Here is a 243793-nt window from a genome sequence, read left to right as displayed (position 1 = left end):
ACATCCGGTAGGGTTTGTGTAGAAGGGTGCTAACATCTTGCATTGAACATAAGTCATCCATTGACCTTCCACATAAACACCATCTCAAAGGCCTCTTTGCTCGCACAAAATTTCTTGTGCATGTAAACCATCTACCAAGCAAAATGCGTAGTCCTGGCAAGCAATGTGGCATGCGCCTAAATACAATAATATAAGTGTTTGGCTTCTTGTGCTTAAGTAAAATATTTTAATAAACTTGTCCCTTTACTTTGCAAAGCCGTAAAAAGCAGCATGTTTAGATTCCGGTGGACCCCCAATGTAGTTCTCTTTTTGTCTTTGTTTTCAAGTGTGAGGTGGGTTGTTTTGGGCCGTACAAGTGGTAAAAGATTGAACAGAACTCATAGAGGTCATAGTATGAGCTGTTCGGCCCACCAGTGGAGGTCCGGAGACTGGTGAGCCATAACTGGTGGGGCTTGACGTAGCTTCTTCAGTCTGCTGTAGCAACCTCACTCTTTCCATCTCTATATGGGAGAGCGGAGTTCCCGGAGAACACATAGTGTTAGAAGGGATATAACAGCAGTCTCTCACAGGATGGAAAGATTCTGACTCTGCAGGCCTCGGACATGAGTCTGGAGAGACCCTTGTGAAATGCATTTGATTATAAGGAACATCTGACGATAATGGTGCATGTCCCATCGTCCTGGACATTGGTGATTCTTGTACAAGATGCAAGGGGTGTGGTATTGGGTAACTGGACCTAGGTTGCTGCTCATTACAACCTAGGTGGTTTGCCGAAGGGGTTGAGACCACTTGGACTGTGTACGGACAGGCCAAAGGTGGATTGTACTGTTGAGCAGCCAAGAGAGCTTGCAAGAGGCGCATCATATGTTGTAACTCCTTGCTGAGCTGGGAGACTTCCTGGTTGAGACTGTTAATCTGCAATAGAGAAAAGCAGTTTATATCTTTCTGCATTCTATTCAAAAGTGTTCCAAATCAATGGGTCACATAGAGAACTCATACATTTAAAGTGTTTTCTTCTCAATAGGGCTCTGGCACAGAACTTGCCTAGGCTTAAAGGAGAAGTCCGGCGAAAATTTTTATTTATGTATTGTATTACCCCCCCAAATTACCAATATACACTTATTACAGGAAATGCACATAAATTGCTCTTTTCCCTGCACTTACTACTGCATCAAGGCTTAACTTCCTGGATACCATGGTGATGTCACTTCCTGGATAACATGGTGATGTCACTTCCTGGATAACATGGTAATGTCAGTTCCTGGATAACATGGTGATGTCACTTCCTGGATAACATGGTGATGTCACGACCCGACTCCCAGAGCTGTGCGGGCTATGGCTGCTGGAGAAGATGATGGCAGGGGGATGCTCATCCCTCCAGTGCTCTGTGTCCCTATGTGTCCCCCTGCCATCATCCTCTCTAGCAGCCACAGCCCGCACAGCTCTGGGAGTCGGGTCGTGACATCACCATGTTATCCAGGAAGTGACATCACCATGTTATCCAGGAAGTGAAGCCTTGATGCAGTAGTAAGTGCAGGGGAAAAAAGCACTTTATGTGCATTTCCCGTAATAAGTGTATATTGGTGATTTGTATAACTTTTGGGGGGCAATACAACACTTTAATAAAAAATTTTGCCGGACTTCTCCTTTAAGATGTTTCTATAGCAACCAAACTACCATCAGCAGAAGATTAAAAGCCCACATGGTAACAGGTAAAATTTAAAGGGAACCTGTCAGTACTATTATGCTGCCTAAACTTAAGTCATAGGGATGGTCCTCCGAAACTTCTCGCATTTCTCCCTGTTTGGGTATAGAAAAAGATTTGTCAGTTGAGGCCAGTAAGATACCGGGGACCACTCTGATGACTTGTGGTTGAAAATGATAACTGGTTTCCTTAAAGGAGAAGTTTGAGGTCTGCCTTTTTTTTTCAAAAGAGCTGAAGAGGAGGTGGCTGAACATAACAAAATGCACCTACTTCCCCAGCTCCCGAGCTGGGACCCAGTTGAAGTGTCAGGCCAGCTTAGCCAGTCAGCAGCTGAGATGGGACCCCGCTATGGCCGCTTACTGGCTCAGGGGGCCTCGCACGTCATGACCCACATCCCGGTCAGACAAGGAAGCGTCCAGGGGACTGGGAACTGGAGCGGAGGACAGCGGACCCCAACGCTGGAGTTATGTTCAGCCACCTCTTCCCTGGCTCTTTTGAAAAAAAAAAGGACAACCCAGACTTCTCCTTTAAACCTAGCCATGGCAGAGTGACAGGGAAACCATGACCCACACAAATCCCAAGAACGAGCCCACCGCAGTCCCACCCCTTCATTATGTTGGAATACGGATCATTGTTTATCATGCTAGCCAGACCACTAGTATGACTTGAGTTTATTGTGTCTTCTATTAAGGCTAATAAAAATTAATATTAGATTAGTAGTTGTTAATTAAAGGGGATCTGTGGTCTCTCCTTACCTGTCTGTTTTAGTAAACACTTGTGTTCCCTATAAAATAACAATTCTGGATCATCTTCTCTTATACCTCTGTGATATGCTGTTCTTCTATTATTCCCTCTAAAAATAATTGACTAAATAGTTAACTGGGTGTTACCAGCTGTGGGTGTGTCCCTGCACTGTCTAGCACTATCCAATCAAAGCTGACAGTGCTAGACTGTGTAGGGACACGCCCCCCCAACTTGTGACACCCAATTGTCTATTTAGTCACACATTTCTAGTAAGGATAACAGGAACGGCACATCACAGAGCTATAAGAGAAGATGATCCAGAATTATTTCATGGGGAATACAAGGCTGTACTAAAAGAGACACGTCAATAGAGGCCACAGGTCCCCTTTAATCAATGACTTTGGCTTTCTTACCTCTTGATTTAATCTGCATATATTCTGCTTAATTTCTTCTGCTTCGGCAGCTAAGATTGGGTTAACTAAGCTTATTCCTGAGACAGAGGGACAAGAGAAGATAAGTGACATTCATAAGGCAGCTTACCAATTGTAGGCACAAAATTACAGGAATGTATATTTGAGGATTATCTAAATCTAACCCTATATACCATATTACATATATGACTGCATTTATACCACTACTAAAAAAAAAAAAACATACAGTCCATGCCTTGATGCATCATGTTTTGGTGGCAGGAGGGAGACCTACACTAATACTAAGCAGGTGATTCAATGTTATGGCTGATCGGCGTAGACCAAGCAGTGGTTGTGAATACAGATGAGGCAGCATTTGTGGATATTCATGCAGTGGCGGCATTTCCTTTTAGTAGACTGTCACTCGTAGAATACAAGAACATCCATTTCCTTTAATTAGCCGAGACATGGGGGGATTCCTAATGGTCTCTGCTCGCAATGATCATAGATAAATGTGAGAGGCGGGAGAGATGGAAGGACATTATTAACACGCACCATTGACTCACAGAGAATATGAGAGCGAGCAGGAAAAGGTTAGAACTTACAAATGATAGGAAAACTCTTTCCTCTGCTTTATACATTCAGTTTTTTTATTGTATTATTAATACTATTGCTAGGAAATTAAAGGGTTTGATTCAATAAGAAAATTTGTTTCCACGTTCTTGTTTCCAATTTTAAGGGATTTGTCAGGCCCAGGCGATCTGTACATTACTGCAGAGGGATTACAGCTGGGCTTTTCTGAAGATTTATCACCTATACACCAGATAAGTGATAAGTGTATGATCAATGGGCAGCCCAAAGATGGGACCACCCCCCATCATCAGAATGGGGATAGCAAGCCTTCGACTCATTCTCAATGCATAATCGCAGCGAGGGCGAGTGTGACAGTGAAGCTGTGCTCCTGTATTCAGGTGGGAGTGGAGCAGCAGAGCACAGGTAGGACCACCACACCCATCTTAATGATTGGAAGTGGGCCCAGCAAAGATCCTTTCAAACTGAGCCACAGTAACCCACACCACCACTACACAGTAGATGGCATAGGCGTAACTACCACCATGGCAAAAATAGCCACTGCTACAGGGCCAACAGCAATACACTGGGCCCCCTGAGTCGTCATCATTTGCAGCTGCAAATGTCCCTTTAACAGCAAGTGCTACTGTCAAGCACTTGCAGTTAAAAGTTAAAGGTTATAACTACTCTCGAAGGGTTTGTGGTCAGTTGGGGGGAAGGAATCAGAAGTTTGCTATAGGGCCTAGTTATACCCCTGATACACGGCGCAGGGCATCTGCCACGTTACGCTGTGTATCAGTTCCAATTCAGCAGCTTCTCTGAATCAGTTTTCTCCTCTGCAGGCTCCTTCTCCAGTTTTCAGCTGTCCCTAATGTTAGCGGGTGGAACCTAGTCTCTACGATGTCTCCTATACACTGCACATACAAGAGAGGTGATATTCCTCCTCCATATGGATATACTTCACCCTAAAAAGCAGCAGCCTGGAGGATATTATAGAGTAGTCCTGCACTCTAGGCTCTAGGGTAGCTCATTATATGTCTCTGTCCAGCCACTGCCCTACTTCTCCCTCTTCACCCCCTTACCATTAACGTGAATAGGTAGCATGAAAGCCTAATTGAGCTGCTAGTCTCGAGATGAATGATGAATGATGAACTTAGAAGAGGGAGCAAGAAAGGTTCATCACCGTCTAGTTTATTAGCGCTGACTCCTCCAAGGTAAAAACTACACTAAGACACTACACTGGTTTTCAAATCAGTTCTCCAACTGGTGACTGATTTATATGAACGCTCCACCTCTTGTGCCTATGTGAACATACCCTTAGGCTGGGTTCACACTATGATTTTTTCATCCGTTTTTTTTTTTTTATAAACTGATGCATTTGTGTGCATCCGTTTTTCCATTGACTTCCATAAAAAAAAAACGGATCAGTTTTTTTAACGTACACAAAAACTTAGCTGACCCTACTTTTGTTTCAGTTAAAAAAAAAAAAAAACGGAACCGTTTTGATCTGTTTTTTTTTTTTTTTTGTTACAATGGAAGTCAATGGAAAAACGGATCAAAACGAATGCACACAAAAAAATGGATTGCAAAAACGTAGTGTGAACCCAGCCTTATTCATTATACAGCGGCACACAGTTGTGTCTAGCCTATGTAGTTTGGTTCTTTTTCTGGTATGGTGGTCTTCCTGGTATGTAATAGCTATGTGCACTGAGCCAAGCAGATGTTTCCACTTGCTGCTCTGCCTCCACTCTCACAAAATTGCTGTCTCACAGACACGCTGAGTAATAGACACTGCAGCTGCATCTCCCTCCTCCTTTCTGTCTTCTATTCACTGTTTCACACTAGACCGATCATTTGGAGGCTGAGATAATTTAGCGACATTTACAGAAGACTACAGGAAGGTAAGGAAATTGCAGTCTGTTGAAATGTGGGGAGGGCACCACTGCCCCCCATTTGGGTGCCGGGGCATGCTGGGAATTATAGTCTCAAAATAGCTGGAGAGGCACTTGTTGCTAATAAAAGCTGTAGCCAGTCACAACATAAAGGGTCTTGAAATTAGTTTGTGTCTCTTGAAGGAAATTGTTGGAGGAAAAGTTTCAATGGGGGAGATTTATCAAACATGGTGTAAAGTGAAACTGGATCAGGTGGAATCTGATTGGTTGCTAGGGGCAACTGAGCCAGTTTCACTTTACACCATGTTTGATAAATCTCGCCCAATGTGCATATTTATGGGGTGGGGTGGCCTTCTATTAAAGGCTGATGACCTGGAAAACTGCTTGAGTAGAAATAACATGAGACTTACAGGGATTCTGGAGAAGGCAGAGGGCATGAATACTACAGAATTCTTTGAGAACTGGATGGCAGAAGAGTTTAGGAAAGATAACCTCTCGCCAGCCGGCCTCCAGTGCTTCAGCCCGGGCTGGTGCTCGGCAATAGACCAGCGCTGTGCGCGGGAAACGGGCCGTGGTTCAAAGAAATGACCGCAGCACTGGCTTTCCTGTGCTGGTGCCATTCTGTTCAAACTTTAAAGAGGACCTGTCACCTGGGATGACGGCGCCAAGAACGCCCGACCCCCCAGTGGAGCCCCGGATACTTACCCTTTCCTGGAATACCCGCTCCTGGAACTGGTCCCGGGAGGGAGATATCGCCGCACGAAGGTGAGCGCTGTATGGTAATTACCTGAGATGAGTCTGATGCTCATAGAGAATGACTGGAGCAGTCATTCTCTATGGGCATTGGACTTATACCTGCTGAGCGCACACGCGGCTTCCGACAGCGATGTCTCCGTCCCGGGATCGGGTCTAGGAGCGGGACTTGCAGGAAAGGGTAAGTATCCGGGGCTCGGGGGGCTCAGCACCGTCATCTCAGGTGACAGATTCCCTTTAAGTGAATGTTCTGCTTTAGTACTGTTCTGGCTCTTAAAGGGCTACACCGTTTGCACAACTTAAAGTGACTGTACCACCAGGCCCAGGCTGAAGCACTGGAGGCGGGCCGACCCACCCTTAGGAAGAAACTCCAGCCCCTCCATGACGAGACTCCATTAGAATCAATGGAACCCTATCATAGAGGGACTAGGGTTTCCTCTCACTAAGGGTGGGTCGGCCCGCCTCCAGTGCTTCAGCCTGGGCCTGGTGGTACAGTCACTTTGAGGCTATGTTCACACTACGTAAATCTACGGCCGTAGTTCTCGCCGCAGAACTACAGCCGTAGATTTGCGGGGTGGAACATAGCATTGTTTGCTATGGGATCCCGGCCGGAGCATACACACATCGTATACGCTCCAGCCGGTTCCCATGCGGCGCTGCAAACAACTGACAGGTCCATTATTTGCGGACGGAATTCAATGAATTCCGTCCGCAGAAGGACCTGGCAGTTCACACAGTGAAGCAAGTGGCTCCGGCCGCTTGCTTCACTGTGGGCTATGGGAAGCTCTGATGCGGACGCGTGCTGATGCGCCTGCATCAGAGCTCCACGGAGGAAAGATCATCCGGCCGTGATGATGTGGGCTGAGACCGGCCATTCCGTGACCCTGCCGGAGTCACAGAACGGCCGGTCTCATCCGTAGTGTGAACATAGCCTAAAAGGGAAACTCCAGCTAAATTTTAATTTTTTTTCAAATCAACTGGCCTCAGAAAGTTATAAAGATTTGTAATTTACTTCTATTTAAAAATCTTTAAAAGTCGTCCAGTACTTACCCGCTGCTGTATGTCCTGCAGGAAGTGCTCCGGCCACACGCTCCATTGTAAGCAGCGGGGAATTCTCATTTGGGCACGCACGGATGCGCCTGCATCAGAATTCAGGGGTGGCAGTACTGGCTGGAATGATCTTCCCAGACACCGACCGTTCCGTGACCCGACTGGGTCACGGAACGGACGGTGTCTTATAAAATGTGAATATAGCCTCAGACTGGAAAGAATGCACCACTTTCTGCAGAGCATAAAGCAGCTGATAAGTACTGAAAGACTTGAGGATTTTAAATAGAAGTACTTTACAAACCTGTGTACGTTTCTAAAAGCGGTAAAAATTGAAATAAAAAAAACAACAAAAAAACTTTAAGAAATACGTAAAATAGCCTCATAACAACAAAATCTGGAACCAGCACCAGACTAATACATTCCCATCTTGTAAAGATTAATAGATCTCATCTCAATATTACTTACATATATATTTTATAACTGAACTAGTGGTACAAATAACCCTGGAGCTATTATAAGCTTTATGACTTTGACATTACAGCACTGTGGAACATAGGCGCCCATCACAGCACGCGTCTGAGTAAAGCAATACGTGTCACGGCTAAGCCTTGACAGTCAATGAAGATTGCTATGAATATTAATAAGTATGCCAGCATAATAGAGGAATCCTGACTTCAGGGTCCTAGGATGACAAATGAAGCATCTGTGTTTGCTCTAATCTCACATGGATGGGCAAGTAAGGACATACATTCAAATGGGAGCTAGAGCAGCATGCAGACTAGACAGATAGATGGTTATTCTACTAAATATATATAATCTGTATACCCCACCAATGAATTACTTCTTTACCTGCAACTGGAGACTGTCTGATAGGAGATCTCGACCTGGAGTTGTCCATGTTGAATTGAAAAGTCTGGTTCTCCGAAACATCTCCACTGTCCTCAATCCCATCTACCACTCTAAAAAGAACGTAATAGTGTGATAAAAGCAGCGTCAGGCTCTTTAAAAGGCAATCACTAATTTCAAGCTCACCATGTAAAATCAGAACCCCAACCAAACCACAGAAAGAATGGGTGCAACAACCACTTCATGGTTTATCCGAGTCCAGTGGCACATCCATACATGCCACCGCGCTTGGTTCTGCAGTTAAAGGAGTTGTCCAGCACTACAAAAACATGGCCACTTTCTTTCACAGACAGCCCCACTCTTGTCTCCAGCTTGGGCGGGGTTTTGCTGCTCAGTTCCATTGAAGTGAATGGAGCTTAATTGCAAACCGCACCTGAACTGGAGACAAGAGTCGTGTTATCTCTGAAAGAAAGTGGCCGTGTTTTTGTAGCACTGGATAACCCCTTTAAGCTGCGTTCACGTAAAATGGGCCAGGCTACAGGACCAGGCACTACTTCAGGTATGGAGACATCACAGTATCTGGATGACATTATAGGCCCTATTACACTAAACGATTATCGGCCTTACTTGGCCAATTACCAACCGTTCAGGACAATAATCATTTAGCGTAATAGCGCATGTTAAAAGGCCACGATCAGCCGTAATGCAAGCAGCAACAGTCTGCTGCAGCAAAGGGTTGCCCAAACAATCTAAGGATCATTCAGGTGGCCCCTCCTGCTGCTTCCTACTCGCTGTCTGTGCGTGTAATAGAGGGCTGTGTAATACAGCTTTAGGCTATGTTCACACTACGTATGAGTTCGGCCATAGTGCGGACCGCGAATATAAGGACGTAGTTTTGAGGTTGATGCGTTTGCTTGAAAGTATACGATATACGGCCGCACAATGCACACTACGTATGAGCTTACGGCCGGATCGTATACGGCGCCGTGAAAAATTAACAAGATCATTGTTTGCGGACGGAAATGTTCCAGCTCACGGCCGTGGATTTCCATGCGCTCCCGTACAGAGTACTTATTTCAGCCAAATTGAACTTGATTTTTAGATCCAAAAGGTTCTGTGAGTTTTATTGGGCTGGGCGAAGATTTCCAAGTAAATGACCTGTTTTAGATTGCTTCGAAACAAGATAGGGAAGCATAACTGTACTACGGGCGTATGTTCGCGGTCCGCCCGCATGTTCGCAATCCGGACTCATACGTAGTGTGAACATAGCCTTAAAGTGACTCTGTACCCACAATCTGTCCCCCCCAAACCACTTGTACCTTCGGATAGCTGCTTTTAATCGAAGATCTGTCTTTCGGTCAGTTCGCCAGGTGATGCAGTTATTGTCCTAAAAAAATACTTTTAAACTTAAAGCCCTGTGCCAAACGGGAGTATCTGTGCCCTAACTTTGCACAACCTCTCTGTCCCTCCTCCCCACCCTCTCCACCCTCTGCCTCCTATTCCTCACCTGTGGCAGCCAGGCACAAGGGCTGTATCATTAAGGACCTTTGCAATGTTCAGCATGGAGAAAATGTTTCAGTGGAATTCCTAATGCTTAAGAGGGTGGGGAGGAGAGACGGAGGGGTGGTGCAAAGTTAGGGCACAGATACTCCTGTTTGGCACGGGCTTCAAGTTTAAAAGTATTTTTTTAGGACAATAACTGCATCACCTGCCGAATGGACCCCAGGACAGATCTTGGATTAAAAGCAGCTACCCGGAGGTACAAGTGGTTTGGGGGGGGGGGGGGGGGGGGGGCAGATTGTGGGTACAGAGTCGCTTTAAGAGGCTGTGATGCATTGTTCTTTCTCATGATAGGCAGTGGATCCAGGGCTCAGGTCTCCACTGATCACACATTGAAGGCCTATCCTTAGGGTTGGCCATCAATGCACGAGTGGTGGGGAACCTTGGTACCACTACCCATCAGTGGAATGAAGAGGCTCAACTACCAGGTACAGCCTTATGTATTCTTGCACTGCTTTGTCTGGATGAACATTAAAGGGACTGTGGCACTTTTGGCGGTCCCAAAAGTTCATCCCCCTCCACCTCCACATTATTGGTGTAGAAAGCTTAAAGAGGAACTCTAGCCAAAATGAAAAATCTGCTGCAGGCAGGGAGGTGCGGGAACACTGACCACCGTTGGGCACCATTTTCTTCTGGGTTCTGGTGTCATTACCTGATGGGAAAGGCCCGATCAGCCAGTCAGTGACTTCAGCGGTGTCCTGTCCCAGTCACTGGCTGGCTGAGTGGGCATTACTGAACAGTGGCAGTAAGCCTGTGAGACAGCGCTGCAAGGGGCACAGGACGGGTAAGTACAGATTCTTTATTATGTTCCTACACCACCTTGCATGCAGTGGATTTTTCATTTTGGACGGACTTTTCCTTTAAAGTGTCACTGTCGTTTTTTTTGCAGAAATCAATAGTCCAGGCAATTAAAAAAAAAACTTTGTAATTGGGTTTATTAGGCAAATATGCCATTATCTGCATTCAGAAAGAATTTCCCCAGGTCCCCCCCTTCCTATTTTTAATAGGAATATTAAAAAAATTTCTACCATTTAGCTGACACTAAAAATGATAGTATAAGGATAGTAAGGTTCCATCAGCTAGACTGTCTGCTCTCTCAATGTTAGTGATAGCAATGACGGAAAGGAGGTTAAAGACCAACTCAATTAGACAGAGGAAGATAAGGACTCAGGCTGAAGAGATGAAGGAAAGCAGATACATGGAAGTCTGCAGGCGAGAATCATATTGGCTGTGTACAAGTATTGAGAGAGAAAATACAGTAAGCTGCAGAAGCTGTAGATAAAAAAATAAGCTAAATTGATAAAAGTATAAAAGTATAAAAGTAGTGGTGGGACCCCACATTGTATATCTATTATATGTTTTTAAGGGTTGTTTTTAAAAAATATGTCTAGGATAATAAAATAAAGTATATTAAACTGGAAAAAAAAATTGATAAAAGTTTTTTTCCATGATAATAGGTACAAAGTCAAAAACTTTTTTCAAAGGTGTTCATAGCCTTGTTAATGATAAAAAGGTACGCCTGAGAAAAAAATCATCATCCGTGAGAAAGTTATATAGATTTGTAATTTACTTCTCCTTTTTCTTTTTTTTTTTTTTTTTATCCAGTATTTATCAGCTGCTGTATGTCCTACAGGAAGTGGTGTATTCTTTGTAATCTAACACAGTTCTCTCTGTTGCCACCTCTGTCCTTGTCAGAAACTGCCCAGAGCAATAGCAAATCCCTATAGAAAACTTCTGTTCTGGACAGTTCCTGACACGGAAGCAGAGAGCACTGTGTCAGACTAGAAAGAATACACCACTTCCTGCAGGACAAACAGCAGCTGATATGTACTGGACGACTTTTTTAAGATTTTTAAATAGAATGTATAACTTTCTGAGACCAGTTGATTTGACCAAAAAAAAGAAAAAAGAATTTAGCTGGAGTTCCCCTTTTATGGAAAAGAATACACCACTTCCTGCAGGACATACAGCAGCTAAAAAGTACTGGAAGACTGGAGATTTTCAAATACAAGTAATGTACAGATTTGTATAACTTTCTGACACTGGTTGATTTGAAAAAGAGAACATTTCTCCGGAGGACCCCTTTAATACTTACATACAAAAAAAAATAATATTGAAAAAGTACCCTAGGTAGACAACAAGGCATGGAAGCACAAAAAATCAGTTCTCAGCAGTTATCAGTTCTCATTTTGCAAATCCATAAAATTACCTTAGTTCTGATAATAAATTTTAAAGAATAGGAAGACATGAACCAATGGATGCACAGGACTCACCGAGGGCTGAGATCCGGAGGACCATATGTGTTGAGGGATGGAATAAGAAGCTTGGCTGGCTTCTTGGAGCCAACATTCTCTGTCTCAGGCACTTTCTCTGCTTTGCGACACTGAGGTGAAGGACTTTGTCCCCGACCGTTCCGTGCTGGAGACCGACAGTTACGACGGAAGGCATGAAATTGCCTCAGCTCATCCCCAAGGAGACTACTGAGAGAACCGCGGCGCACAGGGCTGTTAAGGTTTGGAAGCATAAGCTTCCTGCGGGTCATAGTGGCAGGAGAATGGCGGAAAAAATCATCTTCATCATTGTCTTCGAGGATTGAGGCTAACTTTTTATCAGATGTACCAGATTCCGGACGAGGCTGAAAGATTAATTAAAATAACATTTGTAATGATCTGCATTATAAAATTCATAAGACATTAGGTCAGTATTCAGACCAGAGCTGCATTCACAATCCTCCACTTTGCTGACAAATCCTCCTCTATCTAACAGCTAAGATCCTAAAATGCGTTGTGTTCTCAGAGCTGTAGTTTTTTCAGCACCAACCTAGAGGGCATTCACATGTTCCGTAATTACAGTCCCAGCACAGACGATGTCATATGAACCAGAATTCGGAACTCCCGGCATCATCATTCATTAGGACTAGAGATGAGCAAACATACCGATGTTCGGTTTCGCATTCTGAACATGAACATAAAAAAATGATTGTGATCGGTTTGTGTTCACTGTACAGTAGAACTGTTGGGTTCTTACGATTTTTTCACAGAGGACACCTGGTCACTACAGGGTTAAAAAATGAATCCTTAGGCCATGTTCACATGGCATAAGACACCGGCCGTTCCGTGACCCAGCCGGGTCACAAAATGTCCGGTGTCAGAGAAGATCATCCCGGCCGAAACTGCAGTACTGGCTGTATGATCTTTATTTCTGATGAATTGGGATGCGGGTGAAACCGTGTGCGCCCGCATCCCAATTCCCTGCTGCACACAATGTAGCATGTGCCAGAGCCGCACGTTCCATTGCGTGCACTGACAGGTTCTCTGCGGCCCCTATTCAATGAATAGCGGCCGCAGAAAACTGACTTTGCAGCGCCGCAAGCAATCCCAGCCGGAGTGTATACTATGTGGCATCAACGGCCGTGATTAATACTTTACTTACGCGTTGTGAACAAGGCCTTTTAGTGCTAAAATGCTGGATTCTGTCACCCTCCCTACACTGACAATTTCACAACGTTCTAAGCCCTACATGGTCAGCTCTCCCTCCCTACACTGACAATTTCACAACGTTCTAAGCCCTACTTGGTCAGCTCTCCCTCCCTACACTAACTACCACTGTGAATATTGCTGCCTAACTAAATTCAGCTGCTGTCCCTGCTCGTGTCACTCTCCCTACTAAACGGCAGAAGAATCAGGAAAGACTGAGAAAATTTGCCTCAGCGTCACATTTTTATAGCATGTACGTTACGTAACGTATGTAATGACGCTCATCGTACAGCCAATCACAGTAATGCCAGTAGTGAACATTACCTGATGTGCTCTTTCTTCCCCACACAGTCATTGGCTCTTTTTAAATTGGTTGGAGGAAACTTAGACAGTTGCGTAAATCGCGAGATAAACTTTCGAATGTTCAAATATGTTTGAAAAGGATCATTATAACCATTCCGATTAACGAACAAATTGTTTGTGATCGGCGAACACAAACAAATAGCGTCATGTTCGTACAAACATTTACAAACATGTTCGCTCATCACTAATTATGATGCTGGGAGCTGTTTAAATGTAAACCTTACCGTACTGACACACTGTGTCAGTACAGTAGTGTGAAGATGTAAAACAGTTTCAGAGCTTCCGACATCCTAATGAATCATGATGCCGGGAGCTCCGAATTCCGTTGCATAGAACATCATCTGTATTTACAGACCATGGTTAAAGGGGTTATCCAGTGCTACAAAAACATGACCACTTTTTCCTCCTCTCTTGTCTCCAGATTGGGTGGGGTTTCAAACTCAGTTCCAATGAAGTAAATGGAGCTTAATTGCAAACCGCACCTGAACTGGAGACAAGAGAGAGGGAAAAGTCGCCATGTTTTTGTAGCGCTGGATAACCCCTTTAAGCTCCAACTGATCCCAATCAGCTTGTTATTCCCCTACCCTGTGGGTTGGTGATAGAGCTGAAATGATAGCTAAGCAGAAACTAGCAGCTACCCTTCCTGGCATCAACTATATATTTATGTATACACTACACTCAACACCCTGCTGCAGCAGCTGGGATCAGAGATAGCTAAGATCCTTGCCATTAAACCACTTAGAAGGCACAGAATAGGAAAAAAATGACTTCACAACACATTGAAATACATGAGGACATGAGGATTATAAAAGTCATCTAGAACTAGAACTACAGCTCGCCACACAAAAAAATAGCCCTACATAGAAACATCAATGTAAAAAAAAAAAACATTATGGGTATCAGAATATGGCGACAGAAAGCAAGTGTTTTTTCAAATTTTCATTTTGTAAAAGCAGAAACAAATTCATCTCTCTACTGTCCCTCAAAATTAAACTAAAGAGGTTGTCCGGGGGGTGGTCACAAAAACTCTTAAGGCTGTATTAGACGATCCAATGCAGGCAGTAAGTGAGCGCCAATCTGCTAGAAGGGAGCTCGCTTACACAGCCTGTTATATGGTGCAATAATTGTACAGACACAGATGCATGGACATCGTTGGCAATGTCCATGCTCCACCCCCACCCTTTGCATGCCTTAGGGTACTATTACACGGAACGATTCAGCCGATTATCGCTCCATGTAATAAATACAACGATCAGCCGTTGACAACGATCATCTGCTGATCGTTGATATAGGTTTGGACCTATTTTCGTCGGGCGCCGACCACGCACCGCTACGTGTAATAGTGGTGCGCGGCCGGCGACCGACGATATACATTACCTATCCACGTTCCAGGGCTGCTGCTGCGGTCTTCTTCTCCACGGGTCCCGCGCGCTCTAGCCACAGAGTGGCCTGTCAGCTGACAGGCCGCCCGGCCAATCACAGGCCGCGGCGGTCCCGGCCTGTGATTGGCTGAGCAGCCTGTCAGCTGACAGGCCACTTTGAAGTTAGAGCGTGCGGGACCCGTGGAGAAGAAGACCGCAGCAGCAGCCCTGGAACGTGGATAGGTAACGTATGTAGTTTAAACAAGGGCTGCAAGGACATTGGTAACGATGTCCCTGCAGCCCTTGTTTAACGATTATCGGGCCGTGTAATAGGTGCAGTAACAGAACGACGATCTAGCAGATCGCTGCTCGTTTACAGGTATTATCGGGCCACCATCGGCCCGTGTAATACCACCCTTAGGGTCCGTTCACACACAAAACAGGTAGGAATTCGGAGTGGAACCCACGCCCTCAGACTCCACTCGGAATCCCACCTGCTATCTGCCTCACGCACCTCCATGTCAACTCTTTGAGGTAGAGAGGCAAGGAGAGGGGAGGCGCGCTAGGCATCCCCTTGAAACAGATAGCAGGCAGGATTCCGACCAGAGCCCACAGGTGGGGGTTCCGCTTGGAATTTCCGCCTGTTTTCCGTAGAGTGAATGGGCCCTTAGAAGGTTGTTGAGAGGGTGGATGTGGAGTGTCAGACAGCACAACAAATAAGACTTTTTCTGCTCCCTGGACAAACTCTTTGGAAAGTGAGTATAAAAAGAGTATATAAAGATCAGTAAACAATGTATGTCTAGATGTGCCTATGCATTACCTGTGATAGCCTTGGGGATCGGGAGAACCTGTAGCATCCCTAGAATTAAACAGGGTGACTAGTGAATAATAGATAACATATATAATATGAAGAATCAAACAAAAATTAATTCCACTTTTCCACTTCCTACAGCAAAGTTGGCTATAAATGGTTGATTTGCCAATAAAAGTAGTGATGCTTTATATGTTGTCTAAATAGAGCATAAAACTCATTTGATGATATCGGATTTTGATATGTTTCTTACATCTGTCTCACTGCCTTCACGTAGGTTAAATGTCAGGTCATGGTGGATGTCTGCCATGAATTTGCTAGAATACTCCGGGTACAGTTCCAACACCTCCAGCAATCCTCGAAGGCTGAGATATTGCAGGTCACAGTAGGTCAGGGCTTTCACATCCGCATTGGTTTTGATCACCTGCTCCTTGTTGGAGATGTCGGCACCAATTAAATCTCCTTTTCCTAAGATATAAATAGAAAATCCACATTAAACGATTCTAGGATAGGACCATGTGTCAAATGTATTAAAGGGGTTATCCAGGGCTACAAAAACATGGCCACTTTTGCCCCACTCTTGTCTCCAGTTCAGATGTGGTTTGCAATTAAAGGGGTTATCCAGTGCTACAAAAACATGGCCACTTTTCCCCCTACTGTTGTCTCCAGTTCAGGTGTGGTTTGCAATTAAGCTCCATTTACTTCAATGGAACTGAGTTTCAAAACCCCACCCAAACTGGAGACAACAGTAGGGGGAAAGTGGCCATGTTTTTGTAGCGCTGGATAACCCCTTTAAGCTCCATTTACCTCAATGGAACTGAGTTTCAAACCCCAACCAATCTGGAGACGAGAGAGGGGGAAAAGTGGCCATGTTTTTGTAGCGCTGGATAACCCCTTTAAATTTTTTTGAACATGTGCAAAAAATTCACAAAATATATAGTTTACAGATTTCGCTATTCCACATGTAAATTGACCCAGAGCATGGATTCATTTGTAGTGTCAGATCTTCTGCGTACCTAGTATATAGTCCCTGCAAGTTATGTCCCATACCTGAAAAAATATACTCCGGCAGGCTTTGTAGAAAATTGTGTAAAATAAGGGATACCTAGATTATTTGAAGGGAAAGTCTCAAAGATCTCAAAGGGATCCTCTGGTGACCTCTGCAGAAGTGGTAGAAGTAGTACTCACCCAGAATAGCCAGCACCATATTGTCCTTCAAGACTTCAAGGGATCCTGAACATACAAAATAATTGGCTTGCAGAGCATCTCCTTGTCGTAGAAGGTACTCCCCGGGGGCACAGAAGGAAGTCTTGATGTGCAGGGATAGGGCACGCAGGCAACCTCGGCTGGCAGGCTCGAAAACTGGTAACTGCAAGATGTCCTTATTGAGGTGCATCGCTATATCAGCACGTAACTCGTCTGGAAAATCTTTTAGCAGCTGGAAGAAATAAAGGACATCAGATGCTAGAGACATAAAAACAAAGAGGACTGCTCTCTCAGTGTATGGCTCACAGTGGAGGCCGCCTTTACAAGAGAATATATAAGTGCAATGGACTCTAAACGACCAAGGTGGCTTATGAGACGTGATCTTGATAGCTGGAGGAAACCACTCTTAGGCTATGTTCACACTGCGTATGATTCCGGCCGTAGTGCGAACCGCGAATATACGCACGTAGTTTTGAGGTTGATGCGTTCGCTTGAAAGTATACGATATACGCCCGCACAATGCACATTACTTATGAGCTTACGGCCGGATCGTATACGGCGCCTTGAAAAATGAACAAGACCATTGTTTGAGGACGGAAATGTTGAAACTCACGGCCGTGGATTTCCATGCGGTCCCGTACAAAGTACTTATTTCAGCCACATTGAATTTGATTTTTCGATCCAAAAGGTTCTGTGTGGTTTACGGGGCTGGGCGAAGATTTCCAAGTAAATGACCTGCCTCAGATCGCTTCGAAACAAGCTAGGGAAGCATAACTGTACTACGGGCGTATGTACGCGGTGCGTACGCATCTGGCCGCATGTCGATTTTTCCCACGCCCGTAGTTTCAGCCGCACATGTACGGCGGCGTGCGAAATGCGGCCGGAATCATACGCAGTGTGAACATAGCCTTAAAGGGAAAGAGTCATCACCTTCAATTTATTAAAGTGGTCTTCTACCTACCCTATCGGACATGATTGATTTTGCTCTAGACTAGTAGGGCAGGGGGAAATCACAGTGACCTCCCCAATGATCGTGGTTCAGGCAGTATGAAAGTAATAACAGGTTCCTTGATCACAAGCCTTTATAGTGGTTTTTGATCACATTTTAGGAAGACCACAGTCCCTTGCAATAAATAGTCATTGTGTATAGCAAATTTGTCAGTTTGGTGGAATCAAACAATTTGAAGTTTCCTACCTCGTTGGCAAAGTAATTTGAAGTTGCCTACCTCGTTGGCATCAATGCCATTGTTGACAGACCAGGTTGTCTGAAAGTACTCCAACATACGTTGTTTGAGCTGCTGGGGTAAGCGGTGAACACGGATAAAATCCTTGAGGTCCTTCATACGTGTATGGTATAAGGAGCGTCGAGAATACATACGCTGGATAATGGCTGTCACGTTGCCAAAAACCACGGCATGCATCAGAGCTGCAAAGAAGAAGAGGTCATCAGTGGTGACTACAGTAATGTCCTCCCTGATTTCTATGGGGAGCACCGTGAATAACCCCCTACAAACTCATGAACCTGTTCTTCACTTGATTCGAAGCTTTTGTTGTCCATGCTCTTGGTGCTGGACGCAAAATTTGGAAACATGAAGCTATACTTTATTGTTTTCACTAATTTGCACCTATACTCACCTCCTATCAACATAGTGCAGATGGAGAAGATCTTCTCGGCATCGGTATTAGCGCAAACATTGCCAAAGCCCACACTGGTTAAGCTGCTGAGCGTAAAGTAGAGGGATGCTATGTAAGCACTACGAATAGAGGGTCCTCCAATGGAATTATTTATGTAGGGCACTTCTAGTCTCTTGCCCAATTCATGGAGCCATCCTGCATGACAAAAACATCTACTTTATGTACTTTCATGCACAATGTAGTAACATAGTTAATAAAGTTGAAAAAAGAAAACCTACAGAAACCCTACTTTGTTGATCCAGAGGAAGGCAGACAACCTGATGAGGCAGATGCCAATTGCCCCATCAGAGAAAAAAAAAATTCTTCCTGACTTCAAGGGCTATCAATTAGAATAAATCCCTGGATCAATGTCCTATCACATGTAATCTACATGTCTACATATCAAGAAAAGCATCCAGGCCTCCCTTAAACTTCTTTAATGGATCAGCCATGACAAAAAAAAGTATATGTAGTATATAAAACTATATGTAGTATATGAAACTAACTTGAAATCTAACATCTAATCTAAATCTAATAAAACTGAAGATGACAACATATCAATACATAATCGGAAAATAGGTTTACTACAAACAACTATTTTACAATTTTTTTTAATGGAAATTGAACAATATTTTTCTAGTAGACATGAACGAATCTCAAACACGGTCGGGTCCATCTGAACATGATTACTGAAGAAACTGGATGCAACCCTAAGGCTTTCTATATAACAGTGGTACAACCATAGGCCTTAGGCTGTATCTATGTTTTCCAGGAGTCCTTAGGCCTGCATCCAACTTCTTCAGCCACCGGTAATCAAATGCCACACGCTTGGGGTTGGACAGACCCGAGTGTGCTCGAAATCCTCTCATCTCCAGTATCTATTACTTGTAGCAGGTCTTCTTACCAATGTCCCAGGTAACAGGGTCATTGCTCTCCATTTCTTTTCGTCCGATCACATACCAAACACAGGCCATCCAATGAGCCAGGAGGGCAAACATGGACATAAGAAGGGTTAGCACCATTGCACTGTACTGAGAATATCGATCCAGCTTCTGCAGCAACCTCAGGAGCCTCAGCAGCCGAACGGTCTTCAGTAGATGGACCAGGGACGTCTTCCATTTTTGTGAAAGAGGAGAAAGCTGTCAGACACAGGACTATCAATATCTCGGCTTGCCATGTCTCTTTTCATCTATTCATATATCAATATAACAGCTCTTTACAACATAGCTACATCCAAAATATCATTTATGACCTGAGGAGGCTGACGGTAAATGCATTGTACAATAAGGTGACATTTGCTTCTTACCACTGTGACATTGAATGCATAGAGAAGATCAAAGGGCAAAGCAGCAATGAGGTCCACAAAGAACCATGTGGCGAGGTAGTGGATACATATTGAGCGGGGTTCATACACCACTTGTCCGGAATGACTGACGTACGTTGTCCGGAAATTTAAAATGATATCTGTAAGAGGATTCAACAAGAAAAGTCCTGACCAAATGCTTTTCTTGATGGTCAATATCGTGCAAAGAACAAAATTATATATTTGACACTAGAGATAAGCGAACCGAATCTTACAAACCGAGATTTGTTCTGAACTTTGCAAAAAATTGCCAAACAAAACTTTTTGCAAAGTTCGGAACAAGTTCATAAAGATGGTAGCCACACAATAAAATACACATGAATTTTTTTTTTAAAAAAAGGGGGTATGCTAACCTCTCTGTGCTCCCCCGGTGTCCTCCTACAGGTCTTCGATGTCTCTAGCCCGCTCAGCCAATAACTGACTGAGACGAGACAGCGCTGTGGTCAGTGATTGGCTGAGCGGGCTGTCATTTTCATCTTGGCGAGACCGGAGAAGAAGAACACTGGGGGAGCGTGGACAAGTGAATAAAGAGGATCATACTTGCAATTGTTTAGCTTTTAGTACGGTATTTTTAGTTTTTACCAATTTGGAGCTAGTTTAAAAAAAAAACAAAAAACTTTTGAAATGTCATAGAAACGATTATTCTAGGAAACCCCCACTGATCAAAGCTTTTGACATGTCTCCATGACATGTAACATGTGGGGGTTGGGTAAGTTGACAATAGTTTTTTAACAATATTCTATCTTTCTCATAGTTTTTTCCCTGTTTCTCCGATATGATACCTTTGGGGCAAAGATGTAGTCAGGGGAAAGGTTGGTAACAGGATGGGCCCAACAAGCCACTCTACCTTGAACAGAGTATTTAGATACAGATTGAAAGCAGCATCTTAATAATTGCCCAAGATGAAAGAAAGTCTAGCTACGACCCTGCAGGGGTCTGAATGAACTTAAAGGAGAACTCTGTGTAAGAAAGATTAAACCCTGTTTAATTCCCACCCATAATCTGAGCTTGTCTGTAATACTGTAGGTTTCTATTACATGAATTAGTTTTTTTGTCTTCAGCACATTCTCACTCCCTGAAGCTGCTGCAAGTTCTCACTTCCTGGTCCACTATGTCCCCATTCCTCTGTCTCCCCCCTCCCTCATGAGACAGAGATCACACAACCTCTGTCTCTTCTGTTGCCAGGCAAGCTTTAACACCTCATCTATAACCCCGCCCACCACTGACATTAAACATTTATCACCTGGTGAAGGGCTGGAAAAAACAGCCTCTCCTGAGTAGTATAGGGGAAAGGATACACTGTTGTTTCATCTTTCTTTTTCTATCCAATCTATGCAGATAAATGAATAGCTAGCTAGCTAGATACTGTGCCAGGTGGCATGATGGAATACAAGGATTTTGTAAAAATTTTAATCTGGGGCTAGGAGCAGCATAGACAAGTGGGAGAGGTGTCAAACAATCTGTGGGGGATTGGTGAGTGCACTTATTTCCTTTCTGTGCATTTTATTTTTCTATGGGATCGCTGGAGTTCCCCTTTAAGGTCTCTATAAACTTTAGTCAAAGGTCAACCAAACCCACTGACTTCGATGGAACTTGTCAATTGTCTAAAATATATAGGGGCCTCCAGACTTCCCCAGGGGAGAGGAGAATTAGTCATGCTGGATTTCAAATGCCTGACCTTTATTCTATTAGAGAAAAGCCACTGCCAGAGCTGACTGCATTAAAAACACATGCTGAATATTCATGTGTATAGTGAAATTGGGAAAGACAGTCGGTCTTCGGCAGTCAGTCGAACAGACATTTGGCCCACAGCTAGTGAAGGTGTATAGCGGTGTTTCTCAATTCCAGTCCTCAGGCCTCACCAACAGGTTATGTTTTAATGATTTCCTTAGTATTTCACAGGTGATATAATTATACTCAGTGCATCAGGTGTTATCACAAGTGTTCTTTGTATGGGATATCCTCAAACACGACCTATTGGTGAGGCCTGAGGACTGGCATTGAGAAGCACCTTAAGGCTGCATCCAACTTCTTTAGCCACCGGTAATCAAATGCTGTACACTCGGTTTGGATTAACCCGAGCATCCTCAAGGTTCCCTCATCTCTCCTTTACTCCCCTGTCCTCATTTATAAGACATGAATTATATTTCCTGCTGAGCCAAGTGTGCATGTGTATGAGGAAAGGATGGGGGGGGGGGGGGGTCAGGAGAAATAGCTGACAGCCAAACAAGCGTGTTTGACCAGCCGGAGTTCTCCTCAACATGTCCTTATAATTGGAATGAAGTTCCTGTTAATTAACTTGTGTCTGCGATTAGTTGGATGATTAAATTTGTCTCCACATCCTTCCTAATCTGAGGGATTCAGCACTGCACTTAATGATGAGAGAGCCCGTCCTTCACCATGTATTGTTAGTTAGCGGGAGTACAAAACTACAGGGACCCTCTGTGCCCATGGCTAAAAAAATTAAGGACGTACAGAAGAGCTTGTTCTAGCAGTCCCATTACTCTATGGTAGACACTAATGGATTAGCGTAGAAACGTGTAGTGTTTCAAACGCCAAATGCAGTCCAAATGGGTAATATGCACCGACACTAGCATCAGGGCAACACGATAGTAGCATCTAGTTAGTTAGTTGCCCCATGGCCATTTTCTAGAGTTTTCAGGTTTTCTGGGCAGATAGCGCTGTACATTGTGCAGACAATACAATACAATACAAGACTATACAATATAACAGAAGAAAAGTGTATGTCATATAACACTAGGCACACCTTTTGAGATAAAGGAAAATCAAAATTCTTTATTGAGTAATTACAAAAGACAAAAACAAGCCCTAGGCAAGTTTAAAAACACTTAAAAACAGTACAACAAGGAGGGACTCAGACAATAAAAGAGTCCCTGCAGCCAACACCCAGCCGAAAAGTACAGAGCCAAGGTAAACTCCATATGGAAATCACAGTACAAGACCCAAAAATAAGTCGTATAATATAAGGCATACCCTGTAGAAAAGCAATAGTGTATGGCTCCACATAAAAAAACGTTACGTTTTGGACCCGGACTTTGTCAGTGGTGGAGTCTAGTGCCATATGGCTTGTTTATATACAGTATACAACATAATGACTCTCAGGAATCGAGCTGGGAGAAATGCCGACGGCGTCCTTCACAACAGGCAGGACCGGTTGCTAGGGGCGCGCCGACGGCATCCCTAGCAGCCGCCCTGCACTTCCAGGTCTTGGGCTGCGCTCAAAGATGTCACCAAGCTTCTGCTTGTGAGCGGGACTGGTTGCTGGGGACCCGCCGATCGCGTCCCCGGCAACCAGCCTGCTATGTTTACCTTTTCTTTTGTTGTAGCTGCGGCCGGGGCTTCACCACCCCCGGTCAATCGGCATCAGGTGTACCCTTGATGGTGACTGACAGCTGACCTAGCCAGTTAGCTGTCAGCACCTAGGTTCCTGTTCACTATAAATCCCAGCCCTGGTCTTATCCCATTGCCTGCGATAGTGCCTTGTGCCTTGACCTAGCGTTCTCCTGACTGTTTGTTATTGTGACTTTGACCTTTGGATTTCGTACCCTGACTTTGCTTCCTGGATTCTGATTTTGTACCTTCGCTGCCCATGTGTTGCTGACCTCGTACTCTGACCATTCTCTATTGTGTTTTTTTGTCCTGTCTTGTTTTGTGTTGCACTTATTTCAGTGTAAGGATTGTCAACCAGTTGTCCGCAGTAAGCTTTAGTACTGTTTGTGGCAAGTAGGTAGGGCCAGCTGGGGCGGGTGCCAGTCTAGGGCTGCACTCATCTGTTGTCTTCCCAGTTCCCTACCTGACAATGACATACCAATCACATGTTTCAAAAATAGTAATAATACCTGAAAGGAGGGGAGGGATCCGTGTCTGTCACGAACAACCAAAGTCAAGATGGCACTCATGGCGTATTGAGTAATGCAGTGCGCATGTGCCTACAGCAGATGTAATAATTACAAATATGCGTGAGCGTACGCTAGATACCAAAGTCACCTGCGGCTTTCATCTAGTCCTAATGTGCATGAGTCAAGGGATACGGTAAGTAATGAATAAAGATGTCGACCACGTCCCCAACAGTAAAGGCCCTATTCCACGGGTCGTTTAGAGGAGCAATATCGTTCGTATTCGGCTGATATCGGCTGCTACGAACGATATTCGTCCCGTGGAATAGAGTGCAACGATCAGCCGACATCGTTCAAGTCGGCTGATCGTTGCAGTCGCTTGTTTTTCAACATGTAGAAAAACAAGCGACTGATATAGCAGCGATCTGCTGCCGTCGCTCCGTTGAATAGGAGCATCGGCAGCAGGCGCTGCTATATCCTAAGGGCTGCCCGGACGATCAGCGATCCCCCGGGCAGCCCCCCCAGCAGCTCCCCGCCGCCCCTCCCGCACTCACCCGCTCGCTGACGCCGCGTTGAATAGCGGCGGCAGCGAGCGGGGAACGAGGAGCAAACGAGCGCTAATAGCGCTCGTTTGCTCCTTCAAACGACTCGTGGAATAGGGGCATAACAATGCACATGCGTATGAATGATAACCTACAGATATAGTACATATGTGCATAAAGACCAGGTAGTAGATCTGGAACTAACATCATAGTTCCACATATCGATAAACCTATACCAAATGCCAATGATGCCAACGGCGTTCATCTAATCCCAGTGCGCCTACGTAAAGAAATACGGTCAGCCACAGACAAAGATGGCGACCGCCACAGTGCGCATGCGTGTGTCCCAAGTCCCAAAGGTATAGATCATCAATGCATAATGACCAAACAGTATATTAATGAGGCGAACCATTCACAAAAAATTAAAAATAAATGTAAAATAAATAAATTGAGAAATAAATAACACCTAATTATTAATAAACAATTCATATAGAGACGGGACTGCAAAGACCCCACATGGGAGGATAGCACCCGCGGCGTGTTAGATTTAAACCATACACAGGCGCCAAGAGAAAACATAGTAACCCTATGCGTCCATAGGTGTGTGTTGTATACAAATACTACCCATGGTATGTGCCACACTCGGCTGGCCATATTCCACATGGTGATATCTTGTCTTGATTTTTTGCACTAGCCACTTTATTGTCTTTAGATTATAGTCTTTGTTTGTGCTGTGATCATCTTTCTTCACTCCTTTTTTTTATATGGAGCCATACACTATTGCTTTTCTACAGGGTATGCCTTATATTATACAACTTATTTTTGGGTCTTGTACTGTGATTTCCATATGGAGTTTACCTTGGCTCTGTACTTTTAGGCTGGGTCTTGGCTGTAGGGACTCTTTTATTGTCCCTCCTTGTTGTATTGTTTTTAAGTGTTTTTAAATTTGGCTAGGGCTTGTTTTTGTCTTTTGTAATTACTCAATAAAAAATTTAGATTTTCCTCTATCTCAAAAAGATATATATTTTATAGTTATATTGTATAGTTTTGGTATGTCATACTATGAGCATCTATTCATTGGCTGTGCAGTCCTGTTTTTTTTTTGTGTTGTTGTGTACATTGTGCAGTGGTCATGTTGGGTCACTGCAGCTCAGCGACCATTGAAATGAATGAGAGCTGAACTGCAGTAACCCACAATGGCCACTACAGAATGTATGGCGCTGTCTGCTGTGTTTGACTGTACATGACATCCCCACAGCCCTGGCGAACAGTTGATTGACAGGGGTGTCAGCACATCACTGATCTGATATCGTTGCAATATCCTGATAGTCATCAATAAATTTAGCCTGGAAAATCCCTTTAAATTTTATAATACATATTTTGAAACAATTCATTATCACTCCCTACCTGACCTTTTATATAAGGCTATTTATACTTCATACACCGATATATTTAACCTCTACACAGGTATACCAGCAGGACGTCTGTGTGGTGCCATACGCTTACCTAAAATAAATAACATTTCCACAGCAATGTCACTGACAATTGTGCTCCGGGCTGCAGAAACACTGTCATCGTGGCCCGTGAAGCAGACGTTGTAAGGGACGGTGACAGCCACATAAAAGGTGGCTAAGAGGATAAGCCAGTCCCACAGGGCTTTGAAGATGCTGTAATGAAGAAGGATGAAGCGCGGCTTCTGGACAGATGCTACTTTGTATTCGGGGAGGGAAGGCTTGTTATCTAAGAGGTTCTGGGAAGAGAAGAAAGAGAGAGTGATTGAATAAATGCTTTGTAGTTAAAATTCAGGTTACGGCGGCGGTAAGGTCATTGTGTGCGCACCGAAATGGAATTGTTTTCGGTTCATTATAAAATCAGTCAATCAACAGGATTATACATGGAAAGAGTAGTAGTAGTAGTAGATACATTTACAGACGGGATGACCTGAGACCTAGAAGCTGTGGTGGAATTCATTTCCTAATATCTCATAGGGTTAAAGAGGTTTTCCAGGATATAACAATAGACAGGGGTTCCCCCGCTGATCAGCTGTTTGGCGCCTGCATTATGGTGAGAACAGAGCGGGAAATGGTGGACTGTAAAGTAGTGGCAACAGGGAACAACATCTATTGAAGTGAATGGGAGCTGAAGCTGCAGCACTCCGGCGCAACATTTAAACAGGGCAGGCCCGGACTGACCTGGTGGGCCACCCGGATTGTCAGTGGTGGGCCACCTGTGAAGGCTAAGTGAACAGTGCAGCAGCAGGCGGTGCTGTTGCTTCTTCCGCTGCATAATGTAAATGTGCAGCAGGAGAAGTGACAGCTCCACCTGCCACTGTGCTGTTTACTTAGCTATCGCAGAGGGTCGGCAGATCTGTTCTGGCCCTTTTACCTGGGATTGTCCCTGATAAACACTCAAAGTTAAACGATACGGCGCCCTGGTTGCCAGAGAGAGCAGCCATTGGTTCCCTACTCTGCCAGTCACTCTTGTGGCCGGAGGTAGCATTATACCGATCCCTCCTTCAGCCCCGTGGCACAGAAAGACATGCTCACTGAACAGGGAGAGGAAGAGGATACGGTGGACAGTGTACCTGGAAGCCAGGTGAGTATGTGTGTTTGTTTTTTGTGCTGTACAAAGTAGATGCTGCTGCCTACTGGGGTGGGGGAGGCTACAAGGGGAAGATCACTTATAGGGGGATGTCTATATGACAGTGTTATTCTACAGAGTGTATTGCCTACTTGGGGGTGGGATTACCTACAGGACCTGCAGAGGGTTGTTTACTAGGGTTTGGTATTGCCTACAGAGGGATTGCCTAAAGAGAAGGGGAGAATTCCTTTGGGGGGGGGTGCATTGCCTTCAGGGAATTGCCTATGGGGGGGGCTTGGAAGCACAGAGGGGATCCAACCACTATTTGGCAGCAAAGAAGGACCTAACTACTATTTGGGGGCAGAGAACAGAGAGGCCTAACTACTATGTGGGGACACAGAGGAACCCATCTACTTTATTTCGGGATAAGTGCTGAGTGGTGTGACCTAAAAAAATCACTGCAGATCACATTGGGCTGCCATTTTTCTTTTATTTATATATATTATATATAATATTGATATTTTTTGTGGGTTTGAGGGGTGCTTGATGTGCCAGGGCTGCTTTTTAGTTCCAGTCCGGCCCTAATACAGGGAACAAAGACAATTGTAGTGGGGCTTATCGGTACAATGCCGATCAACCATTGTTATCCTATTCTGTGGATATTCATTGTTATATCCTGGAGAACACTTTTAAGAATGACATTCAGTTTACAAGCAAACCTTTCCTACCACTTTCCACAGTGGTCACAGAAGGGACTTTGAGAAGGAGGAGACAATGTAATGAGGCCATCTCCCACTCTCGATGAATTGGCTGCAAAGCAATGGGGATGGCTGATGGGAAACATTAACAGTGATATAGTATCAGAGCGTCGCTACTCTCCATGGAACCAAACTGGCTCATAGGAGGAACCATCTGAATCCCAGAGCCATAATACAGCACCTATAGTGTTCTAGCCTTAGGGCCCTTTTACACAGAAAGATTATCTGACAGATTATCTGCCAAAGATTTGAAGCCAAAGCCAGGACTGGAATTGAAAAGAGGAGAAATCTCAGGCTTTCATGTATGACCTGATCTCTCTTTATAGTCTGTTCCTGGTTTTGGCTTCAAATCTTTGGCAGATAATCTGTCAGATAATCTTTCTGTGTAAAAGGGCCCTTAGGGCCCAATTACACGGGACGACTATCGTGCGAAAAATCGTTATATTGTTCAAATTTAAACAATAATCGTTCTGTGTAATTGCAGGCAATGGTCAAAAAATCGTTCGTATGTCGTTAATCGTTGATTTAGATCTGAACCTAAAATTATCGTTACTCGTTCGCTAATCGTTCGCTGTAATTCCACCTTCATTCGCTCAAGTTCCGCATTTGTTCACTAATCGTTCAGTGTAATTGCACATTGTTCATTGTTTTGCTGGGATCTGATGAAATAAACGATCATGGTAACAATCGTAATAACGTTCGTAACTAAGACTATCGTTCTGTATAATATGGTGAACGATTTCAGGTTAACGATAAACAATCTTGTTTGCGATCGTTTATCGTTAGTCGTTAATTGTTAAAAATCGCTCTTTGTAATAGGACCCTTAGGGTCTTATTCTATGGAGCGATAATCGGCAGAATTGGCCCGATTTGGAATAGAGACAACGATCAGCAGATGATTGTGTCACTGGCTGATCGTTTATTTAGGTTTAAACCTAAAATCAGTGGGCACCCACCGCGCATCGCTGCGTGGAATAGCGATGCGCTATGCGCTTTACCTAAACATGTTGCAGGTCTTCTCCTGCGCTCCTTCTTCTTCCCGGTCCCGCGCGCAGCAGCAGCTTCGGTGCTGCCTGTCTTAGCTGACAGACCGCTCAGCCAATTACTGTCCAGGACCGACACGGCCAGTGATTGGCTGAGCGGTCTGTCAGCTCAGACAGGCCGCACCGAAGCTGCTGCTGCACGCGGGACTGGGAGGAAGAAGGAGCGCAGGAGAAGACCTGCAATATGCTTGGGTAAAGAATGCTGTTTAAACAAGGGTTGCAAGGACATCGGTAATGATCTCCCTGCAGCCCTCGCTAAACGATTATCGGGTCGTGGAATAGGCCCAGTAAACGAGCGCCGATCTAGCAGATCAGCGCTCGTTTACATTATTGATCGGGCCCCCATCGGCCCGTGGAATAGGACCCTGCCTCTCATACAGTAGCAGGTTGTATTGAACACTATTATGGAGACATTTTCTACTAAAATCATTGCTCCTAAAGAAGAATATGTTCTTAATATGGTGTCATACAGGAGCACCATATGGCGGCACACAGCTGATGAAGCTCCATATGTCTTTCTGCATTCTCTGTACATACAATTTTGCCTTGGGCATAATGCCTAAAGGCTCCCATACACATTAGACTTTCTTGCCGATCAGTATGAAGGCCTCTCAACACATCTCGAGATCTCTCTCGAGAGAGAGAAATGTGTATGTATATATCAGGTATGTTATCTGTGGTTTTACATAGCACTGCGCATGAAGCCTCGGGATTAGCTTTGCTCACAATGCATGATAAAGCACAAAAAGGATAAGTAATAAATTCACCTCTGCTACATCTGTATACCTATTACTTTAGTAGAATACCCAGCAGGACAGGCGGTCAAAGAAATTCCGGATCCATCTAGCTCACAATAGAAGCAGATTATCGGATAATTGGCGTGCTTCTCTGAGCGTGATGTTGAGTGTCTCGATGTCGCATTGTACTGATGTAGGTCACAGTGTCACCGACTATCTCCATTCTATAGCTTACACTTCGCCATCTTGCCGTCACAATGTCAGCACAGCCTGATCTGAATTCTAGCGACCAATGAAATTGCGCGGTTGATCCTGCCCATTGAGTAACAAAATCCCGCTTATCTCTTACACTTTCTGTCCTAATCTGATTAGGCCCCTTTTGACTTTTCAGGTTTTTTTTTTTTTCCAGATATATCGTGTTACAAAAGCTCCAAATGTTTTTCCGCTGTATCGTCCAGAGCAGCTTTATCAAAGCAGACTGGTGGGACCAGATTAGAGAACAGAGGTTAACGGAGAGACTGATAGGATCTGCCGAAGGTTATTTAGCCAAGCAACATCTGTTAGCTAAAAAATTCTATACGTTTGTCTGGCACAGTGTGCCGGCTTTACTGCTTGACTGTAGATGCCATTCATGGGGCATCCCAGGATTAACAAGAGTATTCAGATGTATTGACAGTAAGAATGCAAATTGTTAGAGCAAAATGTGTGTGATTTTACATAAAAAGGAAACTCTGGCAAAATTCTGTAGGTTTATGCTGTCCTATCTCAGGGTAGTATAAGTTTAGGCTGTCCTATCTTGGGTAGTATAAGCTAGTGACAGAGAAGCTGAACAGAATGATGTATCACTTACATTGTTCTGTGCAGCTGATCCAGAGATATCCTCCTGAATAACATGGACAATAAGTAGTCCTCTCCATTATGTGCATGAGCCCAGTAGTCCTGGATATTCATGAGAAGCAGAAAACTCCGCCCACCAGCTGCTGATTGGCAGTTATCTATCCATGCTGTGTATAGACAGTCATCTGTCAATCAGCAGCTGGAGGGCGTGGGGAGGGATGTGGCAAGAATCCTATTCTCCTGCATATTAGGAGAACGGCTGAACAAAAAGATGTAAGTAATACACCGATCTGTTCAGCTTTTCTGTCGCTGTTTATGGTGCCCTTATTTAAGGCAGCATAAACCTAGTGAAAGATTGCCCTTAAATTGAATCTGAAATGTGCTTTGACGCAATTTCGAGCGGATTCCGCATCAAAATGCGCACAGAATCTGCTCGAAATTCCACCCATAAAAAATGAGAAATCTTGGCTCCCATTGTTTTCTATTGTATTTCCACGCATTAATGTACACACAGTGGAAATTTCCATCTGGATTCCGCGCAGAATCCACTTTCCACCCGATGACTGGACGGGCTCATTATTTTGGCAGATTCCGCTAGAGGAATCCTATAGAAGTCAATGAGGCTTAAATTCTGCTTAAAATTCATTGCACTCTGCTCCTACTCTACCAGAGCAGAAAAGGAGAGGAATTTCAAACAGAGATCTTTCCTCTTCAATTCCTCGTGGAATCAGCGAGAATTGCTCTGTGTGCACATACCCTTACACTGCTACAGCCCAGGCTGTAGATATTTATAGGTATTGCCACGCAGAAATCTATTTATCTTTAAAGGGACACTCCGGAGAATAAAAATAGTTTTAAAATCAACTGGTCAGAAAGTTAAACAGATTTGTAAATTCTATTAAAAAATCTCCAGTACTTCTCAGTTGCTGGATGTCCTGCAGGAAGTGGTGTTTTCTTTTCAGTCTGACACGGTGCTCTCTGCTGCCACCTCTGTCCATGTCAGGAACTGTCCAGAGCAGTAGCAAATCCCCAAAGAAAACCGCTCCTGCTCTGGACAGTTCCTGTCATGGACAGAGGTGGCAGCAGAGAGCACTGTACTGTTTGCTTGATATAAATATATATGAGCTCTGTACTTACATTGTTTAGTTTTATGTCACTTTTGTTTCGTCCAGAGACTTGACCAGTTAGGTGGCAAAGCATTGTCCGGCTCTGCCTTCTCGCTGAGCTGAAATGTGAAGCACCAGGACGGCGGTTCTTTTGTTTGTCTATTGAAAAGCCATATAACTTGATTTAGTACATACAAGAAAGGCAGTAGGTAGAGATAAGCGCATTTGCTTACCGGTGGCTGAAGAAGTGGAATTCAGCTCTATGGCTATTGGGAAAATATGGATACAGTCATAGGCCATAGGTTGTATCCATGTTTTCCAGGACTCCCAAGGGCTGCATCCAACTTCTTCATCCACCGGTAATCATATGCTGCATTGCATCTTTAAGTTGCGCTCATCTCTAGAAGTAAGTCTGCTACCCCCAACCCCTAGCTTTAGTAATTCTACTCACCATCCTTTTTTTCATGTGGAGCTCTCATTCTTTGTTCCGTGACATCCTTAAATGAAAAAAGAAATAGGACCACCTCGCCTTTTTCATTTTTGATGGGCACAATGTCCAAAAAGCACCAGAAGAGATCTCCTGTAGTTTTCAAAAATATAAAGTTTAACTCTGGGACACGTAAAAAGGAACAAGGTGGCACATTAAAACAAAGTGGAGAGATTATGAACTGACCGTCCTTTTTGTAGAAGCACACCTCAGCCTGGTACTCCTGCTTCTCATCCAGTGCACGTTCAATACCCTGAAGGACAGTCTCACTAGTCTCCACTCCATAAAGGAAACGGCAACTACAGTTCTTTTGCATGACCTCTGTGCGGCCAAACCCGGTGAGATCACAGAAGCCATCGGAGCAGTAGACAATAGGGAAACCATGTTGGACTTGAGCGTTGGCCAGTAGAAAATTGCTGTCTGTAGAAGAAAGCAAAAGGAGGGAATTAACTTCTGAAGAATATCTTCCCACTTATGAAGAATGTTGGAAGCAAGAAAACCAAACACACGACAAGACAATAGATGATCTGGCCGTAGCTGAAACACTAACTACTTGGCCCAATAGAAGAACTGTAAATCTGGAGCCATCAGGATTCGCCAGAGACTGACATAACCATGCAGGAATCTTAGTTTTCTTTGTAGAAGTATAGAAGGCAGGCATGACGGCCATTTTGCGCGCATGCGTGCTTCATCAGATGATGAAGCGTGCATGCACGCGAAATGGCCTTCATGTCTGTGTTGTATATGTGAAGTGGTTTGGCATCTGCTTAACAGTGACATGTTAATTAAAGAAGTATTGCAAGAACTTGCCCTCAGCTCTTACTGAACTTGTATGCACAATATGCTTATTTGTGAGGTTCACCCCTGTTGCAATTATTTGCAGTCCAAAGTGTGTCCAAGGCCCATTAGCACACAATAACACAATCCATAAGAGTAGTGACGGTGATCTTCTAAGACTTTGTGGCTTTCACCTTGAATATGTTAAAGTACTGGATAACTTTTTTCTATTCAGCCTGGGAAACCTGATACACCACTGTCATTCTGATCCTACGGATTTGTGAATATCCGTTTTCCAATGTCTATCTTCTCCAGGCAGCGAGATTTAAATGTCGATCGTTCGTTGGTAATGCTTATTCCCAAGTTGGACCCCATTGCTGTTTTTGCTGAGTTGTGTCTTATGCCTTTGCTAGGATATGTTCAATGTTGAAAACAAGTCTAGGGAAGGATTAATCTAGGTAGACTTCCATAGTTAGTATGATGAATGCAAATGGCAAGTTAGTATTGAGCTATGTTGACACAATGTTTGTGTTACGGCTGTCTTTTTGGGTGGCCATCTTTTGACGCAAAAATGACGTCCATCCAAAAAGGCAGCCACAAAATGACATTGTGTGAACATAACCTTAGGGGCTGATGGGGGCCCGACAAATACTATAAACGAACACGGATCTGGTAAATCGGCGCAGGTTTACTGGGCCTAATACACTGCCTGATAATCACTTTGCAAGGGCTGCACGAACATCGTTACCCTTGCCTAAACAGTAGACATTACCTATCCACACTCCAGGGCTCCTGCTGTGGTTTGCTTCTTCTTGAGTCCCGCGCTGCAGCTTCAGAGCGGCCTGTCTGACCTGACAGGCCACTCAGTCAATCACTGGCAGGGACCACCGCAATCAGTGATTGGCTGAGCGGCCTGTGAGCTAAGACAGGCCGATTTGAAGCTGCAGTGCGCAGGACCTGGGGAGAAGCAAACCCCAGGAGGAGCCTTGGAGCGTGGATAGGTAATGTCTACTGTTTGCAGAATCGTCAGCCAGCGGCCGAGCAACGCTATTACAGTCGGCGGCCAATGATTTTAGGTTTGGGCCTAAAGCAACAATCAGACTATGATTGTTTCATCGTTTTCATTGTCTCTATTACTGATTATCGATCTGTGTTATAGGACCCTTATTCTAAGACTAAATACTAGCAGAAGAGAAGAGGTTCAGCACAGAAACAACTTTATAAAATGTAAGTTTATATTGGAACACTCCATAGAATGGAAAGAGTCCAACGCGTTTCAGAGCACTTAATGGTAGAATAAGGCTAATTACTAGTATATAAAAATAGTAAAACATATGACCACTACAACAGTCCAAGTAAGGGTTAAAATCTATGGTGATTGATGGTAGCTCTGGAGATCTGAAGAGGTTAAATTAGCCTGTGGTTCATCCAACGCCTATCGCCACATTTCTAAAAATGCATCAAATAGCATCGCTGTAAACATGTTGTTATGGTAACTTTAATCATGAAAGCTTGTGAGGTTAAGAGGGGATGCGGCTGAATCAGAAAACTTCTTCTCTTAATTTATACAAGTAGATGGCACAGCGTGGGTAGTGTCAGCCTCCCATGCACACCTGACAAATTCCAGCATGGAACAAGGGTAAGCTATTATTTGGGCCAATGCAGAACATACAGGGTTAATGTCCTCCTTTATATCTCCTGAAATCTTCTAGTTTATATGTAAACTGCAGTAGCAGAAGACAGTGGCATAAGGGGGGCGTTTATATCACGTTTTCTGTTGCACATACGAGTACCTTCAATGCAGTATTCTGACCCATGCTGTGGCATACTCAAAACTGTGCATTGAGTTTAGACTGAACTTAGGAACTAGTAGACTACATTTGGTCCATTACAGCCCCATAGACCAGATTTTTCATGGAATTCATTTGAAGGGAATCTGTGTGCTGTAGCTGGCAGTCCGCTAGCAAGCATGGTACCTTGTGGTAATTTGTCCGTTCTGTGGATTATACACAATCTTGGGTCTCCTACTGTAAGGAAGAGTCAATGAGGAGTTGTGGCTCAGCGTTTGTGCCTCACTCTGGCACCCCTCATTACTGCTCGCTCGTGCTGTCAGCCAGTGTTTCTTAAGTGTTTATTCCAGACAGAGGACTGGTCTGCATTAAGATTTAGATCAATCTCTAAGCCTAAGAGAGAGAGAGAGTGTATATATATATATATATATTATATAATATTTCATTTTCATCAGGGAAATTGAACACAGGAAAAAAACTGTTGTTGGGCTCTTGACAAGTGATTTACCCCTAGACCCCAGCTCCTACACAGCCCGCTGGAAGATTCCACTTTATCTGAATGCAGATCAGTCCTCTGGAGGCAGACATTGGCTTACAGTGTAAGTGAGCAGGAGGCTGGGCAGCTTTCATTCATGAAGAAGAGGGAGGAGGAAGCAGTGGTGAGGTGTGCCAGAGTTTAGCACATACACTGAGCCACAACTCCTCTTGGACTCTTCATTACAGTGGTTGATGTGAGATTGCACATAATCCACTGCATGGAAAAATGACCAAAAGGTGTATCCAAACAAAGATTACCCCGGCACTACTGATGTTAATGTGTACATTGACGTGCTCTGCTACTAGTTCACCCTTCGGACTACGTGGTGCTCAATCATCCATGCCAGTCCATTCCATCAATATACAAATCTTCCAACAGATAGATGAAGGATGAGGCACTTACCAATCCGTAAATACTTCGGATAACAGGTGAAAACAGGTGATTCGGACACAGTCAGATAAGTGAACGGACGACAGCCTGTTTTGCATGATGACGTTCACGCTTCCACTCGGAAGCTTGAACGTCATCGCACGAGACAGACTGACGCGCATTCACTTATCTCGCTGCGTCCGAATCACCGGTTATATCATGAAGTGAAATAAAATTACACAGTATTTACGGATTGGTACCAAAAGGCACCATTCTCACTAGGGGACTGCCAGCTACAGCACACATGTCCGCACCTTGGATAAGCCCCGGGAGCTGACAGATTCCCTTTAATTGAATTTGTTTCTAAGGCTTCACAATAGATTGCTCTGTATTACTCATCTTTTATAGTCCGCTATTGTGAAATATTGAACGAGCTGCTAGCCGTTAGTTGGTGTTCCATTGACATTACCACTAAATGATGGTCATTCCCTTGTAGCCTTTTGCCATAGTCAATTGTGTCCCCTTACTATATCTGTCATGTAGCCCTTGCCTAATGGTGTAACCTTAAAGGGAATCTGTCACTACAGTATTGCTGATTAAACCAACCACAAGGCGCTGTAGAGCAGGGATGGGAAACCTTCAGCCCTCCAGCTGTTGCAAAACTACAACTCCCATTAAGCTTGTACATCCAAAGCTAAAGCTTTGGCTGTCCAGGCACAGTGGGAAATGTAGCTTTCCAACAGCTGGAGGGCAAAGGTTCCCCCTTTCAGCTAGTCCACACCGTTCTGAACTTGCCCCTGGTTAAATTGTCCATTTTATTATGAGGAAGAAAAAGCTGATATAAATGAGATCATGCTACGCTCCTCAGGAAAAGTCATGAAATTATGAAAATACAGGATCGATAGACATGGTAATGATATGTAAATGAGGAAAAATGGAAAAAAATATGCAAAACATTTCAATAAATTTAGTACCAAGCATGAGCGCCAAGCATAGGAATACGAACACTTGCACACTTTGGCACACTATCGATTAGGTCTGAGAAATATTCTGCCACGCTGAATGGACGCAAACCATCAAGATCTGCCGCTAGCGTGTAATTGCCAACCAGTAGTGCCCAGATGTACTTGATGGAAGTCTTGAGAAAACGTAGGATATTATTGCATGTTTAGACCACACTGGCTGCTTACTTGGCCTGGCGTTGACCAAGGTGGAATGAAGACTGGAGGGGTCTGGCTATTGTACTTTATACCACCGCACACCAAAATACAGGGCAAGGAGTAAAAACCGTATTACATGGCACAATAGTAAGAGGGAAGTGAGTACCGACCTGTCAGCTCAGTGCTCGCTTTCTCCTCCTTCCTGCAATCGCTGCCTGTGCTATTACCCGGAGAGACGGAGAATGGGGAACAGCGGGAGGGGCTATCTGAATGATCCACAAAATGATTATTATTGGCCTGAACAATCGGTAATTGGCCAAGTAAGGCTGATAATCGTTTCATTTAATAGGGATTTAAGACACGTGTGACATTCCCTCTTGAAGGCCTCTTCCCTGTGTTGCCCACATGGTCTCCAGGCGAATCTCTGGGACCAGTCATTGCATCCAAGACAAAAGGCGTACTCATCAATGAAGATAGACCTCCATTTCAGCCTCCACTGCCGTATTGCTTTACACAATGAAAACTTCTGCGATCAGTGATCTAAGTATCTGGATGTCTGGGATGTAGCCCAGTGTCGTTCAGGTGCCTTCTGATGGTTTAACCTCCTAACATAGTCCAGCGCTCAACAATGTTTGGAAGCCCCATAGAGAATGAATGGATTGGAGGTCGTCTGATCAGACCAGGCTCTATTGAACTCTATTTAGTGATCGCTGGGGGGTTCCCCCACCAATCAGCTGTTTTTCCCCTATTATGTGGATAGCAGCTAATCTTGGTATAACCCCATTAACCAACTCCAGTACCCTAATTTGTTAGAAATTTTTATTGAGAACGCCAGTTAAACCTTCTACACTTTTTATTTGGTGTGAACCTACCTGGCCATTCAGTACATATATATTACTCATAGCGTTGTCATAAAATTGAAAAGTACAGACTGTAACATAGTCTCCAAGGAAAAAAGTATTCACATTCATTGACTCCTTGAAGTCAATTGTGGTCTTTGTATTAAGGGGTGAAACTTTAAGAAAGGGTAATCGTAAGTGAATCATTCTCAGAAGGGTTACTGTAGAGCTATAGACAGGACTTACAAGTGTTACAGTATTTCCTCACTATATGCTTTACTATCTTAGCTTTCAGTCCAACTAATAACCCCCACGGGGCCACTGCTCAAACAACAGGAGGACAAGTGCTAGGCCAACGAAAAGGAACGGCTCAGCAAAAATCAATGGTCTGTAAGATGGCAAACACTGCCGCTAATAACTGAGTCTTATAATGAACAGTCAGTCTAGAAGACAAGTTTTAGCTTATATAGTATTCTATATAATACTTTTACAGTATAGAAGTGATCCTTCTGCTCAATTTGTCAGTATCTAGGGACACATATCATAATGTCAGTGCCCCCATACTCATAAAGGGCCTTCACACGGGCCGATATGGGGCTGTGCAAGGACGCAATTCAGCACCACGCCCTTAGAAGGTATGATTAATCGTACGGCCTGGCTGCACGAACAATCACTGTATCGTTCATATGGCCATTTGCTACATTTACACAGAGAGATATGCTTCCGCTATGGATAGATTTTACCGCCTGTACAAACTATACGAATATCCCGTAAGCGGACGTTTTCCCGCTCCTCGACTCATCATTGATATTTCTACACAGGCCAATTATCGTCCAAAGGAGCATTTCTAGCAATGTTCCTTGACGATAATCAGCCTGTGTAAAAGAGCCTTTAATGTATGTTCACTGGAGTTCGACTTCTAGAACCACCACCGATCTTGTGAATATGGGTCCTAAGTCTACCGAGCAGTGGTCATTTGTGCACACTACTGCTCCATTTATTGTGTACAGGACCGATAGGGATCGTTGAGTGGTATACTAGGCAATCTCTGTATCTTTGACAGTCCCATAGACAATAATGATTAAATCAAGAGCATCGTGAACATCTTGATAATTCTAACAGACTTCCTGCTTTTAAAGTGTTGTCTGTGGAGTCATTCCTATGTTTTACAATTTTGCTTCTCAACAAGACAACCACTCTTCATATGCCATATTAGAATAAATGGTCATAGATATCTTATAATAAGAACCCCCTCTACTAGACCATATTAGGGAACTACCGATAAAGATTGGTTTCTACTCTGGTGGCTTTTACTTGTCAGCCATGTTTTACATAACCAATCATTCGATGAGCCATGCTTGGCCATGTTCTAAGTGACCAGTGCCATGTAATGTGTTTAGGCGTACAGTTGGGCCAAGTGTCTTTTGGCCGTGCCAGCTGTTTGCTGGAGATTTCCAGTGTTGGGCCCGAAGGTGATTAATAATTGCTGGGCCTTAGTTTATTACAGTCCGTAAGTCAAGGTGAGAAAACCCTATGGGAGGGCCAAACAAAGAAGTTGGGCAAATTGACCTATTGTTAGCGTCGGATATGGCAAAAGGCAGTCTGACAAGACACGGACTATGAGCCCTAAGCTGACCCCGACCACTGTCCCTCCCTACTTGCCCCAAGACAGTCCTAGGCGACTGTGGAAAACCACGGTTACAGTCCCTATACTCAATAGGGTGAAACACAGAACAGCGACAGACAAGCAAACACAATAAATCCAAGGTCAACAATCCAGGTCGGTAACAGCGGGCAGCAAAAGTACAAAATCAGCAGACAAGTCGGGAAAACGAGATCAGGCTAAAAGTCAGGGCAGGTGGCAGACTGGATAGTTAGGGAACAGACAAAGGTCAGAGAAACACACAGCAGATATCAGAGTGAGTACGCTTAGCCTAGATTGCTCTAATAGCCAGCGACTAGCTGCTGGCCATGCTGACTACTTATGAGGACCAGGAGCCCAGTCCAGATCCCCAGTGGACCGGCACTCAGATCCACAAAGACCCTGACTGGTAAAGAGGTTCTTGCATTACAGAATTTTTTTTCCGTAAATTTTTCTAATGCTTCCACTTACACACGTGATTGGCAGACTCTTTGGAGATGTCTCAGTGTTGCCTCTTCAATAAATCCCTTTCATCTAGAAGCAGTGTGACAAGTCTTTCTGATGAACTGTAAGGTTATATTTAATACTGAACGATGAGAGCTAAATTGCTGTAAGAAGCAGGATGAGAGCATATGGCGTGCCGGGAGGTGATACCCTGCTGGTGCCCAGATACACCATGAAGCAGCCCACCGCCAGATGTACTGTAGTGTGTTCAGGAATCCCACTAAATCATTCCCTTGTCTATCATGCCCATAGCAAAGGCTGAATTATGTCACTTGCAATAAATGGTAGAATTAATGATATTCTACTTATCTGTTCATCCGGAACTTAAAGCGTGAACCACACACCAGTATATAAGCGGGAACCCATGCGTCTGATTGGTTTACATTTCTTTGTGTTATGGCCCATAGCCGTTTTTAATTTGTGGGGTTGGTATATATGTATATTTTATAATATTGTTCCAAATGCACCAGATTTATCACTGTCTGTTTGATCAATCTGGCCCATCTTTAGCCTGTCTATTCTAAAGTCCTATTACTTGGGCTGTTGACTGGTCAAATAGACCAAACTGATTGCTCTATTGCAACATGCTTAAAAATGATCAGCCATCAGTCACACATCTCCCTGTGTAAGGGTGGGTTCAGACTATGGAATCCACGCAGAGAAGTTCAGGAGGATTCCATCGTTTGTAGCCCCTCACGGCCGCGCACGTCTCCGCCCATGCCATAGACACCATTCTATGGCTGGGCGGATTCCGCATTCTGCTGACGTGACGTTTCCATTCTTTCGGTGGAATGCGGAATCGGCCTGGCCATAGAATGGTGTCTATGGCACAGGCGGATATGTGCGCCGCGAATGGGTATGAGCAAAGGAATGCGCCGCAACTTATCCGTAGTGTGAACCTACCCTTATAGGGAATGCCCGACCTATGGGTGATTAAAGAAACCTAGTGATCGCTAGATCACTGATCACACAGTTACCGAGCCTTGTAATGGGCTCAGTAAATTAACACAGATCTGTGTGATCGGCACTCATTTATTAAAGAAGAATCGATCCTGCTCTTTTGTTTCCACAAGGATGGGTAACAATTAAATAAACTGTTCATACCTCTCCATGCTCCCGGTCTCCTCCTGCTTTCTGCTCTCCCCCTGTAGCCAGTGATTGGCTGAGCGGCCTGTCAGCTCAGAAGATGCAGCACGCAGTGCCGGGAGGAGAGCAGAGGGCAGGAGAAGACCAGAAGTGTGGAGAGGGAATGTATGAACAGTTTAGGGCCAGGGCTGCACGGACATCGTTAACGATGTCTGTGCAGTCCTTGCTAAACGATAATCGAGCTGTGCAATAGGCTCAATAAATGAGCGTCGCTCATGGGCCCTAAGGAAGAAGATTGTTATCGGACCTTCACCCACAGAGCCGTTTCTGTCCTTTATTAGTATGCTAATTAGGCGGTTTTGTTGCGCTGGGGGTGGGATTACAGCCCTTGGTCCCCTTGGCACTGACGATGAAGGTAAGAAAAGTACTTTCTTCCTCAGTGGTCATGGCACTATGGGAATATTCTTCTAACCTGCTGTTAGTTTCCATGTAAATGCCCTATTACACAGGCTGATATTTATGAGCAAGCAAGTGCCGACCTGCTAGATAAGCGCTCGCTTGCTCTTCGTTCCCCGCTTGCTGTCTGTGCTATTACACATACTGACAGCGAGGAGGGGGGAGCCACAGGGAGCTGCGGGAGGGGCTGCCCGGATGATCTTTAGATCGTTCGGGTGGCCCATAGGAGAGAGCAGCGGTCGTTATCGTTTTTTTCAACATGTTGAAATAGAAGGATCAGCTGACATCGTGCATATTGGCTAATCGCTGCCTTTCAGCACTAACTACTACACCAAGCCATTATTGGCTAACGGATGGTAATCGGCCAAATACGGCCAATAATCGCTTGGTGTAATAGGTGTAATTGGTGTAAAAGTGGCTGGGGCCATATAAGCTTACATCTTACATTAGTGGACTCACGTTAAGCCAAAATTGTGTTGCTTTTTATAGTGGGACAAAAAATGCTGCATGCAGTATTAGGATCCAGTAAAATATCAGACGTCAGTGGGAAACCCGATGGATCCCAATAATGTCGATGCTGTCTGCCAGCCCCTGATCTCTGTTTTCCAGTTCGGAATAGAATCTGCTATGGAGTCTCTGAAGCAGATGTAAACTCAGCCTTACGACAGTGTCCACCATGCTACACTTGCATTATGCTATTATTGCTTGATATACAGTTTGGAACTACTCTTTACAATTATAAAATGAAATTACTCAGTTAACCCATAGTATATTTACTCTTTTGTACATATCTCTAATGCTGGGAGAAGAAATTAGATTGATGACCGTGGATCCATCCTTAGGAGACAATGCTAGAATTTCACTTACCGTATAATACACTACTATCGTGGCTCAGAGTGCTGTTTTCTCTTGAGGACCTCTGATGTTCTCTACCTCAATTGGAAAACTTAATAGCTTGTCTGCCTTTAGCTACAACTAGTGAGATCAATAAAAGCCGCCTACAGAGCCTCCTGTTGATCACAATAGCAGATGAACAAGGGCAAGTTATTGTAAGGGCATTAAAAGAATGGAGCGTCAAGGCCTCTTATGACCAATGACCTGTGGGTGGTTGTATAGGATTTTTTTTTTTCTTTTTACATTTGTTTATATATTTTTTTAGTTTTCTGTTGCTCTTCCTTGTTATGGGAAGAATTAAGTAGCACAGGGCCCAATCGCTATAGGCCAGGGGTGTCAATCTCAAATATACAATGGGCAAAAATGAAAAAAATTGGACAAAGTCATGGGCCAACCATGACTGCGTGCATTCAGTGTTCCCAACACTGCCAGAGCGGCATGCGGCGTTCCTTGCACTGTCAAAGTGGTGTGCATCTCCCGATGCTCTGTAATATGATAGATTATATCATAGATTGCTATGACATAACAAGTATAGGATAATATGGTACATGGGCAAGTATAGGATAGCAAAGTTTTGGAAAAGGAAGCCTCCATGTCACTGCTGCACATACCGCCAATGACACGTACCGCCATCCTAAGGGGATAGCTGGGCCACGGCCTAGTATGCTGGCTTGTCTATGGCAAGAAGCATCCAGCATCATGGGTGGTACCTACGTCAGTGACGTGGACGCCAGTGGCGAATTAACTGTACCATGGGCCCAGGGCTATCCAGAGAACTTGCCTCCACATGCCATATCTATAGTTCACCCTAGGCACCGCACTTTCCCACAAATTCTTACTATAGTGCCCCTTCAATGTTAATTCCCACAGTAGTGCCCCACAAACAGTTAATTCCCCCAATAGTGCCCCCACACACAGTTCATTCCCCCAACAGTGCCCCCACACACAGTTACTTCCCCCAACAGTGCCCCCACACACAGTTACTTCCCCCAACAGTGCCCCCACACAGTTACTTCCCCCAACAGTGCCCCCACACAGTTACTTCCCCCAACAGTGCCCCAACACACAGTTACTTCCCCCAACAGTGCCCCAACACACAGTTACTTCCCCCAATAGTGCCCCCACACACAGTTCATTCCCCTTATAGTGCCCCCACACACAGTTCATTGCCCTTATAGTGCCCCCACACACAGTTCATTCCCCCAATAGTGCCCCCCACAGTTCATTCCCCCAATAGTGCCCCCACATACAGTTCATTCCCCTTATAGTGCCCCCACACAGTTCATTCCCCTTATAGTGCCCCCACACACAGTTTATTCCCCTTATAGTGCCCCCACACACAGTTCATTCCCCTTATAGTACCCCCACACACAGTTCATTCCCCTTATAGTGCCCCCACACACAGTTCATTCCCCTTATAGTGCCCCCACACACAGTTCATTCCCCTTATAGTACCCCTACACAGTTCATTCCCCTTATAGTACCCCCACACACAGTTCATTCCCCTTATAGTGCCCCCCACACAGTTCATTCCCCTTATAGTACCCCTACACAGTTCATTCCCCTTATAGTACCCCCACACACAGTTCATTCCCCTTATAGTGCCCCCACACACAGTTCATTCCCCTTATAGTGCCCCCACACACAGTTATTTCCCCTTATAGTACCCCTACACAGTTCATTCCCCTTTTAGTACCCCCACACACAGTTCATTCCCCTTATAGTACCCCCACACACAGTTCATTCCCCTTATAGTGCCCCAACACAGAGTTCATTCCCCTTATAGTGCCCCCACTAACAGTTCATTCCCCTGTTGTTCTATTGAAATCAATAGAACTCAATGAATTCAGAAACCTACGGCCATTGTTTTCAATGACCACTAGGGCTGTAGTTTCCCAAATTCATTACACTGCGTGAACATAGCCTAAATGTGTTGTGAACACATTGTCTGTACTAGTACCGTATGGCCATGATGCCCTCGCTGGAGGCTATATAGAGTTGACAGCCATTTTTTAGCTATATAGTATAATAGATCACATTGATCCTGACGCATGTTTTAGATAAAATTGATAATATATAGGAAAACCAATAAAACATAACACATGCCATCACGGCCAAGGGTAGAGTAATACCCTTGTACCATACCCATACGTCCCCTCCTACTCTGCACAACTATTGACTTCTTATCTAATGTACTTGCCCTGGATGTTTTGAGCCATCCATACAATTAAACAAAATGTCGCTTGGTCAATGCTAATGCGCAGAGGTCACTGAATTATAACACATCACGGACAGAGAAATATGCGGAAAGCCAGCTGAGCATTTTGTATGGAGCATAGAGGTTAAAGGCTCTTAGAATAAGATGGCTACAGCCACTCGGTTAATGCACAAACAAGCAAAAAGCTGTTCGATAAAAGCTCAGCGGGTTCATTTAGGCGCACGGCACATCCTCGCCAAACACACACTCCAAATTAATCAAGAGCAAATATATGAAGGGTGATTCAATTAACTATCAAGTGTCAGGGAGAGCAATTACCGCCGCCTGCCTGCGTCTTATCGGGACCGTCCTCCGGGGAAATTTCACGCATTACAGGTAAAAGGGTTGCAACAAATGAGAAAAGGACTTAGAAGAGAATAGATCTAAATGAGAGCATGTACACTTCACAAACTGCAGTCTGAATTACGTGTTCGTAGCTTCTCATGTTACATGGGACTTCTGGTTATCGGGTTCTTATTAAGTCATATCACAACTGCAAGACCGGGTCTGATGACCTGTCAGTTTAGGTCAGGCTGGGACATGCGGCTGTAATACGGATGCACAAGTGCGTCCATGTTAGGGTTAGCTGCAGGGGCGTAGCTAGAACTTATGGGGCCCCATAGCAAGAAACTGTACGGGGCCCCATGAATCCTGTATGACCCCATACCCACATGACCAGGTGCAGTACCGCAGCGCTCCGATCCTGCCAGATCCCTAGCACACGACTGACATCACTGGTGTGCCAGGAAGCTGGAAGAACGTAACGCAGAGGGACTGCGTAGGGTCATATGAGTATGGGGGGGTCCTCTTGTGGCTTGAGGTGCAATGCTGCCTCCAGCCAGAAGCCATACTGGCAGGACAGTATGCCCGGCCTGTGGGTGCTCTGAGCCGTTGCTACCATGGAGGTAGACCATGTCTCAATGGAGGGGCTTGCCGCATGGGCCCTATAGCAGTTGCATGTTCTGCCTCCATGGTAGTTACACCACTGGTTGGCTGTAATAAAACCGAAAAACCCAGATCCTCTGCAGTACTAAGAAAGTTACCTTTGGTATGTTTTTTTATAACATTTTTCTTCCTTTCATTTTGATGTAATAGAGAAAACAAATCCCTAATCAGGCCACTTTCTCATGCAGAGTTTTGATGCAGTTTTTGAAGCCAAAAATAGGAGTGGATGTGCACGTGAGAGAGCGCCCTCATTAAGACGCAGAACATCACCCTGTTTTCTCACCTCACTGGTCTTTAATCAAAGCAATGAAAAACATCACCATGCCCCTCCTCCAAATACACATCAGTGACACAAGCTGAACAGGTGAATCAACATCTTATTAACCCCTTAAAGATAGAGCTTCCCATAGTGGCGGCCTAGATGCAGTTAAAGGAGAAGTCTGGGCAAAGCTATCTTTTTAACCAGGAAACGTCCAGAGACCAGCGTGGCGGTACGCGGCCACCAGCGCTGGGAGGTAAGAGCACGTTATTTATTTTATCCTCCCCAGCACTTTTATCCTTCCCCTCCCCAGTTAAAAAAAGTTGCTTTGCCTGAACTTCTCCTTTAAAGGCTATGCAAATATGGTCTATTGATTGATAATGCCTGAACAATTTTGTATAATGTTTACCTGTATAATTATGTGGCCTTTAACCCCTCTGTCTTATTGGGTGTATATTTTAAATTCACTTAAAGGGAACCTGTCACCAAGACAATGCTATCTAATCTATCACCATTATAGAGCTATAACTTTGTTGGAAAAGATTCCGTATAACTAGTAACAAGTAAGGAGTCCAGTGGGCGGTGTCACTCAATGGACTGGACTCTTTAGCATGGAAACATCAGAGATTTCAAACTATAAATTACAAGTTATACTGAATCTTTTCCCATAAATACATATATCAATCTGCTCAGCTCCTGTTCTATAACATGATGCTGATAGCTTATATAGCATTTTTATGGTGACAGGTTTTCTTTAAGGCCACTGAGTGCTAAAGCATACAAAGCAGGCAAAGAAGTTGAGCTCACTCACTCACTCACCAAGCAAATGACAATTGCTTTGAGCAGCTGACAACCATGGTGTAGAAGCCATCATGGGGTCCCATGTACTTGCATGACCAGGCCTCACGAACGATCCCTGTATCATTTGTGTGGATTTTTAAATATATTGCTATCAGCTGCACGCCCCCTGTTATGTTCAGCTGACAATGGTAAGTTTTACCTTCCCCAAAAAAGCGTATGTTTTCCTGCTCCACAGCTGATCACTGCCACTTTTACATATGCCGATTATTGTTCAAAGGAGCATCCTTTGCCAGTAACTGGCCCCTGTAAAAGGGCCTTTTGTTAGCCACCTAAATGCAGCTGTCGATTAAAACTAAGTGTGTGTGTGCCACAATAGGAGTTCTTAAATAGCCAGGCTGCAATAGAACATGAGCAGTTTGAAAGTTCACTGCAATGTGTATGTATTGCAGTGTACTGTACAAGCGATCAAGGGGCCTCAAAGTGTAATTACAAAAACAACAACAATTTTTTTTTTTTAATTAAAACATATTGAAAATTCAAATTTTCCCTCATTTCTAAGTTAGGGTATGTTCATATTTTGTTTTCAGACCTACACGTCGGGAATCAGTGAAAAAAGGATGCTTACGTGCAGCCTGGCAAGCGGCCAACGGCCACATGACGGCCACATTGATTTGAATGAGCAGGACGGAGTCATTTTGTGACCATGTTCTGCTCATTTGCCGGACGTATACTGCTTTTGTGCAGGACTCAAAAGCATGGAAGAACACAAGAACAAGAATACACAGTCAGAGGTTAGCTGGGTCAAAGATCAGAAACATGAGAAAATATTACTTTACCTAAAAAGTAGTAGATGTGGTAGGTAAATCTGCAATAACTGAATGTAAACCTGCCTGGGATAAACATATATCTATCCTCAGATAATAAGAGGATGTTTTCTATGTTTCAAGACAACCCTAAGGACAGAGCCTATTATTTGGTTTTCTTCTTTCCTACAGTCCAAGATCCCGCGATGCATATGTATTTTTTTCAATATTTTTACATAATAAATATATTTTTTTTTTATTGGGGGAAGAAGATATTTTTACATTTTTTCATATACTGCATTTTTCATATACTGCAATACTTCTGGCAAATACCTCTGGCACACTGCAATACTTATAGCAGATACCTCTGGCACACTGCAATACTCCTTGCAGATACCTCTGGCACACTGCAATACTTATAGCAGATACCTCTGGCACACTGCAATACTTATAGCAGATACCTCTGGCACACTGCAATACTTATAGCAGATACCTCTGGCACACTGCAATACTTATAGCAGATACCTCTGGCACACTGCAATACTTATAGCAGATACCTCTGGCACACTGCAATACTTCTGGCAAATGCCTCTGGTACACTGAAATACTTTTGACAGATACCTCTGGCACACTGCAATACTTATACACATACCTATGGAACACTGCAATACTCCTGGCAGATACCTTTGGCACACTGCAATACTCCTGGCAGATACCTTTGGCACACTGCAATACTCCTGGCAGATGCCTCTGGCACACTGCAATAAGAGATTGAGACATGGAGTATCCATACACAATAAGACTCCTTACCCATACTTATGATCCATCTTGGTGATAAGACTTCATCAGGGCCGTTGTTTTCATAGTCATAGCTAATTACTATTTTTATATGCAATTTCAGCCTCTTCATACCGTCACACAATCGAACCTCTCCTCCATGCTGATGTCTTTTTTACCAGGTCGCTCATTACGCATACATGTAAAATACACACAGATTGCATATTGTGCTATCAAATAATGGTGATAATTATGCACACACACAGCGTGACATGTGAAATCTGTTACACAACAAGTGCGCTTTGTGGTATGAATGGTGCTTTACATAAGGCTATTTGTTGGGCCGGCACTGGAATGTACAGAATTTTCCCCTGACAATGGCTTGTAATAAATTTCTGATGCACAGACATACAGATATCCATGATGTCGTGACTGACTACAGTGTGAATAGTAATACGCTGCTATTGAAATAAAAACAGAGCATGTGTATTCATTGCCTTAAAGGGAACCTATTAGTAAGAATTTGCACCAGCGCAATCCATAATGGGTTATAAGATAAGACTTCTTACCATGTCTGGGGGATAATCGCACCTAATGAGAAGTAATTGACAGACTGAAAAATCTCCCTCGGAAGTGTTGTTATACTTGGGCATGGGCAATGTTTGTCTCCATTACCTTATTCTTCAACAGCGACTGCAGCCAAACTGAAAGAGAGCACTCTGGGCATGGATTTGATATCAGTGATGTTGGACCATGCCTGTGCTGTGTCCTGAAAGGTTTCCATGCAGGAAAAATAGGCCCGGAAGTTATAGGACACGTCCTCTAATTGTCCGGAATTCCAGAATGGATGCCCCATAGAACCCTATACGGACATCCGCATTTCAGGGAAGCTCCGAAAACTATCCAGAATTCCGGATGAGCTGCTTGGCACCCGGGCTCCAAATCAGGAGCACATACAGTTGTGGCGCTGTGTTTGACAGGGCTGGAGCCAATCACTCTTCTGGCCAGAGCCAGAAGACAGAGGGAGAAGGAGAGCAGAAGACAGAGGGAGAAGGAGAGCAGAAGACAAAGGGAGGAGAGCAGAAGACAGAGGGAGAAGGAGAAGGAGAGCAGAAGAGAAAGGGAGAAGGAGAGCAGAAGACAGAGGGAGAAGGAGAGCAGAAGACAAAGGGAGAAGGAGAGCAGAAGACAGAGGGAGAAGGAGAGCAGAAGACAGAGGGAGAAGGAGAGCAGAAGACAAAGGGAGAAGGAGAGCAGAAGACAGAGGGAGAAGGAGAGCAGAAGACAAAGGGAGAAGGAGAGCAGAAGACAGAGGGAGAAGGAGAGCAGAAGACAGAGGGAGAAGGAGAGCAGAAAACAAAGGGAGAAGGAGAGCAGAAGACAAAGGGAGAAGGAGAGCAGAAGACAGAGGGAGAAGGAGAGCAGAAGACAAAGGGAGAAGGGGAGCAGAAGACAGAGGGAGAAGGAGAGCAGAAGACGGAGAAGGAGAAAGAGAGCAGAAGACAGAGGGAGAAGGAGAAGGAGAGCAGAAGACAGACGGAGAAGGAGAGCAGAAGACAGAGGGAGAAGGAGAGCAGAAGACAGAGGTAGGAGGAGAGCAGAAGACAGAGGGAGAAGGAGAGCAGAAGACAGAGGGAGAAGGAGAGCAGAAGACAGAGGGAGGAGGAGAGCAGAAGACAGAGGGAGAAGGAGAGCAGAAGACAGAGGGAGGAGGAGAGCAGAAGACAGAGGGAGAAGGAGAAGGAGAGCAGAAGACAGAGGGAGGAGGAGAGCAGAAGACAGAGGAAGGAGGAGAGCAGAAGACAGAGGGAGGAGGAGAGCAGAAGACAGAGGGAGGAGGAGAGCAGAAGACAGAGGGAGAAGAAGAGCAGAAGACAGAGGAAGGAGGCGAGCAGAAGACAGAGGGAGGAGAGCAGAAGACATAGGGAGGAGGAGAGCAGAAGACAGAGGGAGGAGGAGAGCAGAACATGGAGAAGGAGAGCAGAAGAGAGAGGGAGAAGGAGAGCAGAAGACAGAGGGAGAAGGAGGGCAGAAGAATGAAGGGGAAGGAGAGCAGAAGACAGAAAGAGAGCAGAAGACAGAGGGAGAAGGAGAGCAGAAGACAGAGGGAGAAGGAGAGCCGAAGACATAGGGAGAAGGAGAGCAGAAGACAGAGGGAGGAGGAGAGCAGAAGACAGAGGGAGGAGGAGAGCAGAAGACAGAAGGAGAGCAGAAGACAGAAGGAGAGCAGAAGACAGAGGGAGGAGAGCCAAAGACAGAGGGAGAAGGAGAGCAGAAGACAGAGGGAGGAGGAGAGCAGAAGACAGAAGGAGAGCAGAAGACCGAGGGAGGAGAACCGAAGACAGAGGGAGAAGGAGAGCAGAAGACAGAGGGAGAAGGAGAGCAGAAGACAGAGGGAGGAGGGAAGCAGAAGACAGAGAGAGGAGGAGAGCAGAAGACAGAGGGAGGAGAGCAGAAGACAGAGGGAGGAGGAGAGCAGATGACACAGGGAGAAGGAGAGAAGAAGACAAAGGGAAAAGGAGAGCAGAAGACAGAGGGAGGAGGAGAGCAGAAGACAGAGGGAGCAGGAGAGCAGAAGACAGCGGAAGGAGGAGAGCAGAAGACAGCGGAAGGAGGAGAGCAATGTTGCACCTCTGTTCTTATGGTCAGGAAATATTAACAGTTGAAGCCTCCTGAGAGGCTGACAGATCAGGGCTTCCTGATCTGGTTAACAGGGTGAAGAGCCATTGGCTCCCTGCCCTGCCAACCACTCTTGTGGCAGAGACAGCTTTCAAAAGTTTGCTATGGGGCCCAGCCATTTCTAGTTATGCCCCAGGATCAGGTAATACAGCAGATTGAGTCTACATTATAGAACAGTGAAATATTAAAGGATACTTTGCACCTGATTTGACTTTTATAAAATTCAAGGTTAAATGTGCTTATAGAAGAGATGACATCATGTTAGGTTTCTAAGAATGATTTTCATGAAGAAAGATTTCCACCAAATAAGGAATTATAGGTAATCAGTAATGGTATTTTACGTCATTCATCCACCTACACAGTAGATAACAGATGATTCATCACTATTGCTCATATATTTCCAACCAGAACCAGTATCACAGCCTTGATCATTCTAGAATTAGAAGACAATTATATTATATAAAACACAGCCAACTAAAGTTAAATACATTTACTATAATGGAAGGCAAACACTTGCTTCCCCCTCGTTCATCCAGATCGTCCAGGCTGTCCATCGAAGTCAGTGGCAGCCTGCTATCGCTGCTCCTATTGCGCAGGGTGATGCGCTGCAGACCGTTGCTCCCATGATCGGGCCGTTTCAACATGATAAAAGACCACGATCACGATCGCACAGCTTAGCTGATTGTGGTCTTTTACCACATCCTATTACACCAAGTGATTATCGTCTGAATTGGCCAAGTACGGCCGATAATCGTTTGGTGTAATAGGGCCTTAAAGGTGCCCATACATCCTATACTTTTGTCGGCCATATCAGCCGCTTGTGGAGGGTTCGGCCATAAGTATAAGGTGTATGGGGCTCTCACGAGACCCAGAGCTCTCTCACTGTGGCTTAACCCTTTCCTCCCCATAGAAAACACAGGATCGCTCGACCGCGGCAAACAATGGAGGCAGAATGAGAGAGAGACATCAGTTATTGACCTTAATACATAATACAGCAGGAGTCTATGGAGCCATAATGTACCTCTATATGTCTCCAATTTTATATTTTAAAGAGACATTGTCACCTATACACATTACTTGCAATATGGCATCAGAGCTGCACTGAAGAGCACTTTACCACTCCAGGAGAATCTTTTCACTGTGCCATTCCTGTTATATTCCTACTAGATATTTATGAATAAATCGACATCTGGGCATGGCCAGCTCAGGGGGTGTGTCTGACATAGTCCAATCTGGGTAGGAAAAATCAAGTTCAAACATACCCATTTAAAAAGCTTACACCTAGTTGTCAATTTTTTTTTATAGATTTCCTAGAGGAATAAGAGAAAAAATACACAAAGCAGAATCCCAAGAACACATGTTCTAGTATTTACTAAAGCAGACATGTCTGGAAAGCTGACAGCTCATCATGACTGTCATGGGATTTTCGATGCATCAGCAATAATTAATCTACCGATGCCAGTACTGTACCCAGTGCATTGTGGGAAATATGCCAGGGTGAGAATGGTAATGATGCTAAATACAGACATTAGTTATCCCAGAATATCCCCAAAGGTTTCAGCTCATCATGAGCCATCTTTATTAAATTTACACTTAGAATATAGCTTAGCAACCGGAACTTGAAATAATTCTCCTGGGCCGAGAGAGAATTGAAATCGGCTCAAGTCTATTTTTGAATTTTTTTATTCCGTTTGATATATGTTACAACTTTATGACTTTAGGCTTTTGTTCAGCAGCGTTTACATCATGCCACACAATGACTTGTGACACTCAGTCATATTACTCTTCTGCAAAACCTGGTACAAAATTATTATGGGCAAAATAAATTATTTGAGCTTTATCGAGACTTGAAATTTCTCTTCTTGCCCTTTAAGTGGCCTATGTGATTCCTAACATATTTGTTAATCACTTCATTAACTAGAAATGACTGTACTGTATAAATCATAAGTCATGTGTCATGGCATAGCAGAGTGGATTGTGTGCTGTGTTGTGATTGGCCAGACAAGGGAGAGGAAGTCCCTGTATGAGTACTACTGGCAAACCCAGCTCTAATCCTGCTCCCTTTAATGTAAAGATTTATAAATAGTTATGCACCACGGAGGGACTCTCAACAGCAGTGACAATACTAAAACCACCTGAAGTGTTATTACAACAAAACCAAGCAGGTTTTTAAACTTTTTTGAAATTACAAGTGTGGTGTCCCACCACAGGTGTTTTTAGTCTGGCAACTGACTCTAAAGTGAAGTGGTGATGAGGTTGTATATGAGTTTCGCCACCAGATGTCACTGTGTATAACTTTATGTATTGTACAGCTGTAGTCGCTAATAGGTTACTGTTCTGTTATCTAATTCTGTGAACCAATGGGAGATACTCTTTCTCTTTTACCTATCCCTATCTTCATTCTTCTGCACATTCTCTTCTCCACCACTCACAGGGATTCTTACACACCCTGTAGGAAGTAGTCACTTGGGGAGAGGAAGTGTAGTGTCACTTAGTCAGTTTCACTCTGATTCTCTGAGGAGTAGGACACACACAGACCAGGCAACCCTCCTGTACTTAGCCAGGGCCTGGCTCTGCCAGGTTCTCTGTCCGTGACAGACCAGCTGTTTTAGTGGACAGACACACATGTATGGAGAACACAGAAACTTTCTTTCAACAAGCTATACCTACAGAGACTATGCCGTGCTAAGCACCTAAAAGAGGACAAGTCAGAGATCACCCCAGCCCATGCCGAGAACCTTTCTTAACAGAGCAGGGCAGTATCCTAGAATGAGGAACTGACCCAGATAGAGCAAAGCAACAGTATAAAGGTCTACATACATCTCGCAGCGCAGGTGACACCGGATAAATTCGCACATGTAGCTACTCTCAGGTAACCAAGACTGGGGCTTGTGTCACCCTCATAGGATGGGTAACCCGATACTGCAGGGCAGGAGGTGGTTCTAGCAACAGTAAGGTCGACACACGGGCTCAAGTATCTTCTTCTCAAGTATTCTTCTTCAAGTATTACTTCTCTCAGGTTCCGGCAGAGTACATTACTACACTGGGTTGGGGCTCTCCCGACGAACTCCTCTACCCTCCTGACAAACTCCTCTTGACTTTTCTAAGCTCCTCTACTCTTCTCAACACTCAACTGAACCAGCACTACTACTCTACTTCAGCACTTAAGCATCTCCCAGCACAGATTTGGACTCGGGTCTGTATCACAGAATTCACCTAGTGAAGAGTTACTCTGTATTGCAAGAGACTTTCAGTAAAAATACTTTATTTATTCTACTGGGATTCAGTGATCATTACACACACCGGTTACACCATCTTTGGGTCATTTTCCCCTTTCTGTGGTTGGCAATAGTCCGGGTGGTTCAACTTATCACTCTGGACCACCATTATCAGAGCCCAAGGGACCCATCACAAACCGGCAGGTTACCGACCATTGAGGATCTGTATAGCCAGCCATTAAGCAAAGCAGGTATACCACCACACCTGTGTGCTGAATTAGTACTGGCATCACGACAGTACCATCACTGACTGAGCTTTACGCCAAACACCAGCATAACATAATCCTGGCGGTTGGGCACACAAAGCAGACCACCACACAAGTACCAATACTCCTATACAAATATGTATATATATATATATATATATATATATATATATATATATATATATATACTGTATGTGCTTTCAGTTTCCAGACTATACAAACAGTGCATACATACCAACAGCTTTTGTGTGATCCGGCATCCGACTCTCCTGTCTTGCTCTCCAGCCACTGCTGTGTCCTCAGGCAACCCCCCAACTGTTTCCCTTCACTATTGGTCGGTACGGCGGACAGCGATAAGTTTCAAAACCCACTCAAAAGATGTATCAGCCCACTCCTCAGTAGGCTTGATCGAACATCGGGAAAAGCTAGGTTCGATCAAACTCGAACCTAGCCGGACCTTCTGCATTTAATTGCTGATGTCTTGACGGTCCGTGCGGAAGCAGGAGACATCCAGGGACCGCCTGGAATTCCGTCATTCAGCCAAGGTAATAGGCTGAATCTCGGAATTCCAGGCGGTCCCCAGGATGTCTCCGCCTTCTGCACGGACCATGCAGACATCAGCAATTAAATACGGAAGGTCCGGCTAGGTTCGAGTTCGATCGTACCTAGCTTTTCCTGATGTTCGATGAAGCCTATTCCTCAGCTGATCACTGTCACCTTTACACAGGCCAATTATCGGCCAAAGGAGCATTTCTAGCAACACTTTTGGCCGATAATCGACCCCTGTGAAAGACCCTTTAATGCAACTGCGGATCCATATTGCAATTGGAATTGGGTTACCATTGTTTTATACTGAAGTGTATGACAAGGCAAAAATTTACAAGCAAATATCCCATAACCCGCCTGAGCCTGGCATGGAAAAGATCATGGAAAAGATCTCCATGTAGTCAAGATCTCCATGTAGCCCTGATTTCTATGATGTAACCATATAAAAAAATGCCCAACCTGATTGTGCCCAACTCAATATGTATCCGCTCTTGTATATTGCAGGGGTTTCATATCCAATTTATCTTTGGAACAACAACTGCAAGATAGCGTGTGGTTAATAGAGAGCGGGTGACCGCGGAGAGAAGAATTGGAGGAGGCATCCGCAGCTCATTGAGAATATCTAGGGCAGGTGCACAAGCAGAAAAATGATGAGTCAGCTGAAGTGCTAAGGTGTTGAGGGAAATAGTGATTTATAGGATGCTGCAGCAGAAGAAGCCACATGATCTGCCGTTCCAGGATGGGGGCTCGGGGGGATTATCTTGTAAAAGCCATTTCATTTCTGCAAGAGGACTTTAGTTTCAGTGAAAATGGGTTATATCACCAGTGTTATGGGACCACTGCGGCTAGAAATATCAATTTAGATTTTAATTTTCTCACTTGCAGCATGGTATTTTCTGTGCCGACTACTCGGCTGTTACAGAATTGCATGCTATTAACCTTTAGCACACCATCAATACTTTAAAGTCATTTAAATTTATATTATTTGCTATATACCTAAGTGTAAGTGTAAGGGCCCACGCACACATCTGTAATACAGCACACAGAGACTACCATTGGCCCATACTGTGCCTCTATACGACAGCAGTTCTGTGCAAGGGTTCATATGGGGTCTATACAAATAACAATGTTATGTGTTCCAAATCAGGCCTTATTATTGAGGTTTTCTTCCCTAGAACTATTGCTTATTTGGATGAATACAGTGCGTCATGGAGGCAAAATACAATGGCATGTAGAGTGTTCTATGTACTATGTACAGGGGACGTACAGGGATAGGAACTTCTGCCCATCATTTATTAGAGTAGACAGTGTGGACCTACATACAGTACTATATGTTTCCCCCAGGCCCAAGGATAACACAACCCCTTTTGTCTACAGGAGACTGAAAAAACATACTGGACTCATCACCAGGAGTGTAGATTTTAAGAATTAAATAATGTCCCTATTGTGCCCTCCATATAGTAATAATGTCCCTATTGTGCCCTCCATATAGTAATGCCCCTATTCAGGGGCGTAGCTAGTATTCATGGGGCCCCATAGCAAAAAACTGTACGGGGCCCCCTGAATCCTGTACGTTCCCACCCCCTATAGATAGGCAACTCTCAAACACACACAATGACGCACACATATACACACACAGAGGCACTATTTACATATATACAAATACACCACTGACATGTGATTACACTAGTGATAACATATACACCATGAATAGACCATATACAGGGAAATCATCCCCCAAGTGTAATAAGAACCAGAAATAATATCTGCAGCATTTTCTTTTAGTGGTGGGTTCTTTTATTAGAGCCCAGCATTAATAGAAACTGCTGCAGAACATCTTTGGGAGCAAACCTGTCAATCACTTCAGACACTGCTGACACACACACACACACACACACACACACACACACATATACACCAGTGTTACAGACACTACAGTATATACATATATAGCCACAGATACATGCACACACTGACATATACCCCAGATACATAAAATCACTGACTTATACATATATACACAGATACATATGTACACACACTGACATATACATATACCTACAGATACAAACATACATACACTCACTGACATATACATATATATACAGATACATATGTACACACTGACATATACATATACCTACAGATACATACATACACTCACTGACATATACATATATACACAGATACATATGTACACACACTGACATATACATATACCTACAGATACAAACATACATACACTCACTGACATATACATATATATACAGATACATATGTACACACTGACATATACATATACCTACAGATACATACATACACTCACTGACATATACATATATACACAGATACATATGTACACACACTGACACACATACACAGCACTTACAGCTCCCAGGCTTCCCCCTCCTCCTCCTGTAGTCTGGGCTGATCCTTTCTTACATAGAGGTATTGAGGACCTTTGGGTCATGTGATAAGGTCCTTCATCCCTCTCCTTCTGTGTGTACAGGACCTGGCAGGTCCTGCTCCTCTGTCCCTCTCCTGCTGATGGGCAGCCCGCTCACCCTGCGCTACAGTGAGCCGGCTGAAGAGTACAGTGGCAGATCCCTCTTCCTGTGCGGAAGGGGGCATGTGGTGGTCGGCTGTCAGTGGCATACCTAACATGAAAGCAGAGCCGGGCTTTCTGGGGCCCCCTCCCTACAAGGGCCCCATAGCAGTCGCCTTCCCTGCCTTCATGGTAGCTACGCCACTGCCCCTATTATGCCCTCCATATAGTAATGCCCTTATTGTGCCCTCCTTATAGTAATAATGTCCCTATTGTGCCCAACATATACTAATAATGTTCCTATTGTGCCCTCCATTCAGTAATAATGCCCCTATTGTGCCCTCCATATAGTAATAATGTCCCTATTGTGCCCTCCATATAGTAATGCCCCTATTGTGCCCTTTATATAGTAATGCCTCTATTGTGCCCTCCATATAGTAATGCCCCTATTGTGCCCTCCATACAGTAATAATGTCCCTATTGTGCCCTCCATATAGTAATGCCTCTATTGTGCCTTTCATATAGTAATGCCCCTATTGTGCCCTCCATATAGTAATGCCCCTATTGTGCCCTCCATACAGTAATAATGTCCCTATTGTGCCCTCCATATAGTAATGCCCCTATTGTTCCCTCCATATAGTAATAGTGTCCCCCTGCATTGCCCCAACACACACACACACACAAAAAGTATACTCACCTAATCCTGCAGGCAGGGAGCTGGTTTTCCTCTCTTCTGACATCTCTCCTCTCCAGCCTGTCAGCCACCAGAAGGATCCCCCAGCTGGATGTCCCCTTATCCATCCATGGCTCCCCATGCAGGGTCCCCCCGTCTGCTGTTACGCTCGGCACAGTAACTATGAGCACACAGCAGGGGTCTATATACTACTGGGGAGCACACAGCGGGGGTCTATATAAGCGGGGGGGGGGGGTCACACAGCGGTGGTCTATATACTACTGGGGGAGCACACAGCTGGGGTCTATATAAGTGGGGGGAGCACACAGCGGGGGTCTATATAACTGGGCACACAGGTGGCTGTATATAAATGGGGGATCACACGGGGGGCTTTATATAACTGGGGGGGCACACAAGGGGCCTATATACTACTGGGGGCAGCACAATGGGGTCTATATACTACTGGGGGCAGCACAATGGGGTCTATATACTAGTGGGGCAGCACAATAGAGGTCTGTATACTACTGGGGGCAGCATAATGGCATAATAGCATAATATACTACTGGGAGCAGCACACAAAGGGTATATACTACTGGGGGCAGCACACAGTAGTCTTTACTACTGGGGGAAGCACACAGCGGTCTATACTACATTGGGGCTGCACACAGGGGCCTGATACTATGTGGGGACTGCACAGAGGTGCCTATATTATATAGGGACCTTACTACTATACTGGGGCACAGAGCATACCTAATTATTAAGTGGGGGCACAGGGACACCTTAAAACTATGAAATCACAGAGAGGTGTAACTACTTTATAGGGGTACAGGGGACCTAACTACTGTATGTGTTAGAGCCTAATATGTTTCTCTGACAGATTCGAGAGAGAGGATTCACAGGCAGGGAAGACAAAGTGGCCCAGGCTGGATGGAGAGAAAAAAAAAAAGTGACTCTGATCAGAGAAGACGCCACCTGTGAATGACTGGATGTAACTGCACTCTGTTATAGGGTTGTAGTGATAGTGGTCATGGTGTGGCAGTATTATATAATGGTATCATTGGTGATATATTTCTGTTTTGTTCAGAGCAGTTTTGAGGCAATATGCAATCACTATATGGTGGTAAGAGTGTTATTAGATAACTACCATATGTATTGGGGCTCTTAATACAGTGTGGGCACCAAAAAGGGAAGGGGGGCCTACTCTTGAGGGCTTTGCACTGGGCCCACCAGTGTATTAAAACGGCCCTGCACATAGGGTGGCATTATTAATGTGTTTGGCAAGTAGAGTGGGATATAACTACTGCATAGGGGCGCAAAGAAGGCCCAGTTACTGCATGGGTGCACAAATATAGGCCTAACCACTATGTGGTGGCAAAATGGGGGACCTAACTACAGTGTGGGGAAAAAAATCAAGGACTTAATACTGTGTTGAGGCACAAAAGAAAGCTTATGTACAGTGTGGTGGAACAAATAGGTGGCCTAAATACTGTGTGTGGGCACAATGGGGGGGGCATTATTAATGTGTGGAGGCACAAAGGAGGGGAAAAGTTATGCACTAACGGGAACACTTACTGTGTGCATTCTATAGATGGAAGTTTTACTGTTTGGGGGCACTGCAACCTTGAGGTGCAAAATAGGGTAAATGCTATTACTATTGGACACCAATGAAGGCATAATTACCATTTGGGGCTCTAAGCGTGTAGAAAAAATGGGGAGGGTGTTAAAGGTTGAGCCGCCTAAGATGTACAGTATGTCTGACAAATTGCAAAGCGTCGTGACTGAAAAAAATCATCATAGTAGTCTGAGACAGATGGAGAAGGAAATGGAAAATAAATGGTTCCAAGAAGACATCACTTTTGAGTCACTGGATGTATCTGTACTGTAATACTACAGAGCCGTGTAGAGGTGGAATATGGTCCCTGTATGGGACTATGGCAGTTTCAGCAGAGTGACTTTTATTCAGTGATAATATGGTGGTATTATTCAGACAGTTCATGGCTGCCAGCTAAGCTGCCACAAAACGACCAGGAAGGGTGCGGGAAGGACACAAACAGTGAGCCCCGCACTTGCCCAACCCAGCTATCCCTACCTACTTGCCTCTAGGCAGTCCTAAGTGGCTGTTGGCAACTTGGGAACATTTTCTTACCTCTGCTTAAGGTGTAAAAGTAGAGACGGAGACAAGACAGACAAAACACCAAGGGATAGCTGTACAGGCCGGGGTCAAACCTAACGGACAATTTGGTACAGAATCCAAAGTGGTACAGAGTTAGAATCCAAAGAGTAGTCAGAAATACAAAAAATCAGATAAACCAGGTATAGAAATACAGAGGAATAAAAAGACAGGGTACACTTAGCACGCCCAAAGAGACTAATAGCTAGCAAAGGGAATAGGACATACAAACACTTTATAGGAAGCCAGAGGTCCGGTCCAAAACATAATTGGGCTGGACCCCTGACCTTTAGCAAAAACACCTGTGGTCAGACAACACTGACTGGCAGTCAAAACACTATTTAGAGCAGCACAGCTGCAACCCAGGCTGAACCCCCTTGCTGGTGATGTGTGCCCGCAACGTCCCAGGTAACAGGGATGCTGTCAGGTATCCGTGAGGTCTCCTGCAGTGTGCCCACTATGCAGCTGCCAGGTGCCCACAAAAATAATGAGGCTCTTGGTTACTATTTGCAAACAGTGTAAACCACCTTACCACGATAAGGTGACCTCATGCTCAGGGCAGACCTTACCCCAGCCAGATCACAGAACAGCCGGTGTTATACTAAATGTAAACATGGCCTAAAGGGGATATTGGAATATTATAATGTAAATTTACGGAACGTTTAGTTCTGTAACAGAATAGGGATAATGTTTGCACTTTGTTTAGTGGTATTATTTGGTAACTTATTTTGTAAAGTTCGAGGCGCTGGGCCTATAACACAGCATGTTTCACATGGGAAAAAAAACGTCACTTTTACAGAAATTTTCTGGTAGCAATTTCCCATTTTTCAACCTGTACGGAGCGCATCCTATCCCTCCTGCATTCATCAATAAAATCCCAGCTCTGAACATCAGCTATAAATCATGGCAGCTGCCAACAAGGACTAGACCCCCCCATCCTCTATTCCTCCCAAACGATCCATTAATAAATTATAAGGCCCATCCATTCAAACGTCATGTGCAGGAACAGCCATGAAGAACCGCACTCATGTTCTAGTGAATGGCACGCTCAGTTATCCATTCCCGTTACTGTAGAAGAAACTGAAGCTTTGCCTGCCCGTCCAGATCACTGTGTTACTTGTTTTATCTGCAATGTTCAGGGGGGTTGGGGGGGTTTGAATCCACCGGTACCAACACTCCCCCCCCCCCCCCCTTCTCCTGATGCTGTGAATGAGCTAAAAAAAAAAAAAAAAAAAAGGTCCACCAAAGAAGGTGGCAGGTGCCAGAAAGAGAAACCCCTCAGGATTCATCAGCTGAGGATTTCCTGAGAACAAAATCCAGGTAGTGACCTACATAATGTGTCGGGGGAAGGAGGGAGCTCATTAGAGGAGGATGGGAGAGTCACGGAAGGAACCTGCGAAAGCCATTGGTCTACTTAAAGGGGAATTCCAGGTAGAGGTGAAAAAAAAGAGAAACTTCTGCAGAAGCATATGCATTACTTACCTATCTATCCCAGTTTTGAAACTACCAAAAATCCATTTGTTTATGGTTTTTTTGTTGTCTATTGTGTGGCTGTACTTCCTGGTTGAGCAGTTGTGCACAGTACTACAGGTTCCAGAATGTAATGCTTTCCCTCAGTGGATCAGCACAGTCCCCCACCCTTCCCATTCCCCGTCCAGATCTGTTACAGAACATCTAGGCTGTGTTAACACTTTACAGTTTCATTGTGTTAATGAATTATTTGCAGTACTTTATCATTTCATTGTAGTCCCACCCACACAGCACACTGTATTCTCTACCTGTAACACCACACAGCACACTGTATTCTCTACCTGTAACACCACACAGCACTGTATTCTCTACCTGTAACACCACACAGCATGCTGTATTCTCTACCTGTAACACCACACAGCATGCTGTATTCTCTACCTGTAACACCACACAGCACTCTTTATTCTCTACCTGTAACACCACACAGCACGCTGTATTCTCTACCTGTAACACCACACAGCACGCTGTATTCTCTACCTGTAACACCACACAGCACACTGTATTCTCTACCTGTAACACCACACAGCACACTGTATTCTCTACCTGTAACACCACACAGCACGCTGTATTCTCTACCTGTAGCACCACACAGCACCCTGTATTCTCTACCTGTAACACCACACAGCACACTGTATTCTCTACCTGTAACACCACACAGCACACTGTATTCTCTACCTGTAACACCACACAGCACACTGTATTCTCTACCTGTAACACCACACAGCACGCTGTATTCTCTACCTGTAGCACCACACAGCATGCTGTATTCTCTACCTGTAACACCACACAGCATGCTGTATTCCCTATCTGTAACACCACACAGCACACTGTATTCTCTACCTGTAACACCACACAGCACACTGTATTCTCTACCTGTAACACCACACAGCACGCTGTATTCTTTACCTGTAACACCACACAGCACGCTGTATTCTCTACCTGTAACACCACACAGCAATCTGTATTCTCTACCTGCAACACCACACAGCACGCTGTATTTTCTACCTGTAACACCACACAGCACACTATAATCTCTACCTGTAACAGCACGCTGTATTCTCTACCTGTAACACCACACAGCACACTGTATTCTCTACCTGTAACACCACACAGCACACTGTATTCTCTACCTGTAAAACCACACAGCACGCTGTATTCTCTACCTGTAACACCACACAGCACGCTGTATTCTCTACCTGTAACACCACACAGCACGCTGTATTCTCTACCTGTAACACCACACAGCACGCTGTATTCTCTACCTGTAACACCACACAGCACGCTGTATTCTCTACCTGTAACACCACACAGCACGCTGTATTCTCTACCTGTAACACCACACAGCACGCTGTATTCTCTACCTGTAACACCACACAGCACACTGTATTCTCTACCTCTAACACCACACAGCAATCTGTATTCTCTACCTGTAACACCACACAGCACGCTGTATTTTCTACCTGTAACACCACACAGCACACTATAATCTCTACCTGTAACAGCACGCTGTATTCTCTACCTGTAACACCACACAGCACGCTGTATTCTCTACCTGTAACACCACACAGCACTGTATTCTCTACCTGCAACACCACACAGCGCTGTATTCTCTACCTGTAACACCACACAGCACACTGTATTTTCTGCCTGTAACACCACACAGCACGCTGTATTCTCTACCTGTAACACCACACAGCACACTGTATTCTCTACCTCTAACACCACACAGCACACTGTATTCTCTACCTGTAATACCACACAGCACACTGTATGCTCTACCTGTAACACCACACAGCACACTGTATTCTCTACCTCTAACACCACACAGCAATCTGTATTCTCTACCTGTAACACCACACAGCACACTGTATTCTCTACCTGTAACACCACACAGCACACTATAATCTCTACCTGTAACACCACACAGCAATCTGTATTCTCTACCTGTAACACCGCACAGCACGCTGTATTTTCTACCTGTAACGCCACACAGCACGCTGTATTCTCTACCTGTAACACCACACAGCACGCTGTATTCTCTACCTGTGACACCACACAGCACGCTGTATTCTCTACCTGTAACACCACACAGCACACCGTATGCTCTACCTGTAACACCACACAGCACGCTGTATTCTCTACCTGTAACACCACACAGCACGCTGTATTCTCTACCTGTAACACCACACAGCACACTATAATCTCTACCTGTAACACCACACAGCACACTATAATCTCTACCTGTAACACCACACAGCACGCTGTATTCTTTACCTGTAACACCACACAGCACGCTGTATTCTCTACCTGTAACACCACACAGCACGCTGTATTCTCTACCTGTAACACCATACAGCAAGCTGTATTCTCTACTACCTCTAACGCTGATATTGGAATAAAGTAGAACTTTTTTCATTTATTTATTTTTTCATTTTCATGCACATATTATGATCAAGCATCTTTTATCTTTGAAGTTGAGCCCCACAATATGGACTTTATCCCATATTATCCATATGATCCTCTCTGCCATTTAGCATCATTTACTTGTGTTACTGCACCATTTTTGTGAATACGCTGCAGTACTGCAATGAAACTCCTACATGTGTGAACACAGCCCTAATTTCACTGCAGACTTTTGCACAATCAGTGAAATCAGTGCCGCAGCTACTTCTGGCCGGTCAGAGACGGTGAATCACTCAGGGGATTGTGGGATCTAGCCAAACCTCCTGTGACATCACGCCCTGCCCCCTGTCTGCATCCTCAGCCTGTGCTCAGCAAACACACACAATGTGAGACAGAGGCATGAAATATTTGTTTCCTAAGATGGGAGAGCAGTGGGAGCAGGAGACAATGTGAATTGGCACAGAGGCCATTATTCTTCATTTCCTGGATTTCTATCAGCTACCAGTGTGGCAGATCCGCACAGATATAGTAATACATCATATAGACACATCTATATAACTTTTAATGTACTTTTAATAGAAAACAAGTTTTCCTTATGTGGTTTCCCTTTAATGCCCAGCCATGTTGTTAAGACCTGTGGGACAGCACATATACTACAATTCTGCATCTAGGAAAATGCTGATGCCAGTGATAAGAATAGGGTCAACACAACTTTTACATTTCCAAGTTGCCACATGGCCGTCCAATCACTAGCGAGTTTCTGCTGTGGTGCTTCTGTCCCTAGATGAACTTCTACAAGTTTTTACAAGTAGAGACATGATGTAAGATGAGTACCTGCATGTGAGAGAGCAGGTACATAAAATGAGAGATTGATCTAAAGCCGGCTGGTTTCATTCCCTATTTCCGAAACATAAATCTCAGTAAATCCTGTAAAGCATACTTGGGAGTTCTTCGGCAAATGAAGATTCATTCCAAGTGCTGTATTTAAAAGCATCCTGCGTGACCTTTCATTTTTTCAGCACCCCCTGCTGAATCATTGTCTGCACATAGACTTTTGCAGTGGCATATGTCATAGGATATACAGGACCTCATTTACTAAGATTTATTAAGGTGTCTGATTGCCCTTGGTGTTTTTTCTTTTACATGAAATAACTAAAACTTGACTTTACCACCACACAAGTTGTGGCTTTTTAGAATGCATAACCCATCATAATAAATATGTCAGTTATAACGTTTTTCAAAGGGGCACGACTACTATTTATTTTAAAGGGGTACTCCAGTGGGGGGGCACTTTTTTTGCTGGGGAGGAGGTGGCCGAGGGAAAAGACGTCCACTCACCTCCCAGGTTCCAGTGGCGGCTCCCGCATCGCTGTGCTCCGGTGCCCGGTTCCCATCCGCTTCCGGGTGTCTGACACGGGCCCGAGACGTGACGTCTCAGGTCCGCTCAGCCATTCAGTGAAGGAGACGGGATCTCAGCGGACTTGAAACGGATCCCGCCTCCTTCACTGAGTGGCTGAGAGGACCTGAGACGTCACGTCTCGGGCCCGCGTCAGACACCCGGAAGCGGCCGGGAACCAGGCACCAGAGCGCCACAATGTGGGAACCGCCGCTGGAACCAGGGAGGTGAGTGGACGTCTTTTCCCTCGGCCACCTCCTCCCTGGTCCCAGCAAAATAGTGCCCCCCTGCTGGAGTACCCCTTTAAAGCACAAAGTGACAGATAGGTCAGCTTTCAGAGATGTTATGGCACACAACTGTCATGGATGTGGCTGCAACCTGCGCCTAGGGCCACAACACCTCCTGTGTCTTCCGCTGCAACCCCGAACTTGAAGCAAGTACCCCCCTCATTGGAGCCTCTGCATGCTAACCCCTTTAGTGTTGCAGTCCTGCCTGTGATACCTGCCCGTGCTTCCTACTGATGGTTCCTGCACCATGTCTGCTGCTTGTGGTTTCAGCCCTGCTTTAAGCCAAGAGTTTTGCTATGGTCCAGCCTGCCGCCTACGTGTCTCCAGCTGCACATTGCCTGCCTCCGTTAATAAGACAAGTGTGGTGTCCCACCACGGGTGTTGCTATTGGCTACACCCTTCGTAAAAGCCTCTATTGTTAAGAGTAGGTTGTAATGTAGTAGTATCAGAGTTTTGCCACAAGATGTCACTATTGCAAGTATGTATGCTCAGTTATTGCACAGCTGTAGTACTCAAAGGGTTATTGTTTGTTTGTGTACCACATGGGTCTGTACACCAATGAGAGTTCTTTCTTCTCGCCTATCTGTCAGGACTGTATCTTTGTGGAGCGTCATGCGTCCCTCTGCTCATGCTGTGCGGCCGAGAAGGTGCTGATTTTCTTGCATTCTGTTTCTGTGTTTTGTTTTGTAGTGTGTGAACACTGGTTATTTGCTCACCTTGAGAGACACACCCGACTTTACCTGCTGAGTTCTGTCTGGCCATGTCAGGGTTAATCTGTGTTTTGGTTCTGCTGTGACTGACAGGTCTTCCTGCCAGTGGATCTGTTTTGTTCTCAGGTGTCTGTGCTTGGAGATCAGGGGGATGGTCCAATTATGTTCTGGATCAGAACCCTGGCCTCCTATATAACTACCTCAGGCTGGGATATCTTTGCCGGATATTGAGCTTGTCTCTGCCTGGTTCTGTGTTTCTATTCTTGCTCTGTTGATTCTGACCCTGCTTTGCCTTTCTGACCTTTCCTGCTTGCTGCCTGCCCCTGACCATACTGCCTGTATATTGACTTTGCCTTCGGATTGTGATTTTGTACTTTTGCTGCCCGTTTGTTGTGACCCGGACTGTTGACCATTCGTTATTGTGTTTTGTCTGTCTGTCTTGTCCTTGTGTCCCACCTAGCCAGCGCAGGGACTGCCGCCCAGTTGCTCGCCGCCATTTTAGGGCGGATTGTGGCAAATAGGTAGAGGACAGTGGGCGGGGCTGAGCTTAGGGCTCACTGTGTTGTGTTGTCTTGCTGTCCGGTTCCTGACACTATCATCTCTTTCTTTACTTTCACATACGCACTATTCACCCACTCACAGCACACCTTATATGTGCTGTAGAAAGGAAGTCACATGGCTAGAGGAAATGTAGGGTCTTTGGTCTTTAGACTCTGTAGAAGTAGGACGCTCCCTACAGTTTCTTTGCCAGCAACCTATGCAGTGTTAAGCTTCCACTAGAGAGTACAAGTCAGGGATCATCCTAATAAAGGCCGTGGACCAGAGGAACACAGTGCAGGACAGTATCCATAAGGAAGTAAGGAACTGATCCGGATAGAGCAAAGTTGCTAGAATTCTAAGAACTCGCGGGTGCAGCGCGGGTGTAAGCAGGAAACCCTCAGCATACCACTCATCCCAGGTAACAAGGTCTGGGGCTGTACTTTACAATGTAAGCACAGGCTAAGTTGTGCTTCCGCTGAATAGCCGTACAAAATAGACCTGTCAATTATTTTGTGCGGCCGCAGAGAATCACAGCTGTAGTGTATGCTAATCTGCAACAATGGCCATTGTTTAATTGAAAAATACACTGCGTGAACGAAGTCTAAAGCATATCTGCCATCATAGCACCTCCCCTCCAGTTTATACAGTTTTCTTACAAACAAACTGCAGACTCTACCTGCCTGCATAGTTATAGGGGTAGGCCACTTTATAGTAAAAACAGGTCAGTGTACAGTATTAGTAACTGTACTCACTGTATATACTGACAGCAGCTCCCTGTGTACCTCATAGAGCTAAAATCAGACTCCCCTCCTCCAGGCTGTGCTGCCCTGCTCTGTTTTGTTTCTGTCCATAAGATGGCTGACATGGAGGACCATGTGACCATGCCCCGCCCCCTGTGTCCTCCATAGACATATAAAGGCTCAGTGGTGGACACTCAGGGGCAGGGCACGGTCACATGCTCCTCCACGTCGGCCATTTTATGGACAGAATCACCACAGAGCAGGGCAGCACAGCCTGGAGGAGGGGAGTCTGATTTTAGCTCTGTGACGTACACAGGGAGCTGCTATCAGTATATACAGTGAGTACAACTACTAATACTGTACACTGAGCAATTTTACTATAAAGTGGTCAACCCCTTTAAAGGGATTACTCCAGTATTAGAAAAATATGGTAACTATCTTCCAGAAACAGCACAACTCTTGTCTCCAGTTTGGGAGGGGTTTTGCAATTAAGATTATTGACCTCGATGGAACCCGATTTGTTCCCGATAATTAGCCCGTGTAAAAGGGTCAGCGATCAGCAAAAATGGCTGGCTAATTGCATCTATTGTGCTGGTCATAAAATCCTTATTGGCCACATATTGCCCTGTGTAAATAGGGGATGTGTTGCTGATAATGATGAGTTAAAAGGCCTATATACGCAGGCTGATTGGCTCCCGATACCGATCATCCCCACTGATCCCTAATTTTCAAAGTGGGTATTAGCATCCAGAAGGCGGTATAAGGTGTAATAAGAAGCATTTATTCCGTCATGGCAACAGAACAAGCAAGCTTTCTATAATATGTGCAACAGAAAAAAATCTCAGCACTCACCGCATACTGCAACGTGGTTTATTTATTGGTTAAATAAACCACATTGCAGTGGTCGGTGAGTGCCGGGATTTTTTTCTGTTGTACCGTGCCTTGGCCCAGGCACCACCATGTGTCAGAATGCCGACCACTACCCTGTATACATGTTCTATAATATATGAACACAGCTTTTAGCTGGTTGGAGAGTAGAGATGATCGAACAGTGTAAAATCTTAGGTTCTATCAGTCTATCACGGACTGCTATAGAATATATCTGAAGGAGGAAGCAAACTCTTCTGATACAAGAAAATCCGCATCCAGGAGTTATGTGCTTTGTATCAATGCTCCAGGGAGTCTTATTCATTGTGGAGAATGAGGCATCTCCAGCATCTGAGAGCAGGATAATGTTTTATACACTCTAACAACTTCACACACTGGAAGGATGGATGACATTCATTAGTTTAACATATTAAGCACACAGGTCTATTATTAGACGTTGCTATTTTTCTCTAAGCACATAACACAGGAAGCAACACGCAGTTTATTCTAGAGCCTCCTCACTTCTCCTCACCTCCCTATGGCGAGCTGTGCAAGATCTGAGGGTGTTAAAAACAAGTTATATTGCGGAACTGTACAATAAGGGACGTAAGAATATCTCTACACTTATCATTTATAGGAAAAAGAATATGGCCAGGGTCACACTCCGCAGTTTTTTTCTTCTATGATTCTTATTCTTTCAGCCCATATATTGACTATACTCAATACATTGTAAATTTACATATTCTGCAAAATACAGAAAAATAATTAGCATAAATCTATGTGCTTTATATTGTCAGACTAAGGCTATGGTCACACAAAGATTTTCAACGGACGTTATTTGATACTCAAAATAACGTTTGTTATTTTGATGACCAAATAACGGCTGTTGTTTAACATACCTTGACGTTTGTCATAGTTGGCGTTTAGTTTGAATGATGACCGCGTTTTGGGTGTGGCTATTTTTTAAAGGTCCATTGAATTTTATTGATTAAACGGCGGCCAAATAATTATTGTTCGGCAAAAAAAATTAATAATTTGCATAATAAAAACCTGATTTAATGTGTCCCTGTGAATGTGTTGAAAAATGATTATAGTTCAGCACAGTACACAATAATCATTTCTCAAAATACTTTCATTTTCAAATCAGCAATGAAATACCTTTGCGTGACGGCCATTGTCTATGTTACCGGTAGCTCTTAACTATGAGAGGTGGAACCACCTGCTCCATCTCTACAGCACCAGTAGCCAGCGCTACTCAGTCTCACTAAGCATAACTCGTATGTCAATCTGCCGTTCCAACGCTGAGATATACGCTTTAGAGGTTTTATGCAAATTAGGAGATGAAGCCCACAGGGTGTTCCCCTGGGTTGCAAAATCTGAATATTACTGGGCTTTTGCAGCCCGTGGGAATACCCCATGAGCTTTATCTCCTAGTTTCCATAAAAAAAATTTCAAAAGCTTATATCTCATAACTGGAGCCACGGATTGAAATAAGAGTTATATCTCCTGATTCAAAGTAAGAAGCCCTTTTATACACTGTCTTCACATTATTATAAAAAAATAACTGCTGACAGGTCCGATTTAAAGGAATATTCGCAAGAAGATAACTTATCACCTATCCACAGGATCGGCGAGAGTCTCACCACTGGTACTGCCACGATCATGAGAATGTAGTTCCTGAATCATTGGGGTGACAGTAGAGTATTGGTGCTGCTACTGCTTCTTTTAAAGGGGTTATCCAGTGCTACAAAAACATGGCCACTTTCTTTCAGAGACAACACGACTCTTGTCTCCAGTTCAGGTGCGGTTTGCAATTAAGCTCCATTCACTTCAATGGAACTGAGCAGCAAAACCCCGTCCAAGCTGGAGACAAGAGTGGGGGAAAAGGGGCCATGTTTTTGTAGCGCTGGATAACCCCTTTAAGCTCTATGGGATTGCTGAAGAGATCACTGTACTCAGCTATAGAGTCTGAATGAATTTGCAGAAGCTCTGCTCCCAGCAGTTGGACCCCCACTGATCAGATAGCTATCTTCTGAATAGGCAACAATATGTTTTGGGAAATTCCCCATTAGGGTTATTGCTTAGCTCGATTAGTAAATAGAATCGTTCAGACGCAGTCATAGACAGTAGGGGTCCAAGTGCAAGATTATTGTTCTACGGCTACTAATCTTAGGACCCCCCCCAGTGGCGTAGCTACCTTGGAGGAAGACCACGCAGCTGCTATGAAGCCCAGGCAGCAGCATGGCCTGTCTCCATAGTGCTACAACACTGCCCCCCCAAACACATTGTCCAAGAGCTGCCTGGAGCAACATGCACTAATGCCCCCACCCCCAACCATCCTCACTCCCCTCACCCCGGACACACTGGCTGACGCAGGGCAGCCCACACCCCTTCCCCCAGCATCCCCCAAGTGTCTCAGAGCCGCCCCCCACCAGTTGGGACTCCAAGCGGCCTGCTGCCCCTCACCCCCCCATCCCACTGCACAGCGTTTCAGAGCCACCCTTATCCGAAGGGGGACAGCACCAACGCATCGGGCCAGGTGAGTACGTTGAGGAGTTGGGGGGCCCCATACAGTTTTTCGCTATGCGGCCCCATAAATCCTAGTTTTGCTCTCTGCTCCCCCCCCCTTTATCTCTAACTAGTAATCCACTAGTAATTGTGAGCAATAAAATTTATTAGTTCAGTCCTTTACATGCAATCTAATAGAAAGTCGAAAGCTTACTATAAGGTAGCAGCGAGCCCCCTTCTTTACCAGACCTCCAATATAGCCCTACAGCAAGGTGAGCCGGAATATTGTATTCAAATCTCTGCAGTGGTGCAGCCACCCCAATCAAAGTTTAATAAAATAGTCTGCTGCCCTTTATAGCCCTGACTGTAATAACCTATCCTGAGGCTACGACTTCGCAGATGGATGTGGTCTCAGAGGGCTTCGTAAATAGCACACATAAAAGAAAGTATCATCTATCGTCCATTGGTGCGCTTCCTCCTCAAACTGGTCACATCAATATATCGTCCCCCTGTGAGTCCGCAGATATGAAGCAGGTTATTCTCATAAGAGAAAGGTTTCCTCACTGCCGGTGTAATATTGATTCGGGTCGAATGTATAAACGTGTAAATTAGACCGACGCTTGAAATATATATTACATGTATTGCACCACCGCAAGCAGCGAGAAATTAGAAAGAGATATCATCCCGCTGCGGGCGTAATACAGAGATGTATGGATACAGTCCAGTTTTTAAATAGATTCACACATCACAGTCATGTTTTTTTACCATGTTTTTTCCATTTTTTTTTCTTTGCTGTGATTTATGAAAATGTGAATGTACCAAAAGGAAAAGGAAATCAATTGCCAGTGATTTATAACAGATTTCAGCCACCAACCTCAGTATAATAGGATCATGAAGATTACTATAGAGACCATTGATTGGCTGCAGGGTGGTGGTCAGGAGGGTGGTAAACAAAAGTGGTGTGGAAGAGCGGAGTGGTGGTGTTGTATTCAGCAACTATAAAACAAGTGTATATACCACATTTTGCTATGTTATCACTAGAGATGAGCGAACCAGGTTCAGGTTCGAGTCGATCCGAACCCGAACGTTTGGTATTTGATTAGCTGGGGCTGCTGAACTTGGATAAAGCTCTAAGGTTGTCTGGAAAACGTGGATACAGCCAATGACTATATCCATGATTTCCACATAGCCTTAGGGCTTTATCCAACTTCAGCAGCCACCGCTAATCAAATGCCGAAAGTTCGGGTTCGGATCGACTCGAGCATGCTCCAGGTTCGCTCATCTCTAATTATCACCTTAGCAGGCTATATGTATTTTATTAAATAACTCAGACATGCCATTTAAAGGATTTTTCTGCTAATAATCATATATCCTAAGGGATCCAAATGCAGGGGCCTCACCTATACCCTTATAGGAATATGAGGTCATGAAAAAGAAGCGGCGCAGGATTATGTGTACTACCACTCCCTGCAATCTGTATAGCACTGCTAATAATAGCGGAGTAAGGCACTCTTGGGTGGTCTTAAGACGTCTACATGGCATGGCAATGTGCATACCCCACTTAAAGGGTACCTATAATTTAAACAAACTTCTGACATGTCTAAGGTACATTTGTCATTGCCCCAACTAGCCAGAATCCTGCTCCACACTGACGAGGGGCGAATACCCCGAAACGGCTGTCTGTGGATGGAAGCCTGCCTTGGCAAGCCCTTGTCATGATCGCAATACTCGCACCTTGAGTTAGACATTGACAAAAAGGGGCCACCCTGTTGTTTCCCTATTTATGTTCCAATACTCGCAACCGAGTGGGACTTAAGGGGCTACGTTTTAGGGTGGTGTGGTGCTCTCCCCATCATGGAGGCACCCCGTGGCAACAGGCTAGAGATATCTGGCTATCCCGTGTTTTCAGACTCGCAACCGAGGCTCCACGGACTCCTGTTTTGCATATTTAAATTTTGGGGGCATCAGTGGAGACTGATTGAGTACTTCATTGAAATTTTTTCGCTGATCTCCTTGAGTTCAATGATAACTGTGTTTTGTTGATGTCTAAGGGACATGTCAGAGATTTGTATCAATTAGGGTCCAGGTGCTGGGACCTCTGCTGAGAGTTAGAATGAAGGAGCAGACACGCGCAGTTGTGCAAGCGCACTCCTCTTCATCTCCGTCTCACTGATAAAGTAGTCATAGACGGAATTATAATGGAGCCTATGGACTTTCCGGAACAGGAATTACTGGAAGTTTCATAGGGTTCCATCATAATTTTGTTGACTGCTACTTTATCAATGAGATGGAGATGAAGAGGCAGAGCATGCGCTGCTGCACCTTTGTTCTAACGATTGGCGGGGGTCTCAGCACCCGGAGCCTGACCAATACAAACCTCTGACATGTCGCTATAACATGTTAGAAGTTTGTTTAAACCCTTTAATGTCCCCATACACCTTAGAATTATGTTGTGTCGTTGTGTCGGGCAGTCCATAGTAGCTAGCAGCGGTCTGCTGCCGCCGCTCCTATTCCGCAGAGCGATGGCAGCATATCGCTGCTATGCTGTCCGTTTGTCTTTTAACATTTTGAAAGACAAATGACTGCAACGATCAGCCGACATTGTTCATGTAGGCTGATTGTTGCCTTGTATTACGCAAGACGATTATTGTCCATAACGGCCGATAATTGTTTCATGTAATAGGGCCCTTAGTCTATAGAGCCCATCTAATTTAGTGAGTTGGTGAGAGAGGTGCACTACGGCACATATCTCCCAGCCATATATCTAGAGATTAGTGGGGGGCTCTGCACTGACTGAGACCCTGAGTGATAAAACTCAAGACATAGCCTCCAGGGTTCATTGATGTTTGACATATATATTTCCCTTGTCCATTGGAAATTACAGGTTGTCAATCTCAATGACAAAAGGTATAAGGCTCAGAATTACTGTATTATGTAAGTCGACAATGAGACCTGTGATTTTTTTCAATTTTCTTTATGAAGACGTGTAGAGTTCTGTAGCCATGGCTACTGGTGTTTATTTCTGGTGGATGCTTACTTTACAAAATGAGTAAAAACACATATATATATATATATATATATATATATATATATATACACACACACACACACACACACACACACACACACACACACACACACACACACACACAGTGGTACCTCGGTTCTGGAACTTAATTGGTTCCGGAAGGCAGTTTGAAAACCGAGCAGTGTCTTCTTATAGGAAATAATGTAAATGTGTTTAATTGGTTCCAGCAGCCACCAATAATTACCTACAATAGTCATTTATTACACTGATAAGTGCTCAGTATAATCACTACAGTACAGTACAGAACAGCACTATACTGTACAGGACATTATACACAAGAATCATTCAACAAAACCAGCAATTATATTACAGTAGCCACCAACTCCTTACTCATCCTTTACTGTATAGAGTCCCCCCCATCCCAGCACATCCCAGCATGGGAGATGGTGGTGCACTGACTGTACTACTACTGTACTGTATATGCACTCCAGCAGTCTTATATAGTACTGTACAGCAGGGCCGCCATCAGGAATTTCGGGGCCCCATACAACCAAAGTGTCTGGGCCCCCCACATTAATAAAAAAAAAAAAAAATTGTGTGTTCGACCCACGCCTTGCTGGGAGGTATAATTTGGTTCAGATCAATTCTAGAGAACTGGCTCATATACCCCATTTTCCCCAGTGGCTTAAAATGTAACCTCTGTTATACAGTTATAAAATTATAGAAATTAAATGTGAACAAGGTGCAATTCAAATAGACACTTACTTGTATAGCTGTCTCTTGTGCTCTGTATGCAGTGCATTATACTCACCCTTGCAACGTACAATTTATAGCGTGTCTACAAGCCCAGCGGGGCTCATTATGATGGAGACTAAAACTTATACAAGAGTGGGGTAGGGGTTCCCCTGTATTCAGAATGCTGTTGAGTACTAGGCAATGCCCCGTTTGGGGTTATTGAATTTCGAGAGTCTGGGGAGGCTGTTTGATTTGTATATGTTCACCAATATCCCCCCCCCCCCCCCCCCCCCCGGTATGCTCACTAACATAGAATATGTTGATAAGGCTAATATAATGAGGCTGTTCCATGTTAGTGAGCATATACAAATCCCACCCACCCCCAGGCAGACTAGTTTAGCTCACCCAAGCCAGTGATAGCGAATACATGGCGGTGAGAACGCTTTCTAGGAGATCCTGTTTGTGCAGCAGAGGTGTCTTTATCCTGCTCTGCATAGACCCTCGAAATTCAATAATCCCAGACGGGGCATTGCCGAGCACTCAACAGCATTCTGAATACAGGGGAACCCCTACCCCACTCTTGTATAAGTTTTAGTCTCCATCATAATGAGCCCCGCTGGGCTTGTAGACACGCTATAAATTGTACGTTGCAAGGGTGAGTATAATGCACTGCATACAGAGCACAAGAGACAGCTATACAAGTAAGTGTCTATTTGAATTGCACCTTGTTCACATTTAGGTTCTACAATTCTATAACTGTATAACAGAGGTTACATTTTAAGCCACTGGGGAAAATGGGATATATGAGCCAGTTCTCTAGAATTGATCTCACACACAGACACCAGCACACATGTATACAGACACCAGCACACATGTATACACACATACAGACACCAGCACACCAGGGCATGATGAAGTTTGAACTTCTGCAACCTGGAGAAATCACCTGATATCACCTGCAGTCCTATGTAACACCACATAACACAGTGGTATCTCTGAGTACAGATAATGTAGTAGATTTCACCTCCAGTCCTATGTAACGGCACAGATAACACAGTGATATCTCTGAGTATAGATCATGTAGTAGATGTCACCTGCAGTCCTATGTAACAGCACAGATAACACAGTGATATCTCTGAGTATAGATCATGTAGTAGATGTCACCTGCAGTCCTATGTAACAGCACAGATAACACAGTGATATCCCTCTGAGTACAGATAATGTAGATGTCACCTGCAGTCCTATGTAACACCACAGATAACACAGTGATATCTCTGAGTACAGATAATGTAGTAGTCACCTGCAGTCCTATGTAACACCACAGATAACACAGTGATATCTCTGAGTACAGATAATGTAGTAGCTGTCCCCTGCAGTCCTATGTAACACCACAGATAACACAGTGATATCTCTGAGTACAGATAATGTAGTAGTCACCTGCAGTCCTATGTAACACAACAGATAACACAGTGATATCTCTGAGTACAGATAATGTAGTAGCTGTCACCTCGGGGCGCCCCTACTAAATGATGTTCTACAAAATAAGAAAAGTGTCATACAGGGACTCACAGGTGTTGTCTTCTTTGATCTGAGGCGTTACTTTCCCTTTTCCTCTCCATCCGGCCCAGACCTCCATGATGATTCCTTCCAGATATGTTTCATCCCCTTAGAACCTGCGAGACAAACAATTTAGGCTCCGCACATTTCTAGCAACTTCCTTTCCTTTCTCCCCCCTGTAGGCTCCCAAAGTAACTGCGCTGTGTGGGATGCCCCCTGTATGTAGGATTCCCAGCTGTGCCCCCATGAGCTAATAATGCCCCTAGAGGTGGCCCCCATGAACTAATAATGCCCCCAGAGGTACCCCCATGCACTAATAATGCCCCCAGAGATGCCCCCATGAGTTAATAATGCCCCCAGAGGTGCCCCCATGAACTAATAATGCCCCCAGAGGTGCCCCCATATACTAATAATGCCCCCAGAGGTGCCCCCATATACTAATAATGCCCCCAGAGGTGCCCCCATATACTAATAATGCCCCCAGAGGTGCCCCCATGAGCTAATAATGCCCCCAGAGGTGCCCCCATATACTAATAATGCCCCCAGAGGTGCCCCCATACACTAATAATGCCCCCAGAGGTGCCCCCATGAACTAATAATGCCCCCAGAGGTGCCCCCATATACTAATAATGCCCCCAGAGGTGCCTCATACACTAATAATGCCCCCAGAGGTGCCCCCATGAACTAATAATGCCCCCAGAGGTGCCCCCATACACTAATAATGCCCCCAGAGGTGCCCCCATACACTAATTATGTCCCCAGAGGTGGCCCCATACACTAATAATGCCCCCAGAGGTGCCCCCATACCCTAATAATGCCCCCAGAGGTGCCCCCATACGCTAATAATGCCCCCAGAGGTGCCCCCATACACTAATAATGCCCCCAGAGGTGCCCCCATACACTAATAATGCCCCCAGAGGTGCCCCCATACACTAATAATGCCCCCAGAGGTGCCCCCATACACTAATAATGCCCCCAGAGGGGCCCCCATACACTAATTATGCCCCCAGAGGTGCCCCCATACACTAATAATGCCCCCAGAGGTGCCCCCATATACTAATAATGCCCCCAGAGGTGCCCCCATACACTAATAATGCCCCCAGAGGTGCCCCCATACACTAATAATGCCCCCAGAGGTGCCCCCATACACTAATTATGTCCCCAGAGGTGGCCCCATACACTAATAATGCCCCCAGAGGTGCCCCCATACGCTAATAATGCCCCCAGAGGTGCCCCCATATGCTAATAATGCCCCCAGAGGTGCCCCCATACACTAATAATGCCCCCAGAGGTGCCCCCATACACTAATAATGCCCCCAGAGGTGCCCCCATACACTAATAATGCCCCCAGAGGTGCCCCCATACACTAATAATGCCCCCAGAGGTGCCCCCATGAGCTAATAATGCCCCCAGAGGTGCCCCCATATACTAATAATGCCCCCAGAGGTGCCCCCATACGCTAATAATGCCCCCAGAGATGCCCCCATGAGTTAATAATGCCCCCAGAGGTGCCCCCATGAACTAATAATGCCCCCAGAGGTGCCCCCATATACTAATAATGCCCCCAGAGGTGCCCCCATATACTAATAATGCCCCCAGAGGTGCCCCCATATACTAATAATGCCCCCAGAGGTGCCCCCATGAGCTAATAATGCCCCCAGAGGTGCCCCCATATACTAATAATGCCCCCAGAGGTGCCCCCATACACTAATAATGCCCCCAGAGGTGCCCCCATGAACTAATAATGCCCCCAGAGGTGCCCCCATATACTAATAATGCCCCCAGAGGTGCCTCATACACTAATAATGCCCCCAGAGGTGCCCCCATGAACTAATAATGCCCCCAGAGGTGCCCCCATACACTAATAATGCCCCCAGAGGTGCCCCCATACACTAATTATGTCCCCAGAGGTGGCCCCATACACTAATAATGCCCCCAGAGGTGCCCCCATACCCTAATAATGCCCCCAGAGGTGCCCCCATACGCTAATAATGCCCCCAGAGGTGCCCCCATACACTAATAATGCCCCCAGAGGTGCCCCCATACACTAATAATGCCCCCAGAGGTGCCCCCATACACTAATAATGCCCCCAGAGGTGCCCCCATACACTAATAATGCCCCCAGAGGTGCCCCCATACACTAATAATGCCCCCAGAGGTGCCCCCATACACTAATAATGCCCCCAGAGGTGCCCCCATATACTAATAATGCCCCCAGAGGTGCCCCCATACACTAATAATGCCCCCAGAGGTGCCCCCATACACTAATAATGCCCCCAGAGGTGCCCCCATACACTAATTATGTCCCCAGAGGTGGCCCCATACACTAATAATGCCCCCAGAGGTGCCCCCATACGCTAATAATGCCCCCAGAGGTGCCCCCATATGCTAATAATGCCCCCAGAGGTGCCCCCATACACTAATAATGCCCCCAGAGGTGCCCCCATACACTAATAATGCCCCCAGAGGTGCCCCCATACACTAATAATGCCCCAGAGGTGCCCCCATACACTAATAATGCCCCCAGAGGTGCCCCCATACACTAATAATGCCCCCAGAGGTGCCCCCATATACTAATAATGCCCCCAGAGGTGGCCCCATACACTAATAATGCCCCCAGAGGTGCCCCCATATACTAATAATGCCCCCAGAGGTGCCCCCATATACTAATAATGCCCCCAGAGGTGCCCCTAAAAAAAACAAACATCCTACTCACCTAATCCGCGCTGTGCAGGCAGCAGCTCTTCCTCCTCCTCTTCGGGCTCCATCTTGCGAGCCGCAGGGACGGGACTTCCGGCAGACGTGATGACGTCACATCACCACGCCTGCCGGAGGGGCACATGATCACGGCCCGGCCTCCCATAGGCTGCTGGTATGAAGTGCCGGCAGCCTATGGGAGGGAATACAGGAGGAGGACGCTGACAGGTCCTTCTCCTGTATTCTGATCGCTTTAATGTTCCGCCCGCTCACTGTGCTCACTGTGCGGGCGGAACATTAAAGCGATCAGTGCATCCCGAGAAGCTGCGTGTCCGCAGCTTTTCGGGATGCTCAAAAACAGGTGACAAGGGGGGCCGTGCGGACCCCCCTAGCGTAGCGGTCGGGGGGCGGCGGCCGGCGGGCCCGCCGGGCCCCCCCCCCCGTGTCTCTTAGGGTCCGGGCCCCATACGGCAGTACCACTTGTACTGCCCTATCGGCGGCCCTGCTGTACAGGATGGGAGATGGTGGTGCACTGACTGTACTACTACTGTAGTGTATATGCACTCCAGCAGTCTTATATAGTACTGTACTGTATGTGAAGCATCACCAGTGCTAAACTCACCAGGTACAAACCCACCATCCACTCACGGAAAAACGTTTAGATAACGAGTACTTCAAGACTGGCTGCCCGAAAGCAAAGTTTTCTTGAAAATGCAGTTTGAGTTCCAAGCAGTTTGAGAACCGAGGTATCACTGTATATATATCCTGCAGGTATATTTGCTGTAATAACGTTGCTTCATCCGAAGCTGCAATAAATCTTCTTCCTTATCTTGCCGTATACTAAAGTTTGCTTTTATTCTGTGCACTGTGCTGGAAACCATCAGCAAGCTGACTGACTGACTCTAAAATTATACTTTGCATATTTAAAAAATCGAAGCTGCTCTTGTCACTAAAGGGGTTGTCCAGGACTACAAAAACATGGCCACTTTCTTCCGGAGACAGCACCACTCTTGTCTCCAGCTTGGGCGGAGTTTTGCTGCTCAGTTCCATTGAAGTGAATGGAGGTGAACTGAACTGGAGACGAGTCGTGCTGTTTCTGAAAGAAAGTGGCCATGTTTTTGTAGCACTGGATAACCTCTTTAATATATTTGCATCCAAGCAGCCTGATTTACATATAGATAGAATATTGTAATATCACTGTACTAAAACTTCATGATCATACAGTCACATATAGGGATCCGGAGCCTGGCCGAGGAGCACGGCCTCTTCTTGCACCCCATACACAATGGTTTATACCTGCAAACAGGTGGTAATCTAAGCCAGTTGAAAGTTGGAATAGATGATATAATACTAAAAATGAACAAAACATAAGAAATCATCAAACCATTGAAGGTTTTAGAACACAGCCCATAGACTGCAGTGGTGTCTATTTAATTTAGGGCATATAAATAAAAAAAAACACAACCCATTTTTTTTTCTTTCAAATCAATTGGTGCCAGAAAGTGCCAGAGATTTGTAATTTATTTCTATAAAAAAATCTGAGATCTTCCAGTACTTATCAGCTGCTGTATGTCATGCATGAATCTGTGTATTCTTTCCAGTCTAGAGTAGAGATGATTGAACAGGGCCGAAGTTCAGGTTCGTATGAACCTGAACCATCGGCATTTGACTCCCGCTGCCTTCCCGTTCCGTGGGAAAGGTGGAGACAGCCCGAGTACCACCTGGAAAACAGGTATACAGCCTAGGCAGCAGAGGCACAGTGTAGGCAGTAGAGAGCACTTTGTCAGATTGGAGAGAATAAACCACTTCCTGCAGGACAAACAGCAGCTAATAAGTACTGGAAGACTCAAGATTCTCTAATAGAATAGAAATTTTTTTGGGTGAACAACCCCTTTAATTTAGGAGCACTAGAAGTTACTTTAGGTTACTGCGGTGACCTACAACCCCCAGTGTACCATAACAGCAGGGCATGCTGGAAATTGTAGTTTCCCAGTAGCTAAAGATACACAAATTGGAAAAAAACCCATTGATTTACAATAAGAATTATTTAGAGATACACATCGCCAAAAAATGAGAGATGGATCAGCCCGCCTGTAAAATGGCATGGATGATGAGTCAGGATGTTATCCTCTCCTTCTCTTCTCACTCCGGTAGCTCTGACAGCTCTTTTTCCTAAATAAGTAGTTAGTGGTGACAGAATAGACGCCACAGCGGATATTTCTCATCGGCTCCCATGAGCGCACATCCAAGTCTGGGATCATCACTAAAATCTAGCTCTACTGTGAATCCCGACAACATAATCATTCTCTAGAACAACATTGTGGCCCGAAATCCAATAATATCTGCAGGTTTGGTCCAAAAATATATTAATAACAAAAATTCTTTATGCTGACCCATTACCCGGGCCACACAGAACTGGGAATGATCTGCCGACTTGTTGTAAAGGTAGCCAGACACCATAATAGTGATTCCTCCCATTCTCCCCATACATATGCATGACTGTACATATGTTCCCTACAGGAGGAGTAGGATAAGACTTTGGTGGCAGCTTATTTTCTGTGAGAACAAAAGGATTGTAAATTCAGCTATGTGATCCTTCTTTCCCCAGACATTAGATGTAAGGAGAGAATGACGTACACTTTCATATACATAAGATAGTGGCTGACGTGCTCTTATGTGTATGTGCAGTGTCCCAGAACCCTGGCGTCCACTGCTGCTGTATATACGTATGTAGGATGGCACTACTATTATCTTTATTACATGGTGTAATCTGTAGATGAAGGATGTTATCCTGCATCTGTAGATGTCACTATATGTTCTTCTTTTCTAGCAAGAAAATGTTAAAGGAGAAGTCTGTCTAAAATTTTTATTAAAGTATTGTATTGCCCCCTAAAAGGTATACAAATCCCCAATATACACTTATTACGGTAAATGTACATAAGGTACTTTTTTCCCTGCACTTACTACTGCATCAAGGCTTCACTTCCTGGATAACATGGTGATGTCACTACCTGGATAACATGGTGATGTCACTTCCTGGATAACATGGTGATGTCACTTCCTGGATGATGCTCAGATTAGTCTAGAGTTCACTGGGGATGCTGATTCCTGATCTAAAACACCTGGCTAAAACACTTGGGTGCGACTACCTTTAATGAGCAACTAAGGCCTGTCCATGCTGAGGGGGTTATCTAAGCTTTCCAAGCCCTGCATTCTGCAGTGAGCTTCTTGAGAACTTGCTATGGCTGGCTAAAACACCTGGGTGCGACTAACTTTGATGAAGGACCAAGACCTATCCACGCTGAGGGTTATCCAAGTTTTCTGAGCCTTGAAATCCACAGTGAGCTTCTTGACAACTTACCCCACTTCCAACTCACCAGAAACTATTACACAAAGGGCTGGCCTCTCCTGGGGCCTGTGCTACTGGACGTGCCCGCCCAGCATTGATGGATTTTTACATACCGTGAGTGCAGATTATTGTCAAGTCAGCAACCAACTCCAAAGTTGCTAGAGCTCACTGCAGCAGGGTGCCACGATAATTGGACAGGTCTCCTCTAAATAGCCTGTTTGGCCACTATCACTAAAACCTACTAAAGTCGCCCTCTAAAGAGATTTTGCAAGTCTGAGTCCTCCCAGGGAGAGCTAACTACCACTTACCCATGGCAAGTGCCTTAGCGGTACCACAACATCCTAGTTTCTGCTTGTAACATCTGCCCACATATGGGTAGTTAATAGGGGCACCTGCCCCTTTCATTTTGAAAGCAGAGGGAGGAAAACCCCTTTAAAGGGAAATTGTTAGCTCTATATCATCCTTGAAACTGCAGATATGGGCAAACAGCTGACAGTGAGATAAAACAAATGATACCAGTCTCTTAGCTGATAGCTGTTTTCAAATATATGAAATCATGTTTTCCTTCCAAGCTCAAGAGTCATACAGGCGGCTCTAAACTGCAGCATGTCTTCTTCCTTCCCCCACCCCCTTCCTGCCCTGCATGATTGATATAGAAGGGCAGGACAGGGAGGGTGGAGGAAGTGATCATGCTGCAGCTCAGCAAGCCCTCCACAGAACTTAAGCTTAGGAGGAAAACCTGATTTTATAACTTTACAGCCAGCAATCAGCTTGAAGCTTGACATGTATCATTAATTTTATCGCCCTATTAGCTCTGTGTATGATATAGAGCCGACAGATACCCTTTAAAGTTGTGGAGCATTTATTTGTTTGCCTAAAAAAAAATAATATAGTAATAGATGTTGCGGAAGTAAGATAACAGGAGGGCGCATCCTACACTCAGCTGTCTGCCGAACCGTGCAGGCTGTATAAGGTATATAAAGGCTGCATAAATCTAGGTAAAAGAAATCAATTGATATGTATGGAGTTTACACCTAGTGCATAGCTGCTGTTTTTCCCACTGCATTATTTTGCGGCCTTTAGATATCACATAGAGGTGAATACGAAATAGAAATCTCATTCACCTTTTAAGTGTTTCTGAACAGGTTATTTTAGGACCCCGGGGATCAGTTATGATCTGCATATAAACAGAGAATTGTCCTACAGCGCCACCACAGGAGAAATGAAGTATTACACAGAGGCCACGGAAATCAATGAACAGTATGTATAAAGCACAGACATGTGAATTACATGCAAGTTACTCCTCATTCTGGCTGATAGCTGAGGGTCCTAAGGGGGCTGAGATGATCTCCAAGGACATGTCATCCAGGCATGTACACCATGTAATTTATTATTCACTTAGTCAAATTGAATGGGCAGCACAGAGTCATATTGCATTTACAACTATATATATGTATATATATATATATATATATATATATATATAACAATAAAAAGAATTTGATTCTTTTTATAACCCTCAATTGTGATTGCAATATGACTCAGTGCTCCCCATTCAATTTGATTGAAAATTGAATGACAAATGACCTGACATACATACATGAATGATGTTGAACTATTTAAAGGGGTATTCCTATCTCAGAATGTTATCTTCTATCTACATGCTGATTGGTGGAGGTTTTACCGCTGGGACCGTGTCTTCAGGAATGAATGGAGCACACGGCATATGCACAACCAGCACTCCATTTATTGTCTTCTGAACATTGCCAAGCTCATCAAAGTTTGGAAACTCCATAGAGAAAGAATAGAGCACAGGCATGGTCCACATAATTCATTTCTAGGGAAATTTCACCTTTGTTCTTGGCATTGGTGGGGGTCATCATGTTATCCCCTATCCTGTGAAGAGGGGGATAATATGCTGAAATAAGAATAGCCCTCGAAATAGGGCAGAGCCAATTATCCAGATTGTATGTGTGTGAGTACATACATATATAGTACTTTGGTTTAAGAGTAACTTGGTTTAAGAGCTCACAGTTTTTCAAAATTGTTACCTGGTTTAACAGCATTGCTTTGGTTTAAGAGCTCCCTGTACTGGGTGGGAGGGGGAGTGGGGGAGGGGCATGGTCTGCATAGCGGGGTCTACAGCCCTGTACTCTGCCCCAGGAAGTCTCCCTCACCTTCCAAATCATAGCAGATCCCCTTCAGGCTGGGGCTTACATCAGGGGACAGGACTGTGGAGGTAATCTCTCCATAGCTGTAACCCCTCTCTCCCCGGACAGAGAGTGCTGCATGTATGTGCCCACATCTGTCCTGCTCATTCCTTCATGCTCCCTGCAGTCTCTGTCAGTCCTTGTGTTTCCCATCCTCTCCATGACTGTACAGTAACGTATAATATCACATATTCTGCTGTTTCTAGATGTTTGTTTCATTTGTTTTACATGTTATTCAGAGTAATAAATCATTATTTTTGTGGTGTGGAACCAATTGTCCGCATTTCTATGATTTCTTATGGGAAAATTTGCTTTGGTTTATGAGTGGATTTGGATTACAAGCGCGGTCCTGGAACGAATTATGCTCTTAATCCAAGGCACCAGTGTATATATATATATATATATATATATATATATATATATATATATACACACACAGATACATATATAGATATAGATTACAGAAGGACAACATGCAAACTAGCCTGTTAGCCTCAGTTCCCAAGTGCACATCTCTACATGCCAGCCAATCTATGTGGAAATAACTTTTCAGATCAAATCAATAATTGATGGGGGTGTGACAGCTGGGACCCAAGGTAAAACTTATGGTGCGTTTACACAGACAGATTCATCTGACAGATTTTGGAAGCCAAAGCCAGGAATAGATTTAAAAAGAGGAGAAATCTCAGTCTTTCCTTTATGACCTGATCTCTGTTTATAGTCTGTTTTGGGCTTTGGCCTCAAAAATCTGTCAGATAAATCTGTCTGTGTAAACGCACCATTAGAATAGAGCTGAAACTCATGGCCAGCATTTCATTCATTCTCTATAGCGCTACCAAACATTGCCAAGTTCATCACATTTGGACCATTAAAAGGGTTATCCAGGGTTAGAGAAACCTGGAAACTTTCTTCCAGAGATGACACCACTCTTGTCTCCAGTTCAGATGTGGCTTGTAATCAACCCCTTAAAGGGGTTGTCGAGCGAAAAACCTATTGTTTCAAATCAACTGATATCAAAAAGTTATGTAGATTTGTAATTAACTTCTATTTAAAAAAATCTCAAGTCTTCCCATACTTATGATCTGCTGTATGTGCTGCAGGAAATGTTGTTTTATTTTAAAGGACAACTCCGGCGGGACCCCCCCCCCCCCAAAAAAAAAACACAGACACACACAGACACCATACTCACCATCCCTCCGGTGACGATCGCCACTCCATTCGCCCGCCGTCCGCCTCACCGTCACCTGCGTCCGCCGTCCAGCGATGTCTCTTGCTTCCGGGTCCATGAGAGAGAAAAGGCTGCCAGTGCTGCCAGTGCGCCAGCAGCCTTTTCTCTCCCATTCACTCTCAATGAAGACGCCGAAGAGGAAGAAGACCCGGACCGCCCCCCCAGCTCTGACGTCACCCGTCACCAGATGCCGCCCGGGAGAAGAGGACCGTGATGACCGTAATAGGTAATGTATACATGCTTTAACTTCCGGGGTGGGGGGTCGGAAAGTGGGGGAAGGGGGCCAGGCCGGGTATTTAACCACATTACAAAGTTATATAACTTTGTAATGTGTGTTAAATAAGCCAAAAAAAAAATTCGCCGGAGTTGTCCTTTAAGCCTGACTTAGTGCTCTCTGCTGACATCTCTGGCCGAGACAGGAATTCTGTCTTGGTTTTCTATGAATCCCCATAGAAATCCTCTCTTACTCTGGACAGTTCCTGTCTCGGCCAGAGATGCCAGCAGAGAGCACTGTGTCAGACTGAAAATAAAACATTTCCTGCAGGACATACAGCAGCTGATAAGTATTGGAAGACTTGAGATTTTTTAATAGAAGTTAATTACAAACATATATAACTTTCTGACACGAGTTGATTTGAAAGAAAAAGATTTTTGCTGAACAACCCCTTTAAGGACCATTGATGTACCAAAACGTCATGAGAGACAGTGACTTAAGGACACATAACCTACCAGTATGCCACAGCTGAGCTCGCATTCTAGAGGGTGGAAACCTCACCGTTAATGATGAGCCACTACAATTGCGCTACCTCTCGTCATTAACCCCTTCAGTGCAAAGATTTCTGCGTCTCTATTTTTCTTGACTCACAAGCAAGTGCTTTCCCTTACTTACCTCCTTGTCTTCTGATCTTCAGTCTACAGGCAGGCTCTATGTGAAGATCACAGATAACAATGATCAATGTTATGCAATGGCATAACATAGAACAGTGTTAACAATGTAATGAATAAATGTAATAGTCCCTTAGAGGCTATGTTCACACAACGTTTTTTCAGCTCCATTTAAAATGACGTCCGTCATTTTGAGTCTAAAATAACGGACGTCATTTAGCTGTCTGGCCTCCCCTTAGTGCAATGACGGCTGCTGGTACATTATTCTAGTTCGGGTTACTAATTGCCCTTTGGATGTGGCCTAATTGAAAAGTCCATTGAATTTAATAAAAAAAACTGAGAAAGGACGGTGATAAAAGAAAAACTAATAAAAAAAGTCCGCTGTTTGCAAAAGACGTCCAAAAATAATGATCATGTTCATTATTTTGATGTCCGCTGTAAAAACGTCCATTATTCAATACATAGTGAGCATTGGAAGTCCCTCTTTCCATTGACTTCAGTCAGTTAAATCGCTGTAAAAACGGACGTTATTTTACACCCCTCACCCCACCCTATAGCTGCTGATTGACAGTTGCTGACTATACACAGCATGGATAGATAACTGCCAATAAGCAGTTGGTGGGCGGAGCTTTCTGCTTCTCATGAATATCCAGGACTACTGGGCTCATGCACATAATGGAGAAGGCTACTTATTGTCCATGTTATTCAGTCGGATATCTCCGGATCCGCTGCACAGAACAATGTAAGGGATACATCATTCTGTTCAGCTTCTCTGTCACTACCCTTCTATAGGAGAGCATTAACCTACTGACAGAGTCTCTTTAAAGTGAATGGGCAGAGTTTCAGTAAGGAATTATGCCGTTCGTACATATAAGATTACTGCAATAGGAATTACAGGCCAGATTAGTTTCTTAGTTTATGCTTTTATGGGTTGCTGATAGGATTTTTAGGCATCTTCACTTCAATACACACTATATTGCAGTATACTGAGCAGCACTAGTCCTTGGTATCGCTGCCTGCTCATTTGGAAGCTTTACAGGGATCAATTTAACAGTTTCCTACCGGAGTAGTGATGTGAGTGTGATTGTTCTTCCGTGGTGCCCATACAAGTCCTAGATTACACATTATCCAGTCTCTGTATATCTAATATATAGCGGCCGTTGCTTTCAAGCTGGTATGTAATTATCTATCCTGCAAATAGGATTTCTTCTCACTTGGCCTCACAGACTCTCTCTAGGAGTCCTCGCCCTAAATTTCCCCCCCCCCCCCCCCCCTTTCAGTTCTGAAGACCAAAGAGGCAGGGAACACGGAATAAAAATAAATCTGGCGTTCAGAAGTGGCTCTTCAATGGTGCCTTTGCCAATGGCTATCCAGCTGTGTTCAGCTGTAAATTCAAAGTCCCCAAGGGCGAGGATGAATTGTCACACCAATACTTATCACATACAATGTAAACAATCTAAAAATAATGCGCAGCACAATTACAATGACTGGAACTGACACAATGAGTTGACTTCAGGATGGTCAAATAGTAGAGAGGAGCGCAACGTGAACACGATCGAGTCTGATCGTTCAAGGTTTGAAGAGGTTGGATGCAGCCCTAGGGATTCCTGGAAAACATGGATACACTCTTTGGCCTATGGCTCTATCCATGATTTCTAGGACTCCCTAGGGCTGCATCTAACTTCTTCAGCCACTGGTTTTCAAATGCCAAAGAGCATGCTTGTGTTGCGCTCATCTCTATCAAATAGTCTTATTGTCAGGAATGTGCAGTAGCCTGGTGTGAACTGGTCCTGGTGTTTGGTTTTGTGTGCCACACCAGATTTCTTCCCAGCTTCCAGCAATGCAAGAGTTCTGCTGAGTTCTGCTGGACTTGATTATGCAGCTGAGTAGTCTGTGTGATTGACTGGTTTCTCTGCCTGTCTGCAACCTGGAAGATCAGAGCACCGGTCCAATGGGGATACGGACCGGGCTCTTGGTCAGCATAAAAGAAAGTTAAGGCAGTCTCTCAGCCCTGGCTATTAGGATTCATACCCTGGTCCCAGCTCCCCCTGTCTATTCTGACCATCCCTGTCCTAACTCCCTTTGTTTGCTCGACTATGTTACCTGACCTCTGGCTTGACTTTTGACTATCCAATTGTTACTTGATTCTGTACTACACTGCCTGTTTGGTTCTTTCTGACCTTGTCTGTTTGACTATCCCATACTGTGTTTGTTTGTCTGTCTTGTTCTGTGTGCACATATCTAGCACAGGGAACGTCATCGTGGTTGTCCACAGCTGCCTAGGGCCAGTTGAGGCAAGTAGGTAGGGACAGTTGGTGGGTTCAGCATTAGGGCTCATTGTTGTGTCTGGTCCCTGCCTCCCCGTTCCTGACACTTATGACATTAAAGGGGTTGTCATACTTTTAAGCTAGTATAACATGCTATCACGTGACCATTCACCTTATGTGTTTACCTCCTGCTTGTGTGACCTCTCATGCATTGAGCATCTGGTTGTCCCTCTTCCTGCTGTACAGAATGTCCCAAATCACATGCTTCTTTTCTCCGGTGCTCTCTGGCCTTTCTGCCCTTGGAGGGATCATGTTTCACATGCTGGGCAGCAGCTCTAGTGTACTAGCACTGCTTTGTTCTGTTTGACAGGGAGTGATTACAGCACTACCTTAAACCTTGTAATAAAGGAGCATGCAGGCAGGCAGAAGGGGTCTTCTATTGGGTGGTCTTCCCAAAGGAAATGGACACCATGCATAAATTCTTTTCTGGTAGTCTCAAAGAAATGGTCTTTTGGGGAGGTTTCATCGTAAAGTTCTAAATCAATATTCTTCTCTTAAGCTACGTTCACATGTGTCCACAAATCCGCTGCGATACTCTGTGCTGTCCTGTCCTATGGTTCTGCATGGCTCTGAGAATGTAGCCCCTGTCCATATAATGTACTCCCAAACAGTAGAAAGACTAGTGATGAGCGAATACTGCTCGATCGAATAGATATTCGATCGAATAGTAAGGTGTTCGATCTATCGAATATTATCGAATAGTTCGGCAAATATTCGATAAATATTCGATAAGCGTTCAAATCCCCCAGCTTCTGGTTTTTACCTCCAAGTGGTCAAATAGATGTTTTTTCAATAATCGAATACTTGTTCCCATTGAATTTAATAGGATCGAATATTCGATCGCATATTCGAATATTTGTCCGAATATCGAATAGTCGAATATTTCGCTATTCGCTCATCACTAATTAAGACTAATTAATACAAAAAACTGACTGTACAATGATGTGTTAACCCAGCTGCTGTTCTTTTTATGAAAAAGTAAGAGCCCCCATGGCTCTAACACTTGCAATTGGCTGTATTTTGCCACCTTGGAGTAGTTACTTTAGATATACAGCCCAAACAGTCTTTGTTCATTTCTCCAATGATTTCTTTTACCATCAGGCACATGGCCGAACTCCAGAGCTAAAGGATCAAGCAGACTGGACAGATTGGGACGCTAAGCACCAAACTATGAGCAGATGGATAACACTGGAGCTGTTTATATACACACAGGCTGAAAGCAATTGTCTGCCAAGCATTGTGTTGGTCATAAAACTTGGTGAGTGAAGTATATTGTAATGACACATTATAACCCACTTCTACTACACAAAGGATAATGCTAATAAGGTCTATATTATGTATTGGTTTTTGTGTGTTCCCCTAGTGCTTGTGCAGGTTTCATCCAGTTCCTATAGTACTGGTACTTGTGTGTGTAATGTGCTATTCACATTAGAATTAGTGCCCATTAGAGATGAGGGCAACTCGAGAAAACATGGATACAGCCATAAACGCATAGATGATTGTCAGCAGAAAAAGCCCTTCTCTTCTGAAGTCTTTCCTAACACAGAACTGCCCATACGATACTTGGATAGAGAATTCCTCTTCCCCAAGTGACTTCTGTCTGATCCTACCAATCTGCCTTGCCCCAAGTCCCGGTGGTATCTGAGTCTGAGTACTGGGATCTTAGCCCTTAATTGTTCTAAAACTATTAAACCATATCTTCAGCTTGGGCACTGATCCTCCTGATTCAACCCTTCCCTAACTCACTAAAAATAATTTACAATGGCCTGAACAGCTCATTTATTATCTAAAGATTATTTTTCATACTTGTGGATGAATTATTATTATTATTATTTTTTTTTTTTTACAAACTGTGATACTTGATCTACTAGTTGACACTGCAGTTACCCCCTATTTGTTATGTGCTTGTTATAGAATACCCAATACTTGTCTATACGCCCCTTGTATACTATTCTACCTTTCATCAGGCGCTCACAGTCATCCATTGCCCCCTCCTATGTCACACATGGCTCTCCCTCTATCTCTCTCTGCAGAATCCAGCACACATCCAATTGAGATTAAAAGCTACATAAAATTATGAAAGCTTCTTTAACCCCTCGGAGGTTCTACTATGATTTCAAAGATGCTTTAATTTTTTTTTTCTTTTAATCTCTGTCTCTTTCTAGAGAACCAAGTATTTATATACCAGTACACAGACATCGAGTTTTTCACAGAAAGCGTGAACCGTATTTTTTCTGTTTCCTTCTTGTGCCAACTCTCATATCCCTTCATGTCTTCCCATTAGGGAACATATCACTGCGAGGTCTCCTTCTTACCCTTTGGCGCTCTGTTCATCTGTTCCTCCCCATGTATTAGCTGTAATACCTCATTAAATGGCGCCATTTACCCCGTGTACTGTACATATCTGCTTCTCCTCACCTCTCACCTACACTGCCCTTCCTGTCTTTACAAACCTTTTCTCGTCGGCGCTCATTACCAATACCTTGGAAACCAACAAGTCTGTGATTTAGTTTTTATATAGCGAGCCCTACTTCTAATTATATCGGCGGCGGCCGAGACCATTGTTTGAATTAACACAACCTCAGCAGGGCACGCCGTGTATCCGTGAAACTCCTTCACTCGCTTCATAAGATCATTTACATTGTCTTGTTAAATTGGACAGGCATGCTGATGTGTGGGCAGCCGCCGATTGGAGGGAAATAAGGGCATTTGATTGTATTAATGTAGCATGTATGGTCTGCGAGATGCACACAATAAATTGTAAACTTTCCGGAATTTGGAGAGATGAAAGTGATATAAGTTTTATATGGAACCTTTAGCAACTCTATATACATGTGAAAGATATTGATCCATTAGGCCGGGTTCATGCTACGTATAACACTGACCCGGCCTGGTCACAGAACGACTGGTGTTACTGAAGATTATCCTGGCTGGATCTTCATTTCTAGTGGGTGCGCCCGCATCCCAATTCACCACTGCACACAATGGAGCGTGCGGCCGGAAGTTTGGCTTTGGCTGTCCATAGCTTTGGCTGTCCAGACATGATTGGAATTGTAGTTTTGCCACAGCTGGAGGGCTGAAGGTTCCCCATCCCTAGGACATGGAAAGTTTTGAGTTACTTTAACAATGATGTATTTGATGCATCCATTAGGATGCAATGAATTCTGCGTTCCCTATTCTTTCCATCAGCCATCTTTATGGACCTGCAACAATTCCAACATTGCCATAACAACATTTTTTCTTATGTTAATTCCAAGGTTATTCTTTATGTTCTTGACAGTAAAGGTCAGAGGTCATGTTATAACATTATAATCCGAAGTGCTCTTAGATTACAAAGGATATGGTAACTGGATTCCCAGTACCCCCTCCAATGGCACTTCTCCCATATTCACCTTATTGTTCTCATCTCTATAGGCTCTGCACTATCCTCCTCCTGTTTCTTTCTAGAATGTTATATTAATGAAGATGACACGAGTCTCTAACTTTCCAGCACAGACCATTTCCCGATCACTTAGTCCTTTGCCGTCCTTAGAAACCCTCTCAATAGTTGCCTAGATACCTTCAGGCTATATATTGAATAAGCCCTACTTAGATCAGCGCGCAGGAGTCTTCTATAGATGGGGAACTGGACTGTATATTCTCTGTGTCATCTCTCTATTGCAATTCTTCTATCAATTATAGCCCAGAGAAGCCAAACTTCATATGTCTAATAGTTGTTGGTGTCTATATATATAGTAATTTTTTTATCTGTATGTTCCAGTTTCCTCTTCAGAGATTTTTTGGGACTATTATTAACCCAATTGAAGAAAACCACATCCTTAACCCTCTAGACCAGGGTAGGGAACCATGGCTCTCCAGCTGTTGCAAAACTACAGCTCTTTAGCTGTCCAGGCATAATGGGAGTTGTAGTTTTGCAACAGCTGGAGAGCCAAGGTTCCCTACCCCTGGGCCAGACTAACAAAAAGGCCAATAACAGAGGGGAAAAATTGTTTCCGCAACATAACAAAGACCCGCATTAAGGGAGGGGGGGGGGGTTGTTATCAAGTCTGGCATACTCAAACGCCAAGTTTTACCCCATTCTCCCCACATGCCTCTTAGAAAATCCAACGGGACCTGCAAAATCTGCACCTGCTCCAATTAAGTGTGAAATACTAAATAAGACCCTAAAAAAGAGAGAAGACAAAGTCCTATGAACTAGAGAGCTGTGTGTTAAAGCAGGTGAGCTGTCCGTGGTGCTGAAAACATTGACCAGGGGTAGGAAACCTTGGCTCTCCAGCTGTTGCAAAACTACAACTCCCATCATGCCTAGACAGCCAAAGCCAAAGATTTGGCTGTCCAGGCATAATGGGAGTTGTAGTTTTGCAACAGCTGGAGAGCCAAGGTTCCCTAGCCCTGGCACAGAAGGTAATCCGGTGTCCTCCAACCTGAGGCCCTCCAGCTGCTGCAAAACTACAATTCTCAGCATGCCCTCACAGCTTTGGTGTACCACATTTAACCCAGTCCTCCCCCTCTTCCTCTCTGCCAGTCTGGTCTTTACACTGTATAATTAGGTTGAAGACCTTCCAATCATGTGATCAGGTCCTTTATCCCTCTCTCTGCAGGACGCTGGCAGGTCCTGCTCTTTCTCCTGTGTCTTCTGATATTCAACGCTCACCCTGCACTACAGTGAGTGAGCTGAACATCAGAACATGGGGCCCCTCTACCTCTCTGGGCCCTGGCACTTGCCCAAGTAAGCCCTGTGCTGACACCGGCCCTGCTGTTCAAACTTTGGGAAGGTTTGACCATATGTTTTACTTGACTTGATAGACTTTTTTTGTTTTATTGCAAAGATATATTGTTTTTAGTCGTGTTTTATCTTTTGACTCAAATGGGTATTCTAGCCGCTAAAGGCTTGTAGCCTATCCGTAGGAGCGGGTCCGACCTCAGGCACTCTCCAGAATAGGGGCCCGTCTCTCCCTGATCTCCCTCAATGAACCACTGGAGATAGTGGATTACAGTGCTCAGCTACAGTATATCCAGAGGCTTCATAGAGAATACATGTTGCATGTGCGGACCCTTTGCTTCATCAGCCTGGAAAGTAGGATAGCTCATTAGGGTCCATTTACACAGAAAGATTATCTGCCAAAGATTTGAAGCCAAAGCCAGGAATGGACTATAAACAGAAATCTGTTCATAAAGGAAAGCCTGAGATTTCTCCTCTTTTCAAATCCATTCCTGGCTTTGGCTTCAAATCTTTGGCAGATAATCTGTCAGATAATCTTTCTGTGTAAATGGACCCTTATGCTACGTTTACACGGATCGATTATCGGGCGAATTTTCGCGATAACGATCGAATTCGAACGATAATCGTGCGTGTAAATGCGGCGAACGATCGATAAATCGTTCATTTTGATCTTTTAACATGTTCTTAAATCGTCGTTCATCGTTCGCAAAAAAATCGCCGATCGTTCCGTGTAAACAGTCGTCGCGCGATAGTCCGGACGCCCGCAGCCCGGCCCACCTCCCAGCCCCCCGTTCGCAGCCTGGTCCCCCGCTCATCTGCAGCCCGATAATCTGCAGCGCTGCCGCTGCTCTGATCGCCACCCCTGCCGCCGGGAATTTCAAACGGCTCCTCTTCAGCCAATCAGTGCAGCCGTGCATTGATTGGCTGAAGAGGAGAGACGGGAATTTCAATCAGCCGGCTTATCTCTTCAGCCAATCAATGTGCTGAAGAGGGGAGCCGGGGATTTCGAAGACCTGCTACGCGGAGCAGGTAACGTATGCTCGTGGCCGGGGCGGCGGGGGTGGCTATTGGAGCGGTGGGGGTGGCTATTGGAGCGGCGGGGGTGGCAATCGGGGCGGCGCAGGGGGCTGCGGTTGAGCGGGGGGCCGGGCTGCAAGCGGGGGGCCGGGCTGTGGGCGGCCCGGGCTGCGGGCGCACAATCGCAAAACGATTTTTCCGAACGATATATGGTACCATCTAAACGCTGATCGTTATGAAAAGAAATTGGTACTTCGACATCATGACTGGGCAGTGACAGTCGCTCAGCCATTCACTGGCAGCAGTGCTGTCCCATATCAGTCAGTGATTGGCTGAGCAAGCTGGTGGCGGCTGCTTGGGACTGGAGAAGGAGGACAATGGGGGAGAGCGTACAGGTAAGTATCGATAAGCAAACTTGGTGAACCGCACAAAAACAGCTAAACGTCTGCTATCGTTTGGTTGTTTTAGTGCAGTTCGTTCAAGGTTTGGTTCTGAAATTTGCTTCAAACATTGCTGAACTTTTGAAAAGTTTGCTCATCTCTAGTGTTGGGACTTCACCGATCAGTATGTTTCGTCCGAAAAATCCCTGTAAAGAAAACTTTCTAGACTGCATTATAAGTCGATGTGAACCGTAAGAAAATGGATCTGTTATAACAGTGATGGGAAACCTTCGGCCCTCCAGCTGTTGCAAAACTACAATTCCCATCATGCCTAGGCAGCCGAAGCTTTAGCTTTGGCTGTCCAGGTATAAGGAGAATTGTAGTTTTGCAACAGCTGGAGGGCCGAAGGTTCCCCATCCCTGTGTTATAACTACAAAGGATCCTCTGTAGAGGACATGTGACCTCTTTAATAAAAAAAAAAAAAGTGCACCATTATCATCTATGACTATGTGAAACCCCTTTCCCCAGGAACCTTCTTTTTCTACCCCCCCCCCCCCCCCCCCCCCCCATTCATTATCTGTGCCATTAGTTTTGGTGCCCAATACACTAATAGAGGCCTAGATTTAACAGTCTATGGGGGAGATTTATCAAACTTGCTGTAAAGTGAAACTGTCTCTGTTGCCCCTAGCAACCAATCAGATTCCACCTTTCATTTTCCAAAGAGTCTGTGAGGAGTGAAAGGTGGAATCTGATTGGTTGCTAGGGGCAACTGAGACAGTTTCACTTTACACCATGGTTGATAAATCTCCCCCTATGAGTACTTGTGCTTTGGGTTTACCAAACTTATTTCAAAACCAGAAAATAGAAGAGCACCCTAGGAATAAGCTATCCTATACCCAACCGGGGGCGTTCCTCATGTCTATAGGAACGGTCATCAGCGTGCAATTTCGTGCACATCTTGCTCTTTTAGAGTTTAGTTTGCACCTCCTGCCCTTCACTGCACACTCAAAAAGTGAGGCCAATCATAGCACATCAAACAGTTAATTTTGCTGTGATAATTATGCACTTACTCATAGTTCCAAATGTCATAGTAACTAAATGGCACTTTGCAAAGAATAATAGAAAAATGGAAATTAACTGAGCAGATCATTATTGTCATCTACAGCCAAGAAGCATTAAAGGGGAAATCCAGTGTTTTTTTTTTTTTCTTTCAAACCACCTGGTGTCAGAAAGTTATATAGATTTGTAATTTACTTCTATTAAAAAATCTTAAGTCTTCCCATACTTATCAGCTGCTATATGTCCTGCTGGAAGTGGTGTATTCTTTTCAGTCTTACAGGGCTCTCTGCTGCCACCTCTGTCCATGTCAGGAACTGTCCAGAGCAGGAGAGGTTGTCTATGGGGATTTGCTACTGATCTGGACAGGTCCTGACAAGGACAGAGGTGGCAGCAGAGAGCGCTCTGTCAGACTGGAAAGAATACACCACTTCCTACAGGACATAAAGTAGCTGATAAGTACTGGAAGACTGGAGAATTTTTTTTGCTGGAGTACCCCTTTAACTTCTAGTTAGAAGAGTCATCTGATGACAAGATCTGTTGGAAAAATCCTCAATGACCACCTGTAGTTTGGGTGGGAATCTGGCAAAGAGTATTCAATATCCCTGTAGGGCCAGTGCCAGGTAAATAATAGATTACATACTGTACAGTTCCCATCTAAAACAGTGGGCTCCACATGTAACGCATAGATGTTGCGGGTATTCTTTGTAGCTGCATTCAGGGGATCCGCCTTTAAAACTTAATCTCAAACTATCTCAGAATGCTCAGTTTTGTTAAGTCAGGAGTAGTTTGGTTACCTTATCTATTATAGCACACTAGTAGTATTAATCCAAGCAAAGGTTGGATGGGCTTAAAGGGGAAGAACATGATGCACCCAGTCACAGACCTGAAAATTTTAATTTGAAAAAGCTGCCAAGCGGGACTAATAAGGAAATGTGTACTCACCTGCCCCATTCCACCCTTGCCCTGTCCCACAGCTCAGCACTACCTGGTCCTGATCTCAATACAAGGAAGTTCCCAGTTGTCCAATCACTAGCTGAGGCAGGACATCACTGCAGACAGCAATTGGCTGAACAGGCACATACTTATATTAAAACTGGACCAGAAAATGCTGAATGGGCACTGGAGGATTAGGGCAGGTGAGTATTATTAATATTTCTAATGGGAATAAAAAAAGAACAATTCCGCAATTTCTTTTCACATATTGTGTTTCCAATCTGATATAAGCCCCATCTTCACGTAATCCCGTGGGTATTGTCAATAAAGATGATTGTTTTTCTATTTCTTCCCAATAAGGAAAAAAATGTCCTTTTTTTCACCTTTTTTTTTTGTTTTTACCATTGACAGGCTTATATCGTGTACATAGGATTTATTAAAAAACTTATATTTCTTTCTTCCAAGGTAGTGCTAAACAAATAAGCGTTATTCTGCCATTGCTTTTTCCAGTGTTCACCATGCAGGATAAACAATGTGATCATTTTATACTGTGAATAGTTATGATTGCGTCAATGCCAATTATATACACATGTGATTATACAGTATAAACATTTTATTACCAAGGTGAGCAGATGTGCACCGCTTATGAAACAGGGCACAGCTGAGTTCAATCCAAGACTTTTCTTCCTTACAGCTCCTTATATCCATTATCTGTAATCTTATTCAGGGTTCCAGAAGAAGGTACGGTAGGTAGTTGGTGCTATTAGTTAACCCTTAGGGTGCATTCACCCCTACAGGATCCACAGTAGATCTGCAGCAAATCCGCAGCAGATTTGATGGTGCAGATTTGATGCTGTGTTCAGTTATTTAAATGAAATCTGCTGCGGATCTGCTACGGATCCGCTGCGGATCCGCAGCAGAAAATACGTTGCGGATCCGGTAAGTGTGAACGTACCCTGAATCTATATCCTCTCTACCACTCTCTTTCATTACTGACATAATTACACAAATGGAAAGGTCACTGCTTCCCACAAGATCAGAACACTCATCCACTCTCACAGTGACCATCACAGCCATCTCCATGGCTACAAATTCTTCCACAGTATTTCCATTCACTTCAATTATTATACACTTATAAAACCAGGTAGTAGATAGGAAGTTGATTTGATGATGAGTCCACACTCTTTTCTGATTCATTTGTGCGATTTAAAGGAGTTTTCTGTGGATTACATTTTTTACCTATGGCTGGGGGCACTATAAAAAAAAAAGTGGTACTCACCTACCCTGATCCCTGCTATTTGGACGACTCCAATTAGCTGCTTGTCACCACTCCTTCCTTGTTCCTGTGGGAGCTGCCAATCACTGACTGCTGCGATGTCTTGTCTTAATTAGTTCTGGTGGGGGTGACGTGTTACATGAGCAAGGAAGAAGCAGTGACCATCTAATCAACACCTATGGAGGAGGTGAGTATCATTTTTATAGCCCTCAACCCATATTTAAAAAATTTTTTCCTTGTACAACCCCTTTAAAAACATTTCTTGCTAAATTAAACTCCTAATCATTTTATCTATGCTTTTCTAAGTGTCTATTTTCTCTAAGCTTTTTTTTTTTTTTTTTAATTGTTGTTATTACTATTATTTTATTTTTGCCTCTTATCGTCACATGCCAGAAATTACTCTGAAAATGAACACTGGCTGCTATCGTCAGTACAGCTCTTTCCCTGGCACACTAAGTATGCCCTAGCATCATCTTCAGACACATCTCATTAATCCCCAGATGATCTTTCAACATGATGTCTTAACAATTCCTCGAAAGCTCCTTCTTTCCGTCTGAGATTAACTTCAGAATGGACATTTAGGGCGGTACGTATCATTTGTTTTGTGCCATTATTTTGGCGTAGAAGGTGTTTTTGTGCATGGCGTATATACTTTTTCACTGCATTTATCAAGACAGCGCAATTATTCAGCAGTTTAAGCCAGCTGCAGCATTTTTTATTATTTTTTTTTTGTTTTATTGTTTTATGTTAGCTACTTTTTAAGCCAGATTTATGACATGTAATTTTTTTGTTTTGCACAGGAATAATTACACAGCAGTATGTTTTGAGACTCGCAACCGAGGCTCCACGGACTCTTGTTTTGCATATTTACATTTTTGGGGGCATCAGTGGAGACTCTTGAGTACTTCATTGGAGTTTTTTCGCTGATCTCCTTGAGTTCAGTGATTGCTGTATTTTGTTGGTTGATTTCTCATTGCCCCAACTGGATAGAATCCTGCTCCACACTGACGAGGGGCAAATACCCCGAAACAGCTGTCTGTGGATGGATACCTGCCTTGGCAAGACCTTGTCATGTCGCACCTTGAGTTACACTTTGACAAAAAAGGGCCACCCTGTTGTTTCCCTATTTATGTTCCAATACTCGCAACTGAGTGGGACTTAAGGGGCTACCTGTCAGGGTGGTGTGGTGCTTTCCCCATCTGGAGGCACCCTGTGGCAACAGGCTAGGGATATCTGGCTATTCCCGTGTTTTGAGACTCGCAACCGAGGCTCCACGGACTCTTGTCTTGCGCAGCAGTACTCTAGTCAGAATCTGGCGCAGTTTTTTTAGTCTTTTTGGATAATTGGATCAGAGATTTTTGCACAAAACAGAAAACTAAATTATCGTGAAAATGATACATAACCGCCCTTATTTCTTACCAAATATTTGGTGAAGGGAATTTTCTGGGGAATTTATTCTGGGGAACATTGGGAATTTCATTGAACACCGGCTTAGAACTGCAGGGCAGGAATAACCCTATTGCCATTGATTTGATTTTCATAGAATAAAGACTGAAAAACCACTGTGATTTTTCAGAACTGTGGGATGAATAAACAAAGCACTCACCTGCAGCTGGGGCCATTGTGATATATTATATATTAGCTTAGGGTTACAGGGCAAGTTTGTATACATATGACTTATAGAAGCTGAAATCACACTATAGCATTAGAATATACGCTCTGATAAAAACCAATACAAACCTCATACAAAATGGTGCAAAACATTGTGCACAGGGTCAGACTCTTCCACCAGAGTATCCGTTGGTGGTTCTGGTTCTGGCTCTGACACATTAAATAGGTTGTTCACCCCCCAATCAACTGATGCTAGAAAGTGCCAGAGATTTGTAATTTAGCTCTATTAAAAAATCTCCAGTCTTCCAGTGCTTATCAGCTGCTGTATGTCCTGCAGGAAGTGGTGTATTCTCTCCAGTCTGACACAGTGCTCTCTGCTTCCACCTCTGTCCTTGTCAGGAACTGTCCAGAACAGTAGTACAGTAAATACCCATAGAAAACCTCTCCTGCTCTCCAGACTGGAAAGAATACACCACTTCCTGTAGGACATTCAGCAGCTGATAGGTACTGGAAGATTTGAGATTTTTTTTAATACAAGTAAATTACAAATCTCTTGCACTTTTTGGTACCAGCTGATATAGAAGAAAAAATAAATAGGTCTTTTAATAGGTCTCTAAGGTCAAGAAGCTAAAATGTAACCCTTATAATGTATGTTCTATGTGTGCAATGACAACACATGTTTATCATCAGTTTAGAAAACTTTTTGTAGTCGTGAAAAAAGTTGTGATTCCAATTGTGTTTTGTTTTTGTTTTGGGGGGTTACAATTTTGTTGACTATCTGTGCTATTCGTTTTCTGGTGCCATCTTTCAGAGAGATTGTCCCTACAAGTCAGTGATAGAAATCTTTATGTTGAGATACTATCAATCATGTTTTCTGCTATCTTCAGTAGATGGAACCATAGAGCAAGTTCTTTCCTTTGTGGTAGAGACCTACTTTTCATTTCTTAAGGTACCAAATACAAGGCCTGTTAGGGCTGTGTCGGCGTCCTGTGATCCGGGCCAAACCTGAGGATACTAGTTGAAAGTATTGTATGTGATAACTAGAAATGATGTGTATTCTCTCACCTATGCCTATTATTGATCATAGGCCCATTGGGGGAGATTTATCAAACTGGTGTAAAGTGAAACTGGCTCAGTTGCCCCTAGCAACCGATAAGATTCCACCTTTAATTTTTCAAAGACTCTGTGAGAAAAAAAAAGTGGAATCTGATTGGTTGCTAGGGGCAACTAAGACAATTCTACTTTACACTAGTTTGATAAATCTCCCCCATTGTCACTATATACAGTTTCTATGAGCTAAACCCATTCTCATCCATAAACTCAAGTGCCGCTAAGAAGAGGCTGAATATCCCTTTGCAGGTGTGAAATGTAGTTAGAGATCATGTGATTTATCCAGAGATTCCACCCCGCTAGGGCACCCAAGTGGCATTAAATCAACTAAATACCATGAAGGCTTTCTAAAATGAAGTGCTTATCTGTACAGCTGGAAGCCTGTTTACATTGTAAGGTCCTGGAAAGCCGTATGATCCACACCGAGGCACGTGCTGTCTTTTAAAGGGAAATCAGGATATGTGTTTCGATAGTAAACCATATGTAAGTCATCCATCTCTGTGTTGCTAAGGTACTACATAATATTTTCATGTAAAAGAATCAGTTCCCCTGCAAAACCAACGAAAAAAGAGATGTTTTGACCAGTTTAGAAATTGCTGTTGTATACCACGGACATCACTTGTCAAAAGTTTTGATCGGTCAGGGATTTCTCCACTTTCAATCCTCTCCATCCTGGCAACCCCATAGACTTGTAGTTGAACTGGAAAGCAAAGTTCATTCACCTGATCGGTGGGGGGTCTCAGTAGTGGGACCCCAACCAATCAAAACTTTTGACATGTCAAAAAGTTTTTACAGTGGTACTATCAAATAAAGTAATTTTTGGCATGTCATCAAGCATGACAAGAGTTATAGACTGCACTGGGTCTTGCCCTTGAGATCAGGAGATATAATTGTGCGCTTCACTCCCCAGCCGACAATCAACGTCACCTAGCGATGTCCCCACTGCAGTCTGGTAATATGTCAGAAATTACTTTATTTGACAGTATTGCCTTAAAGGGGTTATCCAGCGCTGCGAAAACATGGCCACTTTTCCCCCTCTCTTGTCTCCAGATTGGGTGGGGTTTCAAACTCAGTTCCATTGAAGTAAACGGAGCTTAATTGCAAACCACACCTGAACTGGAGACAAGAGAGGGGGAAAAGTGGCCAAGTTTTTGTAGCGCTGGATAACCCCTTTAAGGTGGTTATACATTTTCAACAATTTTTTTTACTACTTATTATAAATTGTATTTTGGAGACAGACCAAACCTGGGCACTGCATTGGAAAAATGTGATAGGAGCTATAGGGTGATTGATGATATGTCCATGCAAGAGTGTATAATGCAGTTAATAGCGGACATATTGGGGGACATTTGTCAAAATGCGCCCCTGGCGTTGACCATGGAAGGGACGCAAATCTGCTTAATCAGATTGGACAGGGATGGGATGGCACGGCAATGCAGGGAGGATTAACAATACCATAGGCCCCAGGCTGTTCACCAAGCACCCCCACCCCACTCTAGCTATGGCAGCTCTAGCGTGGTGCTCATAGTACAGGATAGATAATGTCATGATGCCCTAAATTGTGCAAAATTGTGGTAAAAAAGCAGCAATTTTTTGCAAATCATAGCAGAAGTGTAGCCAGGAGACAGAACACAACTGAAAGTATAAGTCTTTATAGGTGGCCATGGCCCCCCAGGAGCTTAGGGCCCCGGTCTACCGCCCAAAAAGCATCTATTATAATCCGCTACTGCTCCCGCACCTCATTTTTCAAGGATTAAGCACGAAAACGAGCGTAAACCAGACAAAAATTTACACCTGCTCTGGAGCAGGTGTAAATCTTGTGCCTGATTCCAGCACCGGGCACAGGTCCTGCCAGATTCGCTAAGAGCCGTGCACATCTTAGTAAATTTAGCAGGGTCTATGGGGGGTGGGCCTAATTTAATAACGACATACGAGTACGTCAGTCTTAATAAATGTCCCCCATTCTGTATCAATATTCCTTATCATATCAATGTAATCTGGTGGGCTCCTAGAACACATCTGAAAAATGTAAATTCTGTCCTGAATGGAGAAAAGAAGCTTGTAACGTTTTACTTTATGTAATGGAGCGCCAAACTAAATATTGGCCCTCGGTGAGGGAATGTCTATAGCTTCTGTCTGGAGCCTATATATATATATATATATATATATATATATATATATATATATATGGTCAGAATGACGACCATTTGACTATTCCCATAAGGCAGCTGTGATAGAAGCTGTTTTCACTTGTTACAGTTCATCTATATATAATTCTCGGTCTAATCTTTGAGCGGAGACCCTTTCCAGCCGCTTTAGAGCCTGTTGGTAATAACATTTCCATTTTCATAGAGCATTGTGGAGCAGGCCCAGCACCCTAATTTACCAATCTGCACTGCAGCCTTCAGAATAATCCTCTTAAACGAAATCCTTGGAGCCTCAATATGGCACTTTATCACACAGGCTGGCAGTTTCAGCTCGCGGGAATGCTATTTTTGAAATGAATGATTAAAGAGATTCGAGACGCCAAGGACACATAAACTATAAAATAAGGCGCTTGTGCTCTGAAAGATAGTACAATACCTGGTAAAAATTATGGAATCGCCACACACTAAGGGGATGGTCACCCTGACGGTTTACTTTATTGCGAATACACAGATTGATATGACGCAAAACAATGTTTAATACAATAGTCACGCATTTTGGGTTCGTGAAACGTCCGTCAAACAAAACTATACTTACCTGTCCTCTTGCACTGTAGCACCAATCCCGGGTCCAGATGACAGGGGGCTGGCCACCTGCAGCTCTTTCAGCTGTAAAATCACATACCCAGGTTATGATTGCCTGCTCAGCCAATCAGTGACGGGGGCAGGACTAGCTGAGCAAGCAATCGCTCAGCCAGGCTACCAGTTGGCAACCTTCAATGGCATCTGGGAGTGGTGCTACAGAGACACAGGGATGGGTAAGTATACTTTTTTAAAATTATTTTTTAGAAAAGTATTGATCAGTCAGGGTTTGGGAATTCAGACCCAATTTGATCCTTAAATTAGGGAGAAGCACTTGGCTCCACGACTCCCCATCTTGTTGCAGGAGATAGGCTACATGATAAGTCTATGGAGCCTCTTTCCTGCAACAAGACAGGAGCAGTGAACCACAGAGTCAGGCCCTCAGCTGGGCATTTCTCCCTGTTCTTTCAATCGGTGGGGGTCTGACCACCCAGATCTTGACCGACAAAAGCTTTTGACACATCAACAGTTTTTTTAAATAATAGTAAGTTCCTCACTTAATTTCTCTTCGACACTTTTCCAATGCATCCCCGGTACTTTGAAATATACTGTAAGGTCGGCACTCGCTTGCTCTGAAATATTGGACCGTCGGTGCTATTACATGCACTAATATTAAGCAGGAAGAAGCGAGAGGACGCAGGGATCTGCAGGAGGGGCTTCCCGGATGATCTTAAGATCGTCCGGGAGGCCCATAGGAGATAACGACCGTTGCTATCGTTATCAGGATTTTAGGTCATGCTTTAAATCAACGACAATGTCGGCTGATCGTTGATTTAAAACGTGAACTATTAGACAAAAAGATTATCGACTGGTCATCGGCCAAGTATGGTCGATTATCGCTTTGTGTAATAGTACATATGACTTCAAATAATACTAATCATAATAACATATAACATTCTACATCAAGTTGGTTTCAACTTTCTGGAAGATCAGTGACAGATCAGTTTTGCAGGATGGAGTCTCGTCATGGAGCAATTTCTATTTAATTTCGACCATAAACTTTCAGTCGCATTGAGCGCCTGACTGTGTGCCGACCATGTCATTGAGTTGATTTGCCTTTTCCGAAGAAAAGCTATAATACTCTTTCCTCTGTGGCAAGATGCATTATCATACTAAAAAAAGATGTTGTCATCACCAAACCTATTTTCTATGGATTGAATCAGAAAATATCCCCCACCTTCTGTGTCCGCCCGAGCACTGACTGTTAAAGGGGTATTGTCATCTCAACTAAAATAGCTGTACTTGTAGGACTCACCAAGTTAAATAATGTACATACATTCATTTAGAAAACTTGTCTCCTTTTCCTGAAATGCTGCTCTTTCCCTCCCATTGTTGACAGCTCAATGTCTACATTACCGTCACCCGCTCTGCTCTAAAAGCAGTGATCTTGACTATTTCTCGCCTTCTCCCTGGTGTATGCCACAGGCGCAACGATAATAGATCTCCAAAGTTCATCTCCTAATGCATTTTGGTGCTTTATCACTGAATATCACTTTCATCCAAATCTCCACACCCCATGATTCTCCTTTTTAGCCCCCGATTTCTTATGATTAGGTCGGTGTTGGCTTTCCTTCAGCTTTTTTATATGTAATTTCAATTTAAGTCATCCATTCTTTTACAGTTGTGTCAGAACAAATCCAATCTTTTTCCATTCTTTTACTGTATTTTCCATTTGTTTTCGTTGTACCTTTTCTTTTCCAAGTCAAATTGCTGTGAGATTTCTATCTTGATGCTTTGACATCTACCTGTATGTTTTCCTACACAACTTTTCCATTTTGTTTATACCTGCATCAGATCTTACACACAACTGACTGGGAACAACCAACATCTTAAATAAGTTGGATGATCTTTTTAATGATTCAATTGACAGCACAATATTTCCTTTCATGTGTTTGAGGAATGATTCATAAAGCCAAAATGACTAGGTGATGTAGGTGATTATGCTCTAAGTGCACCGATCCGGAGAACGGGCAGGAAGCAGCTAACTCATCTTCGTCGAGGCAGACCCATAGACTTATAATGGAGCTGCCTAGATTGGGAGTGCTACCATTGAGGTCTAGAAGCTTGGCTGCTTAGTGGTAGTGATGATTGAACAACGTTTTTCCGAACCTGAACACTCGGCATTTGACTACCGGCATCTGAAGAAGTTGGATGCTCCTCTATGGAGTCCTAAAAAAACATGGATACAGCCATAGGCTTATGGCTTTATCCATGTTTTCCTGGAAGCTCTAGGGCAGCATCTAACTTTTTCAGACGCCGGTAGTCAAATGCCAAGTGTTCGGGTTCGGAAAAACGTTGCAGAGCCCGAACTTCCGAACTGTTCAATGATCACTACCGCTAAGGAGCCAAGCTTCTAGACCTTAATGGTAGCACTCCCAATCTAGGCAGCTCCATTATAAGTCTATGGGACTGCCTTGATGAAGATGAGTTAGCTGCTTCTGCCCATTCTACGGTTCAGGTTCGGAAAAACACTGTAGAACCCGAACTTCCAAACCGCCGGTAGTCAAATGCAGTGCGTTTGGGTTTGGTAAAACGCTGCTGAACTCGAAGTTCCGAATTGTTCACTCATTGGAACGCAAACCCTTTGGCACTGACTGGTAGGTTTCCATAGCTCATATTTATTTTAATGGGTTGTCCTATCCTAATAGTATTTGGAGGGCGGCTTAGGTTTATATATACAATCCAGAGTAGATAGAAATTAAACTGTAATAAACCCCCCCCCTTTTTTTGATACTCAAAAGTAATCTTGGGATTCATGCCAAAAATCTGGCACAATAATAAACGTATATACTAATCTTATATAGACTACAAAGCCACCTAGTCATGTCCCCAGTGAAGCACTGACCCGCATCATTTGCCTTTAGGTATTTTCACTTAAAATGTCCCAATCAATTTAAGCAAAATGCTGCAAACCTTTTACCGGTTTACAAAGCCCTATACAAACGGCTGCAGTCATGTGATGCTGCGGACATGTCGTGGACCTGATCCTTTCTGACGTCTTATCTTGCCTATACAGATCCTACAAACTCTGTCTACATAGAATAGAATGGACATCTGTCTGGTCTCTATATTCCCTTGGCAGATCTAATGATGGCCTCACAAAAACAGCTTTCTCCCTACGTGTTTTTGGATCGTCCCCGATCATATAATCAGCAATATGATAATCATGTGACCTAAATCCATCTCTAAAAATAAGACATGAGGATTTTCCTGTCTCTTTAGATCACACTTACCCAGACATTAAGAGCAGATAATTGGGGTAAAGACATTGAGACGCTGCCTCGTGGGAATACCTAATGATTCACATGTCAGCCATGTTAAGCAGAAGCTGTTGCATATAATTGTACAGTTAATGTTGAGCTGATGTCTTCATGTGTATTGTGACATTTACTGAGCACCATGAGGTAGGCGCTATCTGTCTTTTACTGGGGTCCATGATGCTGGAACATGCTTAGCTAAGAGGGCCTGTCCTTTTTCTATATGCTTCTCCCCCTCTACATCAATGGGCATCAGGGAAGCAGTTGTCGGAATTAGACAACCCTAAAGGCCCTATTACATGGAATGATTATTGGACGTATTCGGCCCATAATAGTCTTGTGTAATGGTAACTGGTATCTGCTATGGGCTGCCCGGATGATCTAGCAATCACCCGTGCAGCCCCCCCCGGTGTGGCCCCTCATATATTCACAGCGCTCATTTAGTCTTCCCCCCCACCCACCCACCCCCCTTGGGGGCTTAAGGGTGAAGCTCTAACTCTATATAAGTGCTAAATATTTGGAAAAAAAACGAAATACTCAAACAATTTTCTAACAATATTTGATTGATATTTCTTGTTATGTCATTGTGCTACCCAAATAACAAGCCGTCAATGGCTTCTTTGGAATTTAAAGGGAACCAGTAAGCTGAAAAACAATAGTTGACCTGAGGATTTAAATCAACTGGTGCCAAGAATTTATACAGACATTACATCAGGGGATTACATCTGTTTTAAAACTGAAGCCTTCTTGTACTTATCACCTGCTGTATGCCCTGTAGTAGTTGTGTGGTCTTTTCCAGTCTGACACAGTGCTCTCTGCTGCCACCTCTGTTTGTGTCAGGAACTGCACAGAGCAGCAGAGATTGGCTCTGAAGGTGAAATACAAAAACTGCTGGAAAGTACTGGAAGGTTCAACAGTTAGTTTGAAAATAGAGATTTTTGCAGTCCATTTAGTCAGCCATTTTTTGCAAAAAAAAAAAAATTACAAATTAAAAAGCTGATGTAATTGTGTGCATCCATTTTGATCCATTTTTCCATTGACTTCCATTATTTAAAAAAACGGATCAAAATGCATCCACTTTTTTTAGCATCCACAAAAACAAGGTGGACCACATTTTTGTGGACATTAAAGTGACTCTGTACCCACAATCCGCCCCGCCCCCCAAATACATGTTTTAATCCAAGATCTATCCTGGGGTCTATTTGGCAGGTGATGCAGTTATTGTCCTAAAAAACTACTTTTAAATTTGCAGCCCCGTGCCCAACGGGAGTATCTGTGCCCTAACTTTGCACCACCCCTCCGTTCCTCCTCTCCACCCTCTTCATCATTAGGAATGCCTTTGGAACATTTACTTCTGTCTGAACATTGCACAGGTGCTTAACAATCCAGCCCATGTTCCCCAGGTGGGGAATAGGAGGCAATCTGCCTGGAGCATTCCTAATGATGAGGAGGGCCGGGATGGTGGTGCAAAGTTAGGGCTCAGATACTCCCTTTGGGCACAGGGCTGCAAGTTTAAAAGTTGTTTTTTATGACAATAACTGCATCACCTGCCGAACAGACCCCAGGACAGATCGTGGATTAAAAGCAGCTATCTGACGGTACAAGTGGTTTGTGGGTACAGAGTCGCTTAAAAAAAACTAATGTTTGCTAGCACAAAGTCCAGCATCAGACTGCAGATCAATCAAACACCATTCTTAACCAGGAAAACCTAAAAACATTAAAGGGGTTATCCAGCAAAAATCTTTTTTCTTTCAAATCAACTTATTTAAAAATGTCAAGTCTTCCAGTACTTATAAGCTGCTGTTTGTCATGCAGGAAGTGGTGTATTCTTTCCAGTCTGACACAGTGTTCTCTGCTGCCACCTCTGTCCATGTCAGGAACTGTCCAGAGCAGGAGAGGTTTTCTATGGGGATTTGCTACTCCTCTGCACAGTTCCTGTCTCGGACAGAGGTGGCAGCAGAGAGCACTGTGTCAGACTGAAAAGAAAACAGGTGCCACTTGTAATCCAACAAACGAGTCCAGCCTCCAGCGGAGTGGTTGCAAGTGGATTTATTGAAGACCTCCGTCCCTGTACACACATTGCAGCATGCCCCCAAAAAGAAGCCCCCAATAAGCTGGCTCCTTTCTTTTTTACTATGAAAAGAAAACACCATTTCCTGCAGAACATACAGCAGCTGATAAGTACTGGAAGGCTTGAGAATTTTAAATAGAAGTAAATCACAAATCTATATAATAACACCAGTCGATTTGAAAGAAAAAGATTTTCACTGGAGTACCCCTTTAAACGGTACCATCCCAACACTCAGCAAGTCTAGACCAGACAGTGTCCCCAGATCAGGCACCATTTTTCTGGTCTATTAAAGTCTATGATCATATACATTAGCATGGAAAGCAGCACACTCTTCAAATTCAATTGAAGACAGACCATACAGTAATTACATTTCTATGGAGTTCAATTGATCGCAGGCCGTTCGGGCAGCATTCATGACTTCAGTTATTGTGTCGGATTTTTTCGCTTATCCCGCATGTTTGCCCGGGACAATCAATGATGTTAACAACCCGAGCGGAATCAAACAATCAGTTTGGGGATGCCAAAATACAATCTTGTCCTCGGTGTGCCTCCTTATAGATGACAGCCAGAGGGATAATGTAACAAGACACTGATTATTCAGCTAGGAAAGAGCAACCCTCATAAGTGCTCAGTCATTTCATTAGTGCTGCGAAGGGGGAACGCTCCATGAGATTAGGTGAAATAAAGCGTTCCATGCATTGCTCTCACATGTAATCCCTCCGGAGTGTAGGAAGGGAGGATGGAGAAGAGGTTATAATATTATTTACATAATATAATTCACTATGGATGGAGGACTCTCATGTTTTTAGTATATTCCCTAGTACATCTTCAGCACTCCGAAAGAGCTGTCATCTAAATGAGGAATAACACTACTGTAGCCACTCTGTTATATTGACTGTCAACAGAACCTTAAAGGACAACTCCAGCAAAAAAATATTTATATATATATATATATATATATATATATATTTTTTTTTTTTTTCCCCAAAACAACTGACCAGAAATTTATATAGATTTGTAAATTACAACTATTTAAAAATCTCAAGTCTTCCAGTACTTATCAGCTGCTGTATGTCCTGCAGGAAGTGGTGAATTCTTTCCAGTCTGATACAGTGCTCTCTGCTGCCACCTCTGTCCATGTCAGGAACTGTCCAGAGCAGCAGCAAATCCCCATAGAAAACCTCTCCTGCTCAGGACAGTTCCTGACATGAACAGAGGTGGCAGCAGAGAGATCCATATTAGACTGGAAAGAATACACCACTTCCTGCAGGGCATACAGCAGCTGATAAGTACCAGAAGACTTGAGACTTAAAAATAGAAGTAATTTACAAATCTGTCTAACTTTCTGGTACTAGTTGTTAAAAAAAAAAAAATTCCACCGGAGTACCCCCTTTATGGTCTTGTCTACTAGTGGTAGAGCAGCAAGTGACCAGGCCCCTTAAGCTGGGGGAGGGACAAGGAAGAGAAAACATTTTTGTGTCTCTGGATGTAACAGTTATCATTAAAGGAGAAGTCCGGCAAAAAATTTTATTATAGTATTATATTGCCCCCCAAAGTTATGCAAATCCCCTTATTATGGGAAATGCTTATAAAGTGCTCTGTACACTGCACTTACTACTGCATCAAGGCTTCACTTCCTGGATAACATGGTGATGTCACTTCCTGGATAACATGGTGATGTCACTTCCTGGATAACATGGTGATGTCACTTCCTGGATAACATGGTGATGTCACTTCCTGGATAACATGGTGATGTCACGACCCGACTCCTAGAGCTGTGCAGGCTGTGGCTGCTGGAGAGGATGATGGCAGAGGGATACTCAGTGTCCCTCCAGTGCCCTGTGTCCCTCAGTGTCCCCCTGCCATCATCCTCTCCAGCAGCCACAGCCCGCACAGCTCTGGGAGTCGCGTCATGACATCACCATTTAATCCAGAAAGTGACATCACCATTGTATCCAGAAAGTGACATCACCATGTTATCCAGGAGTGACATCACCATTTTATCCGGGAAGTGACATCACCATGTTATGCAGGAAGTGACATCACCATGTTATCTAGGAAGTGAAATAACCATGTTATCCATGAAGTGGCATCACCATGTTATCCAGGAAGTGACATCACCATGTTATCCAGGAAGTGACATCACCATGCTATCCAGGAAGTGACATCACCATGTTATCCAGGAAGTGACATCACCATGTTATTCCGGGAAGTGACATCACCATGTTATTCCGGGAAGTGACATCACCATGTTATCCAGGAAGGGACATCACCATGTTATGCAGGAAGTGACATCACCATGTTATCCAGGAAGTGACATCACCATGTTATCTAGGAAGTGAAATAACCATGTTATCCAGGAAGTGACATCACCATGTTATCCAGGAAGTGACATCACCATGTTATCCAGGAAGTGACATCACCAAGTTATCCAGGAAGTGAAGCCCTGATGCAGTAGTAAGTGCAGGGAAAAAAGCACCTTATGTACATTTACCGTAATAAGTTTATATTGGGGATTTGTATAACTTTTGGGGTGGCAATACAATATTTTAATAATAATTTTTGCCGGACTTCTTCTTTAACATAGACTGCAGAACCTGTATATAGTTCTTATCTACCACTATATGTCACTGTATGGGGGTATTTGGGGGTATATGGGGGTATTTTTGGTCTATGTACAGTGTGTACTTTTTTGTAAGAATATGGTAGCATTATTTAGTCGTTGTGTGCTGATGGTGGTAATAGTAGTAGTGGTCACGGTGTGGCAGTATTATTTACCCTTGGTATATTGTTAGTATTGGTAATATTGGTCTTGGGATGCTAGATTGGTAATATGTAAGGTGGAAATATTTGTCCCTCGTATACTGGTATTATTTAGTAGCTCTAGGACTATGACTTAGAGGCATACGAGACATATATAAAAAAGAAAGAAAAAGATATATATAGAGGGTTACTATTTTTAATATCTGCCTAGGGCATTAAGATACCTTGTACTTGCTCTGGGAAAAAAATATACAGGGCACACGCGCTGCTGAATGGTGCTGCCTATCGCTCTATACAGAGGAAAGCATTATAAAAGGAGGATAGGAAATGCAGGGGGCACAGGAGGGCACTATTACACTGTGGTGGGGGGAATTCTGAGGGGGCACTATTGTCTTGTAGGGGACAATATTTATGGAGGCAGTTTTGTTACCTACATAGGATACAGAGGGGGCACTATTATACAGATGGGTGTAACTACCTACTGCCTTTCCCTGAAAATAAGATAGTGTCTTATATTATTTTTTTTTTGCTCTCAAAGATGCACTAGGTCTTATTTTCAGGGGATGTCTTATTTTTCCATGAAGAAGAATTCACGTCACAGGACAGCAGGGACAGCATACAGTATGGTGACAGGTAACGGGATAACAACAGACTGTGTGCAGCTCTACATCTGGCGGTAGGGGACAATGGGGAAGGCTGCAGCTGCAGGCAACTGGCCTCTTGATGCCTTGACTGCACATTTACAAGTGATGGCGGTGGAACGGAACATCAAGGTTAGCGGCAGGTGATGGTCCTGCATGCAGCTGCTCAGCAACAGATGGTGAAGGTTATGGACAACGGCAGTGGGCTATGAAGATTGACAGCTGCATGCCCTGGGATTCTGTTTGGCAGACATGCTTCGAAACAAAAGCTTTCGGGGGAGGCCTTATATTTAGCAATTCAGCAAAACCTCTACTTGGTCTTATTTTCAGGGAAACAAGGTATTAGGTGCACAGCAGGGGGCACTATTACCTCCCAGGAGCCCTATTACCTACTGGAGACACAAACAGGTATTGTTACCTACCTACTGGGGGCACAGAAGAGCACCACTACCTATTGTGGATAAAGAGGGGACAGTTTTACCAACTGAGGCCACAGACAGAAGACTGTTACCTACTGAAGACCTAGGGGGGAGTGGTATTACCTACTAGGGGCACAGAACACTAATACATTTAAGGGCAAACAGAGGGGGCATTATTACCTACTTGGAGCACTGTTACCTTGTAGGAGTCAGAGATAGGACATTATTACCTTCTAGAAACATAGACAGGATACAGTTACCTGGTAAGAGGCACTATTAACTTCTGACAGGCACAGAGGAGGGCACTATTTCATTCTGGGGTGTACAGAGGAGGCATAGTGGGTCCTGCTGCTTTCTGAGGACACAGAGGGGCAGTACTATCTACTGGGGGTACAATAGAGCAGTACTACCTACTGAGGGCACAGAAGGGCAGTACTACCTACTGGGGGCACAGAAGGGCAGTACTACCTACTGAGGGCACAGAAGGGCAGTACTATCTACTGGGGGTACAATAGGGCAGTACTACCTACTGAGGGCACAGTAGGGCAGTACTACCTACTGAAGGTACAGAAGGGCAGTACTACCTACTGAGGGTACAGAAGGGCAGTACTACCTACTGGGGGCACAGAAGGGCAGTACGACCTACTGGGGGCACAGAAGGGCAGTACTACCTACTGGAGGCACAGAGGGGCAGTACTATCTCCTGGGGGTACAGAGGGGACACTATTATCTTGTGGGGAACACAAAGAGAGGAATTATTACATTCACCTATGGGGTGACTTGGGGGGGGGAGCATTCTTAACATGCGGGGACATAGAGGGGCACTATTACCCTCTGGGAGGCATGATTACCTAGCAAGTTAACTAAAATTTACAGACAAGCTGGCAGCGAGGGGCAAGCTGAATGTTTGCACCAGGATCCATGAGCCTTTTGCTACGTCCTTGCTAAAGAGGATAGTGGCTACAGCCAGTCAGTCTGGAGGACGCTGCCTATCTGTAAAGGCCACTAATTCCAGTGAATTCTAATGCTGCAAGAAAATCGAACATTTTCTGCCAGGTTGATTGAGAGATTACAGCTGATTATAGTGACCAGTTTATCATTGTCCAGCAGACAACAGATCCATCAAATCTAAATATTATCATGGGTAGCACGTGAAAATATTTCACAACGTACCTTAGTTTATCTAAGAGTGAAGATTAGCGCTGTATTCCCTGCATGTTTACAATGTGAGCCACTTTATTAACTTTAATTAGAAGCTGGTACTATCAGCCCCCCTAGAGGACACCCAGAAGTTAATAAACTCGCTCACTGTGTAAATGTGCACTGATTACATTGCTAATTTTTAATATTACATCAACAATATAGAGTACAAAATCACACTTGCGGTACTCAGTTCCAAGGTGACAGCTTCACTTTAATATACAATTACATGCAGTACACAAGGGTCAGCCTTGCCAGTCCAGTGGCCAGTCTGGTGACCACAGGCAGCTTCTTCCTCCAGATTAGAGAAGCTGTCACCTGGTAGAGAAGAGTCACTGAATGTACCTGCACTGTAATCGCTTATGTGGCCTGTACGGTATGTAGGTGTAATGATGGGGGTATAGGGTGTTTTGTTCAGTAGCAATACAGGGATGATCAAATTTTGAGCATGCTCAGGTTCGCACAAACCCAAATGCTCTGCAGTCCTAGGGAGTCCTGGAAAACATGGATACATCTAATGGTCTATGGCTGTATCCATGTTTTCCAGGCAGCCTTAAGGCTGCATCCAACCTCTTCAGCCACCGGTAATCAAATGCTTGAGGTTCGTTCGCTCATCTCTGGTGGTAATATTTGCCCCTGGCATATTGATGATAATGATATATGATGACTATATATGTATATAATTTGTTTTGTGGCAGAGGACAATGTTCTCTAGGGTCTTTTCCCCTCAATCTGCAGACACCAGCTGGTATCAATAGGGAGATAAACAGTATTTGATATAATGTCTGTTTGACCAATGGTGCTTTAGCCTACTTGTACGTTTCCTTTTTGTCTATGTTTCTTTGTACATGATATCCTTGTTTTATGTTTTTTGTATGGAATTGTGTTATTAAAAATAAATAAAAAGATTTGAAAAAGATGGACGTTATTTTCCCATTGTGGAAACATAGCCTCAATCTGGCCGTGTGCAGATCCCGCAGCAGTATAAGCTTTTAAAATAGGCAGGGGATAGGGAAACATGTAGCATGCCACTAGATATTAGGTTTTCTATTTCCATAATGTCCCTTCAAAAAAGTTGTCAAGTATGTGCTTGGCCTGATATATTACATGGTAGTTTAATGTGAAAATAAAATCTATCCCAGTAATGTGAGGATTAAATTGCTTTCAATGCATTTACTTGTACCTATAACCAGCCTGATAGATTACATAGGATACGCATCGCTTATCACAATCTTTGTAAATTCCAGATTCCCCCAGGTAAGATGGGTGCGCCACTGGTCACAGGAGCCTCCATTAAATGGATGCAAGTGACGGAAGTTGTACTTTGGTATCCATCACCCAAAGGCTATCTCGGTATAAATGTAACTGATATGTTTTTTCAATAGTAACCTGAGGTATGGAATGGTGTAGTCTACTATTCCATACCACAATGCATGCTTGCAGTATACTAACACACATACTAACCCTGCACACATCAGGAAAATCTATCCGGATTTCCTTGTAAGAGTTCCTGACCCATAGGGCTCTACTGTGTATGGACAACCTTCAGGATTTTTCCTGAAGGGTGTCCATGCCGGAAAATAGGCGCAGAAATTATCCAGACAGCTCCGGATGCACTCCTAATCAGTACCCGGGCATGTCCTAGCTAGCTCTTTAACTGCAATTACTCCTAATTAGTAGCACATACAGTTAAATGTGGTGCTATGTTTGACCGGGAGCCATTGGCTCACAGCCATGTCAATCACATTTCTAGCCAGAGGCAGCTTTATGCCTCCAACCACCAGAGGACGCTCTTTAACAATGCCCCACTCCAGCACTGTTTTGAATGAATGACACTCGTTCACTCAAAAAGCCGGAGGGGAGCACCGCTGCAGCTGTTCAGCAGGTGAGTATGGCTTATTTTTCCTGTTAGGTTTTTATGGTCACAAAATACTGATGGTTTCCTGAAGCCTCCAGTATTTCCAGCCAAGACGGGTGCAGGAAGCCTTATACCGACCAAAGAAGTTTATTTGACCTCTGCCTAATAATAAAACAGAAGATGGTAACATAAGTAAATCCCATTGAGCTGTTTAAATAGCAATTTAAAGGAGAAATCCAGTGATAGTTATCCGTTCATTAATTGTAGGTCGATAGAAGAAGATCACATCAGGGAAGAGTATGATCCCAGGTCACTCTCCAAGGACAATAGACATCTCAGACATGACCGTCCTCTCTGTAATGTATGAAGTCATTAGACTGACATCCATATCATGCCATGAAAATAAGATATATGGTTAGAAGTGGAAAATTCCCCAGGTCCCTCTTTACTAGGTGTGTCACTGTCCCCTAAGGACATTGACTGAACACAAAAACAAGGCATAGCCGGCAGCTGGCTCCACGGACACCGATAAACAAAGGTAATGTCTGGAGGGAGAAGCCTGCCGTAGTCCCAGCCTGATCCTTAGTCTAATATCCTCATCTCTCTCACTACAACATTTATAAGATGTTAAGTGATGGACATATTATTAGTATTATTGAACTGAACAGCCATCACCTTATGAATTCATCTCATACATTATGAATGATTCTACCGCCCGTCAGAGGCCCAGATCGCCTATGTATTCGGCAAACGGCAAGCATTTTCCTTAAATGACCTCAGCGAAGGAGACTCAATCATCGCCATAAAACTGTGTAAGGAATAACATCATTTTCCAGATTAAGATTTTATACGTAACTCAATACTAAAAGACAGATACGTGGTCGTGTCAGGAGAAAAAGGATTACACTGACTCTCATCATTTAAAAAATTCTAAAAAAATTCTAAAAAAAAAAGGTACTTAAATGAATGGACACGACACGGAATTTATTGTGGAGAGCCGACCACCATCTCTATTCTATGGAATATTATGGGATGTTGTATTCCAGCAAGGGTTGCACCCAAGCTGAATTTTTACAACAGGGCCCATGAGTCTTTATTACACACCTGTATAAAAGGGGTTGTCTTACAGAGACCACCTTGCCTTAAATGTTAACTATGATGGGGGAAGCCTATGGCTATAAATAATACACTATATGAACTGCTGCATGGACGTGCCAGGTTTGCCAGAGCCGCATCCTGTTCTGACTCATAGACCAGGGTCCCCGACTCTCCGTATACATTTTGCAAAAATATCCTTTGTGTAGATGATCTCATTATTTCCTTAGACACCAAGCAAACAATTGACTGCAAAAAGATGCCGAAACATAGTGTGGCCTTAAAGGGGTACTCTGGTAAAAAATTATTCTTTTCAAATCAACTGGTGCCAGACTGTTACTCAGATTTGTAAATTACTTCTCTTTGAAAATCTGCAGTCTTCCAGTACTTATCAGCTGCTATATGTCCTGCAGGAAGTGGTGTATTCTTTCTAGTCTGACACGGTGCTCTCTGCTGCCACCTCTGTCCATGTCAGGAACTGTCCATAGCAGTAGCAAATTCCTATAGGAAACCTCCCCTGCTCTGGACAGTTCCTGACATGGACAGAGGTGGCAGCAGAGAGCACTGTGTCAGACTGGAAAGAATACACCACTTCCTGCAGGACACACAGAAGCTGATAAGTACTGGAAGGCTTTACGATTTTTAAACAGAAGTAATTTACATATCTATATAACTTTCTGTTTGATTTTAAAATAGTAATTTTTCGCCTTTAATCAGCCTTATACCACATTTCTCAGTGGAAATGAGCGACTCTTACAGATTCCTCTGATTTTTGGGGGTTTACGGGAACACCTTTGCCAACGTGCCATGCTCACAGACATTGGGCAGCATACAGTATTGTTGTGCTTCCTGCAGTCCTGCCCACATATTAAAAACCATGTAAGTAGCTGACATCAGCATTTGTAATTCACTCTCAAAGACTTTAACACTGAGCGGGATAAAAATCTGTATCCTTACATAAGCAACCCCATCCGTGTCCTATCGACCATAATGTATAATGTATAATGAGCCATTTGTAATTCTGTCGTTCTGTTATAGGACAAATCACCCTTTGAGCCCAGTCCGACACCAGGGCCCATTTATAATTCCATCCTGAGCACCCTCTATAGCCATGCTGCCTCTGTTGTCCAGTAACTTTAAACGATTTCCTATATAGCACCGTGCAATCCTACATAGCATAGGATTGGTCATGATCCTAATATGTGATTATGCTTCTGGAAGAACAAGGCACTTTAGGAAATTAACTACATCTCCTGATATGAATCGATGGAGGAAGGTGGGTCATAGAAGTGGCAGCAGAAACAGCATGGAAACACGTGCCTTCCCCCCACTAGTCTCTGTACCAGTTACAGACACCATGGGGGAGATTTATCAAACATGGCGTAAAGTGAAACTGGCTCAGTTGCCCCTAGCAACCAATCAGATTCCACCTTCCATTTTCCAAAGAGTCTGTGAGGAATGAAAGGTGGAATCTGATTGGTTGCTAGGGGCAACTGAGCCAGTTTCACTTTACACCATGTTTGATAAAAAAACAAATATTATGGGATTCCCTACAATTCAAAGGCTTAAAAGTGGGATATTTCAACGCATTTTTGCACTAATATTACTGTGAATCCCTTCTTAATGGCTTGAACTAATATAACAGGAGTGTATAACGCTGTTAGTTCAGGTAATGGCCCTTATTAGGTTTGGAAATTTGTAGGTTTAATACAGGCACAAAAATGCAGGTGTAATATAGTGCGGCTTGGGCCATGTAATATGGCTTTACGCCAAAGACAAAATTGGATCCAAGAAGAAATAAATGTAGAAAAACCTCTCTCTTGCACTTGCACCATGTTTGGACAGTTGTGATGCAGCCCGCTTACAGTGTCTGTATTGTGGCTGAAGTAACTGGACCCTTCATCAGTGAATCGTGAGCTCAGATCACCACAAAACCCTATGGAGATCAAAGTTCTGTCTAGTAGAATAATGGAAGGTCTGGGTATTTCAGCCATAATACAGATGCCAAAATGCTTCCTGAGTCTTCTGAAACTGATCAAAAAAGGGGATTAATTTATCATTTAATATTGTGGAGATTTAATTGCTTACAAAACAATACAAACATGGTGTGTGAGCCTGTTAATAGAGGGATCTATAAAAAAGACCATGCTGGATACTAGAGACAAACGAACCTCAAGCACGCTCATGTTCACCGCTTGTTGCCGGCGCTATTACATGTGGCGGCAGTGAGCGGGTAACTGTAAGGGAGGCCGTGGGGAGCTGCGGGGGGGGCTGCCCGGTTGATCACTAGATTGTCCGGGCAGCCCATAGGGGATAGCAGTGGTCTGCTGCTGCCGCTCCTAATCCACGGTGCGGCAGCAGCAGATCGCTGCTATCACAGTCCTTTGTCTTTCAACATGTTAAAAGACAAATGACAGCAACAATCATCCGACATCGTTCATGTCGGCTGAAAGTTGCCTTCTATTACACATATTTGGCCGATAATCGTTCCGTGTAATAGGGCCTTTAGGGCTGTATTAGATGGTCAGACATTTCCTAGTAAGCGAGCACCAATCTGCTAGATCGCCACCTGCTTACCAAGCCCACAGACAGCTCGATAATTGTGAAGCAAGGGCTCTATATATATTATTAGCGATGTCCGTGCAGCCCTTGCTTTTTACATAAAAAATAATAAAGTCCATACTTACCTATTCTTCCCAGTGTGCTGCAGCCTTCTGCCTGTGTTACCCGCTCACTGCTGATACTTCTGGCCCCCTCTCTTCAGTGACAGGCAAATCACTAGCCAAGATGGGACAGGCCCCGGACAGTTATTAAAGGGGTACTCCGGCGGGGGGGGGCATTTTTTTCCTGACACCGGGGAGGAGGTGGCTGAGGGAAACGACGTCCACGCACCTCCCAGATTCCAGCGGCGGGTCCCGCATTGCGGCGTTCCGGTCCCACGGTTCCCGGCCGCTTCCTGGTGTCTGACACGAGCCTGAGACGATACGTCTCAGGTCCGCTCAGCCAGTCAGTGACAGAGGTGGGATCTGAGCGGACTTGAAATGCATCCCGCCTCCGTCACTGACTGGCTGAGCGGACCTGAGACGTCACGTCTCGTCTCGGGCCCGCGTCAGACACCAGGAAGCGGCCGGGGACCGGGGCTCCGCGATGCGGGACCCGCCGCTGGAACCGGGGAGGTGAGTGGACGTCGTGTCCCTCAGCCACCTACTCCCCGGTGTCAGGAAAAAAATCCCCCCCCCCCGACGGACTACCCCTTTAAAGAGATGGACCAGGCGTGCCAGGGTGAGCAGGAAACACCGGCATAAGTCTGCAGGACACCAAGGAAGAATAGGTAAGTATAAACTTTATTATTTTTACAGTGTCATCAGACGCGCACCACTACACGTAGTGATATTTGGCTGGCAACCGATGATTTTTAAGCAAGTTTAAACGACAATGATCAACCAATTGTTTCTTCGGCTGATCGTTGTCTTCATTACATGGAGCAATAATCTGCGGAACGGAACTGGCCTGATTTGGCAGATTATCGCTATGTGTAATAGGGTTTATAGTCTGTATCCATGTTTTCCAGGACTCCCTAGGGCTGCATCTAACTTCTTAAGCCAACAAAAACGAATTGCAAAGTGTTCAGGTTCTGAAGAACACCAATGTGCTTGAGGTTTACTCATCTCTACTGAGTACCAAAATGAATGTAGATGGTTTTGTTTGTTTGTTGAGTATCAAAGCTTTTAGGATCACAAAGTGCTATCTAATTCAGGAACCTGGCACCAGGGATGGCTCTTACTAGATGTACACACCTGTTCCATGTTATAAGAGTTAAACCTAAATGTCTCGTCCTCCTCACTCAGGAATGGGGAACCTTCGGCCCTCCAGCTGTTGCAAAACTAAAATTCCCACCATGGCTTTGGCTGTCAAGGCATGATGGAAATTGTAGTTTTGCAACAGCTGGAGGGTCGAAGGTTCCCAATCCCTGTCCTAACCTGTCAAGCTAGTCATGGGCCTAAATACGTGTGCTTTGGCCCAAATCGACTTCTATCTGTTACCTAGAAGTGAATATTATGTCATACATCCGTTGGTGACTTGTTGGGAAGGCTCACTTTATGGCAGACACACTGTATGTGGCAGGGAAATCCCTGTTTATCCTTTTGGGAAAACTATGGGAAAGAGCTATTTCTGAGACCAAAGCAAATAGAAGTAGGAGGGTTCTGACAAGTATCTCAACCATGCCTACTGTCCTCATACCTGTCCTATGGCGCTAAAGGAGCCAACAATCAAATTCTTGTTCTCTAAAGTCCACCAACTCCATAGACTACTTAGAAGAATATAATCGTGAAGAAAAATATCTCAAATATGCTACCCCCAAGGGTTGTCCCAGCTTTTCCGGGCTAGATCACAAATCTTCCTATGCATGCATAGCATAGCATGCCCTTGTATCTATAGAGCCATAATGAAGTGGCTTATTGGCACCCTTCTGGCACAGAGCACTGACACTGACAGTTTCCTTTATAACTAGGGTTATATGTCAATCAGGAGTTTAGGAAAGCTGGGTGACAAGCCTAGTGGGATTAGTAATGGCAGCCATCTCTTAGCTTTCTAGGAATCATATATTGCTGAGTGCATGAACTTGACAGAAGACGGCATCACGGAGACTTGTATTTCCTACTAAAGGAAATACAAAATCATAGGCAGGACCTATATAGTATACAGCCTCAGATGGGTTTTATATTGCCGTCCTTGTTGTATCAGAATTTCCCCAGTGACTGATTCCTCGCTATGAGACATCGATTGATTCAAACATACTACCCTAGCACCGGGACCCCACTCTAATAGAAATAGATTTAGCCTGTGGACTTTCTCGGGATCCCATCAATTAGAAACAATTAGTCCCTGTGGATTTTCCTCTACTACTCCGTCACTGGGTATTCAATGCAGTGTTGCAGATCTGTAGATTGCAAGCGTGTCTTATAAACATACACTATGCCATCTGCTTCACAGCATGCTCTGGCATTCCCATCCCACAGAACAAAAGACCCATCTTCTTTGCTCACACCTAACCATCCCTAACATTAACCCTCACACCCCTGCTATGGCAGAAGCAGCGTTCTCTTGTCATCTTAATATATGCATTGGCCATTTTGATTGCTGACAAGTCCATAATAGAATAATGAATGGATAAGCCGGTGTGTTACTACTTCAGACATTCCGGTAGATGATCTTTAGGGGCGTCATAGGTTTTGTTCAGCTAGATGGGCAATGCCAGTACTGACTGACCTTGGGCATCTGACCTTATTTGCTTTTACACCTAGCTAATATAATTGCAAAGGACATACCGCACACTGTTCAACTTTATCTCCAGGCACACCGTGCAACCTGGGCTTACCAGCGGTCCAACTGGTTCAAGGCGTATACAATAGTATATAGATGACCCTCTACTGTTTATAAGCCTTGTGGCTATATTCAACCGTGGAGCCATTCACTGATCCTCCACATGGTCCTGCACCAGTGTGTGTGTTACATATGCCTATCAAATCATGGAGGACCATTGCATGCAAACAAGATCCGCATTGTGACATAATACATAGCCCATAGCTATAAAACTTCTATAAAACACTCGTATTTCTGGAAGTTCCTCCAATACCCATCTACTCTATCAACGGTCAAAACGACGGGGTAACAATTCACCAAGTTAGGTTCATCCACATTGGCCGCTAAGAATCATTATTTTAACGCAAACACTTAAAAAAATTCAAACTTTTTGATCATCATAAAAAAAATAGATCTACGAGGAAATGTGAAATCAAAGCGGATTATGTTAGCAACACAGCTGCTGGATACTCCTATAGTATTGTACGGCAATACCTGGTGGATCCAGAATAAATGGTCTGCATACATGAGAATAATACGGAATTTTAAAGCCTTAGACATGTATATTGTTCTATAAATCAATGGAATAAAAAGGGTCATGTACGTACGAGTCCCGTCAAATCTTGTAGCGATGGTGTCCAAGAAAGTATTCTGCGGAGCAAGCAAACCTTTCATCACAGGCATGTTTCCACCACCTTGATGCTCTCTCCTTGTCAATAATCCTTCGGAGACGCCGCATCAGCATTGAGAAGATGCTACAAAGTAGTCAAGGCACCCTTGTCCTCCACTCTCTAGTAGCCCACCGCTTCTAAGACATCTTGTCCTAATTCCACTGGCAGGCAGTCTCGAATGAATTACGGGAAGAGTCACACATTGATATGCATTGTTTTCTTTTATTGTGTCCGCTGCATCTCTCTCACCCTCTCCTCCCTTGTGTGAGTCTCTCTCTTTCTATCCCTCTCTCCTCCCATCTGTGTGTTCTCTCTTCCCCCTCCCGTATAGAGCTGTCCCCTTCACGTACCTGCCTTCCAACTCACATGGTCCCCTGACTCTCTCCGTTTTCTTTTCTCTTACTCCCTCCTCCTATTTACCAACACACCTCAGCCTGTAAAGCTCCTTCTCAATCTCCTTCTCAATCTCTATTCAGCTTTTTCTCGTATTGTGCTCTTTACGGACAGAAATGAGGAATTGCATGAGACTGCTGATAATTTCTCATCTCCCATGGAGGCTGAGATCACCAATCCTGCGCGAGACTAGACCTGTATGGGGATATTCTAGTGGTGACACCTTGTATTTAGCCATGGAAGGAGCTTCATGGGTAGGAAGACTAGCGTATATATATACACGTATATCGTCCATCTTTAGGCTATGTTCAGACCTTGCATGAGACCGGCTGTTCCATGACCCGGCTGGGTCACGGAACGGTCTGTCTCTGCAGTACCGACTGGAGGATCTTTGCAGCCGCAGAGTTCTGATGCGGGCACATCCATGCGCCCCCACATCAGAAATCTTCACTGCACACTATGGAGTGTGCGGCCGGAGCCGCTAGCTCCACAGTGCGCACTGACAGGGTCTTCAATGACTAGCAGCCGCAGAAAACTGACATGTCAGTTTCTCACGGCGCCGCATGGGCTCCCGGCCGGAGTGCATACACAAAGGCGGCAATATTACATATATTTTCGTAATAACCACGGCCATTGTTGCACATATATAAAATATACGTAGTGTGAACATAGCCTTAAAGTGGTTATTTGGAAAGCAAAGGTCCTACCTGTTCTGCTCCCTAGCGTTCCACTTCTTCCCTCTGGCCACCTCATGAGTATATCTAGAGGGAGCCAGTACAAACCTAATGCATAGCCCATAGATATAACTACGCATTTCTGGAAGTTTACAAATACCCATCTTTTCTATGTTGTGAGCATTGCATGTGCATGCGACGTCCAACAGCTGCCCGATGTTGTGGTACCATCAGTAATATCGGGCAGCTAATGAACATGATCACAACATGGTTATACAGATTTGTAAATTGCTTCTATTTAAAATTCTTAAGTCTTCCAGTACTTATCAGCTGCTGTATGTCCTGCATGAAGTGGTTTGTTCTTTCCAGTCTGACCCAGTGCTCTCAGTCTATGTCAAGAACTGTCCAGAGCAGCAGCAAATCCTGATAGAAAACCTCTACTGCTCTGAACAGTTCCTGACATGGACAGAGGTGGCAGCAGAGAGCAAAAGAATACATCACTTCCTGCAGGGCATACTGCAGCTGATAAGTACCGGAAGACTGGAGATTTTTAAATAGTGGCAATTTACAAATCTATATAACTTTCTGACACTAGTTCATTTAATAGAAAACAATTCTCAGGAGTACCCCTTTAAGTCTTATAGCATTTTAGTGGTCCTCTGGTTTTCACTATAGAATAGATTTCCCGAAGTTCGGGTTCATTTGAACCTGAATCAGATGCCGATAGTTCAGGTTCATACGAACCCGAACTTCGGGAAATCTGCTCATATCTAGTTTTCACCCTTTCTGGGGGTGGATTTGGACTTTTCTGCAGGGGACTTCCAGGCTTCTACTCCTGAGAGTGGTCTCGGCAGACCAAGAGTCATCAGTCTAAAGCATGGCTGGGCTAAAGTCAGGTAAACATGCCCACCATGATATGTGATATGCTGATGGGCAGAGCCTAAAAATATACTATTAACTGTAGTGACTTGTGATCGCATATAGTCAAGAAGAGAATTTGCTTGGTAATTTTTGTTATTCTATGAACCTCTATGTGGTCAAGATGCAGTCAACTACTCTTTACCCGCAATGGAAAGCAATGAAGGGCATTGGCTCAGATTTATCAATATAACTATATATCAAGCAATCACATTTTAAATTGATTAAGGAAAGTTGAGCTGTGATTGGTCGCTATCCATTAATCTAGGCCATTGTGTTATTCGCATAATCTATATATCTTTTGAAGGATCTCTACCCAATTTTGGTAGCAAATAGACAGGAGAATGGATGGCCCTAAAACTTGTTCACAGCAAGACAATGGGCTCATTGATTGTAATATTCTCCAATGCATGTTTGATAGATCGCTATGATGCTGACATTTTAGTTTATTAGATCTGCGGTCAGGCCAGCATTTGCGGCCACACCTGTATTGTGTGATGAAATGCTGATGTAATGCAGATCACATATGGATGCTCTATATTTTAATCCCTTACCATAGACTTCAATTGGTTATTTCCATCTTCAAAACAGAATAAAGTAGCTTCATCTCCAAATCATGCCTTATTTTTAGATTTTATGGGGGACATTTATTAAGCGTCCACCCGAGGCGTAGACCAGGGAGAACGTGCAGATTCGCCCCTTCTCCCTGGCGTATATCTGCTCTGCTCCCCACTCGGCCGATGGGCGGGCTGGGGGGGGGCGTGATGAGATGGGGGAGGTGTGGCCTCATATATCATGATTTACGCCTGCGTAAATCATGATCAAAATCTACACCTGCTTCCAGGTTCGTACACCGGGCGCCTGGCCGGCTGGATTCACTAAGAGGAGTGTGCCTCTTTGTGAATCCTGCCGGGGAAAAGGGGGTGGGGCCTAACATAAGACCGGCGTACTTGTACGCCAGTCTCCATAAATCCCCCCTATGTGTGTATGTGAATAGTGAATCCAAAAAAGTGTTTAGCCAGCTAGCCGCACCTGTCCAGGTGAACTCCACCCGATGCCAGGATAGTGTAAATTCACCGTAGATGCAAACAGAAGAAAGTTCCAGCAGATCGGTTAGGTCCACAATATCTTTATTAAGCTTCACATAAAATCCACAGCAAGCTAAACTGACGCGTTTCGATCGCGAACCATCTTAATCACAGATCATTCACGATCGAAACACGTCATTTTGACTTGCTGTAGATTTTATGTGAAGCTTAATAAAGATAATGTGGACCTAACCACGCTGCTAAAACCTCTGTCTATTTGTATGTGAATAGTCTCTTACAATAATTAAACTCAATGGGCCCAGTGTATATCCACTACTGTATATGTTGGCATCCCTTTTTTGACATGTTGCCGATGTGCATGCTGAACATCATAGGCAATTGTGATGTAAACCTAGCCTAGGATAACTCACCACTGGATCATCTCTTCATCCAGAAGTTTGTGTCTCCATAGATATGAACATGCAATGAGACCATAATGCGCGACCCCCATTGGAACAGTCCTGTTGTGTGTTCATATCCATGGAGATGTCTGATGACTGATTAACACTAGGGCCACACAAACAATCTAGTGATCTTTCACGTTGCCCTGACCACAAAATTTTTGAGCTCCTTAAACAAGTGCCAATCTAGGAGATCAGGGCTTGTTTACAGGTCATCTAATATGGACTTTACTCCCCTTCTCCCCCACATACAAAATATTAAGCTACATACCTCAATACTCGTATTTCTTACAGTCTTAGGTTATGTTCACACTACGTAAGTTTCATATTAATCACGTCCGTTGTTGCCAACATAGTGCTGCCATCTATGGAATCCCGGCCGGAGTGTGTACACATAGGATCTCTAGCGGCTGTGCAAAAAACTGTCATGTCAGTTTTCTGTGGCCGCTATTCAGCTGCAAAGAGCCTGTCAGTTCACACAATGGAGCGTGCAGCTCCGGCCGCACTTAGTAATTGCCCGCTCAATTAGTCAGTGACTTGGGCAGTGTCCTGCCTCAGTCACTGATTGGCTGATCGGGCAATCATTCAGCAGAGTATGTAACATTGCAGCTGGAAGAGGTGCAGCACAACGGCGGCTGTCAGCCTGACTCGGGGCGTTTGTTATGTTTATTATTTTATCGCACCCCCTGTCTTCCTCCCTTTTCTGAATTTTGCAGGACTTCTCCTTTAAGAAACTATTTTCATTCAGAAAGGGATAAATCGTACAAAATCCATGGAAATTGGGGAGGTGAAAATCCACCATAAATCCACAAATTTAATGTACATAGATTTTCTTGCCTTGCACTTACATAAAATGAAGCAAATCCACAATAAAATCCACACTATATGGTTTTGCTCTCATTGTGGATTTGGTCTGTTTAGAAGAGTGATGGGGAACCTTCGGCACTCCAACTGTTGCAAAACTACAATTCCCATCATGCCTGGACAGCCAAAGCTTTAGCTTTGGCTGTCCAGGCGTGATGGGAATTGTAGTTCTGCAACAGCTGTAGGGCCGAAGGTTCCCCATCCCTGGTTTAGAAGCACAGCAAAAAAAAAACAAAAAAACTCACATATGAAAAACATTTTTTCTACTGCAACATTTTACCGCAAATTAAAATGAAGCGAAACATTAAAAAGTCATAAAATACACAGCTCATTGATTATACACGGAACCTAATACATAAACATCACATTAGGCTTCATGTATAAACCATAATGCAGAGCAACAGAACTGAGGTGTTGCCCATAGCAACCAATCACATTCCAGCTTCTATGTGTTCTGTAAATAGTAGGGGATGAAAGCTGCAATCTGATTGGCTGCCGTCCTGCACTAGTTGCTGTCCCAGTCCTTCATGTCATCAGTCTAATCGGGTTCTGCTGTGACTGGTCGGCTGGGGAGGGAAGACAGACATGTCCATGTAGAATGTGTACTGTGTACTTTGTACGGTGTGGAACGCAGACTGTTCTTCTATGGGATCCTGGCCGGAGCGTATACACGTACTATACACTCTGGCGGGGATCCTATGCGGCGCCGCAAAGAACTGACATGTCAGTTTTCTGCGGCCGCAATTCACTGAATTGCGGCCGTAGAAAGCCATGTCAGTTCACACAATGAAGCGAGCGGCTCCGGCCGCTTGCTTCATTGTGCGTTATGGTAATTTCTGATGCAGGCGTGCGCTGATGTGCCCGCATCAGAACACTGCGGACGGAAAGATTATCCGGAATGAATGATCTTTGCAGAGACCAGCCGTTCCTTGACCCGCAGTGTGCGCATAGCCTAAGGGTGCGTTCACACGTAACAGATCCCTGCCCTGTACTCGTATACATCTCCTCCTCCCCGCTCCGGCTTGCTTCAGGGCTTCCATGTCTTTACGTCCCACTCAGCCAATCAGTGCGCTGCGGTGGGGCCGCACACTGATTGGCTGAGTGGGACGTGCCGGGAACCCCCGAAGCAAGCCGGAGCGGGGACCAGGTGAAGTATACGCTCCGGCCGGCCGGGGGATAACGGGGCGGGCTGCAGACATGCTCACAGCAGGATGTGCATCCCGCTGTGAGTTTGTCTGCCATTGAGTGTAGAGGGAAGCAATCCGCACTGGATCTCGAGAAATTAGCTGCGGATCCGTTATGTGTAAACGCACCCTACAGGGGTTGCCTAGCGAAAATCTTTTTGTTTCAAATCAACTGATATAAAAAAGTTATATAGATTTGTAATTTACTTCTATTAAAAAATCTCATGTCTTCCCATACTTATCAGCTGCTGTATGCGCTGCGTGAAGTGTTGTTTTATTTTCAGTCTGACACAATGCTCTCTATGTGTGAACATAGCCTAATGGTGGTTTTACACACAGCGCCATCGCTCTATTCATTGTCTACTAAGCAGCCAAAGATAGGCGAGCTTTGTACGCCAGTATAGCCAAAAAAACAATTATCTTATCTCAATTAGCTTTTAGAAAAAAAAATAATACAAAATAAGGCCCAAGAGTTTTCAGGTTTTTTGTTTTTTTTGGTGGCTAAATATATGATTCAGAAAACTGAGTGTGCACATAATGTTTGCACAGTTTTGGGGCGTTATGCTGACATCTTTATCTATGTATCTATCTACATTATTAAATCAATATAACTCCCGGGATGCATTGACCTAGTATACTGTATGTGATGCTTGGAAGCAGCATGAAACACCTGGTCTGTGTACAATGCATTGTGGTGGGGGTATGGCGCCCTCTGTAGGCAGCTGGTGGAATTATTTACTCTAAAATGTAGTGGCGGTAGTTGCGAGTTATATATAAAAGGGTTAAGTTAATAATTATAATGTTTTTGGATATTATAATATAGTTTAGGTACATCTGGCTTTTCTATGCACTATATTTAGATGTTTACCTGCAGTCCTATGTAAACGGCAGATAACACATTGTGATGTGTACCTAATGACAAGCTTAAAGTGTCACTGTCGTGAATTTTTTTTTTGCAGAAATCAATAGTCCAGGCGATTTTAAGAAACTTTGTAATTGGGTTTATTATCCGAAAAATGCATTTTTATCATGAAAAAGCAGTTTGAAGCTCTCCCCCCTGTCTTCATTGTTCTCCTATGGAGAGAGCTAAAGAAAAGACCAAAACAGGACAACAAAGAGTTAATCTACAAATATCTCACCGTTATCTTCTTGGACAGTCACCAGTGACCTGTCTGAGCTCAGATTACAGCTGTCACCCAGCTCCGTGCCTGTAATCCTCTGTTATCTGCTTTCTGCTGCCGGCTAACTCCCTCCTTCCTCCTCCCCCCTCCCCTCTCCCTAGAGCAGACAGGGGACGACTCCTGCAACAAGTCACAATTTTCAGATTTTTCAGAGTGGATGAAAAAGAGGAAGGAGGGGGGGACCTGGGAAAAGGCTTTTTACATGCAGATAATGGCAGATTTGGCTAATAAACCCAATTACAAAGTTTCTTAAAATCGCCTGGACTATTGATTTCTGCAACAAAAAAAAAATACGACAGTGACTCTTTAAGTTAAAGGGGTTATCCAGAGCTACAAAAACATGGCCACTTTCTTCCAGAGACAGCCCCACTGTTGTCTACAGTTTGGGTGCAGGGTTTGCAACTTAGTTCCTTTTTTTTTTTTTTTTGCAGAAATCAATAGTCCAGGCGACTTTAAGAAACATTGTAATTGGGTTTATTAGGCAAATATGCATTATCTACATTCAAAAAGACTTTCCCCAGCCCCCCCACCCCCCTCCTCTCTCTCATTCACTGCTCATTATCATGAAATCTTGAATCTTTTACATCAGTCGAGCCCTGTGTAATCTATGGAGGGGGGAGGGGGGAGATTAGTCGGCAGCAGAGAGCAGAGAACAAAGGATTACACAGTGGGAGCTGTGTGAAAGCAGATATTCAGAGGTCAGAGAGGTCAGGGCTGACTGTCAGAGGAGATAACCCAGTGATGTAGCTGAAAATTAACTCTTTGTTGTCCTGTTTTGGTGCCTCATCTCCCTCCAGCCTCCCCTCTACATAGAAAACCATGAAGACAGGGGAGAGAGCTTCAAACTAAAAAAAAAAAAAAACAATTACAACGTTTCTTAAAATCGCCTGTACTGTTGATTTCTGGAAAAAAAAAATTAAACGACAGCGACACTTTAACTGCAAATCCCACCTGACCTGGAGACAAGAGTGGTGCTGTCTCTGGGAGAAAGTGGCCATGTTTTTGTAGCGGTAGCGCTGGGTAACCTCTTTAAATAGAGCAGCCTTATTCGTGCTGGGAGGATATCTATGATCAGTGGGGTCTCAGCTGTCAGAGTTATTACCCATCCTTTGGATAGATAGGTGTTCTTGGTAGGAAAATCTCTTTTACAGGTCCCTGGACACACAGTTGGATAGCTGCAGTAGTCCTTAATGAAATCTGCGTTAATTAGTGCATATTATTGCAGAAATGCAAACGTAGGAAACATCCGCAATCCCTGGATTTTGCAGCAGGTGAGTTACATTTCCACACCAAGGACTGCAACATTGCATGGGAATAAGTCTAGATGGACCCGGAGGTCTATATCTGTGGACAATGTTCTGTGTATCTAGCATGTTTGCATACAATGGCCATATGGTACAGTTCACAGTGTTAAATCACACAGTTTGTCCTCTGCTGCCCTCTTCTGGTGTGTAATATATTGCTCTTTGCAGATTGGGCTACACCAGGCATGTCCAAACTTTTTTCGAAGAGTGCCAAATTTGATGAAGTGCACATGTGCGAGGGCCGACCATTTTGCTTGACATTCTTTGGACCATTAAAATGAATGCAAATAAACTTTTTTTTACAAAGTTTATTGAAAACGGCACACTTTTTATACTTAAAAAATCCCAGGGCACACCACCAACCAAAATGACACTAAAACAGGACATATTATACATATAGTTAATAATATAGATTCTAAATGTATTTATACTCACTCAGTGTGAAACCTTGGCCTGTTTCGATAAACACAAAAGGGATATCCCTGTTTCTCTCCCCCATCCCCATGTTTCTCTCCCCCCTGCTTCTCTCCCCTGTTTCTCCCCCATCCCCATGTTTCTCTCCCCCATCCCCATGTTTCTCTCCCCCCTGTTTCTCCCCCATCCCCATTTTTCTCTCCGCCCTGTTTCTCCCCCATCCCCATGTTTCTCTCCCCCCTGTTTCTCCCCCATCCCCATGTTTCTCTCCCCCCTGTTTCTCCCCCATCCCCATTTTTCTCTCCGCCCTGTTTCTCCCCCATCCCCATGTTTCTCTCCCCCCTGTTTCTCCCCATCCCCATGTTTCTCTCCCCCCTGCTTCTCCCCCATCCCCATGTTTCTCTCCCCCCTGCTTCTCCCCCATCCTCATGTTTCTCTCCCCCCTGCTTCTCCCCCATCCCCATGTTTCTCTCCCCCCTGCTTCTCCCCCATCCTCATGTTTCTCTCCCCCCTGCTTCTCCCCATCCCCATGTTTCTCTCCCCCCTGCTTCTCCCCCATCCCCATGTTTCTCTCCCCCCTGTTTCTCCCCCATCCTCATGTTTCTCTCCCCCCTGCTTCTCCCCCATCCTCATGTTTCTCTCCCCCCTGCTTCTCCCCCATCCTCATGTTTCTCTCCCCCCTGCTTCTCCCCCATCCCCATGTTTCTCTCCCCCCTGCTTCTCCCCCATCCTCATGTTTCTCTCCCCCCTGCTTCTCCCCCATCCTCATGGGGATGGGGGAGGAGCACTGATTGGAGGAGCACGTCCGGGCCAGTAGGTGAGGGGGACGGCGCCCGCGGCACACTGGTTGAAAAACACTGCTCTAGTGCACGGGAAAGGAAAGCCGAAATCTCGGACATCGCAAGATTTCGGCTTTCCTTTTCTGTGCACTAGAGTGGCGTGGCGCAAGGTATCTGTTGCTGCCGGATACCTGGGGGGCCGTAAAAGTTCGGAACATGGACATGCCTGGGCTACACAGAGACTTTGGTCATGACATGCAACACAATGTTTTAGGCTGGGTTCACATTGCATTTTTGCTTCTTTTTTTTAGGGTATAAACCCACACACCGTATATGCAGCGTATTTACTGCTGCGATACGCAGCAAACTCGCAGCAGATTAGATCTAAATAACTGAACACAGCATCAAATCTGTACCAACAAATCTGCTGCGTATTTGTTGCATATCTGCTGCGTATACGGTGTGTGGGTTTATACCCTTAAAGTATATATATAAAAAAAAAAACATGTATTCATGTGCATTCGTTTTTCCATTGACTTCCATTATAAAGAATGGATAAATAACAGATCAAACCGCATCCGTTTTTTTAACGTACACAAAAACGTGGTCAACCACAGTCTTGCAACATTGCCTGGCCATAAAGTGAATCTGTTAGCAGACTATGCAGTCCCATGTAAGGACAACATAGTATGGGGACATGTCCACTCTATATTAGCCAAATAGGCCAAAAATATAGGGGGAGATTTATCAAACATGGTGTAAAGTGAAACTGGCTCAGTTGCCCCTAGCAACCAATCAGATTCCACCTTTCATTTTTCAAAGAGTCTGTGAGGAATGAAAGGTGGAATCTGATTGGTTGATAGGAGAAATTAAGACAATTCTAGTGATCTTACATAGTACTGCATAATTCAGTGACAGATACACCTTAATTATGAAAGCAGGCCACTGCATAATATCTGTATATTCACAGCCCTATAATAGTTATACTCACCTTCCCCAGTCCCCACTGATCAGCGCTTCCTGCTTTTATTATAAAACCCAGGAAATGCCTGATCAGCCAATCACTGCCTGGCATGTGTCTCTAGTATAGCTGAGTGCTGGTTTCTTGCATGTTGGGAAATAAGCAGGAGGTGCTGATCATTGAAGACTGGACCAAAATGGTGGGGGATGGGGCAGGTGAGTATGACTTATTTTTTGCTATCCCAAACCCATAGAGGAAAAAAAAAAAAAAAAAGTCACCCGGCAATTATCAAATTCCAAATCTGGAAGAGAAAAATGTGATTCCTCCTTATTCAGAATAGAGTGCTATACACATTCGTGGAGTCATAGTATGTATGAATCCATTTAGTTTCATGAATAATACCAACCAGACTGCCATGAATACATGAATAGTCCCCTGAAAGACGGGTAGCTGTATAATGAATGATCTGTCAGTATACTGCTGCATAACGATTGATGGGAACATGCTGTACTTGCAGTCTGGATACATAACATAAAGGAGCACTCTGTTTCTTTGTTACCATCTAATTCTTCATGATCCAAGGGAGCATTAACTAGTGCACAGTATATTACCATAGAGATTAGTGCCGGGAGGGTAACGGATGGGGCTTCAATAATGCACAGATCAGTGTAGGGAAATAGGTTCCCTATTTGCAGAAAATGTTCCATTTTAACCATTGAGCTACAGCGGCTGTTCAAAGAAATACACTGAAATGCAACAAGTAGAGTAGGCTTAAAATATAGGCCCTGCTCCAATAATATGCCCTAGTAATAGTCAGCTGACCAGATCCCTGACACTGGGTGGCCTTAAAGCAGAGGGGGGAGCTAGTGGTTAGAGACTAGCTGCTATAATGTCTCCCATCTGTGGCAACCTGCGCTACAGTGTGCAGTTGTGGTGGCCTGGTATGCGGTTACTCGGTGGTAGTAGTAGTACACAGCCAGTGATGGTGATTGTCGTGACGCCAGTCCTAGTCCAGCACACAGGTGTGATGTTGGTACCTGCTTTGTGTGTGGCCGGTTTGTACTGTTCCCCAAAATGGTCGGTGGTCTGCCGGGTTGTGATGGGCCCCTTGGGCTCCTGTCATGGTAGTCCTGAGTGGCAATTGACCAACCCGGACAATTGGTACCGCCACCCACAGAGAGGCGAAAAATTACACAATGTACGTAGCGAATGTGTATAGGTGCCGGTGCGGATAAAGAGATGACTGAGTCCCAGTGATAAAAAATAGAAGTTTTACTGTGCAGTCTCTGAATAATATAAAACACTTTGGCAGTAGATAGATAATCTTTGTACAGACTTTAGTGCTTTACTTGATCTGTTCTGCGAAGATACTTGGAAGAGTAGAATACAATAGAGGTAGTTGTAGCGGTGCTTGTATAGTTGAGAACAGAGTGGAGAGGAGTGGAGCATAGAGGAGAGGAATTTGTCAAGGGCGTTCCAACCCAATGTAGTGCTCTGCCGTAACTTTAGAGAAACACTTGAGACTTGAGAGTGAGAAGTTTACTTGTACCCATGTTTAGACTATAGTCTGACTCTGAGCACCTTCTGCCCTATAGTGTCGAGGTCCTCGTCCTAATAGGGTGATACAATCCCCAGCTGTGGTTACCCGGGTGAAGCTACGTGTTCGAGACTTCCCAGGGTTACTTACACTGCGAAATAAAATACATAGACCTTCTGGTAGCTTTGTTCTATCCAGGCTAGTTCCTCTGTCTATCAAGATACTGCCCTGCACTTTGTAGAGGGGTTCTCTGCGTGAGCTGGGTTTATCCCTGATTTTCTCCCTGTTTAGTGTCTAGCACTTCATAGTGGATATAATAGATAGACTGGAGAAACGGAGTGTCTCTGGTTGCTTCATACATGTGTGTCTCACCACCTCACTAACACACTGTCTGAACTAGACTGAACTGACTTCCTGTCCACACTGGGCTAACTCTTACTTACCCAGGCGCTGTGTGTGTGTGTGTGGAGAGCAGGGATAGGTAGAAGAAGAATGAGTATCTCTCATAAGTCAGCACAGACCACATGGTTAAACAACAACAGTAACCCTTTGCTTACTTCAGCTGTGCAATGAAACAATACTTAAAAGTAACACTGACACCTAGTGGTGAAACTTTAGAAAGCTACCTTCATCACCTCTTAACTGAAGAGAGAACTTTTGCGACAGGTGCCTAGGGCACTTAACTGTGGGACACCACACAGTGACCAATAGTCCAGTGTGTATTACTGTAATGATGGAAACAGTAGTTCTCTGTAGCCACGTCACAGTTTCTCATAGTCACAGTGACTCCTCTAGGTCTTCCATACTCTGTTAGACTGACACAGTGTAATGGGCTGTAAAAATGATGGTGATGTTGATTCACTGAAGCACACCCTGTTATGTCTGGTCTGATAGCATTTTGGAGTCCCCTTGATGATCTGGTGGAAGGATGAGACCATGCATGCTGATAGTTATGGTACACTTGACCTATATTTACTTTATTTAGTTCTGTGTTTTCTAGTATAGAATTGGGAGAGGAAAGTGTCTGGAAGCTAACCAAGGGCAGCATAATACATTGACAACCTCAATGGCATATGTTTCATACAATTTCAAATATAATTGCATTAAAATGGGGTTCCAAGTCTTTGAGGGGATTTACCGTGACTTCTACCTACCCCACTGGCCTGGTTTGATTGATCTCTCCCTATTAGGCTAGGACAACTCTGGTCATATAATGTTAAAGGGGTGTTCAAATCAACCGGTGTCAAAAATGTATTTTTTAACTATTTAACTTCCTGACACTTGTTGATTTAAAAGAGAAAAAAAAATTAGCCAGAGTTCCCCTTTAAGGGTAGCTTCACATGTACCGGATCCGCAGCAGATCTCACGCTGCGAGTTGGTAGCAAAATCCGCTGCGGATCCTGGTAGTGTGAAGTTGAATAGGTCACATACCCGCTGTGGATTATTACGCTGCCAGTATGTGACCCGGCCCCTTTAACCCCCCGCAGCCCCCGACCTGGAGCATACATTACCAGCTCGGCGCCACAGCTAAGTGTGAGGCTCCCAGCTCCCATCAGTCCCAATCAGCCAATCAATGCTGCCGTGCACTGATTGGCTGATGGGGAGCGAGGGGAGCCAGGAGCCTCACACACAGCCGAGGCGGGGGCTGCGGGCGGCGGGGGGTTAAAGTATATGTAACCCCATTGAACTTGACACTACCAGTATTTGCAGTGGATTTCACTGCAAACTTGCAGCGTGAAATCCTCTGCGGATCCAGTACGTGTGAAGCTACTGTGGTGTCCTAACACGGGTGGTACAGTTACATACACCCTTAGCAAAAGTCTGTACTTATTGTACTTGTGTGGTGATGAAAGTAGTACTAAAGTTTCACCACTAGATGTCGCTGTATTAGTTATGTGTATTTGGAAGCCGCACAGCTGTAGTATATTAAGGGTTATTGTTCCTCTGTGTTACACGAATCTGTAGACCAATGGAAACTAGTTCTTCTCCTCTCCTATCAGCTCTCTCTTTACTTCTTCTGTTTGCACTATTCACCCACTCACAGCGCACTTCAGATGCTTGGAGATAGGAAGTCACATGGGTGGAGGAAGTGCAGGAGTCTTTCATGGTGGACATTGTAGAGGAAGGACGCAAGCTAGACAGCTCTCTACAGTGGTCCTCTTTGGGCCCTGGCCCTCTGCCAGGTCTCAAGGGTCAGTCTTAGCTAGAACCCTGTATGGGTAGGACGCAAGACAGCACTAACGCTACACTGCACTATGCACTGTTAAACCCCTCTTAAGAGCCAGAGACAACCTCAACCCACGCCGTGGACAAGGAGAGTAACTGTGCAGGACAGTATCCTCAACAAGAGCCAAAGAGCTAGGAACTGATCCAGATAGAGCAAAGTTGCAGTAAGCCCAGGAACTCTATATCGCAGCGCGAGTGTCAGCAGGGAACCCTCAGCATTCCGCTCATCCCAGGTAACAAGGTCTGGGGCCTGTGTCTCCCTCTAGGATGGTTCAGCCGAGTCTAGTGGGCATAAGGGGGTGTGAAGACTATTCAAGGTCAATACACAGGCACAATTGTTGTTGTTGTTGTTCTTCTTCTATGTATTCTACCTCATCCTCCAACATCCTGGCAGAGCACAGTACTACTTGGGTTGGAACTCTCGTGACATCTTCCTCTCTGCCACTCTACTTCTTGTACCAACACTACATCTCTACTGCAGATTTAGTTGCTGTATTATCAAATATTTGTCTAGAACTATTGTCAAGTATATTATCTAGTGCTTTATCAGGAGAGACATCATAATCCTGTAACCTTGCATCAAGCATGTACTCTTCAGTAAAAACAAGCTTATTTAATTTAAAGAGACCCTGTGATCTTTCGCCTTCCACCGACACACCACACACCATAACCTTGGGACATTTCCCCTTTCTGTGGGTTGTGGTTCCGGTAATCCGGGAGGGTCACTACACCGCTCTGGCCAATCCGTGATCACATTAACCCAAGGGAGCCCATATAAGCCCGGCAGGACATTGACCACAGGGGAAAAAGGTACAATCGGCCTTGTCAACTAAAATCAGGCGTGCCATCAAACCTGTGTGCCCTCCAGGCACTGGCGTCACGAAGTAACACCCCAAGGTCCGGCTGTATCTCGGCCAACCACCACCGGAGTGGAGTCACACTTCACCATCTGGCTCCTCTGATATAACATCAACCCGGGGCGTACACCACACTACCCTAGAGGTAAATGATGATAAAAATGTCACTTTATTGCCAGAAATGATTCCAATTTTCTTAGCTGTACAACTTGTCCCTATAGACTATATAATGCTCCGCTTTGCTCTGTTATTTCTTGGAAGTAAAGCATAAGACAATTTCCAGGAAAGCAGAAGATGATCTAATTATCAGGGACGTCGCCTTAATCATTGTAATTTAGAGGAAGGTGATAAAGTAAGCCGTGCAGAATAACCTGGATTTCTCCTGCCGTCTGCTTCCTCTCAGTAACTCTTCCGGACTTGTACATTGATTTCTCGGTGACAATAATTTTGTTTATGTAGTAGTTCACTCCCTATCATATTGGTATCTTGCAGTACATAAGCTTTCTCTTTGACCTTTTCCCCATATACTGGAATCTAATAAGAGCAAATTACATACACTAACATGACATGTCCCAAAATGCATTACTATTGGTCTGTATATTGAGAGCTTTGTTACTCTGCTCTCCGGGATTCCTTACATAGCTATTTGGGCAATCATTTTAGTGCATTATAAGAAAACACACATATATATTATCATTAGAGATGAGCGAACCTGGAGCATGCTCGAGTCCATCCCAACCCGAACTTTTGGTATTTGATTAGCGGTGGCTGCTGAAGTTGGATAAAGCCCTAAGGCTATGTGGAAAACATGGATATAGTCATTGGCTGTATCCATGTTTTCCAGAGAACCTTAGAGCTTTATCCAACTTCAGCAGCCACCGCTAATCAAATGCCGAACGTTTCGGGTTCGGATGGACTCGAATTATAAACATCTGATATGTTAATCGTATGCAGTAAGCTTAACCCTTTCAGGACCAAGGCAAATTTTATGAATATGACCTGTGTCACTTTATTCATCAATAACTTGGGAATGCTTTTACCAATCCTTCTGATTCCAAGATTGTTTTTTTGTTACATATTCTACTTTATGTTAGTGGTAAATTTGAGTTGATAGCTTTAGAATTTTTTTGTGAATAACTCCAAAATGTTGTTAAAAATGTAAAAAAAAGCGCATTCTCTACATTTGAAAGTCTCTGCCAATAAGGAAAATAGTAATACTACATTCATTATTTATTAATTCATATCTATAACATGTCTACTTTATTTTAAAAGCATTTGGTGAACATGCTTTTACTTATTTAGGATGTTAGAGGCCGTAAATGTTTAGTAGCAATTTTCAAAATGTTTGTGAAAATTTCAAACTCAGAAATTCTTTAGGCACCAGTTCAGTTTGGAGTATATTTTAGAGGCCTGTATACTAAAACCCCCCACAATTCAACCCATTTTGAAATCTTCACTCTTTCAAGTATTTAAATTTACATTCATTCAGTTATATAACCCTTTCTGCATTTCACAGGAATTACTGCAAAGTAGGAGTGAAAAGTTAAAATTTGCATTTTCTTTCCAGAGATTCCAATGTAATCCTATGTGTTTTTTACAAAACCAATTACCGTTACTGATCCACCAAAGCAAGCAATTGCCGATGCTGGACCCCCTTTGGGGGTCCAGTGGCAGTTACACTAAACTGTCAGCTATCAGCTGAAAGTTTAGTTGCAGCTTCCGGTCACTGTTTTTCTAAACAGCGAGCATCTGAAGCAGGTCAGTAAATGTACTGACTTTTGCTTGAAAGGGTTAAGGTTGTCCAGGCTGCTTTCTCCCAGAAACAGCACCACTCCTGTCCTCAGGTTGGGTGTGGGGTTTTGCAGCTCAGTTCCATTAAAGTGAATGGAGCTGAATTGTAATACCATTCTATGGCCGGGCACATTCTGCCATCCGCCGAAAGAATGGACATTTAATTTCTTTCGGCGGAAGGCAGAATCGGAGATGCACGCTGCCCTGAGCGGATACGAGCGACGGAATACGCCGGAACTTATCCACGCGTATTCCGTAGTGTGATGCTGCGGTTACACAGAACGATTATCGTTCAACTTTTCGCAATATCGCAACAATATCGCAACTATCGCATTTGAGCGATCATCGTTCCGTGTAAACACAGCAAATGATCAAGCGACGAGCGAGAAATCGTTAATTTTGATCTTTCAACATGTTCTCAAATCGTCGTTCGCTAAAAATGCGCAGATCGCTTTGTGTAAACAGTCTTTCAAAGATTTACCCTATGTAAAAGATGGGCTTAAGCGATCTTATAGACGATCGCAATAACGATTTTTCTTACAAATGTCGGGAAAAGCTGGATCTAGTCCTGGGAAACTGGGAGAAGAAGAAACAGGGAGGAGCAGCAGGGACTGGAACAGAGTTGAAAGGCAGCAGGCTGATAAAAGCAGCTGCCGATTAAACAAAGCACTTCGCTTAGACAGGCAATTTGCTCATGTCTAGGCCTGAGTGTTGGCATATACTGAAATCACCTTTCTTAGGGCCCTATTCCACGGGACAATTATCGTTCGCATAATCGTTAACGATAAACGATCTCAAACGACCGCTATTGCGAAAGACCTGAAATCGTTCACTCATTTCCATGGAACGATAATCGTTACTTATGATCATATTTGCGATCGTTTTTTCTTCGCTATTGCGTTCGTATCTACTGCGAATGACCGAACTATGTCTTATTCAATGCGAACGATTTGCGAACGAGCAACAATAAAAATAGGTCCAGGTCTTATTAAGCGATCAACGATTTCTCGTTCGGTCGTTAGTCGTTAACTGCTATTCAAACGAACGATAATCGTTTAGATTCGAATGATTTAACGATAATCTGAACGATAATCGTTCGATGGAATAGGGCCCTTAGTGGGGAAACCCCCTTGAAATTTGATCATCTAAACGACCGCAGCGAGTATGTAATTCTGCCGCCCTTAACCCCTTCTGCTCCCGCCCGGCTCCCCCGCTGTAAGCATACTTTACCTGTCCTTGCTGCACGGGTCCGGCGTCCTGCTCTCCCGTCCGGCCAATCAGTGTGTTGCCCAGCCGCAACCACTGTTTGGCCGGACGGGAGAGCAGGACGCCAGACCCGTGCAGCGAGGACAGGTAAAGTATGCTTACAGCGGGGGAGCCGGGCGGGAGCAGAAGGGGTTAAGGGCGGCAGAATAACATACTCGCTGCGGTCGTTTAGACCGAAGCAAGTATGTAGTGTGTGGGAACTGCCAGGACCTGCCGGGCTCGCAGCGAGAATCTCGCTGTGAGCCCGTTCGTGTGAATATACCCTTTAAATGCTTTATTATAGACTTGAGGATGAGCAGTTAACATGGAGCCCACATCAATTTGCTGTAATCACCCCAGAAATGATAGAAGCTTTTTATGTATGACTTTATTTGCATTAAATCATGGAAAAACTGTATCTCCTTCCTTATATACAAAAAAACATTCCCAGTATTAGATTTTAACTAGAGATGAGCGAACCTCCAGCACAGTTGTCCGAATCTGGACTCTCTGCATTTGATTACCACTGAGTGAAGATTTTGGATGCAATGTTGGGAAACATGGATATAGCCATAGGCCAGGGATGGGGAACCTTCGGCCCTCCAGCTGTTGCAAAACTACAATTCCCATCATGTTCAGACAGCCGAAGCTAAAACTTCCTCTATCCAAGCATGATGGAAATTGTAGTTTTGCAACAGCTGGACGGTCCAAGGTTCCCCATCTCTGCTATAAGCCATAGGCTGTATCCATGTTTTTCAGGATTCCCTAGGGCTGCATCCAACTTTTTCATCCAATATGACTCAAATTTTCGGAATAACACGAGCGTGTTTGAAGTTTGCTCATCTCTAATCGTAACATTATTCTTGCATGTCTATAATATATACACTTGACCATAATGTAGTCTTTTTATGGTTACCTCCTGTAGTATCCAATTATTTTTTTAACACATAGCCAGCGGACATATTGCAAGCTTGCAGTGATACAGACATGATATAGTTTTATACAGACACCTGGTACATATCTTACGGTGATTTTATTGCAATATTTTTAACTTTATATTCTTTTTTTTTTTCTTGGACGAATTAAGAGGGATGGTTCCAGTCAACTTTTAGTCTTGGTCTCGGATGTTAGTAAAGGGCCTGTGAAGTCTCTGCTACATGTTAAGGCTTTTCTGACAAGCAGAACCTTTGCTAGTATTGGCTAACTCCATCAATGTGGGACATAAGGAGTGTGGAGACTGCGTATTGGAGATGAAGCCATTTATCAATTGATCCTCTGTACAGCAGCGTTCTCGCGTGTCTTCAGCTCGTTTCCCCATGGTGAGGATGCCTGCGGCCTGGTTGCCCGAGCCTTGAAGCAACCTCTGGAGACGTGTCTGTAAGGTCTGGATATTGCTCTTCCTTTTCCCCAGGGTCAAAATCCCAGCAGCGTGATTGCCCGAGCCACGAAGAAGATCGTACAACCTGCAGGAGCATGTCTTCTGCCGGCAGCAGTCTGGGGCACTGTCCGACCTCAAAGCTAATGAACAGAGCAGAACCAGGACCAATACACAGCAAGTTTTCCTGACCTGAATAAATCAATAAGACTGTATTAGACTGAAGTAAGATCAATAAGATGGAAGAAGGATGCAACAAAATAATTTATTCATATAGTGCAAGCATGCTCCAAATTAATCCATGTGCCACGGTAAGGTCAATATCCCCAAAATAATAGATCATAGGAGGTTGTCCAGCTCATCTTCCCCATTACACCCCTTTTTGCAGGTTGAGTTTGAGGGTTTCAAATGCACAAAGGGTGCACAGGTTGGCATTGTTATGGAGAATGGTTTACACAGTACACAGGTGGGTGGTAGGGGGTTATTGATGCACTGGCTTTGCAATGTGTTATGTGAACAGAAAAGAATGAAACAGCAGCAGCACAGCAAGGAATGGGTTACACTAAGCCAGCGTTCCCAACCAGGGTGCCGTGAGAACCCGCTATAGGTGACGGGGATCCCGGTGAAAATTGTGACACTGTCACTTTAATATCCCTAGAAGCTGCGACCGATCAGTTTGATGTTCTGCCCCAGATGTTTGATGTTCTGATGTTCTGTACCAGCCTATGGGACACCGGGACGTGACCTCTCCTGCAGGCGTGATGATATGATGTCATCATGCCTGACGGAGGTTCTGTCCCCGCGGCTCGCAACATGGAGCAGATGGGGGGCAAATAGCTGTGAGAGGAGGTTTTCCTCATTATTGATGCATATATGCTGGAGACTGGTGGTAACACCAACCCAGTGTACATGAACTCTGGCCAAAACACATCTAGGTGTCCCCACACAGTGTTCTGCAGTGTGGTGATGTTGCTTTTAGTACAATGACTAAACCAATTTAAAGATCACCTGACTGACGGTATGTGCTGGTCTGATACTCCATACAAGTGTACAGTACTGAAGTTCATCAGGCACTACCTATTCACTGCCTGCAGGGGTCAGGGTTGCTACTGTTTCTAAAAACACTGCATCCAGCAGTAAACACAATGGTACTTCTGACATCTGTTCTGGGAACCGAGCACTTTTTACCATAAGAAGCAATGTGAATGTGTTTAATTGTTTGCGTGGTGTCTCACTGTTAGTGTTCTTTGCACCTGTCGTAAAGCTCTCTCTCAGGTTAAGTGGTGGACGAAGTGTATTAGGTTTCCCCACTAGGTGTCAGTATTTCTTGTGTACTTATTTATATGCACAGCTGAAGGTAGTCATGGGTTAATGTTTTATATGTGTCATGTGTTCCATGCTGACCAATAGGAGGTGCCCTTTTCTTTCTATATAACATCTTTCTTCTTGCTCCCGGCCCCACCACTCACAGACAGGCATACAGAAGGGCCCTTTAGGAGGAGTTTTACTGGTGGAGGAAGTACAGTCAGTATTAACAGTGAAATTCTCAGTGAGGAAGGACACAAACAAGACAGTCCCTGTCGAAGTTAAGCCACAGCCTGGCTTATGCCAGGACCTCTGTCAGGAACAGAAGGGCAGTCTAGTCTAGACACTGAACTGAAAAGATCCAGTTAGAGACCAACAGTTCTTCCAGCCAAACTAGTATCCTCGCTATGCAGTGCTAAGCATGCTCAAGGGACAGTAATAACCAAGGAACACCCTGACCTACATTACGTCTAAAAGGAGCAGGGCAGTATCCTGACAAGAGAGGAACCAGCTTGAATATGACAAAGCAGCCAGTACAGAATGCCTACATATCCTATCGCGCAGTGCAGGTAATTGGGAAACCTTGGACACCTAGCTACACCCAGATAACCACAGCTGGGGCTTGTACTACCTTACTGGGACAGTTTCTACAATACCAGGGGGCAGAAGGTGGTCAGACACAGTCTAAACACAAGTATAAGTATCACTCAAAATATCTACTAAAAGTTCCGGCAGAGTACAAGGCTACATTGGGTTGGGGATCCTATGGCAAACTCCTCTCCTCTACTTTCTACTCTACAAGCACCTCTCTTGTTTCTCTCAAGCACCTCCTCTAAGCACAAAGGTCAAGCACTCCAGTGTGTCAAGATCACTGTTTGTAAACCGTGTAGTTATACTGGGAAGCCTTACAGTAAAGCTGTTATATTTTTATACTAAAGCACGGGACTCTGTCATCTTCTGTCCGCACCTGTACCTATACACACACACCACCGCACACCTTGGGTAATTTTTCCCCTATCTGTGGGTAGGGGTACCGACAAACTGGATGGGTCAGTTGCCACTCAGGACGACCCTGACAAGAGCCAAAGAAACTCATTTGCATTTTTATTTAGGTACCAAAACATCACCAGCTAGAAAAATGACAAGACTGGCGCCAGAAAGAGGAGGTAGGCGCCTACAGGGACGTAACAGCAGGTTCTGAACCTGCTGATAGTTTCCCAACTATCATTGTAACAAAGTTCTGACATGTCATAGTCAGATTGTAGTTTGTATAGATGGGGTCAGGGTGTTGAGACCCCTGCCGATCACCAGAATGAAGGGTCAGAAGCGGGTGCTGTGCCCATTCATCTCCGCTCTACTTAGGGCCCTATTACACCAACAGATTATCTGACAGATTTTTTTGAGCCAAAGCCAGGAACAGAGAACACGTAATAAAGGCAAGACTGAGATTTCTCCTCTTTTCAAATCCATTCCTGGCTTTGGCTTAAAAAAATCTGTCAGATATTCTGCTGGTGTAATAGGGCCCTTAGACATAGTGAGCAGTTTAAAGAATTATAATGGAAGTCTATGGGACTTCTGATGTACAGAATTGCTGGACGCTCCATAGAATTTCATTATGATTCCATAGGCTGCTGGTTATAGCTGAGCGGAGATCGGGAGCACAGTACATACTGCTGCACACTTCTATTCCTTCATTCTAGCAATCTCTGGGGGTCCCGATACAAACCTGCTCTGGCTGACAGTCCCATAGTCTCACCGCTCTTACAGTAAAGAATCCTCTTCTGTGTTGGTGTAAAAGCCTTATTTCCTCTAGACTGACTGATTAAAGAGGATGCTCTTGTGTTATTGGTACTGTCTTGGGTATAAGTAGATAATGGGAGAGATCTCTGTATTGCCCTGATATAATAATACATAGTTATTTGATTCTCCCCCCCCCCCCCCCCCCCAGATGTTTTTCCTTTAAAGAGGACCTGTCACCCCCTATGCCGGGGCAGAGCCCAGCTGACCCCCCCGGTGGAGACCCTTATACGTACCCTGTGCGCAAAGTCCTGCTCCTGGACCCACTCCCGTTGCCAAGATATCGCCGTCAGAAGCCCAGCTCGCTCATCAGAGATGAGTCCGAAGCTCATAGAGAATGATGGCTCCATTTATTCTCTATGACCGTCGGACTCTTCTCTGGGAGCGCGCGCTGGGCTCCTGACAGCGATATCTCGGCAATGGGAGCGTGTCCAGGAGCGGGACTTCATGCACGGGGTAAGTATAAGGGTCTCCACCGGGGGGTCAGCCGGGCTCTGCGCCGGGACGAGGGGTGACAGGTTCCCTTTAAACAAAATAACCCTTATCCACTCATTTCATTCATTACTTTGGTGGCCATTTGGTTGTGTACGTGTCGTTTTTTTTAGCATATACAAAAACATGGTCAACCACGTTTTTGTGTACACTAAAAGGATCTTTATTTTTTTTATAGAAATCGGATCAAAATGCATTCACACACGCATCCTTTTTTTTAATAAAACAGATGAAGAAAAACGGATCGTAAAAATTCAGTGTGAATCCAGCCTTGAAAGCAGCATGACACCTCTGCTGCCACCACTGGCTGTGTTGGAAACTGCAGAGATTTAAAAGTTCTTGGCTAGAGATGAGCGAACCTGGAGCATGCTCGAGTCCATCCCAACCCGAACTTTCGGCATTTGATTAGCGGTGGCTGCTGAAGTTGGATAAAGCCCTAAGGCTATGTGGAAATCATGGATATAGTCATTGGCTGTATCCATGTTTTCCAGACAACCTTAGAGCTTTATCCAAGTTCAGCAGCCCCAGCCAATCAAATGCCGAAAGTTCAGGTTGGGATGGACTCGAACCCGAACCCGGTTCGCTCATCTCTATTCTTGGCCCATCTTAGATATTGCTAATGCTGCTGCATGCAGTGCTAGTAAGCTGTCTGTCTGGATATCTAACTGTGGTGGAACAGGGGGCTTCTGAAGCCGTGCAATTCCAGACACCGCCACTGGTGGCAGCAGAAGGGCCATGTCACCTATTACTGCTGCCAGTCAATGAAAACATAAAAAAAAATTCTTTACAGTTACAGTATATAACTTTTTAAAAGAAATTTAAAAAACGATATATACTTCTCCAGAAACCCCCTTTAATATCGCTGACGTCCCTTCTCAGAAGTTCATGGCCTGACTTCTATGAGCAGCCCTGCTGCAAACTTTCCATCTGCACAATACGGCTTTGGTCGGTGTCCCCTTTGCCTTTCATCCAAAAAACCCCCCAGATCTTAGGCTTCTTTGAATGAAATATACATGACATTCTGCCGTTTGGGCCAGCGGAAAGGATGTCGGGTGACGCACAACATCTAAGGCTTTTCTCCGTCTCTGTCAAAGAAGTGGTTTGATGTCTGAGGTGATGTTAATATCTAAGAATATATCACTTAAGTGACAACTCCGTATTCTGACTGAGCTTGCCCTCACCAGAGAAAATGACTGGGGTCTGACGGCCGAATAATTCTTCTTATACATAGGCTTCTCCTTGATGTCAAAGGGAAAAGTGCAAAATGACCTGATCCCCCTTCATACTGATCTCTGGTCAGAAGTAATGAGAAGCTTCTGTTCTGTGTTGGGGCTCATGTACCTGGCTGTATTATGGCTCTGTAGTACTGTGACCACGCTACTATAACAGGCTATACTATAGTTCTCACCTTCATGCATTCCCTCACTCTCCACTCCTATCTGCATGTTCTGGCTCCCTTGTAGGTTTCCTACCTAGCTCTTAGATACATCAGATAATGATTAAAGGGGTACTCCAGAGAAAAAATGATTGCCTTTTATATCAACTGGTCTCAGAAGGTTATACAGATTTGTAATTTACTTATTTTTAAAAATATCCACTCTTCCCGTACCTATCAGCTGCTGTATGTCCTGCAGGAAGTGGGGTATTCTTCCCAGGCTGACACAGCACTCTCTGCTGCCAACTCTGTTTATTTCAGGAACCGCCCAGAGCAGGAAAGGTTTGCTACTGCTCTGGACAGTTCCTGACGTGAACAGAGGTGGCAGTAGAGAGCACTGCATCAGACAGGAAAGAATACATCACTTCCTGCAGGACATACAGCAGCTGATAAGTATGGCAATACTCGTGATTTTTAAATAGAAGTCAATTACAAATCAAACTTTCTGAAACCAGTTGATTTGAAAGAAAAAGATTTACCCTTTTAATAACCCCCCCTAATGGTGCGTTTACACAGGCCGATTTATCTGACCAATTTTGGAAGCCAAAGTCTGGAATGGACTTGAAAAGACAGGGAATCTTAGTCTTTTCTTTATGACCTGCACCCTGTTTATAGTCTGTTCCTGGCTTTGGCTTAAAAAATCTGTCAGATAAATCTCTCTGTGTAAACGCACCATAACTTGCCAATTGATGGTTCGATCAGCCATATTATTGGTGCACGCAGTGTTCTTCTTACCTTGTTGATGGTCTCCATAGCTTGTAACCTTCAAGCGCAAGTTCTGCCAAAATCTTCTGTAGGCTGGGATGCAGATCTTATTATATAGATCTTGCCTGTTCTTTGTTGATGATGACGGTGGAGGTTCTATTTTTTATTTTTTTTCCTTTTTCTTGTTTTTTGGACAGCCAAATTTGTACACATCATTTGTAGAACTCGTAGGAATGGACAAAGGAGAAGTGGACTATAATGACGGGGTTAGAGTTTGTCTATCCATCGTCTCCAGGATACTCCAGGAGCATCTTGATGCGTAAAATCCAGTCTTCATTGTGAATGATGCGTTAATAGGATTTTTCTCAGAGTAACCTGGATCTAATAAGGTTTTCATGACCAGTGGAATGTAGTCTATGGCTCCCACTGAGGTCAGACCTGAGAATGGATCATATTGATTAAGATTTTTTTTTTTTCAACTTATGTTTTTTATTATTATTATTACTGAAATGGAGGACATAACAACAGACGGCCTTATTACACTAATGAGCCTTATTAGAGGAGCATTGTATGAGCCTTTCACCTCCCTGGGCAACAGGATCGTCCCCAGCACCTGGAATACCAGCAGTCCTCATCACTGACACATCTACTTTGTATCCAGTCTTGGTGTCTTTATTCTGAGTTTATTTGTTCTTCATACAAATTCTTGGAAAATCGGATTCTTCTGCGGTTTTGTAGTTGTGATCTAGAAGAACTTTTTTTTTTTTTTAACAAAGTTTTATTTTTTTTGTTGTCGCCTTCTAAGCGCCTTTTCCTGTCAGCGTAACTGAGTGCTTGTGTTTTTTTTGTTGTTTTTTGGTGCATGTTGGCACTATTCTTCAGTACATTTTTTTGAGGGGGTGGGGGAGGGTGACTGGTTAATAAAATTCATGTCATGAGTATAAAAGTACATAATTTACACCCCTCTATTACATGCTAAAGGGGGACTCCAACTGCTGTGAGAAAGTTGTATAGATGTAAAAATTCAATGTAAAAATCTCAAGTCTTCCAGTACTTATCACCTGCTGTATGTGCTGCGGGAAGGGGTGTATTCTTTCCAGTCTCATACAGTGCTCTTTGCTGCCACCTCTGTCCATGTCAGGAACTGTGCAGAGCAGCAGAAAATGCCTATAGAAAACATCTCCTGCTCTGCACAGTTCCTGACAGCGGCAGCAAAGAGCACTGTATGAGACTGGAAAGAATACACCCCTTCCTGCAGGACATACAGCAGCTAATAAGTACTGGAAGACTGGACATTTTTTTTAAATAGAAGTAATTTAGGGTCTATTTACACAGAACGATAATCTGACAAAGATTTGAAGCCAACGCCAGGAATTGATTTGAAAAAAAGGAGAAATCTGTCTTTTCTTTATGATCTGATCTCTGTTTATAATCTGTTTCTGGCTTTGTCTTCAAATCTTTGGCAAATAATTTGTCAGATAATCTTTCTGTGTAAATGGACTCTTACAAATCTGTTTAGCTTTCTGAAACCAGTTGATTTGAAAGATGTACCGGAGTACCCCTTTAAGAGGCCTCTACAGATTAGCTAACTTCGGGCATGCTAGGGTTCATTCAGGTGGCTGCAGTAGTTGGATGCAGCCCTAGGGAGTCCTGGAAAACATAGATACAGCCATAGGCCATAGGGTATAACCATGTTTTCCAGGACTCCCTAGGGCTGCATCCAATTTCTTCAGCCACCGGTAATCAACTGCCTCAGGTTTGTTCATCTCTAGAGGCCTAATTTAAGCCCGCCATGTGTCAGGGATCGTGGGAGGTCAGGCTGATATAATATATATATCTATAGATCTATATATATATATATATATATATATATATATATATATATATATAGATCTATATCACACTATATACTGTCATACCAAGTTCTTTACCGTGCCTTCCTAACTTTGTGGAAGGCCAAAGAGGGACACTCGTGGTTCTCGCTAGGAAAATCTTACAGACATTTCTACAGCCATAATGCCACCTGATTCATCTGAAAATAAAAATTTTTAGGATCCAACATGCACCAAATAATAGAATAAGATGCAAGTTTGGGTCTATTATACAGTAAGAAACGAGACTCTTTCTAGAGCAACATAAAAGGTTTATTAATGCAAATCTAATTCTTAGGTCAAAAAGAGGGACATGTAAGGGGCATAAAGGGAGGGAGGGACGTGGGTCAGAAGTAGGGACTGTCCCTCTAAAAGAGGGACACTTGGGACTTATGCTATACATTGCCAGCAGTCTTAATAGGAAAGCAACATGAACTGTACAGTCATCCAGGTCACATACCCCGGGGGGCGCTGTGGTGGAGTCTGTCAGGGACAATAAGCTGCAGGTGCCGCGTCATCCTCTATGGCGCTGTGCACACCTTGCGCTTTGTCTTCCAGTATGATCGTCCCCTGGTGCCCCCTCAGGCGCTGTCCTGGCTGGTGGAGGTATGACAGGGGCGGCCAGCAGGTGGCAGTGTCATCCTCCAGTCCCTGCTAGTAGCACTGTCCTGGCTGGTGGAGGTATGACAGGGGCGGCCAGCAGGTGGCAGTGTGAGCCTCCAGTCTCTGCTAGTAGCACTGTCCTGGCTGGTGGAGGTATGACAGGGGCGGCCAGCAGGTGGCAGTGTGAGCCTCCAGTCTCTGCTAGTAGCACTGTCCTGGCTGGTGGAGGTATGACAGGGGCGGCCAGCAGGTGGCAGTGTGAGCCTCCAGTCTCTGCTAGTAGCACTGTCCTGGCTGGTGGAGGTATGACAGGGGCGGCCAGCAGGTGGCAGTGTCATCCTAAAGTCTATGCTAGTGGCGGGTTTTTTACCTCAGAAGATAATTCACCTGTGAGGGGAGTCAGTGTGTGGTCCATGTTATGGGGAGCTGTACCGGCCATACAGTAAGGACAGGGAAGTATGTGTTATGGAGGCTCTATGGGTGTCCTTGTTACAGGGGAGAAGTCTGTAGCCTGTCTGTCTTATGGGCGTCTATTGCTGTGTGTGGTGTGGGGGGAGAGTCCCCATAGCTGATACAGTGCTGGGGGTCTGTGGGGGTCCCTGCTGTGAGTGGGGGGTGTATGGCTGTCACTATTATTTATTCACTTACACAATATACCTCAGTGTGTAACTATACAGAAGCCCTCCAGCTCTATATACTACTCTGTGGTCCCTGCACTATGTATATATAGCAGTGTATAGCCACCGCTCCCTGTACTATGTATATATAGCAGTGTATAGTCACCGCTCCCTGCACTATGTATATATAGCAGTGTATAGTCACCGCTCCCTGCACTATGTATATATAGCATTGTATAGTCACCGCTCCCTGCACTATGTATATATAGCAGTGTATAGTCACCGCTCCCTGCACTATGTATATATAGCAGTGTATAGTCACCGCTCCCTGCACTATGTATGTATATAGCATTGTATAGTCACCGCTCCCTGCACTATGTATATATAGCAGTGTATAGTCACCGCTCCCTGCACTATGTATATATAGCAGTGTATAGTCACCGCTCCCTGTACTATGTATATATAGCAGTGTATAGTCACCGCTCCCTGCACTATGTGTATATAGCAGTGTATAGTCACCGCTCCCTGCACTATGTATAGTATATAGCAGTGTATAGTCACCGCTCCCTGCACTATGTATATATAGCAGTGTATAGCCACCGCTCCCTGTACTATGTATATATAGCAGTGTATAGTCACCGCTCCCTGCACTATGTATATATAGCAGTGTATAGTCACCGCTCCCTGCACTATGTATATATAGCATTGTATAGTCACCGCTCCCTGCACTATGTATATATAGCAGTGTATAGTCACCGCTCCCTGCACTATGTATATATAGCAGTGTATAGTCACCGCTCCCTGCACTATGTATGTATATAGCATTGTATAGTCACCGCTCCCTGCACTATGTATATATAGCAGTGTATAGTCACCGCTCCCTGCACTATGTATATATAGCAGTGTATAGTCACCGCTCCCTGTACTATGTATATATAGCAGTGTATAGTCACCGCTCCCTGCACTATGTGTATATAGCAGTGTATAGTCACCGCTCCCTGCACTATGTATAGTATATAGCAGTGTATAGTCACCGCTCCCTGCACTATGTATATATAGCAGTGTATAGCCACCGCTCCCTGTACTATGTATATATAGCAGTGTATAGTCACCGCTCCCTGCACTATGTATATATAGCAGTGTATAGTCACCGCTCCCTGCACTATGTATATATAGCAGTGTATAGTCACCGCTCCCTGCACTATGTATATATAGCAGTGTATAGTCACCGCTCCCTGCACTATGTATATATAGCAGTGTATAGTCACCGCTCCCTGTACTATGCATAGTATATAGCAGTGTATAGTCACCGCTCCCTGCACTATGTATATATAGCAGTGTATAGTCACCGCTCCCTGTACTATGTATATATAGCAGTGTATAGTCACCGCTCCCTGCACTATGTATATATAGCAGTGTATAGTCACCGCTCCCTGCACTATGTATATATAGCAGTGTATAGTCACCGCTCCCTGCACTATGTATATATAGCAGTGTATAGTCACCGCTCCCTGTACTATGTATATATAGCAGTGTATAGTCACCGCTCCCTGCACTATGTATATATAGCAGTGTATAGTCACCGCTCCCTGCACTATGTATATATAGCAGTGTATAGTCACCGCTCCCTGTACTATGCATAGTATATAGCAGTGTATAGTCACCGCTCCCTGCACTATGTATATATAGCAGTGTATAGTCACCGCTCCCTGCACTATGTATATATATATAGCAGTGTATAGCCACCGCTCCCTGTACTATGTATATATAGCAGTGTATAGTCACCGCTCCCTGCACTATGTATATATAGCAGTGTATAGTCACCGCTCCCTGCACTATGTATATATAGCATTGTATAGTCACCGCTCCCTGCACTATGTATATATAGCAGTGTATAGTCACCGCTCCCTGTACTATGTATAGTATATAGCAGTGTATAGTCACCGCTCCCTGTACTATGTATATATAGCAGTGTATAGTCACCGCTCCCTGTACTATGCATAGTATATAGCAGTGTATAGTCACCGCTCCCTGCACTATGTATATATAGCAGTGTATAGTCACCGCTCCCTGCACTATGTATATATAGCAGTGTATAGTCACCGCTCCCTGCACTAGGTATATATAGCAGTGTATAGTCACCGCTCCCTGCACTATGTATATATAGCAGTGTATAGTCACCGCTCCCTGCACTATGTATATATAGCAGTGTATAGTCACCGCTCCCTGCACTATGTATGTATATAGCATTGTATAGTCACCGCTCCCTGCACTATGTATATATAGCAGTGTATAGTCACCGCTCCCTGCACTATGTATATATAGCAGTGTATAGTCACCGCTCCCTGCACTATGCATAGTATATAGCAGTGTATAGTCACCGCTCCCTGCACTATGTATATATAGCAGTGTATAGTCACCGCTCCCTGCACTATGTATATATAGCAGTGTATAGTCACCACTCCCTGCACTATGTATATATAGCAGTGTATAGTCACCGCTCCCTGCACTATGTATGTATATAGCAGTGTATAGTCACCGCTCCCTGCACTATGTATATATAGCAGTGTATAGTCACCGCTCCCTGTACTATGCATAGTATATAGCAGTGTATAGTCACCGCTCCCTGCACTATGTATATATAGCATTGTATAGTGACTGCTCCCTGCACTATGTATATATAGCAGTGTATAGTCACCGCTCCCTGCACTATGTATATATAGCAGTGTATAGTCACCGCTCCCTGCACTATGTATATATAGCAGTGTATAGTCACCGCTCCCTGCACTATGTATATATAGCAGTGTATAGTCACCGCTCCCTGCACTATGTATATATAGCAGTGTATAGTCACCGCTCCCTGCACTATGTATATATAGCAGTGTATAGTCACCGCTCCCTGCACTATGTGTATATAGCAGTGTATAGTCACCGCCCCCTGCACTATGTATGTATATAGCAGTGTATAGTCACCGCTCCCTGCACTATGTATATATAGCTGTGTATAGTCACCGCTCCCTGCACTATGTATAGTATATAGCAGTGTATAGTCACCGCTCCCTGTACTATGCATAGTATATAGCAGTGTATAGTCACCGCTCCCTGCACTTTGTATATATAGCAGTGTATAGTCACCGCTCCCTCCACTATGTATGTATATAGCAGTGTATAGTCACCGCTCCCTGCACTATGTATATATAGCAGTGTATAGTCACCGCTCCCTGCACTATGCATAGTATATAGCAGTGTATAGTCACCGCTCCCTGCACTATGTATATATATATAGCAGTGTATAGTCACCGCTCCCTGCACTATGTATATATAGCAGTGTATAGTCACCGCTCCCTGCACTATGTATATATAGCAGTGTATAGTCACTGCTCCCTGCACTATGTATATATAGCAGTGTATAGTCACCGCTCCCTGTACTATGCATAGTATATAGCAGTGTATAGTCACCGCTCCCTGTACTATGTATATATAGCAGTGTATAGTCACCGCTCCCTGTACTATGTATATATAGCAGTGTATAGTCACCGCTCCCTGCACTATGTATATATATAGCAGTGTATAGTCACCGCTCCCTGTACTATGCATAGTATATAGCAGTGTATAGTCACCGCTCCCTGCACTATGTATATATAGCAGTGTATAGTCACCACTCCCTGCACTATGTATATATAGCAGTGTATAGTCACCGCTCCCTGTACTATGCATAGTATATAGCAGTGTATAGTCACCGCTCCCTGCACTATGTATATATAGCAGTGTATAGTCACCGCTCCCTGTACTATGCATAGTATATAGCAGTGTATAGTCACTGCTCCCTGCACTATGTATATATGTGTGTATATATATATATATATATATATATATATATATATATATATATATATATATATAATCTTAGTGAACCAATGTAAAAACTGTATCCCTTAGCAGTGGGGAAAGTGTAATGTTCAGGTCAGCTTCCTATTTGATTAAATGTCTGGGGGAGGCTGATCCGGTGGCGAGATCAACAATGTGTACATTGGTGGAATGAGCGTTGTGGAGATACCGTGCCCAAGCACAGAGACTGGAAAGACATTTTATAGAATCTATATGCAGGAGACGGCAGAGTATGAAGAAAATGTCTCAGCTGACTGATTCTCCAAGAACTTATTTTTATGTATCTGCAAACCTGTCTATTTATCATAAAAAGTTACCGATAATTCCCATATCTGCTCTTATTTTCCATCAGGTGAAGATAATGGATGTCTGTGACATATAAAAGGGATGTCAGTGATGTTACACCACAATGAGCAGAAGGTGAGGATCACTATGACTATTGTTCTTGGCTGGTTGTTGCTGCCATAATGTTATCATGGTCGTACACAAGAACAGGGATCTCCAACCAGCCCGCCTGACTAGGAAGTTGTCACAGAAGAGAGAACCCAACCTCTTCAGTGCTGGGCTCATACATGGTGTGTGGGAATCTGGAGCTGAATAGGACATGACATCTGAATGGTATTCTCTTCCCTGGCTCAGTGTTGGGCCTGGATTTGTCATTTCTGTATCCATCTCTATATTCTTCTATATCACAGATACAAATTCCGATGTGTAATAGCAGAGGAGTGAGAGATATACCGCTGTGCTATGCAGGACTAATGTAAGCACATGTAGCTTCAGAGTGACTGGTTTGTGACCACTGTCCTGGGGGATGTATGTTCTTCACTTCACCTGGTTGGCACTGGTTGTGTAGGGGGTACTTAATACAGCTTTACCCTGTGGGTCTTATAGGGGGCACAAAATAAGATACCATCACTGCATATGACTCTGTGTAGGATATTATAGATAAGGATTCACTATTTCCCTATTGAGAGATATGTCAGCATTGGATGACTGTTATTCATATAAGATTCTTCAAGAGGTACAATCATCTTGTATCAGAAAGTCATATAGGTTTGTAATTTACTTCTGAATAAAAAGATCCAGTCTTCCAGTACTTACCAGCTGCTGTATGTCCTGCATTAAGTGGTGTATTCTTTCCAGCCTCACACAGTGCTTTCTGCTGCCACCTCTGTCTGGTACAGGAACTGTCCAGAGTAGTACTAATCCCCATAGAAAACCTCTCCTGCTCTGGACAGTTCCTGACATGGACAGAGGTGGCAGCAGAGAGCACTGTGTCATACTGAAAAGAAACCCTTAGTTCCTGCAGGACATGCAGCAGCTGAAAAGTATGGGACGACTAGAGATGTCTAAATTGAAGTAAATTACAAATCTATATAATTTTCTGAAACCAGTTGATTTGAAAGAAAGGGTTTCGCCTGAGTACCCCTTTCATTTCCTTAAGTTTCGTAGGCAGTGGAGGTGTATTCGGTTTCAGGATAGTATGAACTGGGAATATGGCTCTAAATATGAAGACTCCTGTTTTGCTGTTCAGGGGTATGTGGTAGCTGGGTGACTACTCCTATGGGATCTATAATGGCTGCCGTATTCCTAAATAATAAGAAAAAATGAGAGCGCGCTCCTGTGTGAGATGCAGAAACTGGGCTCCACCAGTGTAGAAGACCTGCTGCTTGCAGTACCCCTGAATAGTATCCACTGATCACCAGGGAAATGGATCGGAATTGCTCTTCCTCAGATAGTGCTAGAAAAATATAACTTGTGCTGTTACCCCAATAAAGAAGGAATTCTCCTTATAATCCTCAGTTGTAGTTTCTGGTTGTGTCAGTGTCCGTGTCTTGGCCCAGTTCCCCCACACGCTGTGGCGGAGTAACGTGTCCTTATATAATGTGATCAGATTAACAGCGGAGACCCCTCTAAGAAAATGTATTCTTTACCTGCAATATGAATAAAGACAAGCACACAGATGTAGGGGGGTAAAAGCAACATTTTATTTATAGATAATGGGGGGGGGAGGGGTTATTATTATTTATATATATTTATGTATATGTGTAAATTATTCACTTATCAAACTAAAGCTATTTTTGGGCTGGTCTCTAACCTGTGTGATATGGGAGTCTAATTTTAGATATGTTTTAAGCTAGTAAAGATAGGGATGTGTGACCTAACATTATAAGAAATTAACCCTATTTACGGCTGTGTTGATCCAGAGGAAGGCGAAAACCCCATTAGGGGGAAAAATTCCTTCCTGACCCCAAATATGGCGATCGGAATAAATCCCATGATCGAGCCGGTATCTAATCTACATGTACTAAGTGCTAGGTGTGAGTGACTGTACCTATCCTATAGTGTGTGTGATGTGGATGTGGTGCGTGTGGTACTTACCTGGCCTGTGCTGAGGTGAGTTCAGGGATAATAGCCGCTACTCCGCGCCCCAGGACTACAACATGCGGCTATTGTTCCTGAACTCTCCAGATGGAAGCACAGGCCGCTCCTGGGGGTGTCGAATATCTTCAGGCTGGGGATGTCAGATGCCAGCCCGGGATTGGAGTATGCCATGGTCAAGGGCCTGGAGCAGTATCCTGATGGTAAAGGTCTGGCATGTAGATGTTATTGAGAGCGCTGATGTTCTAGGGCAGCCGAGGTGGCACACAGCAGCAGAGATGTCAAGTACAGGTCAGGAGGCTGGAAGTGGAGATCAGTTGGCACGGGCTCATCCTGCAAGACATAAGAGGAAGATGTCTGATAAACTTTTATCTACAGCAGCTTCTGTTATCATAGTGGAATGGTCATGGTAATGAACCATCCAGCTATATAACAGCACATGTGATAGGTGTCCTGTGTGTATAGAGGCTGCTTACCAGATGGTCGTGGATTCCTTCACAGTCTAGATCTTCTCATCCATCTAAGGAGAAATGGAGACATAGTCACTGACAGAGATAGAAGACAAGGACAAAGATGGGGACCCCAAGCTAACAAGAACCCACTTGATTGAATCTTACCGGGTCCAACTTGGTGACATGTAATTGAAGTCGTCCCGGGGGTGAAGGGTGTCTTTGTCCTCCGGCCACTGCAGATGTTGGTTTTGCAGACCTGTCTCCATCGGCCTCCATGGCGGTGTTACTCTCCTCTCCTCCAGTTCCTTCCAGCCGATGGTGGTGAAGAATGGATGCTGCCTGATGTTCCCGCACACACCCAGGCGCTCCTCAGGATTCTTGCGCAGCAGCTTCTTGATGAGATGTTTTCCGTCAGCGTCGATCCAAGATGGAAATTTGGGCCTCTCGGTGGTCATGGCCTTGAAAGCCTGTTGCATGACGGGGCCGTTGTAGAATGGGAGGCGTCCTGTGGCCATCCTGGACAGCACGATTCCCAGGCTCCACCAATCCACTGCTGCGCCGTATCCTCTCCTGAGAAGCACCTCGGGGGCCATGTAGTGGAAGGTTCCCGCCATTTCACTGATGTTCCTGGAGGCGGTCACCCCATCTTCGGCCAATCCCAGATCGATGATACGGATGTGGCCGTCAGCATCCACCATGATGTTCTCCGGCTTCAGGTCTCTGCAACGAAAGAAGAGAATGATAAATCTGCCCAGTGATACATGAGACTGCGGATGGGTCACTGCATGACTGAGCAGACAGAGAAAGGTTCTACTTACCGATGGACGATGTTCTTTCTGTGAAGAAACTGGAGGCCACTTACCATCTCTGCCGTGTAGAATCTCGTGGAGAGAACAGAAAACAATCATTAATAACACTCTTCTTTAACAATTGCCCTCACCCCCCAGAAGAAAACCCCTTCCTTACCTTACGTTGCCGATGTCCAGGTAGCCGCACATCCTTATCAATCCCTCCAGGCTGCCACCGGACAGATACTCCGTGATGATGTATGCGCGTTCCAGAGACTCGTGTGCGGCATAGATGTGGCATATGAATGGACAGTCTCTGGACGCCAGGAGTATCCGCCGCTCTCTCATGATGACTCCGTCATTGTCCTCGTTCTTCTTGATGATTTTGACGGCCATGCAGATGTTTCGGCCGGGGACCGATGCCAGGACCACCTAAAGAAAACAAATCGAGAATACATATTAGAAGACGTGTATGAAAGGGTTGGGTTGTGCTGTCAGTCTGTCAGGTTGTGTTGGTATCGGATACATTATGGAGAGATCTTAAAGGGATATTCCACTACTACTATATGAGAATCCATGATATTGGACGTCTCGGAGTTGGTTGTGATTAGTAATGTTCACGTCTCCCGGTACAGATAGGCTGCTGTAAGGGTTGTATTGATGCTATGGAGGTCAGAGTATGTAATTGTGCCTTACAGCAGCCCATATGGACTTGGGCATTGTTTATATGTATGTCCTCCTGTATAGGGAATCAGAATCCCTCTTTATAGCAGCCCTACACTTGACTATGGTGATAGAGGGGGAGATGAACTATGGGGCATAAAGTAGTAGTCATGGGGCAGGGCAATCTCTAGATGTTCTTCCTGTTACTATACATTAACACTTCAGGTAGGGTTGTGCAATGTGGCCAAAAAAAAAAATCTGAATAAAAAAAAACCTCAAATTTTTTTGTTGTGGTAATTATGATGAGTGTAGTAGTAGAGGCATAGTGGATGAGGGGTATAGTAATAAGGGCATATTGGGAGTACTAGTATCAGGAGTGGAAGTAGAATTGGGAGTAGTAGTATCAGGAGTAGTAGTAGCAATAGTGGGATCAGTATTGAGAGTAGTAATATCAGGAGTTGGGGTAGTAGTACCAATAGTAGTGGGAACTGTATTGGGGGGGAGTATTAGTAGCAATAGTAGTGGTAGCAGTATTGAGAGTAGTAGTATCAGGAGTGAGGGTCTTAGTAGCAATAGTAGTAGGAACAGTATTGGTGGGAGTAGTTGTAGCAATAGTAGTGGTGGATGTAGTATGAGGAGTGAGGGTAGTAGTAGCAATAGTAGTATCAGTTACCTGGTAGACGTGTTGGGGTTTTCACCTGCTCTACAGTAATCACACCAGGTCTCTCCTGCCTCGGGGGCTGCTCAGTGCCCATCTGCCTCTGCTGCTCAGGGTGCTGTCACAGGCGGCGATCTCTGGGGTGGAGGCGGCCGGCTGGTGATCTCGTAGATGAGTGGATGGAGGCGGGCAGCGGTTCCGATCCTCTGGGTCCGGGCGGTCCAGCAGCAGATGCACTGACCTGCAGGAGGAGCAGCTTGCCCGCAGCGCCACTGCCCCCCTGCCCCCAGGTCAGATCGTTTTTTTTTTTTTTATTTTATAAAATCGAATTTACGATTTTCCAAAGATTTTAATCGATTCTTAACATCAGGCCTGGGCTGAAGCACTGGAAGCGGGCTGACCCACCCCCAGTGGAAGGAAACCTCTGCCCCTCTATAATATGGATCCATTAGAATCAATGGAGCCGTATCATAGAGGGGCGGGGGGGTTCCTCCCACTGGGGGTGGGTCAGCCCGCTTCCAGTGCTTCAGCCCAGGCCTGATGGTACATTCCCTTTAAAACGGATACATTGAACAAATAGTTAAAACGCAGTGTGAACCCAACCTAACAGACCTGTAATGGCCGATACCAGGGAACAATAGATTGGGATATAATAGACATTTAGGGGGAGACTTATCCAGCAGTATTACAGTAGTAATGTCCTCTGTTGCCCATAACAACCAATCACAGCTCAGCTATCACTTTACCAGGGTTTGTGACTATAGGAAAGCTGAGCTGTGACTGGTTGCTATGGGCAACAGAGGACATGGCTGCCATAAGGCTGCTTGATGAATGTCCCCCATAGGATATAAAGGGACATGAGAAGTTGTAGAACTTACCTTTCCAAAGTTGCCCCTACCCAAGACCTGGTGGATGGTGAAGCGGCTGATGGGAAGCCTGGCGTAGGGGCTGGATGTTGTCTCCTCATCCTCCAATCCTCTCCTCCTCTTCTGGATCTTCTCTAATCCAGCGCCGCTCTCTTCCTCCTCCTCCTTCTCTCTCTTCCTCTTCCCTTCTTCTCTCCTCTTCTCCTCGTCGTGTCCAGTGGACGCCATTCCCGCGGTTCTCTCCTCTGTAGACTTCAGTCCAGTCGCTTCGGTCGCCAGTAGAAAGTGAACAGCGGTGGTTGTCGCGGTGACGTGATGTCAGAGGTCATAGGACCCTCAGGTGGCACCTGCCAGGCAGGAGCCCATGGAGCTGCTCTGCCATATACACTGTGCTGTGGCCATCATGAGTGACAGTCTAGTGTCCAGAGGAATGAGGGGAACCATCATGGCGGCTTCTTCTAGTGCTGTGTTAGTAGTAGATGGGGGCAGGTGATGAGACTGGCATATTGGGGCTGGCAGTGGTGTCTATAGGTCATCACAGTCTGTATTGGCATCTTATATGTGGAGATTATAGTGGACAGCAGGAGAAATGACTGGTTTTACTGCTACTGCTGGATGATACCATACACATGGATGTGGTTCAGGTTTCTTTGATATTCAGTTTATAAATATATATATATATATTTATATATTTATTTATTTAGTGAGATCAGCAGCTGCATTGTCGCCGCTCTCCTTGTGGACACTGTATATAAGTGTGGGCTGTGCTGTGTATATAAGGGCTGTGCTGTGTATATAAGGGCTGTGCTGTGTATATGGGGACACTGTATATAAGTGTGGGCTGTGCTGTGTATATAAGGGCTGTGCTGTGTATATGGGGACACTACAAGTGAAGACAATCATAATGTGAGGGAATTTTCTTCCCCTGTTCTATAATGTACATTACAGTATCATTGGGGGAGGGGTCTATTTCATGGAACTGATCAATAAATCCCCAACTCTTATATTGTTACCAAGTTTTAGATTCTTTAAATTTATTTTGTTGCAGTTCTGGTCTGTGATCTCAGCCCCCTGACATAGCCGTTACGATGCAGTTATGTCATTGCACCTTGGTGTCCATACACTGTGGCCATTACCTAGGCCTAGAGTGCTCTGTTGCCTATAGAATAGCAGGGCAGAAGTAAACCCTCCTCCTCTTACAGCTGTATTACATGTTCCAGGCTGCAGTGTAAACAAGCACCAGTCTGATAGATCGGGAGTCGCTTACAGATCCCGTTACATGGCTTGATGATCGGGCGGCTCTTTGCTTTAGGGTACGTTCACACTTATGGGATCCGCAGCTGATTTTCTTTTAAATTTCTTTAAAATTTCATTTAAATAACTGAACACAGCATCAAATCTGCACCATCAAATTGCTGCGGATCCTATAGGTGTGAACGCACCCTAAATCTGCCGGTGGCCGCACATCTCCTATTACACAGGGACGGCAGGTTATTATTTGTCCGGTGATTGGCCGACAATGAAGTGTCTTCCTGTTTCCAGCTGATCTCTGATTCTATTACATGGGACGGTATTTGCCTATTTTGGCAGAGGATCACTCCGTGTAATAAGCCCCTTAACATCACAGAGATTTTATTTCGGCTGCCATCTGAGAAATGCTGAGTTACCCAATTTTATTAAAAAATAGCAATTGTTGGACTCTATACTGAGGTATTATTTATCATTGTGGCGATATTAACATTTTCCTTATATGCCATATATGTTGGGTGTTTATAGAGCAGACTCTGGCGTTTACCACATCTCACACTGCTGCAGTAGCCGGGATAGGAGATAACTCTGCTCTCCATCTCTGCCAGGACTTGTCAGCGAAGTGTCCGTCTGGGGTGCTGAGGCCCTACCAGTGAAATAGATTCTGGCGATCACCCCATGGTTACTGTACATACAAATATTCCCTGATCACACATGATCTTACTAGTGCTGGTTGAATGGACACACTGGCAATGACCATGCGATCACCATGGTGCAATGGGGCTGTTATGTAAAGGTGTTTTACTAGGTTAACGCCTTAATGTTGCAGCAAATATTTTTTTCCCCCTCTTTAAAGAACCATAATGGAGTATGGAGTTTTTTTTTACTTTTAGGACCATTTTTACTTGTGAATAGCATCTTTATTTTACCATCTAATGTATTAGGGAAGACTTGGAGAAAGACGACACCTGCATAAAGAAGCAGAGAAGAGCTACAGGCTGATATAGTAAGGAGACTGCATCAAGCATCACTGTGAGTTTGGAGAAGATGGGCCTAACCCTACACTGACACAGGACACGGGTACCTAGATGACCTGATGTCTCCTATCATCACTCAGATACACACACAGTGATAGTGTCTCTAGACACAAGAGAAGGCACATCGGGAGACGCGTCTACTCCCCTGTGGACCAGTTCCAGTCTGTCCATGCACAACTATTCACTGACAACATCATTACTAGAGATGAGCGAACCTGGAGCATGCTCGAGTCGATCCGAACCCGAACTTTCGGCATTTGATTAGCGGTGGCTGCTGAAGTTGGATAAAGCCCTAAGGCTATGTGGAAAACATGGATATAGTCATTGGCTGTATCCACGTTTTCCAGACAACCTTAGAGCTTTATCCAAGTTCAGTAGCCCCCGCTAATCAAATACTGAACGTTTGGGTTCGGATCGACTAGAACCCGGTTCTCTCATCTCTAATCATTACCTTCCCCCCGTACTCCCAGCATGAAGCAGCCACTAGACTTTGCATTAAAGGGGTTGTCCGGCGCTAAAAAAATATTCACAGAATAACACACATTACAAAGTTATACAACTTGGTAATGTATGTTATGTCTGTGAATGGCCCCCTTCGTCACTGCTGAGGATCGGAGACCGTGGTCAGCACGTGACAGGTGAGTATAGCACACCACACTTCCGGGTACACGGGTGGGGGTGGTGGGACACCGGGAAGGGGGCCATTCACAGACATAACATACATTACAAAGTTGTATAACTTTGAAATGTGTGTTATTCTGTGAATATTTTTTTAGCGCCGGACAACCCCTTTAAGTTTTTCTCATTATGGTGACAAATGAAACCAGTGCTCTGTATATGAGAAATTATAGTGTTTAATGATGAGGCATCAGATACAAGGTAGATAAGTATTAGTTACCTATAGAGAGATGGATATAGGTTGGTATGGGGTAGGTAGGTCATGAAGTGGTCTTAGCATCTTCCTATTCGGTTACTTGTTAGATGGTTGAGACGTCTTCAGAGTAGAGGACTATCCGGTTCATATATTAGAGATGCTGGACAGCTCCTAGCACCTGTCTGACATCTACAGACAACAAGTACTGGTGGTAGATGTCATTATACCCAGATTATATCACTATATCTTATTTATCTTATCTTATCTTATCTATATCTTGTTTACTCTGCCACCATCATATAACTAAAGCTACACTGTCATTAAATGAGAAAAACTTGACTTCTGCCATGTTTTCTTGCAGGACATTACACCATCAGACAGTGAATGGATTCATCTGCACATTGCAGCTGCTAATCGAGAGATCCACCAATTAGGGCTGGTGAAGCCTGCGGGGACGCCCCAATCACCTGGTAGGGTTCCCTTTAATAATAAGACACAGAACTTTATACAGTATTATCTACAGACAAGATGCATTGGGGACGGGTCAGTATCTGTCTCTGTGGTCTGTCCTGTAGCTTGTCGTAGTTCTGAGGGTCTTCTGTTGCGACTTGTTTTTCGGGGTTCATGGCGGTCATTTTAAATGACAGTGCTTATACGTTACGCTTGGGGGAGTGGTCTGTGGGTGCAGTTGTGGGAGTCTATGGCTGTCACTGTTGGGTAGGGTGTCTGTGTGTGGAGTGCTTCTTTATTGCATCATGACATTAATTTACATGCTATTACATGTACATTTATATTCGGGTGAGCACGCTGTGCCCTTGTTAATAACAGAAGCCTAGCAGTGATTGACAACCAGGTTTTTGTTATTGTTTGTTATGTAATGTTAGGGATAGTAAAAATCTCTGTCAACAATTTTACCCTTCACATACCATAGTAAAAGTGTCACTGTCATATATATATATATATATATATATATATATATATATATATATATTATTTTATTTTTTTTATTTTTTTTTTACAGATATCAATAGTCCAGGCGATTTTAAGAAACTTTGTAATTGGGTTTATTAGGCAAATATGCCATTATCTGCATTCAAAAAGACTTTCCCCAGCCCCCCCCCCCTTTCTCTTTCTCATTCACTGCTCATTATCAGGAAATCTCGACTCTTTTACATCAGTCGGGCCCTGTGTAACCTGGGGAGGTGGAGGAGGGAGGTTTGTCGGCCGCAGAGAGCAGAGAAAAAAAGGTTACGCCGCGGGACCTGTGTGAAAGCTGGTATTCAGAGGTTAGAGAGGTCAGTGCTGACTTTAGAAGAGAGAGCCTGGTTATGTAGCTGTAAATTAACTCTTTGTTGTCCTGTTTTGGTGCCTCATCTACCTCAACCCCTCCCCTCTCCATAATAGAACCATGAAGACAGGGGGGAGAGCTTCAAACTGCTTTTTCATGATAAAAATGCATTTACAAAGTTTCTTAAAATTGCCTGTACTATTGATTTCTGAAAAAAATTTAAACAGCGATACTTTAAGTGTTGGGATCTGTTTCCTTGTCACAAGAAAAGGACCAGAAGATGTGACACTGGTAACGGTGGGGAATCATGTGAGGTGAGTATTGCCTCTATGCTGGGCAGAAGGTCAGATTACATGACATTGCTACAGCCTGGAAAAGCTCTTTTAGGGTGCGTTTACACGTACAGGATCCGCAGCTAAGTTGATGGTGCAGATCTGCTGAGGATCCTGTAGGTGTGAACGTTCTCTAAGGGTGGCATCACGCTTACAGGATCCGCAGCAGATTTGACTAACTGAACACAGCATCAAATCTGAAACACAGTGTACATGTGTTCTGTACACTGTAGGGCTATTTTCACACAAAGTTCATTTTATGACAAGAATGGCCGTTGTTTTCATAGTGGAATTGGTTGCATTGAAGTCAATGCAAACAACGATCATTCACCCAATGTATTGAACAATGGCCGTTGTTTGATACAGCTTTTGAAATAATGGGATGTGCATCATTTCTGGTCTTCGTGTTTTGATTTCAGTGCAATTTTCACTGCATACAGTGGCGGCCCTCGGCAGCACCACACCTCCAGCACATAGGATCAAAGGGTTATGTTGGCACTCTATACCATCAGGTAACTCTCTTATACCAAGCCTCCTGAAACCTGAACATGACTTGTGAACCAATGTAAAAACTCTATCCTTTTGCAGTGGGGTAAGTGCAGGGTCGGACTGGGCCAACGGAGGATCAGGCGGCAGGGCCCCCCGACAGTAATAAAGTGCTGCGCTGGGGTGTACTGGGGATTCCCAGGGAGTGTACGCATCAGGAATGTTAGTGTGCGTCTTGGCACTTCCGGTACATGGAGAGTGTATTAGAGACGCTCCCTGTACCGGAAGCACCAGCCCCAGTACACACTCAGCTTCCTGATGTGTGGGCCACTGGGTATCCCCAGGACACCCCCCAGGGAGCGACGTAAACGGCGAAGAAGAGGAGAATAGAGCAGCGGGGGAGCGTGTTGTTGAGTTGTGTGTTTGTTTGTCTTTATTTGCTGTGCACAGGGGGCATCTATAGGGGGAATATATGGTGGGGGGGGAAGCCATCGATAGAGGTAATATACAGGGGAGAGCCATCTATATGGGGGAATATACAGGGGAGAGCCATATATAGGGGGAATATACAGGGGGGCAATCTATAAGGGGGAATATACAGGGGAGAGCCATCTATAGGGGGAATATACAGTAGAAAGCCATCTATAGTGGGAATATACAGGGGAGAGCCATCTATTGGGGGGAATATACAGGGGAGAGCCATCTATTGGGGGGAATATACAGGGGAGAGCCATCTATTGGGGGGAATATACAGGGGAGAGCCATCTATTGGGGGGAATATACAGGGGAGAGCCATCTATTGGGGGGAATATACAGGGGAGAGCCATCTATAGGGAGGAATATTCAGGGGAAAGCCATCTATAGAGGGAATATACAGGGGAGAGCCATCTATTGGGGGGAATATACAGGGGAGAGCCATCTATAGGGGGGAATATACAGGGGAGAGCCATCTATAGGGAGGAATATTCAGGGGAAAGCCATCTATAGAGGGAATATACAGGGGAGAGCCATCTATAGAGGGAATATACAGGGGAGAGCCATCTATAGGGGGGAATATACAGGGGAGAGCCATCTATAGGGAGGAATATACAGGGGAAAGCCATCTATAGGGGGGGATATACAGGGGGGAGCCATCTATAGGGGGGAATATACAGGGGAAAGCCATCTATAGGGGGGATATACAGGGGAGAGCCATCTATAGAGGGAATATACAGGGGAGAGCCATCTATAGGGAGGAATATACAGGGGAAAGCCATCTATAGGGGGGAATATACAGGGGGGAGCCATCTATAGGGGGGAATATACAGGGGAAAGCCATCTATAGGGGGGATATACAGGGGAGAGCCATCTATAGGGGGATATACAGGGGGGAGCAATCTATAGGGGGGAATATACAGGGGAGAGCCATCTATAGAGGGAATATACAGGGGAGAGCCATCTATTGGGGGAATATACAGGGGGGGAAATCTATAGGGGGGAGCATCTATAAGGGGAAATATACTGGGGGGGGAATATACAGGGGAGGCATCTATAAAGGGGGATAACACAGGGGTTGCCATCTATAAGGGGTATAATACAGAGGGCCATCTATAGGGGGGACAACAAAGGGTGGGGGCATATACTATAAGGGGGTCACATAGAGTCAGCCTAACAACTAAATAAGGGCACAAAGGAGCCAATACAGATGTGCAGTTTATAGAGAGATGAGGATGGTGCCAGAGTGAGGACCCTAATATGTCTGTCTGGCAGATTCTGTGGATTCATTGCTCGGAGAAGTTCTCATAACGGCCCACAGCAGATGGAGAAGAAAATGAAAATGAAAGAACTCTGATCAGAGAAGACATCCCCTGTGAGTCACCTGATATAACTGCACTGTAATGTATATGGTGTAAAGAACCTGTGTAGAGCTGGGGCTACCTCTATATGACTGTATGAGGTTATAGTGATCTGTTTACATTGGATTTATTCAGTAGCAGCGGTGGTGGTGTCAGTATGCGGTAAGGTTAGTCAGTAACAATATGGCGGTGATGGTGCTGGTCATGGTGTAGCGGTAATATTTCCCCCTTGTATAATGATATTATTGGTAATATTGGTCTCAGTATACAGGACTTAGTCAGTAACAGTATGGCTATAATATGTATGGTGATATTTCCTTCCTATATATTGGTAATATCTGTCTTGATCGGGATATGCTGGGAGTGGTAGTACAGTAGTACAATCCTCTGATAACTGCCGCTGTAGACAGATGTATTGCTGGACCTTCAGGGCGATGGTTGTCACCCACAGATTGCAGCCACCAGGAGACTCTGCACATAGTGATTTAATAATGGGTTGTCTCAGCATACCTTGAGAGCTGTATACATGTAGGGTGTTGTGAGAGTTTTAGTTTGACTGAAAATCTTATTCAGAAAGGATTTGTCACAGATACAGATGAATCCAGGAAAGGAGCGGGTCAGCATGTCGTGTCTCACTGGTTCTTTATTAGTGGGCCCCAAGGATCATTTCCTCTGGTGGGCCCCAAGTGGCCCAGTCCAACACTGGGTAAGTGTAATGTTCAGGTCAGCTTCCCATTTGATTAAATGTCTGGGGGAGGCTGATCTGGTGGCGAGATCAACAATGTGTTCATTGGTGAAATGAGCGTTGTGGAGGTACCGTGCCCAAGCACAGAGACTCAAAGGACATTTTAGAGAACCTATATGCAGGAGACGGCAGAGTATGAAGAAAATCAACGTAATTAGTAGACTCAGCTCACCCAGCCAGTGCACGACCAGTGTCGAGGTATACAAATAAAGGCAAAAATGGGTCAGCACTTCCAATAAAAGTTTCTTCTTTATTTCTTTACTCCATTAAAAGCGAACAAAAGGCAGATACAAAAAAGTAGGGAAAATACACATCTGACGCGTTTCTGGCTATACGCCCTTAATCCTAGATGATCATATGATTAAGGGCGTATAGCCAGAAACGCGTCAGATGTGTATTTTCCCTAATTTTTTGTATCTGCCTTTTGTTCGCTTTTAATGGAGTAAAGAAATAAAGAAGAAACTTTTATTGGAAGTGCTGACCCATTTTTGCCTTTATTAGTATGAAGAAAATGTCTCAGCTGACTGATTCTCCAAGAACTACTATCACTATTGTCCTTGGCTGGTTGTTGCTGCCATAATGTTATCATGGACTAAGGCATTTTGGCAACAGGGCAAATGTTGATAAAAGCGCACCCCCCACCCCACCCTCCCCGGACCTCACTCAGTTGAGCCCTGGGGGAGGAAGGGGAGCTATTATCAATATTCGGGTCACTAGGTGTGAGGAGTCGCTTTCCTTTTCCTCTCCATCTGGCCCAGACCACCAGGAAGATTTCTTGCAGCTAGAATTCATCTCTTCAGAACCTGCCAAACAAACATCTCAGGCTCCGCACATTTCCAACTACTTCCTTGCCTTTTCCTCTCCTATAGGCTCCCAAACTGTAGTAATTCTGCAGTTTGGTGTACTAAAGTCAGTAGGTAGGTGGGTTGCCCCCTGCTGTCCCTCCCATATAAGAATAATGTCCCCCTGCATTTCCCCCATATAGTAGTAATAATGTCCCCCTGCATTGTCCCCCATATAGTGATAGTGTCCCCCATATACGTATAATAATGTCCCCTGCATTGTCCCATATACCTATAATAATGTCCCCTGCATTGTCCCATATACCTATAATAATGTCCCCTGCATTGTCCCATATACCTATAATAATGTGCCCTGCATTGTCCCCCATATACGTATAATAATGTCCCCTGCATTGTCCCCCCATATACGTATAATAATGTCCTCTGCATCCCCCCCCAAAAAAATATATATATATGATGTCCCCTTATAGATAGCCCTCTCCCCCCCCCTCCCATAAAGATGGCCCCTTCTCCCACCCCCTTAATTATACCTTGTTATAGATGGCCCCCTCTCCCCTCCTCCTTTGTAAATGCCCCCCTCCCCCCTACCTTACTTATACCCCCCTTATAGATGGCCCCTTCCCATTGGGTCGGACGCCAATGATTCTGAGTGTGCTGGGTGCCCCCTAGCTGTCAGAGCCCCATGCGGTCCCCCGGCCTGCCCGGTCCTAGAAACGGCCCTGTCATGGCTGTACACGAGAACGGGGATCTGCAATCAGCCCGCCTCACAGGGAAGTTGTCACAGAAGAGAGAACCCAACCTCTTCAGTGCTGGGCTCATACATGGTGTGTGGGAATCTGGAGCTGAATAGGACATGACATCTGAATGGTATTCTCTTCCCCGGCTCAGTGTTGGGCCTGGGGTTTGTCTTTTTTGTATCCATCTCTATATTCTTCTATATCACAGATACAAATTCCGATGTGTAATAGCAGAGGAGTGAGAGATATACCGCTGTGCTATGCAGGACTAATGTAAGCACATGTAGCTTCAGAGTGACTGGTTTGTGACCACTGTCCTGGAGGATGTATGTTCTTCACTTCACCTGGTTGGCACTGGTTGTGTAGGGGGCACTTAATACAGCTTTTACTCTGTGGGTCTTATAGGGGGCACAAAATAAGGAACCATCACTGCATATGACAACCTATTGAGAGATGATATGTCATCAGCAGTGGATGACTGTTATTCATATAATAACTCAGGCGAAAATCTTTTTCTTTCAAATCAGCTGGTTTCAAGTTATATAGATGTGTAATTTACTTCTGTATAAAAAGATCCAGTCTTCCAGTATTTACCAGCTTCTGTATGTCCTGCAGGAAGTGGTGTATTCTTTCCAGCCTGACACAGTGCTCTCTGCTGCCACCTCTGTCCCTGACAGGAACTGTCCAGAGCAGTAGCAAATCCCCATAGAAAACTTCTGCTGCTCTGGACATTTCCTGACATGGACACAGGTGGCAGCAAAGAGCACTGTGTCAGACTTGAAAGAAAAAAAAAAATCACTTTGTGCAGGACATACAGCAGTTGATAAGTATGGGAACACTGGAGATTTCTAAATAGAAGTGAGTTACAAATCTATATAACCTTCTGAAACCAGTTGATTTAAAGGAAAGTGTTTTGCCTGAGTACCCCTTTCAGTTCCATAAGCTTCATAGGCAGTGCAGGTGTATTCAGTTTCAGGATAGTATGAACTGGAAATATGGCACGGAATATGAAGACTCCTCATTTTATTACACATCTAGGCTGTTTTGCTGTTCAGGGGGATGTGGTAGCTGGGTGACTACTCCTGTGGGATCTATATTGGCTGCCGTATTCCTAAATAATAACAAAAAATGAGAGCGCGCTCCTGTGTGGGATGCAGAAACTGGGCTCCACCAGTGTAGAAGACCTGCTGCTTGCAGTACCCCTGAATAGTATCCGCTGATCACCAGGGAAATGGATGGGAATAACTTTTCCTCAGACAGTGCTAGAAAAATATTACTTGTGCTGTTACCCCAATAAAGAAGGATTTCTCCTTATCATAATCCTTAGTTGTAGTTTCTGGTTGTGTCAGTGTCCGGGTGGTGGCCCAGTTCCCCCACACGCTGTGGCGGAGTAACGTGTCCTCATATAATGTGATCAGATTAACAGCGGAGCCCCCTCTAAAAAAGGTATTCTTTACCTGCAATATGAATAAAGACAAGCACACAGATGTAGGGGGGTAAAAGGAACATTTTATTTATAGATAATGCAGGGGGGAGGGGTTATTATTTATATATATTTATGTATATGTGTAAATTATTCACCTATCAAACTAAACCTATTTTCGGGCTGGTCTCTAACCTGTGTGATATGGGAGTCTAATTTTAGATATGTTTTAAGCTAGTGAAGATAGGGATGTGTGACCTAACATTATAAGAAATTACCCTATTTACGGCTGTGTTGATCCAGAGGAAGGCGAAAAACCCCATTAGGGGGAAAAATTCCTTCCTGACCCCAAATATGGCGATCGGAATAAATCCCAGGATCGAGCCGGTATCTAATCTACATGTACTAAGTGCTAGGTGTGAGTGCCTGTACCTATCCTGTAGTGTGTGTGATGTGGATGTGGTGCGTGTGGTACTTACCTGGCCTGTGCTGAGGTGAGTTCAGGGATAATAGCCGCTACTCCGCGCCCCAGGACTACAACATGCGGCTATTGTTCCTGAACTCTCCAGATGGAAGCACAGGCCGCTCCTGGGGGTGTAGAGGGTCTTCAGGCTGGAGATGTCAGATGCCAGCCCGGGATTGGAGTACGCCATGGTCAAGGGCCTGGAGCAGTATCCTGATGGTAAAGGTCCGGCATGTAGATGTTATTGAGAGCGCTGATGTTCTAGGGCAGCCGAGGTGGCACACAGCAGCAGAGATGTCAAGTACAGGTCAGGAGGCTGGAAGCGGAGATCAGTTGGCACGGACTCATCCTGCAAGACATAAGAGGAAGACGTCTGATAAACTTTTCTCTACAGCAGCTTCTGTTATCATAGTGGAATGGTCATGGTAATGAACCATCCAGCTACATAACAGCACATGTGATAGGTGTCCTGTGTGTATAGAGGCTGCTTACCAGATGGTCGTGGATTCCTTCACAGTCTAGATCTTCTCATCCATCTAAGGAGAAATGGAGACATAGTCACTGACAGAGATAGAAGACAAGGACAAAGATGGGGACCCCAAGCTAACAAGAACCCACTTGATTGAATCTTACCGGGTCCAACTTGGTGACATGTAATTGAAGTCGTCCCGGGGGTGAAGGGTGTCGTTGTCCTCCGGCCACTGCAGATGTTGGTTTTGCAGACCTGTCTCCATCGGCCTCCATGGCGGTGTTACTCTCCTCTCCTCCAGTTCCTTCCAGCCGATGTTGGTGAAGAATGGATGCTGCCTGATGTTCCCGCACACACCCAGGCGCTCCTCAGGATTCTTGCGCAGCAGCTTCTTGATGAGATGTTTTCCGTCAGCGTCGATCCAAGATGGAAATTTAGGCCTCTCGGTGGTCATGGCCTTGAAAGCCTGTTGCATGACGGGGCCGTTGTAGAATGGGAGGCGTCCTGTGGCCATCCTGGACAGCACGATCCCTAGGCTCCACCAATCCACTGCTGCGCCGTATCCTTTCCTGAGAAGCACCTCGGGGGCCATGTAGTGGAAGGTGCCCGCCATTTCACCGATGTTCCTGGAGGCGGTCACCCCATCTTCGGCCAATCCCAGATCGATGATACGGATGTGGCCGTCAGCATCCACCATGATGTTCTCCGGCTTCAGGTCTCTGCAATGAAAAAAGAGAAGAGAATGATAAATCTGCCCAGTGATACATGAGACTGTGGATGGGTCACTGCATGACTGAGCAGACAGAGAAAGGTTCTACTTACCGATGGACGATGTTCTTTCTGTGGAGAAACTGGAGGCCACTTACCATCTCTGCCGTGTAGAATCTCGTGGAGAGAACAGAAAATGGTGATTAATAACACTCTTCTTTACCAATTGCCCTCACCCCCCAGAAGAAAACCCCTTCCTTACCTTACGTTGCCGATGTCCAGGTAGCCGCACATCCTGATCAATCCCTCCAGGCTTCCACCGGACAGATACTCCGTGATGATGTAAGCGCGTTCCAGAGACTCGTGTGCGGCATAGATGTGGCATATGAATGGACAGTCTCTGGACGCCAGGAGTATCCGCCGCTCTCTCACGATGACTGCGTCGTTGTCCTCGTTCTTTTTGATGATTTTGATGGCCATGCAGATGTTTCGGCCGGGGACCGATGCCAGGACCACCTAAAGAAAACAAATCGAGAATACATATTAGAAGACGTGTATGAAAGGATTGGGTTGTGCTGTCAGTCTGTCGGTTGTGTTGTTATCGGATGCTCTATAGAGAGATCTTAAAGGGATATTTCACTACTACTATAAGAGAATCCATGATATTGGCATGAGACGTCTTGGAGTTGTGATCAGTAATGTTCACATCTCCGGGTACAGATAGGCTGCTGTAAGGGTTGTATTGATGCTATAGAGGTCAGAGTATGTAATTGTGCCTTACAGCAGCCTATATGGACTTGGGCATTGTTTATATCTATGTCCTCCTCTATAGGGAATCAGAATCCCTCTTTATAGCAGCCCTACACTTGACTATGGTGATAGAAGGGGAGATGAAGTATGGGGCATAAAGTAGTAGTCATGGAGCAGGGCAATCTCTAGATGTCCTACCTGTTACTATACATTAACACTTCAGGTAGGGTTGGGCAATGTGACCATAAAATAAAATCTTAATTAACAAAAAAAAATCTTGATTGTCTATTTAAATCTCGATTTTTTTTTTTTTCCTTTTGTGTTAGTTATGATGGGTGTAGTAGTAGAGGCATAGTGGATGAGGGATTTAGTAATAGGGGCGTATTGGGAGTAGTAGTATAAGGAGTGGAAGTGGGAGTAGTAGTAGCAATAGTGGGATCAGTATTGAGAGTAGTATTATCAGGATTGGGGGTAGTAGTAGCTATAGTAGTGGGAACAGTATTGGGGGGAGTAGTAGTAACAAGAGTGAGGGTGGTAGTAGGAACAGTTTTGGGGGGAGTAGTAGTAACAAGAGTGAGGGTGGTAGTAGGAACAGTATTGGTGGGAGTAGTAGTAACAAGAGTGAGGGTGGTAGTAGTAGCAATAGTAGTAGGAACAGTATTGGGGGGAGTAGTAGTAGAAATAGTAGTGGTAGCAGTAGTATGAGGAGTGAGGGTAGTAGTAGTAGCAATAGTAGTATCAGTTACCTTGTATTCGTTGTGGGGTTTTCACCTGCTCTCCAGTAATCGCACCGGGTCTCTCCTGCCTCGGGGGCTGCTCAGTGCCCGTCTGCCTCTGCTGCTCAGGGTGCTGTCACAGGCGGCGATCTCTGGGGTGGAGGCGGCCGGCTGGTGATCTCGTAGATGAGTGGATGGAGGTGGGCAGCGGTTCCGATCCTCTGGGTCCAGGTGGTCCAGCAGCAGATGCACTGACCTGCAGGAGGAGCAGCTTGCCCGCAGCGCCACTCCCCCCCCCCCTGCCCCCAGGTCAGAGCTTTTTTTTTTTTTTTTTTATTTTAGAAAATCGAATTTACGATTTTCCAAAAATTTAAATTGATTTTTAACATCGAGGCAAATAAATCAAATTAATTTGATTAATCGCTCGGATAAAACTACAGGTAAGGCTAGGTTCACACTGCATATTTTCCAATTGTTTAACATATACGTTTTATTAAAATCACATTTTTGTGTTAAAAGTAACCATCTTAAAAGGAATGTACCATCAGGCCTGGGCTGAAGCACTGGAAGCGGGCTGACCCACCCCCAGTGGAAGGAAACCTCTGCCCCTCTATAATATGGCTCCATTAGAATCAATGGAGCCGTATCATAGAGGGGCGGGGGGTTTCCTCCCACTGGGGGTGGGTCAGCCCGCTTCCAGTGCTTCAGCCCAGGCCTTATGGTACATTCCCTTTAAAACGGATACATTGAGCGGATAGTTAAAACGCAGTGTGAACCCAGCCTAACAGACCTGTAATGGCCGATACCAGGGAACAATAGATTGGGATATAATAGACATTTAGGAGGAGACTTATCCAGCAGTATTACAGTAGTAATGTCCTCTGTTGCCCATAACAACCAATCACAGCTCAGCTATCACTTTACCAGGGTTTGTGACTATAGGAAAGCTGAGCTGTGACTGGTTGCTATGGGCAACAGAGGACATGGCTGCCATAAGGCTGCTTGATAAATCTCCCCCATAGGATATAAAGGGATTTGAGACTTTTTAGAACTTACCTTTCCAAAGTTGCCCCTACCCAAGACCTGGTGGATGGTGAAGCGGCTGATGGGAAGCCTGGCGTAGGGGCTGCATGTGGTCTTCTCATCCTCCAATCCTCTCCTCCTCTTCTGGATCTTCTGCAATCCAGCGCCGCTCTCTTCCTCCTCCTCCTCCTCCTCTCTCTTCCTCTTCCCGTCTTCCCTCTTCTTCTCCTCGTCGTGTCCAGTGGACGCCATTCCCGCGGTTCTCTCCTCCGTAGACTTCAGTCCAGTCGCTTCGGTCGCCAGTAGAAAGTGAACAGCGGTGGTTGTCGCGGTGACGTGATGTCAGAGGTCATAGGACCCTCAGGTGGCACCTGCCAGGCAGGAGCCCATGGAGCTGCTCTGCCATATACACTGTGCTGTGGCCATCATGAGTGACAGTCTAGTGTCCAGAGGAATGACAGGAACCATCATGGCGGCTTCTTCTAGTGCTGTGTTAGTAGTAGATGGGGGCAGGTGGTGAGACTGGCATATTGGGGCTGGCAGTGGTGCCTATAGGTCATCACAGTCTGTATTGGCATCTTATATGTGGAGATTATAGTGGATGGTTTTACCAACTACTGCTGGATGAGACCATACACATGGATGTGCTGCAGGTTTCTCTGATGTTCAGTTTAAATAAATAAATAAATAAATAAATATATATATATATATATATATATATATATATATATATATTGAGATCAGCAGCTGCATTGTCACCACTTATTCCTCTCCTAACACACATCTTCTGTTACACTGCTAGTGGGGTCACTGCCTTGTGGAAACTGTATATGTGTGGGCTGTGCTGTATATATATAAGGGCTGTGCTGTATGTATGTATATATATATATATATGTATGTGGACACTGTATATAAGTGTGGGCTGTGCTGTGTATATAAGGTCTGTGCTGTGTATATAAGGGATGTGCTGTATATATATATATATAAGGGCTGTGCTGTGTATATGGGGACACTGCAGGTGAAGACAATCATAATGTGAGGGAATATTCTTCCCGTTATCTTCTATAATGTACATTACAGTATCATTGGGGGAGGGGTCTATTTCATGGAACTGATCAATAAATCCCCAACTCTTATATTGTTACCAAGTTTTAGATTCTTTAAATGTATTTTGTTGTAGTTCTGGTGTATGATCTCATCCCCCTGACATAGCCGCTATGATGCCGTCATGTTATTGCACCTTGGTGTCCATACACTGCGGCTATTACCTAGGCCTAGAGCGGTCTGTTGCCTATAGAATAGCAGGACAGAAGCAATCCCTCCTCCTCTTACAGCTGTATTACATGTTCCAGGCTGCAGTGTAAAGAAGCATCAGTCTGATAGATCGGGAGTCGCTTACAGATCCCGTTACATGGCTCGATGATCGGGCGGCTCTTTGCTTTATTCTTCCGGTGGCCGCACATCTCCTATTACACAGGGACGGCAGATTATTATTTGTCTGGTGATTGGCCGACAATGAAGTGTCTTCCTGTTTCCAGCTGATCTCTGATTCTATTACATGGGCCGGTATTTGCCTATTTTGGCAGAGGATCACTCCGTGTAATAAGCCCCTTAACATGACAGAGATTTGCTGACAGAAATGCTGAGTTACCCAGTCTTATTGAAATAGCAATTGTTGGACTCTATACTGAGGTATTATTTATCATTATGTGGCGATATTAACATTTTCCTTATATCCCATATATGTTGGGTGTTTATAGAGCAGACTCCGGAGTTTACCACATCTCACGCTGCTGCAGTAGTCGGGATAGGAGATAACTCTGCTCTCCACCATCTCTGTCGGGACTTGTCAGTAAAGAATCACCTATCATCTCGGTGTCGGTCTGGAGTGCTAAGGCCCCACCAGTGAAATAGATTCTTTGTGATCACCCCAGGGTTACTGTACATATAAATATTCCCTGATCACACATGTTCTTACTATTGCTGTGCTGGTTGAATGGACACACTGGCAATGACCATGCGATCACCATGTTGCTATGGGGCTGTTATGTAAAGGTGTTTTACTGGGTTAATGCCTTAATGTTGCAGCCAATATTTGTTTTTTCCCCCTTTAACCCCTTAAGGACAGAGCCTGAAATGGCCTTAAGGACAGAGACAAATTTTATGAAGATGACCAGTGTCACTTTATTCATTAATAACTTCGGGATGCTTTTACCTATCCGGCCGATTCTGAGATTGTTTTCTCGTGACATATTGTACTTTCCTGGAAAAAAGGAGTTGATACTCATAACAAATCTTTATGAAAAACACCAAAATAACGTGAAAAATTGTGAAAAAAAATGCATTTTTCCAACTTTGAAACCTTTCTGCTTATACAGAAATTGGTTATGCCACATAAATTATATATTAAATAGCATTAGCAACATGTCTACTTTATGTTGGTAGCTTTTATTCAACTATATTTCATTTTTTTTTAGACAATAGGAAGCTTAAAACATTAGCAGCAATTTTCCAAATTTTCTGTAAAATTTCAAAATCAGATATTTTTAGGGACCTGTTCAGGTTTAAAGTGTATTTGAGGGGCCTGTATGTTAGAAAGCCCCACAAAGCACCCCATTTCAGAAACTGCACCCCCCAGACTCTGCAAAAGCACATCCAGAAAGTGTTTTAACCCTTTAGGGGAGTCACAGAAATAAAAGCCAAGTGTGTAAGAAATTTGAAAAATGTTATTTTCTGTGCAGAGATTTTATTGTAATCCAATATCTTTCATAATGATAAACCTATTAGCAGAGAAATGCACCCCAATATTTATTGCCCCGTTTCTGCAGTTTATAGAAATACCCCATATGTGACCCTATTGTGCTATTTGACGCAACCACAAGCCTCAGATATAAGGGAGCGCCTAGTGAATTTCAATGGCTCCGTTATATTTGGTCATTTCTGACTGTACCACTTCAGCTTGGCAGAGGCCCTGGGGTGCCAAAACCGAAGGGACACCATTTAGAAAACTACACCCCTCAAAGAATGTAACAAGGGGTGCGGTGAGCATCTGGACCCCACAGGTGCTTCACAGATTTTCAGAGCAATGTGGTGTAAAAAAGGAAAAATTCTATTTTTTACACTAAAATGTTGTTCTAGCCTTCATTTTTAATTTTTACAAGGGGATAAAAGAAAAAAAACACCAAACGTGTAGCGCAGTTTCTCCCGAGTACAGAAATACCCCACATGTGGACATAAAGTGCCAAGCGGGCGCAGGACGAGCCTCCAAAGGGAAGGAGCGCCAATTGGCGTTTGCAAGCTGGATTTTACTGGAATGGTTTTCAAGGGTCATGTCGCATTTACAGAGCCCTCGTGCTGCCAAAACACTGGAAACCCCCCACAAGTGACCCCATTCTGGAAACTACACCCCTTTAAGGAATCTAACAAGGGGTGCAATGTAGATATGGACCCCACTGGTGACTGACACAAATATGGAACAATGTGACGTGAAAGTGAAAATTTTCATTTTTTCACTTTCACGGCACAAATGTGCCCGTCATCAAGGGGTCCATATCCTCACTGCACCCCTTGTTAGATTCCTTGAGGGGTGCAGTTTCTAGAATGGGGTCACTTGTGGGGGGTTTCCAGTGTTTTGGCAGCACGAGGGCTCTGTAAATGCGACATGGCGCTGTAAATGCGACATCATCCATTCTGGCCAAATCCAACCTCCAAAATCCAAATGGCGCTCCTTCCCTTCGGAGGCTTGCCCTGCGCCCACATGGTGCTTTATGTCCACATATAGGGTATTTACGGGCTCGGGGGAAATTGTTCTACACATTTTGTGTGTTTTTTTTCTCTTTTAACCCCTTGTGAAAACGAAAAAACATTATAGTGTAAAAAATGTAATATTTCATTTTCACGCCATATTGTTCCACATTTGTTCCCTTCACCAGTGGGGTCCATATGCTCACTACACCCCTTGTTACACTCCCTGAGGGGTGTAGTTTCCATAATGGGGTCACTTGTGGGGGGTTTCAACTGTCTTGGCAACACAGGGGCCTTTTAAATGCAACATGGCCCCTCGAAATCCAGTCCAGCCAAATCCAGCCTCCAAAAGCCAAATGGCCCTCCTTCCTTTTGGAGGCTTACCCTGCACCCGCATGGCGCTTTATGTCCACTTGTGGGTTATTTCCGTACTCAGGGGAAATTGCTCTACACATTTAGTGTTTTGTTTTTTTGTTTTTTTATCTTTTAACCCCTTGTGAAAATGACAAAATCAAGACAAGATCAATGATTTAGTGTAAAAATTAAACATTTTTTACACTATATGTTAGTCTAGCCTTGATTTTTTTCCTTTTCCACATGGGGTTAAAAAAGAAAGTGAACACAAAACGTGTAGGGTAATTTCCCCTGAGTACGAAAATAGCCCACATGTGGATATAATGTGCCATATGGGCACAGGGCAAGCCACCAAGGGGACAGAGCGCCATTTAGAGTCTGGAATGGAGGATGGAGGCCATGTCGCAATTAAAAAGCTCCTGTGCTGCCAGGACAGTAGAAACCCCCCACAAGTGACCCCATTCTGGAAACTACACCCCTTAAGGAATCCAACAAGGGGTACAGTGAGCATATGGACCCCACTGGTGACGACACATATGTGGAACATGTGCCGTGAAAATAAAAAATACTATTTTTTCATTTTCACGCCACAAATGTGCCCGTCACCAGGGGGCCATATCCCCGCTGCCCCCCTCGTTAGATTCCTTATGGGGTGTAGTTTCCAGAATGGGGTCACTTGTGGGGGGTTTCTACTGTCCTGGCCGCACAGAGGCTTTGTAATTGCATCATGGCATCCTCTAATGGGAATGGCGGCCATATCTATTTAGCTGGGGAAAAGGGACATTCTAATTTATTTGGGGGTATTAGGCCAATTATTAGTTTATAAGGTTGAAAATGACAGGTGTCCATCAAATTCAACCTGTGTTGATCCAGAGGAAGGCAAAAAAAATCCTCGTGAGGCAGACGACAGTAGCCTCATCACAGGGGAAAAATTCACTTCCGACTCTATAATGGCGATCAGAATAATCCCTGGATCAACGTGACCCCTGAAATAGGAACAAGGGACAGAATTTAGATAATGTAGAACTCCGATGATGTGTGGTACGCCTTGAAGCGATCCTGTATGCAGAGGCCGAGGTGATCAGGACAGGCGTCACACTGGAAAATGGCGTCCTTCCTGATCCCCCTGTTACGCCACACTCTTCACTTCTTCTGGGGTCTTCTGTTCTCCAGTGTGGGGGACGTCACCTGGAAAATGTTGTCCTGGTGCGATACGGGGTCCTTCATATCCAGAAACGCTGGGTCCGCTCCATGGCTGCTAAATATTAGGGCTCTATTACTGCTTCTAATATTTTCGGATCTAGCCGCAAGCTACAGTAGCTCGGGCAGCGACGGACCGGAAGAGGGGGGTGCTGGTATAAAGGTTTTCCCCGTACAGGTGTTGACCTTTATCCAGAAGTGGGAAGATCAGTTCCCGAACGATCTTCCCACTAACTCTGAGGATGGGGAGGGACATCTGGGGGCTGGATTCGGGTGTCCCTTCCTTCATACACTAAGGGTACGTGCACACTGCGGAATGGAGAAGGATAACCCTTTGTGCATTCCGCAGCTGGCACCCACCGGCGGACTGATGCAGGCGCGCGTCTCAGTCCGTGTCATAGACTCCATTCTATGCACGGGCGGTTTCCGCCCTCTGTTCAAAGAGGGAACGTGTTCATTCTTTGGACGGACGATGGAATCCGCCCGTACATAGAATGGAGTCTATGACACGGGGGGAGACGCGCGCCTGCATCAGTCCGCCGGTGGGTGCCAGCTGCGGAATGCACCAAGGGTTATCCTTCGCCATTTCGCAGTGTGCACGTACCCTATATCTGTAAGAATACCCTGAGGTACTCTCACAGAGTTTGTAGAATTTCACGCCATGCCGTGATCTCTTATTGGGACGCTACTGGCGGAAAAGACGTGTCGGGGGGCCAGCGTATGCTACGCTACCCCCAGACACGTCACTGGGTGATGAGGACGATGAGGATGAATGGAGGAATGAAGGATTCCCCCATTCATCCTCACTGGTTGCTTCGGTGTCTGAGGCAATAATAACGTATGCCTCTGACGCCGAAAACACCCTGGGGGCCATCTTTATACGGGGATTGGTATATGGGGTATGCAAATGTGTAATGTAGTGTAGTGTAAAACTTTATTCCATGTAGTGTGGTTTAGTGTAGTGTTTTTTTACGTGTTTTTTTGACAGTAAGAAAAAATATCTGCACTTATGTGCGGTACTTATCAGCAGACAGTGGCGGTAGGATATAGGGGGGAAAAAACACCCCTACGCCAAAAAGGAGGAGTTGCTGATCAGCGGCGCACTTATGTGCAATGCTGATCAGCACTCAGCGGCGTTAGGGCGCAAAAAAATAAAAAATTTTTTTGGGAAAAATAAAAATAAAAAATCTTTTTAACCCAAAGCAACTGATCAGTGAATGATATTCACTGATCAGCCGCTAGGGGGCAGTAGAGCGACGCTGCCGAGGACCCGAGCGTTTCCGAAGATTTCCGACGCTGGACGACCGAACCCGGAAGTAACCCGAAGAAGACGCGAGGACGGCGCGGACCGCAGATCGTCGCTCCGGACGCCCAGATTAGGTGAGTATGGTACACCTGCACCACACACACCTGTCCTGCACCCCTCAGCTAGCTAGCTGAGGGGTGCAGAACCCGGCAAAACTGTTTTTTTTACAGTTTGATCGCCATGATGGGCCTGCCGGTACTGGTTGGCCTATCAAGGCGATCGTGGGGGTGGCATCGGCGCCATCTTTCCCCTGTACACTAATGGCGATTGGTGCTGTCTCGGACAGCACCAATCGCCATTGCTTTCCGGGTCACCGATGACCCGGAAAGCTGAATTTAGCTGCAATATGCTGATCTGTATACACACACATTGATAGTGTCTCTAGACACAAGAAGAGGCACATCGGGAGACGCGTCTACTCCCCTGTGGACAAGTTCCAGTCTGTCCATCCACAACTATTCACTGACAACATCATTACCTTCCCCCCGTACTCCCAGTATAAAGCAGCCACTACACTTTGCATTAAGTTTTTTTCATTATGGTGACAAATAAAACCAGTGCTCTGTATATGAGACATTATAGTGTTAAATGATGAGGCAGAAGATACAAGGTAGATAAGTATTAGTTACCTACAGAGAGATGGATATAGGTTGGTATAGGGTAGGTAGGTCATGAAGTGGTCTTAGCATCTTCTTTTTCGGTTACTTGTTAGATGGTTGAGACGTCTTCAGAGTAGAGGAATATCCGGTTCATATATTAGAGATGCTGGACAGATCCTAGCACCTGTCTGACATCTACAGACAACAAGTACTGGTGGTAGATGTCATTATACCCAGATTATATCAGAACATCTTATTTTGAGACATCCGGCTTACTCTGCCACCATCATATAACTAAAGCTACACTGTCATTGGATGAGAACAACTTGACTTCTGCCATGTTTTCTTGCAGGACATTACACCATCAGACAGTGAATGGATTCATCTGCACATTGCAGCTGCTAATCGAGAGATCCACCAATCAGGGTTGGTGAAGCCGGCGGGGACGCCCCAATCACCTGGTAGGGTTCTCTTTTATAATAAGACAGAACTTTATACAGTATTATCTACAGACAAGATGTATTGAGGACGGGTCATTATCTGTCTCTGTGGTCTGTCCTGTAGCTTGTCATAGTTCTGAGGGTCTTTTGTTGCGACTTGTTTTTCGGGGTTCATGGCGGTCATTTTTATTGGCAGTGTGCTTATAACTTACGCTTGGGGGAGTGGTCTGTGGGTGCAGTTGTTGTGGGAGTCTACGGCTGTCACTGTTGGGTAGGGTGTCTGTGTGTGGAGTGCTTCTTTATTGCATCATGACATTAATTTACATGCTATCACATGTACATTTATATTCGGGTGAGCACGCTGTGCCCTTGTTAATAACAGAAGCCTAGCAGTGATTGACAACCAGGTTTTTTGTAATATTAGGGATAGTAAAAAAAAAAGTTTTACCCTTCACATGCCATAGTAAAAGTGTCGCTGTCATATATATAATTTTTTATTTATTTATTTTTTGACAGATATCAATAGTTCAGGCGATTTTAAGAAACTTTGTAATTGGGTTTATTAGGTAAATATGCCATCATTTTCAATCAAAAAGACTTTCCCCAACTCCCCCCCCCCCCCCCTTTCTCTTTCTCATTCACTGCTCATTATCAGGAAATCTTGACTCTTTTACATCAGTCGGGCCCTGTGTAACCTGGGGAGGAGGGAGATTTGTCGGCCGCAGAGAGCAGAGAAAAAAGGATTACCCAGCGGGACTTGTCTGAAAGCCAGTATTCAGAGGTTAGAGAGGTCAGTGCTGACTTTAGAGGAGATAGCCCGGTGATGTAGCTGTAAATTAACTTTGTTGCCCTTTTTTGGTGCCTCATCTACCTCAACCCCTCCCCTCTCCATAATAGAAACATGAAGACAGGGGGGAGAGCTTAAAACTGCTTTTTCATGATAAAAATGCAGTTACAAAGTTTCTTAAAATTGCCGATCCGCAGCTAAGTTGATGGTGCAGATCTGCTGAGGATCTTCTAGGTGTGAACGTACTCTAAGGGTGGCATCACGCTTACAGGATCGGCAGCAGATTTGAATTACTGAACACAGCATCAAATCTGAAACACAGTGTATATGTGTTCTGTACACTGTAGGGCTATTTTCACACAATGTACATTTTATGACAAGAATGGCCGTTGTTTTCATAGTGAAATTGGTTGCATTGAAGTCAATGCAAACAACGATTATTCACACAATGTATTGAACAATGGCCGTTGTTTGATACAGCTTTTGAAATAATGAGCATGTGCATCATTACTGATCTTTGTGTTTTGATTTCACTGCATACGGCAGCATACTGTACAGCGGCGGCCCTCGGCAGCACCACACCTCCAGCACATAGGATCAAAGAGCATGAAGTCATGTCGGCACTCTATACCATTTTTTAACTATCTTATACCAAGCCTCCTGAAACCTGAACATAATTTGTGAACCACTGTAAAAACTCTATCCCTTTGCAGTGGGGTAAGTGCAGGGTGGGACTGGGACCAGAGGATTCTCCGGTAGGCCCCGGCCCCCCAAGCACACAGCACACTTACTGTCGGGCTCAAAGAATTGACATGTCAAGTGCCATAGCTCCCCTAATATGTCATGTACTTGGGCCTCCAATGTACTCCATCTTCCCTATGTGTAATTTAACCCCTTGCCGCAAAATGACGTTTGGGGAACGTCATGTAAAACAAGTAGTTCCCGCAACATGACGTTCCCCAAACGTCATGCTTTCCCTGCCTCCCCCCGCTGTCCCTGACGGTGATCGGGCAGCAGGAGGAGGCTGTGTCACAAAGCATCCTCCCGCTGCATCTGCCCGGAGGGGAGCCGCGCTCCCCGCGGGCAGTTAACTCCATAAACGCCGCGGTCAATGCGACCGCAGCGTCTATGGGGGAGATTTGAGTTCCCCCGCCGATCGGGCGGCGGGAGGAGGCTGCAGAACGTTGCCTCCTCCCGCCGCCACATCTGATGTGTCCCCCGCCCCCCCCCCCTCGTCCCCCGAAACCGGCGGATCGCCGCTATTACCATTATAGCGGCGATCGGCCGGTAACGGGTATTACGGGCGCCGCCGATCGCTTTCATCTCCCCCCACCGTGAATCCACGGTGGGGGGAGATGAAAATGTATAACTCAGACCCCAGATCAGCCCCCCTAGTGCCCTGATCACTAACCCTCCCCTCCCCGGGCGGCCATCACATCCAAGATGGCCGCCCCCATCCCTGCGAACAAACGATGTTTGTTCGCAGGGATGGAAATGAATAAATGATCAAAGCCCCATGCTCTCCGCCACCGGAGGTAGCGGAGAGCATGGGGCAGTGATCGGGGACACCCCCGTGTGGTCCCGGAGCAGGCGATCAGCGGTATATACTATATACCGCTGATCGCCTGTTCCCAGTGCAAAAAAACACTTTTTATCCCCTGTCACCATAAATCATTGGTGACAGGGGATAAAAAGTGTCAGTGTGTCGCCCCCCCACCCCCCCTGTCACCCCCGTCCCCCAGTCACCCCCCCTTCCCCATATACGTTACCTGCTCCTGGAGCTCCTTCCTCTTCGGTCTCCTGGCTGGTTATGAAGTGCGCATGCGCTTCACAACCAGCCAAGCTCTGAAAATTTAAAGTGACAGAGACCAATTTGGTCTCTGTCACTGAACTATGATTACTGTGATAGAAAATATCACAGTAATCATAGTAATACAGTGAAAATGAATGTATAAAGTACAAAAAGTGACAAACATACAAAAAAATAAAACACACACTTTTTATTATAGTAATAATTGCTAATTACCCCTAACCCCCCCCAGATTACCCGTCACCACCGCAGGTTGCCCATATCCGCCCCAGGTTGCCCGTAATCATGCCAGATTGCACGTAATCACCGCACGTTGCCCATAACCACCGCACGTCGTCCCTAACCACCGCACGTCGTCCCTAACCACCGCACGTCGCCCCTAACCACCGCACGTCGCCCCTAACCACCGCACGTCGCCCCTAACCACCGCAAGTCGCCCCTAACCACCGCACGTCGCCCCTAACCACCGCACGTCGCCCCTAACCACCGCACGTCGCCCCTAACCACCGCACGTCGCCTGTAACCACCATATGTTGACCGTAACTACCCCGAATTGCCAGTGACCCTCTCCAGATTTCCCGTAACCACGCCAGATTGCCTGTAAGGACCCCAAATTACAGGTACCCATCCCAGATTACCTATAAGCACTTCAGTTTATCCGTAACCACCCCACGTTGCCCGTTACCACCCCACGTTGCCCGCAACCACCGCAGGTTGCCCATAACCACACCAGGTTGCCCATAACCACACCAGGTTGCCCGTGACCACCCCACATTACCTGTAATCTCATTTTTTATTGTATTTTAGTAACTGCGCTATTCTAATAACTATTTCTAGCTGCGGTTTTGCTCCAGCAAATTGGCGCTCCCTTCCTTCTGAGCCCTGCTGTGTGCCCATACTGTGGTTTATGCCCACATATGGGGTACCGTTGTATTCAGGAGAACCTTCTTTACAAATTTTGGGGTACTTTTTTTCTCTTGTTCCTCGTGAAATTGAGAAATTTCAAACTAAACGAACATATTATTGGAAAAATTTGTGTTTTTCATTTTTACTGTCTAATTTTGAATACTTTCCTCTAATACCTGTGGGGTCAAACCGCTCAATGCACCCCAAGATGAATTCTTTCAGGGGTGTACTTTCCTAAATGGGGTGACCTTTGGGGGAGTTCTATTCTGCTGGCACTACAGGGGCGCTGCAAACGCACCTGGCGCTCAGAAACTTCTTCGGAAAAATCTGCACTGAAAATGCTAATTGGCGCTCCTTCCCTTCTGAGCCCGGCTGGGTGCCCATACAGTGGTTTATGCCCACATATGGGGTACAGTTCTACTCAGGAGAACCTGCGTTACAGATTTGGGCATGCAGCTTCTCCCCTGTTCCTAGTGAAATTGAGAAATTTCAAACTAAACGAACATATTATTGGAAAAATTCTAGTTTTTCAATTTTACGGTCTTATTTTAAATACTTTCCTCTAATACCTGTGGGGTAAAAATGGTCACCACACCCCAAGATGAATTCTTTGAGGGGTGTACTTTCCAAAATGGGGTGACTTTTGGGGGGGTTCTCTTCTGCGGACACTACAGGGGCTCTGCAAACGGACCTGGCGCTCAGAAACTTCTTCAGCAAAATCTGCATTGAAAAAGCTAATTGGCGCTCCTTTTCTTCTGAGCCCCGCTGTGTGCCCATACAGTGGTTTATACCCACATATGGGGTACCGTTGTATTCAGGAGAACCTTCTTTACAAATTTTGGGGTACTTTTTTTTCTCTTGTTCCTCGTGAAATTGAGAAATTTCAAACTAAACGAACATATTATTGGAAAAATTTGTGTTTTTCATTTTTACTGTCTAATTTTGAATACTTTCCTCTAATGCCTGTGGGGTCAAAATGCTCATCCTACCCAAAGATGAATCCTTTGAGGGGTGTACTTTCGAAAATGGGGTGACTTTTGGGGGGATTCTATTCTGCGGACACTACAGGGGCTCTGCAAATGCACCTGGCGCTCAGAAACTTCTTCAGCAAAATCTGCATTAAAAAAGCTAATTGGCGCTCCTTCCCTTCTGAGCCCGGCTGTGTGCCCATACAGTGGTTTACGCCCACATATAGGGTACCGTTGTATTCAGGAGAACCTGCGTTACAAATTTTGGCATGCTTTTTTTCTCATGTTCCTTTTGAAAATGAGAAACTTTAATCTAAACGTATATATTATTTGAAAATTTAAATTTTCGATTTTTTTACGGCCTAATTGTGAATAATTTCCTCCAGCCCCTGTAGGGTTAAAATGATCATTATACCCCTAGATTAATTCTTTAAGGTGTCTAGTTTCCAAAATGGGGTCACTTATGGGGGTTTCCAGTATACAAGCCTTCTAAATCCATTTAAAAAAAGAACTGGTCCCTAAAAAAAATCAGTTTTGGAAATTTTCACAAAATGTGATAATTTGCTAATAAATTTCTAAGCCCCGTAACACCCTAAAAAAGTAAAACATGTTTCCCAAATTATGCCAGAATAAAGAGGACATATTGGTAATGTGATTTAGTAACTAATTTATGTGCTATGACTTCCTTTTTTAGAAGCAGAGAATTTCAGAAGTTCATAAAATGCAACATTTTCAAATTTTTTATGATATTTTGATGTTTTTCACAAAAAATACACAAAGTAGTGACCAAATTTTGCTACTAATATAAAGTGTCATATGTGACGAAAAAACTATCTCAGAATCGCTAGCATACGTTAAAGCATCACTGAGCTATAAGCTCATAAAGTGAGACAGGTCAGATTTTGAAAAGTGAGCCTGGTCATTAAGGCCAAAACAGGCTTTAGAGGCAAGGGGTTAAAAACAAAAACAAAGCTATACTCACCTGCCTGCAGCACTCCTCTGGTGGTGCATTAGTGATGTCACTCATGCAGAAGGAGATGAGTCACCAGAGGAGCGCTGCAGGCAAGTGAGTGTGGCCAGAGGCAGAATACCAATGGTTCCTCCCTCTGTCAGTGCACTATTTAAAGGGGTACTCTAGCGGGGGGGGGGGGGGGGGGGGTGGCTGAGGGAAAAGACGTCCACTCACCTCCCCGCTTCCAGTGGCGGGTCCCGCATCGCGGCACTCCGGTGCCTGGTTCCCGGCCGCTTCCTGGTGTCTGACACGGGCCCGAGACGTGACGTCTCAGGTCCGCTCAGCCAGTCAGTGAGGTGGGATCAGTTTCAAGTCCGCTCAGATCCCGCCTCTGTAACTGACTGGCTCTGGCCCTCGGGCTCGGGCCCGCGTCAGACACCAGGAAGCAGCCGGGGACCGGAGCGCCGCGATGCGGGACCAGCCGCTGGGACCGGGAAGGTGAGTGGACGTCTTTTCCCTCAGCCACCTCCTCCCCAGTCCCAGCAAAGAAGTTTTTCTCCGACTGTCCCTTAAAAGTCCCCCGACTGTAATAAAGCGCTGTGTCGGTGTCCCTCCCCCGTGTTTTAACAGGGCCCCCGGCTGATGCGTCGCTCCCTGGGGGTGTACTGGGGATTCCCGGGGAGCGTACGCATCAGGAATGTTAGTGTGCGTCTTGGCACTTCCGGTACATGGAGAGTGTATTAGAGATGCTCCCTGTACTGGAAACACCAGCCCCGATGCACACTAACATTCCTGATGTGTGCGCCACTGGGAATCCCCAGGACACCCCCAGGGAGCAACGTAACCGGCAAAGAAGAGGAGAATAGAGCAACGGGGGAGCGTGTTGTAAGGTGAATTGTGTGTTTGTTTTTATTTGCTGTGCACAGGGGGCATCTATAGGGGGAATATACGGGGGGGGGGGGAGCCATCGATTGAGGGAATATACAGGGGAGAGCCATCTATAGGGGGAATATATAGGGAAGAGCCATCTATAGGGGGGAATATACAGGGGAGAGCCATCTATAGGGGGGAATACACAGGGCAGAGCCATCTATAGGGGGGAATATACGGGGCAGAGCCATCTATAGGGGGGAATATACAGGGGAGAGCCATCTATTGGGGGAATATACAGGGGGGCATCTATAAGGGGCAATATACAGGGGGCCCATCTATAAGGGAGAGTATATGGGGGGCATCTATAAGGGGGAATATACAGGGGGGGACATCTATAAGGGGGAATATACAGGGGAAGCATCTATAAAGGGCGATAACACAGGGGTTGCCATCTATAAGGGGTATAATACAGGGGGCCATCTATAGGGGGGGACAACAAAGGGCGGGGGCATATACTATAAGATCAGCCTACCCACTAAGTAAGGACACAAAGGGGCCAATACAGATGTGCAGTTTATAGAGAGATGAGGATGGTGCTGGAGTGAAGAGTCTAATATGTCTGTCTGGCAGATTCTGTGGATTCATTGCTTGGAGAAACGCTCATAACGGCCCACAGCAGATGGAGAAGAAGATGAAAAGGAAAGAACTCTGATCAGAGAAGACGTCCCCTGTGAGTCACCTGATATAACTGCACTGCACTGCACTGTAATGTATATGGTGTATAGAACCTGTGTAGAGCTGGGGTTACCTCTATATGACTGAGGTGATAGCGATCTGTTTACATTGGATTTATTCAGTAGCAGTGGTGGTGGTATCAGTCAGTATGTGGTGGTATCAGTCAGTATGCGGTGACGTTAGTCAGTAACAATATGGTGATGATGGTACTGGTCATGGTGTAGCGGTAATATTTCCCCCTTGTATAATAATATTATTGGTAATATTGGTCTCAGTATACAGGATTTAGTCAGTAACAGTATGGCAATAATATGTATGGTGATATTTCCTTCCTATATATTGGTAATATCTGTCTTGATCAGGATATGCTGGGAGTGGTAGTACAGTAGTACAATCCTCTGATAACTGCCACTGTAGACAGATGTATTGCTGGACCTTCAAGAAGCAGTTCAGTTTGTTTGTTTTTTTTTTCGCCCCCCCCGGGTAGCCCCTGTCAAGTATACTTACAGAAGATGATCGGTGTCCCGCGGCGTAGCTCCAGTCCCGTCCCGCGGTGTGGTTCAAATCGGGCGCGCGCTCACTCCCGCCGGCGCTGTGACTCCTCTTCTCGGCCTTGTAATTTGAACACCGGAAGTCACACGCTTCCATAGCGAATGCATGGAAGCAAGTGACTTCCGGCGTATAATCACTGGTCAGAGAAGAGGACTCGCAGCAGCCGGCGGAAGTGAGCGCGCCCGATTTGAACGGCACCGCGGGAACTGCTTCTTTCAGGGCTGATGGTTGTCACCCACAGATTGCAGCCACCAGGAGACTCTGCACACAGTGATTTATTAATAGGTTGTCCACTCAGAAACTACAACTCCCAGAATACCCTGAGAGCTGTATACATGTAGGGTGTTCTGAGAGTTTTAGCTCGACTGAAAATGTTATTCAAAAAGGATTTGTCACAGATACAGATGAATCCAGGGAAGGAGCGGGTCAGCATGTCGTGTCTTACCGGTTCTTTATTGGTGGGCCCCAAGGATCAACAATGTGGCGAGATCAACAATGTGTACATTGGTGAAATGAGCGTTGTGGAGGTACCGTGCCCAAGCACAGAGACTCGAAGGACATTTTATCGAACCTATATGCAGGAGTCGGCAGAGTATGAAGAAAATGTCTCAGCTGACTGATTCTCCAAGAACTTACATATATTTATGTATTTGCAAACCTGTCTATCATTAAAAGTGACCAATAATTCCCATATCTGCTCTTGTGTTCCATCAGGTGAAGATAATGGATGTCTGTGAAATATAAAAGGGACGTCAGTGATGTTACACCACAATGTGCAGAAGGTGAGGATCACTATGACTATTGTTCTTGGCTGGTTGTTGCTGCCATAATGTTATCATGGACCAGGGCAGTTTCTAAGGCATTTTGGCAACAGGGCAAATATTGATAAAAGCGCCGCCCCTCTCCCCCCCCCCCCCCCTTACTTATACCCCCTTATAGATGGCCCCCTCTCCCCCCTCCCATATAAATGGCCCCTTCTCCCACCCCCTTAATTATACTCCGTTATAGATGGCCCCCTTTCCCACCCCTAACTTATACCCCCTTATAGATGGCCCTCTCTCCCCCGCTCCCTTATAGATGGCCCCCCTCTCCCCTCCTCCCTTATCAATGCCCCCCTCTCCCTCCTCCCATATAGATGGCCCCTTCTCCCCCCCTACCTTACTTATACCCCCTTATAGATGGCCCCCATTCCCCCCTCCCTTACAGATGGCTCCATTCTCCCCCCCCCCCCCTTATGGATGACCCCCTCCCCCCCCCTTATCGGACGCCAATGATTCTGAGTGCGCTGGGTGCCCTCTACCTGTCAGCGCCCCGTGCGGTTGCCCGGCCTGCCCGGTCCTAGAAACTGCCCTGTCATGGCCGTACACGAGAACAGGGATCTCCAACCAGCCCGCCTCACTGGGAAGTTGTCACAGAAGAAAGAACCCAACCTCTTCAGTGCTGGGCTCATACATGGTGTGTGGGAATCTGGAGCTGAATAGGACATGACATCTGAATGGTATTCTCTTCCCTGGCTCATTGTTGGGCCTGGGTTTGTCATTTCTCTATCTATCTCTATATTCTTCTATATCAGAGATACAAATTCCGATGTGTAATAGCAGAGGAGTGAGAGATATACCGCTGTGCTATGCAGGACTGATGTAAGCACATGTAGCTTCAGAGTAACTGGTTTGTGACCACTGTCCTGGAGGATGTATGTTCTTCATATCACCTGGTTGTGTAGGGGGCACTTAATACAGCTTTACCCTGTGGGTCTTACAGGGGGCACAAAATAAGATACCATCACTGCATATGACACTGTGTAGGATATTATAGATAAGGATTCACTATTTCCCTATTGAGAGATGATATGTCAGCATTGGGTGACTGTTATTCATATAAGATTCTTCAAGGGATAATCCGGTGAAAATCTTTTTCTTTCAAATCAGCTGGTTTCAGAAAGTTATATAGATTTGTAATTTACTGCTGTATAAAAAGATCCAGTCTTCCAGTATTTGCCAGCTTCTGTATGTCCTGCAGAAAGTGGTGTATTGTTTCCAGCCTGACACAGTGCTCTCTGCTGCCACCTCTGTCCCTGACAGGAACTGTCCAGAGCAGGAGCCAATCCCCATAGAAAACATCTCCTGCTTTGGACAGTTCTTGACATGGACACAGGTGGCAGCAGAGAGCACTGTGTCAGGCTGAAAATAAAAAACATTTATTTCGTGCAGGACATACAGCAGCTGATAAGTATGGGAACACTGGAGACTTCTAAATAGAAGTAAGTTAAAAATCTATATAACCTTCTGAAACCAGTTGATTTAAAGGAAAGTGTTTTGCCTGAGTACCCCTTTCAGTTCCATAAGCTTCATAGGCAGTGGAGGTGTATTCAGTTTCAGGATAGTATGAACTGGGAATATGGCACGGAATATGAAGACTCCTCATTTTATTACACATCTAGGCTGTTTTGCTGTTCAGGGGGATGTGGTAGCTGGGTGACTACTCCTGTAGAAACTATAATGGCTGCAACATTCCTAACTAATAACAAAAAATGAGCGCGTTCTCCTGTGTGGGATGCAGAAACTCTGCTCCACCAGTGTAATAATAATAATATTTATTTGTATAGCGCCAACAGATTCCGCAGCGCTGTTGAAAACCTGCTGCTTGCAGTACCCCTGAATAGTATCCACTGATCACCAGGGAAATGGATCGGAATAGCTCTTCCTCAGACAGTGCTAGAAAAATATTACTTGTGCTGTTACCCCAATAAAGAAGGAATTCTCCTTATCATAATCCGTAGTTATAGTTTCTGGTTGTGTCAGTGTCCGTGTGGTGGCCCAGTTCCCCCACACGCTGTGGCGGAGTAACGTGTCCTCATATAATGTGATCAGATTAACAGCGGAGACCCCTCTAAGAAAATGTATTCTTTACCTGCAAAATGAATAAAGACAAGCACACAGATGTAGGGGGGTAAAAGGAACATTTTATTTATAGATAATGCAGGGGGGAGGGGTTATTTTTATTTATATATAGATTTATGTATATGTGTAAATTATTCACCTATCAAACTAAACCTATTTTTGGGCTGGTCCCTAACCTGTGTGATATGGGAGTCTAATTTTAGATATGTTTTAAGCTAGTAAAGATAGGGATGTGTGACCTAACATTATAAGAAATGAACCCTATTTACGGCTATGTTGATCCAGAGGAAGGCAAAAACCCCATTGGGGGAAAAATTCCTTCCTGACCCCAAATATGGCGATCGGAATAAATCCCAGGATCGAGCCGGTATCTAATCTACATGTACTAAGTGCTAGGTGTGAGTGCCTGTACCTATCCTATAGTGTGTGTGATGTGGATGTGGTGCGTGTGGTACTTACCTGGCCTGTGCTGAGGTGAGTTCAGGGATAATAGCCGCTACTCCGCGCCCCAGGACTACAACATGCGGCTATTGTTCCTGAACTCTCCAGATGGAAGCACAGGCCGCTCCTGGGGGTGTAGAGGGTCTTCAGGCCGGAGATGTCAGATGCCAGCCCGGGATTGGAGTACGCCATGGTCAAGGGCCTGGAGCAGTATCCTGATGGTAAAGGTCCGGCATGTAGATGTTATTGAGAGCGCTGATGTTCTAGGGCAGCCGAGGTGGCACACAGCAGCAGAGATGTCAAGTACAGGTCAGGAGGCTGGAAGCGGAGATCAGTTGGCACGGGCTCATCCTGCAAGACATAAGAGGAAGACGTCTGATAAACTTTTCTCTACAGCAGCTTCTGTTATAGTGGAATGGTCATGGTAATGAACCATCCAGCTACATAACAGCACATGTGATAGGTGTGCTGTGTGTATAGAGGCTGCTTACCAGATGGTCGTGGATTCCTTCACAGTCTAGATCTTCTCATCCATCTAAGGAGAAATAGAGACATAGTCACTGACAGAGATAGAAGACAAAGATGGGGACCCCAAGCTAACAAGAACCCACTTGATTGAATCTTACCGGGTCCAACTTGGTGACATGTAATTGAAGTCGTCCCGGGGGTGAAGGGTGTCGTTGTCCTCCGGCCACTGCAGATGTTGGTTTTGCAGAGCTGTCTCCATCGGCCTCCAGGGCGGTGTTACTCTCCTCTCCTCCAGTTCCTTCCAGCCGATGTTGGTGAAGAATGGATGCTGCCTGATGTTCCCGCACACACCCAGGCGCTCCTCAGGATTCTTGCGCAGCAGCTTCTTGATGAGATGTTTTCCGTCAGCGTCGATCCAAGATGGAAATTTGGGCCTCTCGGTGGTCATGGCCTTGAAAGCCTGTTGCATGACGGGGCCGTTGTAGAATGGGAGGCGTCCTGTGGCCATCCTGGACAGCACGATTCCCAGGCTCCACCAGTCCACTGCTGCGCCGTATCCTCTCCTGAGAAGCACCTCGGGGGCCATGTAGTGGAAGGTGCCCGCCATTTCACCGATGTTCCTGGAGGCGGTCACCCCATCTTCGGCCAATCCCAGATCGATGATACGGATGTGGCCGTCAGCATCCACCATGATGTTCTCCGGCTTCAGGTCTCTGCAACGAAAGAAGAGAATGATAAATCTGCCCAGTGATACATGAGACTGCGGATGGGTCACTGCATGACTGAGCAGACAGAGAAAGGTTCTACTTACCGATGGACGATGTTCTTTCTGTGGAGAAACTGGAGGCCACTTACCATCTCTGCCGTGTAGAATCTCGTGGAGAGAACAGAAAATGGTGATTAATAACACTCTTCTTTAACAATTGCCCTCACCCCCCAGAAGAAAACCCCTTCCTTACCTTACGTTGCCGATGTCCAGGTAGCCGCACATCCTTATCAATCCCTCAAGGCTGCCGCCGGACAGATACTCCGTGATGATGTAAGCGCGTTCCAGAGACTCGTGTGCGGCATAGATGTGGCATATGAATGGGCAGTCTCTGGACGCCAGGAGTATCCGCCGCTCTCTCATGATGACTCCATCGTTGTCCTCGTTCTTTTTGATGATTTTGATGGCCATGCAGATGTTTCGGCCGGGGACCGATGCCAGGACCACCTAAAGAAAACAAATCGAGAATACATATTAGAAGATGTGTATGAAAGGATTGGGTTGTGCTGTCAGTCTGTCGGTTGTGTTGTTATCGGATGCTCTATGGAGAGATCTTAAAGGGATATTCCACTACTACTATATGAGAATCCATGATATTGGCATGAGACGTCTTGGAGTTGTGATCAGTAATGTTCACTTCTCCGGGTACAGATAGGCTGCTGTAAGGGTTGTATTAATGCTATAGAGGTCAGAGTATGTAATTGTGCCTTACAGCAGCCTATATGGACTTGGGCATTGTTTATATCTATGTCCTCCTGTATAGGGAATCAGAATCCCGCTTTATAGCAGCCCTACACTTGACTATGGTGATAGAAGGGGAGATGAAGTATGGGGCATAAAGTAGTATTCATGGGGCAGGGCAATCTCTAGATGTCCTACCTGTTACTATACATTAACACTTCAGGTAGGGTTGTACAATGTGGGCAATTTCTTTTGTGGTAATTATGTTGGGTGTAGTAGTAGAAGCATAGTGGATGAGGGTTTTAGTAATAGGGGCGTATTGAAAGTAGTAGTATAAGGAGTAGAAGTGGGAGGAGTAGTAGCAATAGTGGGAGCAGTATGTAGAGTAGTATTATCAGGAGTGGGGGTAGTAGTAGCTATACTAGTGGGAACAGTATTGGGGGGGAGTAGTAGTGGGAGCAGTAGTATGAGGAGTGAGGGTAGTAGTAGCAATAGTAGTATCAGTTACCTTGTATTCGTGGTGGGGTTTTCACCTGCTCTCCAGTAATCACACCGGGTCTCTCCTGCCTCGGGGGCTGCTCAGTGCCCATCTGCCTCTGCTGCTCAGGGTGCTGTCACAGGCGGCGATCTCTGGGGTGTAGGCGGCCGGCTGGTGATCTCGTAGATAAGTGGATGGAGGCAGGCAGCGGTTCCGATCCTCTGGGTCCGGGCGGTCCAGCAGCAGATGCACTGACCTGCAGGAGGAGCAGCTTGCCCGCAGCGCCACTGCCCCCCTGCCCCCAGGTCAGATTGCTTTTTTTTTTTTTTTTTTTTAAATCAAATTTACAATTTTCCAAAAATTGAAATTGATTCCTAACATTCAGGTGCCTTATACTTACCCCATCTGGCCAAGTCCCGCTCCAGGAGCGGGAATTGGCCAGATGAGGTAAGTATCCGGGGTTCTAGTGGGGTGTCGGGCGGCCTTCACCCCAACACGGGGGGTGACAGGTTCCCTATAATCGAATGAATTCGATTAATCGCTCAGCCCTAACTACAGGTAAGGCTAGGTTCACACTGCATATTTTCCAATTGTTTAACACATGTTTTATTTAAAAAGAAATTATAAACGCAGATTGAAAAACAGATGCAATTGTGTGCAATCCTTTTGGAACCGTTTTTCTATTAACTACTACTATTACAAAAAATGCTCAGAATGGATGATATGTTTTTTTTTGTTTTTTTTTTTTTAAGCGTACACGAAAACGTGGTCTATCACGTTTTTGTGTTAATAGTAAACATCTTAAAACAGATACCTTGAACGGATAGTTAAAATGCAGTGTGAACCCAACCTAACAGACCTGTAATGGCCGATACCAGGGAACAATAGATTGGGATATAATAGACATTTAGGGGGAGACTTATCCAGCAGTATTACAGTAGTAATGTCCTCTGTTGCCCATAACAACCAATCACAGCTCAGCTATCACTTTACCAGGGTTTGTGACTATAGGAAAGCTGAGCTGTGACTGGTTGCTATGGGCAACAGAGGACATGGCTGCCATAAGGCTGCTTGATAAATCTCCCCCATAGGATATAAAGGGATATGAGACATTTTAGAACTTACCTTTCCAAAGTTGCCCCTACCCAAGACCTGGTGGATGGTGAAGCGGCTGATGGGAAGCCTGGCGTAGGGGCTGGATGTGGTCTTCTCATCCTCCAATCCTCTACTCCTCTTCTGGATCTTCTGCAATCCAGCGCCGCTCTCTTCCTCCTCCTCCTTCTCTCTCTTCCTCTTCCCGTCTTCCCTCCTCTTCTCCTCGTCGTGTCCAGTGGACGCCATTCCCGCGGTTCTCTCCTCCGTAGACTTCAGTCCAGTCGCTTCGGTCGCCAGTAGAAAGTGAACAGCGGTGGTTGTCGCGGTGACGTGATGTCAGAGGTCAAAGGACCCTCAGGTGGCACCTGCCAGGCAGGAGCCCATAGAGCTGCTCTGCCATATACACTGTGCTGTGGCCATCATGAGTGACAGTCTAGTGTCCAGAGGAATGACAGGAACCATCATGGCGGCTTCTTCTAGTGCTGTATTAGTAGTAGATGGGGGCAGGTGATGAGACTGGCATATTGGGGCTGGCAGTGGTGTCTATAGGTCATCACAGTCTGTATTGGCATCTTATATGTGGAGATTATAGTGGACAGCAGGAGAAATGACTGGTTTTACTGCTACTGCTGGATGAGACCATACACATGGATGTGGTGCAGGTTTCTTTGATATTCAGTTATATATATATATTTAGTGAGATCAGCAGCTGCATTGTCGCCGCTCTCCTTGTGGACACTGTATATAAGTGTGGGCTGTGCTGTGTATATTAGGGCTGTGCTGTGTATATGGGGACACTACGGTTGAAGATAATCATAATGCGAAGGAATTTTCTTTCCCTGTTATCTTCTATAATGTACATTACAGTATCATTGGGGGAGGGGTCTATTTCATGGAACTGATCAATAAATCCCCAACTCTTATATTGTTACCAAGTTTTAGATTCTTTAAATGTATTTTGTTGTAGTTCTGGTCTGTGATCTCATCCCCCAGACATAGCCGCTATCATGCCGTCATGTTATTGCACCTTGGTGTCCATACACTGTGGCCATTACCTAGGCCTAGAGCGGTCTGTTGCCTATAGAATAGCAGGACAGAAGCAATCCCTCCTCCTCTTACAGCTGTATTACATGTTCCAGGCTGCAGTGTAAAGAAGCAGCAGTCTGATAGATCGGGAGTCGCTTACAGATCCCGCTACATGGCTCGATGATCGGGTGGCTCTTTGCTTTAATCTTCCGGTGGCCGCACATCTCCTATTACACAGGGACGGCAGATTATTATTTGTCCGGTCATTGGCCGACAATGAAGTGTCTTCCTGTTTCCAGCTGATCTCTGATTCTATTACATGGGCCGGTATTTGCCTATTTTGGCAGAGGATCACTCCGTGTAATAAGCCCCTTAACATCACAGAGATTTTATTTCGGCTGCCATCTGAGAAATGCTGAGTTACCTAATTTTATTGAAATGGCAATTGTTGGACTCTATACTAAGGTATTATTTATAATTGTGTGGCAATATTAACATTTTCCTTGTATCCCATATATGTTGGGTGTTTATAGAGCAGACTCCGGAGTTTACCACATCTCGCGCTGCTGCAGTAGCCGTGATAGGAGATAACTCTGCTCTCCATCTCTACCAGGACTTGTCATTGAAGAATCACCCATCATCTTGGTGTCTGTCTGGAGTGCTCAGGCCCCACCAGTGAAATAGATTCTTGGCGATCACCCCAGGGTTACTGTACAAATATAAATGTTTCCTGATCACACATGATCTTACTATTGCTGGTTGAATGGACACACTGGCAATGACCATGCGATCACCATGGTGTTTGTTTTACTGGATTAACGCCTTAATGTTACAGCCAATATTTGTTTTTTTCCCCCTTTAAAGAACCATAATGGAGTATGGAGTTTTGTTTTTTTTTTTTACTTTTAGGACCATTTTTACTTGTGAATGACATATTTATTTTACCCTCTAATGTATTGGGGAAGACTTGGATAAAGACGACACCTGCAGAAAGAAGCAGAGAAGAGCTACAGGCTGATACAGTAAGGAGACGGCATCAGGCATCACTGTGAGTTTGGAGAAGATGGGCCTAACCCTACACTGACACAGGACACGGGTACCTAGATGACCTGATGTCCTATCATCACTCACTTACACACAGTGATAGTGTCTCTAGACACAAGAGGCACATCGGGAGATGCGTCTACTCCCCTGTGGACCAGTTCCAGTCTGTCCATGCACAACTAGTCACTGACAACATCATTACCTTCCCCCCATACTCCCAGCAGCCACTACACTTGGCATTAAGTTTTTCTCATTATGGTGACAAATGAAACCAGTGCTCTGTACATGAGACTTTATAGTGTTTAATGATAAGGCATCAGATACAAGGTAGATAAGTATTAGTTACCTATAGAGAGATGGATTTAGGTTGGTATGGGGTAGGTAGATCATGAAGTGTTCTAAGCATCTTCCTATTCGGTTACTTGTTAGAGCTCCTTGCACCTGTCTGACATCTACAGACAACAAGTACTGGTGGTAGATGTCATTATACCCAGATTATATCAGAACATCTTATTTTGAGACATCCGGCTTACTCTGCCACCATCATATAACAAAAGCTGCGCTGTGATTGGATGAGAACAACTCGTCTTCTGCCATGTTTTCTTGCAGGACTTTACACCATCAGACAAGGGCAGACCTGAAGGGCAGGGAAAGAAGAAATAAAACGGGGTGGGGGATGGAAAGGGGTGGGGTAGGGAAGAACATGCAGCGCCCACAGGAGGCCAATAGCACCAAAAAGCACTTACTCACATGTGTAGTCTGCAAAGTGAAAGGACCTCAGTGTTCACCCTGGGGAAGTGTCTGTCAGTAAGGCCGACTATTCCACTGCATCTTGGAAGTCCATCCAGCCAAACTACATTTTAGAGAATTTCGTGGTTGCATTTAAGGAGGGAGGATGTCTTCCATGTGCTTGAGGTCATTCACCTTATACACTCACAGGAAGACCGGAGGAGGTGTTTTTTTTCCCCCCAGTAAATCTGAGTACAAGCAGGGGCGGCCGTGGCCAGGAAGTGCAATCGTGATCACACATGATGAACCAACAATAGAGCAGGTGTAATTTCCATACTGAGATCCATAACCCGACGAATTGTTGGCACTCTATACCATGGAGTAACTATCTTATACCGAGCCTCCTGAAACCTGAACAGTATTTGGGAACCAATGTAAAACCTCTATCCCTTTGCAGTGGGGTAAGTGTAATGCTCAGATCAGCTTCCCATTTGATAAAATGATTTCCGCAGATATGATTTCCTTTTAGATCAATATGAAGCCGTGTGTTAAGGCGTCCTCGAGACATGGTCCCTTCTCTAGTATTTTCACACTAGCAATGGCACACCAGAGGCCATTACTAGTGTGAAAATACTAGAGTAGGGACCATGTCTCGAGGACGCCTTAACGTTGGCGACATGGTACACTCTATTTGATCAAATAGTTTGCTAAAATCCTCAATTTTTAATATCTACAGAGTGGGTGTTTACCGTGTGTACGCTGGGAGGAGTATATACGGTAAGCACTTGCACCTGTGGGTTCCTGCTGCACTTTCTGTTTTTTTTTGTCTGTACTTTAGCCACGAGCAACGTGCAACCTGCAGTGTGAACAGAGTCTTAGATGTGCGGCCAATTTTTCATTTCTTTCTGTTGAATGTGGGGGGGGGGGGGGGTGGCTACCTCCTGTTGGCCTGCACTCCACCCATGTCCCAATGGTGCTATAAAAGAGATCATTTGGCTTCTATCTGCCCAGTTGTAGGCTTATTTAGCCCAGGAGAGGCCATTGCTAGTGTGAAAATACTAGAGTAGGGACCATGTCTCGAGGACGCCTTAACGTTGGTGACATGATACACTCCGTTTGATCAAAAAGTTTGCTAAGATCCTCAATTTTTAATATCTACAGAGCAGGTGTTTACCGTGTGTACGCTGGGAGGAGTATATACGTTAAGCCCTTGCACCTGTGGGTTCCTGCTGAACTTTCTGGTTTTTTGTCTATTCCCTGATCTAGCAGCCTTTCGGGGTAACCCCTCTGGATTAAGCGTTGTTTTAATGCTAGTGCTTTCTCCTTAAAGGTCTCTAATGTACTCTGCGGTCGCAAGAATTTTTCATAGGTTACTGCTTTTTTTGTCCCATCAGTATGGTAACTATTGAAATGTAATAAAGAGTTGGAAGCTGTGGGCTTTCTATAGCCCTTTGTACTTAGAGTGTTATTCTCTTTCAATACTACTACATCTAGAAATTCCATTTCATGTGGGTCAATTTTACTAGTAAAAAACCTATTCATCTCATTTACCTGATTTAGATATTTTACAAACTCATTAAAGTCCTCTGTTGTCCCTGTCCAAACGATAAATATATCGTCCACAAATCGTGAATAGAGCTGTATATATTTAACAAAACGATTGTCTGTGGAAAAGATATATTATTTCATCCCAAAAGTAGTGGGGAAGAGATTGGCTACACTGCATGCCACCGGAGTGCCCATAGCGACTGCGGAGGTTTGCAGGAATCAATCTTCTTCTTTAATCTGAACCCACAGGGGGGCGGAGCCTGCAGCCGAGGGGACCGGTCGCATGACGAAAAACGGACCGCGGCACTGGCTTCCCCGTGTCAGCGCCGTTCCATCAGTGGGTTCAGATTAAAGAGGATGTACCAGGTGGTACATCCTCTTTAAAGACATTATTATAGAGAAATAGATCTATGGAATCGCAAATGAATTGTATGCAATCTCTGCTTTTGTCTGTTTTCTTAAGCAAGAAACGTAAACTCTCAATGCCTACGCTATGTGGGATGCATGTATATAATGATTTGACATCAATTGATGCCAAAAATGAATCATCCCCACATACACAATCCCACAGACCACCCAAAGATTCATTTGTATCTTTCACCAGGGAGGGCACTTTGGCACGCAAGTGGTTCAGGAGTCAATCGATGAATTGTGATAATGGCTCTAAAACTGACCCCACTCCCGATACTACCAGGAGGCCTGGGGGATTTTGTAGCTTTTTATGGATCTTTGGCAAAAAAATGTGGTGTATTGTAAGACAAAGGTAACAATTTGCGTGCTGTGTGTTCTGTGAGGAGACCTTTTTCCACCTGTGTTCTCAAGAAGGTTTGTAGTTTGGAAAAATATCTTACCAGTTGGATCAGAAAGAATTTTTTGGTAGTAAGCAACGTCCATCAGTTGACGATGGGCTTCAGCCCTATAATAATCAATGGACATTATCACAATTCCCCCCCCCCCCTTATCTGCCCCTTTTATTATAATGTCATCTCTTTTTCGCAGTGACTGTAGTGCCTTCCACTCGTCATTGCTCAGGTTTTTTGGGGCAGTAGGATATGTCTTATGTCTCGTATGTCTTCAATTATTTTCTTCTGGGAAAATTCAAGATTACTTTCAGGAGTAATGGGGGGGAGAGGTGGATTTTACACTTTTGTAAAATTCTCAATATTGGGAAAGTAATCATTTTGTGTGTCCCCTGCTAACTCTGTAAGTATTTGCACACTTTCTCTCTATATTACTGCTTAGGTCAGTGCCAATAAATCCTAACTGGCTAATGGTAGGTTGTATTTCGCCCTTACATTTTTCATGCAAATTAGGTTTATTTATGAAGATTTTTTAAAAACAAGTTTACGTATGGACTTAAAGAGGATGTACCACCAGGTACATCCTCTTGAGTTTAACACACCAATAGAAAGCCGTTGCCGTGGTCCGTTTTTCGAACCTCGGCTAGGTTTCCGTGTACGGTGCCGTTCTATCCAGCGGATAACGGGCCGTGCTGAAGCACTGGAGGTCGGCCGGCCCGCCCCCAGTGGGAGGGAATTTCTTCCCCTGTATGACGCGGCTCCATTGATTCTAATGAAGCCGCGTCATACAGGGGAAGGAATTCCCTCCCACTGGGGGGGGGGGGGGGTGTGGCATCCGACCTCCAGTGTTTCAGCACGGCCTGGTACAGCTGGATAGGACGGCACCGTACACAGAAACTGGGCCGCGATTCAAAAAAATTTCTGTCGGTGTGTTAAATTCATAAGGATGTACCTGGTGGTACATCCTCTTTAAATAAATCACTTTCAAATTCAACCATGTCAAAACGTTCTGGGAAACAAAAATGTAACCCCTTAGAAAGAAGAGAAAGGGTAGATGCATCTAGAGTCAGATCCGTTAAATTCACGATTTTTAAAGCAAATCTTCTTTGTCAGTCCCTTTTCCTAATGTCTCCAGGATACAGTCTTTCGTCTCCCTCTTATCTCTCTTCCATGCGGCTTTCTTCCTTCCCCATCTGGTTTTCCGCCTAAAAGGCGAGTTTGTGTTGGTAGTGCAGTATTAACCTGCCCTTGGCGGACTAGTTGTTAAGATGGTATAGCATCTGATGGCTAGAATCCAAATCCGTGGTCCAGAAATCTCTGTTTTTCTCTGGTTGTGTTTTAACGTTCCTTAATCTTATGTTCTTTATGGATTTGTACTTTTTTGGCAAAAAGACTGTTTCATAATCAAGTTTATCATTCAAAAATGTATCTCTTTTGTTCCTTAATTGATATTTATAATGTTGTTAACTTTTTTTCCAATCTTTTTATAAAATTCTGATATTGGTCCTCGGCCATCCTCGTGCAGAGTTCTATGTTCGCTCTGCAAAGATCAATTGTAACACACATATATTCTTTTTTTATTGTGTGCGGTTACTACTTTCAGGTCCTGGTGGATTTGCGTCCAGGTGAGCATAAACTCAGTGTCATCTGTGAATTGAGATGCTTCCTTAAAGGGCAACTCCCACGAAAATTTTTTTAAGCTTATTTAACACACATTACAAAGTTATATAACTTATATAACCCCAGGACCCGGAAGTCAGAGACATCGCTGGAAGGCGGACGACAGTGAGGCGGACGGCGGGCGAATAAAGGGGCGATCGTCACCGGAGGGATGGTGAGTATGGTGTCTGTGTGTGTCTGTGGTTTTTTTTTTGGGGGGGGGGGGGGGTCCCGCGGGAGTTGTCCTTTAAAGCAACGCAGGCCTCTCGGACTCTTTCACATTCCTCATATGACTTGAGTGAATGTACCGTCCAAAAAAGTCTCGTCTCTTTTTCGGCCACCATTTGTATTTCAAACTCTAATTGCTTCGTACTCATTAACTGCAGCGGATCACTCCGATCACTTGACTTAAAAAAGCCACTGGCGTCCACCCGTCCAGCGTTAATGGGGTTCTCTGATTCCCCTTCAGCCATATTCACATTTGTATCCAGGCTTTGCATTTCCATTTTGTCTTCACTATACTGTGAACGATGTTAAGCCAGTCTTTTAGATAAGGACTGTGTGCTCTGATCCAGCACAAACACGAGCACCTACATCGGTGAGTTGCTACTACTGCTTCTTTGTTTGTATTATATTACCATTGTGGACACTTATATACAGTGAGCACCACAAAACACGGCTTTATCCAGTGCATTTTTGGCAGCCGCCTATGTTGGAAATCTGAGATCTGTAGTGCCGGTCGCTTCTTATTGTTATATATTTTAATGTATCTACACACCTGTCTATCGATCATAAAAAGTGACCAATAATTCCCATATCTGCTCTCATTTTCCATCAGGTGAAGATAATGGATGTCTGTGACATATAAAAGGGATGTCAGTGATGTTACACCACAATGAGCAGAAGGTGAGGATCACTATGACTGTTGTTCTTGGCTGGTTGTTGCTGCCATTATGTTATCATGGTCGTACACGAGAACAGGGATCTCCAACCTGCCGCCTCACTGGGAAGTTGTCACAGAAGAGAGAACCCAACCTCTTCAGTGCTGGGCTCATACATGGTGTGTGGGAATCTGGAGCTGAATAGGACATGACATCTGAATGGTATTCTCTTCCCCGGCTCAGTGTTGGGCCTGGATTTGTCATTTCTGTATCCATCTCTATATTCTTCTATATCACAGATAGAAATTCCGATGTGTAATAGCAGAGAAGTGAGAGATATGTGATATGCAGGACTAATGTAAGCACATGTAGCTTCAGAGTGACTGGTTTGTGACCACTGTCCTGGGGGATGTATGTTCTTCACTTCACCTGGTTGGCACTGGTTGTGTAGGGGGCACTTAATACAGCTTTACCCTGTGGGTCCTATAGGGGGCACAAAATAAGGAACCATCACTGCATATGACTCTGTGTAGGATATTATAGATAAGGATTCAATATTTCTCTATTGAGAGATGATATGTCAGTATTGGGTGACTGTTATTCATATATGATTCTTCAAGGGGTACTCTGGCAAAAAACTTTCTTTCAAATCAGCAGAAAGTTGTATAGATTTGTAATTTACTTTTGTATAAAAAGATCCAGTCTTCCAGTACTTACAAGCTGCTGTATGTCCTGCAGGAAGTGGTGTATTCTTTTCAGCCTGGCACAGTGCTTTCTGCTGCCACCTCTGTCCGTGACAGGAACTGTCCAGAGTAGTAGAAAATCCCCATAGAAAACCTCTCCTGCTTTGGACAGTTCCTGAAATGGACCCAGGTGGCAGCAGAGAGCACTGTGTCAGAATGAAAAGAAAACATCACTTCCTGCAGGACATACAGCAGCTGATAAGTACAGAAAGACTGGAGATTTCTAAATAGAAGTAAATTACAAATCTATATAACTTTCTGAAACCAGTTGATTTGAAAGAAAGTGTTTTGCCTGAGTACCCCTTTCAGTTCCATAAGCTTCATAGGCAGTGGAGATGTATTCAGTTTCAGCATAGTATGAACTGGGAATATGGCACGGAATATGAAGACTCCTCATATTATTACACATCTAGGCTGTTTTGCTGTTCAGGGGTATGTGGTAGCTGGGGGACTACTCCTGTGGGATCTATAATGGCTGCCATATTCCTAAATAATAAGAAAAAATGAGAGCGCGCTCCTGTGTGGGATGCAGAAACTGGGCTCCACCAGTGTAGAAGACCTGCTGCTTGCAGTACCCCTGAATAGTATCCACTGATCACCAGGGAAATGGATGGGAATAGCTTTTCCTCAGACAGTGCTAGAAAAATATTACTTGTTCTGTTACCCCAATAAAGAAGGAATTCTCCTTATCATAATCCTTAGTTGTAGTTTCTGGTTGTGTCAGTGTCCGTGTGGTGGCCCAGTTCCCCCACACACTGTGGCGGAGTAACATGTCCTCATATAATGTGATCAGATTAACAGCGGAGCCCCCTCTAAGAAAATGTGTTCTTTACCAGCAATATGAATAAAGACAAGCACACAGATGTAGGGGGGTAAAAGAAACACTTTATTTATAGATAATGGGGGAGGGGTTATTATTATTTATATATATTTATGTATATGTGTAAATTTTTCATCAAACTAAACCTATTTTTGGGCTGGACTCTATGGGAGTCTAATTTTAGATATGTTTTAAGCTAGTAAAGATAGGGATGTGTGACCTAACATTATAAGAAACTAACCCTATTTGCGGCTGTGTTGATCCAGAGGAAGGCGAAAACCCCATTAGGGGGAAAAATTCCTTCCTGACCCCAAATATGACGATCGGAATAAATCCCAGGATCGAGCCGGTATCTAATCTACATGTACTAAGTGCTAGGTGTGAGTGCCTGTACCTATCCTGTAGTGTGTGTGATGTGGATGTGGTGCGTGTGGTACTTACCTGGCCTGTGCTGAGGTGAGTTCAGGGATAATAGCCGCTACTCCGCGCCCCAGGACTACAACATGCGGCTATTGTTCCTGAACTCTCCAGATGGAAGCACAGGCCGCTCCTGGGGGTGTAGAGGGTCTTCAGGCTGGAGATGTCAGATGCCAGCCCGGGATTGGAGTACGCCATGGTCAAGGGCCTGGAGCAGTATCCTGATGGTAAAGGTCCGGCATGTAGATGTTATTGAGAGCGCTGATGTTCTAGGGCAGCCGAGGTGGCACACAGCAGCAGAGATGTCAGGTACAGGTCAGGAGGCTGGAAGCGGAGATCAGTTGGCACGGGCTCATCCTGCAAGACATAAGAGGAAGATGTCTGATAAACTTTTATCTACAGCAGCTTCTGTTATAGTGGAATGGTCATGGTAATGAACCATCCAGCTATATAACAGCACATGTGATAGGTGTTCTGTGTGTAGAGGCTGCTTACCAGATGGTCGTGGATTCCTTCACAGTCTAGATCTTCTCATCCATCTAAGGAGAAATAGAGACATAGTCACTGACAGACATAGAAGACAAAGATGGGGACCCGAAGCTAACAAGAACCCACTTTATTGAATTTTACCGGGTCCAACTTGGTGACATGTAATTGAAGTCGTCCTGGGGGTGAAGGGTGTCGTTGTCCTCCGGCCACTGCAGATGTTGGTTTTGCAGATCTGTCTCCATCGGCCTCCATGGCGGTGTTACTCTCCTCTCCTCCAGTTCCTTCCAGCCGATGGTGGTGAAGAATGGATGCTGCCTGATATTCCCGCACACACCCAGGCGCTCCTCAGGATTCTTGCGCAGCAGCTTCTTGATGAGATGTTTTCCGTCAGCGTCGATCCAAGATGGAAATTTAGGCCTCTCGGTGGTCATGGCCTTGAAAGCCTGTTGCATGACGGGGCCGTTGTAAAATGGGAGGCGTCCTGTGGCCATCCTGGACAGCATGATTCCCAGGCTCCACCAGTCCACTGCTGCGCCGTATCCTCTCCTGAGAAGCACCTCGGGGGCCATGTAGTGGAAGGTGCCCGCCATTTCACTGATGTTCCTGGAGGCGGTCACCCCATCTTCGGCCAATCCCAGGTCGATGATACGGATGTGGCCGTCAGCATCCACCATGATGTTCTCCGGCTTCAGGTCTCTGCAATGAAAAAAGAGAAGAGAATGATAAATCTGCCCAGTGATACATGAGACTGCGGATGGGTCACTGCATGACTGAGCGGTCAGAGAAAGGTTCTACTTACCGATGGACGATGTTCTTTCTGTGGAGAAACTGGAGGCCACTTACCATCTCTGCCGTGTAGAATCTCGTGGAGAAAACAGAAAACAATCATTAATAACACTATTCTTTAACAATTGCCCTCACCCCCCAGAAGAAAACCCCTTCCTTACCTTACGTTGCCGATGTCCAGGTAGCCGCACATCCTGATCAATCCCTCCAGGCTGCCACCGGACAGATACTCCGTGATGATGTATGCGCGTTCCAGAGACTCGTGTGCGGCATAGATGTGGCATATGAATGGACAGTCTCTGGACGCCAGGAGTATCCGCCGCTCTCTCATGATGACTCCATCGTTGTCCTCGTTCTTTTTGATGATTTTGATGGCCATGCAGATGTTTCGGCCGGGGACCGATGCCAGGACCACCTAAAGAAAACAAATCGAGAATACATATTAGAAGACGTGTATGAAAGGATTGGGTTTTGCTGTTAGTCTGTCGGTTGTGTTGTTATCGGATGCTCTATGGAGAGATCTTAAAGGGATATTCCACTACTACTATATGGGAATCCATGATATTGGCATGAGACGTCTTGGAGTTGTGATCAGTAATGTTCACATCTCCGGGTACAGATAGGCTGCTGTAAGGGTTGTATTGATGCTATAGAGGTCAGAGTATGTAATTGTGCCTTACAGCAGCCTATATGGACTTGGGCATTGTTTATATCTATGTCCTCCTCTATAGGGAATCAGAATCCCTCTTTATAGCAGCCCTACACTTGACTATGGTGATAGAAGGGGAGATGAAGTATGGGGCATAAAGTAGTAGTCATGGGGCAGGGCAATCTCTAGATGTCCTACCTGTTAATATACATTAACACTTCAGGTAGGGTTGGGCAATGTGACCATAAAATAACATCTTAATTTAAAAAAAAATCTTGATTGTCTATTTAAATATCGATTTTTTTTTTTTGCTTTTGTGTTAGTTATGATGGGTGTAGTAGTAGAGGCATAGTGGATGAGGGGTTTAGTAATAGGGGCGTATTGAGAGTAGTATTATCAGGAGTGGGGGTAGTAGTAGCAATAGTAGTGGGAACAGTATTGGGGGGAGTAGTAGTAACAAGAGTGAGGGTAGTAGTAGCAATAGTAGTAGGAACAGTATTGGTGGGAGTAGTAGTAGAAATAGTAGTGGTGGATGTAGTATGAGGAGTGAGGGTAGTAGTAGGAACAGTATTGGGGGGAGTAATAGTAGAAATAGTAGTGGTAGCAGTAGTATGAGGAGTGAGGGTAGTAGTAGCAATAGTAGTATCAGTTACCTTGTATTCGTTGTGGGGTTTTCACCTGCTCTCCAGTAATCGCACCGGGTCTCTCCTGCCTCGGTGGCTGCTCAGTGCCCATCTGCCTCTGCTGCTCAGGGTGCTGTCACAGGCGGCGATCTCTGGGGTGGAGGCGGCCGGCTGGTGATCTCGTAGATGAGTGGATGGAGGCGGGCAGCGGTTCTGATCCTCTGGGTCCAGGTGGTCCAACAGCAGATGCACTGACCTGCAGGAGGAGCAGCTTGCCCGCAGCGCCACTGCCCCCCCTGCCCCCAGGTCAGCTTTTTTTTTTAATTTTAGAAAATCGAATTTACGATTTTCCAAAAATTGAAATTGATTTTTAACATCGAGGCAAATAAATCAAATTAATTTGATTAATCGGTCGGCGATAACTACAGGTAAGGCTAGGTTCACACTGCATATTTTCCAATTGTTTAACATATACGTTTTATTAAAATCACATTTTTGTGTTAAAAGTAACCATCTTAAAGGGAATGTACCATCAGACCTGGGCTGAAGCACTGGAAGCGGGCTGACCCACCCCCAGTGGGAGGAAACCTCTGCCCCTCTATAATATGGCTCCATTAGAATCAATGGAGCCGTATCATAGCGGGGCGGGGGGTTTCCTCCCACTGGGGGTGGGTCAGCCCGCTTCCAGTGCTTCAGCCCAGGCCTGATGGTACATTCCCTTTAAAACGGATACATTGAGCGGATAGTTAAAACGCAGTGTGAACCCAACCTAACAGACCTGTAATGGCCGATACCAGGGAACAATAGATTGGGATATAATAGACATTTAGGGGGAGACTTATCCAGCAGTATTACAGTAGTAATGTCCTCTGTTGCCCATAACAACCAATCACAGCTCAGCTATCACTTTACCAGGGTTTGTGACTATAGGAAAGCTGAGCTGTGACTGGTTGCTATGGGCAACAGAGGACATGGCTGCCATAAGGCTGCTTAATAAATCTCCCCCATAGGATATAAAGGGATTTGAGACTTTTTAGAACTTACCTTTCCAAAGTTGCCCCTACCCAAGACCTGGTGGATGGTGAAGCGGCTGATGGGAAGCCTGGCGTAGGGGCTGGATGTGGTCTTCTCATCCTCCAATCCTCTCCTCCTCTTCTGGATCTTCTGCAATCCAGCGCCGCTCTCTTCTTCCTCCTCCTTCTCTCTCTTCCTCTTCCCGTCTTCCCTCCTCTTCTCTTCGCCGTGTCCAGTGGACGCCATTCCCGCGGTTCTCTCCTCCGTAGACTTCAGTCCAGTCGCTTCGGTCGCCAGTAGAAAGTGAACAGCGGTGGTTGTCGCGGTGACGTGATGTCAGAGGTCACAGGACCCTCAGGTGGCACCTGCCAGGCAGGAGCCCATAGAGCTGCTCTGCCATATACACTGTGCTGTGGCCATCATGAGTGACAGTCTAGTGTCCAGAGGAATGACAGGATTCATCATGGCGGCTTCTTCTAGTGCTGTGTTAGTAGTAGATGGGGGCAGGTGGTGAGACTGGCATATTGGGGCTGGCAGTGGTGTCTATAGGTCATCACAGTCTGTATTGGCATCTTATATGTGGAGATTATATTGGACAGCAGGAGAAATGACTGGTTTTACCAACTACTGCTGGATGAGACCATACACATGGATGTGCTGCAGATTTCTCTGATGTTCAGTTAAAATATATATATATATATAGAGAGAGAGAGAGAGATCAGCAGCTGCATTGTCACCACTTATTCCTCTCCTAACACACATCATCTGTTACACTGCTAGTGGGGTCACTGCCTTGTGGACACTGTATGTAAGTGTGGGCTGTGCTGTATATATATAAGGGCTGTGCTGTATATATATGTATATATATGGGGACAATGTATATAAGTGTGGGCTGTGCTGTATATATATAAGGGCTGTGCTGTATATATATATATGGGGACACTGTATATAAGTGTGGGCTGTGCTGTATATATATAAGGGCTGTGCTGTATATATATATATATATATATATATATATATATATATATATATGGGGACACTGTATATAAGTGTGGGCTGTGCTGTATATATTAGGACTGTGCTATGTATATGGGGACACTGTATATAAGTGTGGGCTGTGCTGTGTATATAAGGGCTGTGCTGTGTATATGGGGACACTGTATATAAGTGTGGGCTGTGCTGTGTATATAAGGGCTGTGCTGTGTATATGGGGACACTGCAGGTGAAGACAATCATAATGTGAGGGAATATTCTTCCCGTTATCTTCTATAATGTACATTACAGTATCATTGGGGGAGGGGTCTATTTCATGGAACTGATCAATAAATCCCCAACTCTTATATTGTTACCAAGTTTTAGATTCTTTAAATGTATTTTGTTGTAGTTCTGGTCTATGATCTCATCCCCCTGACATAGCCGCTATGATGCCGTCATGTAATGGCACCTTGGTGTCCATACACTGCGGCTATTACCTAGGCCTAGAGCGGTCTGTTGCCTATAGAATAGCAGGACAGAAGCAATTCCTCCTCCTCTTACAGCTGTATTACATGTTCCAAGCTGCAGTGTAAAGAAGCAGCAGTCTGATAGATCGGGAGTCGCTTACAGATCCCGCTACATGGCTCGATGATCGGGCGGCTCTTTGCTTTAATCTTCCGGTGGCCGCACATCTCCTATTACACAGGGACGGCAGATTATTATTTGTCCGGTCATTGGCCGACAATGAAGTGTCTTCCTGTTTCCAGCTGATCTCTGATTCTATTACATGGGCCGGTATTTGCCTATTTTGGCAGAGGATCACTCCGTGTAATAAGCCCCTTAACATGACAGAGATTTGCTGACAGAAATGCTGAGTTACCCAGTCTTATTGAAATAGCAATTGTTGGACTCTATACTGAGGTATTATTTATCATTATGTGGCGATATTAACATTTTCCTTATATCCCATATATGTTGGGTGTTTATAGAGCAGACTCCGGAGTTTACCACATCTCACGCTGCTGCAGTAGCCGGGATAGGAGATAACTCTGCTCTCCACCATCTCTGTCGGGACTTGTCAGTAAAGAATCACCTATCATCTCGGTGTCGGTCTGGAGTGCTAAGGCCCCACCAGTGAAATAGATTCTTTGTGATCACCCCATGGTTACTGTACATATAAATATTCCCTGATCACACATGATCCTACTATTGCTGGTTGAATGGACACACTGGCAATGACCATGCGATCACCATGTTGCTATGGGGCTGTTATGTAAAGGTGTTTTACTGGGTTAATGCCTTAATGTTGCAGCCAATATTTGTTTTTTCCCCCTTTAACCCCTTAAGGACAGAGCCTGAAATGGCCTTAAGGACAGAGACAAATTTTATGAAGATGACCAGTGTCACTTTATTCATTAATAACTTCGGGATGCCTTTACCTATCCGGACGATTCTGAGATTGTTTTCTCGTGACATATTCTACTTTCCTGGAAAAAAGGAGTTGATACTCATAACGAATCTTTATGAAAAACACCAAAATAACGTGAAAAATTGTGAAAAAAAATGCATTTTTCCAACTTTGAAACCTTTCTGCTTATACAGAAATTGGTTATGCCACATAAATTATATATTAAATAGCATTAGCAACATGTCTACTTTATGTTGGTAGCTTTTATTCAACTATATTTCATTTTTTTTAGACAATAGGGAGCTTAAAACATTAGCAGCAATTTTCCAAATTTTCTATAAAATTTCAAAATCAGATATTTTTAGGGACCTGTTCAGGTTTAAAGTGTATTTGAGGGGCCTGTATGTTAGAAAGCCCCACAAAGCACCCCATTTCAGAAACTGCACCCCCCCAGACTCTGCAAAAGCACATCCAGAAAGTGTTTTAACCCTTTAGGGGAGTCACAGAAATAAAAGCCAAGTGTGTAAGAAATTTGAAAAATGTTATTTTCTGTGCAGAGATTTTATTGTAATCCAATATCTTTCATAATGATAAACCTATTAGCAGAGAAATGCACCCCAATATTTATTGCCCCGTTTCTGCAGTTTATAGAAATACCCCATATGTGACCCTATTGTGCTATTTGACGCAACCACAAGCCTCAGATATAAGGGAGCGCCTAGTGAATTTCAATGGCTCCGTTATATTTGGTCATTTCTGACTGTACCACTTCAGCTTGGCAGAGGCCCTGGGGTGCCAAAACCGAAGGGACACCATTTAGAAAACTACACCCCTCAAAGAATGTAACAAGGGGTGCGGTGAGCATCTGGACCCCACAGGTGCTTCACAGATTTTCAGAGCAATGTGGTGTAAAAAAGGAAAAATTCTATTTTTTACACTAAAATGTTTTTCTAGCCTTCATTTTTCATTTTTACAAGGGGATAAAAGAAAAAAAACACCAAACGTGTAGCGCAGTTTCTCCCGAGTACAGAAATACCCCACATGTGGACATAAAGTGCCAAGCGGGCGCAGGACGAGCCTCCAAAGGGAAGGAGCCCCAATTGGCCTTTGCAAGCTGGATTTTACTGGAATGGTTTTCAAGGGTCATGTCGCATTTACAGAGCCCTCGTGCTGCCAAAACACTGGAAACCCCCCACAAGTGACCCCATTCTGGAAACTACACCCCTCAAGGAATCTAACAAGGGGTGCAATGAGGATATGGACCCCACTGGTGACTGACACAAATATGGAACAATGTGACGTGAAAGTGAAAATTTTCATTTTTTCAATGTGCCCGTCATCAAGGGGTCCATATCCTCACTGCACCCCTTGTTAGATTCCTTGAGGGGTGCAGTTTCCAGAATGGGGTCACTTGTGGGGGGTTTCCAGTGTTTTGGCAGCACGAGGGCTCTGTAAATGCGACATGGCGCTGTAAATGCGACATCATCCATTCTGGCCAAATCCAACCTCCAAAATCCAAATGGCGCTCCTTCCCTTCGGAGGCTTGCCCTGCACCCACATGGTGCTTTATGTCCACATGTAGGGTATTTACGGACTCGGGGGAAATTGTTCTACACATTTTGTGTGTTTTTTTCTCTTTTAACATTATAGTGTAAAAAATGTAATATTTCATTTTCACGCCATATTGTTCCACATTTGTTCCCTTCACCAGTGGGGTCCATATGCTCACTACACCCCTTGTTACACTCCCTGAGGGGTGTAGTTTCCATAATGGGGTCACTTGTGGGGGGTTTCAACTGTCTTGGCAACACAGGGGCCTTTTAAATGCAACATGGCCCCTCGAAATCCAGTCCAGCCAAATCCAGCCTCCAAAAGCCAAATGGCCCTCCTTCCTTTTGGAGGCTTACCCTGCACCCTCATGGCGCTTTATGTCCACTTGTGGGGTATTTCCGTACTCAGGGGAAATTGCTCTACACATTTAGTTTTTTTTTTTTATTATCTTTTAACCCCTTGTGAAAATGACAAAATCAAGGCAAGATCAATGATTTAGTGTAAAAATTAAACATTTTTTACACTATATGTTAGTCTAGCCTTGATTTTTTTTTCCTTTTCCACATGGGGTTAAAAAAGAAAGTGAACACAAAACGTGTAGGGTAATTTCCCCTGAGTACGAAAATACCCCACATGTGGATATAATGTGCCATATGGACACAGGGCAAGCCACCAAGGGGACAGAGCGCCATTTAGAGGCTGGAATGGAGGATGGAGGCCATGTCGCAATTAAAAAGCTCCTGTGCTGCCAGGACAGTAGAAACCCCCCACAAGTGACCCCATTCTGGAAACTACACCCCTTTAGGAATCCAACAAGGGGTACAGTGAGCATATGGACCCCACTGGTGACGGGCACATATGTGGAACATGTGCCGTGAAAATAAAAAATACTATTTTTTCATTTTCACGCCACAAATGTGCCCGTCACCAGGGGGCCATATCCCCGCTGCCCCCCTCGTTAGATTCCTTATGGGGTGTAGTTTCCAGAATGGGGTCACTTGTGGGGGGGTTTCTACTGTCCTGGCCGCACAGAGGCTTTGTAATTGCATCATGGCATCCTCTAATGGGAATGGCGGCCATATCTATTTAGCTGGGGAAAAGGGACATTCTAATTTATTTGGGGGTTTTAGGCCAATTATTAGTTTATAAGCTTGAAAACGAAAGGTGTCCATCAAATTCAACCTGTGTTGATCCAGAGGAAGGCAAAAAAAATCCTCATGAGGCAGACGACAGTAGCCTCATCACAGGGGAAAAATTCCCTTCCGACTCTATAATGGCTATCAGAATAATCCCTGGATCAACGTGACCCCTGAAATAGGAACAAGGGACAGAATTTAGATAATGTAGAACTCCGATGATGTGTGGTACGCCTTGAAGCGATCCTGTATGCAGAGGCCGAGGTGATCAGGACAGGCGTCACACTGGAAAATGGCGTCCTTCCTGATCCCCCTGTTACGCCACACTCTGCACTTCTTCTGGGGTCTTCTGTTCTCCAGTGTGGGGGACGTCACCTGGAAAATGTTGTCCTGGTGCGATACGGGGTCCTTTATATCCAGAAACGCTGGGTCTGCTCCATGGCTGCTAAATATTAGGGCTCTATTACTGCTTCTAATATTTTCGGATCTAGCCGCAAGCTACAGTAGCTCGGGCAGCGACGGACCGGAAGAGGGGGGTGCTGGTATAAAGGTTTTCCCCGTACAGGTGTTGACTTTTATCCAGAAGTGGGAAGATCAGTTCCCGAACGATCTTCCCACTAACTCTGAGGATGGGGAGGGACATCTGGGGGCTGGATTAGGGTGTCCCTTCCTTCATACACTAAGGGTACGTGCACACTGCGGAATGGAGAAGGATAACCCTTTGTGCATTCCGCAGCTGGCACCCACCGGCGGACTGATGCAGGCGCACGTCTCCGTCCGTGTCATAGACTCCATTCTATGCACGGGCGGTTTCCGCCCTCTGTTCAAAGAGGGAACGTGTTCATTCTTTGGACGGACGATGGAATCCGCCCGTGCATAGAATGGAGTCTATGACACGGGGGGAGACGTGCGCCTGCATCAGTCCGCCGGTGGGTGCCAGCTGCGGAATGCACCAAGGGTTATCCTTCGCCATTTCGCAGTGTGCACGTACCCTATATCTGTAAGAATACCCTGAGGTACTCTCACAGAGTTTCTAGAATTTCACGCCATGCCGTGATCTCTTATTGGGACGGTACTGGCGGAAAAGACGTGTCGGGGGGCCAGCGTAGGCTACGCTACCCCCAGACACGTCACTGGGTGATGAGGACGATGAGGATGAATGGAGGAACGAAGGATTCCCTCTTTGATCCTCACTGGTTGCTTCGGTGTCTAAGGCAATAATAACGTATGCCTCTGACGTCGAAAACACCCTGGGGGCCATCTTTATACGGGGATTGGTATATGGGGTATGCAAATGTGTAATGTAGTGTAGTATATTCACTGATCAGCCGCTAGGGGGCAGTAGAGCGACCCTGCCGGAGATTGCCGAGGACCCGAGCGTTTCCGAAGATTTCCGACGCTGGACGACCGAACCCGGAAGTAACCCGAAGAAGACGCGTGGACGGCGCGGACCGCAGATCTTCGCTCCGGACGCCCAGATTAGGTGAGTATGGTACACCTGCACCACACACACCTGTCCTGCACCCCTCAGCTACCTAGCTGAGGGGTGCAGAACCCGGCAAAACTGTTTTTTTTACAGTTTGATCGCCATGATGGGCCTGCCGGTACTGGTTGGCCTATCACGGCGATCGTGGGGGTGGCATCGGCGCCATCTTTCCCCAGTACACTAATGGCGATTGGTGCTGTCTCGGACAGCACCAATCGCCATTGCTTTCCGGGTCACCGATGACCCTGAAAGCTGAATTTAGCTGCAATATGCTGATCTGTATACACACACATTGATAGTGTCTCTAGACACAAGAGGAGGCACATCGGGAGACGCGTCTACTCCCCTGTGGACCAGTTCCAGTCTGTCCATCCACAACTATTCACTGACAACATCATTAAATTCACCCCGTACTCCCAGCATAAAGCAGCCACTACACTTTGCATTAAGTTTTTCTCATTATGGTGACAAATAAAACCAGTGCTCTGTATATGAGACATTATAGTGTTAAATGATGAGGCAGAAGATACAAGGTAGATTACTTGTTACCTACAGAGAGATGGATATAGGTTGGTATAGGGTAGGTAGGTCATGAAGTGGTCTTAGCATCTTCTTTTTCGGTTACTTGTTAGGTGGTTGAGACGTCTTCAGAGTAGAGGACTATCCGGTTCATATATTAGAGATGCTGGACAGCTCCTAGCACCTGTCTGACATCTACAGACAACAAGTACTGGTGGTAGATGTCATTATACCCAGATTATATCAGAATATCTTATTTTGAGACATCCGGCTTACTCTGCCACCATCATATAACTAAAGCTACACTGTCATTGGATGAGAACAACTTGACTTCTGCCATGTTTTCTTGCAGGACATTACACCATCAGACAGTGAATGGATTCATCTGCACATTGCAGCTGCTAATCGAGAGATCCACCAATCAGGGTTGGTGAAGCCTGCGGGGACGCCCCAATCACCTGGTAGGGTTCTCTTTTATAATAAGACAGAACTTTATACAGTATTATCTACAGACAAGATGCATTGGGTACGGGTCATTATCTGTCTCTGTGGTCTGTCCTGTAGCTTGTCATAGTTCTGAGGGTCTTTTGTTGCGACTTGTTTTTCGGGGTTCATGGCGGTCATTTTTATTGGCAGTGTGCTTATAACTTACGCTTGGGGGAGTGGTCTGTGGGTGCAGTTGTTGTGGGAGTCTATGGCTGTCACTGTTGGGTAGGGTGTCTGTGTGTGGAGTGCTTCTTTATTGCATCATGACATTAATTTACATGCTATCACATGTACATTTATATTCGGGTGAGCACGCTGTGCCCTTGTTAATAACAGAAGCCTAGCAGTGATTGACAACCAGGTTTTTTTGTAATATTGGTAATAGTGAAAATCTCTTTCTACAGTTTTACCCTTCACATGCCATAGTAAAAGTGTCACTGTCATATATATAATTTTTTATTTATTTATTTTTTGACAGATATCAATAGTCCAGGCGATTTTAAGAAACTTTGTAATTGGGTTTATTAGGTAAATATGCCATCATTTTCAATCAAAAAGACCTTCCCCAACTCCCCCCCCCCCCCCCTTTCTCATTCACTGCTCATTATCAGGAAATCTTGACTCTTTTACATCAGTCGGGCCCTGTGTAACCTGGGGAGGAGGGAGATTTGTCGGCCGCAGAGAGCAGAGAAAAAAGGATTACCCAGCGGGACTTGTGTGAAAGCCAGTATTCAGAGGTTAGAGAGGTCAGTGCTGACTTTAGAGGAGATAGCTCGGTGATGTAGCTGTAAATTAACTCTTTGTTGCCCTTTTTTGGTGCCTCATCTACCTCAACCCCTCCCCTCTCCATAATAGAAACATGAAGACAGGGGGGAGAGCTTAAAACTGCTTTTTCATGATAAAAATGCGGTTACAAAGTTTCTTAAAATTGCCGATCCGCAGCTAAGTTGATGGTGCAGATCTGCTGAGGATCCTCTAGGTGTGAACGTACTCTAAGGGTGGCATCACGCTTACAGGATCGGCAGCAGATTTGAATAACTGAACACAGCATCAAATCTGAAACACAGTGTATATGTGTTCTGTACACTGTAGGGCTATTTTCACACAATGTACATTTTATGACAAGAATGAAATATACTCGGAGCAAATTGGTGAAGAGTATATATGTGGGTGCATTGGCACTCTATAAATAGTTAATATTCTAAAGTGGTATGGTCCAGATCCTTTTCACACTCCCTACGCATCATAATGGTTACTACCTAGACAGGTATTTCTTACAGGTAAGAAATTCGTTGGCAGTATCTGGGTAAAAAACGGTAAGTATCATCATGATTGGCCAGATGCCTTGGATGACGTCAGCAAACCGGTTTATAAAAATTTGATGCGAACAACCGTTATTGACAGTTTCTTCAAGATACAGAAGAAATCACCTGCGCTTCTCTGCTCTCTATTTGTTCCTGCGTCATGGAGGACCTTTATTATAAGGTTTTGACCAAGGCCTCGGGCATCGGAGGGGAGAATTGGCTTCGTACCTGTCTACAGCTTTCTGAAGATATAGAAGATGGCATCGCGGCTGGAGTCGGTGCTGGCTTCACTTAGATGGTTGGTTCCGGTGGTGTTTCTTCAGCCATGACTGTGCCGGGCAATGACGCTGTTTCCCGGGGACCTGTTTCAGATGTCACTACCGGTGCGACGGGATCTGATGTTGCGATGTCCGGAGGCGGAGGTAGCTTCGTCATCCGACGCAGATCTGGAGGCAGGCTCAGGAGTATAAGGAAGTTGTCGTCGCCGGCTGCTGCTTCATCGATTGGGAGCCGTACCGGACGGGCAAAAAAGAGGCCGAGGAGGGCGGTGAAGAATGCTGATCCTGTCGCTACTGCGGACAAGCAGGGAGCCTCTGGGGCAGTTGCTTCGGGTGAGTCGGGTGCTGTTCGCGCCCCCCGGTGGTGCCAGTATTGTCTGTAAATGCTGGGCAGGGTGTTGGTATTGACCCGGATCTGTTGTCCGGTGTGGCTACCCTGTTGAAATTGCTTGGAAGGCGTGATGATGTTAGGCATACCGTGTCTAATCCTTCCCCTACAGTTGTTTCTCCCTCATTTGGTGATGCTTGGGTTCCTGATGCTATGGACGAAGGGATGCCTGTTTTGGATCACTGTGGTTCGTTTGCTGATCGTACGAACGCGACAGTTTTACCGTCTGTTAAGCCTGGTGTGCCTGATGTGTGCATGAAGGAAGTATTGCCCTGTACTGTGTCTCCATTAGGTTTTCATTTGCCACAATCTATTAAAGAAAAGATATGGAAGCTCGACTATATTGATATTTTCTCTTTACTGCCTCAAATTAAGGAACGTAAGGAGATTGATAAAGACGATGATAAGAGGAAACCCCTTGTTTATAAGTCCTTTTATAACTGGTTGCAGGCGTTTTGTGTGTATGCTACAGTGTTAAGTGAAAGGCAACCTCTTATTGCTGCATCCTTGTTTCACCATGTTGATATTATTTTGGAGGCTTATCGAAGCTTCGGTGGTAATGCTTGGCTTTTGTACGATGAAATGTTTAGACAAAAGCTATCTGTTTATCCGAATTTAAAATGGGGCCAGAAAGATGTCGGTCTTTGGATTCAACTTATGATGCCTCAAAGGTCTCGTGCGTTGCCTCCTTCGAATGTTCCTATGCAGTCCTTTCGGAAAGGACTTTGCTTTGCTTTTAATGAATCCTTTTGCAAATGGGGTCATTCCTGCAAATACAAGCACGAATGTGCGCATTGTTCCGGACCTCACCCAGTGTCCCGTTGCTTTAAGAAAGTGGGTCATGGCGGACAATCCTCCGCGTTTAATAGAGACCCGCTTTCAAAAGGCCCGGACTCCAGTGATGCTGGAAAAAATGCTTCCTTGGTTATATCATTGCCCAAACAGGTGGATGGCTGATTTATTGTATTTTGGTTTTTCTTATGGTTTCCCAGTCCCCGGTTATGACAGTACCGGTTGTTCGGTGAGTAACAATCATACTTCTGTTATGTCCAATTCTGCCGAAGTTGATAGTAAATTGTCTGTGGAATTGGTCGCCGGTCGGATTGACGGACCCTTTGTTCGTCCACCTTTTGCTGATTTTCGAATTTCCCCATTGGGCCTTGTGCCCAAGAAGGAACCTTTTCGTTTTCGTCTGATTCATAATTTGTCGTATCCTATTGGTTCTTCGCTTAATGACTCGGTTGATCCATCGTTAGTATCAGTTAAATATAGTTCCTTCGAATCGGCTCTTGATTTAATTCGTTCTTGTGGTCCTCATGCTCTGTTGGCAAAAACTGATGTTGAGTCGGCTTTCTGACTCCTTCCAATTTCTCCTTCTGGATTTAACTCTTTGGGTTTTATATGGAGGGGAAGTTATTATTTTGATAAAGCTTTACCTATGGGTTTTTGTATGTCTTGCTGTTATTTTGAAACCTTTTCCAGTTTCTTAGAATGGGTCTTGATGTCTTCAACTGGTCTGTCTTCCTGCTGTCATTATCTGGATGACTTCTTATTTGTAGGTCGTGCTCATTCTGGCGAATGCGGTTACCTTCTAGATGCTTTTTTTCGTATTTGTGCTGAATTTGGTGTCCCGTTGGCATTGAATAAAACGGTGTTGCCTTGTACTTGCTTGGAATATTTGGGCGTCCTTGTGGATACTGATAAAATGGAGTTTTCTTTGCCTCATGATAAGATTGTTAGAATTTTGGATTTGCTATCCTCCTTTTTGGGGAGGAAGAAAGTTCGCTTGAGAGAACTTCAGAGTTTATTGGGTTCTTTGGTTTTTGCTATCCGTGTGATTCCCATGGGTAAAGTGTTTTGCAGACGTCTATATTCTGCTACCAGAGGTTTGAATTCTCCTAGGGCTCATATTCGTTTGACTGCCGATCTTAAAGCTGATTTGCGTCTGTGGGAAAATTTCTTGTCTGACTTTAACGGCAGGTCTGTTTGGCAGAAAGATTTCGTTGAAATAGGTGCCTTGGACTTACATACCGACGCAGCTGGGAGTCGTGGTTTTGGTGCCTATTGGAATGGTCATTGGTGTGCTGGGAGTTGGTCTGAATCTTGGACTCAATGTGGCGTATTATCTAATATTGTCCTTTTAGAATTGTTCCCTGTAGTGGTGGCTTTGACTTTATGGGGTCCTGCGTTTAAGGATAGGAGGTTGTTAGTTCACACTGACAATAAAGGTGTGTTATATGCTATTAACTGTTTATCGTCGACATCTGATTTGGTTGTGAATCTTTTGAGACACTTAGTTTTGTTGTGTTTTCGTCTTAATGTTTGGTTGAAAGCGAAATATGTTCCGGGCGTTCAGAATGTCATTACCGATTCTTTGTCTCGTTTTCAGATGGCGCGTTTTCGTGCTCTGGCTCCAGCGGCAGATCTCGTGGGGTCCCCTTGTCCACCCGAATTATGGAACGTGATTTGGGCTTGATTAGCGAGATGATTAGAAGATCGTTGTCTACACTTACCTGGAGATCCTACGCTGCTGCATGGCTTCGCTGGTGTTCCTTTTGTCATGCTTCTAATATTTCGGTTCTTTATTCTTCCCCTTTTGTTTATTTATTATTTTTATCAGATTTGTTGTCTTCTGGTCTGTCCATGTCTGTCCTATCGAAGGTTGTTTCTGGTATCTCATATTTTCAGAGGTGGTTGTCAATTCCTCCTATGTCTTTGTGCTTCGCTGTTAAACAATGGCTTAAAGGTTTGAAATTGTCTCGTAGGGCGGCTCCTGATAGTAGGCGTCCGGTGACTTACCCCCTTTTGGTTAGCTTGGGTCAGGTTTGTTTGTCAGTTTGTGTTTCTCCTTTCGAAGCGACTTTATTTAAGGTTGCCTTTTCTTTGGCCTTTTTCGGTGCTTTCCGAATTGGTGAATTAGTGGCTGATAGGGTTGGTTCTGTTTCTGCGTTGGGTTTACAGGACATTTTTGTTTCTAAGTCTTGCGTTCGTTTATTTCTCCGTCGTTCTAAGACGGATAGGTTTGCCCGCGGTGTTACTATTTTGCTCAGGGTGATTCCTGGTAGTCCTGTTTGTCCTGTTCTTTCGGTTTTGGATTATTTGTTGGTCCGTCCGGGAGTCGGCGGCTCCTTTTTGGTTCATGAGGATGGTTCTTCTTTGTCTAGATTTCAATTTGTCTCTGTCTTCCGTAAATGTTTGATTACATTGGGTATAGACTTGTCTGGTTTTTCCGCGCATTCCTTTAGAATTGGGGCCGCGACTGAAGCTTTTAGATTAGGGCTCCCCCCGTCTAGGATTAAGCAATTGGGTAGGTGGAAATCTGATAGGTATCGTTTGCATGTTAGGCCTCATTTGTGTCTTTGATTTTGTTTCAGGTCGCGGTCCCGTCATTGTCTGGATTCTCGGACATTCCTTCACCTACTGGGCCCATAGGAGGGCACGTTACAGAATTTATACCACAAATTTGGGACTTAGTGATGTAATAATTTATTGGGCGGGTGTTCGGGGTTTAAGATGGGGTCAGTTAATGGACTTGTTCGATGGGGTCTGTAGGGTTTGGCCTTCGCCTGATATCATTGTCATTCATGCTGGTGGTAATGATATCGGTCGTATGCGATCTGATTTTTTGTTCAGTGAGTTTAAGATGACGTTTAGGGTGTTGGCCGTTTTATATCCTGCCTCTGTTCTCTGTTTTTCAGAGATAGTGCCCAGATTAGTATGGTCCTTTTCGGGTTATGTCTATCTCGACACTATTAGGCGTCGCCTGAATAGAGGCATGGCCAACTTTATGAGATCCTTCGGCGGTATTTCGTACCGCCATATTGATCTAGAGGGTTTTTTACCGGGCCTATATCGTGATGATGGCGTTCATTTATCGGATATAGGTCTGGATCTTTTTAATGTGGGCCTTCAAAATATTGTGGAGCTGGCCGCGGCTCGTCTGGGCTCATGCCTGGCTGCGCCGGCATTTGTGGGTGGGTCGTCCCGACATGTTTGATAGGGGCGGACAGTCATATTGTGATATTATATAGATAAGTTATAGGTTGATGGATCTATTTATTTTAGGTGTTCATGGATATTATATAAGGATTTCTATGGTTATTTAATGATTAAATTATTTAGTTACATTTATTTATGTGTATGAATAGGTAAACTGAGAATAAAGACCCGTGGCCGTAAGACTCCACAAATTTAAAATAATTTTTGTCTCTGTTTTATTTATTTACTGGTTAAGTAATAGAGAAAATGCCATTTGCACCCACATGGCCGTTGTTTTCATAGTGAAATTGGTTGCATTGAAGTCAATGCAAACAACGATTATTCACACAATGTATTGAACAATGGCCGTTGTTTGATACAGCTTTTGAAATAATGAGCATGTACATCATTTCTGATCTTTGTGTTTTGATTTCACTGCATACGGCAGCATATTGTACAGCGGCGGCCCTCGGCAGCACCACACCTCCAGCACATAGGATCAAAGAGCATGAAGTCATGTCGGCACTCTATACCATTTTTTAACTCTCTTATACCAAGCCTCCTGAAACCTGAACATTATTTGTGAACCACTGTAAAAACTCTATCCCTTTGCAGTGGGGTAAGTGCAGGGTGGGACTGGGACCAGAGGATTCTCCGGTAGGCCCCGACCCCCCAAGCACACAGCACACTTACTGTCGGGCGGCGGGGCCCCCCGACTGTAATAAAGCGCTGTGCCGGTGTCCCTCCCCCGTGTTTTAACAGGGCCCCCGGCTGATGCGTCGCTCCCTGGGGTTGTACTGGGGATTCCTGGGGAGCGTACGCATCAGGAATGTTAGTGTGCGTCTTGGCACTTCCGGTACAGGGAGAGTGTATTAGAGATGCTCCCTGTACTGGAAACACCAGCCCCGGTGCACACTCAGGTTCCTGATGTGTGCGCCACTGGGAATCCCCAGGACACCCCCAGGGAGCAATGTAACCGGCAAAGAAGAGGAGAATAGAGCAACGGGGGAGCGTGTTGTAAGGTGAATTGTGTGTTTGTTTTTATTTGCTGTGCACAGGGGGCATCTATAGGGGGAATATACGGGGGGGGGGAGCCATCGATTGAGGGAATATACAGGGGAGAGCCATCTATAGGGGGAATATATAGGGGAGAGCCATCTATAGGGGGGAATATACAGGGGAGAGCCATCTATAGGGGGGAATATACAGGGCAGAGCCATCTATAGGGGGGAATATACAGGGCAGAGCCATCTATAGGGGGGAATATACAGGGGAGAGCCATCTATTGGGGGAATATACAGGGGGGCATCTATAAGGGGCAATATACAGGGGGCCCATCTATAAGGGAGATTATACGGGGGGCATCTATAAGGGGGAATATACAGGGGAAGCATCTATAAAGGGCGATAACACAGGGGTTGCCATCTATAAGGGGTATAATACAGGGGGCCATCTATAGGGGGGGACAACAAAGGGCGGGGGCATATAATATAAGATCAGCCTACCCACTAAGTAAGGACACAAAGGGGCCAATACAGATGTGCAGTTTATAGAGAGATGAGGATGGTGCTGGAGTGAAGAGTCTAATATGTTTGTCTGGCAGATTCTGTGGATTCGTTGCTTGGAGAAACTCTCATAACGGCCCACAGCAGATGGAGAAGAAGATGAAAAGGAAAGAACTCTGATCAGAGAAGACATCCCCTGTGAGTCACCTGATATAACTGCGCTGCACTGTAATGTATATGGTGTATAGAACCTGTGTAGAGCTGGGGCTACCTCTATATGACTGTATGAGGTGATAGCGATCTGTTTACATTGGATTTATTCAGTAGCAGTGGTGGTGGTATCAGTTAGTATGTGGTGGTATCAGTCAGTATGCGGTGACGTTAGTAAGAATATGGTGGTGATGGTACTGGTCATGGTGTAGCGGTAATATTTCCCCCTTGTATAACAACATTATTGGTAATATTGGTCTCAGTATACAGGATTTAGTCAGTAACAGTATGGCAATAATATGTATGGTGATATTTCCTTCCTATATATTGGTAATATCTGTCTTGATCAGGATATGCTGGGAGTGGTAGTACAGTAGTACAATCCTCTGATAACTGCCGCTGTAGGCAGATATATTGCTGGACCTTCAAGAAGCAGGTAGCCCCTGTCAAGTATACTTACAGAAGATGATCGGTGTCCCGTGGCGTAACTCCAGTCCCGTCCTGCGGTGTGGTTCAAATCGGGCGCGCGCTCACTTCCGCCGGCGCTGTGACTCCTCTTCTCGGCCTTGTAATTTGAACACCGGAAGTCACGCGCTTCCATAGCGAATACATGGAAGCAAGTGACTTCCGGCGTATAATCACTGGTCAGAGAAGAGGACTCGCAGCAGCCGGCGGAAGTGAGCGCGCCCGATTTGAACGGCACCGCGGGAACTGCTTCTTTCAGGGCTGATGGTTGTCACCCACAGATTGCAGCCACCAGGAGACTCTGCACACAGTGATTTATTAATAGGTTGTCCACTCAGAAACTACAACTCCCAGAATACCCTGAGAGCTGTATACATGTAGGGTGTTCTGAGAGTTTTAGCTCGACTGAAAATGTTATTCAAAAAGGATTTGTCACAGATACAGATGAATCCAGGGAAGGAGCGGGTCAGCATGTCGGGTCTTACAGGTTCTTTATTGGTGGGCCCCAAGGATCAACAATGTGGCGAGATCAACAATGTGTACATTGGTGAAATGAGCGTTGTGGAGATACCGTGCCCAAGCACAGAGACTCGAAGGACATTTTATCGAACCTATATGCAGGAGTCGGCAGAGTATGAAGAAAATGTCTCAGCTGACTGATTCTCCAAGAACTTACATATATTTATGTATTTGCAAACCTGTCTATCATTAAAAGTGACCAATAATTCCCATATCTGCTCTTGTGTTCCATCAGGTGAAGATAATGGATGTCTGTGAAATATAAAAGGGACGTCAGTGATGTTACACCACAATGTGCAGAAGGTGAGGATCACTATGACTATTGTTCTTGGCTGGTTGTTGCTGCCATAATGTTATCATGGACCAGGGCAGTTTCTAAGGCATTTTGGCAACAGGGCAAATATTGATAAAAGCGCCGCCCCTCTCCCCCCCCCTTACTTATACCCCCTTATAGATGGCCCCCTCTCCCCCCTCCCATATAGATGGCCCCTTCTCCCACCCCCTTAATTATACCCCGTTATAGATGGCCCCCTTTCCCACCCCTAACTTATACCCCCTTATAGATGGCCCTCTCTCCCCCGCTCCCTTATAGATGGCCCCCCTCTCCCCTCCTCCCTTATAAATGCCCCCCTCTCCCTCCTCCCATATAGATGGCCCCTTCTCCCCCCCTACCTTACTTATACCCCCTTATAGATGGCCCCCATTCCCCCCTCCCTTACAGATGGCTCCATTCTCCCCCCCCCCCCCCCCCTTATGGATGACCCCCTCCCCCCCCTTATCGGACGCCAATGATTCTGAGTGCGCTGGGTGCCCCCTAGCTGTCAGCGCCCCGTGCGGTTGCCCGGCCTGCCCGGACCTAGAAACTGCCCTGTCATGGCCGTACACGAGAACAGGGATCTCCAACCAGCCCGCCTCACTGGGAAGTTGTCACAGAAGAAAGAACCCAACCTCTTCAGTGCTGGGCTCATACATTGTGTGTGGGAATCTGGAGCTGAATAGGACATGACATCTGAATGGTATTCTCTTCCCCGGCTCAGTGTTGGGCCTGGGGTTTGTCATTTCTCTATCTATCTCTATATTCTTCTATATCAGAGATACAAATTCCGATGTGTAATAGCAGAGGAGTGAGAGATATACCGCTGTGCTATGCAGAACTAATGTAAGCACATGTAGCTTCAGAGTGACTGGTTTGTGACCACTGTCCTGGAGGATGTATGTTCTTCACTTCACCTGGTTGGCACTGGTTGTGTAGGGGGCACTTAATACAGCTTTACCCTGTGGGTCTTATAGGGGGCACAAAATAAGATACCATCACTGCATATGACACTGTGTAGGATATTATAGATAAGGATTCACTATTTCCCTATTGAGAGATGATATGTCAGCATTGGATGACTGTTATTCATATAAGATTCTTCAAGGGGTACTCCGGTGAAAATCTTTTTCTTTCATATCAGCTGGTTTCAGAAAGTTATATAGATTTGTAATTTACTTCTGTATAAAAAGATCCAGTCTTCCAGTATTTGCCAGCTTCTGTATGTCCTGCAGGAAGTGGTGTATTCTTTCCAGCCTGACACAGTGCTCTGTGCTGCCACCTCTGTCCCTGACAGGAACTGTCCAGAGCAGTAGCAAATCCCCATAGAAAACATCTGCTGCTCTGGACAGTTCTTGACATGGACACAGGTGGCAGCAGAGAGCACTGTGTCAGGCTGAAAATAAAAAACATTTATTTTGTGCAGGACATACAGCAGCTGATAAGTATGGGAACACTGGAGACTTCTAAATAGAAGTGAGTTACAAATCTATATAACCTTCTGAAACCAGTTGATTTAAAGGAAAGTGTTTTGCCTGAGTACCCCTTTCAGTTCCATAAGCTTCATAGGCAATGCAGGTGTATTCAGTTTCAGCATAGTATGAACTGGGAATATGGCACGGAATATGAAGACTCCTCATATTATTACGCATCTAGGCTGTTTTGCTGTTCAGGGGGATGTGGTAGCTGGGTGACTACTCCTGTAGAAACTATAACGGCTGCAACATTCCTAACTAATAACAAAAAATGAGAGCGTTCTCCTGTGTGGGATGCAGAAACTCGGCTCCACCAGTGTAATAATAATATTTATTTTTATAGCGCCAACAGATTCCGCAGCGCTGTTGAAAACCTGCTGCTTGCAGTACCCCTGAATAGTATCCGCTGATCACCAGGGAAATGGATCGGAATAGCTTTTCCTCAGACAGTGCTAGAAAAATATTACTTGTTCTGTTACCCCAATAAAGAAGGAATTCTCCTTATCATAATCCTTAGTTGTAGTTTCTGGTTGTGTCAGTGTCCGTGTCTTGGCCCAGTTCCCCCACACACTGTGGCGGAGTAACATGTCCTCATATAATGTGATCAGATTAACAGTGGAGACTCCTCTAAGAAAATGTATTCTTTACCTGCAATATGAATAAAGACAAGCACACAGATGTAGGGGGGTAAAAGGAACATTTTATTTATAGATAATGGGCGGGGGAGGGGGTTATTATTATTTATATATAGATTTATGTATATGTGTAAATTATTCACCTATCAAACTAAACCTATTTTTGGGGCTGGTCTCTAACCTTTGTGATATGGGAGTCTAATTTAAGATATGTTTTAAGCTAGTAAAGATAGGGATGTGTGACCTAACATTATAAGAAATGAACCCTATTTACGGCTATGTTGATCCAGAGGAAGGCGAAAACCCCATTAGGGGGAAAAATTCCTTCCTGACCCCAAATATGGCGATCGGAATAAATCCCAGGATCGAGCTGGTATCTAATCTACATGTACTAAGTGCTAGGTGTGAGTGCCTGTACCTATCCTGTAGTGTGTGTGATGTGGATGTGGTGCGTGTGGTACTTACCTGGCCTGTGCTGAGGTGAGTTCAGGGATAATAGCCGCTACTCCGCGCCCCAGGACTACAACATGCGGCTATTGTTCCTGAACTCTCCAGATGGAAGCACAGGCCGCTCCTGGGGGTGTAGAGTGTCTTCAGGCTGGAGATGTCAGATGCCAGCCCGGGATTGGAGTACGCCATGGTCAAGGGCCTGGAGCAGTATCCTGATGGTAAAGGTCCGGCATGTAGATGGTATGGAGAGCGCTGATGTTCTAGGGCAGCCGAGGTGGCACACAGCAGCAGAGATGTCAGGTACAGGTCAGGAGGCTGGAAGCGGAGATCAGTTGGCACGGGCTCATCCTGCAAGACATAAGAGGAAGACGTCTGATAAACTTTTATCTACAGCAGCTTCTGTTATCATAGTGGAATGGTCATGGTAATGAACCATCCAGCTATATAACAGCACATGTGATAGGTGTCCTGTGTGTATAGAGGCTGCTTACCAGATGGTCGTGGATTCCTTCACAGTCTAGATCTTCTCATCCATCTAAGGAGAAATAGAGACATAGTCACTGACAGACATAGAAGACAAAGATGGGGACCCCAAGCTAACAAGAACCCACTTGATTGAATCTTACCGGGTCCAACTTGGTGACATGTAATTGAAGTCGTCCCGGGGGTGAAGGGTGTCGTTGTCCTCCGGCCACTGCAGATGTTGGTTTTGCAGATCTGTCTCCATCGGCCTCCATGGCGGTGTTACTCTCCTCTCCTCCAGTTCCTTCCAGCCGATGTTGGTGAAGAATGGATGCTGCCTGATGTTCCCGCACACACCCAGGCGCTCCTCAGGATTCTTGCGCAGCAGCTTCTTGATGAGATGTTTTCCGTCAGCGTCGATCCAAGATGGAAATTTAGGCCTCTCGGTGGTCATGGCCTTGAAAGCCTGTTGCATGACGGGGCCGTTGTAGAATGGGAGGCGTCCTGTGGCCATCCTGGACAGCACGATCCCCAGGCTCCACCAGTCCACTGCTGCGCCGTATCCTCTCCTGAGAAGCACCTCGGGGGCCATGTAGTGGAAGGTGCCCGCCATTTCACCGATGTTCCTGGAGGCGGTCACCCCATCTTCGGCCAATCCCAGATCGATGATACGGATGTGGCCGTCAGCATCCACCATGATGTTCTCCGGCTTCAGGTCTCTGCAATGAAAAAAGAGAAGAGAATGATAAATGTGCCCAGCGATACAGGAGACTGTGGAGGGGTCACTGCATGACTGAGCCGATAGAGAAAGGTTCTACTTACCGATGGACGATGTTCTTTCTGTGGAGAAACTGGAGGCCACTTACCATCTCTGCCGTGTAGAATCTCGTAGAGAAAACAGAAAACAATCATTAATAACACTCTTCTTTAACAATTGCCCTCACCCCCCAGAAGAAAACCCCTTCCTTACCTTACGTTGCCGATGTCCAGGTAGCCGCACATCCTTATCAATCCCTCCAGGCTGCCACCGGACAGATACTCCGTGATGATGTACGCGCGTTCCAGAGACTCGTGTGCGGCATAGATGTGGCATATGAATGGGCAGTCTCTGGACGCCAGGAGTATCCGCCGCTCTCTCACGATCACTGCGTCGTTGTCCTCGTTCTTTTTGATGATTTTGACGGCCATGCAGATGTTTCGGCCGGGGACCGAAGCCAGGACCACCTAAAGAAAACAAATCGAGAATACATATTAGAAGACGTGTATGAAAGGGTTGGGTTGTGCTGTCAGTCTGTCAGGTTGTGTTGGTATCGGATGCTCTATGGAGAGATCTTAAAGGGATATTCCACTACTACTATATGAGAATCCATGATATTGGCATGAGACGTCTTGGAGTTGTGATCAGTAATGTTCACATCTCCGGGTACAGATAGGCTGCTGTAAGGGTTGTATTGATGCTATAGAGGTCAGAGTATGTAATTGTGCCTTACAGCAGCCTATATGGACTTGGGCATTGTTTATATCTATGTCCTCCTCTATAGGGAATCAGAATCCCCCTTTATAGCAGCCCTACACTTGACTATGGTGATAGAAGGGGAGATGAACTATGGGGCATAAAGTAGTAGTCATGGGGCAGGGCAATCTCTAGATGTCCTACCTGTTACTATAGATTAACACTTCAGGTAGGGTTGGGCAATGTGGCCAAAAAATAAAATGTGAATAAAAAAAAAAAACCTCATTTTTTTTTTATGTGGTAATTATGATGAGTGTAGTAGTAGAGGCATAGTGGATGAGGGGTATAGTAATAAGGGCGTATTGGGAGTACTAGTATCAGGAGTGGAAGTAGAATTGGGAGTAGTAGTATCAGGAGTAGTAGTAGCAATAGTGGGATCAGTATTGAGAGTAGAAATATCAGGAGTTGGGGTAGTAGTACCAATAGTAGTGGGAACTGTATTTGGGGGGAGTATTAGTAGCAATAGTAGTGGGAGCAGTATTGAGAGTAGTAGTATCAGGAGTGAGGGTCTTAGTAGCAATAGTAGTAGGAACAGTATTGGTGGGAGTAGTTGTAGCAATAGTAGTGGTGGATTTAGTATGAGGAGTGAGGGTAGTAGTAGTAGTAGCAATAGTAGTATCAGTTACCTTGTAGACGTGTTGGGGTTTTCACCTGCTCTCCAGTAATCGCACCGGGTCTCTCCTGCCTCGGGGGCTGCTCAGTGCCCGTCTGCCTCTGCTGCTCAGGGTGCTGTCACAGGCGGCGATCTCTGGGGTGGAGGCGGCCGGCTGGTGATCTCGTAGATGAGTGGATGGAGGCGGGCAGCGGTTCCGATCCTCTGGGTCCGGGTGGTCCAGCAGCAGATGCACTGACCTGCAGGAGGAGCAGCTTGCCCACAGCGCCACTGCCCCCCCTGCCCCCAGGTCAGAGCTTTTTTTCTTTTAATTTTTGAAAATCTAATTTACGATTTTCCAAAAATTTAAATTGATTTTTAACATCGAGGCAAATAAATCAAATTAATTTGATTAATCGCTCGGCCCTAACTACAGGTAAGGCTAGGTTCACACTGCATATTTTCCAATTGTTTAACATATACGTTTTATTAAAATCACATTTTTGTGTTAAAAGTAACCATCTTAAAGGGAATGTACCATCAGGCCTGGGCTGAAGCACTGGAAGCGGGCTGACCCACCCCCAGTGGAAGGAAACCTCTGTCCCTCTATAATATGGCACCATTAGAATCAATGGAGCCATATCACAGAGGGGCGGGGGGTTCCTCCCACTGGGGGTGGGTCAGCCCGCTTCCAGTGCTTCAGCCCAGGCCTGATGGTACATTCCTTTTAAAACGGATACATTGAGCGGATAGTTAAAACGCAGTGTGAACCCAACCTAACAGACCTGGAATGGCCGATACCAGGGAACAATAGATTGGGATATAATAGACATTTAGGAGGAGATTTATCCAGCAGTATTACAGTAGTAATGTCCTCTGTTGCCCATAACAACCAATCACAGCTCAGCTATCACTTTACCAGGGTTTGTGACTATAGGAAAGCTGAGCTGTGACTGGTTGCTATGGGCAACAGAGGACATGGCTGCCATAAGGCTGCTTAATAAATCTCCCCCATAGGATATAAAGGGATATGAGACTTTTTAGAACTTACCTTTCCAAAGTTGCCCCTACCCAAGACCTGGTGGATGGTGAAGCGGCTGATGGGAAGCCTGGCGTAGGGGCTAGATGTGGTCTCCTCATCCTCCAATCCTCTCCTCTTCTGGATCTTCTGCAATCCAGCGCCGCTCTCTTCCTCCTCCTCCTCTCTCTTCCTCTTCCCGTCTTCCCTCCTCTTCTCTTCGCCGTGTCCAGTGGACGCCATTCCCGCGGTTCTCTCCTCTGTAGACTTCAGTCCAGTCGCTTCGGTCGCCAGTAGAAAGTGAACAGCGGTGGTTGTCGCGGTGACGTGATGTCAGAGGTCATAGGACCCTCAGGTGGCACCTGCCAGGCAGGAGCCCATAGAGCTGCTCTGCCATATACACTGTGCTGTGGCCATCATGAGTGACAGTCTAGTGTCCAGAGGAATGACAGGAACCATCATGGCGGCTTCTTCTAGTGCTGTGTTAGTAGTAGATGGGGGCAGGTGATGAGACTGGCATATTGGGGCTGGCAGTGGTGCCTATAGGTCATCACAGTCTGTATTGGCATCTTATATGTGGAGATTATAGTGGATGGCAGCAGGAGAAATGACTGGTTTTACCAACTACTGCTGGACGAGACCATACACATGGATGTGCTGCAGATTTCTCTGATGTTCAGTTAATTATATATATATATATATATATATATATATATATATATATATATATATATATATATATATATATATATACACACATATATTGAGATCAGCAGCTGCATTGTCACCACTCATTCCTCTCCTAACACACATCATCTGTTACACTGCTAGTGGGGTCACTTCCTTGTGGACACTGTATATAAGTGTGGGCTGTGCTGTGTATATAAGGGATGTGCTGTATATATATATATATAAGGGCTGTGCTGTGTATATGGGGACACTGTAGGTGAAGACAATCATAATGTGAGGGAATATTCTTTCCCTGTTATCTTCTATAATGTACATTACAGTATCATTGGGGGAGGGGTCTATTTCATTTAACTGATCAATAAATCCCCAACTCTTATATTGTTACCAAGTTTTAGATTCTTTAAATTTATTTTGTTGTAGTTCTGGTGTATGATCTCATCCCCCTGACATAGCCGCTATCATGCAGTCATGTAATTGCACCTTGGTGTCCATACACTGCGGCTCTTACCTAGGCCTAGAGTGCTCTGTTGCCTATAGAATAGCAGGACAGAAGCAATCCCTCCTCCTCTTACAGCTGTATTACATGTTCCAGGCTGCAGTGTAAAGAAGCAGCAGTCTGGTAGATCGGGAGTCGCTTACCGATCCCGCTACATGGCTCGATGATCGGGCGGCTCTTAGCTTTAATCTTCCAGTGGCCGCACATCTCCTATTACACAGGGACGGCAGATTATTATTTTTCCGGTCATTGGCCGACAATGAAGTGTCTTCCTGTTTCCAGCTGATCTCTGATTCTATTACATGGGCCGGTATTTGCCTATTTTGGCAGAGAATCACTCCGTGTAATAAGCCCCTTAACATGACAGAGATTTGCTGACAGAAATGCTGAGTTACCCAGTCTTATTGAAATAGCAATTGTTGGACTCTATACTGAGGTAGTATATTTCATTGTTTGGCGATATTAACAATTTCCTTATATCCCATATATGTTGGGTGTTTATAGAGCAGACTCCGGAGTTTACCACATCTCACGCTGCTGCAGTAACCGGGATAGGAGATAACTCTGCTCTCCATCTCTGCCAGGACTGGTCAGCGAAGAATCACCCATCATCTCACCCCATGGTTACTGACCATATAAATGTTCCCTGATCACGCATGATCCTACTATTGCTGGTTGAATGGACACACTGGCAATGACCATGCGATCACCATGGTGCAATGGGGCTGTTATGTAAAGGTGTTTTACTGGGTTAACGCCTTAATGTTGCAGCCAATATTTGTTTTTTTTCCCCTTTAAAGAACCATAATGGAGTATGGAGGTTTTTTTTTACTTTTAGGACCTGTTTTACTTGTGAATGGCATCTTTATTTTACCATCTAATGTGTTGGAAGACTTGAATAAAGACGACACCTGCAGAAAGAAGCAGAGAGGAGCAACAAGCTGATATAGTAAGTGTGGTATTAAACGGGCCGATGGGGGCCCGATAATACCTCTATTACTGGGCCTATTACACAGGCCGAAAATCGTTTAACAAGGGCTGCAGGGACATCGTTACCGATGTCCTTGCAGCCTTTGTTTAAACTGTATACCTGGATAGGTATGTATTCCTCTTTGCATATCGTCAGCGTCGGCTGCGCACCGCTATTACACGGAGCAGTGCGCGGGCGGCCCCCAACGATTATAGGTCAGAACCTATAGCTGATCGTTGTGTTTATTACACGGTATGATAATCGGCCAGATAGGGACGATCATCGTTCCGTGTAATAGTACCCTAGGGAGACGGCATCAAGCATCACTGTGAGTTTGGAGAGGATGGACTTGATCCTACGCTGACACAGGACACGGGTACCTAGATGACCTGATGTCCTATCGTCACTCAGATACAAACACAGTGATAGTGTCTCTAGACACAAGAGGAGGCACATCGGCAGACGCGTCTACTCCCCTGTGGACCAGTTCCAGTCTGTCCATCCACAACTATTCACTGACAACATCATTACCTTCCCCCGTACTCCCAGAATAAAGCAGCCACTACACTTTGCATTAAGTTTTTCTCATTATGGTGACAAATAAAACCAGTGCTCTGTATATGAGACATTATAGTGTTAAATGATGAGGCAGAAGATACAAGGTAGACAGGCCCGGACTGGCAATCCGGCATTCCGGGCAAATGCCCGCTGGGCTGCCCAGATTGCCAGTCCCGGGGGGGCGCCCGGCCTGCAAAAAATGTTGTGCCAAGTTTACATAGCAGCGCCACGGCCGCGCTACTGAGGGCCGCCGCCAAAATCAGAGTGTCACCAGCTGCAGCGCAGCTCCTGTCCCGGCAGCCTTCTCCTCTGCCATCTTCCTCTCCGCGCGTCCTCCTCGGTCTCTCTCCGCTGTCATCTTCCGGCGTGGCAGTGAGGTACAGACAGGCTGTCCTTCCCTGGAGGTCCCGACTCCCGGCAGCCTCTATCGTTTATCTATCAAGCGCAGGCCAATAAGTACAGACACTCTGTCCTTCCCTGGAGGTCCCGACAGCCTCTATCGTTTATCTGCAACACACACATAGATGAATGTTAGAGGCTGCCAGGACCTCCAGGGAAGGACAAGAGTGTCTGTATTTATCTGCCTGCGCCGGATAGATAAACGATAGAGGCTGCCGGGAGTCGGGACCTCCAGGGAAGGACAGCCTGCCGGAAGATGACAGCGGAGAGGGACCGAGGAGGACGCGCGGAGAGGAAGATGGCAGAGGAGAAGGCTGCCGGGAGAGGAGCTGCTGGGGATTGGGTTACAGGTGAGTTACTGTTTTGTTATTTTTCCGGTGGGGGCACTGCGCTGCATACTGTGGGGGTGGGGTGGCAATGATGAATAGTATATGGGGCACTATTTGGGGGGGATTGGCTACTATATAGGGCACTATTGGGGGGGGGGGGGGCGGATTGGCTACTATAAGGGGCACTATTGGGGGGGGATTGGCTACTATATGGGGCACTATTGGGGGGGATTGGCTACTATATGGGGCACTATTGGGGGGGGATTGGCTACTATATGGGGCACTATTGGGGGGGATTGGCTACTATATGGGGCACTATTGGGGGGGATTGGCTACTATATGGGGCACTATTGGGGGGGATTGGCTACTATATGGGGCACTATTGGGGGGGATTGGCTACTATATGGGGCACTATTTGGGGGGATTGGCTACTATATGGGGCACTATTGGGGGGGGGATTGGCTACTATATGGGGCACTATTGGGGGGATTGGCTACTATATGGGGCACTATTCGGGGGGGATTGGCTACTATATGGGGCACTATTGGGGGGGATTGGCTACTATATGGGGCACTATTGGGGGGGGATTGGCTACTATATGGGGCACTATTGGGGGGATTGGCTACTATATGGGGCACTATTCGGGGGGATTGGCTACTATATGGGGCACTATTGGAGGGGGGATTGGCTACTATATGGGGCACTATTGGGGGGGATTGGCTACTATATGGGGCACTATTGGGGGGGGATTGGCTACTATATGGGGCACTATTGGGGGGGGATTGGCTACTATATGGGGCACTATTGGGGGGATTGGCTACTATATGGGGCACTATTGGGGGGATTGGCTTCTATATGGGGCACTAATACTATGGGGGGATGACTATATGGACACTGATACTTTTGGGGTGGATTGGCCACTATATGGATGCACTATGCAATAATACTATTGGATGATAGACTACTATAGGGGGACTATTGGGGGGGGGGATTGGCCACTATATGGTGCAATAATACTATTGGGGCATTGGCTATAACGTAGGCCACTATATGGGGCAATAATACTATTGGGGGGATTGGATACTATATGGGAAATTATTGGGGGATTGGATACTATATGGGGTACTATTGGGGGGATTGGATACTATATGGGGTACTATTGGGGGGATTGGATACTATATGGGAAATTATTGGGGGATTGGATACTATATGGGGTGCTATTGGGGGGATTGGATACTATATGGGAAATTATTGGGGGATTGGCTACAACGTAGGCCACTATTGGGGGGTTTGGCTACTATATGGGACACTATCGGGTGATTGGATATTATACGGGGCACTATGTGAAGGATTGGATACTAAACGGGGCACTATGTGAGGGATTGGATACTATACGGGGCACTATGAGGTATTAGATACTATATGAGACACTAGTGGAATGGCTACTATGGGGAGCACTATTGGAGTGAAAAACTTGTATATGAGGCATTACTGGGAGGAGTTAGCTACTATATTGGGTGCTAAGGAGGGGATTAAAAATCTTTATGGTGCACCATTGGGGAGTTACTACTATTTTGGACACTTATAGGATTACCTACAGCATGGGGGAAATAATGGGGTAACTACTGTACGGGGGCATTATTGGATTACTACTGTGCAGGGGCACTATTATGGGGTAACTTCTGTATGGGGCAGTAATAAGGGGTACTGTTAAGGGAACTAATACTGCATGGGCTACCGAGGAGGGCATTATTAGCATTTGGGGCACTTCGGATGGGCAGCTTGTATAGAGGTGGGTAGGTGGTGTTATGAAAGTGCAGAGCCTAAAATGTGTGTCTGACAGATTCTGTGGAGATGAGCGGTGACCAGAAGACGTCATCATGATGTCCTGGTCCAAGTGGGGAAGACAACAAAAGAGGAAGACTCCAGTCAGAGAAGACGTCCCTTGTGAGTCACTCAATGTACTGTAACTGTGCTCACTGTATGAAGGTATAAATGGTCTACAGAAAGGGTTTTATACACAGTATGATGGTATTAGTCATTATGTGGTGGTGATGTGTGGTCATGGCATGGCAGCATTATTTGCTCCCTGTATAGTGTTATTGGTAATATTACCTTTGGTTTTATTTAGTAAGATTATAATGGTAACATATTACTGTATGTGGTGGTAATATCTGGTAATGGTGTGGTGTTATCATTTAACCCTCATATACCGTTGGTCTGTGTGTACTGGATATGGCCAGTATGATGGTACCATGTGTGGGATTATACTTGTTCATTGTATACTCCCCCCATCCTTTATGGTGCATCACCTTCTCAGTCCCTACAGTTTGGTGAGGAGGTGCGCACTATAAATAATGGGAGTAGGGTGTTGGTGCACTAGAAAAAATTGGGGTTCAGGAGTGTTAAGCCGTGTGGTTATTGTGTGGGGACAGGAAGTCCGGGATCTGAATTTCTTTTGGTGTTTGGGATATGTTAACATGGTGGTCTGCGCTTCCATGGGTATAAATTTATTAAGGGGTCTGGGATATAAATTTATTCAGATGTCTGGGGTATGATTTTTTTTTTTAGGGTGCTTGAGTCATAGTTTAGAGATGGGATGAGAGAAGATGAAAGTCCCTGGCTGATGGAGTCCCTCTCCGCTCTCCTGACATCTCTTATAGGAAATATCTGTGCTGCCCATGAGTACTGAAGCATCATAAGTTAGATTAATAATTAATAAAAGCATTGTTTTATCAAGTGGGTGAGTGCCGGGATATCTCTTCTAGTTGCTGCATCTTACACACAACTCTGTGTTGTGCTTTTCCTCTATAATTCCTCCCAGAAAGGTAAGATAACAGGCCTGGTCTATATGGAGACTTTTAGAGACACAATAATATAATATATGACTACACACCATGTATGCCGGGCCTGAGTGACATCTGAGTGTGACCAATCCTCTGCTCACCAGGATGGGTCTCCAAGTCTGATAATGTGAGTGGTGATAGGACGGGGTCAGTGTTTAGGAACGAGGGGAACAGGAACAACAAGTCAGAAATTTATACATAGATTTCCAGGAGGAATAACAGGGGAACAGCACAATACAGAGGCAGGAAGGAAAGATGCCCCGGAATTATTTCAGTACTATAACTTTCTTGAGGTGCTGTGTTTCTTGAAGAATGGGCTGAATAGTTTTCAGAGCAAAAATACCTTTACCTTTATTATTATGAACGACAACTGACAGGAGAGCGTACAGATCCTCAGTTATTGTTCTATATGCTGCATCTAATCGCTGCTGTACTCTCTATAGTCTGCTGGGTGATATTACTCTTCAGCACCTGCGTACACCTGGTATCTGAAAAATTTGGTGTAATGGGTGCGGGGAGATTTATATGTGGGCTGGTGGGGTTTGTGTGCCAGGGCTGCTTTTCAGTGCCAGTCCGGCCCTGATCACTCCGTGTAATAAGCCCCTTAACATCACAGAGATTTTATTTCGGCTGCCATCTGAGAAATGCTGAGTTACCCAATTTTATTGAAATGGCAATTGTTGGACTCTATACTAAGGTATTATTTATCATTGTGTGGCAATATTAACATTTTCCTTGTATCCCATATATGTTGGGTGTTTATAGAGCAGACTCCGGAGTTTACCACATCTCACACTGCTGCAGTAGCCGGGATAGGAGATAACTCTGCTCTCCATCTCTGCCAGGACTTGTCATTGAAGAATCACCCATCATCTTGGTGTCGGTCTGGAGTGCTAAGGCCCCACCAGTGAAATAGATTCTTGGCGATCACCCCAGGGTTACTGTACAAATATAAATATTTCCTGATCACACATGATCTTACTATTGCTGGTTGAATGGACACACTGGCAATGACCATGCGATCACCATGGTGTTTGTTTTACTGGATTAACGCCTTAATGTTACAGCCAATATTTGTTTTTTTCCCCCTTTAAAGAACCATAATGGAGTATAGGTTTTTTGTTTTTTTTTTACTTTTAGGACCATTTTTACTTGTGAGTGACATATTTATTTTACCCTCTAATGTATTGGGGAAGACTTGGATAAAGACGACACCTGCAGAAAGAAGCAGAGAAGAGCTACAGGCTGATACAGTAAGGAGACGGCATCAGGCATCACTGTGAGTTTGGAGAAGATGGGCCTAACCCTACACTGACACAGGACACGGGTACCTAGATGACCTGATGTCCTATCATCACTCACTTACACACAGTGATAGTGTCTCTAGACACAAGAGAAGGCACATCGGGAGATGCGTCTACTCCCCTGTGGACCAGTTCCAGTCTGTCCATGCACAACTTTTCACTGACAACATCATTACCTTCCCCCCATACTCCCAGCAGCCACTACACTTTGCATTAAGTTTTTCTCATTATGGTGACAAATGAAACCAGTGCTCTGTACATGAGACTTTATAGTGTTTAATGATAAGGCATCAAATACAAGGTAGATAAGTATAAGTTACCTATAGAGAGATAGATATAGGTTGGTATGGGGTAGGTAGGTCATGAAGTGTTCTAAGCATCTTCCTATTCGGTTACTTGTTAGAGCTCCTTGCACCTGTCTGACATCTACAGACAACAAGTACTGGTGGTAGATGTCATTATACCCAGATTATATCAGAACATCTTATTTTGAGACATCCGGCTTACTCTGCCACCATCATATAACTAAAGCTGCGCTGTGATTGGATGAGAACAACTCGTCTTCTGCCATGTTTTCTTGCAGGACTTTACACCATCAGACAAGGGCAGACCTGAAGGGCAGGGAAAGAAGAAATAAAACGGGGTGGGGGATGGAAAGGGGTGGGGTAGGGAAGAACATGCAGCGCCCACAGGAGGCCAATAGCACCAAAAAGCACTTACTCACATGTGTAGTCTGCAAAGTGAAAGGACCTCAGTGTTCACCCTGGGGAAGTGTCTGTCAGTAAGGCCGAGTATTCCACTGCATCTTGGAACTCCGTCCAGCCAAACTGCATTTTAGAGAATTTCGTGGTTGCATTTAAGGAGGGAGGATGTCTTCCATGTGCTTGAGGTCATTCACCTTATACACTCACAGGAAGACCGGAGGAGGTGTTTTTTTTTCCCCCAGTAAATCTGAGTACAAGCAGGGGCGGCCATGGCCAGGAAGTGCAATCGTGATCACACATGATGAACCAACAATAGAGCAGGTGTAATTTCCATACTGAGATCCATAACCCGACGAATTGTTGGCACTCTATACCATGGAGTAACTATCTTATACCGAGCCTCCTGAAACCTGAACAGGATTTGGGAACCAATGTAAAACCTCTATCCCTTTGCAGTGGGGTAAGTGTAATGCTCAGATCAGCTTCCCATTTGATAAAATGATTTCCGCAGATATGATTTCCTTTTAGATCATTATGAAGCCGTGTGTTAAGGCGTCCTCGAGACATGGTCCCTTCTCTAGTATTTTCACACTAGCAATGGCACACCAGAGGCCATTGCTAGTGTGAAAATACTAGAGTAGGGACCATGTCTCGAGGACGCCTTAACGTTGGCGACATGGTACACTCTATTTGATCAAATAGTTTGCTAAAATCCTCAATTTTTAATATCTACAGAGTGGGTGTTTACCGTGTGTACGCTGGGAGGAGTATATACGGTAAGCACTTGCACCTGTGGGTTCCTGCTGCACTTTCTGTTTTTTTTGTCTGTACTTTAGCCACGAGCAACATGCAACCTGCAGTGTGAACAGAGTCTTAGATGTGCGGCCAATTTTTCATTTCTTTCTGTTGAATGTGGGGGGTGTGGCTACCTCCTGTTGGCCTGCACTCCACCCATGTCCCAATGGTGCTATAAAAGAGATCATTTGGCTTCTATCTGCCCAGTTGTAGGCTTATTTAGCCCAGGAGAGGCCATTGCTAGTGTGAAAATACTAGAGTAGGGACCATGTCTCGAGGACGCCTTAACGTTGGCGACATGATACACTCCGTTTGATCAAAAAGTTTGCTAAGATCCTCAATTTTTAATATCTACAGAGCAGGTGTTTACCGTGTGTACGCTGGGAGGAGTATATACGTTAAGGCCTTGCACCTGTGGGTTCCTGCTGAACTTTCTGTTTTTTTGTCTATTCCCTGATCTAGCAGCCTTTCGGGGTAACACCTCTGGATTAAGCGTTGTTTTAATGCTAGTGCTTTCTCCTTAACGGTCTCTAATGTACTCTGCGGTCGCAAGAATTTTCCATAGGTTACTGCTTTTTTTGTCCCATCAGTATGGTAACTATTGAAATGTAATAAAGAGTTGGAAGCTGTGGGCTTTCTATAGCCCTTTGTACTTAGAGTGTTATTCTCTTTCATTACTACTACATCTAGAAATTCCATTTCATGTGGGTCAATTTTACTAGTAAAAAACCTATTCATCTCATTTACCTGATTTAGATGTTTTACAAACTCATTAAAGTCCTCTGTTGTCCCTGTCCAAACGATAAATATATCGTCCACAAATCGTGAATAGAGCTGTATATATTTAACAAAACGATTGTCTGTGGAAAAGATATATTATTTCATCCCAAAAGTAGTGGGGAAGAGATTGGCTACACTGCATGCCACCGGAGTGCCCATAGCGACTCCGGAGGTTTGCAGGAATCAATCTTCTTTAATCTGAACCCACAGGGGGGCGGAGCCTGCAGCCGAGGGGACCGGTCGCATGACAGAGGAGCTCCGCATACATAGCACTTCCACAGCCTTCAGGGGGACTTAAATCTTTATTATTTTTTGGCTAAGACACTGCTGATTCTCCCCTGAATCCCCCAGGATGAGAAACACTTC

At 44.8% G+C, this 243793-nt stretch overlaps 5 protein-coding genes and 3 long non-coding RNA genes across 9 annotated transcripts; 2 read left to right on the top strand and 6 right to left on the bottom strand.

The window, feature by feature from the left end:
- Positions 1-311: 311 nt before the first annotated feature.
- KCNH4 (potassium voltage-gated channel subfamily H member 4) lies at positions 312-122969 on the bottom strand. The gene is made up of 16 exons (XM_069952078.1): positions 122894-122969; positions 31918-32151; positions 31696-31824; positions 31276-31403; positions 25690-25933; positions 19728-19885; positions 19326-19533; positions 18383-18577; positions 17974-18173; positions 16730-16979; positions 15795-16009; positions 15551-15589; positions 11804-12165; positions 7974-8083; positions 2863-2939; positions 312-915 (listed from the first exon to the last, which is right to left on the bottom strand). Exons 1-16 carry the CDS (start codon positions 122967-122969, stop codon positions 322-324), a joined length of 3219 nt encoding a protein of 1072 aa, XP_069808179.1. The 3' UTR covers positions 312-321.
- Positions 122970-150766: 27797 nt separating this feature from the next.
- LOC138772435 (uncharacterized) lies at positions 150767-165946 on the top strand. The gene is made up of 4 exons (XR_011359768.1): positions 150767-150812; positions 155214-155281; positions 164191-164299; positions 165869-165946. It is a non-coding gene; the product is annotated as an uncharacterized lncRNA (long non-coding RNA).
- LOC138772434 (protein kinase C theta type-like) lies at positions 156828-161024 on the bottom strand. The gene is made up of 6 exons (XM_069952821.1): positions 160683-161024; positions 158662-158915; positions 158514-158576; positions 157861-158415; positions 157720-157763; positions 156828-157576 (listed from the first exon to the last, which is right to left on the bottom strand). The coding sequence occupies exons 1-5, from the start codon at positions 160896-160898 to the stop codon at positions 157739-157741; spliced, it is 1113 nt and encodes a 370-aa protein (XP_069808922.1). The 5' UTR covers positions 160899-161024; the 3' UTR covers positions 156828-157576; positions 157720-157738.
- Positions 165947-171552: 5606 nt separating the features above from the next.
- On the bottom strand, positions 171553-175859 carry LOC138771821 (protein kinase C theta type-like). The gene is made up of 6 exons (XM_069951828.1): positions 175641-175859; positions 173381-173634; positions 173233-173295; positions 172575-173129; positions 172434-172477; positions 171553-172290 (listed from the first exon to the last, which is right to left on the bottom strand). Exons 1-5 carry the CDS (start codon positions 175857-175859, stop codon positions 172453-172455), a joined length of 1116 nt encoding a protein of 371 aa, XP_069807929.1. The 3' UTR covers positions 171553-172290; positions 172434-172452.
- A 17916-nt stretch (positions 175860-193775) lies between these two features.
- On the bottom strand, positions 193776-194903 carry LOC138772251 (uncharacterized). Its single transcript, XR_011359733.1, has 3 exons — positions 194801-194903; positions 194666-194709; positions 193776-194525 (listed from the first exon to the last, which is right to left on the bottom strand). It is a non-coding gene; the product is annotated as an uncharacterized lncRNA (long non-coding RNA).
- Positions 194904-206967: 12064 nt separating this feature from the next.
- LOC138772288 (protein kinase C theta type-like) lies at positions 206968-211177 on the bottom strand. Of its 2 annotated transcripts, none has more exons than XR_011359739.1 (6): positions 210921-211177; positions 208766-209019; positions 208618-208680; positions 207945-208514; positions 207825-207868; positions 206968-207686 (listed from the first exon to the last, which is right to left on the bottom strand). XR_011359739.1 is itself a non-coding variant. In XM_069952579.1 (6 exons), exons 1-5 carry the CDS (start codon positions 211134-211136, stop codon positions 207844-207846), a joined length of 1113 nt encoding a protein of 370 aa, XP_069808680.1. In that variant the 5' UTR covers positions 211137-211177; the 3' UTR covers positions 206968-207686; positions 207825-207843. The 2 variants fall into 2 exon arrangements, 1 of the variants encoding a protein (XP_069808680.1); XM_069952579.1 differs by having other exon boundaries at positions 207960-208514.
- Positions 211178-218333: 7156 nt separating this feature from the next.
- On the top strand, positions 218334-229287 carry LOC138772436 (uncharacterized). Its single transcript, XR_011359769.1, has 3 exons — positions 218334-218426; positions 227334-227401; positions 229230-229287. It is a non-coding gene; the product is annotated as an uncharacterized lncRNA (long non-coding RNA).
- Positions 229288-229574: 287 nt separating this feature from the next.
- On the bottom strand, positions 229575-233971 carry LOC138772053 (protein kinase C theta type-like). Its single transcript, XM_069952148.1, has 6 exons — positions 233590-233971; positions 231404-231657; positions 231256-231318; positions 230598-231152; positions 230463-230506; positions 229575-230319 (listed from the first exon to the last, which is right to left on the bottom strand). The coding sequence occupies exons 1-5, from the start codon at positions 233797-233799 to the stop codon at positions 230482-230484; spliced, it is 1107 nt and encodes a 368-aa protein (XP_069808249.1). The 5' UTR covers positions 233800-233971; the 3' UTR covers positions 229575-230319; positions 230463-230481.
- Between the last annotated feature and the right edge of the window lie 9822 nt (positions 233972-243793).

This window comes from Dendropsophus ebraccatus, chromosome 14, assembly GCF_027789765.1.
Source record: "Dendropsophus ebraccatus isolate aDenEbr1 chromosome 14, aDenEbr1.pat, whole genome shotgun sequence".
Classification (NCBI taxonomy): Eukaryota; Metazoa; Chordata; class Amphibia; order Anura; family Hylidae; genus Dendropsophus; species Dendropsophus ebraccatus.
The sequence above is the reverse complement of the archived record's forward strand: the minus strand, read 5'-3'. Positions and strand labels throughout refer to the sequence as shown.

Bases quoted from the DNA above. Each gene is read 5' to 3' on its own strand.
- LOC138772434 (XM_069952821.1), bottom strand. From the start codon at position 160,898: ATGGCGTCCACTGGACACGACGAGGAGAAGAGGAGAGAAGAAGGGAAG. The intron at 158,916-160,682 runs GTAAGTTCTACA...TGTTTTCTTTAG, and splicing joins GTAGGGGCAACTTTGGAAAG to GTGGTCCTGGCATCGGTCCC. The intron at 158,416-158,513 runs GTAAGTAGAACC...CTTTCGTTGCAG, and splicing joins AGAAAGAACATCGTCCATCG to AGACCTGAAGCCGGAGAACA.
- LOC138772288 (XM_069952579.1), bottom strand. From the start codon at position 211,136: ATGGCGTCCACTGGACACGGCGAAGAGAAGAGGAGGGAAGACGGGAAG. The intron at 209,020-210,920 runs GTAAGTTCTAAA...TGTTTTCTTTAG, and splicing joins GTAGGGGCAACTTTGGAAAG to GTGGTCCTGGCATCGGTCCC. The intron at 207,869-207,959 runs GTAAAATTCAAT...ATTTCTCCTTAG, and splicing joins ATGTCACCAAGTTGGACCCG to ATGGATGAGAAGATCTAGAC.
- KCNH4 (XM_069952078.1), bottom strand. From the start codon at position 122,969: ATGCCTGTGATGAAAGGTTTGCTTGCTCCGCAGAATACTTTCTTGGAC. The intron at 19,886-25,689 runs GTAAGCGTATGG...ATCCTCTTACAG, and splicing joins GGAAATGTTATTTATTTTAG to ATATCATTTTAAATTTCCGG. The intron at 18,578-19,325 runs GTAAGAAGACCT...TTTGTCATGCAG, and splicing joins CCCTGTTACCTGGGACATTG to GATGGCTCCATGAATTGGGC.
- LOC138771821 (XM_069951828.1), bottom strand. From the start codon at position 175,859: ATGGCGTCCACTGGACACGACGAGGAGAAGAAGAGGGAAGACGGGAAG. The intron at 173,635-175,640 runs GTAAGTTCTAAA...TGTTTTCTTTAG, and splicing joins GTAGGGGCAACTTTGGAAAG to GTGGTCCTGGCATCGGTCCC. The intron at 173,296-173,380 runs GTAAGGAAGGGG...TCTCTCCACGAG, and splicing joins CTGGACATCGGCAACGTAAG to ATTCTACACGGCAGAGATGG.
- LOC138772053 (XM_069952148.1), bottom strand. From the start codon at position 233,799: ATGGCGTCCACTGGACACGGCGAAGAGAAGAGGAGGGAAGACGGGAAG. The intron at 231,319-231,403 runs GTAAGGAAGGGG...TTTCTCTACGAG, and splicing joins CTGGACATCGGCAACGTAAG to ATTCTACACGGCAGAGATGG. The intron at 230,507-230,597 runs GTAAGATTCAAT...ATTTCTCCTTAG, and splicing joins ATGTCACCAAGTTGGACCCG to ATGGATGAGAAGATCTAGAC.